This window comes from Dreissena polymorpha, chromosome 9, assembly GCF_020536995.1.
Source record: "Dreissena polymorpha isolate Duluth1 chromosome 9, UMN_Dpol_1.0, whole genome shotgun sequence".
Taxonomy (NCBI): Eukaryota; Metazoa; Mollusca; class Bivalvia; order Myida; family Dreissenidae; genus Dreissena; species Dreissena polymorpha.
Window position 1 is genome coordinate 23,879,451 of NC_068363.1, and position 288,358 is coordinate 24,167,808.

Consider the following 288,358-nt stretch of genomic DNA (forward strand, 5'->3'; position numbering starts at 1 on the left):
GTAGTAGTAGTAGTAGAAGAAATAGTAGTAGTAGTAGTAGTAGTAGTAGTAGTAGTAGTAGTAGTAGTAGTAGTAGTAGTAGTAGTAGTAGTAGTAGTAGTAGTTGTTGTAGTTGTTGTAGTAGTAGTAGTAGTAGTAGAAGTAGTAGTAGATGAAGTAGTAGTAGTAGTGTAGTAGTAGTAGTAGTAGTAGTAGTAGTAGTAGTAGTAGTAGTAGTAGTAGTAGTAGTAGTAGTAGTAGTAGTAATAGTAGTTGTAGTAGTAGTAGTAGTAGTAGTAGTAGTAGTAGTAGTAGTAGTAGTAGTAGTAGTAGTAGTAGTAGTAGTAGAAGTAGTAGTAGTAGAAGTAGTAGTAGTAGTAGTAGTAGCAGCAGTAGTAGTAGCAGTAGTAGTAGAAGTAGTGTAGCAGCAGTAGCAGCAGCAGTAGCAGCAGCAGTAGCAGCAGCAGCAGTAGTAGTATTTACAACTTTTTCAAATATTACAGTGTTATATGCAAAATATGTGTAATAAGAAAATCTCTGAACAAGTCCTTTCAAGTGTTTCTTGGCTTTATGAACTGGCCTTCAACTAGTGAACGGTTTATCAACAAGGGGAACCCACTATTTATCACACCTTATCCTCGTGAGCATGTCGGTCAATAATGTGAGAGAGTGTTTGCGTGTCGACTATAGTGACCCTCTGTCCTAAGGGTAGACGTCACTTAAATATAAATAACTAAATTTCTTTCTACATACTTATTTAAATTACTTATTCTTATCACCTTTTTTAGAACATTTCAGAGACCATCACGTTTACCGACTCATTTTACATTATTTTACAAATTGGACATGTCAATAAATAGAGAATAATAGGTTAGTATTGATTACAGATCAGGTTTATCATGCGAGGCTTAGAAAACAAAAAGCACGAGCCTTGGCGAGTGCTTTTTCGTTTTCGTGCCGAGCATGATAAACCTGATCTATAATCAACACTAATCTATTATTCTATTTATCCCACTTTTTATTTGTAAACCTTTTTATTTAAACAAAATTAGTTTGACTGGATAATTTCGCTGGATTTATGACGTCATTTCGTCGAAATATTGACGTCATTTCCTGCCGTTGATTATAGATGATATTTAATCAATGGGGCTTTAATCAGCCGAAAATTTGCTGTAAAAGTGGGATAAAAATCGATATATATTTGAATTGACAGTTTACACATTTTGGTCATGAATTTAATTTAAAGCAGTTCCAAACTGAGTTCACGCCACAACACTTGAAAAAAAGAAATAAAAAGATTATAAAAAAAATCATACAGTTTTTGTTTTCTTATCCACAGCGGAAAATGACGCGGTCCTCGGGTTGAATAGGTGCGCCGGCCTAGGATTTGTTGACGGGTGATTTTATAAAAATGATGTAAAATTTGCTTATAAATGATGTCCACTCAATGACAGGGCACTTTGTACGGTCAAGTTTAATTGAAGTTGACCGTGTATCAACGCGTACATTCAATCACGTTTAATAATTATTGTAGATTGTGTCTTTACATTAGCCCGAAGGCGCGGAAACATGCGTCGAAATTATCACCTGACAGACGCTTTCTTCAACAACAAATACACGCATGCTGCAGTGGTAATTTATTAATTAAACGATCGTAATAACGTTGGGAACGGAATAATCTTTACAATGTGTGGTTGAGAGGGGATTTTTGTCTTTGATAAGGGGCGTAAAGGTAAGTTCCATTGAGTAAGTGTCTATTATACATCAAACATAGAAAAACACAATAAAACATAATTTAATTGCCTCGTGTTTGTTTGTTTGTAATTTGGTTTCGCGATTTATTGTTCTCTATCAGTTGCACTTATGAAGTTTCACTTTGTTTGGAAATGGCTTACTTGCTATAAACATAGGGACGCGCTATATGACAATATTCATATCTTTAAGTGCAGCTTAAGATTTACGTACATATAGATTGATTTGTCTATACAAGATATAAGTGTTTGTTAAATTTTATTTTAATATTTAGTGGTATTGGCTGAAAAATATAGTTCACATCATATTATTACTTTCCCTTAATGTTAACCGAAGGTCTCGCAATGAACACTACAGGATTCGACATATTTGTGGTTATTGATTGATATAAAATAATAAACACACAACTAGTAGTCGTTTAAATGCGTAACAATATAACCACAAGAAAGCCAGCGTCAAAACTCAAAGCAAGTTTGTTTACTATTGCTAACGATATTTTGTTTCTACTGTCATAAGTATTTCAAACTGTGTCACGTTATTTTAACATTGGTTAAGTGTTTATTTTAACATGTGTTTATTGTTTATAATTTTATAAACACATATCATTCTTTCCTATTGTTTCATCCATTTCTATAGATTAGTCCACCCCTGTATATTGAAAATAAATTAGGATTTCTTATCACATTTACGTCAGTCATCTGTATTGGGGCAGTTCTGTCACAAAAATCTTCTTATGTTGTGGAAATAATGAGGGGAAATACGTTTTGTGTAAAAACATAAAAAAATTAAAAGGATTAATTTCTATGTAAATTGCTACACACAGTTTGTAAAATCCAATGATATTGCACAAAGTTTGTAAAAAACAATGATATTGCACAATCTTAATTTCAAATAATGAACGGCTGTGTGTATGCCAGGAGAGGAAAGCTTATAATGAAGTTTATCAAAATTGCTTTAAAATTGCTAAGAAAAAGAAGTTTTCTTATCAAAATGGAAACTGAACAGATTGATAGGAAAGATCTGACAAATTCATGGTTGCTATGGTACCATCCTAAAATCTGCCTGTAACTACAAAAAATATTATCTATGCATCTACTGACTTTAATTTACAAGGAAACACATTAAACTTCAAGAAAAAGGCGTCATATATACTTGTTTGAATTGTGTGCATTTATAATCTGTTAATGTGTGAAGTGGATGAATATACAGGAAAAGAGGCTACGTTATATTTACAGAACAATCAGTTCTTTATTAAAAAAATGCTTTAAGTAATCTAAATTGTGGCGTGATTGTTAGTCAGAGTTTATTGAAGCACTCTTTGCTTATGTTTTAATTCTCACAAGCTTGTGATAACTACAAACTTAACCGATACGCTTGTGATTTAGAGCGACGGGATTTACGAAATGAAAATCTAATCACTGGACGCTTGCAAGTTTACAGCTTGGGCATCTAAACAAGATTTTAAAGGTCGGTGAAGTAAATACTTCGCACGTTCAATCTAACTTTTACATTCAATTTACATTTTTCTGTTGTGAGTATATAAATATGCCATTTATACATTTATTGGAGTGAATAAAATGTGATGTTTCATTCAATATAAGTTCCAAAATATTGAAGTAAAATGTGTTTCATAACGTGCATAGTTTTTCGGATAAGCGATTATATAAGGGCATGAATGCCCAGTGCTCCAGCTAGGCCTTAATCGAAGGGCGCCGCGCCCTGCCCTCCCGAACCTCCGCCCTGCCCCCCCGAAACTCCGCCCTGCCCCCCCCCCCCTCAAAAAAAAAAAAAAATTTTTTTTTTTTTTTTTTTTTTACATATGATAATTCATAAATCTCTTATTACATTGTAACACGGAGTGTATATTGACAGGAGATGAATCGAGTATTTGACCCTTACTTTAGTAAATTCAATCTTATGCAAAAACTATTCATCCGATTTTATTGGTTTATACGTTATCTTGTTGCTTATTAATTCCTCTTTCAAAAAAATATAACTTTTAGTATATTCCTGTTGTTATTAATGGATTTATAGCGAGTTAAACACAAGAAATACAAATTTTATGTTTTACCACCGCGCGTTTTAACGTGTCGTGGCTATCGATCTTTTACGATTAGCGTACAGCGAAGCGCCGAGGTTATACATTTTGATGTACCCACTCACGTCTTTTGTTAAATTATAGTTTCATTTCTCGGCCGATTTTGACAAATTATATATCATTAGAAAGCTTACGTTACGCAGTAAACAGATATATCAATATATATTAAGTTTTTCTTCTGATTTCGACAGCCCGGCGAGTTATAACTTTAACTTTTGCAAATATCATACCGTTTTGGAGTTTTAGAATCTAGATTTACGGTTGACATGTTCGTACTTAATACCAATTTGTAGCGTTTATATTTGGAGTTCAGTTTTAAAAATTACATCTTGCTTAGGAGAAAAGAATTCTGTATACGATAGAAAAAAAATTTGTTTATAAACCAAAGTAATTAAGGAATGAAGGCGGGAAAATGTAGCGCGCGTTCCTAACGCACTGAACTGATGCTACGGTCTTGGCGATTATGCTTTTGTTTAGAAATCGGCCATTGAATTTCTTTTGCCATCTTATTATATTTTTTATGGAATATATTGTAGTATTTTGTTCACGAAACATATCAATAAAGCTTATTATAAATGAATCTTAATAAATTAACGATTTCAGCTCTTGTTTATAACACAGAAAGGTTGTAAAATTTATGATGAAACAGCGTATATAGCGGACCCTCTCGATATTATTCGGCTTTGCATGCATACTTGAAATAAAATGGGTGTCAAAAACATTCATCGTTTGCTGTTTATTATCAACAAGGTAATTATGTATAATTATTTGAAATGTTATTTACCTTAAATTATCAATTTATTAAAGATTCTTGAAAATCACGGTCCGTGTTACGCGGGTCATTTCGTATTTTGACATCAGGGCATCATGTCCAACTATTGAAAATCAGATTTTTTCACCGGGACGATGACGGCTTGGATTTAGACAGGCAGACAGATAGTTTATTCAGACTTAAACAACAGTACATCGTCTTCAACTCAAATATATAAATTATTTTTAGACGAATTGTTAGGTGATTACACATATAGCAGTGATGATTCTGAGAATGTTGCCATGTTTCTTATCCGTGTATTCTAGAGTCCATGGTTTGAGCATTTTTATCGCGGTGTTCAAAAAAAGATATCTCAATAATCTTGTTTATTGATAGATCTGTGGTTTTATTGCCCCTGTGTTCAGCACAAACCAATTATCTCGTTATGATCAGATACTGTGCCGACCAATACTAAATAACACTATGGTGTCATACGCCACAGCAGGGACCTATACTTGTATATTGGTCCCTAACCACAGGTGGCAATGTCTGGTCAGATTACACTTTTTATGATACCTCCATGTCTTCTCGTGGTATTAGTGGTCATTTCTTGGAGTAATGTAACGCCCAATACTCAATTTTGCGTTTATGAGATATGTAGCGTATTGAAAACATTTATAGTCATCTGCCCATACAGATTGCCATAAACTAAATACTGTATAGATGTCAGCCAGCTAAATCACAATAATTATAAGTGCTTAATACCTATACATGTACATTTTAAACATTTAAAAAATCTAATACTTAACATTTGACGTATTTAGCGGGGTACCGGTAAAAAAACTCCGTCATTTCGTAGTCCTATAAAGAGTGTATGAATAATCTTTCCGAAAAATACAAATAATACAGTGTTTTAATTTAGAATTCTATATATTTATAACTCTGTTAACTTATAAAGATATTTCAATATACATGCATAGACAGTTGACCGTGATTTTCAAGAATCTTTAAATAATTTTAATTAATTTATAATTTATGGTTAATAACCTTTCATATAATTTTACATAATTACCTTTTTGATAATAAACAACAAACGATGAATGTTTTGACACCCATTATATTTGAAGTATGCAAAGCCGAAAAATATCAAGAGGGTCCGCTATACATTTGTATACGCTGTTTCATCATAAAATTAACACCCTTTCTGTGTTATAATCAAGAGCTGAAATCGTAAATTTATTAAGCTTCATTAATACTTAGCTTTATGGATATGTCTCTAGAACAAAATATTTCAATATATTTCATAAAAAATATAATAATCATGGCAAAGGAAATTCAATGGCCGGTATCTAAACAAAAGCATAATCGCCAAGACCGTAGCATCAGTTCAGAGCGTTAGGAACGCGCGCTACATTTTCCCGCCTTCATTCCTTAATTACTTTAGTTTTTAAACAATTTTTTTTTCTATCGTATACAGAATTCTATTCTCCTAAGCAAGATGTTATTTTTAAAACTGAACTCCAAATATAAACGCTACAAATCGGTATAAAGTACGAACATGTCAACCGTAAATCTAGATTCTAAAACTCCAAAACGGTATGTTATTTGCAAAAGTTAAAGTTATAACTCGCCGGGCTGCCGAAATCAGAAGAAAAACTCAATATATAATGATATATCTGAAAACTACGTTACGTTAGCTTTCTAATGATATATAATTTGTCAAAATCGGCCTAGAAATGAAACTATAATTTAACAAAATACGTGAGTGAGTACATCAAATTTATAACCTCGGCGCTTCGATAAAAGATCGATAGTTACGACACGGTCACGTGACTTAGACACGACAAGATATTTGGCGTAACGGTCCCGTTTCTTATCCGTGTAATCTAGAATCCGTGATTGTAATAAGTTTAATCCTCATTGTAGACATTATATTTGAATGGTTTAATAATAATGGGAATAATACAATTATTTATAACATATAAATTAACACGCAATAGGAAGCATTCCAGAAACACCTGCGCGCTTGAACGTGCCCTTTTCACAAAATACTGCGCGTCGAAAGTGCCCTTTTGACAAAATACTGCGCGTCGAAAGTGCCCTTTTGACAAAAAAGCCCCCCTGCCCTTTTCAAATCCTAGCTGGAGCACTGAATGCCATTAGGTAAAAACCTGGTGCAATAACAAAGTTTTGCAAGTTTATTATGGATAGTAGATTGCTTAAGTAAGCTTAAAATAAGTTAATATTAAAACCTTGTTGTATTGGAACATCGTAGTTGCCATAATTAATGAAAAGCTAATTGTTGAGAAGTGTTTCCAACCTTGTTATGTTTGTATGTATGGAACCATGTTTTTTTTCATTGTTTGACATTTCAATATGTCAATGACTTCAAGTTTGTTATGTTTGTATGTATGGAACCATGGTATTTTTTTTTCATTGTTTGACATTTCAATATGTCAATGACTTCAAGTTTAAAAAGCTCTGCTCTCAATAAAATCTGTGACCTGCGTGAGGTGTTAATCTTTCAACATTATTATTTAAGAATTGTCATGGTATAGTTTTTAGCATATATGAACATTGCATTTTTATTTTTATTTCAGGACGAATAAAACTACTCCTACTTGCATCTCCAGTCATGCAGTCACAGAAAATAACTTACGTTCTCTCATTAGGGAAAAACAAATTAAATTGCTTGCAGTGTGTAAAAAACAGAAACAATTTTGTAGTGAATACAAATCAGTTAAGACTGTGTCATCAAAATGTGATTAACAACAGTGCTAGAAGTTCTCAGGTAACCAAATGGTCAAAGAGCCAAAAGTTGTTTGCTGCCACTGGGATTTTATCAGCTGTCGGTGGTGTTGGATATCTGTGTCTGAGGGAACAACATCGACGCAAAGTGAGAGTGACTGCTGGTGGATTTGTACGCTTTTTTAGGTAACTGCATTCAATTTGAAATAGAATGCTTTTTTGTCTGAACCATAGTTTCATACTGGTGTTACCAGAAGTGACTAAAGGTTTTCTGCCAGTTCTTCCATAACTGGATCCAGTGAATGCTGAGGAACAAAAATGGTTGCTATGGTTACAAATTAATTTTAAATAAACATCTGGATCCTGCAATAACTCGTCAATTACTCAAGCAGGGTTGTCATTATTAACCGATTGCTGATCGAATTCATCGGTTAAAATCGCCAGAAAATCAGTTGTTTTTCCTGAATCTTTTTAATTGCGAACTGAAGTTTTGATCATGCAAACCGAAACAATTGACGAGGAATAAACGTACTATAGTACGCCCGTCATTCAGTCAGTCCATTAACTCCGCCTAAGAGCTACTGTTTTCAAAGAATTTCTCAGAGAGTGGCCAATATTGATTTATTCTTGGTAAGCACTTCAACCAATCAGCGCTCAGGCAGCCGAATACACGCCAACCCCACATGAAATTGTATCAAATAGCTGTACATTTCACAGATTATTACTGACCGTATCTCAACGAATGTTGCACTGTAGAGCGTAATTGACTTGTTTTTTTAGTTAGAGAAAAGGTTTCCACATATTAAAAAATGCTCTTCAATTTTCTACCAAAATAAAAGATATTAGCGACCTCTGCGCTACAAAGTTGTTATTCAGTATCTAAATATTAAAGTCCACGCTTTCCCCGAGGAAGAATGACGTAATATGTTATACATGAAGTCTAACTTTGGCATGATTTTCATCTGTACATTAAAAACACGAGAAATGTGTCTCTGTTGCTAGAATTTTCTTAATTTTCCATGAATAATGAAATCTGAAAATGATTTCGGATAACACATTTAATTATACGCATTTGAAAATACTTCAATTAAATAATGCATTTTGTTATACAAATGGTCATAACACATAATGCAATAAGTAGGTACATTTGTAAATAACGTGTTTTGAGATTGCCAAACTATGCATACATATACATGAAGGTCTACATGCATGAATGACCTGACAAGTGTCACGATCCGGCATGAAAAGTACTCGGTAAAATTTAAAGAAAGGCGCGTTTTTATTCTCAGAAATTCACTTTCATTTTCGCAAACTTTTCTGAAAGGAGGTACCGTACATGTAAAAAGTTTAGATGGAGTGGTTGACTTGTCGTAATTACTTAATATAAACGGTTCTCAATGTTCTCAAATTGCGTCACGTGATTCACGCATGTTCAATGGGAATTCCCCAATCCCACAATTCAATTTGTATATGCACTTGCGTTAAATGGCGGACAAAATTCATCGTCAAAATTGGGCGTAATTTGGTTTTGAAAAAAAGAAATCGTAATAATACTGGGTTATCAGGTAATGGATAGAATTGGAACATGCAAAGATCTATGAATATAATATGTTTTTTCATTGTACAGTATACTAAAAATGTGAAAATCTTAAAATTTTCTATTCTTTTTAGACCTCATTTTAACTTTTTATGCTCTGAGAATAGCAGTATTTTGTACCATAAATGTCTAGAATTCATTTTCGGTCGGGGGGCTTCGCCCACCTGACCTCCCTACCAGGGCCTTGCCCTGTACCTACAAGGGGGCCTAGGCGGCCCCCTTGACCCCCAGCCATATCGGTTACTTTTCCAAAATAATCCTTTGTTTACAATCATAATGACAACCCTGCTCATGCTAGTTTGATGAAACGTGGTGTGTTGATAGAGAGCCTTAAAGGGGATTAATCAAATTATTTCAGTTTTTGCAGTCAGGTTGTTGTTTCTACGGTTACATATGCTATGGTTTACTTAGAGAAATAATTGAAAAGTCACACATGTATCCTACGTTGACTCAAAAAGTGTATAATCAATACATCACGTCATGTATTACATGTAGAAATATATACATAATATCAGTTTTTTGGTCTTTCCGTCCATCTGTTTGTTGGTTAGAAAAATCTGGATCCAATGATAATAGAACAAGACTACTTTAGCAAGACTTTTGAAAAAATAAAGCAAAATATTAAAATGTTAATGTGACACAAGTACATGAATGTAAAAAGTTAAGGATAAGTTTTGTATAAAATTAATGGCAATTCATGTTGATTAGTTTTTAAATTAAGAATATTATGGTAAAAGCCATGTTAAGTTGTATTGTTGGGGTTAAAATGTGAATTATGAAAGAAAAATAAGAACATTCTCAGTGGGTTATTTTATTTACTCAGGTCTGCTGTCATCGGCCTTTCTGTTTCTATCGACTACAAATGGTCGCTATGGGGTCTGGAAGATGAGTCCCCCGATTACGACAAAATGATCCGGGCCTGTCACAAGCGTTCCGCTGAAAAGCTTCTCATGGGCTGCCTGAACAATGGGGGCTTGTACGTGAAACTGGGCCAGGGTCTCGTGTCTATGAACCACATTTTGCCGAAGGAGTACGTGGACACTCTAGTCATTCTGCAGGACAAGGCCTTGCACATGGGCCCTGAAGAGGTACAACCGTTTTTAGTGCAGCTTTTCTTCTGTAACTTTATTCATATATCCATGCCAGGGCTTTTTCACACCATTGTAGGAATATGATCTTTTCCTTTACTCCTTATCAATGCATTCTGACCATTACAAAATCAAATTAAATTTAAGAATTTTTTTCATAGATTCAAGTTTTTAACTTTTCTTTTCCAAATTATGACACTGATGAGCAGCAAGCAGCATAAAACCTGAAAGACCTGCCAGTTAATCTTTATTGCCATAATTAAAAGATCTTTTCCCACATGACATCTAAAAGTCAAACCATAATAGGGAATTTTGTTTCCGGCTTTGGGAAAAAGATACTTTTTTGCTATTGGAAAAATGACCAAATTAGGGCTCTAAAAACATCCCTTGCATGATTAAGCAGTTCTTAATTTTCCAGTCAAGATCACATGTAGCAGTTTTGATTTCATCAATACTCATAAATCTGACCCAAGTGTCATGTGCATTCAAGGTATAGATGACTGGAACTATGCACTAGCCAATCATATGCTTTTGTATGTTTAGTTGGATTTTCAATCATGTCTTGCGGGTAATTTAACTTACACTTTTTTGGGTGAGTTGGCTTTACAAGTATTTTGTCAATAAATTAATATTAGCCACATCATGCAAAAATGGATCTTATGTCATATGCACCCAGCAAGGCTCCGGAGCAGCCTTGGCATTTATTTTGTCTTATTCTGGTGACCTTTGCTGTCCACCATAAAGTCATGCAAGATGTCATGGTCTAACTAGCGACAGGGTAGCTCCTGTCCACCATAAAGTCATGCAAGATGTCATGGTCTAACTAGCGGACAGGGTAGCTCCTGACCAATCTTTGCAAATGCACAGGCGTGTATGGAGCTACCACAGGCTGGTATGGATCTACTCTGCACAGGCTGGTATGGAGCTACCACAGGCTGGTATGGAGCTACCACAGGCTGGTATGGAGTTACTCTGCACAGGCTGGTATGGAGCTACCACAGGCTGGTATGGAGCTACTCTGCACAGGCTGGTATGGAGCTACCACAGGCTGGTATGGAGCTACTCTGCACAGGCTGGTGCGTAGCTACAACAGGCTGGTATGGAGCTACTCTGCACAGGCTGGTATGGAGCTACCACAGGCTGGTATGGAGCTACTCTGCATAGGCTGGTTTGGAGCTACCACAGGCTGGTATGGGGCTACTCTGCACAGGCTGGTATGGAGCTACCACAGGCTGGATGGAGCTACCACAGGCTGGTATGGAGCTTCCACAGGCTGGTATGGAGCTACCACAGGCTTGTTTGGAGCTACCACATGCTGGTATGGAGCTATCACAGGCTGGTATGGAGCTACCACAGGCTGGTTTGGAGCTACCACAGGCTGGTATGGAGCTACCACAGGCTGGTATGGAGCTACTCTGCATAGGCTGGTTTGGAGCTACCACAGGCTGGTATGGGGCTACTCTGCACAGGCTGGTATGGAGCTACCACAGGCTGGATGGAGCTACCACAGGCTGGTATGGAGCTTCCACAGGCTGGTATGGAGCTACCACAGGCTGGTTTGGAGCTACCACATGCTGGTATGGAGCTATCACAGGCTGGTATGGAGCTACCACAGACTGGTTTGGAGCTACCACAGGCTGGTATGGAGCTACCACAGGCTGGTATGGAGCTACCACAGGCTGGTATGGAGCTACCACAGGCTGGTATGGAGCTACCACAGGCTGGTATGGAGCTACCATAGGCTGGTATGGAGCTACCACAGGCTGGTATGGAGCTACCACAGGCTGGTATGGAGCTACTCTGCACAGGCTGGTATGGAGCTACTCTGCACAGGCTGGTATGGAGCTACTCTTGTTGCATAAAGCGATAAAAACATTTTTGCATCATGTGGCTCATATTGTATTGATGAATATACGGGGGACGTATGACTTTCTCATATTTGAACTCAAGAAAAACAAATGCTGATTTTAGACGGAGGAGTTGTTCATAGAAGATTTCGGTGAGTCGCCTCACACTCTGTTTAAAGAGTTTGACGAGGAGCCAATAGCAGCGGCCAGCCTTGCTCAAGTTCACAAGGCTACAACGCACGACGGAAAAGATGTGGCAGTCAAGGTTGGTGCTTTTATAGTTAGGTGTTGTTGTGGGAAAATTGGACATTGGCTGCCGAAAACTGTTTGAGCTTTTGTTATAAATAGGGGAATTTGCTATGTTTTAATTCTCTTTGATTTCAGGATTGATAATGTTTATGTAAGTAAATTAAATAGTTATTCATGAGAAAAACAAAACAAAGGACCTATCAGAATTTTGTATGTATTTAATGTTGAAATGTGCAGTTTAACCACCTGTCAGCATGTATCACTGTCTCTCCCCCAGACTGCAGCCTAAGGGTAAATAAACTCCATGGCAAGTTGTAAATATCTATGAAGGTTTCATAAATAATGTTTAAAAGTTATTTAAATGACATATTTCATGTCTCTAAATGGAACAGAGGATTCACAAATACTGAGTGCAAGTAACATAACTCAGTTGCAAATACCTGTACATCAGCATATATCTAAGGGCCCCATTCTGGGAAAACAGGGCTTAATGCATGTGCCTGAAGTGTTGTCCCAGATTAGCCTTTGCAGTCTTCACATGCTGATCAGGGATGACACTTTCAGGCTAATCAGGGATGATACTTTCATGCTAATCAGGGATGATACTTTCAGGCTAATCAGGGATTACACTTTCAGGCTAATCAGGGATTACACTTTCAGGCTAATCAGGGATGATACTTTCAGGCTAATCAGGGATGATACTTTCAGGCTAATCAGGGATGATACTTTCAGGCTAATCAGGGATGATACTTTCAGGCTAATTAGGGATGATACTTTCAGGCTAATCAGGGATGATACTTTCAGGCTAATCAGGGATGATACTTTCAGGCTCATCAGGGATGATACTTTCAGGCTAATCAGGGATGATAATTTCCGCTTCACCGCTTCTATGGTATTTTTTGTTTAAAGAAATTCTCTTTTTAGTGAAAATTCAATTTAGGTAGACAGCAAGGGCTAATGTGGGACGACACTTTACGCACATACATTAAGCCCAATTTCCCCTAAATGTGGCTTACATACGGAGTTGTTTCCCTTTAAATGTTTATAGTGACTCCTGCTTTAACTAAATTGCCTGATATCAGGTCCAGTACATAGACTTGCAGGACCGCTTTGCTGGGGACATCAAAACCTGTGAAATCTTGCTCAAGGTGGTCGGATGGATGCACCCCAAGTTTGAGTTTGCCTGGGTTTTACAGGTAAGAAATAGTATGTGCGGTTATCAGATTGAGTTTGCCTGGGTTTTACAGGTAAGAAATAGTATGTGCGGTTATCAGATTGAGTTTGCCTGGGTTTTACAGGTAAGAAATAGTATGTGCGGTTATCAGATTTGTATTAAAATCATTATGTCTTTTATATATGTTACCAAATAGTGCTAATTTTAAGAAATTTTAACAATTTGAAACGATAGGTGGCCAATCTGTGTTTTCTTTCTCACAAAATATATAACTTTATAAAAAGTGTTTTAACAATTTGATAAGATTAGAAAAGATATAATGACAAGAAAAGTCCATAATTTTAGACCAGTCCACATGTTCATGGGTTCTTAATTTATGGAATTGAATAAACTGGTAACCGCTCTATTCCAATTTCCTGCTATTCGTTTACATACTTAAAGGGGCCTCTTTGCAGATTGCCAAAAAGAAAATTTTCAAAAAGTTTGTCATTGATTCAAACAACAAAAATATATATACATTCATGTTAAAAAACGCCCTATTAATTAATAAAAATATTGTTTCACTTATGGATAATAATTTATAATTAGGGATAAAGTAATATAGGTTAAGTAATGTTATTCATCAATAATTTTAAAATAAATATTTGTATAACCAGTGTTTAAGAGATGCTGTTATGTTCAAGATTAAGTCTGCATAGTCCAGAGGTGGTGTGTAAACTATGACTTCCAATGGACATTTCTCAAAACAATAAAAATCAGTGGAAAGTCTCTTTAATGTAACCTTTTACACCATTATTCAGTGTGTTAAAAGTTCTCACCTCTTTTCAGGACATGAAGGGAACGCTGGCACAGGAGCTGGATTTCATTAACGAAGGGAAGAACTCAGAACGATGCCAGGCCGACTTGAGGCATCTGGACTATGTTTATGTCCCGAAAGTTCACTGGGACAAGACAAGCACTGTATGTGATTTTTTTTTATTTTTTGTGAGCCTCATTCTCTGAAAACTGAGCTTAAAGCAAGTGCATAAAGTGTTGTTTAGATTAGCCTGTGTTCATATTGGTGTGTTTTATTCCCTTCAAGGGAATAAAATAAATCTATTTATGTTCAAGCATTATTTGATTTATATCAGTCCATCTGTCTGGAAAAAGACAGAGTAAAAATGGGATACATTTGACCATACATTGACCTTAGACTGTCTTTGATATAAAATAGCAGGACTTTCTCTAATTCTTGGGGATCTGCATTAAGCCCTCATTTTGTGGGAAAATAGTATCATTGTTGGTGTTTGGTGTATAGTAATGGGTGACTGGAGAATGGAAAATCGCTAAGTTTGATTAATTCAAGGGAAAACTCGCTAGTCTGCAAGATATTTTCAGAAGAAATTACACTATATAATGGCAAGTAGTTTTTTTTTTAAACAAGTCTCAGAGAGCATTGCAAATTGATATATATTGCACTTGCATAAACACTGATAGTACATTTGAAAAAACAACAACTTCATACTCTTTTATTTTCAGAGAGTTTTAACTGCTGAGTTCATTGATGGATGCAAGGTGAGCGACATGGAGAGCATACGGAAGATGGGACTTTCGTTGAGCGACGTAAGTAAAACACTGGGGCCTCTCTGGGAAAACTGGGCTATTGCTTGTACATAAAATGTTGTGTTAGGTAAGCCTGTGCAGTCTGCACAGGCTAGTCAGTGACAACACTTCCTGCTTTAATAGAATTTTTTAAAGGAAGTCTCTTCTTAACAAAAATCCAGTCTAGGCGGAAAGTGTTGTCCCAGATTAACCTTTGCAGTCCACGCTGGCTAGTCAGTCACACCAGTCCACATTGGCTAATCAGTCACACCAGTCCACATTGGCTAATCAGTCACACCAGCCCACATTGGCTAATCAGTCACACCAGTCCACATTGGCTAATCAGTCACACCAGTCCACATTGGCTAATCAGTCACACCAGTCCACATTGGCTAATCAGTCCACATTGGCTAATCTGTCACACCAGTCCACATTGGCTAATCAGTCACACCAGTCCACATTGGCTAATCAGTCACACCAGTCCACATTGGCTAATCAGTCACACCAGTCCACATTGGCTAATCAGTCACACCAGTCCACATTGGCTAATCAGTCACACCAGTCCACATTGGCTAATCAGTCACACTTTTCGCTTTTATGGAATTTTTAGTTGAAAGGAAGTCTCTTTGAAATGAAAATCCAATCTTGGTGAAAAGTTTCATTCTGATTAGCCTGTGCAATAAGTATTTATATTTTGCTCTAGATATTTGACAGACATGGAGTGATGCAGCACTAAGCTCACATAGCTATTAAACTTTCTAGACTCACACAAGTTGAGTGAATGTTTAATTCAGTTATCTGCCATTTAGTGTAATAATATTATATTCAATTTGTATGTTTCCTTGTGCAGTGGGGGCAGGTGGAGACTTAAGTTTTTGTAGAAGACACCACATGTCTTGCATGGTGACCACCAACCAAGCTCACATGCACCAGGAGACGAAATTGACCCCAGGTTGCCTTGATGAGAAAAGCATTGTTACCAACCACAGCACAAATGGCACAGCCATTTTAGAAGATTAAAAAAGCATTGTCATTTTATGTATTTTAGGTTGACCAGAAACTGGTGCGCTGCTTCTCAGATCAGATCTTCCTCACTGGGTTTGTTCATGCTGATCCCCACCCTGGCAATGGTAAGATATGTAGACATTAGTCGTTGGTTTTAGTTTGTCAACAAACTTTGTTTTCTTACGACCTCTCCTCCTGAATCGCTGGGCAGTTTATAACGAATATTTACAACAATAATCCTTGGGTGACTCTCTTTCCAAGTTGATTTTAAAACTGAAAACTAACACAAAAATCTCTAAACAACAATGACCTTTTTTTTTAGAATTTGATTTGTAACATAGTCTAGTGGTCTTCTACTATGTTTGTTAAAGTCATGCCACTGTGGTCAAAATTGGCCATGCCCCGGGGTCACATGATTTATGTAGACTTCAAGTTTTTTTAATCAAAATCTAATCTAATATAATTGATACAAATAGTAGTGTTTTTCCCAGGCCATTTTAGCGTGGCGAAAAACCACGCCGCCCTCCAGGATCGTCACGCTGCCCTTTTTAAAGGCTAATTTCGCCACGCGCCCTTTTTTTCAAAGGCAAATTTCGCCACGCGCCCTTATCGATAACATCTTTATTGTCTTACGATCTAACTTGGTCCGCAAAATCAGCTTCCTTGATTGTCTGTGACGCTCCGACTGTGCTTGATTTACTCGAGAGGCGTAAACGTCTAATCGACTATATTTAATTGAGCAGATTTAATCTATAACCGTGCTTGATTAGGTCTTACTGACTGCTCCAAACCTGTGAATTAGTCATGCGTGAATAACCCCGTGTCAGTATCAATCGATAATGCCGGTGGCTATGTTATACCAAGCGCACTTTTCGCTCGGCAATGTGTACTCCTCCACGATATAATCATTACTTCGGAGACTTTTGATGAAAAACTCGATGTTATTCTCGTGGCAATTGTGCTGTGCATGCATTATTCAGTTATATCAAAGCGTATATTTTTACGCATAATTACATATAAATTCACAAACAAATTTATTCTTTATATTTTTCGTCTTTAAGATAATTAGATCTAATTATTGAAATAATTACTGAGACGTATACCAATTTAACAAAATGCGAATCACGTATACGATTTAATGTTGCTATGCGCACCTGTCGCTTACATCATTTGACATTTTATCAACATGGCGGACTATACAGAATTAAATTGTGACTCGGCTAAAATGGCAAATAACGTCGTAAACGATCGAATTAACGATGGAGTTTATACATTAAGAAGGAATTAATGAAATGTCTGTGATAATCAACGATGCATAAAAATGTTTTAGATAGCAACACCATTATTTATTTATTTGTAATCTACTCTGTTGATGGATGTCACGGAAACCTGCTCCAAACCTGTGAATATTGTTAGCGATCAATTTACTCGCAATGTTATTTTAAACATCTGTCGAGATTATTGTTAGAAAATGGGATAAGACAAACATGGTTTCATTTATATGTTAGTGGATCTGTGTATAATCAGATTCATATGCATTTATTGCTTTATTATGTTTGTCGTGCTGTACAGTTTATTGAAACAGCATGGAACTTTAATGTACATTGCAAGGTAAATATATTAATATAAATCATAGTAAGTTAAATACATCTATTACCATTAAATGTGCTTGTTTATATGTTATTTTTTTCCACAACTGCTTCTGATGCGATTACATGTTTCCACGTAATTCAGGTATTCACGGAACGTTTTTGCCCCTTTTTGCCTAAACTGCGCGCTAAAATGCCCTTTTTGAAAGTAATGCGCCATGCCCCTTTGCCCTCCTGGGAAAAACACTAAATAGTATTCACCGATTCAATACTTATAAATATTCAATAAATTTTGTTAAAACACAAATACTGGAATGTGTGCAATGTTTGATGATTACAAACAATAACAATTAATCAAATACCTGTTAGAAAAAAAATACTGGAAACTTTGCAGTGTTTGTTCGAGTGGGAAAAGACAAGAAAGCAGAAATCGTGCTTCTAGACCATGGTCTCTATGACTACCTGCGTCCGAGCCATCGAGAGTACCTGTGTAACCTCTACAAGGCCATAATCATGAGGAACGAGGATGACATGGAACGATACTCGCATCTCCTCGGGGTGAAAGGTAAGGCAGTTTTCATAGGAGCCGCAAATATAAATGAGCCATGCTCTGTGAAAAGGGGGTTTAATGCATGTGCGTAAAATGTCGTAAAGATTAGCCTGTGCAGTTTGCCTAAACTGTATTTACCTCAAGAACAATTAAGGCAAAATACAATAAAAGGGAAAAGTGCAGTCCCTGATAAGCCTTTGCAAACTGCGCAGACTTATCTCTTATCTGACATGACACTTTATGCACATGCATTAAACCCACTTTTCACTGTGCGCGGCCTTAATATATTCACATTACCCCCGAATTCACAAATCATTTTAGAGGATTTACATTCAGCAAACAATTTTCTTGATATATATATGAGCAGCACAGTGAAAAAACTGGGCTTAATGCAGGTGTTTAAAGTGTTGTCCCAGATTAGCCTCTGAAGTCTGGAGGAAAAATATTTCGGCCCGGTTTTTCCAGAGTGAGATTTAACCCTTTGCATGTTGGGAAATTTGTTGTCTGCTAAAATGTCGTCTGCAGAATTTCTTAAATTAGCATTTTCTTCTATTTTTTTCAAAGAATACTATCAGAATAGCAAACAGTTTGGATCCTGATGAGACCCACCTTCTGTGGCGTCTCATCTGGATCCAAACTGTTTGCAAAGGCCTTTAAAATTCGGTTCCCGCACTGAAAGGGTTAACTGGATTTTTGCTTAGCTATGTTAAGAAAGTTTGAGAAGTCATCTTAAAGTGCTTGATGGCTTTCACAACTGAATGAAGTTACTGTGAAGATAGATTAGTAATACAGGAAAGTCAGTTTTGGCAGAATTATGACAAGTTGTCTTAAATGTACAATGTTACAATTTGGATGTAAATTCTCTTCAAAGATTCATGAATTTTTGGGTTATCTTGGTTTTTTACTTGTCAACTAGAGTTGTTGTTTATTTTTTACTAATGTTGCCTTTTGGCTTTATCATTACAGTTGGAGGAAATAACTTTGTTTAACCTTCTTACAAATGTATTTTATAGTTTAAGTGTTGTAGAGAATTGCAACCTTTCCGGCTCAGAAGCAAAGTGAAATTAACTATGCAACCAGCATAAAACCAGAACAGCCTCTGATTAACTTTCAGTCTGTTTAGGTTTTATGCTGTTTGCTGCTATCAGTATCTTAGGGTTAGAAATAAAACCTTTAAAACTTGAATCTAGTTTGAAAGGTCTTGAATTTATTTTGATTTTCTAAATATTAGTATAATGCACATCTGAGTTGGAAAGTGTTACATGTTCAATGGAAAGATCTAGGAGGACAAAAGTAACAGGTTGAGGCTTCAATGTGACAGGGTGGAAAGCTGGACCTATATGTATCTGATGATATTTTCTTATAAAAGCTAAATCTAAGGAATTTCTAAGTCTTCTCAAATGTGCATTATTGTTTTAAGCATATTTCTTAAATATTTGCAATAAACATTTCTAATAATATATTTAACTGCAGAAGATTCTCTATCTCTTGTAGAGGGAAGCAGAAAGGAGCAGGGCGCAGCACCCAGCTTTAGGCTCTAGATCTTTTTCTTAACTCAATACATTTGCTTTATCAGGGATAGAAACTTACTAATTTGTGTGTATTGCCCAGAGGGTCAACAACCCCAAATACTTTTGTAGCCAGGCATAAGTACCACTTACACATCATAATAACCTAATTGTTATAAAAAAATCAGACAATGTTATAAATTTGCTGTCATGACTCGATGCACGCTGCCCTTTTATGAGCCTGAATCTACGTGCTTTAAAAAGTATAAACCCACAAGGAGGCAACCACTAATTTCCAACCCTGTTTATTCACTGTATATATTTCCAAGCCTTAATAAATCTTTTGTTGCTCACAGATTATCAGATCTTTGCCAGCCTTGTCAAGCAGGGCCCGGTTAAATTCACCCGAGCCCCGCCGCTATTTCGACACAAGCCTGTCAACATGAAAGCGTTTAGAAAACTCCCGAAGGAGATCCAGAAAGAAATGAAGGAGGATTTTGAGATTCTCCATGAGCGCATTTTCCAAGCTATGCGTGACATGCCTAGCTCTCTGCTATTGATTTTTAGGTAAAGACAGATTCAGTAATGTGAAGCCTCTTTCAAAGAAAGGCACTGGTGGTGTTTTGTGTCCTCTTCAAGTTTTTTATGTCGGTGGATGATTTCTAATTCTTTGCATGCTGATCCTTTAATAATTTTATAACTGTGGATAAGTCTAGTGTGGAATTTTTATATGAAAATCAAGCTCTCATCCTGACAATTTGTTTACATACATTTTTAAAAGGGCCTGCTTATTATTGATTTTTAAAGTATTACCATTATATCAAGTTAGTACAGAAAATGGGACAATAAATTTAAAGATTGTTAATGCTACTTAAAACAGTTGTGATGGGGTATTTTTACATGGTATGCATGCTCAGTGTTGTTATATCTTTAATCTTGCATGTTTAAATATACAAACATCTGTCTTTATAATATGAAAAAAAATGAGACCAGTTGGGCACACATCAGGGACTTTTCTCTAAACCAAATAATCATCAGTTCCAAAAAATGTCCAATCATGCATTTCTTTTAAGGATTTAATAGTAGATCTCTATTTTACATATTTCATTGTGCGGTTTGAACTGTCTGGAAAATTACCCCCAATGAAAGACAGGGCATGTGAGCAGTTTATCCAATCAGATTTCAGTGTATAAGAAAACGTAAAAAGTTGTAATTATTTATGTTTAGATATTTGATGACTATATGGCATATGCCGAACACTATAATCATAACTTTTTTATCAATAATGATGTAATGATTTTATTTGCGGGCAAGAAAACTTACTTTGTTATTTGTTGATTTTGTTTCTATTCAGCCTGTTTCAACTATTTATTTCTTGAAAACATTGGAGAAAGACCCTACTCATGTAATTCACATCCAAAATTAACTCTCTAGGAACTGACAGTTGTTAAATACATGATTTAATGTCATGTTTTGAAACCACACACCACAAGCTGTTGCTTTTTTGGAAAATTCCTCAAGGAAATAGAAGAGTCAATGAGACATAACCAGTGTTTTTTTAAATGCGAGTCCTGCTTCCTGAACTCACCCTCTGGGGATGCAAAGTTTGGACTTATGTGAGTCCCAAAAATGCATTGAAATTTCTCCAAAAAATAATATCGGTCACTATTTGGACTCATTCTTTCATCTCGGGGACCCATAGATTTGCAAGTTATCGAGTCCAAGGACTCAGATGAGCAAATTTGTAAAAATATCACTGCATAACAAACACACGTAGACATTATTATCAGATGTTCTGTTTTTGTCTTAAAAGTTTTAGAATAAACTCATATTATCTTACACTTATTTAATTCTGACAAAAAATCCTCCATATACATTTGCTTCATGAAACTTTGACAAACTTTTTTATCTGGCTTACAAAAATTTACTTTTGACAGACAGTAAATGTGTTCAAAGTAACAGTAATACAATTTGTTAGGTTCTTTTGTTAGTTTTATTGGAATACATATTACAGCGAAACCTCTCTAAACCGAAGAGTTTGGATACTACCGGTACACAGAATCTTCGCCTTTCAGAGGAGTTTGGTTTATCAAGGTTATTGTATTTCACCATTTATCGCGGTCATGCAGCTGTGGTTTTGTGATTTCACACAGGACTAAATCTGCTGTGCCATTTATTCAGGTCTTTTTAGATTGAATGATTCAATTTCTGCTTTAAGTTTTCAGTTTTCGATTCAGACAGGTTTTGGTTTATGAAGGTTGTTTGTGCATACAATTAGAGTTTTTACAAATCAGAATTGATATGACTGTTTGGTTAAGACAGGTTTCACTGCAAATACGTTCTGGTGTTATTAATTGATGAAAGTTTTTCTGGTTATAGGAAAGCATTTGGAAATGTAATGCCACACATTTTTCTTTTCTTTCAGATAAAATTCAGATTAGTTGTGCCTTATTTGGTCACGATTTTGCCTTCAAACGGTTAAGCCCCAATGTATTGGCCCTCAGTGGTTTAAATGCATGTAAAGTCTTTTCTCATATTCACTGGTATTCTCTGATTATCTGATAGTTGAACTACTTATATGCGAAGAAAAAATCTTTGCATCGGATTGGTTATAACTTGGTTTTCCTAGCCAATGGATCTTGTTTTTTTTTATGCTGATTAAGTATACACAAATATGTAGTAATACTAGTATAGTTTTGATAACCTTGTCGGCCATACATTAGGGTTAATCTGTATTCTTGTCAAAACTGCATCATAATCTATTTGGTGTTGTTTCCAAACATGCTTAACATGTCTTGCCCCAAATATACAGATTTGAAGATTATATTGTTAACCTTTGACATGCTAGTTATTAATATTTCATGTAATTTAGAGGTTTTATTAAGTTTTAAAGAAGACAGGTGATGTCCAAAGGCTGGAGGCGAATTTAAGTTGTGTTTTTAGCTCGCCTGTTTTCGGAGAAAACCCAAGGTATTGTCATAGCCAGCTCGTCGTGTCTGTTGTCGTGTCTCCGCCGTCCGCGTCGTGCTAAAACCTTGACATTTTGTCAAGGTTTTGAACATTGGCTCTAAAATCAAAGTGCTTCCACCTACAACTTTGAAACTTCATATGTAGCTGCACCTTGATGAGTTCTACATGCCACACCCATTTTTGGGTCACTAGGTCAAAGGTCAAGGTCACTGTGACCTCTAAAAAAAAAATAATCTGACAAGCTTTCATTTATTCAAAAATGCACCCGCAGCTGAGCGTTGGCACCCGTTATGCGGTGCTCTTGTTTAGAATTTCAAACAGTAGCCCGGTATGTTTTCATCTTGTCAGGTCTCTTGGGGTTTTAATGAAACCTCTGAAAGTGTGAAGATTTCATTCCCTTGTAGAGAAAACTGAGCTGTTCTGCGAAATCTTGGTACAGCGGCCAATAAATCGTCCGACCATGTTTCTGTCGAGTAAATTAACAGAAGAAGACTTAACACACATGAGAAAGATGGTCTCTGAGCACTTTGATCAGGTTACGGTTGTACTGAAGAGCATGCCACGAGAACTCTTGCTTGTAATAAGGTGTGTGCGATGTAACCTTAACATAAGTGTGGCCTAGATTAAAAAATCGGTACTTTTTTATAAGGTTCATTGTATTGAAATCATTCTGTCAGTTGGTCTGTAAGTGACCTTCATCGCTAGTTGTCGAGAACTTAAATTGGAACTTAATCAAGCGATGTCATCACCATGAAGTCAAGATATTAAAGCCCAATGTTGACCGACACTTTTAAATGGTATTCAATAAACAAAAACTGTCTGGGATACAGGATATGATTGACCATTCCATATTAGACGTTGTCCCTTCTCAATGAGGGGCCTAATCTTATATCAAGCTGTGTTCCTTAATTGATGTTAGATTTTGTAAGGCGTGAACAAGTTTTGAAGTTGAATCTGATTTAATTTCTATCATCATTTTTATTTTAAACAGTAAATTTGTCACATAAAAGCCCTGGTGTAGCATGTTTTTAATCAAATTAAGTGTTGTGGACATTTTTTGGAACTGTTGATGAGGGTACATTTTGTTTTGTCTAAAGAAAAGAAATAAAAAAAAAAATGACTTCCCACCACCAATATTGTATTAATATAATTTCAAGTTCAAATGATATTTAATTGCACGTGTTCAACCTTGTCAACATAAAATTGTATAAGGTAATGGTGTGTTGGTTTAAAAGAGGTATATTTGGTTGGATGTTGTTTTCTACTATCTAACATGGGGTTGATGGTATTGTTTGTGCTTGTGGTTGCAATTGCCCAGTCACCAATAACTGATCCAAATATAAACATTTATATTTATTTGTTTTTTATTCGAGAAAGTAGAATTTTTTTTAAAAAATTAGTAAATAAATTATTGTTTAAAATTTAAATATTTATGTTTTTAAATTCTAATTCATGGCATCATATATCATGTGTCTTGTAATCAAAGTTTACATGTTACTGTGGCATAATTATAGTATAAGTAGCGTTCTGAGAAAACTGGGCATAACGCATGTGCAAAAAGTGTCCTCCCAGATTAGCCTGTGCAGTCTGCACAGGCTAATCAGGGACGACACTTTCCGCTTTTATGACATTTTTTGTTTACAAGAAGTCTCTTCTTAGCAAAAATCCTATTTAGGCGGAAAGTGTCCTCCCTGATTAGCCTGTGCAGACAGCACAGGCCCATCTGGTACATCACTTTATGCACATGCCTTATGCCCAGTTTTCCCAAAACACATCTCAAATATTTGTAAGAGATGTGTTTGTATAATTAATGATATGTTTTGTGTGTAGGAATATGAACACAGTGCGAGCAATCACAAGAGAGCATGGCCATCCTATTGACCGATATGGGATCATGGCAAAAAGGTAATTGTATCACTTCTTTTCTCTTAAATTGTACAAAGATATACCAAAAATAAAAAATGGCAACACTTTTTTATGTCTCAGCCATTCAAAGAAAAATCATTGCCTCAAGATTCAACCAAATTTACTTTAGTGTAATGGATATCGTGTCCAGGCCGCCACAAGAGGCCCAGTGTTTGAGCCTTAGGGAAGGGCTCTCAGGATCTTTCCAAATACACCAGGTACTGGTTCTTCCCAGGAAACATACTTGAGTGTCTCTATAAGGCAACGTCTCTTGCTTCAGTAGATGTATCCAGAAATATTAAACAGTTTGGAACACCCCAATCATCTGGCAGTACATACCACACACAATATCAGCCGTTATTGTCTGAATGAAAGTACCTTTGGTTCATAAAATGGGTCAGGACTACTTTTTTGCCCCCCGATCGATTGATCGGGGGTATATTGTTTCTGGCCTGTCTGTCTGTCATTCTGTCCCAAAACTTAAACCTTGGTTAAAGTTTTGCGATAACTTTTGCAATATTGAAGATAGCAGCTTGATATTTGGCATGCATGTGTATCTCATGAAGCTGCACATTTTGAGTGATGAAAGGTCAAGGTCATCCCTTAAAGTCAAAGGTCAAACATATGGCTTCAAAGTGGCGCAGTAGGGGGCATTGTGCTTCACAAACACATCTCTATTTTTATAATTCTTTCTAAGCTTAAATATAAATAACTCAAAACAAATTTGAGCTGCATTCTGGGAAATGGGGTTATTGCTGGTGCGTAAAGTGTCAACCCAGATAAGACTGCAGTTTACACAGGCTAATCAGGGACAACACTTAACATGTTTATGTTTTTTTTTACCTTTTAAAGAAGTCTTTTTTCAGCAAAATCCAATCTAGGCAGAAAGTGTCACCCCTGATATGCCTGTACGGTCTGCACAAGCTAATCAGGGTGGACACCTAACATACATGCATTATTTTAAGCCAGACTTTCCCAGAGACTCATTTTCTTTGATTCCACAGCGCAATCACGGGCACATACCGAAAAGAGACTGCTGACATCACGACCATAGCGCGTGCGCAGGCTTGGTGGGAGCGTATGGTGTACGACTACCGCGTGAAGGCCGAGGGTTGGAAGCTGTGGATTGCGTTCATGTGCCTCCGTCTGCTGCAGTTCCTGGGCAGGGCGCCGCCCATGGAGAAAGTGAAGAGCTTCATGGAGACAGAGGAAAAGAGGTGGGTGGAGTAATTGAACGCCGGATCTCAGGGCTTTTTTTTCCTGTCTGTGTGAAGTGGCCTATAGCCCCTCAATTTGTAGAGAAAAACATTAGTCAGAAACTTTTCAAAATTGTGAAAAAAAGACTCACAAACTTTTTTAAATTGTACAAATTTGGGTCATAAATTTCTCACAATTGTGAACAAATATTATTTTTTTGATAAAGATAGGAAAAAAAGCCCTGGGATGGAGTTTTATATAGCAAGACCTGGGGTCAAGTTCAATTACCACTTTAAGTTAAGCTTAAATATTTGTACTAAAATTGTGACACCTTCTGTCATTTGAAAATAAGATATAAATGTTACACAAGTATGAAGAAAGTGAAAAGTTTTATGGAGACTGAAGAGAAGAGGTGGGTGGGGTACTTAAAAGTCAGACCTGGGGTCATGCTCCATTACCAGCTGAAGATAACCCTTTACCACTTAAGATACACTTTTTGATGTTTTTTTAGTTCTTTGAAAGTTAAATTTAAATAAAGACCTTTCTTACTGAAATCCAGTTTTAAAGGCTCATTTCCAACCCTGTGATACTGGTGAACAGCAAACAGAGTTACTTGCAGGCTGTTCAGGTTTTATGCTGTTTGCACAAAGCCATTTTCACTGTGTTTCTGAGTGGGAAAGGGTTATACTTTGAAATATTTTTTACTAAAATGGACATACCTTTGCTTATTATAATTTAAAAATTACACTAAGGCTTTAACATTAATGGGTGTATTTGTGCCCATCTGGTTCTGCATTAGTTATAACAACAGTTTTTTCCAAGGATAGAATCTAGCAATTAAGAACCTCACAATGTATTATCTTATAACCAGGGATCATATTTTCCCGCAACATCAATCGGTCTGGATATAAATGGAGAAAAAGTTTCCAAAAATTTATATCCAAAATCATGACAAATTACGTTAAAATATATACCATTGATTTTGCCATTCATAATTGTACAAGTAAAATTCCCTTAGGCATTTTTTTTGGAACGGAACATACAAGTTTTCTCAACTGCTTTTATCATTTGCTGTTTCATTGTTGTTTCGTGTGCTGTTTTATCAGACTTTTTTCATCGTTGTCAATATTATTAATCTGTGTTAGTCTATACGGATGTTTGAAATCGGTGTCGACTCGATACTAGCTTACAAACATGCACTGAACCAAACAAATGTCTGTGCGTAAGTAAGCTACTGACAATAACAAAACCAAATAATTAAGAAATAATCAGTATACGTTATAGCGGGCGTTATAGTTTGTTGTCAAATAACCCGCGGCCGATAGTTTAGGGATTAAATCACGAATGATTTGGAACCACGAATCTTATTTTCCGGTCGTGGGTTATTCAACAACAAACAATAAAGTACACAAATTATTTCGATTCTTACATGTTTTTTACTAAAGATTTATACAATGTATATTATTTTTCTTGTGTACTATTTTATGTTAAGTTCCGCCCATATAAATAACTTTCGGCTGTTCTGTCGATCAGATCTGCGACTATCATTCATAATTATATAACTGGATTTGTATTCGTGCTTTCAGTGTGTAAGATCTGCCCATAATTATTGCAGAATAACCCATAGATGATTTTCTTGTTTGTTTATATGAAAGTTTTCACGTGCCGTGTTAGAATCATTTTTTACTTCTTTCTCAGATATTATTAAATTGATTACAGACTTCAGTGATAACAATACATTACAATCGCAACATATTGTTTTGTATCACATGCACATCAATTAACATCGAAGACCGATTATAATCAAACCAGTGCCCGCAGTCACCTTAGCAGACAAAACAGAGAAACCTCTTTGACAATGATAACTATCAATAGACACACAATGACAATCAATCGATATGTAAATCACAGGCCTTGAGTCTCTTAATTTGTTTTTCGATTTTTTCAGTTTGCAAAATTTTCTACCAACCTCAATTATTTCAAGCGCGTCTTTTATCTGCTCACAAGTTTTTTATTCTTTGTCTGACGTGCAATAAAACGGTCCTGCCGGTTAAGAGACTGAAGCGAATAGTTTATCACACCTAATCGAGATAAAAAAGTCATTAGTGTGTGTTAGCATGTGCACTGTGTAATTGATTTCATGACATGAGAATTTAAGCAAACAGATTCGGACCGACTGTTTGGGATTTTCAGTCGGTCTTTCATGACGCCAATCGGTCTAGGACGGACAAAACTGAAAAAAATATGATCCCTGCTTATAACATTAGTTCTATCTTACTTGAGTATAAGACTATTTTCAGTCAAATAATCTCTCTCTTTTAATCATGACTGCTTAGTACTTGTAGTATGTACAATACAAGTATAAAATTTAGATGGACTTGTTCACAGTTTGGCAAAAATGTTTATTTTAGAAAAAAAAGGTTGTAGGGTTTTAAACACCTTGTTATCTTTATCGTTTCGAAGTATTCAAAATAAAACGTTTTTTTGTAAAAAAAAAATTATAATATTAAAAAAACAAAATCTGTGAAAAATACCTTTAACTTGAGACTTTATTATAAAATGCTTGTACTTATCAATTTATATGATGTATATATTTACATTTGTTGGTTTTATAGCTTTTATTTGCAGTTTTAACAAAGAAGTTAATAATTTTTGGTTTAATTCACAAACAGAAATTAATATCACATTAAAAATGTCAACTGTTGTTGTCACTGAAAACATACAGGTCAATATTTAGTAATGTTATAATATTTGTCAGAAAGAGATTAGAAATATATTACCTGTGGTAGCGTCTAACTTGTGTTGACCTTTATGCTGCAGAATATCTATGCTTTTGCTTGAAAATGAATTATAGAATGATACTTACTTGTTTTGCTATTATGTATTCAAATTAATACTCGCTAACCTGTGTTGCGACTTTTGCAGGAAAACAAAATTTTTGCCTATCAGTTCAAAAGTTTGGCAAGAATTGCTAGAAAAATACAGTGAGACCTTTTTATCTTTTATTACATCCTTTTTATGATTCTTTGGATAAAATGGTGGCAAAAGGATGTCTCTGTTGTCTGGTGATAAAGTTGGATCGGTAATTTGTGGAGGAATTTCATCATGAGAAATGTTGGTCAAGATTTTTAATTTACTAACTTTTCAAAGTTGTTTAACCTTATTCTTTTCTCACTTACCACTAGCACAGTTGATAAAAGCACATAATGCAATGTGGACAGTCAAGTGTACATAATTTGCATGCCAGTTTGTTCTGTTACTTAAAAGCCCATTAACACTCAAAATGAACGAATATTTTGTACAATAATTTGAAAAATACAGTTAACACATAAACAATCAATGTTCCTTATAGCAACAGACAAAATTTCAATGCTAGATATGGTCTGGTAACATAGATTTAACAAAATTCAAAAAGTTAGTTTTTTGTGGGACAATATATTCAACACATGTTCATGTAGCATGTTAGTGTTTTTGTGTCATATGAATATATATCGTTGCAGGAAATTAAAATGGAATATATTTTAGCTAAAAAAAGATAAAAACCACATCCAGTGTTGAAATTTTTGCTATTGCTATAAGGAATTTTTTATGGGCTAACTTTATTTTACGAAATATTTTGCTAAAATATTTTTTGATTTTGAGTATTCAGGTTACTTTAAGTAATATCGCCATTGAATATTTATGCTTATGTCACCCAATGTGGTATTTGTGTGTGGTACTTTCATTCAGGTTACTTTAAGTAATATCACCATTGAATGATTATGCTTATGTCACCCAATGTGGTATTTTTGTGTGGTACTTTCCACTGATATACTGTAAAATCTTTTTTATTAATCAGCCGAAATTTCACTGTTTTTAAAAAAATGACTTTTGTGGACACGTAAATGTGGGCATTTTAGATTTTGGAAAAAAATGAGAAACTTGCATGGGTCGTTTTCCATTTATGTTTCTGTTAACTTTGTCTATTGGTCTACCCACAACATCCACCAAATTTATGTCCCACCAATTGTGCTGATTTTACAGTATTTCATTATCATTATTGATTAATATTATTTAAATAAATGGTTCACATATGTTCTAGATTGTAATTACTAATTCTTATTATTATTTCAATTCATTTATATTTTACAAAATCATTTAATAAGAAGTCACTTATGAATTTTGTAATCATTATTTCATGAGACTGCATACCAGTTGTTCTTTTTTATGTCTCTATTAATGAACCATTTACATTACATCATCATTCTTCTTTTCAGAAAATCAAATCAATGACACTCGAACACATGCACATCACTCTACCATTAACTGTGTCTTTCTATATCACCAATGACACTCGAACACATGCACATCACTCTACCATTAACTGTGTCTTTCTATATCACCAATGACACTCGAACACATGCACATCACTCTACCATTAACTGTGTCTTTCTATATCACCAATGACACTTGAACACATGCACATCACTCTACCATTAACTGTGTCTTTCTATATCACCAATGACACTCGAACACATGCACATCACTCTACCATTAACTGTGTCTTTCTATATCACCAATGACACTCGAACACATGCACATCACTCTACCATTAACTGTGTCTTTCTATATCACCAATGACACTCGAACACATGCACATCACTCTACCATTAACTGTGTCTTTCTATATCACCAATGACACTCGAACACATGCACATCACTCTACCATTAACTGTGTCTTTCTATATCACCAATGACACTCGAACACGTGCACATCACTCTACCATTAACTGAAAACTTGGGCTAATTCATGTTCAAAAAGTGTCATCGGAAATTAGCCTGTGCAGTCGACACAGGCTCATCAGGGGCAACACTTTCACTCTATTATGTATTTTTGTTTAGATTGGACAAAAAGTTCCACAACTAAGGAAAATTTCGTCCCAGATATGCCTGTGCAGACTGCACAGGCTAATCTGGAACGACACTATGCACTTGCATAAAGCCCAGTTTACCAAGGAAGAGGCTAAATTTATCTTCCAAAGAAATGTATCTTTTTAAAGTAATGTTGACCCTCTTTGATCTGTATTTGACCTTCCATTATTCCTTTCCAGGTACGAGAATATGTGAGGAGAACATTGATTCATCAAAGCTCGAGCTGTGATGAACAGACAGTGAGCCATGGGGAACTTTCCTTTGGTACCAACAAGAAGAGCTGCTGACCGAGAAAGTGTTTGGTCATGTTTCAGCAATCAAGAGACAGTGTGGGCAAACATTTTCTTATGATTCAGAGAAAGTTTCTAATGTTGGTTAAGATCTTCCAGTGATGACTGTATAGTTTCCAGTGTTGAAGAACATTTCCAAAAGAAACAGAGACAGTTTCTAGTGTCAGCAAACAATTTCAAGTGATTGAGAGACTGTTTCCAGTGTTTATGAACATTTTCCATTGGAACAGAGGCATTTTCTAGAGATTAAGAGGCAGTTTCTAGTGTTGGTGAATATTTTGCAGTGATGATTTTGAAAATCAGTAGTCAGATGAACCCCGTGATTGACATTTTCAGGGGGGGGGGTGGAAATGTGAAAATTATTTTGTCAAAATTTGTTTTGTTTCTAATACGTGTATTTGTAAAATACTCTGCAAGTGTTGTGCGAATTCTTGGTAACATGGGCATTAAAATGATTCTAGGCAGGTTATTATCATAAGTCAAAGGTATTCAAAGGTATTTAAAGTATTTATTTTTATGCCCCTGGTAGGGTGGCATATAGCAGTTGAACTGTTCGTCAGTCTTTCTGTCAGTCCGTCCGAAAACTTTAACATTGGCCATAACTTTTGCAATATTGAAGATAGCAACTTGATATTTGGCATGCATGTGTATCTTATGAAGCTGCACATTTTGAGTGGTGAAAGGTCAAGGTCATCCTTCAAGCTCAAGGTCAAAAGTAAAAAAATACAACCCAAGGGAAGTAATAAGCTTTAAAAGGGAGATAATTTCTAAACCTTACAAATGATATATTGAAATTTTATTTTAAAGCGGCGCAATAGGGGGCATTATGTTTCTGACAAACACATCTCTTTTTATGTCCCCCACTATAATAGTGGGGGACATATTGTTTTTGCCCTGTCTGTCTGTTGGTCTGTCTGTCTGTTTGCGCCAACTTTAACATTTTGCAATAACTTTTGCTATATTGAAGATAGCAACTTTATATTTGGCATGCATGTGTATCTCATGAAGCTGCACATTTTGAGTGGTGATACATGTAGGTCAAGGTCAAGGTCATCCTTCAAGGTCAGAGGTCAAATATATGTGGCCAAAATCGCTCATTTTATGAATTCTTTTGCAATATTGAAGATAGCAACTTGATATTTGGCATGCATGTGTATCTCATGGAGCTGCACATTTTGAGTGGTGATACATGTAGGTCAAGGTCAAGGTCATCCTTCAAGGTCAGAGGTCAAATATATGTGGCCAAAATCGCTCATTTTATGAATTCTTTTGCAATATTGAAGATAGCAACTTGATATTTGGCATGCATGTGTATCTCATGGAGCTGCACATTTTGAGTGGTGAAAGGTCATGGTCATCCTTCAAGGTCAGAGGTTAAATATATGTGGCCCAAATCGCTTATTTTATAAATACTTTTGCAATATTGAAGATAGCAACTTGATATTTGGCATGCATGTGCATCTCATGGAGCTGCACATTTTGAGTGGTGAAAGGCTAAGGTCAAGGTCATCCTTCAAGGTCAGAGGTCAAATATATGTGGCCCAAATCGCTTATTTTATTAATACATTTGCAATATTGAAGATAGCAACTTGATATTTGGCATGCATGTGTATCTCATGGAGCTGCACATTTTGAGTGGTGAAAGGTCAAGGTCATCCTTCACAAGGTCAAGGTCATCCTTCAAGGTCAAACATCATATAGGGGGACATTGTGTTTCACAAACACATGTTGTTTAATTGAAATTTAAATAAATTGAAATTTATGATGCCTTTGTTGTTTCAAGTGTTGATGAATATATTTGATTGGAACAGAGGCAGTTTCTTGTGGGGGCGAACATATTTTAGTGAGTTTGAGACATGCATTTTATAAGATAACTGCATTTTCAAATATTGAGGAACGTTTTGCAGTGAAATTAAGCTGGGCATTTTCATGAAGCGGCTCCTTTTTCCAGCTGTAAAGAATTTTTCAATGTCACAATTTTTGCTTCAAGTATTATAGATATATAGACATGTTGAATACAACTATATTCAACAATCAAAATAATGTGGCCTATGTTTTGCATTTGATTTGTTAGACTGTTTAATTAATTGGTGTGAAATATTTAGTGCATATTTTATTAAGAATAACATTTAATTATTTTTGTGTTCATACTTTGGAATATTATACAGTGTTTGCCCTGCAAAGTTTATTTTGAAGCCAATAATTTAATATTTGGTCTTTAACTCTAACAAATCGCATCTCATCATGTTTGTTGAATTGTGTACTTATAATACTATTGTTTCAATTGTTGTTAAATTTTATGCAAGCATGGTATGTGACCTTCATGTTTGTCTTCCTATTTATTAGTTGGGTGCTTTTTTTGTTGACAATGGCTTTAAGAGATTTGTTATAAATATATTTATTTTTTAATATATTGTTATTTGTTTTATTGTACATAACGGTACATGTTATACCCGTGATATGTTAAGTTGTGAAGTGTTCAAATATATAACTGAAATCCTTTTTTCGTATATCGTCACTGTCGTTCTCAAACCTCGTAGCTACAAAATGCCAACTTTTCAGGAGAGAGAAAAAACTGTCTCATTTTTTTATAAAGATGTTTTAGAAATTGAAATTCTGTTAAAATACCAAACAAATGAAGCTGCAAAATACGGTATAAGCCGTAGAAGCGTAAGTCAAACTGATAAGTCACATGACAGTCAGAAATGGTAGCTACGATAATTTTGTCACCACAGTTTTGTCATTTTTATGAGGTACGACAATTCGTCCTGATAGGAAACCTTGTAGTTGCAAATAATTTTTTTTATAAAAACGTTTTTGTCAAATTTGTCCAAACGAAACGACGTACCTATAGGTGAAATGGCGTCGCTATGACTTTTCGCTGGGAAAAAAGCCAACAATCATTGTACAACATTTCGTCACGTGGCTTTTTCAAGGGCTCTGATTGGCGTAGCACTACGAGATATAGCACAAAACACGCGCCAGACTTCATATATTCGGAAAAGACGAGAAAAAATATTTTGAAAATTTTGGAGCTACGAGGTTTGAGAACGACAGTGACGATGTATAGACTATTCAAGTATTAAGTGTATTTGAACAATTTCAGTAGATAATTTATTTGAAATCATGAGTGATCAGAAATTTAGTTATTTTTTATGATAACAACTGGATTTAAAAAAAAGTTATATCGCAACCAACCAGTTTTATTGTATTTTTTTCTTTCGACGTCTTGTTTAAATTTTAAAAGGGTTAAACTGGACAATTTGTAAGAGATATAGGGAAATGACCTCATTTCACACAAAAAACTGTATATAATTGTCTATGAGACTTTTCACTGTTTGAGACATTCATTAATTAATTTTAATCAGTATTATTATCCCCTGCTAAAGGCGGAGGGATACACTTTTGGCGTTGTCTGTCTGTCTCTCAGTTAGTCGGTCAGTGCGTACGTTAGGCTGTCACAAATTTTGAGTTATGGCAGGGGGTTTTAATCCTACAAATTTGCTTGTTTTTTTTTTATAAAGGACTAAAAAACAAAACATTATGCTCTGGAAAAACGGGGCTCAATGCGTGTGCAGAAAGTGTCATCTCAGATTAGTCTGTGCAATCTGCAAAAACCTTCTGCCTAGACTGGGTTTTAATTTGGAAAGGACTTTCTTGAAACAAAAAACTCCATTAATGTGTAAAGAGTTGTCCCTGATGATCATGTGCAGACGGCAGTCTAATCTGGGACGTTTTACGCACATGCATTATGCCCTGTTTTCTCAAAGCGAATCTCATGTTTCCATTGGGGTCGAGGGTGGGCGTGCTCTTAAGGAGAGTTCCAGTGAAGCTGATGAATAATGTTAGAGCTTATAATATCACTAAACATTAAAAATCTTATCTTCATGTTATCTCCATATATATTGTCATTTTACCAAAGTCATTCTGTTATTCTGTAGGTAATTATTTGTACTCAAAATCATTTTTACTAAAAGGCATCTGTATGAATTTGTACAATACCATATGTTTCAATGCCTAATTCGTCAGAATAGTTTTGTTTAATTTGTATAATAAAAAGCAATTTTTAAAATTGATATCTAAGGGTAAAAAAATGGTAAGTTATTCATGGTATAGGAATAGTATAATGTTTAGAATGCAGACAAATGTTACCCAGATTTCTCTTTTTTTCATAAGGAAAATATGATTAAGTCTCATAATACATCAGTCACTAATGACATGGGGAAATTTATGTACAAACACAAAAGTGGTAAACATATAAAGTATTATTATCTGACAACGTTCATTTAATATGAAACTTAATTGCACTAAGTAGTAATCCTTGTATTTATTTAACCCTTTCAGTGCGGGAACCGAATTTTGAAGGCCTTTGCAAACAGTTTGGATCCAGATGAGACGCCACAAAACATGGCGTCTCATCAGGATCCAAACTGTTTGCTATTCTGATAGTATTCTTAAAAAAAAAAAAAATCAAAGAAAATGCTAATGCAGACGACATTTTAGCAGACGACAAATTTCCCAGCATGCAAAGGGTTAATATGGAAAAAGTGAGCACGAGCATTTTCTCTTGTAACAGACTTAAGAACTTGTCCTCATTTTAAAGCCACTTTTTATCAGTAAAAATAATATGTACAAAATGAACCTTGCAACCTCATTCACGTATTCGTGGAAATTTGTCATTAGAATGTCTTGGTTATATGCTAATATGTCTTCATATATATGTAAAAACAATGTTATTTATTACTCAAACAATCATGATATTTATGTGAGACAATTAAAAAAACATGGTATTAAACGTTAATGTAAAGAAATGTGTTTGTTGTATTTTTCCTTCTAGCCATTCTAGCTCAACCTCTGATTAATCCTTTCCCACTTAGAAGCAAGGTGAAAATGGCTATGTGCAAACAACAAAACACCAGAACAGCCTGCGAGTAACTCACTCTCTGTTAAGGTTTTATGCTGTTTGCTGCTCATCAGTATCCAAGGGTTAGAAATTGAACCTTTTAAACTTAAATCTAGTTAAGAAAGGTATTTGATTTAATTTAAAGGGGCTACAAATGCATCAAAATATGTTTCTAGGTGGTGAAGGGTTAAGTATGGCAGTTGTCTGTTACTGGCAAAAGTATGTGGCACTTAATACTGGTAACACAGCTATCCTTGGCAAAGTTTGAGTTGGTAAACTTATGTCCATGATGTGTCTTAACCCTTTACCACTTAGAAACGTTTTGGCCATTTTCACTTAGCATCTAAGTGGGAAAGGGTTAAAATACTGTTGAAACTAGCAAACAATCCACACACAAAATGAGCGACTAAAAGTTGTTTATTGGCTGCTAAAAATGTTACTGCTAAAAATATTTCATGTCAGATATGATCTGACGAATCGTCACATTGCTTAGATTGGTTGCTTTAACAACGTCAATTTTGTTTAACGTCCTTAGATAATAATCTGACCCAAATTAAAGAAACTACACCACATCTGATAACTTGTGGTGTTTTCAACATTGTTGCTGTATTCATCATTAGTTTAAATCTATTTTTGCATCAACAGCGACATGTTTATTGAAACGCTCTATAGAGTCCTGGCTGGAACCATTACTTGGTGTTTTGGGGAGGGGGGATCTAATGAACACTGCGTGTAAAGTGTGGATCAAACTGTTTACCTCCAGATTGCTAGGTGGACACCATCCACTAAGCCAGAGCGACTACAACATTGTCAAATACAGCAAATAAGTAGCAATGTCATTTTTAGCTCGGCTGTTTTCGGAGAAAACCAGAGGAATTGTCATAGCCAGCTCGTCATCCGTCCTGCTAAAACCTTAACATTGGCTCTAAAATCAAAGAGCTTCCACCTACAACTTTGAAACTTCATATGTAGATGCACCTTGATGAATTCTACATGCCACACCCATTTTGGGGTCACAAGGTCAAGGTCACAGTGACCTCTAAAAAAAAAGAAATCTGACTAGCTTTTATTTATTCAAAACTACACCCACAGCTGAGCGTTGGCACCCGTTATGCGGTGCTCTTATTTTATTTTCATAACATCATTTGATGTTTTTGTGTTGTTTTCGGTCAATTTTGTTTAGTATTTTGTATCATTATGTAAAGTGCAAAAAAAAATGCTTGAATGTTTGGACAAATAGAATAACAGGTGTCGAGTATATATAAGTTTATTTACTTGAAACATGAAAATCTCATCCTGTGGCAATGGATCGTTCTTCAGGATTTATCTATATTCAACATGAAGCTAGTATTGTGTATGGAACCTTTGGGACAGTTCTTATTATAAAACGAGTTTAAAACAAGAGCTGTGTTTGTTAAACACAATGCCCCCTATTGCGCGACTTTGAAGCCATATATTTGACCTTGAAGGATGACCTTGACCTTTCACCACTCAAAATGTGCAGCTTCATGAGATACACATGCATGCCAAAAATCAAATTGCTTTCTTGAATATTGCAAAAGTTATGACCAAGGTTTAATTTTTGAGACAGACACGCACATACAACGACAGACAGGCTTAAAACAATATACCCCCGATCATTCGATCCGGGGGCATAAAAACAACATTTGGAATAAGAAAGAACTAGCATTTAAATGCCCGAAAATTCTGAGGCTCTATTAGCCTAATGTTGGGTAAATTGTTGCAGTTTTAATTTATATAAAACATCAATCATATAACAACAATTTTCGGTTCAACTGAACAACATAACCAGAAAAACAAATAAAAACTATAAAAAGACCAATATTATAACTATTTATTTCAAATAAGCACAAAAATATAAAGCAAACAAAAATGTGATCTTTTAAGTAAATAAGTTTGTGAAGTATCACATTTGTTTTTATGGCATTACTATAAGGCATATGTCATGGGAAAAAATAAAATATTTCTACTGACTTAAATACATTTGACACAAATAGTAATGACTAACGGCAAACAGAAACGATTCTATCCTACTGGATTGAGGGATATCACACTTATTTTTCGCTGTTTTGATAGACAAACATCAATGAACTTTATTTGCACAGTTTCATACAACAGGTACATAAATGTTTTGTACATATAACTCTATGTGAAAATAGACATAATATGGACATACAACCTTATTCTGTACACAATAAATATTCTACTGCATGTAAACCTTTGTATCTTCTACACTATAGTATGTAACCATATTGGCTACATTTAATAGACTGTCAAACAAGACGCCTAGAAAATATATGAAAAATATTGTTTGTTTTTTACAAAAATCATACTTTCATTGGAAAGTCATAGTTTTAAGATAAAAACCATTATATTAATTATTAAGTTAAGGTAAGTGTTTGGAGGCACGTAATTTTGGGGAGAATTTCAGACATTTTACTGACAAAAAGACTTAAGTTTTTGTTGACTGATAATGTCACATTTGGTCACTTTCAGCAAACCGGGCTTAATACATATGTAGAAAGCATCCCCCCAGTTATGACTGTGAAGCCCACAGAGGCTAATCAGGGCCTGCACAGGCTTATCAGGGAGGACACTTTCCGCTAAGTCTAGATTTTCATTTTGAAGAGACTTCCTTTAAAAAAAATGGAAAAAGGATCTTATACATTTATTAAGCCCTGTTTTCCCAGATTGAGTCTGAATGGAGGAAGCAGCAATATTTCATCTGTAAACATAATGACACTTTAGGGGCGCCGTGTGGGTGTCTAGGGCTTCCTTCTCACGGCATCTTCAAGGAATTGCGCAACAAGTCCGGCAATCTCCTGAAAGTGATAAGGAAAAAATCATTTTTCATCTCATCTTAAAATTTAATTGGAAAACTGGGCTGAATGTATGCATAGAATGTCATCCCAGATAAGCCTGTGCATTTTGCACAGGCTAATTGGGGAAAAAACATTTTGCTTTGATGAAATTGTTCATTTAAAAAAAATCTTTCTTGACAAAAATTCAGTCCAGGCTTAAAGTTTCATTCTTGATAGCCTGCGCGGACTGCACAGGCTTATCTAGCATGACACTTTGAGAACAAGTATTAAGCCAGTTTTTCCTGAGCAAGGCTAAATTGATCATCTAAACCTCATACAAAATAGAAGTTGTCATGGGCTAAGGAAGATGACATGGAGATCATGTAGTTTTCTGAATTTGGTCGATAGCATTGATCATCCAGTCAGTAAACCCTTTACCACTTAGAACCGTATTTTGACGCATTTGTAGTCCCATAGAAAGTTACATTTAATTTAATACCATTTTTACTAAATTTAAGATTTAAAGGCTTTATTTCCAACCATTAGTTACTGATGAGCAGCAAACTCAGAGTAACTCGCGGTCTGTTCAGGTTTTATGCTGGTTGCAAAAGCCATTTTTGCTTAGCTTCTTACGGGGGAAAAGGTTAAGCAGGTCCTTCAAAAATGACATCAATCAGATCAATAAGATGATGTCTGTATATACAGATTTGTAAGATTATGCGATGTCTGTATATACAGATTTGTAAGATTATGTGATGTCTGTATATACAGATTTGTAAGATTATGTGATGTCTGTATATACAGATTTGTAAGATTATGTGATGTCTGTATATACAGATTTGTAAGATTATGTGATGTCTGTATATACAGATTTGTAAGATTATGTTCAAAATAAGTAAATGGTGGAAGAGATAGTGTACACTGTTAAATAAATGTCACAAAAATTTATGTTAAATATGGTACATCTTAAGCTTATAAATGTTATTCTGTTTATTATTTCTAAGAACAAATGGAACTTCCTAAGACAAGTGTGTTTCAGAGCTTTTTAATGAGCTAACACTGGGTCACTGAAAATCTCTTAAATTAAAAAACTTTCCAGCTTCAAAGTAAATTTAAAATGGCCATATTCAACCAGCATAAAACAAGAACAGCCTGCAAGTAAACCACAGTCTGTTCAGGTTTTAAGCTGTTCTCTGCTCATCAGTATCTTAGGGTTGAATATGAAGCCTTGAAAGCATAAATCAGGTAAGAAAGGCCTTTATTTTAAAAGATTCTTTAAGGGACAACAAACATATCAAATTGGAAATCTGAGTGGAAATGGGTTATCCCCCACTATGTCACTGATAATTTGTTAAAATATTTGTGTTATGAGTCGATTGCTTAGGTAAGTTTTACAATACGCACTTGTAAAAATAAACATAACAATGTTTTTCTAACAAACAAATAGATCTAGTTTTTAGTGAATCAAACCTCATTTTCTTTATTTCAAACTGATGTAATTTTATAACGAAAAAATATAATAATAATTGACAGTAAAATATATTAATAATTTAAAATAACATATAACATGCTTTCAATGCAATTGAGGTTAATAAAGAGGTTTAAATTAACCACTACTCACAATTAGTGAAAAATCATTATTTTTTCTGTGAGTTCATCCATGAATATGTTAAATTGATGAGTGTGTTAAACACAACATAAAATGACCAATGCAAGCTCACTTTGTATCAAAGATTTGAAACCAACAAATGTCCTTGTCCATGAAAATTTAATTAAAAAAAAATCTTGTAATTAAATACTGGCCAATATAAATGATTATACAGTTTCAACATGGAAAATCACGACCCTTATGCAAACAATGAGGCAATTGTATTTTCAGGTTATAGACCACACAACTCTACCTGTCTAGCCGCCGAAAGTGCCGCTGGGTCTGAATCTCTGGCTGTGCCAAGGTCGGCACAGTGGGCTGTGCCAGGAATGAAGACGGCGTACTGGTGAAGTGCTGTCTGATTGGTCAGGATGCTCAGCCAGTGCCAGGGGTCGATTGATCCTGCAACATTTCATGAAGGCTTAACTTTTCACTGTTTATGACAACTTTCAGACATAAATATATTTTATTAAATGTTACTTAAAAACGTTTTTGAACAAGAACTGTCACCATAGGATGACATATTCCCCCTATAAACGCTTTGATAGAAGTTATGAGCATTTTTCGAAACCTAAACGCAGATTTTGAAACATAAACAAGGACCCTAAGTTCAAGGTCAAGGTCACATGGGTCAAAATTTGTGTGCATATGGAAAGGCCTTGTCCATATACACATGCATACCAAATATGAAGGTTACATCTGAAGCGACATAGAAGCTATGAGCATTTTTCGAAACCTAAACGCAAAGTGTGACGGACAGACAGACGGACGGACAGTGCAATCACTATATGCCCTCCTTCGATGGGCATACAAATTCATAATTTGTTGACAATACATAGTTTTGCCCAAAGCATGCACTCAAAAGCATAATAGAAACATTAAAAACAAGAATACAGAAATTAATGATTTTTTTACACCTGAAATAACATTTTCTAGTTAACCTGTACACTTGATTGATTAAGCAAATTACACAGTGAACTGGTATATGAAGATAAATACTTTGATGTAATTTATGTCGTTAAATTCCTATTTACTTCATAGAATTACCAAACTATAAATAGTTTCTTAACAATTTTAAATCAAACATTTCTGAAGATATACCATTATTAACAAACCATTATTATTGTACTGCAGATTTTAATGGCTGCCTAGCATTTATCTGTGTAATTGGAAGGATCCAGAGTTTCTGGAACAACAGACAGATGGGGGACATACAAAAGTGAAATAATAAGCATATATTCCCCATATTGCCCACTTATTGTGTTTCATCATCCTAGCCTAAGTACAGTTTGAGTAGTTGCAGGATCCAGATATTAGTTGTCTCTTATTTCTGTAAGCATAGCAACCTCAGTTTGTGTTTGATAAAACTGAAATAAGCAGCTGCACATTTCACATACCAAGCTTCATCACATCCCAAGTTTCAGTAACCTTAACCCTTTCTCACTCAGAAACCAAAAGAAAATGTGCCAACAGCAAACAAACAGAACAGCCTGCGAGTAACTCGCAGTCTGTTCATGATTTATGCTGTTTGCTGCTCATCAGTAACTAAGGGGTTGGAAATGAAGCCTTAAAAACTTAAATCTAGAAAGAAAGGTTTTTAATTAAATTTAACTTTTTAAGGGACTACAAACGCGTCAAAATACGTATCTAAGTGGTAAAGAGTCAAGTATTTTTCAAGTTATAATGTTTACCAGATTCAGACACAATGAAATAACAGACTGGGGATATCCTGTAAACCTTGATATTTCCATGGTGTAATGATTATGGTGTCCGCCTTGCTACCGGGAGGTCGCGGGTTCAATCCCCATTGTAGAAGCGTTTTTCAGAGCTCCCCCAAAGATACCAAGTACTGGCTCTAGGCCCAGGAAATGGACTCAAGAGAGTTTTAAATAAGTAGTAAGTAACTACAATGCAATCAAGCTTAAATAAATAGTTTTAAACTAAACCTATAGTCCCCTACCGTTAAAGGGGACTTAAAATATAATGAAATACGCACATGTGAAATGCAATACCAAATAATGACATGCTATAATGTACTAACCATTTACGAAGACAATCTTTGACTGCTGAGTTCGATTTCCCCCGTAGTAGTCGTTAGTGAACTGGACGTCAACGTCGACATCTGCAGGATTTATCTTGAAAATTTTCTGACAGATCTGGAGATCACTGTACGCCAGAGACATCTGCTTGGAGAATGGGCAGTCAGTGTTGGCATCACACGTCTGATCTACAAAGACAAACAAAAAACACATTATTAAATAAAAGAATAATTGGTTATGCCAGATTGCAGAGTTTTTACTATCCTGAGAACTGCTGTATGCTGAACTTTTGTTCTTGGAAAACAGGCATCATATGTTTGAAGTAAAACTATAATGTTGAAATGTAATGATAGAAAAAATAGCAGGGTTTTTGTAAATGATGTAAATGGCAGATTGCTTTGTTTTACAGGGAATTGTTGTGCGACAGGGACATCTGCATGGATAACAGTTTATGTAAAAATTGCATATCTGGTCTTAGAAAAAATCAATATGTGATTTGAATGCCTGACAGTAGAGATTTGCTGGGCAATACGGAAATGCTGAATACAGGCCTGCTGAATATCAAACTGCTCAATACAGAATTGATGAAAACAAAAGTGCTCAATACAGAGCAGCTGAATGAAAAACTCATTAGCATAAATGTCACTTACAATATCCGAACTGCGAGCACGTCTGGTACGTCCACTGTCTCTCCCCGGCCCCCATGGCGGCCCTATCTACTGTCGTGTTACTCATCATGGCTGTATAGTTCATGTAGGAGTTGTCAACACACGTCTCGTTACTCATAGCCATGTACTCCTGAATAAAATAGAGAGTTGTGAGTACCCAAAAGGCCCATGCCGTTTTTTGTTTTTTTTAGAGATTTCTCAATACGCACTTTTATGTGAAAGTTGGAAAAACATGTCATAAATTAAGGAAATTGTGGAAATAACTATCATTCGAAAGATAACTTTACATTTCACAGGAATAATAACACCTTAGCATGAAAACAATGACATAATTCTACAAATGTTTAGTCCGGAATTGCTGACAATATTTAATTCACTGTATTCATATTCTGCCAAAAATCACCGAAGTCAACAACACAGTTGTTGTACCTTGTTCCGTGCCACAAGGTTGGTTTAGGGACAGACAAAGGGCAATAATTCTGCCAAAAATCACTGAAGGCAAAACCACAGTTGTTGTACCTTGTTCAGTGCCACGAGGTTGGTGTACGGGTTGCTGGTAGAGGTCATTACTTCACACACATGTGAGATGTTCTGGCCTGGAATCTCATTGTTGTACTGCACCACCCCCATGATGTTTCCAGCAAGGTTAGAAACAAACTGGACTGTGTCCTCCCTGGAAAAATGTTGTGTTTTACTTAATTTTTTGCATGCTCCAGCTTGATTTTAGTTGGACAATATATGAGCCGCGCTCTGGAAAAATGGGGCCTAATGCATGTGCATAAAGTGTTGTCCCAGATTACCCTGTGCAATTCGTGCAGGCTGATAAGGGACAACAATTTCCCCCTACACTTGTTTTTGGCTAAGAAGAAATTTCCTTTAAACAAAAAATACCAAAAATAATGAAAATGTCATTTCTAAATAGACTTTGCAGACTGCAAATGCTTATCTGGGACAACATATTACATGTATGTGCTTGCATTAAGCACTTTTATCCCTGAACAAGGCACAAATACCACAGGCAGCTGAGCAATCCTTATGTTAGCTTAAACATATCCATTTGAGCTTGATTGAATCGAAAGCCAAAAGCTTATTTAAATTCTCTCGAGACTATTTCCTGGGTTGAACCAACACCTGGTGTCTCTTGAGGATATCTTAAGAACACAACCGGAGTGAGGATTGAACCTGTGACCTCCTTGTCACACTAGGGACACCACACCATATCACTGTGCTACGCCAACCTCCTTGTCACACTAGGGACACCACACCATATCACTGTGCTACGCCAACCTCCTTGTCACACTAGGGACACCACACCATATCACTGTGCTACGCCAACCTCCTTGTCACACTAGGGACACCACACCATATCACTGTGCTACGCCAACCTCCTTGTCACACTAGGGACACCACACCATACCACTGTGCTACGCCAACCTCCTTGTCACACTAGGGACACCACACCATATCACTGTGCTACGCCAACCTCCTTGTCACACTAGGGACACCACACCATACCACTGTGCTACGCTAGGGACACCACACCATATCACTGTGCTACGCTAGGGACACCACACCATATCACTGTGCTACGCTAGGGACACCACACCATACCGCTGTGCTACGCTAGGGACACCACACCATATCACTGTGCTACGCTAGGGACACCACACCATACCGCTGTGCTACGCTAGGGACACCACACCATACCACTGTGCTACGCCAACCTCCTTGTCACACTAGGGACACCACACCATATCACTGTGCTACGCCAACCTCCTTGTCACACTAGGGACACCACACCATACCACTGTGCTACGCTAGGGACACCACACCATATCACTGTGCTACGCTAGGGACACCACACCATATCACTGTGCTACGCTAGGGACACCACACCATATCACTGTGCTACGCTAGGGACACCACACCATATCACTGTGCTACGCTAGGGACACCACACCATATCACTGTGCTACACTAGGGACACCACACCATATCACTGTGCTACACTAGGGACACCACACCATATCACTGTGCTACACTAGGGACACCACACCATATCACTGTGCTACGCTAGGGACACCACACCATATCACTGTGCTACGCTAGGGACACCACACCATATCACTGTGCTACGCTAGGGACACCACACCATATCACTGTGCTACGCTAGGGACACCACACCATATCACTGTGCTACGCTAGGGACACCACACCATATCACTGTGCTACGCTAGGGACACCACACCATATCACTGTGCTACACTAGGGACACCACACCATATCACTGTGCTACGCTAGGGACACCACACCATATCACTGTGCTACGCTAGGGACACCACACCATATCACTGTGCTACACTAGGGACACCACACCATATCACTGTGCTACGCTAGGGACACCACACCATATCACTGTGCTACACTAGGGACACCACACCATATCACTGTGCTACGCTAGGGACACCACACCATATCACTGTGCTATGCTAGGGACACCACACCATATCACTGTGCTACGCTAGGGACACCACACCATATCACTGTGCTACACTAGGGACACCACACCATATCACTGTGCTACGCTAGGGACACCACACCATATCACTGTGCTACACTAGGGACACCACACCATACCACTGTGCTACACTAGGGACACCACACCATATCACTGTGCTACACTAGGGACACCACACCCATATCACTGTGCTACACTAGGGACACCACACCATACCACTGTGCTACACTAGGGACACCACACCATATCACTGTGCTACACTAGGGACACCACACCATATCACTGTGCTACACTAGGGACACCACACCATACCACTGTGCTACACTAGGGACACCACACCATACCGCTGTGCTACACTAGGGACACCACACCATATCACTGTGCTACACTAGGGACACCACACCATACCACTGTGCTACACTAGGGACACCACACCATACCGCTGTGCTACACTAGGGACACCACACCATACCACTGTGCTACACTAGGGACACCACACCATACCACTGTGCTACACTAGGGACACCACACCATATCACTGTGCTACACTAGGGACACCACACCATACCACTGTGCTACACTAGGGACACCACACCATATCACTGTGCTACGCTAGGGACACCACACCATATCACTGTGCTACACTAGGGACACCACACCATATCACTGTGCTACACTAGGGACACCACACCATATCACTGTGCTACACTAGGGACACCACACCATATCACTGTGCTACACTAGGGACACCACACCATACCGCTGTGCTACACTAGGGACACCACACCATACCACTGTGCTACGCTAGGGACACCACACCATATCACTGTGCTACACTAGGGACACCACACCATATCACTGTGCTACACTAGGGACACCACACCATATCACTGTGCTACACTAGGGACACCACACCATATCACTGTGCTACACTAGGGACACCACACCATACCGCTGTGCTACACTAGGGACACCACACCATACCACTGTGCTACGCTAGGGACACCACACCATATCACTGTGCTACACTAGGGACACCACACCATATCACTGTGCTACACTAGGGACACCACACCATATCACTGTGCTACACTAGGGACACCACACCATATCACTGTGCTACGCTAGGGACACCACACCATACCGCTGTGCTACGCTAGGGACACCACACCATATCACTGTGCTACACTAGGGACACCACACCATACCGCTGTGCTACACTAGGGACACCACACCATATCACTGTGCTACACTAGGGACACCACACCATACCACTGTGCTACACTAGGGACACCACACCATATCACTGTGCTACACTAGGGACACCACACCATATCACTGTGCTACACTAGGGACACCACACCATATCACTGTGCTACACTAGGGACACCACACCATACCGCTGTGCTACACTAGGGACACCACACCATATCACTGTGCTACACTAGGGACACCACACCATATCACTGTGCTACACTAGGGACACCACACCATATCACTGTGCTACACTAGGGACACCACACCATATCACTGTGCTACACTAGGGACACCACACCATATCACTGTGCTACACTAGGGACACCACACCATATCACTGTGCTACACTAGGGACACCACACCATACCGCTGTGCTACACTAGGGACACCACACCATACCACTGTGCTACGCTAGGGACACCACACCATATCACTGTGCTACACTAGGGACACCACACCATATCACTGTGCTACACTAGGGACACCACACCATATCACTGTGCTACACTAGGGACACCACACCATATCACTGTGCTACACTAGGGACACCACACCATATCACTGTGCTACACTAGGGACACCACACCATATCACTGTGCTACACTAGGGACACCACACCATATCACTGTGCTACACTAGGGACACCACACCATATCACTGTGCTACACTAGGGACACCACACCATACCGCTGTGCTACACTAGGGACACCACACCATACCACTGTGCTACGCTAGGGACACCACACCATATCACTGTGCTACACTAGGGACACCACACCATATCACTGTGCTACACTAGGGACACCACACCATATCACTGTGCTACACTAGGGACACCACACCATATCACTGTGCTACACTAGGGACACCACACCATATCACTGTGCTACACTAGGGACACCACACCATATCACTGTGCTACACTAGGGACACCACACCATACCACTGTGCTACACTAGGGACACCACACCATATCACTGTGCTACACTAGGGACACCACACCATATCACTGTGCTACACTAGGGACACCACACCATATCACTGTGCTACACTAGGGACACCACACCATATCACTGTGCTACACTAGGGACACCACACCATACCGCTGTGCTACACTAGGGACAACACACCATATCACTGTGCTACGCTAGGGACACCACACCATATCACTGTGCTACGCTAGGGACACCACACCATATCACTGTGCTACACTAGGGACACCACACCATATCACTGTGCTACACTAGGGACACCACACCATATCACTGTGCTACGCTAGGGACACCACACCATATCACTGTGCTACACTAGGGACACCACACCATATCACTGTGCTACACTAGGGACACCACACCATATCACTGTGCTACACTAGGGACACCACACCATATCACTGTGCTACGCTAGGGACACCACACCATATCACTGTGCTACACTAGGGACACCACACCATATCACTGTGCTACACTAGGGACAACACACCATATCACTGTGCTACGCTAGGGACACCACACCATATCACTGTGCTACACTAGGGACACCACACCATATCACTGTGCTACGCTAGGGACACCACACCATATCACTGTGCTACACTAGGGACACCACACCATATCACTGTGCTACACTAGGGACAACACACCATATCACTGTGCTACACTAGGGACACCACACCATATCACTGTGCTACACTAGGGACACCACACCATATCACTGTGCTACACTAGGGACAACACACCATATCACTGTGCTACGCTAGGGACACCACACCATATCACTGTGCTACACTAGGGACACCACACCATATCACTGTGCTACACTAGGGACAACACACCATATCACTGTGCTACACTAGGGACACCACACCATATCACTGTGCTACACTAGGGACACCACACCATATCACTGTGCTACACTAGGGACACCACACCATATCACTGTGCTACACTAGGACACCACACCATATCACTGTGCTACACTAGGGACACCACACCATATCACTGTGCTACACTAGGGACACCACACCATATCACTGTGCTACACTAGGGACACCACACCATATCACTGTGCTACACTAGGGACACCACACCATATCACTGTGCTACACTAGGGACACCACACCATACCGCTGTGCTACACTAGGGACACCACACCATACCGCTGTGCTACACTAGGGACACCACACCATATCACTGTGCTACACTAGGGACAACACACCATATCACTGTGCTACACTAGGGACACCACACCATATCACTGTGCTACACTAGGGACACCACACCATACCGCTGTGCTACACTAGGGACACCACACCATATCACTGTGCTACACTAGGGACACCACACCATATCACTGTGCTACACTAGGGACAACACACCATATCACTGTGCTACACTAGGGACACCACACCATATCACTGTGCTACACTAGGGACAACACACCATATCACTGTGCTACACTAGGGACACCACACCATATCACTGTGCTACACTAGGGACACCACACCATATCACTGTGCTACGCTAGGGACACCACACCATATCACTGTGCTACACTAGGGACACCACACCATATCACTGTGCTACACTAGGGACACCACACCATATCACTGTGCTACGCTAGGGACACCACACCATATCACTGTGCAACACTAGGGACAACACACCATATCACTGTGCTACGCTAGGGACACCACACCATATCACTGTGCAACACTAGGGACAACACACCATATCACTGTGCTACACTAGGGACACCACACCATATCACTGTGCTACACTAGGGACAACACACCATATCACTGTGCTACACTAGGGACACCACACCATATCACTGTGCTACACTAGGGACAACACACCATATCACTGTGCTACACTAGGGACACCACACCATATCACTGTGCTACGCTAGGGACACCACACCATATCACTGTGCTACGCTAGGGACACCACACCATATCACTGTGCTACACTAGGGACACCACACCATATCACTGTGCTACACTAGGGACACCACACCATATCACTGTGCTACACTAGGGACACCACACCATATCACTGTGCTACGCTAGGGACACCACACCATATCACTGTGCTACACTAGGGACAACACACCATATCACTGTGCTACACTAGGGACACCACACCATATCACTGTGCTACACTAGGGACACCACACCATATCACTGTGCTACGCTAGGGACACCACACCATATCACTGTGCTACACTAGGGACACCACACCATATCACTGTGCTACACTAGGGACAACACACCATATCACTGTGCTACACTAGGGACACCACACCATATCACTGTGCTACACTAGGGACACCACACCATATCACTGTGCTACACTAGGGACACCACACCATATCACTGTGCTACACTAGGGACACCACACCATATCACTGTGCTACGCTAGGGACACCACACCATATCACTGTGCTACACTAGGGACACCACACCATATCACTGTGCTACGCTAGGGACACCACACCATACCGCTGTGCTACACTAGGGACACCACACCATATCACTGTGCTACACTAGGGACACCACACCATACCGCTGTGCTACACTAGGGACACCACACCATATCACTGTGCTACACTAGGGACACCACACCATACCCTTGTCACACTAGGGACACCACACCATACCGCTGTGCTACACTAGGGACACCACACCATATCACTGTGCTACACTAGGGACACCACACCATATCACTGTGTCACACTAGGGACACCACACCATATCACTGTGCTACGCTAGGGACACCACACCATACCGCTGTGCTACACTAGGGACACCACACCATATCACTGTGCTACACTAGGGACACCACACCATACCGCTGTGCTACACTAGGGACACCACACCATATCACTGTGCTACACTAGGGACACCACACCATACCCTTGTCACACTAGGGACACCACACCATACCGCTGTGCTACACTAGGGACACCACACCATATCACTGTGCTACACTAGGGACACCACACCATACCGCTGTGCTACACTAGGGACACCACACCATACCCTTGTCACACTAGGGACACCACACCATACCGCTGTGCTACACTAGGGACACCACACCATATCACTGTGCTACACTAGGGACACCACACCATACCACTGTGCTACACTAGGGACACCACACCATATCACTGTGCTACACTAGGGACACCACACCATACCGCTGTGCTACACTAGGGACACCACACCATACCGCTGTGCTACGCTAGGGACACCACACCATACCGCTGTGCTACACTAGGGACACCACACCATACCGCTGTGCTACACTAGGGACACCACACCATACCGCTGTGCTACACTAGGGACACCACACCATACCGCTGTGCTACACTAGGGACACCACACCATACCGCTGTGCTACGCCAACCTCCTTGTCACACTAGGGACACCACACCATACCGCTGTGCTACGCTAGGGACACCACACCATACCGCTGTGCTACGCCAACCTCCTTGTCACACTAGGGACACCACACCATACCGCTGTGCTACGCCAACCTCCTTGTCACACTAGGGACACCACACCATACCGCTGTGCTACGCTAGGGACACCACACCATACCGCTGTGCTACGCTAGGGACACCACACCATACCGCTGTGCTACGCTAGGGACACCACACCATACCGCTGTGCTACGCTAGGGACACCACACCATACCGCTGTGCTACGCTAGGGACACCACACCATACCGCTGTGCTACGCTAGGGACACCACACCATACCGCTGTGCTACGCCAACCTCCTTGTCACACTAGGGACACCACACCATACCGCTGTGCTACGCTAGGGACACCACACCATACCGCTGTGCTACGCCAACCTCCTTGTCACACTAGGGACACCACACCATACCGCTGTGCTACGCCAACCTCCTTGTCACACTAGGGACACCACACCATACCGCTGTGCTACGCCAACCTCCTTGTCACACTAGGGACACCACACCATACCGCTGTGCTACGCCAACCTCCTTGTCACACTAGGGACACCACACCATACCGCTGTGCTACGCCAACCTCCTTGTCACACTAGGGACACCACACCATACCGCTGTGCTACGCCAACCTCCTTGTCACACTAGGGACACCACACCATACCGCTGTGCTACGCTAGGGACACCACACCATATCACTGTGCTACACTAGGGACACCACACCATATCACTGTGCTACGCTAGGGACACCACACCATATCACTGTGTCACACTAGGGACACCACACCATATCACTGTGCTACGCTAGGGACACCACACCATATCACTGTGCTACACTAGGGACACCACACCATATCACTGTGCTACACTAGGGACACCACACCATATCACTGTGCTACACTAGGGACACCACACCATATCACTGTGCTACACTAGGGACACCACACCATATCACTGTGTCACACTAGGGACACCACACCATATCACTGTGCTACGCTAGGGACACCACACCATATCACTGTGCTACACTAGGGACACCACACCATATCACTGTGCTACACTAGGGACACCACACCATATCACTGTGCTACACTAGGGACACCACACCATACCACTGTGCTACACTAGGGACACCACACCATACCACTGTGCTACGCTAGGGACACCACACCATATCACTGTGCTACACTAGGGACACCACACCATATCACTGTGCTACACTAGGGACACCACACCATACCACTGTGCTACGCTAGGGACACCACACCATACCACTGTGCTACACTAGGGACACCACACCATACCACTGTGCTACACTAGGGACACCACACCATATCACTGTGCTACACTAGGGACACCACACCATATCACTGTGTCACACTAGGGACACCACACCATATCACTGTGCTACGCTAGGGACACCACACCATATCACTGTGCTACACTAGGGACACCACACCATACCACTGTGCTACACTAGGGACACCACACCATATCACTGTGTCACACTAGGGACACCACACCATATCACTGTGCTACACTAGGGACACCACACCATATCACTGTGCTACACTAGGGACACCACACCATATCACTGTGCTACGCTAGGGACACCACACCATATCACTGTGCTACACTAGGGACACCACACCATACCACTGTGCTACACTAGGGACACCACACCATATCACTGTGTCACACTAGGGACACCACACCATATCACTGTGCTACACTAGGGACACCACACCATATCACTGTGCTACACTAGGGACACCACACCATATCACTGTGCTACGCTAGGGACACCACACCATACCACTGTGCTACACTAGGGACACCACACCATATCACTGTGCTACGCTAGGGACACCACACCATACCACTGTGCTACACTAGGGACACCACACCATATCACTGTGCTACGCTAGGGACACCACACCATATCACTGTGCTACACTAGGGACACCACACCATATCACTGTGCTACACTAGGGACACCACACCATATCACTGTGCTACACTAGGGACACCACACCATACCACTGTGCTACACTAGGGACACCACACCATATCACTGTGCTACACTAGGGACACCACACCATATCACTGTGCTACACTAGGGACACCACACCATATCACTGTGCTACACTAGGGACACCACACCATATCACTGTGCTACACTAGGGACACCACACCATATCACTGTGCTACACTAGGGACACCACACCATACCGCTGTGCTACACTAGGGACACCACACCATATCACTGTGCTACACTAGGGACACCACACCATATCACTGTGCTACACTAGGGACACCACACCATATCACTGTGCTACACTAGGGACACCACACCATACCACTGTGTTACACTAGGGACACCACACCATACCGCTGTGCTACACTAGGGACACCACACCATATCACTGTGCTACACTAGGGACACCACACCATATCACTGTGCTACACTAGGGACACCACACCATACCGCTGTGCTACACTAGGGACACCACACCATATCACTGTGCTACACTAGGGACACCACACCATACCACTGTGCTACACTAGGGACACCACACCATATCACTGTGCTACACTAGGGACACCACACCATATCACTGTGCTACACTAGGGACACCACACCATATCACTGTGCTACGCTAGGGACACCACACCATACCACTGTGCTACACTAGGGACACCACACCATACCGCTGTGCTACACTAGGGACACCACACCATATCACTGTGCTACACTAGGGACACCACACCATATCACTGTGCTACACTAGGGACACCACACCATACCACTGTGCTACACTAGGGACACCACACCATATCACTGTGCTACACTAGGGACACCACACCATACCGCTGTGCTACACTAGGGACACCACACCATATCACTGTGCTACACTAGGGACACCACACCATACCGCTGTGCTACACTAGGGACACCACACCATACCACTGTGTTACACTAGGGACACCACACCATATCACTGTGCTACACTAGGGACACCACACCATATCACTGTGCTACACTAGGGACACCACACCATACCACTGTGTTACACTAGGGACACCACACCATACCGCTGTGCTACACTAGGGACACCACACCATATCACTGTGCTACACTAGGGACACCACACCATATCACTGTGCTACACTAGGGACACCACACCATACCGCTGTGCTACACTAGGGACACCACACCATATCACTGTGCTACACTAGGGACACCACACCATACCACTGTGCTACACTAGGGACACCACACCATATCACTGTGCTACACTAGGGACACCACACCATATCACTGTGCTACACTAGGGACACCACACCATATCACTGTGCTACGCTAGGGACACCACACCATACCACTGTGCTACACTAGGGACACCACACCATACCGCTGTGCTACACTAGGGACACCACACCATATCACTGTGCTACACTAGGGACACCACACCATATCACTGTGCTACACTAGGGACACCACACCATACCACTGTGCTACACTAGGGACACCACACCATATCACTGTGCTACACTAGGGACACCACACCATACCGCTGTGCTACACTAGGGACACCACACCATATCACTGTGCTACACTAGGGACACCACACCATACCGCTGTGCTACACTAGGGACACCACACCATACCACTGTGCTACACTAGGGACACCACACCATACCGCTGTGCTACGCTAGGGACACCACACCATACCACTGTGCTACACTAGGGACACCACACCATACCGCTGTGCTACACTAGGGACACCACACCATACCACTGTGCTACACTAGGGACACCACACCATATCACTGTGCTACACTAGGGACACCACACCATACCGCTGTGCTACACTAGGGACACCACACCATATCACTGTGCTACACTAGGGACACCACACCATATCACTGTGCTACACTAGGGACACCACACCATACCACTGTGCTACACTAGGGACACCACACCATATCACTGTGCTACACTAGGGACACCACACCATATCACTGTGCTACACTAGGGACACCACACCATACCACTGTGCTACACTAGGGACACCACACCATATCACTGTGCTACACTAGGGACACCACACCATATCACTGTGCTACACTAGGGACACCACACCATATCACTGTGCTACACTAGGGACACCACACCATACCACTGTGCTACACTAGGGACACCACACCATATCACTGTGCTACACTAGGGACACCACACCATATCACTGTGCTACACTAGGGACACCACACCATATCACTGTGCTACACTAGGGACACCACACCATATCACTGTGCTACACTAGGGACACCACACCATACCACTGTGCTACACTAGGGACACCACACCATATCACTGTGCTACACTAGGGACACCACACCATATCACTGTGCTACGCTAGGGACACCACACCATATCACTGTGCTACACTAGGGACACCACACCATACCACTGTGCTACACTAGGGACACCACACCATATCACTGTGCTACACTAGGGACACCACACCATATCACTGTGCTACACTAGGGACACCACACCATATCACTGTGCTACACTAGGGACACCACACCATATCACTGTGCTACACTAGGGACACCACACCATACCACTGTGCTACACTAGGGACACCACACCATATCACTGTGCTACACTAGGGACACCACACCATATCACTGTGCTACACTAGGGACACCACACCATATCACTGTGCTACACTAGGGACACCACACCATACCACTGTGCTACACTAGGGACACCACACCATATCACTGTGCTACACTAGGGACACCACACCATATCACTGTGCTACACTAGGGACACCACACCATATCACTGTGCTACACTAGGGACACCACACCATATCACTGTGCTACACTAGGGACACCACACCATATCACTGTGCTACACTAGGGACACCACACCATACCGCTGTGCTACACTAGGGACACCACACCATACCACTGTGCTACACTAGGGACACCACACCATACCACTGTGCTACACTAGGGACACCACACCATACCACTGTGCTACACTAGGGACACCACACCATACCACTGTGCTACACTAGGGACACCACACCATACCGCTGTGCTACACTAGGGACACCACACCATACCGCTGTGCTACACTAGGGACACCACACCATACCGCTGTGCTACACTAGGGACACCACACCATATCACTGTGCTACGCTAGGGACACCACACCATATCACTGTGCTACGCCAACCTCCTTGTCACACTAGGGACACCACACCATACCACTGTGCTACACTAGGGACACCACACCATACCGCTGTGCTACACTAGGGACACCACACCATACCGCTGTGCTACACTAGGGACACCACACCATACCGCTGTGCTACACTAGGGACACCACACCATACCACTGTGCTACGCTAGGGACACCACACCATATCACTGTGCTACACTAGGGACACCACACCATATAACTGTGCTACGCTAGGGACACCACACCATATCACTGTGCTACACTAGGGACACCACACCATACCACTGTGCTACACTAGGGACACCACACCATATCACTGTGCTACACTAGGGACACCACACCATATCACTGTGCTACACTAGGGACACCACACCATATCACTGTGCTACACTAGGGACACCACACCATATCACTGTGCTACACTAGGGACACCACACCATATCACTGTGCTACACTAGGGACACCACACCATATCACTGTGCTACGCTAGGGACACCACACCATACCGCTGTGCTACGCTAGGGACACCACACCATATCACTGTGCTACACTAGGGACACCACACCATACCGCTGTGCTACACTAGGGACACCACACCATATCACTGTGCTACACTAGGGACACCACACCATACCACTGTGCTACACTAGGGACACCACACCATATCACTGTGCTACACTAGGGACACCACACCATATCACTGTGCTACACTAGGGACACCACACCATATCACTGTGCTACACTAGGGACACCACACCATACCGCTGTGCTACACTAGGGACACCACACCATATCACTGTGCTACACTAGGGACACCACACCATATCACTGTGCTACACTAGGGACACCACACCATATCACTGTGCTACACTAGGGACACCACACCATATCACTGTGCTACACTAGGGACACCACACCATATCACTGTGCTATACTAGGGACACCACACCATATCACTGTGCTACGCCAACCTCCTTGTCACACTAGGGACACCACACCATATCACTGTGCTACACTAGGGACACCACACCATACCGCTGTGCTACACTAGGGACACCACACCATACCACTGTGCTACACTAGGGACACCACACCATATCACTGTGCTACGCTAGGGACACCACACCATATCACTGTGCTACGCTAGGGACACCACACCATACCGCTGTGCTACGCCAACCTCCTTGTCACACTAGGGACACCACACCATATCACTGTGCTACGCCAACCTCCTTGTCACACTAGGGACACCACACCATATCACTGTGCTACGCTAGGGACACCACACCATATCACTGTGCTACGCTAGGGACACCACACCATATCACTGTGCTACACTAGGGACACCACACCATACCACTGTGCTACACTAGGGACACCACACCATATCACTGTGCTACACTAGGGACACCACACCATATCACTGTGCTACACTAGGGACACCACACCATATCACTGTGCTACACTAGGGACACCACACCATATCACTGTGCTACACTAGGGACACCACACCATATCACTGTGCTACACTAGGGACACCACACCATACCACTGTGCTACACTAGGGACACCACACCATATCACTGTGCTACACTAGGGACACCACACCATATCACTGTGCTACACTAGGGACACCACACCATATCACTGTGCTACACTAGGGACACCACACCATACCACTGTGCTACGCTAGGGACACCACACCATATCACTGTGCTACGCTAGGGACACCACACCATATCACTGTGCTACGCCAACCTCCTTGTCACACTAGGGACACCACACCATATCACTGTGCTACACTAGGGACACCACACCATATCACTGTGCTACGCTAGGGACACCACACCATATCACTGTGCTACACTAGGGACACCACACCATACCACTGTGCTACACTAGGGACACCACACCATATCACTGTGCTACACTAGGGACACCACACCATATCACTGTGCTACACTAGGGACACCACACCATATCACTGTGCTACACTAGGGACACCACACCATACCACTGTGCTACGCTAGGGACACCACACCATATCACTGTGCTACGCTAGGGACACCACACCATATCACTGTGCTACGCTAGGGACACCACACCATACCGCTGTGCTACGCTAGGGACACCACACCATACCGCTGTGCTACGCTAGGGACACCACACCATACCGCTGTGCTACGCTAGGGACACCACACCATATCACTGTGCTACGCTAGGGACACCACACCATATCACTGTGCTACACTAGGGACACCACACCATACCGCTGTGCTACACTAGGGACACCACACCATACCGCTGTGCTACGCTAGGGACACCACACCATATCACTGTGCTACACTAGGGACACCACACCATATCACTGTGCTACGCTAGGGACACCACACCATATCACTGTGCTACACTAGGGACACCACACCATACCGCTGTGCTACACTAGGGACACCACACCATACCGCTGTGCTACACTAGGGACACCACACCATATCACTGTGCTACGCCAACCTCCTTGTCACACTAGGGACACCACACCATATCACTGTGCTACGCTAGGGACACCACACCATACCGCTGTGCTACACTAGGGACACCACACCATACCGCTGTGCTACACTAGGGACACCACACCATATCACTGTGCTACGCTAGGGACACCACACCATATCACTGTGCTACACTAGGGACACCACACCATATCACTGTGCTACGCTAGGGACACCACACCATACCACTGTGCTACGCCAACCTCCTTGTCACACTAGGGACACCACACCATACCGCTGTGCTACGCTAGGGACACCACACCATATCACTGTGCTACGCTAGGGACACCACACCATATCACTGTGCTACGCTAGGGACACCACACCATATCACTGTGCTACACTAGGGACACCACACCATATCACTGTGCTACACTAGGGACACCACACCATATCACTGTGCTACGCTAGGGACACCACACCATATCACTGTGCTACACTAGGGACACCACACCATATCACTGTGCTACGCTAGGGACACCACACCATATCACTGTGCTACGCCAACCTCCTTGTCACACTAGGGACACCACACCATATCACTGTGCTACGCTAGGGACACCACACCATATCACTGTGCTACGCTAGGGACACCACACCATATCACTGTGCTACGCTAGGGACACCACACCATATCACTGTGCTACACTAGGGACACCACACCATATCACTGTGCTACGCTAGGGACACCACACCATATCACTGTGCTACACTAGGGACACCACACCATATCACTGTGCTACGCTAGGGACACCACACCATATCACTGTGCTACGCTAGGGACACCACACCATATCACTGTGCTACACTAGGGACACCACACCATATCACTGTGCTACACTAGGGACACCACACCATATCACTGTGCTACGCTAGGGACACCACACCATATCACTGTGCTACACTAGGGACACCACACCATATCACTGTGCTACGCTAGGGACACCACACCATATCACTGTGCTACGCTAGGGACACCACACCATATCACTGTGCTACACTAGGGACACCACACCATATCACTGTGCTACGCTAGGGACACCACACCATATCACTGTGCTACGCTAGGGACACCACACCATATCACTGTGCTACGCTAGGGACACCACACCATATCACTGTGCTACACTAGGGACACCACACCATATCACTGTGCTACACTAGGGACACCACACCATATCACTGTGCTACACTAGGGACACCACACCATATCACTGTGCTACGCTAGGGACACCACACCATATCACTGTGCTACGCTAGGGACACCACACCATATCACTGTGCTACGCTAGGGACACCACACCATATCACTGTGCTACGCTAGGGACACCACACCATATCACTGTGCTACGCTAGGGACACCACACCATATCACTGTGCTACGCTAGGGACACCACACCATATCACTGTGCTACGCTAGGGACACCACACCATATCACTGTGCTACGCTAGGGACACCACACCATATCACTGTGCTACGCTAGGGACACCACACCATATCACTGTGCTACGCTAGGGACACCACACCATATCACTGTGCTACGCTAGGGACACCACACCATATCACTGTGCTACGCTAGGGACACCACACCATACCGCTGTGCTACGCCAACCTCCTTGTCACACTAGGGACACCACACCATACCGCTGTGCTACGCCAACCTCCTTGTCACACTAGGGACACCACACCATACCGCTGTGCTACGCCAACCTCCTTGTCACACTAGGGACACCACACCATACCGCTGTGCTACGCCAACCTCCTTGTCACACTAGGGACACCACACCATACCGCTGTGCTACGCCAACCTCCTTGTCACACTAGGGACACCACACCATACCGCTGTGCTACGCCAACCTCCTTGTCACACTAGGGACACCACACCATATCACTGTGCTACGCTAGGGACACCACACCATATCACTGTGCTACGCTAGGGACACCACACCATATCACTGTGCTACGCTAGGGACACCACACCATATCACTGTGCTACGCTAGGGACACCACACCATATCACTGTGCTACGCTAGGGACACCACACCATATCACTGTGCTACGCTAGGGACACCACACCATATCACTGTGCTACGCTAGGGACACCACACCATATCACTGTGCTACGCTAGGGACACCACACCATATCACTGTGCTACGCTAGGGACACCACACCATATCACTGTGCTACGCTAGGGACACCACACCATATCACTGTGCTACGCTAGGGACACCACACCATACCGCTGTGCTACGCCAACCTCCTTGTCACACTAGGGACACCACACCATATCACTGTGCTACGCCAACCTTATAAGCTTATTACCCCATTTTATATGCATTAAACCCCATTTTATATGCATTAAACCCCATTTTATATGCATTAAACCCCATTTTATATGCATTAAACCCCATTTTATATGCATTAAACCCCATTTTATATGCATTAAACCCTATTTTATATGCATTAAACCCCATTTTTCCAGAGTGAGACTTAAATAAAATAATAATTACTGCATTGAGATCTTGTTACATGACTGGAAGTCCTCCTGCAATTGGTCGTACAGCGTGTATAAGATCATATCGTCAATCTGCCGAAATGCGGCTCTTACGGTCTCTAAACACTGGAATAAAAACAGACAACGACAAATGTAAATGACTTGTAGCTAAGAAATCTTAGCAGAAAATAACAACAAATAATGTTCTGGAGATATGTTAAGCCAAAGCAATGTTAAATATGAAATTTACAAACATCATTATCTTGTTTGGGACTTTTCGTATTAAAAATAATTACAAAAAATACTATCAGTTTTAACCTCAAACTTAGACAATTTTGTGAATTTGTCGTCTGATGGAAAAGTACACAGATCTTCCATTTCAAAAATAATGTCACATACATAAGAATCAACTTACCCACTTAAATCATTTATACAAGGGTATGAACATTGATAACAACATTCTACTTGCCTGCAAGCAACAAGCTTTTAAAACAAAGCTACATCTGGTACACCAGGTATACATGTTAACTGCTTTTATAACAAAATAATGTTTAAAGAAATTGGCATCCAAATATAACAAGAGCATCGTACAACGGGTGCCACGCTCGGCTGCTAAAGCTTGTCAGAATTTTTTTTTTTAAAGGTCACAGTGACCTTGACCTTTGACCTAGTGACCCAAATATGGGTGTGGGGTGTAGAAGTCATCAAGGTGCATGTACATAATAAGTTTCAAAGTTGTAGGTGGAAGCACTGTGATGTTAGAGGCATAGTTTAAGTTTTATATTAGAGGTCACAGTGACCTTGACCTTTGACCTAACGACCCAAAATTGGGTGTGGCATGTAAAAGTCATCAAGGTGCATGTACATATGAAGTTTCAAAAGTGTAGGTGGAAGCACTATGATGTTAGAGCCAATGTAAAGGTTTTAGCATGACGCCCAGACGGCGAAGGCAGACGACAAGGAGGCTATGACAATACCTTGGGTTTTCTCCGAAAACAGCCGAGCTAAAAACAAGAGATGTGTTTGTCAGAAACACAATGCCTTCTACTGCGCGGCTTTGAAGCAATATATTTGACCTTTGACCTTGAAGGATGACCTTGACCTTTCACCACTCAAAATATGCAGCTCCATGACATACACATGCATGCCGAATATCAAGTTGCTATCTTCAATATTGCAAAAGTTATTGGCAATGTTAAAGTTTTCGGACGAATGGACAGATTGACAGACTGACGGACAGTTCAACTGCTATATGCCACCCTGCCGGAGGCATAAACACGAATACCAGAGCATTATGTTTAAAAAGGTTAAATATTGCTCATAATATACTTGACCATGGGCCTGTTAACGGGAATACATCTTCTTGTCTGGCAGTGTAATTTTTAATCGTTGGCACTATCTATAAACTACCCCCCTTATATTACAAAACATTATCAAATAAGATCTATAAATTAACCCCCTTACAAAACAGAACATTGATTTACTTTCATATCTATAAACTCACCCCCTTAGAGCCTCCCACAAGTTCACTGGACAGACTTGCGGCAACCACATCATTGTATCCCTCGAAGTTTGTGATTGCGCGCACAGGGGCTGAGCTTGCTACAGCGCCAGCCACCAGATGGGGGTACTGAAATCAGGAGAGCAAATAATGTTAATTATTTTGATGTCATTTCACTGTGTATTTTGTTAGGGACACCAAATAATTTAAATTATTTTGCTATAATTTCACTGTAAATTCTTTTAAGGCACACAAAATAATTTAAATCATTTTGATACCATTTCACAGTGATTTTTTTTCTTTAGGGACAGCAAATAATTTTAATCATTTTGATTTCATTTCACAGTGAAATAAGTTTTGTTCAAGTAGTAAATCTAAGCTCAAGACCGCAAGCCTACGGCCTTGTATCACAAACATACATAATATAGACAGTCCCAGAAATTGATAACTCCCGGATTACCGCCCCTGAATACTCACGCGCGCCTCCAAAACGGTACTGAAGAAAAAGAACAAGGACATATATGTGTGTATAGGTCCCTGAACAAAACAAGAAGGTGACACGATTTTATCGAATATATTTGAAGATTTAAATCGTTTCTGTTATCGATCTGATAATCAAATAATAGTTCGTGTTTTTTTAAGATCAGTTATTACGTAGAAATAAGGTTCATCTGCATTCATTTAAGAGTAATAAAACTCATCATGAACAGGGACCTATTTGTAAAGGTCCCTGGCAAGAATAAGGTCTTGATTGTCATTTAACATGTTATTTAAAGGTGACATGTGATATGTTATCTTAATAACGGTATCTACACATGTGCAGGCATGTGGTGTCACGGGCATACCCATAAACTCTTTTAATCCATACTTGGGACATCACCTCCCATTGAGGGGATTCTTTCACCCCTTTATCGCTGATGTTTTTTGTCAAGACCTTTATCTTACTGAAATTAATCATCCGTACAGTAATAACGAAATGGAGAATGTTTAGAAAAACAAAAATATGTACTATTCAATAAAAAAGTCGGCCTCGGTCTTCAATCTTACACAGTTTCTAATTGAGTATCTCCGGAATTATATAAGTACGGCATTTTATAAGAAACAAGGCTATTGTCAAGCAATATGGTCCCCTACCGGCTCCACCGTTGTCAGAAATTCCACCATATTCGTATTTTTATTTGGGTTGCCATAGCAACCACAATTTTTGACGTAGGAACAAAATGAAATGACGTGCATAATGTCCATATTGCCATCTATCCATGTTGCAAGTTTCATGAAAAAATATTAAATACTTTTAAAGTTATCGCAGGATCCAGAAAACCACCATTTTCAGCAGTATTTCTAGTCTATTTGTTGCCATAGCAACCATAATTTTTTACGTAGGAACAAAATGAAATGACGTGCATAATGTCCATATTGCCATCTATCCATGTTGCAAGTTTCATGAAAAAATATTAAATACTTTTAAAGTTATCGCAGGATCCAGAAAACCACCATTTTCAGCAGTATTTCTAGTCTATTTGTTGCCATAGCAACCATAATTTTTTACGTAGGAACAAAATGAAATGACGTGCATAATGTCCATATTGCCATCTATCCATGTTTCAAGTTTCATGAAAAAATATTAAGAACTTTTAAAGTTATCGCAGGATCCAGAAAAGTGTGACAGACAGACTCACACACAGACAGACAGACAGACGGACACACAGAGCGCAAACCATAATTCCCCTCCGGTGAAACCGGTAGGGGACAATAATACACGCTAAGATCACAACGTTTACTTCAGACTTTATATATTTCTATAAATTTTCATTGAATAATTTTATTTCATAAAGAAATCATTAAAATACAACGGCATTACTGAAAGTCATGCTTAAAAAAGCAAACTTGGTCTTTAATAATACGTGTTGTCACTGAATATTGTTGCAGAGACACATATTTTATAAATCTATTGTGTATATTTCTTATTCAACTCATATTGATTAACGATGTTTAACAAATCGACACTTGGTGTATGTTTCAATTGTTTTCAATCCTACTTTGCGAAGTCATTAAGTACTGTTTAATGGAATAAAGCGGGTGTACACTATGATTACACTGTAATCTGCCAAATTCTTCAGTACCGTCAGGATCAGCAGGTCATGTGAAAGCCAATATGACGGCTGTCAATTTGTCGATTTTGGGATTGTCTATTCTTACTCAACTTTGATATTTTATCAATTTTTGGGATCAGGTTCATAATCATACTCAACTTGGTGTTCTCAGATGTTGTTTTGAGATTAGTGTCTGATTTAACCTTGAATTAAAGCAAGAATATATCAATATTGCAAGATATCCTGAGACATAAGATTGTGAGCTAGCTGACCAACAATCCAAGTGTTCAGCTGAGTGGAAAATCAAAACTCATCTTTGTATCATGTGCAGGGCCCAGTATCATGTGCAGGGCCCAGTATCATGTGCAGGGCTTAGTATCATGAATATTGTTGATTTTCTAAGCTCAACTCAGCAGACCTACCTTGAGTCTGAACCAAGCAGACAGTGCCCCCGGATAGCTCCCACCAAAACAGATCCACTGAGTGGAATCCGGGATACCATACTTGGTGCGGATGTACCGGACAAATGTCGCCAGATCAGCTAGACTGGAAAAGTAGGACAAAACAGTGTGAAATACAATTCAACCACATAACCAAAAATACCGAAATACAACAGACCAATGTTGTAATGTTTACTAAATAAACTAAAATTGTTTACAACCAGCACTTCATCCGGAAGAATCATATTAAAATAAATCCTCAATTTGGTTAAAGTGAGTCCTCATAATCTTAAGACATATGGACGCCAAAGAATGGATGACTGGTACAAGGTTTAACGTCCGTTTTCACTGAAAGGGTGAGTTTATAGATATGAACAATTATCAATGTTCTGTATGTAAGTGACTAAGTCTATAGATATGGAATACAATAGCATGTCAAGTGTTACATCATCAACATTTAATTGTTGCTGAAGAGCTAACAAATACATACCTAGAGATTATTTCATACTACCGGTATTATTAGGTTATTGTGCTCCAGCTAGGATTTGAAAAAGGCAGGGGGGGGCTATTTTGTCAATGGGGCACTTTAGAGCATGCAGTATTTTGTCAAAAGGGCACTTTCGAGCGCGCAGTCGTATATGGAATGCTCCCTGTTGCATATTATTTTTTATATTATTAATAATTGTTATAATATATTTCCATTATTATTAAACTAAGCAAATACAATTTCTACAATGATAAGTAAATTAATAAAACAAGTCATGATCAATCTACCGATGAAGTTTCATGATCCTAGGCATATGCGTTCTTGAGATATCATCCGAAAACCATTTTACTATTTCGGGTCACCGTGACCTTCACCTTTGACCTAGTGACCTCAAAATCAATAGGGGTCATCAATAGGGGTCATGATCAATCTACCCATGAAGTTTCATGATCCTAGGCGTATGCGTTCTTGAGTTATCATCCGGAAACCATTTTACTATTTCGGGTCACCGTGACCTTGACCTTTGACCTAGTGAACTCAAAATCAAAAGGGGTCATCTGCAAGTCATGATCAATCTACCCATGAAGTTTCATGATCCTAGGCGTATGTGTTCTTGAGTTATCATTCAAAAACCATTTAACTATTTCGGGTCACCGTGACCTTGACCTTTGACCTAGTGACCACAAAATCAATAGAGGCCATCTGCGAGTCATGATCAATGTACCTATGAAGTTTCATGATCCTAGGCCCAAGCGTTCTTGTGTTATCGTCTGACAACCACCTGGTGGACGGACCGACAGACAGACCGACCGACCGACCGACAGACCAACATGAGCAAAGCAATATACCCCCTCTTCTTCGAAGGGGGGCATAATAAGACATTTATAAATAATTATATGTCGCAATTTTTAAATATTTTTTTTAATAAATAAAAGGGCAGGGGCTCGGAAGGGCAGGACGGGGCTTCAGATGGGAAGGCCATTCCATTAAGGCCTAGCTGGAGCACTGAGGGTACATACGCCTGTTGACTGGAGAGGTACTCCAACTCCTCCAACTGAAGTCCGTCATCATTCAAGCTTGCTCCATAGAATCTGTGCTCTACCCCCACCAGCAGGGCCTTGTGTTGTCTGCCCAGCTCATACATTTCACCTAGGCACAGAGAGCAGTCAATTTCATAATCCTGCTTCCTTTGTTTGTCACTTTGTTATACCTTGGTTATTGATATTGTGACTCATATTTTATATTCCTTAAAGTTGCAATACAAAATAATCACCATAATATAGTGACAAAACAGGGGACCTGCGATTATGAAGTTAACTTTTCTAATGGACTCTATCTACCAAATTTTAAACGTTGTCAATAAATTTGAATCAGGCATTTTCCTGACCGTTTTGGAAAAAAATGCAATTTCGGAAATGGGAATTATTTCACTGGAAATGTCTAACTTTAATATACATGTTAATAATAAATCAAATTATAATAAAACAAGATGTGTTTGTGAAACACTATGTCCCCGTATATGACGTTTGACCTTGGAGGATGACCTTGACCTTGACCCTTCACCACTCAAAATGTGCAGCTCCATGAGATACACATGCATGTCAAATATAAAATTGCAAGCTTCAATATTGCAGAAGTGACATTACATGAGCAATTTTGACCCATATATTTGACCTTGAAGGATGACCTTGACCTTTCACCACTCAAAATGTGCAGCTCCATGAGATACACGTGCATGCCAAATATCAAGTTGCTATCTTCAATATTGCAAAAGTACTCATTAAATGAGCGATTTTGGCCACATATATTTGACCTCTGACCTTAAAGGATGACCTTGACTTTGACCTTTCACCACTCAAAATGTGCAGCTCCATGAGATACACATGCATGCCAAATATCAAGTTGCTATCTTGAATATTGAAATATTGCAAAAGTGTACATTAAATGAGCGATTTTGACCCATATATTTGACCTTTGACCTTGAAGGATGACCTTGACCTCGACCTTTCACCACTCAAAATGTGCAGCTCCATGAGCATGCCAAATATCAAGTTGCTATCTTGAATATTGAAATATTGCAAAAGTGTACATTAAATGAGCGATTTTGACCACATATATTTGACCTTTGACCTTGAAGGATGACCTTGACCTTTCACCACTCAAAATGTGCAGCTCCATGAGATACATAAGCATGCCAAATATCAAATTGCTATCTTCAATATTGCAAAAGTTATTGCAAATGTTAAAGTTGGCGCAAACAAACCAACAGACCAACAGACAGGGCAAAAACAATATGTCCCCCACTACTATAGTAGGGGACATAAAAAATATTTAAATTATAGTCATATACTTTTTAGATGTAAATAAAATAAAATTGAGACATTATACCAGTAATCATAAGACACTTCTTTCAAAGAAAATCATTCCCTCATGAAATTGTTTGATTTTCATAAAAATCAATTTGCATGTACAAGTATAGTCACCCCTGGAACAAAAGTATAGTTGTGAAAATATATACATTTTTTTGTAAATACTAAAATATGACGCAAAATGCCTTTAAAGATTCCTTACAAATGTAACCTACCAGCCTCTACGTCTCTAGCTGTTAGAGTTCCCTCCCCTCCAATGAACAGAAACACAGGACTCTCCTGTCCAAACCAGAACTCTGCATTCACGTAGTAGCGCTGCTTGTATGTCTTACCGAGTTCCTGAAGTATGCATTCACCACATGGCATTTACCACTCATATCTCACATGTTATAATGCATATATTTCATAAAAAGTTGCACATCACATTGCATGACACTTATCACATGGAATGATGCATATTACATAAAAAGTTGCATATCACATTGCATTACACTTATAACATGGAATGATGCATATCAAATTGCAAAAATGCTTATCACATTGCACAAATGCATAGAATGCAACACAATTCCATGCAATGAAAGATACTGATTATGTTTCAATAGCAGAGATATTGAAGATGAGTTTCGCTTTGTTTGTATTTGTTCATGTGATAGTGTTTTTAGACAACAATACCTTAAATGTTATGCATATGTTTATCCATCTGTGTTTAGTAACCAATTACTGACTTCATCCGAAAAAAACAACGTGTCAAGTTGAGTAAATTTATAAAATAAGCATTTGCAATTCGCAAATCATTTATTAGTTATACCACATCACCACGAATGATGCATGTCACATTGTTCTATGAATACCAAATATCACCGGGAATGTTGCACATCACTGACACAAATCAAACACATAAAACAAGGTATTGAGCAAATCATGTCATATCATTTTTGAATAACATCATAATGTGTAGATATTGTAAAATTATGCATATCACATTAAATTAAGCATATCACAACGAAACATAAGGCTGTCAATTGTAATATGAAGCAAGATATTTTAATGGAAAATTTAAGTTGAAAAAAAGGGTATAACTGTTTGCATTTTCAATGTAGAATGATTAAAATTGAACATAAACAACTTAGTTTCATAAGGAACCATGCACATTGTTCTTTGAAAAGTGAAGACAAACATTATCAACACGGTTGAGCCCATGATAAAAAAGACATCCTTGGTGATTCCAGTATAAATTGCACCCTCCTTTCTAAATAAAGTAATGAAAAACCTTAACCGATTTTCTCATCTGATTTAAAAAAAAAAATCAACACAAGGGACAGCTCAAACCTTAGACATGGCATTGAACACAAGGGACAGCTCAAACCTTAGACACGGCATTGAACACAAGGGGCAGCTCAAACATTAGACATGGCATTGAACACAAAGGACAGCTCAAACATTAGACATGGCATTGAACACAAGGGACAGCTCAAACCTTAGCCATGGCATTGAACACAAGGGGCAGCTCAAACCTTAGACATGGCATTGAACACATGGGAGAGCTCAAACCCTAGACATGGCATCGAACACAAGGGACTGCTCAAACCTTAGACATGGCATCAAACACAAGGGACAGCTCAAACCTTAGACATGGCATTGAACACAAGGGACAGCTCAAACCTTAGACATGGCATTGAACACAAGGGACAGCTCAAACCTTAGACATGGCATTGAACACAAGGGACAGCTCAAACCTTAGACATGGCATTGAACACAAGAGACAGCTCAAACCTTGGACATTGCATTGGACACAAGGGACAGCTCAAACCTTAGACATGGCATTGAACACAAGGGACAGCTCAAACCTTGAACATGGCATTGAAATGGTCTAGAGGCTGTTCCAAGAAGAACGTCTGTGTTGGACTGGACCTGTAGCCATTCTTCCTGTACCTCTCCGCAATCACTTGGTCTGCCCGCTGGCGCCTGTGATGCTCTACAAGCTGTCGGAACTTCCAGAATCTTGTTCCTTGAATTACAGAAGTTCCAATTAAGCCTTCCCCGCGCAGATACCCATTTTGATGTGTTTGAAGTCCCTCAAAATCAAATTAAATTAAAGGTCTTTCTTACTAGTTTCCAGTATTTAAGGCTTCACTCCCATCCCTAAGGTACTGATGTGCAGTAAACAGCAAAAAACCTGAGCTGACGGGGAGCTACTCTCAATTAAGGCTGTTCTTGTTTAATGCTGGTTGCATATAGCAATTTTTACTTTGAATCTCAGCAGAAAACAGTTATCGTTATTACTCTTAATTTTCGGACACCCCATTTTTTGCCAAAAAATTATCTTTGTGATTCTGAATTTTCGGACATGTATGTTTTTGGCTATCATTAATGACTCTTAATTTTTGGATAACATATTTTACAACACTCTTTTACCACATTTCGGCACTGTATTCACTTATCTTGTGACACTTTGATCATGGATTTTTACAAACAGATTAAAGTCATAAAATATGGAAGACACATGCCTGAGGGCAATGGACCATAACATTTGCGTAATTTGGCAAATAACCATATGTATGTGTAGAAAATATTCGCTTCACCCAAATATCTACCAAGATCTACCACAGTCTAAAGTGCAAACTCATGCAAATGGCACCACTAAAGCAAGAAATAATTGCTTTAATTTTCTTTGCTATTCTTTCGTACGCTTTTGTACTCCCAGAGCCGCCATAGCAAAAAATATCACAGGCTCTGGAAGTACCTTTATACAGACTACCCCAGCTACAAGACTCTTTTGGTCACAATTAGGCTGTACATTTTTGAATACTTTGGCTCAGAGTTGTCAGAAGCAACTAGTACCAGACTTTGCTTATCAATGTAACAAAACGGCAGTTTAAACTGTTTTGTGTATTAGGTTTTTGTCTGGTAAGAATTAATTTTAAGTTTTTCATTTTGAGTCCTGCAAAATCTGGTATTAATTCATGTATGACAAAATTCTGTAAACTAACAAAGTTTAACTGACCCTTTTTAAAACATGAAAGCCAACACACGCCTTTATCTTACTGACAATAAGTTTGTTTTATTCACTTCAGTATATAATAATTTAACGTTCTGCAACGAAAAAATACTGCAGACATCGTTAACTAATTAACACTTATGTCCGAATAATGACTGTCCGAATAAACGTTAGAATTTTCACTAGGCAATGCACCAAACTCGTAAAATACATACCTAGAACTGATTCCGAGATATGAAATGCGTTCAACACAAACACGAGAATTACCAAAATCTTCATTGCTAGATCCGTATAAATGTCAATTAGACTGAGTGAGTCCTATTTAATTACCGCAACTTGTTCAACCGGTTAAGTTTTCTCTGTTTACATCACGTGATATCGCGCATGTGATTTCCATCGTCATGTGATTTCGGCCTGTCTCACTTGCGCATGCTCCAAAGCACGAGTGGCCTCGAGTAGTGCGTGACTAGGTTAAAGCACTGTCATATGTGAACTAAATACAAGATTGTAAGTCACAGCACTTAATTCGAACAAAGTGTAATTTTCCTGATAGCTAAATAGTTAGGCATTACAATTAATAGCTTAGCATTCTAATTCCGTTTATGTTTAGCTCGCTGTGTTTCTTCCAGGTTTAAACACACATGCGCTGAAAAAAAATTGTTTCAACGGTCTTCACTAACGCGACCGACCTGTCAACCTATTGTGTGTGTGTCAACTTTAAACCCTGTTTGTTATTTAAGATTGGTATCGTCGAGTATTCCAACACCGTGGAAGTTCTAACATCGTGGTATCCATTATTCTCGTGACGGGTCGTGCTAAAAGGCGGATGAAAGAGCGGATGATATAGCGTATATAGTAAAGAGCGGATGATATAGACAAAGAAGGATTATCGGAAAGAGCGGATGATATGAACAAAGAAGGAAACAGCGGATGATATAGCGTATATAGTAAAGAGCGGATGATATATACAAAGAAGGGATTTGCGTATATATAAATAATTATTAAATAATAATAAATTAATTAATTAATAATAATAATTAATTAATAATAATTAATTATATAAATAATTATTAAATCTGCGGACATTATGAATCAGCGGATAATATATACAAATAAGGAAAAGAGCGGATTTGCGGATATATAAATAATTATTAAATAATTATTAATTAATTAATTAATAATAATAATTAATTAATATTAATTAATTATATAAATAAATATTTGAAAGTAAATATTAAGTTATTTAAGTTTAAATATAAAGCACAATAGTATTTTTAGGCGACTGAATATATATGTATTTAGTAAATAATAACTTCGTTAGATATTGACTTAATTTTTTTATCAAAAAGCAGAATACTATTCAATTTCTCTCTAAATATACATGAGGTAGTTTGCCAACAAAATGAATATGTTGCCCAGCTCTTGCCACGTGGAGGCCACCTCTTGTAAGAGCCAAATTTTGAAAAAAAATAGGCCGAAATCGTCACTTATATAAACAATAAATTTAATTTTGAAGCTGTTTGTAATGAAATAAACCTGCATATGAGCTTGTCTGTCAATGAGTATGTTATTCTCAATTCCAAATTTGATAATTATAATAGAAAGTAATTATATATTTAAAAAAAACAGGCAGGAAAGTGTAATTAAATATATGGTACATAATATAAATACATATAATAAAAAATGAGTCATACATTGCTATTTATCCCGTATTATGTTTTTATATAATAGAAGTTATTACATGTTGCCAAAAATTAGATAATTATAATAGAAAGTAATTATATATAAAAAAAACAGGACATACACCGGTATTTTGGCCGGAAAGTGTAATTAAATATATGGTACATAATATAAATACATATAATAAAAAAGTGAGTCATACATTGCTATTTATCCCGTATTATGTTTTTATATAATAGAAGTTATTACATGATGCAAAAATTAGATAATTATAATAGAAAGTAATTACATATTTAATAAAATAAAACAGGACATACACCGGTATTTTGGCCGGAAAGTGTAATTATATATATATGGTACATAATATAAATACATATAATAAAAATAATAAAAATACTTTATAATAAAAAAGTGTAATTAAATATATGTTACACAATATAAATACATAACATATAATACAAAAAATATGAGTCATACATTGCTATTTATCCCGTATTATGTTTTTATATATTTTTTTATATATTGAAATTATTAAATTTTGCAATTTGGGCAAACAAATTGCACATCAACATTAGAAATGTCCGATGGTGCATGAACACATTGCTTGTGTTGTTGGAAATTCAATCATAAGTTCGGAATCTAAACAAGACAAAAGATGTTCTCTTAACTTTAAGGAATTAAATATCAAATCAAAACAAGGTTTTTTCCTAAAACACAAAGATGTTGCGTGCGCTATTGCATAAAGCCCACAATCGACGGAATTATCTTGTTTTTGCACTGACGGAACTATGATATTAATTTTGTCTTCGCCTTCACCATAAATTTGCGCCAATTGTATTTTCAGACCATCAGGAATGATCTTATCATCGGGTCTTGTATTGCCTAAACTGTCAAGTAAATAAATTTTATTTTTGTGTTCGAAAGATGTTACCCAATGATCGTTATGTGTGATGGATCTGACACGACAGGTTTTTATTAATTGGTTTTAAGGGAATATGCGTTTCCCATTTTTTTGTTGTCTTGTCAAATTGTGGGACCTTCTCGGGTAATTGAAGGCCGCCAATATCATTACCGAATTGATTTCTTAAAAGCTTATTGACTGCCTCCATATGCTGAGAATGTAGTTTTTCGTTGTTTGTAATGTCATTTTTGTCATTTACGTTTAATTTGAGGTTTTCGTTCCACCATAAAATGATTTTAGGTGGAATGCTTTCGAGACGGTCGCAGATATCAATACATGTGTTAATCGATTCTATCTGTGTAAGAGGTTTTTCTTGAACTGGTAAAAATTGTTTATCATCATTTGCTAGTTTAACATCATTTTCAATGCATTCATTTATTTCGTGTATAATTGACAGGTCCGGTATTTTATTAAATTTACATGGGTCTTCTGTAGGGGATAACTCACGTTTTCTTTTATTTCCACTTGTGGAATAAGGCGTTTTAATGACTGATTTAGGCGTTGAGGCCTCGAATAACGATCTACGAACATTAACGGTTTGTTTTTCGGCATTATTAGGTGTAATGGAGGACGTTAGCATGTCTTTTTTTGAACTATTTTTTATTATAGAATCCGGAGCCGCATTGACTTGAATATCGTTATCACCCTTTCTTCCCCTTTTAGTACCGCATTTTTTATTTATTTTGGTACGACAGTTTCGCCTAAGTTGTGTTAAATTGTAAACTTTTTTGTCATCCGGTTGTGGCATACCGATTGCCATCATCGCTGAAATTATATGATAACACCTACTAGTCGATGGACACGTGCACGATTCTTTTGGAAACAGTGTAACGGAATACTTGGTACCGTTTGATCCCTGTACCATAAATGCCCCCATTTGCGGCACTAAAACTATGTTATTTTCTTCAATTACTTTAATTGCTAGCGATTTTTGAGTAGTACATTTTTTATGTTGATTCTCTTTTTTAATTTTGTCATCATTTTCAACATTAGAGATCTCGGCGTTGCCTAAAATACTATTTAATTCACCTTTAATCAAATCAATCATTTTATCAGGATGACAGACATTTTTAGGAAGTATAACAGTGTCAGGATCTAATTTCGCGTACAAGCAATTCGATTTTAACGTCCACTCACTTTCATCACAGAACGCACGAATTAGTTCTGATAACATATTGCCCTGCATGTAGTACAAGTACAGAACTATTTGGTCGATTGCCTTTTCCTTGTAATCAATTAATCTTTTTAACATGGCATTGAGACTTTCACTTACATTATTTGTAATTCCGGAATACGGATTATATATATCTCTTTCTAACAGAATCCAACGTGCTGAATAGTTTACAATTCCAGATAAAATACAGTCATCAAAATATTTCAGAAACGCTTCGCTCCAGTTTATTTTTAGCTCATCTAAAGTTTCATCAAACATTGTTCGGTTCTCACATTGCAATAAAGTTCGGATATTTGCCTCATACACCTTTCTATCGTCGATTGTACCGCCGTGTTTTAAAACCCAAAATTTCACGTCATTGAGTATGTGAATCCAGCAGTTCACGACTTTTGCGTTTTCTAATTTTGTTTCAAATGCACCTACTATTGCCTGCTCTCGGTCTGTTACAATCGTTACATGTTTTGAATCTAAATTTGGTATTTGTTGTTTTAAAATATCAACGAAGCTTTCGTGGCAACTTTGCAACTTTCGTTCGTGAATCATAAAAGCGATAGGTAGCACAGGCGTTTCTTTAAACATTTGGTGCTGAATTGCGATTGTAGACACATAAAAGTCACCAAGATTAAACGTTGTATCGCAAAAAAGTTCTACATGGGAGTTTTTTATTTGAATTAGTTTTTTTACTTCGTCTAATAATTCTTTATTTCCTACGATTATTTCCAAATCAGGCGTCGTTTTTATGCTTAAAACATAACCGTTTAGTTGCGAAACCAATAAATGCAACGAATACATTGAGTCGTGAGAGAGTTTGTTTTTGTTCTGTACGTTTATATTTAAATTTTGAAGTTGTTTTAAATTTCTCGGGGCGCTAACACCCTGCAATTTCGTCTCTGGCGATAGCTCAGATCTTATTTTTTCCAAAATGTGTTTCGGATTTTCATTGTTAATGACGGAATTTTTCATTTGACTCATTACAGATGGTTTTGTTCGCCTATGTATTCGGTTGTTTCGCTTCCTATTACCATGGGGTAGTGCTTGATATTGACTGTCATCACCATAATATACAATTACTGTTTTACCATTGTAATCTTCATTTAAATATTGGAATACGTGCTTTTGAAATTTGTCACTTACAACGCCTTTGTTCTTTATTTTAAAAAATATCCTCTGAATAACTTTACCTTCAAAATTATATTGTACCCTACCGTTTTGTTTCCAAATGTAGCCGTCTGCTCTCCAATCGCCCCGTTGGTTTAATAATCCAGAGTCACTAAATAAGAATACACATCCGGCTTTGGGTTTAAAAGGTGGTTCCTGTGTTGTACTGTCTGGTAATTTGGATTCTAGTATGCACGATGCCTCCCCGTATGAAATTGGACGATCAGTAGTCGAAAATAACGGAACGTCAGTCCCACCCCCAACAAGCTTACGTTGTCCCGACACAGGCGACGTAGAATCCGGCGATGACATCCGCTCTTCAGGCGACTTCCGCGGTCCCGACACCGGCGACTTCAGCTTCCCCGACACTGGCGACTTCCCCTGTCCCGACACCGGAGACTTACGATATTCCGACACTGGCGACTTTAGCCTCCCCGACACCGGCGACTTCCGCTTTTCCGACAACGGCGACTTCCGATGTCCCGACCCCGGCGACTTACGATATCCCGACACTGGCGACTTCAGCTTCCCCGACACCGGCGACTTCCGCTTTTCCGACAACGGCGACTTCCGATGTCCCGACCCCTGCGACTTTCGCTGCCCCGACCCCGGAGACTTCGGGTGAAACTTTCCGCCCAGATAAGGTGCAGATGGCAGGTCACGGACGCTTTCGTACACTACCCTATTCTCTATTGCAGTGCAGATGCGTGAAGCTCAATCGTCGTGTCGACAACAAGGCAAACAAGGATTGTTTGACTTCCGATACTCGACGCGCCCCGACTTCCGGCTAGCAGAGAACTTAACGGTTGTCCAAGTTTCAGCATATGTTCGACATGGAGGTGATGGAGGAGGTGTTGAAGGACCCTCGGTCATCTGTATGCGTACTGCTTCGTTCTTCGCAAATGGTACAGCCGGGTGTACCACACGCTTCACTGCAACAAGCTTACGTTGTCCCGACACAGGCGACGTAGAATCCGGCGAATCCTGCTTTATCAATACTGATGGTACAGTCGGGTGTACCACACGCTTCACTGCACTGATGGCACTCCCTAGGTTCTCTGAAAGGTAAAAGGTGTGACACGAGGCTTTGATCATATACGTGTTAATGTAAATTAAAGGTACAATTGACTGACGATAGTTACAGTTTGTTAAAGGTGTGACCTGTGGCTTTGATCATATACTTGTTAATGGAACTTAAACGGTACAACTTACTGACAATCTTTACAGTTTGTTTAAGGTGTGACATGCGGCTTTAATCATAAAATTGTTAATGAAAATTAAAGGTAAAACTGACAATTTTTAATTCATGAAATTAACATATTCATATTTGCTGCACATAATACATACTGCGTTTATGTATTTTTACTTGCATGTGCAATTAGTGAAGATGTCATTAGAAAATATTTCCTTCGAAATTTGTTAAGTTTAATGTTTATGTATCTCAATCATATATTGGTAAAAACCGTTATGCTACGCTTTAATAATCTGGGTGACTTGTTATCAAGATTATTATCAGCTTATCAACAATTAGTTTAAAATAACATGCCAATTTCTTGTGTACTAGAAGCAATCGATAATCGATAATGCGCTAAATAGCTTCAATAAGGACACTAAGGGTGCGTATTAATGATAACAATAGGGAGTCTTACCAGTTGTTGTTTACTTGTTTTCAGAAAAAAGACAATAACGGTGCAGATATATTATTATTTTTTTTTCCTTCCTTCATAAATGACTCTTATCACACAATGATTTCATCTATACTTCGGAAAACATAAAATTAACCCAAGGCACACATATATATATATATTATGTTGCTTTTGTGGATAAAAAAGTAATTCATTTCATAAATCTAACATTACTGATGAGTTTATTATCAATAAAGTAATGAATGCTATTAAAATTGGATGTGCAATAAAACTTGGTTTTACAAACAAATAATAATCTTATCATCCTTTTTCATTGCATCATAGCCAAACATATTTTAAATACTAATTCGTGTTAGCCAGTCACACCATTCAGTGTTCTATGGTATATTGCCGTCTTTGTTTATTATGTCCGCAGTTTCCTTATTTGTTCATATCATTTGTATATATCATCCGCTGTTTCCTTCTTTGTTCATATCATCCGCTCTTTACGATAATCCTTCTTTGTCTATATTATCCGCTCTTTTCAGATTTTTTGGCATTTTCGTTCTTTGTATATATTATCCGCAGATTTATTAATTATTTTAAGTTTAAAGAAATTCTTAATTATTTTTTTTAGATAAAGTGGCGTTTATACATTTTCATATTCTAATAATAATATTGTGTCTATTTAAGTTGTAATTTGTTCGAGTTGTGCCATAAAAATGTTATTCATAAACTCTATTTATTTTAATATAATAATGTTTTTCTTTTCATAAACTCTATTCATTTTAATATAATAATGTTTTTCTTTTCCTTATTTGTATATATTATCCGCTGATTCATAATGTCCGCAGATTTAATAATTATTTATATATCAGCAAATCCCTTCTTTGTATATATCATCCGCAGATTCCTTCTTTGTATATATCATCCGCTGTTTCCTTCTTTGTTCATATCATCCGCTCTTTCCGATAATCCTTCTTTGTCTATATTATCCGCTCTTTTCAGATTTTTTGGCAATTTCGTTCTTTGTATATATTATCCGCAGATTTATTAATTATTTTAAGTTTAAAGAAATTCTTAATTATTTTTTTTATATAAAGTGGCGTTTATACATTTTCATATTCTAATAATAATATTGTGTCTATTTAAGTTGTAATTTGTTCAAGTTGTGCCATAAAAATGTTATTCATAAACTCTATTTATTTTAATATAATAATGTTTTTCTTTTCATAAACTCTATTCATTTTAATATAATAATGTTTTTCTTTTCCTTATTTGTATATATTATCCGCTGATTCATAATGTCCGCAGATTTAATAATTATTTATAGATCAGCAAATCCCTTCTTTGTATATATCATCCGCAGATTCCTTCTTTGTATATATCATCCGCTGTTTCCTTCTATGTTCATATCATCCGCTCTTTCCGATAATCCTTCTTTGTCTATATCATCCGCTCTTTACTATATACGCTATATCATCCGCTCTTTCATCCGCCTTTTAGTACGTGCCTCTCGTGACCTCTCGTCGCGTGCGTTATTTTTCCGCGTGCGACTTCTGTCAAAAGTGACAGCGGTTTGTTTACATAGCGTCCGAGAAAAAATTCAGCGAAAATGCGATTCAAACAGGTAAATAACAAAAAATGAATTACCGCATTTCTAAAAAATGATATTTTACTATTCCATGTTCATATCACGTGAAGAATGACCGATATAACGCCCCAAAGTGTTGCCCCAATTTTTTTCGTTTACAGAGCAGACGAACTGATCTTTCCAGGGCCGCGTATGCAAATGAGTATCTAAATTTTAGGCCAAGCAATTTTTCTTTCGGTTAAAGTGACTTGATTTTTTAACTGTTTCTACCTTTTATCAATGGTATGCAATACAATAGCACTGAGTTTAATGGGTTAAGTAAACGCTACTTATTATATCATGCCTATGGTTTTCACTGGATTATCATTCAAAGGACCTCCATGCTGCAGTATTAAAGGTATATATTATAAGAACACAAGTTTTAAAATAGAAACTTTCTCATTTAATGAATAATAGAGAATGTATATTCCCGTTTGTTACACACAATAAAGTGAGTATGTATTTTCCAGGATAAGGTATCAGTCCTAAATACGTTCTTATTTCAGCCAATTCCTCAGCGCGGCCGACTTTCGTTATTACCACGATGTTAGGATACTCGAGGATCACTTGGTTGATTCAAAACTTGGTTGATTTAAAAGCGTAAAAACTTCGAACATTTGTCTCCTAAGTTAAACGCGACCCACTGTTAATTTGGTGCCAACCCGAAACTTTTTTTGGTAGCTCTATTCTAGGTTGAGTAAAATAAAACATTTTTTTCCCTAAATTCGATCGCTATTTTTCACTAAATGATTATGTATGAAAAGAAAGAATAGCGGCACAGATTCATTATTTGTTAATATCAATCACAGGTGGTTAGCGTGTGGCTATGATATTAATTAGTGAAAACATCATTTTGAATGATAAATAATCATATTATAACGTAAAATTAACTTTTCTGAAAAAAAAATCACTATCAAATATATATATATATATATATATATATATATATATATATATATATATATATATATATATATATATATATATATATATATATATATATATAATAACAAGGTATGCAACTCAAAATCATCCAAAAACGGGGTTCATCGTTTTGAACAGCTATTACTTCATCAATTTTGCAGCGATTTTCACGATCCCGTTCTTAATCAACGAAGAAATGGAGTTCCTTTCTGGAAATGTATATGTCTTGCAATATTTTTACAAATGCTGGGTCAACTTTTAAGAAATAACACGATACACAACTCGCATGACCCAGTTGACACTGATCATGCAGTATGAATGAAACACGCTAACCACCTGTGATATAAATTTATAAAACGTTGAACATGAGTTCACAAATAACTACAGGTATACTATAGACAAAAACAAAGATGCTTTATAATCACTAAACCGAATATAAACAAGATATGTGTTTGTCAGAAACACTATGTCCCCTTCTGCGCCGCTTTAAAGCTATATATTTGACCTTTTACCTTGAAGGATGACCTTGACCTTTCACCACTTAAAATGTGCAGCTCCATGAGATACACATGAATGCCAAATATGAAGTTGCTGTCGTCAATATTGCAAAAGTTATGGCAAAATGTTAAAGTTGAAGCAAACAGTGACATAGTCTCTTTGACACACATACTCATAAATATACACAAGTCCTTTTCAGTGTTCATAACGATTTATTTCTATTGTTTAATTTCAACACAACGTTTCCAATGTTCGTACAATAATCTAAAGTAAGTTCAATGTAATGACCTATTGGCCCCATGACAAAAACAAATACTATGACCGTAATGTTCGGCGATTTCTTGCCCTCTCTAATTAACTTTAACTGACGAACAGTGTATTAATATAGATTGGAACACCAAATGCTGACTGTCGATTTCCGAGGGGATCTTCCTACCACATGCCTAAAGGTAGCGAAGATGATATATGTAGAAAGACAAATAAGGAAGTACGCTATTAATATGAAATTATATAACATTCAATCTGCAGGTTGCATACCACAAGCCATGTTTAATTAACGTGGTAAGCAATGATTAATTAACTTGGTGTGTTATTCTGGTCGGTTTTGACGTTATTTATAATTACCATCTGTGTTGGTCATCTGATATCGTTCTGAAGCATGTATTCGCTAATTCATTAATTATCTGGTCTCTTTGAATGTATAAGATGTTGCCTATAGTAGGAATTTTAGCCAATTGAATTTTCTAATGCGTATAATATTTTGTATACTAATATTAAAAATAATATTTAACTTGTTACGTCACACAAACAAACACACAAACACAGAAACAAACCAACAGACAGGGCAAAAACAATATGTCCCCCACTATAGTGGTGTAGGACATAAAAACAACTCAATATAACAAGAAATATCTTTTAAAAAGGTAGTCGGCGTAGATCTAAATGCTGACTTATAAATAAAGTTATCAATTTACATTTCTAAATAATTAAATTGAAAACAAAAGGTTAGCTATTGTGTTTTTTTCACTTGTTAGTCGCGTATTCACCGCATGAAATATGTGTTATAATTGTCAAACCACACATTAGTGTAAGAAGATAAAAGTAATACTACGGGAGTGCACATCATATGTGTCCTCACATGCCTTATTATTAGTGTATTTCTTCACCATCGAAACATATCGTATGCTAATATTTGATTTACACGCAGTTTTCTTTCGACACATTTAAATCACACGTTCATAGCCGCGTCATGAGAAAATGGGTCTTATGCGTTTCGACCAGCGTATCTTTAGCCCAACCAGTGTGCATGTATGCATTCTGGTCAGAGGCGATGCTGTTCGCTTTTAAATCACTCAAGGTGTTATGGTCTCATTATGTATAATCTGACCAGACTGAGAGATGTGCAGACTGAGTGGGCTATATATATGATGGGCGCATATGGAATAAGACCCATTTTCGCATGACGAGGGTCATTAAAAATCTCATTGCGAATTGTAAATGGCAGATTTTAGCGCAATGCTTTTCGACACAAAATTGAAGTTGAAATAGCAAACTTGTAAATAAGGGCAGCCTATCCAGGCGTTCAGGAATAATTTCCAGACGTGCTGACAGTGTACGGCAATTGTGGTTGGATAATTAAACGATTAGTTCGTAGGTTTTATATCGAATCAGGCTATGAAATATTCGAATATATTCAGGCGTGTCTACTGGCGTTATGTTAAAGTCATTTGAGATGAAAAGCTGGGTAAAATAGCTTCGCCGAAAAAGCGCATTAGTGCTCCATACCCATGTCAAGACCCCAAACTATTTTAGCATTTTGAAAATCCAAGCCAGTTGTGTGGTCAAGACCCCGAACTATTTAAGCATTTAAAAAACAAGCCAGTTTGGTGGTCAAGACCCCAAGCTATTTCAGCATTTTAAAAATCCAAGCTAGTTTGGACCACTAGCCATTTCAATACAACTTAAGCCCAACCCAGTTTGGGGCTTAAGACCCTGAGCTATCTTAGCATACTTAAACTCCAAGCCAGTTTGGTGGTCAAGACCATGAGCTATTTTTAGCATAATTTAAACCCACGTCAGTTTGGTGGTCTATTTTGGCATAATTAAAATACAAGCCAGTTTGGTAGTCGAGACCCCAAGGCTTGAAGCTATATCAGCATTAAAAAACAAGCCAATTTTGTTGTCAAGATCCTGAGCTATTTCATCATGATAAAAATCCAAGCCTGTTTGGTTTTCAAGATCCCGAACGTTTTCAGTATAATTAAAATACAAGCCAGTTTGGTGGTCAAGACCCCCGAGCTATTTAAGCATAATTAAAACCCAAGCCAAATTGGTGGTCAAGACCCCGAGCTATTTCAGCATAATTAAAACCCAAGCCAGTTTGATGGTCAAGTCTCGAGCTATTTAAAAATACATTTAATTAAAATGCAAACCAAATTTGTGAACAAGACGCAATGCCATTTAATAGTACTAAAATGCAGGTCATTGTTATGGTCTCTACAATGATTTGATGTTTTTGACAATATACATGTAATATGTGTTCGAAAAACACACTTAAAACATTTCAAAGTAAAAAGGCAACATCTGTTTCAATATATCAATATTTATTCACGTTGCATATAACAGTATTGAATATTGCACAATATGTTCTGAATATAATAGCCAGTATTAATTCATATTTAAGATAATTGCCACATTTAAACAACAACATAAAACATGATTTAACATGTGTCTTAATAAGTAAGTTACTAAAATACATACACATTCACACTTAAGTTCAAATGTTTAAAAATGGCTTTAGCTGATTTGTCAATGTTACCATTAAAATAAAAGCTACTTATTACATTAAAACAAATTACATTATAAACATATTAACATATTACATATTAACACATTAACATATTAACATATTACATATTAACATATTACATTATTATCCATTTTTATTTAAGCACTCAGTTTTAATTTTTACCTTTTATATTTATAGAATGTTCTGTCAATCAATATTGTCGAAATGATTATACAAATGAATATCATTTTTTGCAAGAAATCGAAGTACACGCTTTTTGATCAGACAAGTTTTAGAGCAATTAAAAAGTAGTCAACTACAGCGTTATTTCCAAATACGATACACAGTAAGTTTTCTAATGCACACTTTTCCAAAAAACAACAACAACCTATTGATAAGTAAGGAAGATTTAATTGAAGAATACTTATAAAAAAACATTAAAATAATTATGCAAAAGTGACTGTCAGTAAAATAATATATCTTTAAATTTTTAAAGACACATATTGTTTTTTTTATTTTGAAACTGATGACTTTATTTACCAGTACAGGCTTATACAAGGTATTTAAAGGAATATTTGTTAGTTTCTGTTGATTATCAATTGTTATTCACGTGTGATCAGAGAAGTCAGTATCTCACGAGTGGAATTATGTATTTTCTGCGAACTTCAGAGAATAAAAATCAATTATATACCAAAAACCAAAAAATTAAATAGAGGATATTTGTTGGATTCGATGGAACATCGATTTTATTTCACGAAAGATCATATACAATAATATTTTCACGTGCGCCACTCGTGAAAATATGTATTTTTTATGATCACAAGTGAATTAAAATCGATATTCCATCGAATCCAACAAATTTTCTTTTTATTTTATGCTTTTTTCATAATAAAAGCGTTCAACTGGATAATTTCGCCGAATTTATGATGTCATTTCGTCGAATAAAAGGACGTCATTTCACAGTAAAACAGTGAAAAATATCGTTATTTTTCACTGTTATTTTTCACTGTTTAAAACAGTGAAATACCAGTTTTATTTCACTGATATTTCTCTACAAACCACCGGAAAGCATAAAATAAATAATGTATATACTGCTTTTAAAACTGCCTATTTACAATCAAAACAATGAGTGAAATTTATAGACACTTTAAATGTTATTTTTTCACTGTTTTAAACATTGAATTGTTGCTTTTAAATCACTTGTACTTCCCTATAAACTACAGTAAAGCATTAACTAAAAGCTAGCTCGCACATTAAATTCTAAGTTTGAAACTCTTTAAAAAATGAATTCAAACAGAAACAATTATTATTTCATAATGTTTCCAAACCAGCCTTGGTACAAGTACGTGTGCTTTCGCCTTTTTTTGAAAGCAAATGTTTGCTGTAACATGAAAACAATCCCTCAATGACTTCACATAGAAAAATATCAAACATATGATGTTATATTATGGGTATAGTAATATTGGTACATTTATTAATTTAAAACAATGTAAAACAAAACATACACGTATATAAAATCACTTTGGTAAAATACAATATGTTAAAAAAGAATTCATTTTTCAATAAAATAAAACAAACATATAAACAAGTTTTATATTATGAAATATTATTTTAAGTGAAATGATGGATTCTCTGATATAATTAATATGTTACAAGTATTCACATCGAGAACATTGATACAGTATTTTATAGTAGGAAAAAGTTTACAAAAACATAACATTTACTACTGTACATGTATTTAATCATCTAATGTTGTCAAAAACAAACTATCTACGTGTGTATCTGGTTATCTTATTAGTATAAAACGAACGATGAAAGTCAAATAAAATTTAAGTAAAAAGTAAATAAGGTTAAATTATATCTGGCATTACAAAAAGGTTATCACAGAAATCCACTTAGACATACAATTGTGCAGGTTACAAATTACAAGATACTGCTAGAAATAAACGTTGTTTAAGTTCAAAAGATGACGCTAAAATCAAACGTATAACAAAGGCAGTACAAAAATAAACAACCATGTCTTTAATAAAATAGTACATAAAAAATAACACAACTACTTAACACAGTGTTTGTACACGCAAGAAGTATTTTGCATGTATGTACATACACCTGCAAAGAATGCTTTACATATTCTGAACTGACGTACTGATGAATATATTGGTATAGAAACAATATTGCCACACCTAACTATAGCACCAAATTCCTTAAGGCACTTATCTGTAAACGTTCTGAGCAGGTATTGTTAACAATGTTTCACAAAAGACTTATAAGGAAAATAAAGCAATCTTCTTGCATAGATACAATATTGCAACACCTAACAAGAACATCAAAAGCCGTTAGGCACTCACGTGTAAACCCAATAAACTTTACAGTTCTGAGCACGTACTGTTCACAAGGTTTCACGGCATATCAGGAAAGATACAAAGACATCTGTCAGTAATGTTTCTGAACGAACCACACTCATTTTTAACTCTTTCAGTGCTGGAACCGAATTTTGAAGGACTTTGCAAACAGTTTGGATCCAAGATCCAAACTGTTTGCTATTCTGATAGTATTCTTGGAAAAAATCGAAGAAAATGCTAATTTTAGAAATTCTGCACACGACATTTTAGCAGACGACAACTTTCCCAGCATGCAAAGGGTTAAACTCAACTCAGGTATATAAATTTTTGAATGATCTGAGCAAGTATGAAGATGAGTGGGTCAGACAATGGTTTGACTATGATCACATAAGGAAAACTGACTGCCTCATGGCGGCCAGGGTTTCTAATGGACAGGACCCATGTCTCATTCGTCGAGGAAATCAGTAGGAACATTGTTCTCAGAAAGTTTTATGAAACTGCATAAACACATGTGACTTCTAGAGTGGTCACAAGCTTTTCTTCAATTTAACCAAGTGACCAATTTTTGACAACAAGACTTTAGTGATCCCGTTTCGAAGATTAGGTAATCAATGTGGTGTATAGAGTTTTCACAATTTGACACTACGTGATACAGTTTGACGCGGCCGATAAATAATTGGGACAAAGTTCTCAGCATGTTTCAAGAACATTGATAGACATTGATAGATAAACATGACAGCCTGTTTTCACAAGTGTTTTATTATTTTCCGATTAACCTAGATTTTCCCGAATGTAACCCATTTAAAAAATTGGTCATGCTATTATTGGGGAAAATGTTTTGAAAACGTTTCATGAAAGTTGATCACTGTTTCTTACCTCTACAGTGTTCACATGATGTTTTAAAATTTTACCATAGTTTGTGTTGACACGGCAAATATTAACAATGCAAGACCGACAACAAACGACGGACACAGGTGACCAAAACATTACAAAGAGGCTACAAGCTACAAGTAAGTGATGATAATACTTCTTTGGCTGGCAGTTTTGGTAACCATTGTAGATTCCAGTACTTTTTTTGGCGGAGGTTCTGGTGCTTCCTTTGGTATGACCTTGTAACTCATTTTTTGTTGCTGTTGGTGTTGACGATTGTACATGATCAAGTCCTCAAGGCTTTTGATGGAGTTTGAGTTAATGTCCGATTGCACTGTTGTGTTTGGTTTCAAAGGCACCCTTGGTGGAAGTGGAGGGGCAATAGTCTCACCTTTGCCATCCGTTTCCAAATTGGAAGTACCGTTAGTTGTTTTTTCATTATTCCAAACTTCTTGATGTTTGTTGCTTGAGTTAGAGTTTGTCTGTATTGACAGTGCAGGATTTATAGCAGTTTTAAAATTTTCAGTTTTATTAAAAACTGTTTCTTGTCCACGTTCTGAAGCAACATTAGATACATTCACATTTAATTTCGTTATACCTGCTCTAGGTGTTATAGACCGAACATTGGCAACAGAGGAAACTGAATTACTTGTATCACAGTTTTTATTGGCAATTTCTTCTCTTTGCTTTGGAGGAGGTGACGGTGGGTGTGCCGCATGTTTTGCTTTTTGTGAATGAGGCATTACCACTTTATCGGCTTCTTTTAACTGGCGATGAAAATCATTATTGTTGGGTTTTCTATTTGTGTCATGGTTGGTTCCCTTTTTTGATAAGTCCTTTTGCATTTGGTTTTTATACGTATCAGAGTCCGATATTTTTGTGTTTTCTCTCGTCACAGATTGTGTTAACTCTGTTCTATCAACAGTAGTAGGTTTCTTCTCTTTTCTTATTTTTGCATAAAGCGCATCTGAATGATCTCCATTTTGAACAAAATCTTCAAATATGGGAATTCTTTCTCCAGCTTTCTTTTTATTTGGAACATCATGAGTTTCAGGGCTTGTAAGACCGACTTCTTTGTCAACATCCTCACTTATTGCTTCAATTGTCTCGTAATCGTCGAGCAATTCAAAGTAATCGAAATCGTCTGTTTCTCCAGACTTTTCGTCAATTTGAATCTCCTGTCTAGTTTCTTGATTGCTTTCCTTCCTAGTGGCTGCCATTTCTTCCATTGAAATTTTACGTCCGCCATTTTGAGATTTTGTTTGGGGACTATTTGCATGTCTCGAAAGAAAGCCTTTCTCTTCTAACATGCGTAATTTTTCATTAATGTCAATCGGACACGAATCAACGTTCTTTTCAGGAGCATTCATTTCTTCATTGGCAAATTTATGCGACCCACCGAATGAAAGTTGCTTTGACTGGGCTGTTGGTCCATGCAAAAGAACCTCTATGCTATGTGACGATGACTTTCTCTCTTTCTGCACAATCTGCCTATTGGATGCATGTGATGGATCTGACTGTATCGAGTCAATGCTCCTTGAGCTCAGGTTCAAGTGCTTGTGTCTTTCTAATTGCATATTGTGAAACAAAACGGCGTCCCGATCAACATTGAGCGGATGCTTCAACTCCCGTTTAAATTCCAGCGACTCTGTTGAAATTTGTGACGCTTCTGGTATAATTTGCCTCCTCTGAACACTTGTTGGAGGCGGCTGCTTTGAAAATCTGTTAAAGTCATCATTTGGCGGAAGCGTTACCATTCTGCCCTTCAATTCTCCTTTGAGTTTGGTACTCGTCGACCAGTTGTCATCCGATTCCACTGACGGCAAGTACGGATCGTATTCATGTTGGGCCCGCATCGCATGAATCAACTCCTTGTCTTTGACTTCCTCTGTTAACCTCTTCTGTAACAATATTTCCCAGTTCGTCGTTGGGTCAACATTTGGTATGGCAATACTATCAGGCAATGGTTTCACCGTTACTCTGTCAAGGCCATTTTCATCATGTGGTACATCTTTACCATTAAAAACTTTTTCCAGTTGTTTCCTTTTCTTGGCACCTTTTAGTTTCACAATATCCATCGGCATCTTTTCCGTCTGCTCCTGAAGCTCTGCTCGTCTTTTCATCTCTTCTCTCTCGATATCTCTCACTTTTAAATCCACCAGAAGTTTTTGCTCTTGCTCAAACTGTTCTTGAAGTTTGCCCTTTATTCTGTCACGTTCTGATCGCGACAGCATGAGGCGAACAACCAACACACCGATATTTTCTTGCGATCGATAACCCTGTGCCAAATCTTGCAGCTTCTTAGCGGCCAAAACTGGGTCGGGTATATCGATGATTTCGTTGACGGTTTCCTGGTATGACATGCACTTCCAGAGACCTTGATTTGCGATGATCAGAAGTGTGTCGTCTGGTTGAAGTGTCGTCTTAATAACATGCGGTTCTGGAACAACGAACGGGAACAAGTAGCTGGAGCCCAGGAGACGTGTGTTGTGTGTGACGCCATTGATTTTGTTGTCCTGAAATATGGAGCATAAGAAGAAAAATGACTACCGTTACATGTGTATTTATACAAGTTTAATCACAACATTCTTAGCATAATAATTTCAATAAATTGTTTTCCTTCAACTAGTGTTATAACTGAGTTGTACAGCTTCAACCAGATATCATCCATTTATCTCTTGATGTAATGTTCTTACAAAACCAAACATTTCCATCAATAAAATGTCAACAATTGTGGCAACCATTGTTAAATTTATAGTTGTTGTATTAATTATATGAATCCACATTTGAGTACAGAAAATAAAAACGTTAAATAATTGCTCGAAAGTTTGTGAAAATTATAATTTACTAATCTCTGAATTAAAATTGGCAATCAACCTAAACTAACAAATTAAGCATACTTATTTTTTTTCTCTTCAATAATTTTATAATTAAAACCAAAAATCAAATAAAACCTACAAAATATGAACCATTTATGAATGAATTAATTTCTCTTCTCACTCGAAAATTAAAATCATTAATCAACCAAAAGCACTTAGGGGACAATTTTTTATCATTATGGGAATGGGGCTGAATCCCTTTGGAATTGGAATATTAGCCTTGTTAAATTTAACCCTTAAAGCGCTGGAGCTGAATTTTAAAGGCCTTTGCAAACAGTTTGGATCCAGATGAGACGCCACAGAACGTGGCGTCTCATCAGGATCCAAACTGTTTGCTATTCTGATAGTATTCTTTGAAAAAAATTGAAGAAAATGCTAATTTTAGAAATTCAGCAGACGACATTTTAGCAGAAGACAAATTACCCAGCATGCAAAGGGTTAAATTTAAAAGTGTGTTCAGTCTTCTATTTCCAAACATTCAACTCATTAAGCTGGATGTGGACTGAATATTGAGATTTATGAAATAAATATGAACAATTGGCAACATTCTATTGGGAATTTCAGGCAGTTATTTAGGGAAAATATATACTTTCATAGATTGGAAATTGGGAATAAGACAAAATTCGGCCCCATATTTGAATGCAAAACAAACATTGGTACATCTATACCTCCGTCACTATCCCGCCAGTCCTACAAATCCGCTCCATCTCGTCTTTGTTGGCATCAACTGTGAACAATCGACTCATCACCACGGCCTCCCCCCGTCGACACACGACCACCTCAATGTCTCCCACATTTGCCACTGTCAGGGTGTAGCTGGGAGTCTCTGACGAGGGTTTCTGAATGTGGCAGATGGCCGCTGCGGCTCCAATCTTCTGTCCGGTCCCTTTCAGCTTCCTGAACATGCAGAGAATACTATACAATCATTTATATTCGAGGGCATGACATTTTGAGTGTTTTAATAACTTTTTCATGGACATGTAAATTTGTGGAATTCTGATTTTGGAAATAATATGGAAAGGATGGTTACCTTCTGGTGTGTTTGTTTTAAATTCACAGATTAGTCATCTAATAGTAATAATTTTACAGTCTTAAGTCAGAATGTATACAGATAGAGTTAATTATGTCATGCTAAGACAAAGATGAGCATGAGGATTGACAAAAGCCCATTGGTTGTGTTTGGCATATATATATACTCGATATATATGAGCCGCGCTTTTGGAAAACATGGCTTAATGCATGCGCATAAAGAGTGTTTCCAGAAAAGCCTGTGCAGTCGACACAGGCTAATCAGGGACGAGACTTTCCGGTTTTTATGGGTTTTTTTGTTGAAAGGAATTCTCTTCTAAAAAAAAATTGTCACCGATTACCTTGCATGAATTGCACAGGCTCATCTTGGACAATACTTTGCCCACGTGCATTAAGCCTGGTTTTCCCATTGCAAGACTCAGATTTTGTAGTTCTTCTATTAATTTCCCCATCAATGACAACAATTTGAAAACATGTCAAACAATTAAACAAATAATAGTTGATTCCCAGTTTGGCGCTCTTTTTTGTTTGTTAACTACATTTTGCATCGTGACATATCCCATTAAATTCCATAACAATTTTCACAGTGTTTTGCTTTTATATATGCAGTCATTTGCATATTTGAAGATTTTATATTGTTTTGCATTAATATATGCAGTCATTTGCATATTTGAAGATTTTATATTGTTTTGCATTTATATATGCAGTCATTTGCATATTTGAAGATTTTATAGTAATAGTTTTATAGTTATTTGACCATTTGAATATTTGTTTAATAGTATATGTCATTTGTATATTTGTTTATTGTTGTAGGGTTTCATGATCTTGTACAGCTACACTTGATGTCTGTTTTCTTGTCAATCTCTGGCAATATGATATTTAGGGGTAACACAATCTTAGTTGTAAATGCAATATTATACAACATATTTACATCACTTATTGTTAAGAGAATCATCAAATACCTTTCCAATATTTCCAATATAAGCAACAATGCTTGTTAAAGATTATTGCATCAACATTACATCCTTCTACAGTTTTGCTGTAACACTTTTTCAATATTCCAATATTGTCAACAATGCATGTAAAAGATTAAGACACAAACAAATTATTCATGTTGAGATCTTAAATGACAGCCTGTTATTGGCATCTTAATCAAAGCTCCCTTTTGATGTTACAACATACTTTGTTGTCATTACCTAATTGTGGGTCAGAGCAAATCTAAACCAAATGTGACCATAACAACAGCAGATGGCAACCAACTCCTATATAAGCCAAACGCAGAATGGATTCAATACCTCTGCTCTATTGCCATCTTGCTGTGTGTTTGTGTCAATAAAGTTCTACAGTTAATGTTGCTCTGACTTACAGGTAAGACATTTATTTTACTTCTACTTTACTTGTATACGTGATATAAGTTCAGTATTTTGTATGTATTACAATTGTTCATTCTACATGCAAGTCTAAATATTTGGTGATTATTTTATATATTAAAATTCTTCAGTTACCTCTTGCTAAAAGCGAGTTATTCCCTAAAGTTTGATGTTTTAGATATTGAATACTTTCAGTTGTAAAATTTGTATTGTTAACAATTAATAGCATTTGTTCAGGACCTCTGCTCTATTGCCATCTTGCTGTGTGTTTGTGTCAATAAAGTTCTACAGTTAATGTTGCTCTGACTTACAGTCTTTCATTATCCTGCGCACTTGGGGAAACAACGTGAAAGTAACAAATCGGTCACTCATAAGAAAGAGCACACGCTAACCGAACGTGTGACAGTGGTGAGAATCAGACGATCCCATGAAGAGGACTCCATCAGTGCCAGGACCATATCTACTCAGATCCTTGACAAGGGCAACAGCTGAGGACCAGACCACAGTTGGGACAGCGACAGCCGACCACAGCTCGGATCAAAGACAGCCGTCTACAGCGGGACCAGTCACTGCCTTCCACAGAGGCGAGCACAGCAGTCAACCCAGACCACAGCTCAGACAACCACAATCGACCACAGACAACCTCCACAGCCCGGACCAAACATCTCCCTCCACATTCTAGGGAATGGCAAGATACCAAGGTAGGCCCAGTTTTTACATCGAATTGACTAAGAAATCTAACCGACTGAAGGGTTTACTTTGGGAAATTTGTCAAAAGAATCAATCGCATAAATAACCGATAAAATGGGTTAAATTTTATTTATTAAAAATATGTAAAATTCCACAAAAATAGAAAAATTTATGATAGAAAAAGTAAAATTATGAATTGAAACTGTATATAGCCTAAATTCAAACAACAATAAAAAAACAACAGGAAAAATGTTATATAAAAAAAGGACAAAGAAACAGTTTTTGTGTACATATTATGTTTACCTGTATTTTAGTGATAGTTGTTTTCAAATATATTGTCAGTTTAAGGGTAGGTGTTCCTAACATTTATTAACCATAGTTTAAAAGATCATTTAATTTACTTCATTCTGATAATGGTAGTCTGGTATTAGGATTTGCAGTCTACATGTACTATGATTATGATCATAGTAAGGACCATTTAACTGTAGAATTACGGAATATTATGTTACAAAAAAATGATCTATGATCTTGTAACTTCCAAGAATTCTACAGCATATAAAACGGTCAGGTCGCTATCTTTTGTCAGTGACTCTACCTAAACTTCACGGTAGATGTACTCCAACATGCATAGGTGACAAACCATGTTTGTGTGGAACAACTGATAGGACTTTCACACTGGATCTGCCAGTCATTTTCTGAGATTGTATTTTTCTCTTTTAGACAGACATTAGACATTATAAGAATGTCTACACTTCCAAATACCAGACATACAAAAATAAACATAACATAGGGAACCTTTTTTTTCAAGATTGGGCGTGTGTTTACGAAAGAGATGTCAATAATTAGTAGTTTTATCATCATAAAGGGGTTGTTTTTAAATTATCAGAGGTTAGATTTCTCGCATTTCCATGTAGGGCCATTTCACAGTGTTTTGCTTTTATATATGCAGTCATTTGCATATTTGAAGATTTTATATTGTTTTGCATTAATATATGCAGTCATTTGCATATTTAAAGATTTTATATTGTTTTGCATTTATATATGCAGTCATTTGCATATTTGAAGATTTTATAGTAATAGTTTTATAGTTATTTGACCATTTGAATATTTGTTTAATAGTATATGTCATTTGTATATTTGTTTATTGTTGTAGGGTTTCATGATCTTGTACAGCTACACTTGATGTCTGTTTTCTTGTCAATCTCTGGCAATATGATATTTAGGGGTAACACAATCTTAGTTGTAAATGCAATATTATACAACATATTTACATCACTTATTGTTAAGAGAATCATCAAATACCTTTCCAATATTTCCAATATAAGCAACAATGCTTGTTAAAGATTATTGCATCAACATTACATCCTTCTACAGTTTTGCTGTAACACTTTTTCAATATTCCAATATTGTCAACAATGCATGTAAAAGATTAAGACACAAACAAATTATTCATGTTGAGATCTTAAATGACAGCCTGTTATTGGCATCTTAATCAAAGCTCCCTTTTGATGTTACAACATACTTTGTTGTCATTACCTAATTGTGGGTCAGAGCAAATCTAAACCAAATGTGACCATAACAACAGCAGATGGCAACCAACTCCTATATAAGCCAAACGCAGAATGGATTCAATACCTCTGCTCTATTGCCATCTTGCTGTGTGTTTGTGTCAATAAAGTTCTACAGTTAATGTTGCTCTGACTTACAGGTAAGACATTTATTTTACTTCTACTTTACTTGTATACGTGATATAAGTTCAGTATTTTGTATGTATTACAATTGTTCATTCTACATGCAAGTCTAAATATTTGGTGATTATTTTATATATTAAAATTCTTCAGTTACCTCTTGCTAAAAGCGAGTTATTCCCTAAAGTTTGATGTTTTAGATATTGAATACTTTCAGTTGTAAAATTTGTATTGTTAACAATTAATAGCATTTGTTCAGGACCTCTGCTCTATTGCCATCTTGCTGTGTGTTTGTGTCAATAAAGTTCTACAGTTAATGTTGCTCTGACTTACAGTCTTTCATTATCCTGCGCACTTGGGGAAACAACGTGAAAGTAACAAATCGGTCACTCATAAGAAAGAGCACACGCTAACCGAACGTGTGACACAATTTAAGACAAGAGCTGTCCCTGCCATGCCTGCAATATCTTCACATGTCTCTTAACCACAATTCATCATTACCTATGAGCAGCAAGGAGGGTGTATTTCAGATAATCCTGCGATGTGATTGGATGCTTTGTTTCTTCCTCCAACAAGGCCGTAATCTGATTGGCCAATATTCTCGTGACCTCATCATTTCGACCTCCATCAAAGAGAGCAAACATTCCTTCCTGGCCTTCATTGAATTTTGGTCTATTAACAATGCTGACTGACAATCTGAAATAAATAAAATGATAGTTTACATTTAGTATGTGTTTTATTTTAAAAAATGTGCTGTTTTGTTCATCAGGATTTTTCTTTGTATTCAACATATTTAATTTCAGATTTCATCAAGGCAATCTCAACTGAACTCGCATTCTACCTGAGTAAGCTGGTTTACAAGTACTATGAGGACATACTTATGCAAGTAATTGGCATCTGGCCAATATGAATAAGAGATACGGTCGTAGAAATAATTGCATATCTATCCTCAGGAATTCAGGAACTATAAAATTGTGATTACTTTACAGGATTTAAAAAATTTAAGTTGTAATTTACATTGTTTAACAACACGAAAAACAACTTTGCAATAGAGTTTAATAAAAATTAATTTCAACTATTTTTCATTTCATATGCAGATGAAGTCTCAGCAAACTAATGAGCTCATTGGTATACATCGGCTTCATAGTGGTATGAAAACAGGTTAAGTTGACGGATTACGCGATTAAAAGTAGAGTTAATATGATAAGATGCACTTGCTTGTTCCTCATGCCAGAAGTTTGTGACAGTCCACTCTGCCAAGGAATCTCAAGGTCATCGAAGCCCGCAGTTCGAAGGTCAAGTAGGGAGCGATTCTGACCCTTTATGTCCACCATGCATACTTTCTTTTTGGTTCTGAAACAATGATTAAGTTTGTTGCTTTGATATTAACTACTAGGTATATAAACCACTTGTTGAAAATGGCATTAACTTTCTTAAGAAGGATTTAATTACTATCAAGAATGTTTGTTAGCCATTAAAAAAGTTATGCTTAAAAAGGAAATACTTTTGTGGTATAAAAAAGCCTAATACAAACAATTTAAATTAACTGAGGGGAAATAATATTATGTTTTTGCTTTTCTACTTTTGGTTAATCGAATCAAGCAAATATTTGTGTATGTATGGTGTTTTTTTTCACTAGAGTAACATGACACCAGAAGATTCTATGTCTAAACTTTTTAAGCACTTTATAAACAACAAATAATGATTATTTTTCATGTTGTGTAAAACTGACATACCGGTAGCTGGATTAAAAAAATACCAAAATAAAAATCATACACATTTATATTTAAGTATATTGTGTTCAAAATGGAATCTATCCACAGGAAATACTACAATAATAGCTTGCTGAGTATACATAAAAACTACCTATGTTGTACAAAGGAAAACATGCTGTCAAATTATTGCAAGCATCCAGAATTGCAAACACATCAAATGTTTAATAGTGAATACTGCCACAAAATGAAACCAGTGTTCCATATTGGAATGAACTATGTTGGCAGTAGTTTTAAATTACCAGTTATATATGTTGGGAGAGCCACTCCAATGAGGTTTACATTTACCACCAGGGGCTGGGAGAGCCACTCCAATGAGGTTTACATTACCACCAGGGGCAAACACCATAGAATACATTTACTACCATAATACAGACATTATTTAATATAAAATTTTATATAATATTGATTAGTACTAAATCATATGAGATGCTTATTTTAATGTCAAAGACATTGTATTTATTGGATTCATTTTGATCTTATTATTGATATGTACAAGAGATGTGTTTGTCAGAAACACAATGCCCCCTATTGCGCTGCTGTGAAATAATATTTTTTTTATTTTACCTTTGACCTTGAAGGATGAGCTTGACCTTGAACTTCCACCATTCAAAATGTGCAGCTTCATGAGAACACCGCTTTGAACAATTTTTTTTTTTGACCTTTGACCTTGAAGGATGACCTTGACCTTGAACTTCCACCACTCAAAATGTGCAGCTTCATGAGAACGTCGCTTTGATTTTTTTTTTTTACCTTTGACCTTGAAGGATTACCTTGACCTTGAACTTTCACCACTAAAAAATGTGCAGCTTCATGAGATACAAATGCATGCCAAATATCAAGTTTCTGTCTTCAATAATCCAAAAGTTATGGCCAACGTTAAAGTGGTTTTTTTCGGACGGACAGATTGACATACACACATACTGACATACTGACGGACAGTTCAACTGCTATATGCCACCCTACCGGGAGCATAAAAATGGGAAATATTAAGCAAAATTTATTATTTGATGGTTAAACAAATTCACTAATCTTAATTGTTTAAACTTGTCTCAACCTAACTCCATTATATAGCTCAGTAGACCAAGTACACTATAAGAAAGTAATTTTAAATAAATAAATAAATAACAAATTACATTTACGTGATAATTATTAAAGAATAACTTACTATGAGGCATGCACATAATATATCAGTTCTAAGTAAAACTTGTTTCAGCAAAACATAGCACCACAGAGTAATTGTATGAGTAAATTTGACAGTAAATGTGAATTTTGAAATTTATCTCAGGTGTTCTTTTCTTTTTTGTCCGACTTTAAATGGCTTGGTTTTTCAGACTTAAAAGTTTAAAATGTAGAAATCCAAATAAGAAACATATTCATAATGGCTTATTATGGTAAATGCATAATTAATTTTCAAAGGCATAGGCAGCGTATCTTAACCATTATAATATTGATTTAATTTGTCTGTGGTGCTATTGACAGTCAAGTGTGAAACTATTGCATCTGCTTAGAATGTTGATATCAGGTACAATAGTTGCACAATGAGCTCTGTTTGTTGACTACCTGCTGGTCGCTAAGCGAATCACCTCAAATCTCAAACGAATCTGATTGGTAGTTGGTAAGAAATACAAAAACACACCCAACTGTAATCAAAATGTTATACATTGTTATACACAACCTTACCCTTTAAATGTCATCAAAAAATCTCTGAAAATGTGGTAAAATTGTACTACAAGGATAACAAGTACTACAAAATCTAATTCTATGCTACACATACAGCTTGGAGAAATGTTGCAGTCAGTCATAACAAAATTGCTTCATCTGTGATTTTCATGGAAAAATTCAGGAAAAAATAATTTCAAATTATATACATATACGACTCAAGCATTTCAGCCTAATTTTGGATTAATTGTGAGATGTATCTGCTCATGCTTTTCCATGTTAAAGGTATGTCATTTTTGGTTCAGAAAATGCAATTAAACTGGGATCAAATATCATGATATTGGAATCCTGTTAAACTACATTTTATTAACGAAAAAGAAGAATTTCAGTAAATTGAAATAACATGAATACTGAAAACTAAGACGAAAATTTAGAATTTTCAGAACTCTCTTAGTTTAGGGACAGAGGGGTGTGTATGTAAAGACTAGCTTTTTAAATGTGCAAACTTTCTGAAAGGCATATTTATTCTAAATACGATTGACACAAGATACATAGCGTAATCTTGAAACCAGGTTTCCAAGGTTTTAAAAATTGATTTACTTGCATTTCAAAGATTGTGCATTCTGGAGCTAGATCTACTTGTTAGCTAACTTCTCATTAAATTTCAGAACAGCTCTTCCATCAAGGGGGGGTAATTGCGTGACAAACAAGATGGCGTCATCCATGCCAAGAAAGGTATTTTTCGCTGTTTTATACCCTTTATTACATGTCTTTAAGGTTTAAATGATGCTAACTTTCTACATTTATCACCAAGAAAGTGATAAGCGTTTATTTAGAATTAATATTCGCTCTTAATCTCAACTTTACTCTGAGCGAATTTTCTTAGTAATTGTGTGACCCGCTTTATTTTCTCCATTTTAAGTACCAGTGACCTTGACCTTGATATGACTGGCTGGACATAAAATAAGGGGCTAGCCTATAATAAACTTCCATAAAAAAGGACTATTGCCCACAAACAAACTTATTACATGAAAACCATTTTTCTTGTTTCTAGTTTTTAAAAACAGTGCTCTTGACCCATCTGCCTACAATGGAGTCCCAAGTCTGCACGAAAACTACCAAGGCAGACAAAAAATATCTGTCTAAAAACTCAAGTTATTGAGCAGGAACCGATGTTTTTCTAAATATTTTTAGAAAAATTGAGTCGCATTCTGAGAAAACTGGGCATAGTGCATGTGCGTAAAGTGTCGTCCAAGATTAGCCTGTGCAGTGTGCAGTCTGCACAGGCTTATCAGGCACGACACTTTCTGCTTTTATGACATTTTTCGTTTAAATGAAGTCTCTTCTAAGCATACATCCAATTAAGGTGGAAAGTGTCGTCCCTGATTAGCCTGTGCGGACTGCACAGGCTAATCTGGGACGACAATTTACGCACATGCATTATGCCCAGTTTTCTCAGAACGTGACTCAATTGTTCTTGACCTTGACATGACTAGCACCAAATATGATGCCAACTTATAAGTCTCCATGTATCATAGCAGTCAGCAAGACTTGTCCTTGCAAACTAAGACTGTTAACCCTTACAGTGCGGGAACCGAGTTGTGAAGGCCTTTGCAAACAGTTTGGATCCAGATGAGACGCCACAGAACATGGCGTCTCATCTGGATCCAAACTGTTTGCTATTCTGATAGTATTCTTTGAAAAAAAATCGAAGAAAATGCTAATTTTAGAAATTTAGCAGACGACATTTTAGCAGACGACAAATTTCCCAGCATGCAAAGGGTTAAAGTAGAAAAAGGTGTCTATAAAATAGGAACTACTGGTCAATGCTAGGGAGAAATCAAAGATTGTTTTATGCGAAGTATTTTCTCCTTTAAAGTCAAGAGGCAAAACTTTCATATTCCTACACAACCAAGGGACATAACTCACTTTATTCCTCGTAGTTCAGTCGAGCTGACCTGCATCTCTGGATTGCCCGATATATCGAGCAGATTTACATTTGACGCCATCAGGTTAGTCACGGACACATCCATCAGCCGATTGGATCCCACCTCGAGAACCTTAGAAAGATTTGATATGTTTTGATACATTGTTTCCATATTTTTGAAAAATCTCATTAACCCACTCAGAAGCAAAGTAAAAATGGCCATGTGCAAACAGCATAAAACCAGAACAGCCTGCGAGTGACATGCAGTCTGTTCAGGTTTTATGCTGTTTGCTGCTCATCGGTATCTACATGTAAGGGTTTGAAATGAAGCCTTCCAAAACTTGAATCTATTAAGAAAGGTCTTTAATTAATGTTAACTTTCTGAGGGACTACATTAATGCCTAAAAATACATATCAAAGTGGAAAAGGGTTAAATAAGTTCACTAACAAATGAATAATAATTTGAATATTCTGCTTTTTACAACAGCAAGAAAACAAGTTTAATAAAAAATATTGTCTAGCTTGGGACCTAGAACCTTTGACCTCTGGCACCAAAAGCAAATGCACTACCACTGCACAAAGCAGGCTTTGGTATTGACGACATAAATCCAGCAAAATTATCCAGTTAAACTCTTTTTCAATGTAAATTAAAGGATGAAAAAAGCATAAAATAAAAAGAAAATTTGTTGGATTTGATGGAATATCGATTTTAATTCACTTGTGATCATAAAAAAATATATTTTCACTTGTGGCTGTGCCACTCATAAAAAAATTATTATTTTATATGATCACCGTGAAATAAAATCGATATTCCATGGAATCCAACAAATATCCTTTATGTATGCAACCAGCATAAAACAGAACAGCTTGGGAGTAACTCGCGGTCTGTTAACCCCCTTTCCTCCATAAGAAGCAAAGTGAAAATGGCTTTTGCAACTAGCATAAAACCAGAACAGCCTGCCAGTAACTCTCAGTCTGTTCAGGTTTTATGCTGTTTGTTGCTCCTCAGTATCTAAAGGTTGGAAATGAAGCCTTGAATTTAGTGAGAATGGTCATTAATTAAATTTAACTTGGGAGTTACAGAACAGCTTGGGAGTAACTCGCAGTCTGTTAAGGTTTTAAACTGTTTGCTGATCATCTTAATATCTTAGGGTTGGAAATGATGCCTTTAAAAGTTGAATGTATCAGTAGTAAAAAAGGTTTTAATTTCACTTGATTTTCTAAGGACCATAAACTCGTTAAGGTGTGTATCTGAGTCAACAAAGGATATGTCCCTTATTACCTTCAAGTTTGGAGAGTATCTGAAGTCGGGTAACTCTTTTATCAGGTTGGCATTGGACCTTAAAGCCTGCAGCTTTCCATGGCGTCCTAGACATTTTGGTAAGTGGCGGAGAAAATTTCCGGAAATATTCAGCTCTTGTAGACTTTCAAGCTTTCTCAAATCCCTAAAATGTTCAAATGATACTTAAGTAGGTTAATATGATAAAATTCTATCATAATTTAATATTTATGTAAATTATATTGTACTTTAATAAATTCCCACATATAGACACTTCCACCACACAATTATGTATTATTTTATATATTTTTTATTGCAACTATGGACATTTCAAAGGAACTCTCATAGGTTAAAATAATACAATGCACTTCTGGGCAATAGCATTTTACAATAATTGCAGGATTATGCACAAATTCATCTAATAAGAATACTTTTTCACTAGACCCAACCTGTCCTGAATTACAGTAATTCTATTATACGCCAAATGCAAGATTTTCAACTTGTGGAACATGAAATAAAGTTATCAATGCACAATTATACATAATTAAAATCGTAAAATAAGAATACTTTTAAACTAGAGCTGACCTGTCATGAATTTCAGTGATTTGATTATACGCCAAATGCAGGATTTTCAACTTTTGGAACATGGCGATGATTGCGATCACGTTATTGTCAAGACGATTGGCTGAAAGGTACAGCTCTTGTAGTTTGTTCTGGTACCCTGTAGCGTTTGGTTTGGGAACCATCTCAAGGGCATTGTTGGTCAGGCAGATGTAGCGCAGTCTGTTGAATATAAGATATAACAGGAGTCGCGTTATGAGAAAACTGGGCATAAAGCATGTGCGTAAAGTGTCTTCCCAGATTAGCCTGTGAAGTCTGCACAGGCTAATCAGGGACGACACTTTCCGCTTTTATGACATGTTTCGTTTTAATGAAGTCTCTTCTTAGCAAAAATCCTATGTAGGCGAAAAGTGTTGTCCCTGATTAGCCTGTGCGGACTGCACTGGCTAATCTGGGACAATACTGTACGCACATGCATTATGCCCAGTTTCTCAGAACGAGACTCAATATGAGCTGCGTTATAGGAAAATTGGGCTTAAGGCATGAACATTAAATGTCTTCTGAGATTAGTCTGTGTAGATAAGACTACATGTATAGCCTAGCTAAAAAATGGACTATCTTTGGTCGAGCTAAAAAATGGAATATCTATCATCAAGCTAAATAAGTGGACAATCTATATTTGAGACAAGGGCTATCTATATTTGAGCTTGAAAATGGACTATTTTATATATTCGAGTAAAAATAAAAACCATCTATATTCAAGCTTATACATTGGACTATCTATATTTGAACCAAAAAATGGACTTTCTATATTTGACTACAAAATGGACTTTCTTTATTTGAGCTTAGAAAACTTGACTATAGCAGATACATAAAGCACATACTTTGGAAGGCTGACAAAGAACTCCTGAGGGAGCTGCCAGATCTGGTTGTGCTCCAAGCTGATTTCCTCCAGCACAGAGTTCCCGATCTCCGACGGCAGCTCGCGCAGGCTGTTGTGACTCATCTGTAGGACCTTCAGTTTAGGGGTGTCACAGAATAGACTGAAATATGGAATATTAATATTGTTAATTTTTTGCTGACAAATAATTTAAAATTGAGAATAAATTTCAATAATATATTGTCTAAGGTTCAACTTACAGAGCTGGATTTTGAGATAATTGACATGTTTAGACTTAATTTTTTCTCTTTTTGAAACCTTCAATTGGGAATTTTGAGGTCCCATTTGGGAAAAATATATACTTTTCCATTGGGAATGGGTCCCTCTAACGGACCCAAATTTAAACTAAAAACACACTGTAACCGCTCTACTATAGACCTGATATTGTTGTGACTATCATTCAAGTTAATGAGGAAAAAACACTTATATAAAGTATCAAGCCATCAGTTTGTTTTACTAACCGCTCTGGTATAGACTTGATCTGGTTATGACTAGCATTCAAGTGAACAAGGAAGAAACAGTCGCTGATCCAAACTGGCAGGCCTTCCAGTCGATTGCTGGAAAAAAACATGGTAAAAGCTACATTTAAATCTAGGATATAATTTCAATAAAACCTAAAACCAATATCTCAATCATCATCGTTCTCCTCATCATCAATATAAACATAAATAGCAAACACATAATCATCATTATCTTAATTATCATTATTGCTTGAAAACATGTCATATCACCAAAATCTGTGTTATTTATACAATCCTCATTTTTTTGTCATGGTCATCATTGTCATTGTCATCATCATCATCATCATCATCGACATCATTATCATCATCGTTGTCATTGACATCATCATCAACTACATTATTATCATCATCAGCGTCGTCATCATCATCATCATCGACAACAACATCATCATTGTCAACAACATGATCAACTCCAATATTAAGATAATCATCATCAACAACACTTTCAACAACATCATTATCATCATCACCATCATCTCTTTTACTTACTGGGACAGATCAAGGCTTCCCAGCCATTCAGGTTTTGGACTGACAGTAAAGGATGTCAATTCTGGAAAACAGGAAACAATGCAGTTTATTAAACCTTTCCCACTCAGAACCTAAGTGAAAATGGCTATATACATGTATGCAACAAGCATAAAACCAGAACAGCCTGTGAGTAACTAGAAGTCTATTCAGGTTTTATGCCATTTGCTGCTTATCAGTATCTTAAGGTTGGAAATTAGGCATTTAAAACTTGAGAAATTGGTTGAAGTCAACAGCTTAGAATGTTTACACAATTATATAATAAGTGCCAAAAACTTTGTTAATTTTGGTCCAAATTTAGTCGATTTTATTTTCCAGATAGACCTTACATTGGGAAGGAAATATTTATAAAGGTCATTATGGGGTAAAATATATAATATACATTGTGAGCAGTGGAATGGGGGCATGCTTAGGCAACAAATAAAAAGCCATTAGAAAATAATTGATAACTCACCGTTTTTCATGGCCAACACAGTCTTAATTGCACTTCCACTCATCTGCAAACTTTGTATTTTATTTCGTTCACAGTTGAGATACTCCAAGTTCCGAAGTGAACGAACATCCAAATCCGTGATCGAATTATCTCTCACATCCAGGTGCGTAACTAACTCTAAAAGATGGAACTTCGCCATTTCACTTGGTGGCAACGTCAACTTATTCAGACGGAAGTCAATCTTTTTTATATGCTGGATTTTGTTGAGTACTTCGGGCGTCAGTTTTTCAATGCGGTTTCCCGCCATTATAAGACTGTCAATCCGCAGTGATGACTCGTTTGATTGGTGTAGAACAGAGGGTATTGATGAGAAACGGTTGAAGGCTAACACTAGCACCAGTAAGTGGCGCATGCGACACATTTCGTCCGGAAGACCGCTCAAGAAATTGTTGTGTAGATGTAAAATCTGCAGACTGGAAAAAAGTGATGTAATTCGAAAGACATTTAATTATGATATTGTTTTACATATGAAATTAAACTGGAATACATAAAAAGGCTTTATCTTATTGATGGCAAAAATGTATTGATTCAATGAATAATGCAGATAATTATTTATATAATGTAATATTTTGTATTGCTTATTTTATGACAATAAAATAAATGCCCTTTTTTAATCAAAACATATGTGTATTTGTTTCTTCAATATCATTCAAGTTAAACAGATCCTTTGACTTTCTCCAAAGGACATAATATGTATCCTTATTCACAATATTGGAGAGATAATCATGAAAACATGTAATTATTACTACTATTTTGTCAGGTAATATTAGCTTATATATTTTACTTTTTATAAGATATGTTTGTATCATTTAAGGTCATGAAATATTTGTAAAAAACAAAAAAGCTACAACAATGAAGTATCAGGTAAAAAAAACAAACCATCACATAAAGAAATCATAAGTGGCATAGCAATTTGCATGTTTTTTTGTCATTTAATATCATTATTTAAATGGAAAATATAATTGTGTATTATAAACAAAAGTAAATGTAAAAAAATATTTATTACTTTTTTAAGGACATAATTGCACACAAACAACATTTTTTGGGGGGCCTTACTGATTGTGTATTTAGTGCAAAGACACCACTCACTTTTCAAGATCCACTATTGTTGGTGGAACGTCCTCGATCTTGTTGCTGGCCAGATTGAGTTCCATCAGCGTACGCATCTTACACACCGCCAAGGGGAAACAATCCAGACTGTTGTCCGCGAGATTCAGGCTTCGTAGATTGGTAAACCTATAAAGAAGGAAGGTTGTTTTGTTTGAAATGTATTTCCTGACAACGTTCTTAGATCACTAGAATGTTTGAAATAAATACACATTACACAGAAACTCTATTACAACAGGGTTTGTTGGCTCTGCTTTGTTTTTTCTGGACCTTTAATTTCTGTAAAAAAATATTTACACAAATTTCTAAGAAAGCGGTGCAAATCAATCTGTTTAATTGATTATTATATTTCATCTGTGGTTAATTGATACTTAAAGAAATAATTTTTTTTACATCATTTCAAAATAAGTTTCATGACAAGCTACAAATTAACATAACTATTATTTTTTAAGTCTGTGTCTTACACATCTGAAAATAAACTACAGTATATACATTATATGAAAATAAACTACAGTATATACATTATATGAAAATAAACTACAGTATATACATTATATGAAAATAAACTACAGTATATACATTATATGAAAATAAACTACAGTATATACATTATATGTGAAAATAAACTACAGTATATATATTATATGAAAATAAACAACAGTATATACATTATATGTGAAAATAAACTACAGTATATACATTATATGTGAAAATAAACTACAGTATATACATTATATGTGAAAATAAACTACAGTATATACATTATATGAAAATAAACTACAGTATATACATTATATGAAAATAAACTACAGTATATACATTATATGAAAATAAACTACAGTATATACATTATATGAAAATAAACTACAGTATATACATTATATGAAAATAAACTACAGTAAATACATTAATATATGAAAATAAACTACAGTATATACATTATATGAAAATAAACTACAGTAAATACATTAATATATGAAAATAAACTACAGTATATACATTATATGAAAATAAACTCAGCCAATCACCAAATAAAACAAGAGCACCGCATAACGGGTGCCAACGCTTGGCTGCGGATGCAGTTTTATATAAATGATTTTTATGGAAGCACTTTCATTTTAGAACCAATGTTCAAAAGGTTAACAAAATGTTAAGGTTTAAGCACAGCACACACGGAGGACGGCACGACACGATGAGCTGGCTATGACAATATCTCGGGTTTTCTCCAAAAACAGCTGATTTAAATATGACTATACTAAATGCTCATTAATCAAGAATTGTATTGAATTGTATTGACCAGTGATTGTTTTATCAGTGGATATTAAACAATCTAACATGATAGCATAACAATCATAAATAGGAGAGGTAGATTTATTTCTATTCATATATTAGCCCAAATCAGAAGCATTAAACAACAGAAAGTTCACAAAATGTTCTCCAGCCAAATGTGCCTTGGTTTGGCAAATTCTTTTTGATTCGGCTATTGAAAGGTTTTTATGAAGATAATATGAGCCTCGTTCTGTGAAAACAGGGTTTAATGCATGTGCGTAAAGTGTCATCCCAGATTAGCCTGTGCAGTCTACACAGTCTTTTCAGGGATGACATTTTTCACCTTGACTGGATTTTTCCTGTAGAAGATACTTCCTTTAAACAAAAACCCAATAAAACTGGAAATTGTTGTCCCTGATTAACCAAACTGCACAGGCTTATCTGTGGCAACTCTTTATGCACATGCATTAAGCCCACTATTCCCAGACTGTGGCCCATATAGTATAGCCTACAGCAAACGTCAGTGTAAGCCCTGAAATATTGAACCAGAGTGCGCCGGCCTTACCTCGGCAGATCGTCGAGCCAACCGATGGTGTAGATGTCCTCCTCAATCGGTCGAGCCTTGAGTCGATTGTGTCGCAGGTTGAGGATCTCGAGTCCGTCATTGATAAACACAGTCTCTGGAAGGAACTCCAGGTGACAGTTGGAGAGATCGGCTTTTGTAGGAAGCTTTGCTGTAGCCTGTGCAGTAATAAAAAGTTCATGATATAAAAGGGATCATTTTTAGGGGCCAATAGATTTGCTGTCGAATGTGAATGAAAGCAGTTTCTTGTACGAGCCACATTCTTAAAAAACTGGGCTTAATTTCAAATGTGTAAAGAGTTGTCCTAGATTAGCCCGCGCAATCAGCACAACATAATCAGGGATGGCACTTGTCACTTTTATTGTATTTTTCTTCAAACAGAAGTCTCCTCTAAGCAAATATCGAGTATGGAGGAAGGGTCATCCCTGATAAGCCTGTGCTGACATTCCTGTATGGAGGAAGGGTCATCCCTGATAAGCCTGTGCTGTCATCCCTGATAAGCCTGTGCTGATAAGCCTGTGCTGACTGGAAAGGCTAATCTAGGATGACACTTTGCACACATGCATTAAGCCAAGTTCCCTCAGAATAAGACTCATGTAACAGGGGCTGTTCAAAGGGGACTCTTGCTTAGCTTTAACCTGTGAATGAAATATTTCATGAGTTTCCTAGATAACAGGGGGCATTCAAAAGGGACAATAGCTTAGCTGTAGCCAGTGGGATTAAAGCAGCCATGTTTTCATTATATAACAAGGGTCATTTCAAAAGGGCCCATTACTTTGCTGTAGCCAATAAATGAAAGCAGTCAAGGCTTCCTTACAAAACTAGGGCCATTCAATAGGGACCCTAGCTTAACTGTTACCTTGGAAAGAAAAAAGTTATGTTTTCCTTATCAGTCTTCGAAATCAGCACACGCCCGATCGCCCGTGGCGAGTAAAATTACCGCCGGGCACATACAAAAATTCACATTTGTGGCCCACCGGGCATGTAAATTATTGAAGCCAATTGACAGTTTATAAATAAAAAAATCGTAAGCGGTTCTTGATATTTGCAGATCTATTTTTCAATTTTGCAAACAAACACCTTGCCGTAAGTTGTAAAACAATGAAATTCGATTGGTTTAACAACACGCACCTGCTTGCGCACGTCATCGTTATTGTTTTTGACCGATGCAGTTCGGTCACATTCGGTTCTTATCGACAGTTTCTCTAGACATTAATCGAGAAGATGCTTTTTGAATCGATCATTTCAATCAAGTAATACGCTTCCGTTTTTGTCAATGTAAACAAATGTCATTGTCGACATAGAGGCAGTATCTTAGGTATGTTGATGGGGCTAAGCCCGATAAAGCACTTCCAAAATAGAAAATTGACAATGATTTAGAGAAAAAGGAAGCCAAAAAATGGTACGAGGACACCAGAGAACGCTCTTTTTAAGAGCACTGGTGTAACGATCGACCGTCTTAATTCTAGTGATTGATTAGATGTAATTGTATTCACTACTATTGAAACAAATGTTCTGCTTTACTATGTGTAGCATGTAAGTGTTAAAATGTTGTGATTTGTTATAATTTTGGTTAAAAAAGTTTGGGCATGTAAAAAATATGTTGGGCATGTAAAAATTCTTAAGTAACTGGCCCGACTGGCATGTAACTTTTCAAAGCTAATTTCGAAGACTGCCTTATAATTATAAAAGAGGCCATTTAAAGGGGACCATAGCTTAGCTGTAACCTTGAAAAGAAAGAAGTTATATTTTCCTTATATAACAGGGGCCATTTAAAGGGGACTCTAGCTTAGCTGTAACCTTGGAAAGAAAGAAGTTATGTTTTCCTTATATAGCAGGGGCCATTTACGAGACCCATAGCTTACCTGGAGGCAATTGATGAAAGCAGTCATGTTTTCATTATATAAAAAGAGGCAATTCAAGAGGGGCCAACCTCGGATGCTTTTCTGTAGTCTGAGAACAAAATGTGTTTGTATTTTTAGGTTTATGAGGTTGTTTTATCTGAGGCTGCAATACACTTGGAGACTTTTCTAACGCATCACTTAATCATATCAATATTGCTCCCTTATTTTTGAACGGCTTGTGTTGAAATTTGGACCAAAAATAATTCAACACATATCTGACAAGTCCTGAAAATTTAATTGAAATTGAAACACAACAAAATATATTACTTAACAAATTAAAAATGTCACTTCAAAAGTCAAATTCGCAAACTTGTACAATGTTTAATAATATCAATGTGAAAAGTAAAACGCATAAATTTACACATCTTAATAACTGACCGGCTTGCAACACGCCAATTGAGCAATTTCGATCCTGAATATTCATACGAGTCATATTGTTTTTCTTTAATTAATGTTAGGTTTTTCTTGTGTAAAAACTTACCTAGAATTATGAAATTGAAATTAAATTGGAATAACATGTATATCGCCTTTTACTACACTTGGTGATTTGTCTAACGCAACACTTTTAAAACTTACGTACCTCAGTAATGAGTAAATCTTTTTATTTAAAATTGCACATGTGATCATTAGACTACAATATGTGCCAGATAACGATCCAATCATTCATTCGTGACGATCAGACGCTTAAGCAAGTGGGAAGGTAGCCTGTAAAATGCAAAGTGCGCGATTGCGCTCCTGAATATTCGTACTAAGCTTTGTTTTGTAGACTAATTTTATGTTTTCCTTGTGTAAGAACCCACCAAAAATAATTAAATTGAAATAAAACTAGAATTAAAACGCATCTCACCATTTCCACGTCCAAAAATATGGAATCACACCTACCCCACGTGCTAAAGCGTACAATCGTCACGGATGAATGATTTTATCGTGCGCTTGCATAGAATGTAGTCAAATGATGGTATGTAAAATTCTAAATCAATATCTTTACTCATAACTGAGATATTCAAGTTTGAAAGTGATGCGTTAGAAAAGTCCCCAAGTGTATATGAGGACCAGGAATGTGTCCCATCACCCCTACCTACTGCAGATTCATTTAACCCTTTGCATGCTGGGAAATTTGTCGTCTGCTAAAATGTCGTCTGTTGAATTTCTAAAATTAGCATTTTCTTCAATTTTTTTTCAAAGAATACTATCATAATAGCAAACAGTTTGGATCCAGATGAGACGCCATGTTCTGTGGCGTCTCATCTGGATCCAAACTGTTTGCAAAGGCCTTCAAAATTCGGTTCCCGCACTGAAAGATTTAATTTTTGTTGACATGATATTTCATTGATTGATGCAATCTTGTTTGATCATCAATTCATGGATTTCATAAAATGACTGGTGTAAGACTTTGGACTTACAAGAAGATCTCTTGAAAACAAAAATTAGTGTCCAACTTATAATATTGGTTCTATAGTGATAAGCTTTCTACAAACATGAAAGTTGCTTGAATTTTGCTGATATGTTGCAATTTCTAGGAATTTTTGCTTTCCTGCATAGCATCTACCAAACGTACGTGTCCCTGTTGTATTTAATTAAATACTTACTGCAATTAAACAAAAAGAAGAAATATTTTCTTTCTGAAGCAAAAAGTTATAGGCATTACCTTTTTGGTTTTCCGTATCCACTTGTTGTAGTCCTTTTCGTCTGTAAATGACAGGTACACTGACCTTTCACCTTGAAGGGTGGAGGTCAACTTGAGTACATGGTCATGACCTTTGATGTTTTTGACCTCATCAATGGAACCCTTTGCTAACTGGACAACAGTTGGATTTCCCGATTTAGTTTTATCTGCAAAGAAACAAGAGCTATCTCCATCGGAAGACATATGCCCCCAAAAAAAGTTTTTTCGAAACCTAAACGCAGATTTCGAAACCTAAACGCGGACCCTAAGTTCAAGTTCAAAGTCAAAGGGGTCAAAATTTGTGTGCGTATGGAAAGGCCTTGTCCATATACACATGCATACCATATATGAAGGTTACATCTGAAGCGACATAGAAGTTATGAAACGCAAAAGTGCAATGGACAGACAGACGGACGGACAGTGCAACTGCTATATACCAACCTACTGGGGGCATATAAAAGTTCAGTTTTGATATGGGACAATAACAATCCAACATGCACAACTTCATAACATAAGGAAAAAAACTCAATTTTTCGATGATTCAAGGGCCGTAACTCAAGAGTGTCCCAGTCAATTTGGCTGATTATCGAATTTGACCTAGATCTTATGACCTTACACATTTTCATGAAGTGTTGCAGAGATCCTATGAAATTTGCTTGAGTTATTGAGGGGAAACAAGAAAAAACACAATTTTTCGATGATTCAAGGGCCGTAACTCAGGATTGTCTGGTTCGATTTGGCCAATTATTGAACTTGTCCTTGATATTATTGCCTTACACATTTTCATGAAGTGTGGCAAAGATCCTATGACATTTGCTAGAGTTATTGAGCGGAAACCAGATAAAACCTTATTTTACGATGATTCAAGGGCTGTAACTCAGCAGTGTCTGGGTTAATTCAGCCGATTATCGAACTTGACCTAGATGTTATTGCCTTACAATGAAGTTTGGTAAAGATCTGATGACAATTGCTGGAGTTATTGAGCGGAAACGATGATTCAAGGGCCGTAACTCAAGAGTGTCTGGGTCAATTTGGCCGATTATCGAACTTAACCTAGATGTTATTGCCTTACACATTTTTATGAAGTTTGGTAAAGATCTGATGACAATTGCTGGAGTTATTGAGCGGAAACAAGAAAAAAAACACTTTACAATGATTCAAGGGCCGTAACTCAAGAGTGTCTGGGTCAATTTTGCCGATTATCAAACTTGATCTAGATGTTATTGCCTTACACATTGTCATTAAGTTTGGTGAAGATCTGATGACAATTGCCTATGTTCTTGGGGCATAAAAAATACTTAAATAATTTTCTTTACTGATAATCCAATTTAATTAAGCTTGGCTGCATAACATTCCTATGCTTATACACACACTCTTTAAGTCCATTTCCAGTCTGTGGTTTATTGAATATTCTTAAGTTCATTTCCTGGGAAGAACCAGTACTTGGTATATTTAAGGGTCAGATCTTGAAAACATACAATTAACAATAACATTATTTGAATTCATACTTTAAATGCCATTCATTTAACTAACTAATATAATTGATTTGTGTAAACTCTCCTTTCTTTGTTTTGAGTTTGTTTTTTAATGAATTTGTTGTTAAAATTTTAAAATCTTAATCTATGAATTTGATTTCTGTTAAATATTGTCATCCATACATATACATTTAATCTTTCAAACAATAAAATGCATCTATAAATTTTATTTTTAAACATTAAACGTTCGGGTTTTCATTTTAAATAATAACTTTTTGTTTTCTTCATTACTCTTTACCAGTGCTTCAAGGAATTTTGAAAAAAAATTAACTTGAAATATAAACTCTGTATGCACAAGGTTTAATAACACATTAAACAATCATTTAAACACAAAAATCATGTAAACCTCATGCAAAAGAAATCATTATACCATAAACATAGTAAAGAATATAACAACTATAGATTAACAACATCAAATTGTGTGAATAAATCATCATAATTTTGTCCATTCTAAGTTTGATGAGTAAGTGCTTGTATTTTAAATGTATACAATGCACTGTTATATATAAATTTAAAAAATAGCAATATTCTCATAAAATGTTGCAAAAAACATACCTCGATAAATCAAGAGCCGTGTGCCAGATATGACACAAAGTCTTCGTACCCACTGATAGAGTAACTTCCCCTTACGCACATACACAAAAGTTGTGAGTTGATTACGAGAATACGTGCTGTCTGAAACTGGTTTGCCTGAAAATGGATTTTTGATACAAATATTAATGAGCCGTGCTGTAAGAAAACAAGGCTTAACCCTTCCAATGCTGGAACCGAATTTTGAAGGCCTTTGCAAACAGTTTGGATCCAGATGAGACGCCACAGAATTCTGTGGCGTCTCATCAGGATCCAAACTGTTTGCTATTCTGATAGTTTTGTTTTTTTTTAAACTAAGAAAATGCTAATTTTAGAAATTCAGCAGACAACATTTTAGCAGACGACAAATTTCCGAGCATGCAAAGGGTTAATTCATGTGCGCAAAGTGTCATCCCAGATCAGACTGTGCAGTTTGCACAAGCTAATCAGGTACCACACTTTCTGCTTCTATTGCATATTTTGTTTCAAGGAAGTCTCTTCTAAGCAAATTTCCAGTGTCATCCCTGATTAGCCTGTGTGGACTGTCATCCCTGATTAGCCTGTGTGGACTGTCATCCCTGATTAGCCTGTGTGGACTGTCATCCCTGATTAGCCTGTGTGGACTGTCTCGGGGAAAAAAAGAAATGCATATTTCTTACGGACCCTCTATTCACACACCAAGTTTCATTAAACTTATAAGTATATTTTGAGTTAACACAGGATCTAGATTCAGTCAGACAGACAGACACACTCAATAAGAGACAAACCCATAGACCAGAGGTAAATCTATAGTCCCCTTTAGTAACACTTGTATGGGAACAAAACAATTTTTTAGAGAATATTGACAGCAAATGCAATGTTGTTTATATATTTGTTTATTTTAATATATTTGATATATTAAACATTGTTTTCAGAGAATGACCCATTCTTAAAGCTCACCTGCGTAAAACTTGACTAGATATTGCAAATCCTCCATGCCCCCGATTTCCTGAATTTTTCTTTGGTCACTGTACCCAATACACTGCAAGTACTCGTTCTGAATCACGAGGGGACTGTCAAAAGGTTCGAGTCTCCGTATGATGTCCCCGTTCAATTGTACATGAAGAGAGTTCGGAGGCATCCCACACTGAATACACAAACGCTGGGCAGTTGTTGTTAACGTACATGGAAACATCCGAGGGTTTGTGTCGGTATCTGATTTGAACACATGAACAAAACCGTTATTCGTATCCTCCTGAATCCATTCGTGAACGTTAACTGCTGTGGAGGATCGACCTGTCGGGGACTGATTCAAGACACCGTCATATTTATTGACCTCCTTGTAGAGATCAACTATCGAGTCAGACAAATCCCAGGTGTCGTCGTCATTGGTTTTATCAAACAGACCCTCACTCCGCGGACTAGAGACCTCTGGTGGTAAGAAATCACCAGCGTTCCACCACGCTTCTGTCCCGCCATATTTTGCGTTTCCATTGCCACGTTTAACGCCATTTCGGTTGCTGACTTGGCTATACGAGCTTTGTGTACCGACTGTTTCACTGCTGGAACCAGCTGGCATCTCAAACTCTACACTTGTTCTAAAAATATATAAACAGAAAAAGCATCACTAAAGACATAAACATTGATAGGTTACACACAGCAGTTTCCATACATAAAAAATAATATTCACCACTACTGAATCTGTAATAAAAACACACACAGCACAAATTATCACCATAATGATGTTAATATTCTGAAAAGGTTTGGCCAAAGGTTTGTATAGAACAGTATTTGCTGTAAGTACTGTTTTATTTCTGATAAACAATGCAATTAAATGTTCTGTGACATTACATAAGTTGTTTTTAATTGGGGTGGGGGGGTGGAGGAGAGGGGGGGGGGGGGGGGTGGAGGAGAGGGGGGGGGGGGGAAGAAAGAAAGCAACAGAAGAAAGAATGTTTATGTGCTATAAAACCTAATAAATATAAGCCAAATGTATGAATCTATATGTAATAAGCTAAACGGCAACATATTTGTATTACACTTACTCTTTCAAATGCTTTTTGGATGGCAGATAATTAATTTTGAACGCCATGTGGTTTTTACGTGGCACCAATAGCCTTCCAGAATGAAAGGCCTCATTTGTTTCCATGGCAGCAATTTCATTCTTCATTTTCACACACTTTGGATCATATTAACAGCATAATACTTGTCCAGTCAATTTCTTAAATCTTTGCTTAAATTGGCATTTTACATTTTCTTATTGCGTTATAATAAAGATGTTATGCCATTCTTTTAATGACACATTGCACACCGATAAGTGTCATATCATTGTCACACTGATAAAATGATTTTAAAATTATTGATTAAAATCTATCAAATGACAATATATAAACATTAACACTCAGCAGTGTTTATCATTCATACCGCCGAAGCCTAATGTATAATAGTGATATACAAATCAAACAATAAATAACAAGTACAGAAATAAATTTCTTCTCCAGTATTTTGTGTTATACAGTTAAGTTAAACCATTTATACCATGAACAAAGTTCAATCAATGTTGCAAACAAAGGTCAGCCAAGTAAACCTGTCATTTAATAAAAGAATATGAGTTAACATTTTCAGCGAATCAATATTATTGTTGTTTTTTTTGCAATGATTTCCACCAACCTACATTGTATCAAAACCCTTGATTTTTAAATCTTTTATGTTACTTCCAGACTTTCTCAAAGAATTAAAAGAATCCCTAAAAGCAACGTGTGTTGATTTTCTTGTTTTTTATTCCAAAACGTAATGATAAATAATTATCAAAACCATTAAGAAAACGGTTTATAAAGTATTTCTCCCTTTAGTTCTTGGTTATCCAATATACATTAATCACTCTTAATCAACACAATCACTATTAATCCACACACACATCACTTTCTTGTATTTAATGTTTCCACCCCTTGGCTAGCACTGAATGTTTCATGATTCATATACAGAAGCATAAAAACCAAATCAAATTTCATAAATAACCAGGTATTTCTGAACTAGTTCACTTGTTTCAGAATCTCAAGATTTAATGTCACTAAGAAATGATTATTATAATGTATTCAAGACCAGCTGTCGTGGTACAGTTAATTCAGGTAGTATTTTCTGCTCCACTGCACAAATAAACAAGGTAGACTATTAAAATATTGTTCATGCATCTGAAATACCCATAACAAAAGTGAAAAGATTTCATCCCCAAAACCATGGTAACAGACATTCAATTTAAATGTTTACACTTGACGCACCTTATAAATCGAACTTGTCTTGTTTAATTTAAATAGAAGGATAACGTAATGATACAAATATGCAAGATTTATTTTCTTAATCAAAATCTACTCAGACTCCCACGTTAATGAAGTCATAGCGTAAAAAACTGTAATAAGAAAGAGATCATTTGAGTTTTTTCAATGGTTTTTAGTAATTTAAGATGCCTCTGATATAAACGTATGACTCATCCAACTAAAATGTGTAAACATTTTATTTCATTTTTAAAAAAGATTAGTGATTGAAAATTTACAAATTATTGTCAAACACATTAAGTATGCCATAAAATAATGTTTAAAAAATCTTTATATTTAACTTTAATAATACTTTAAAATATTACTATAATCCCAAATAAATTTTTGTGAACAAATGCTGTACTTGTTAATTAATACATACAAGTTTCAAAATTGTATCCCCTTAACCAAAATTGATACCATTCAATAAATTAATCGAATCTTATTCTTAAAACTCCTTGTCCAGGAAATCTTAAATATTTTCCAATTATCCAAAATGCACAATTTTTTCACAAAAACATATTCCTGAACCAGCTTAAAAATTATTTGAAATCCTGAAGATAACATCTTTGACCTTGTTAACCTGTTCTTATAACCACACTGTCTCTTTTTTAACATTCATCTGTAAAGACAAGCTTTGTTAGACCCTTTAACAGATTTTGATCACATTCACAAAAGTTACTTTGACCTGAAAAGACACTGGCTCTGTCATGATCATTTGATTGTTACAGCAACAAAGGCTTTTCACAGGTCACACTTCTGTTGTAGCCACTGCACCAAACACATTTTCAAATGTTTCTCACTTTCTTTAAAAGAACAATAACAAAAGAGTGCAGATTTTACGTCGTTGTTTAAGTGCAAAATCATATAAATGACAAGTTCGTGCATTCAAAACAGACATGCCTGCTTTTTTTAAACTTCTCAAATTTTATGCAACACATTATGCACCGTATACAAACAATTAACCCTTTGCATGCTGGGTAATTTGTTGTCTGCTAAAATGTCGTCTGCTGAATGTCTAAAATTAGCATTTCCTTAAAAAAAAAATCAAAGAATACTATCAGAATAGCAAACAGTTTGGATCCTGATGAGACGCCACATTCTGTGGCGTCTCATCTGGATCCAAACTGTTTGCAAAGGCCTTCAAAATTCAGTTCCAGCGCTTAAAGGGTTAATATGCAAAAGGAGAATAACAAGGTTTATTATGTTTTAAGAATGATGTTAAATATTCCTGTAATTAATGTCTGGAAAATCAATTCTTTATTGCATTGAAATATACACTTGTATAACTTATAAAAGCAATCCATTGAATACTATTGCTAACTAACAGAATGTAAAAGATCTCATCGCAACGTTTTAGTAACATCTGTATACAATTGACCCATTCTTTAATTTGTTAAACATGTATCACACTTTTAACTGCACATAGGTTTTAAACATACTGTATGACATAACAAATGTTTACATACACAGTCAATAACAATACCAGTATATACAAGGTGATCAGCGTAATTCAAACACAATTTCTTTAAGCTTATATTGTTATTTTATTATTTATTTTATATATGTCATCAGTTTATACCACTAACTTCTCCACCAATCAAAGTAATTCTATCAGATTGAGTAAAGAAAAGATTTTTAAGAAATCTAGTATACTTATGGAAGCCACTATGTCTTTACCTTGGATTATCATTAATCCAATAATTTTGCTACAATATGCATACTATTGATCCCCCATACCCATATACATATATTGTTTTGTTTAATCTTGAGTAAAAATAATGTATAATCATTCTTGTTTACTTAAAAGAATTAATTTCGTTATCAATATTACTATTATTATTATGATGCTGATGTTGATGATGATGAATATGATTAAATCTGACCCCATTAAAAAAACTTCATAAATAGATTTTTCCCCTTCATCATTATTATTATTATTATTATTATTATTATTATTATTATTATTATTATTATTATTGTTATTATTATTATTATTATCATCATTATTATTATTATTAGTATTATTATTATTATTATTATTTATAAACAAACACATAATTAAAAAACTTCATAAATTGATTTTTTCCCTTTATTATTATCATTATTATTATTATTATTATTATTATTATTATTAAACAAACACATAATTAAAAAACTTCATAAATTGATATTTGTTCATTATTATTATTATTATTGTATAAATATTGCATCCCTTCAGAACAAATACAACACTTAAATATCAGATAAGTCCAAAATCGAAATAAGACGCACTTCACACTGAGCATTATAACAAACGTCACAAAGTTTTCACTTCTGAAAAATTTCAAAAATGTTCCCATCATGGGAGACATCTTATTGAATGCATTATGGGTGATAATCGCTGAATACAAGGACAGATTACACTGTTAATCCTACAACAAATACCAGAAAATCCAAGTCTATATGGCTACATCAGGTCCATTACTGGGCTCTTTTTCCCTTTGATGAAAATGCAAATAAATTAGAAAGTCGTATATTATTGTTGTGACAGCAAACACTTTTAGATAAAGGTCCAAGTTTACTGGTTGACCAACATTATAGTTCAATGAAATGTGAATGTGAATTAACATTCATTTGAAAAAGCTGATGTCAAAAACTGCAAAAACAATAATAAGAAGCTATGATATAATATTCCTCTTAAATATGTACAACTTAATTTAAACTTTCAATGGTTACGAACCTTTAAAGAAAACTATACAAAAATCAAGTAAATAATACCAGTAAATGCATGTATATACATGTACAAGTAATCATCACTGTTAACATTACAAAGAATAATATTTTGCTATAGGAAATATTGGTATTTCATATTCAAACAAGAGATGTTTGTAACATATGTACTACCCCTACATGCAGTCAAATGTCAATTTATACATTTGTTAATACATATATTATGAGTATATACCCCTGTGACCTTGAATGTGACCTATTGAGCAGCAAAGACCTAACAATTACTTTCCTCCCTTCTATGGACTAAGCAGAATAGGTATTTATATAATCCTAGGTTAAAGCATTATCTAGATATTGTGTGGAAATGGTTTCCACGTTTAAAGCCAATTGCAAACAACTGTTGACCTGAATATTAATAAATAGGTGTATTCCTTTCATCCCAAGAAACCATCATAATAATTTGTATATTGAAGGTCAAAGATAATGTGTGGAAACAAAATAGTTTACATGTCATCTGAAGTCCTGTTACATTGACCATGACATTTGACCTTTTGATATAAAACTCTAGGTGATTTTCTTTCTTCCAAGTAATCATGTTCCAATTCTTATGATGTTAAGTCAAAGCTCTCTCAAGATATGGAGCTGACATGATTATCATGTTACAATCTTCTTTGACCTTAACTTTGACCTGTTGACCTGTCTTCCTGTCACTGCATGTAACCACCATATCAATTTGCATGATCTAAGGTCAAAGTATTTTCTGGTGTTTGTGTGGTTGCAAATGGTCAACCTATCTTATACAAGTCAAAGTGATCTTTACCCTTCACCTGTTGACCTCAAATCAATAGGCTTTTTCCTTTCATCCCATTAGTCATCACCATAACAATATGCCTGGTCACAGGTCAGATATTAATCAGAAATAAAATGGTCTACAAACCGACCAAAATGCGACCAACTGATACATAATAATAATACAATGTTTATTGTGTTTTAAATTGTCCATTAATATATACATACATGTAACTATCAAACATTTTATCGCCACACAAAATAACATTACTTCCTAATGCCAAATCCGTTTTTGGCTATTCTATACTAATGAAGGCATTATATATAATTTAAATGCTTTACATAAATAAATGGAAAATTGAATATCACAGGCTGTTGTTAACTTTTCCACAATTAGTGTCGCTATTTGCATTCAATTTCCAACTTCCTAGTACGAAATTGACAACTAGCAATTTTCTCACACGAATGGACAAGTACACATAAAATACCATTATAATATTCCAATTTTATGTTAGCTTTAACCTTCACATTACAAACTGAATAATAATGACCTGGCATGCATTATATATATTCCTCTTAGCATTACAAAAGATTGAAATACTTAACCCTTTGCATGCTGGGAAATTTGTCGTCTGCTAAAATGTCGTCTGCTGAATTTCTAAAATTAGCATTTTCTTCGATTTTTTTTCAAAGAATACTATCAAAATAGCAAACAGTTTGGATCCTGATGAGACGCCACGTTCTGTGGCGTCTCATCTGGATCCAAACTGTTTGCAAAGGCCTTTAAAATTCAGCAGCAGCGCTTTAAGGGTTAATGCCTCCAAAGAATGTGACAAAATATGACACGATTCAAATTTGCTTTTTTGTAGACAATTATCTAATGGCAGCTTTTTGAAAAGCATTACATGCTTCTGAATTATATTCAAAGTCCAAATCATTAACTATTCATGAGAGATATCCACCATTAATATGCTTAATTCAAACATTTGTAAAGAGTCAACAGTACATTTTTACATAACATTCATTACAGCATTGCAACCTGCAGGTGTTCATTTCTTAAGAATAGGTAGCCCCGGTTTAAGAAATACTGGCTTTAAGAAATACTGGCTTTAAAAAATACTGGCTTTAAGAAATACTGGCTTTAAGAAATACTGGCTTTAAAAAATACTGGCTTTAAGAAATACTGGCTTTAAGAAATACTGGCTTTAAGAAATACTGGCTTTAAGAAAAACTGGCTTTAAGAAATACTGGCATTAAGAAATACTGGCTTTAAGAAATACTGGCTTTAAGAAATACTGGCTTTAAGAAATACTGGCTTTAAGAAATACAGGCTTTAAGAAATACTGGCTTTAAGAAATACTGGCTTTAAGAAATACTGGCTTTAAGAAATACTGGCTTAAATCCATTATTGAGCAGTGCTCTGTGAAAAGGGGGTTTAATGCGTGTACATAAAGTGCCGTCCCAAATTAGCCTGTGCAGACCACACAGGCTAATCAGGGACAAAACTTTCTGCTTTTATGATAGTTTTCACTTGAAGAAAATACATTCTTAGCAAAAATCCCGTCAAGGCGGAAAGTTTCATTGCTGATTAGCCTGTGCAGACTGCAGGACGATACTTACGCCCATACATTAAAGCCCTTTTTCACAGGGCTCGGCCCATTTATTCCATTAATTCATATAACTTTTTTAAAGCTGATGGTCTGATACAAAAATAATTGATTTTGTTTAGTTTATTATTATATCATTTTAAATTAAAGCATGTACATATATAAAAAAAGTTTTGTTTTGCACACATTATATAAAAAACGCTAATGCTTTTAATTAAGGCTTAATGTTTTCACTGTCTTTTATCTTTCTAGATTTTTTTTTATGTCTTTTATCCTTCAAAATAACTTAATTCCACAGGCAAAAACAATGCCATGATAACACAATCACCATGCTGCTATACATTTGAAAACCAAACCGTAAATGAAATCATTTAATTCCGTGTGGCACTCAATATTAACTAAAATGTCTTCACAATCACTAGTGTTTGTCATTATTCCTCCTACTATGTTTACCCTTTGATCTAACCATATCATCAGTAAATATAACCACCCTTACATACCACACGTTTTATGCAAATCCATGGAAGAACCATGTTCGATTCTCCTTCATGTAAAGCATAACGTCCTTAATTGCCAAAGACACATGTATTTAATATTAATAACAGTACTGCAGCGATGTTTGAGCTTAGCACAAAACACACACCACAGTTTTATTAGAGCTTATGTCAGAGTTGCTGTTATTATAGTGATGAATATTTAAAACGTATTTCATAACCAGCCCAATGTGACCCCAACCCTTGAATGTAGATGTAAGAACAAAGACCTTCTGTCAGAGGTACATAGCACAGGCAACCACATAGTGAACTTTAAATAACAACTGACAGACCAAAATAAGTATGCCAATATTTACTGTCTATGACAATTTAGACTATAAATCAAATAAATCACCAAGTCCCATCTACCATAGAATGTTTTCTTAAGGTTGATTTATTTTGTATAATGTTACGTAGTTGTTTATTTGTTGTCACATGATACGAGTTCTTAAAAAAATCATCTCTTGGCTGACAGAATGTTCTACGTGCCAAATTGACACAGCACACTGAAAGCACATTATGGCATTAAGGGAACAACATAATGTAAGATTATTATTCTTAATTGTTACCTTGCTTTTGAAGACAAAATCTGCACCGTAAACAACACTATTGTAAGGAGACTATTTGACTGAGATGTAAATGAATGTCTGAACATAAATATTACCCAACACTGTCAACAAGTCTTTACTGGGTTATATGCTTGTATAAAGTCTAGAAACAAATATTTGAAGTCTGGTGGATATTTATTTGACTGTGTTTTTTCAAGACTACAAAATAACAACCGGAAAACTTCCGTTATTGTTTATTATTAAACACAAAAGTTGCTTACAAAGAGTAACTAGTTACAATTGTTTTGCCAGTTACAGCAATTGTATTCCCTATACTAAAGGGACCTTTTCACAAATTTTGGCATTTATTGAAGTTTATCATTAAATGCTTTATTTTGATAAATGTAAACATTGGATCTAAAATGCTCCAGTAAAAAACAAAAATTAAGTACGAAAGAAAAAAAAAAGACTCTCAACTAGGCTCGAACCACTGACCCGGCTGTAGTAAAACATGAAAATTATAAATCATTGCAACGCGAAACGATTGAATAATATGGAGAGTTCTCATGTTGTTGTTGCATTTTGTGACACTACGAGGATTGCTTACCGGGTATATAAAGTATAAAATACATCACTGATTGTATGAGCACGGATGGCCAAGTTGTATAAGTGTTAGACTTTTACTTTAGGGGTTAGTGGTTTGAGCCCAGTTGAGGGTTTCTTTTTTTTCTTTCTTTAATTTTATTCTTGTTTTTATTTATTTTTTATTTTATCAATATAAAGCATTTAATGACAAACTTCAATACATGCCAAAATCTGTGAAAAGGTCCCTTTAAAATCCAGCCTCAGTAATTATATCTACGTGGTACTTCAACAAAACCGAAATCTCTATTTTGGTAAAACAAGTAAATTTGAGTAACTCACGACAAAGAACAGTTGAGACAACTTCAAACAAGTTGTGTACACACTATTTGACAACAATTCAGACTCCAAAAGAACTGGTAAGTACAGTAAATGGTGATAGTGCTATAGTTTTAAATATTAGTAAACCTTTAATACAACTGTACTAATTTTGTTAAAAGCCAGCAAAGCACACCATCTAAAATTCAATGGTTTCATTTTTGAAATAAAGTAAAATATAAAGCATCTTTAACTTAACTTTTAAACATTGTTTGGGCTTCACTGTTTCATTATATAATTATGTACCAGAATAAATAAAGCAAAAATGTATTGAATTCTTACATTTCATTGAGCTATTCTTTTTACATTTTGCAAGTACAATTATAAGCTATTTTTTGAAAAAAGAAGACATTTTACTATTTGTGAATACAAAACTATATATATAATGGTAATGTAACGATGTTAGAATATTCAATAATTGTCCATACAAAATGGATAGCTCTTATTTGGTTTCTTTCACAATCTGAACAAGTTGCTCACGTTAGGGGAGAAGTTGTGTGGGGGCCTGGTTAGCTCAGTCAGGAAACCACTCCTACTGTTAGCAAGGTGTTTCGGGTTCGAGTCCTGGACTGGCCGCACAATTTTCTCACCCTGTGACATTTCGCGCCAAACGTGTTAACGCCCTAATAACTATTATGTTAAGAGATGTAACATAAATGAAAAACAACAACCCGATAAGAATTCATAATGGACAATAAAAATATACAAATGCACCCTACAACATTTTCACAATTTTAAGTTTCCTTGTAGTGAGTCAGGGAGGTCTAAAATTGGCAATTTTATTTAAAGACATTTCATTACTAACACCTACACATTATCTAACATTTCTGTAAAAGAGACCTTTTAAATCAATAATTGATTAATTTACTTCTCCTCAATTTGAATATTAAATTTACTTAATTACACATGTTATTTCAAGTGGAGTATTTAAACTGATTTTAAATTGCATTAACATTTCTTCACAGTGATTTTGAAAACATTTTAACATAATTGCACATACACCAAGCTTTTCACTTAGTATGCAAATAAAATGTTTTGCCAATATTTCCATTGAACTCGTCTCGTGTCAATTTTATAATATAGGCCGTGCTCTGTTAAAAGGGGGTTAAATGCAGGTGCGTAAAGTGTCTGAACAGGCTTATCAGGGACGACACTTTCGGCTAACACTTAATTTTTACTAAGAAGAGACTTTCTTTCATTGTAAAATACCATAAAAGCAGGAAGTGTGCGGACTACACAGGCTAACCTGGGGCGACACTTTATGCACATGCATTAAACCCCCTTTTAACAGAGCAAGGCCCGTAGCAGATGTTGTGCTGTGAAATTAGTGTGAATTAGGCACTTTGCAAATAATAATTTCTCAACACTTCTGATCTGGCCTAAAACTGGGTTTCCAACAATATAAGGCTAACGTTTTAGCAACAATGTGTTAGTAAAATAATTTGTTAACGTCAGTTAAACAAAAAGGTCAATAGAGTGCTTAACCCTTTAATTGTGTTTGTTATGTATACAATTACTATCCAAAATTATTGAACAGACTAATAAGAGGTCAGATTAATCAACTGACAGACGACAAAAGATGGTCCAGTGTATCCCTGACTACTGAAAGGCACATTTGAAATCATGGCAATGGTCCTGCATGAACAATAAGTCTCTTTTATATCATTGTAGAGTACCTCTCCCTTAGAAAAGAGACAGTTTGCTGACAATTGTGGCATTAGAATTATTTTGTTATTTTATTTTAAAGATTCAATTACCAATGACCCTTATATAGCAAAATTGTAAGGCCCTGGAGTTACATCACTACCTTGTTTATTCTAAATAAGTTCATAATGTAAACAAACTGTACCACTAAAACACTTCAACCATCATCTTTTAAATGAAAGTGTATGATGGATGAATTTTAATTTCAACAATTACAGTTTATTTACTCACTGACTTATCAGAGACAACATCCGTCGGCCTTAACTAGATTTTGGCTAAGAATAGATTTCCTTTAAATGAAATACCACAAAAGCAGAAAGTGTGGTCCCAGATTAGCCTGTGCAGACTGCACATGCTAATCTGGGATGTCACTTTATGCACATGCATTAAGCCCTGTTTTCGCAGAGGAAGGCTTATATATATTTTCATAGCAGAAGGTGTAAACTTATTTATTTTAATTTTATTATATTATACCATATCTCAAACCATATTTTACCTGTTTTAAAATTGCCATGTTTCAAAAAGTATTTGATAATTATATCAAGTAAATGCTCATATATTTTCTACTAAACTTTTAGTATTGCCACAGATTATAAGTCAACATGTATTATGAGTAACGATTGTAAATAAACTTATATTATATTTATTAAAGATGATAAAATAAACTTAAATGATGAATAAAGATTATAAACAAATTTATATTATGAATTAAGATTTTGTAAAAACCTTATATTATAAAATATTAATTACAAATAAATACATTCATTTACCTTTCAATACAGGTTAACCACCATACTTAACCAATAATCCCTCTAATAATCCGTATGGAAACAAAATAAAACTGTTTTACTGTATGTTCAACAAGGCATTTCATTTGTGACACATTTGATCGTGCCTCAACTTACATGCTATGAGTCAACAATTCAGCAGTCAAATTGTTTGCAACAATTCAGCAAACCAATAAACCTATTGTGAATTATGAAGCTACATTTGATGCAATCTGACATTTCATACAATTAAGCTACTGTATATAAATCTGTTACAGCTGACTGCAGAGATTTGAACATTTGACTGATGATGATTTAAAGCGACTTGTTCACAGATTTTCATATTTAACCCATTTATGCCTAGTGGACTCCCCCATCCTAAATTGGATCAAATTTTTTTCTCCAAAATTAGGATGTCTGGTATATTTATTTCTATATTTAGAATATTTCTTACAGAAACTCATTTAAGCAAACAGCACAGACCCCATACATGCCATACGTCCCGGATTGTCCGGGACAGTCCCGGAAATGAAGAACTTGTCCCGCTGTCCCAGAAATCTGTCAAATGTCCCGGAATTTACAAAATCCATATATACATTTACCTTATCTTAGGCTTAACTGCACCTCGAATCTGTGTATATCTGCAGCGTTTCCATGACAATGCCTACCTGAATAGGCTGAGACTACGCTACCTGTCAAAATCGATCAATTAACAGGGGTCCTGTTATCATATCGATTGTCTCACGTTCGCGGTCAAACAGAAAAGGCGGCATTGTTTAATGTGGTTGTTAATTGACTTTAATCTACTACGTCATTATTTCCCGCTGCGTACGGGCAAACGATAGTTGTTCACACATCTGAAGTCCAACATCGCTGAGTAAAAAATTAATTGTGATTGGTTGTATGTATTGTGAATTGATTTGAGTTGACGATCTAACGGTACTGTATTGTTGTATTTTTTATTATATAAATGTTATAAATGAATAAAGGCGTATCAACAACTACGCGTTACACACCGGTCTTAACAATAACGCAGTGACGTCACCATCTATGTTTAGAACGCTTACACTGAAAACACTTGGCTTGTATCTAGTAACGGAAGTAGTAATGTTTAATTTGACGTTAATAGATCAAGTGTATTTCGGATAGGCTTTCGAACTTTTGCAATTAACGATGCGAAACAAAAAAAAACGTACCAAAAATGCATATGTCTATAAATATCGCTACATTTTATACATGTCCCGGAAAATCGGCAAAAGTCCCGGACAATTTAACTCAATGTCCCGGAATTGGTCTGAAAAATTATGGCATGTATGACAGACCCTGATGAGACGCCGCATCATGCGGAGTCTCCTCTGGGTCTACGCTGTTTGCCAAGGCCTTTTTTCTAGACGCTAGGCATAAATGGGTTTAAAGATAGCTATTAACCCATTCCCATGCAGAGGCAAAGTAAAAATGGCTATGTGCAAACAGAATAAAACCAGATAAGGTTTTATGCTGTTTGCTGCTCATCAATATCTAAGGATTGGAAATGAAGCCTTTTAAACTTGAATCTAGTCAGAAAGGTCTTGAATTAAATGTAACTCTCTAAGGGACTACAAATGCATCAAAATACGTATCTAAGTGGGAAAGGGTTAAATATGTTTACTTACTATAATGTACATTCATATTTCAATAGCCATAACTAATTATACTGGCAAGAGAAAGAATTTAATTTAAAATATTGCTATCGTCAGGATTCAAACCGGGAACCTCTGAAGCATAAGCTTATGCCCTCCCCCTACGCCTGCCCCTGCCTATGCCCCTGCCCCTACCTATGCCCCTGCCCCTACCTATGCCCCTGCCCCCACCCCCTGCCCCTGCATATACAAGCAATTAACACCATTTTCCTTATTTCGACAAAAAGTGTAATGTTACACAAAAACCTAAGGAATTTAATGAATAAATTATTAAATTATGACGTTTTAAAAGAATTTGCCCTTGTAGACAAAAAATGGTATAAACAGAGGTTGTGCCAGTTCAACCTTATTAATGTTTAAATACTTTGTCATCATGCAATATGTTACAGTAAACATGAATATTAAATTACAACTTGAGACAGGTAGAATTCTTATATCGTGGGAAAATTTAAAATCCAATATAAACTCTGCCCTTGTACTTACATGTTAATAAGCGTTGAAGGTAGCCTGATTTAAAACTATTAAGTGTTGTCATGCACTGCAAATTATTGCTCTTAAAGTGCTTGTACTACTTTATAACATAAAAATAAGAAAATTTAACTAATTGTTACACTTTATTTTTTTATACACATTATTAGTTTTTTAATGAAAATGTCTTAAAACTTATGATAAAAGTATTTAAGTATTTTAATATTAATAATTTATTTCAGTTCATACACAAAGTATTTTAAGTATTATCAATAACTTACAGAATAATATTAGTTTATAATAAATCATCACTTTTCGTATCTAAAAAATGACTATGTCCCCTTAATGATTTACATACAGATCCAGATTTAGCATGAAACTGTTTAACCTTTTGCATGCTGGGAAATTTGTCGTCTGCTAAAATGTCGTCAGCTGAATTTCTAAAATTAGCATTTTCTTTGATTTTTGTCAAAGAATACAATCAGAATAGCAAACAGTTTGGATCCTGATGAGACGCCATGTTCTGCAGAGGCGTATCCAGAAATTTTTTCGAGGGGGGTCTCATCTGGATCCAAACTGTTTGCAAAGGCCTTCCAAATTCGCTTCCAGCACTGGAAGAGTGTATAATCTCCACATTTCTTTGTAAGATACAATGGTTTTGCAACACCCTCTTTTTTTTAAGCCCCCTAACAAATATTTTGTATCTCTCAGGGCTCAACATTAACAGTCGTCTAATTGCCCCTGGCAAGTAAAAGTTGGGTCCGGGCAAGTTATTCTATAATCTTGTTGTCCAACCAGGCAAGTGCAAAAAAGAACAAAGAGCATTAAATTTAGACTTTAATTAGACTTTAAATGCTGTAATCATTTTGTTTAATGTGCAAAAATAAAAAAGGTTTTGTAGTGTATCATTTTGATCTTTATTAAAAAAATTGATGTTTACATGTAATATTTTATGTTTGGGCAAGTGGCTTTACGTTCAGGGCAAGTAGATTTTCTAAGTACTTGCCCAGCAGGGCAAGTTTGTTTTTAAGTTAATGTTGAGCCCTGTCTCTAATTTTTCTGGCACCCAGAGTTTCCCCTATTATTTATTACTCTAAAAATTCAGAGAGTGCTTTTTTTAAAAATTCGTCCTATTTACGTTAATTCTGTGACACCCACACATTACAGTGTTTTATAAAAGGGACTTTTTCACGTTTTGGTAAATTGACAAAATTGAAAAAACTTGTTTCAGAGTTGCAAATTTGTATGTCCCCACCACTATAGTGGGGGACATATTGTTTTTGCCCTGTCTGTTGGTTTGTTTGTTTGTGTGTTTGTTTGTTTGCCCCAACTTTAACATTTGCAATAACTTTTGCAATATTGAAGATAGCAACTTGATATTTGGCATGCATGTGTATCTCATGGAGCTGCACATTTTGAGTGGTGAAAGGTCAAGGTCATCCTTCAAGGTCAAAGGTCAAATATATAGCTTCAAAGCGGCACAAAAGGGGACATAGTGTTTCTGACAAATACATATCTTGTTTGTTGTTGCAGTTATTATATTTGCAAGAAAACAGTTATTACTGAACATTTAATCTGATCTGAAATATCCATTATATCAATCTTTTGACGATTTAAAAACCTGAAAATTATCAAGCATTATAAACCCAAAACGATTCAATAATTTGGAGAGTTCTCTTGTTATTGTGGTAGTATGTGACATTACGAGAATTGCTTATAATTTATATGTATAAAATACATGAAAATAACATGTGAGCATGGATGGCAGAGTGGTTCAACTGCTTGACTTTTACTCCAAGAGTCAGTGGTTCAACTGCTTGACTGTTACTCCAAGAGTCAGTGGTTCAACTGCTTGACTTTTACTCCAAGAGTCAGTGGTTCAACTGCTTGACTTTTACTCCAAGAGTCAGTGGTTCAACTGCTTGACTTTTACTCCAAGAGTCAGTGGTTCAACTGCTTGACTTTTACTCCAAGAGTCAGTGGTTCAACTGCTTGACTTTTACTCCAAGAGTCAGTGGTTCAACTGCTTGACTGTTACTCCAAGAGTCAGTGGTTCAACTGCTTGACTGTTACTCCAAGAGTCAGTGGTTCAACTGCTTGACTTTACTCCAAGAGTCAGTGGTTCAACTGCTTGACTTTTACTCCAAGAGTCAGTGGTTCAACTGCTTGACTTTTACTCCAAGAGTCAGTGGTTCAACTGCTTGACTTTTACTCCAAGAGTCAGTGGTTCAACTGCTTGACTTTTACTCCAAGAGTCAGTGGTTCAACTGCTTGACTTTTACTCCAAGAGTCAGTGGTTCAACTGCTTGACTTTTACTCCAAGAGTCAGTGGTTCAACTGCTTGACTTTTACTCCAAGAGTCAGTGGTTCAACTGCTTGACTTTTACTCCAAGAGTCAGTGGTTCAACTGCTTGACTTTTACTCCAAGAGTCAGTGGTTCAACTGCTTGACTTTTACTCCAAGAGTCAGTGGTTCAACTGCTTGACTTTTACTCCAAGAGTCAGTGGTTCAACTGCTTGACTTTTACTCCAAGAGTCAGTGGTTCAACTGCTTGACTTTTACTCCAAGAGTCAGTGGTTCAACTGCTTGACTTTTACTCCAAGAGTCAGTGGTTCAACTGCTTGACTTTTACTCCAAGAGTCAGTGGTTCAACTGCTTGACTTTTACTCCAAGAGTCAGTGGTTCAACTGCTTGACTTTTACTCCAAGAGTCAGTGGTTCAACTGCTTGACTGTTACTCCAAGAGTCAGTGGTTCAACTGCTTGACTGTTACTCCAAGAGTCAGTGGTTCAACTGCTTGACTGTTACTCCAAGAGTCAGTGGTTCAACTGCTTGACTGTTACTCCAAGAGTCAGAGGTTCAACTGCTTGACTGTTACTCCAAGAGTCAGTGGTTCAACTGCTTGACTTTTACTCCAAGAGTCAGTGGTTCAACTGCTTGACTTTTACTCCAAGAGTCAGTAGTTCAACTGCTTGACTTTTACTCCAAGAGTCAGTGGTTCAACTGCTTGACTTTTACTCCAAGAGTCAGTGGTTCGAGCCCAGTTGAGGATTACTTTTTTTTCTTTTTTTAAATCTATTGTTTTTTGCTGGAGCAATTTTAAATTCCAATGTTAACATTTATCAAGTTATTAAATGCATTTAATGACAAACTTCAATACCCACCAAAATCTGTGAAAAGGTCCCCTTAACGACCGGAGTAGGGTCGTTGAAAGCCTTGCAGATGAATGCAAGAAGTCAGTGGTCCATTATACATGTAATGGCTTTATGTGGGTACATACACATAAACACGTTCATTTATTTTACGTTTCTGACAACTTAAAGTAATAACAGTAGTTGTATTTAATTTATAACAATATTAACATTGTCAATATAATCTTCTCTTAAAAAATGCAGCATAATGCAAATCCCATCTTGTTCAATAATTAACAGCAGTACAGCATTTAATTATCGGTCATGGTTTTCAATAATTCTTGGCTTATGCCAAAATGTCCCAAGAAATATAGATAAGAGGACTCTGAGGATCCTCTTACGCTCAGCTGAGGTACTGTAGCTAACTGGTTTAACCCTTTGCATGCTGGGAAATTTGTTGTCTGCTAAAATGTCTTCTCCTGAATTTCTAAAATTAGCATTTTCTTCGATTTTTTTTCAAAGAATACTATCAGAATATTAAACAGTTTGGATCCTTATGAGACGCCACGTTCTGTGGCGTCTTATCTGGATCCAAACTGTTTGCAAAGGCCTTCAAAATTCGGTTCCAGAACTGAAAGGGATACTACTGGCGACTGGACAGACTTTGGGTTTTGGGCTAATTTTTGAATACAGGGGCATAAAATGAACATGTATTGCTATGTAAGTCTATCCCTTTAACACTTAGATATGTATTTTTATGCATTTGTAGTCCCTTAGAAAGTTATATTTCTCAAAAAAACGTTTTTACTAAATTAAAGTTTGACAAATTTCATTTCTAACCCTTAGATACTGATGAACAGCAAACAGCATAAAACCTTAACAGGTTGCGAGTTACTCACAGGCTGTTCTGATTTTATGCTGTTTGCACATAGCCATTTTCACTAATTTCTTTTGAGTGGAAAAGGGCGATATAACATTACCACCACAAGGGTGTGGACACCATTTTTTGGCATGATTTGAACAAACATAATAAAGGACCACATTGTGATATGTAACAATACCAAATAGTTCACATACAGGCCTTGTTTTTTACAGAAGGAAATTTTGTTAATTAAGGCTTTATAACAAATAATCTCCAGGAGTTATACCCAGTGATTTGAGCAACATTGGTAAAGGACCATGCAGTATACTGTGTCAAATTAAAAATACCAAACCAGTCTGTACCTTGCGGTTTCAGAGGAGACTTTTCAAGTTTTCACTAAGTCAGTAACAAGTTACAGTACCCACATGGTAGGCTGTTTTCACCCTTGACCTTACAGGCTAACTCCAATCTTAACCCTGACCCTGAACTCTTCAAGAAAAAAGAAAGCTTAAATCCAATCACTGAAGTCTGTTTTCTGGAAAGAATATTTGTCAGTTAACCAATATGGGTTTAACCCATTAATGCCTAGCGTCCGGAAAAAAGGACATTGCAAACAGCGTAGACCCAGATGAGACGCCGCATTATGCGGCGTCTCATCAGGGTCTTCACTGTTTGCTTAAACGAAATTCTGTAAGAAATATTCTAAAAATAGAAATAAATATACCAGACATCCCTAATTTTGGAAATAAATTGATCCAATTTTGAAGGATGGGAGAGTCCACTGGGCATAAATGGGTTAATTCAATATAATTAAGTCCAACCAAATGAAAGTCCCCATATCAAGTTCACGTCACCATATCGTTTTAGCTATATTTCATAGGTAATAAAGTTTATGGCCTTCGCCATCAGATATTATGTGTGACTGAACTGTCCCATATCAATTTTAGAGCAAATAACACAATGTTTAATGTATTTGTACCATCAACAAGGTGGCACAAGCATCCACGTTTGATGCCAATCTCTCAGTAATACTGTTTATCAGCTAACAAATGATGCCTGACAGAAGTGTGACAAATGGAGATCCGCTCTTTTGTAGGCCTTGAACACAGCAACAACATTCTTATTTTTATTATTTTTTATTATTATAAACGAGCCCTGATGTGAAAACTGGGATTCACTTCTTTATATTGAATGATGAATTGTATGATTTTTTTAATTTAAATCAAGTTAAAATGATGTACATGTATTTACTAAAGGAAAATCTAGTCTAGGCAGAAAGTGTTGTCCCTGATTAGCCTGTGCAGTCTGCCTGATTAGCCTGTGCAGTCTGCCTGATTAGCCTGTGCAGTCTGCCTGATGAGCTTGTGCAGTCTGCACAGGCTAATCTGGGACATCATTTCACAAATTTGCATTAAGACCGGTTTTCACAGATCGCCTTCAAATTTTTGAAACTTGGTACATTGCTCAAAGTCATTTTTTTTATTCTTGTTTTATTTCTACTTTGCCATCTAATATTCCCTGCAGTTAGAACTGAACAAACAAAAACCCACGATAAGCATTTTAAATTAACAAGCATTTTAAATTAACACTTTGCATGCTTGGAAATTTTTCATCTGCTAAAATGTCGTCTGCTGAATTTCTAAAATTAGCATTTTCTTCGATTTTTTTCACAGAATACTATCAGAATAGCAAACAGTTTGGATCCTGATGAGACACCAAGCTCTGTGGCGTCTCATTTGGATCCAAATTGTTTGCAAAGTCCTTCAAAATTCGGTTCCCGCACTGAAAGATTTAATAATGAACACTTAGTACTTGTTATTCATTTGCAACAGACTTGTTTTAAACTAAAAATTGATTAGTGCTAATCTTTGATTACTATTTGTAATATTATTCTTCATGAAGATGAAATCAACATCATAGTCACCAACTGAAGGGGTTAAAGGGGCCTTTTCACACTCAGCCCCGGCGAAATGTTGTTCATGATTTCATGAACACTTCAAGCCAATCAAGAACTGTTCATGAACGGTTCTGAAAAAGTTCCTTAGCTTGGTTCATGAACTTTTCAACATGAACTGTTCTTAAGACATGTTCATGAACTGTTTATGAATTATTGTTGAACATTTCAAAGTTCATGAACAGTTCTTCATCTAACCATAAATACTTAGTGATGAACATTTCATGCACAAGTATTTCTAATGACTTTTCGGAGACAGACTTTAAGGATCCATCATGAATAATTCATGAATTCCTTTGTGCTAGATGTTTCATACATATTTTTGAAAGCAATATTGAAATGTCTAGCATACAAATCTTGTAGATTTGTGAAACATGTGAAGTTAGTATGAATATGCATAGTACTTTCACCACTGTAAGTTAGTGTTCTTGACCTGTTCTAGAGAATTTTAAGAACATTTGTAAAAGAACTGTTCAAGAACTGCCTTCAGGAACACTTCAATAACTTTTTAAGGACCTTTCCTGTTCTTGAATTATTCTTAAACTATTCTTGAACACTTTAAGAACTTTTTTGAACAACATGTTTCCTTCTGATGTTCTTAAACAGGTCAATGTTTTTGAACGTATGATGGATTTTTTAAGAATCCAATATGTTCTTAAAAGGATCTGTCATTGTTCTTGGAAGACTTAAAAGACAAGTTTAAGAACGTTTTAAGGACATCTTATTTCAAGAACAGTTTAAGATGATATCAAGAACTCAATGTACATTGCATTGCTGTTTTTACAAAGAAAGAATATTGTGTGCACAGGAAGTTGAAACGGAAGGCACATGGTTTACGTTATATTTGAAAATGTAAGTCTTTAATAAATTACCGGCTGAACTGATCAGCCATTGGTTCCATTTCAAGTTCTTTGGCACTGTAAGTGTAACCATTTCAGGGAAACAATTGATTAGTAAATGATTCTTGAACTGAAAATGAGACTATTCATAATCTTTTCAATACATGAATTATTCATGAACATATAGTGCAAAGTTGTATTATGAAATTTAAAGAGTATTATCAAACCACTTGTATCTCAGTTATTAGTGTTATATTTAAATTATTGTTATATGTTGCTATCAACATGTTAAGTGCTAATACAAGACTTGTTTCTTCTTACCCTGACCTGTTTGTTGAGCTTTAGTAACACTTATGATAACCTTTGCATAAATTGACAAATTCTTGTTCATGAATAGTTCATGAACACTTCATGCCACCTCAGTTCATGAACTCTTGAAGAACTATGGTTCATGAACTATTCACTTACAGTTCGTGAACAGAAAATGAGCCATTGAAAAATAGAAGGAAAATGTTCATGAACTGTTCGTGAACAGCAAAACCCTTAAGACTTTTTCAAGAATTGTGTTGTTCATGAACTGTTCAAGAACACTTCATGCCATTGATGTTCATGAATAGTTCATGAAAATTTCATGCCATAATGGTTCAAGAATAGTTCATGAACACTTCATGCCACACGGGTTCAAGAATAGTTCATGAACACTTCATGCCATTAGGTTTCAAGAATAGTTCATGAACACTTCATGCCATTAGTGTTCATGAACAGTTCATGAACTAAAATTTCAAGAACTTTTCACAGACATGGCTCATTTTCTGTTCATGAACTATTCGTGAACAATTCATGAACTCAGTTCACGAACAGTTCATGAACTGTTAACGAATTATTCGTGAACTGCAGAACAACATTTCGCAGGGGAGATTTTGGCATGTTTTGAAGTTTTTAATGAAATGCTTTATATTGATAAATGTAAACATTATGGATATAAAAAGCTCCAGTAAAACATCAAGAATAAAATGTAAAAAAAGAAAAAAAGGTAACCCCCAGCAGGACTCGAACCACTGACCCCAAGAGTCCTGGAGTAAAAAGTCAACGACTTAGACCTCTCGATCATCCTTATCTGTAAAAATATTAGTCGTATTTTATACTTAATATAAAGCAATCCTTGTAATAAGTTTCACAAAAACTAACGACAACAACAGAACTCTCCAAATTATTAATTTGTTTTCTGTTGCAATGCTTTATAATTTTCGGGTTTTTAAAGAGTCAAAAGATGCATATAATGGCTTTTTTAGAGCATGGTAAATGTTCAGTATTACTGTTTCTTCACAAATATCATAACTAAAACGAAAATTGGCGGATCTGAAACAACTTTTTTCGATTTTGTCAATTAACCCAAACATGAAAAGGCCCCTTTAACTTTTATATGAGTTTTTTTTCTCTCCAAAAATGCAATTTTACAAACAGATTATGATATGACATAAAATCTCAATTTAAGTCTTCATGAATGTACATAGGCTTATGTTCATCTTTACGAAATAGAATGCGTTAACCTGATAATTACTGTATTATTTTGGCAAATGTACGCATTATATTTAAAAAGAAAAATAACACACCTGACAGAGAATAATGTTAAAAATCTATTTTTGTGTAATGATAGTCATTTATCAAAATCACAAAAATAAAGTGTTTGTAATGCTCCTCATCAAAAACATGTACATTTGTATTACCCAGATAAATTTTCATCAGGAATTTTAGGTTGGTGGGATGAAAGCGATATAGCTTTTGCATCTAGAGGTTCCTCGAGTTAGAACCCTAAGCTCAGTTACTTTGCTTTTTTTCGGCGTAAGCTGTATTAAGCCAGCTTTTCACCCTGACTTGACCTTTGTAAGTGTCCAATAATATTCAAATAAAACTTCCCGCGGCTAGGTACGAATGAATACACTTTATTTATTCCATTGGCTGATTTGAGTATAACACCAGAACATTGGAAACATATCCGCGTCTTTGTAACACTGTTTTACTGCATGAAACAATTTTATCTCTAATGAAAAGGCTCAATAGATAGAACAGTTTTACAATCAATTTTCGACATAAATACAGTTTGTGCGTTCACCTTTTATTTTCAGAGAATTACCAGCGCAAAAGCGTTTATACTAAAGGCTATATTCTCATATTTAGTACTTACTTGCATTGCATTTCAACCCGCGAGGTTTCGGGTCAATTCGCGGCCAGTGTGTGAAAGTCAGAGTTTATATACAGTTCATCACCGGAGTTCGCAGAAGGGGTTGCGATCTTTTCATTGAAGGAAAAAATTGGAATCTATGCTATGTTTGTCTGAAGGAGTAAATAGTTCGTTTAGTCGCTTTGTCGATATATCAATATTTTAGGCACAGCTGTTGCCTTGGTCGTGTACATTTGGCGTAAACAAGCCGTCGTTTCAGCAGCAGAATTGTTACCTAACTTTAATGCATTGCATTCCAATCCGCAAGGTATCAAGGTCAGTTTGCGGTCAGTTGCAGAAATCTTTATATAAACGCCGTCTCGTAAACTTTGTGCACTTGAAGTCTGTTTTGATCAGAAAGATACTAAATAAAGATATTCGGCGATATTATTGTGGTATGTCAATCATCGATTTTTAATATGTTTTCAACATTTGCATGATAAGGACCAATTTTGATAAAATTAATTAGAAATATTTATCCATTTAGACCAGTTTATTATGCATGAGCATAATAATTCACTATACTATAATTATGCAATTAAATAAGATTCGAGTATTGCCGGCTGACCTATATACACACTCGTTTATTTTCATGTTTCTTGTGTTTTTCTATTCTGTAAATATAGATATCTGAGTAATAATATCACATAAAGCAAAATAAGCCACGAAATCTGGCACAAGTTCCCCGTAATTGATTTGCTTGTGATGTAGCTTAGAACTGCACAGAAAAAAGGCATCCGCTACTTTTTATCTCATAGAGATAACTTTTGATCGTTCATAAACATCGACCACAATCAACGCCGTATATCTTTTTTAAAGATATTTCTTGTTACTATTATTAAAATTATCACTATTATTATTGTTACTATTATTGTTATTATTATTGTTACTATTATTGTTATTATTATTGTTTAACTAATATTGTTATTATTATTATTATTTAAAAATGTTCAAAATATAACAGCTGTAATGTTAGTCAATTAATTTAATGACATTTTTCAAAAATACAAAAAAACACACTTTAAAACAGTCCATGAAAACTTTGATAAATTCTTAGTTTCTATCATGATACCTGCTGATATTTCAAGAGGCAAAGAAAACAATTATTTATGTAAAACTGCTTTATATCAACAATGCAAAAAGGACTTCCAAATCAGAGACCAATATGCCATAGTCAAATATTATGAGTACTCATTTTAATGGCACAAAATGTTGTTAATTGACAATAACCAATTTTGAATCTTAAGCTTTTTGATAATTATTAAATGATAAATTAATAGAAATAGCATTTACCTTGTTCTATACAGATCCTCAGCCATTTAAAAAACATATGAATACACAATTTTGTTCTGTTCAATCAAAATCACAAACCATTAAAGAGGCCCATTAATGTTGAATTGTTCAATAAAAGTTCAATTCCACTTACTGATGTAAATTAGCAAAAGAAAATACATGTAGTTACATTTTTATTTGACATTGACTACCATGAACTTAAGTTTGTTAGCTACTGTTTGATTGTTGCTGTCTTAGGAAAACTGATGATGATGGTGATAATGATACAGGTTAATAAGTTTACATGTTATGGTCTAACTTCAAAATGCCATAATCCCTTAAAATCGTGTTCATCTACTTAAAATATGTCCTTAAATGTTTGACTTGTCAACCTACATTGTTTGCATGTCCACTCTTAAAATATGTCCTTAAACGTTTGACTTGTCAACCAACATTGTTTGCATGTCCACATACTTTATTACCAGTAAATGTGACCACCCTGAATCAAGGCCACATGAGTATCAATATTTGTTTCTTGAAAACTGTATTGTTAAAATGATATGCGATTTTTAGTCAGTCTTGTCACTTAAAAGAGCAAATTGGGAAAGAAACAAAAAAAGAAACAAAAATCAATAGAAAATATGAAGTTGGTTATAATGTTGACATAAAAACCCACTATGTAATGCTTATGCTAAGTTTTACCAACTCGCAGTCTATTCAAGTTTTACAGTGTTTGCTGCTCAACAGTATCTACGGGTTGGATTTGAAGCCTTTAAAACTTGAATCTAGTAAGAAAGGTCTTAAATTTAATATACCTTTCTTAGGAACTACAAAAGCGTAAAAATACGTGTCAAAGTGGTAAAGGGTTAAATATATATCTATTAAGTAGTAAAGGGTTAAATACGTATATAAGTGGTAAAGGGTTAAATAGGTATATAAGTGGTAAAGCCTCTTACTTCGTGGAGGATTACAAATAGAAAGGAGGAGTGCTGCCACATTACAACCGCACATAAAAGAAACAACAGTAACACAACACAATGGCTGTTTAGTTGGCCTCAAGCTATCAACACCATCATGTCAAAAGGACTTGTTTAATCACTCGATGACCTATGTAAACATATTTGCTGTGATTTACAGCGCTTATATTGGCCTGATCAGGCTATTAAATCATGATTGAATTCAGCTGAAAAATCATGGCGTGCCTACTGGACATTTTCTTATTTTTTTTCATATTTATTATTGCCATAAATTCCATACTTGCCGTTTAACGATCATGTATGTCAAGGATTCATAAGATTCTTGGTTTGAAGGACTAAACAAATACAATTCTTATAGCTGCAAATTCAATCATAAAAGATCAGTTTCCAGTATGTTTGGATACTATTTTGGGCTGTGCTCTGGGAAAAAGGGGTTTAATGCATGTGCATAAAGTGTCGTCCCCGATTAGCCTTTGTTAAGCCAGCACAGGCTAATCAGGGACGACACTTTCCGCATTTATGATATTTTTCGTTTCAAGATATGACATATTAGCAAAAAAAAAGTTAAGGCGGAAAGTCTAGTCCCTGATTTAAGCCTGTGCACAGGCTAATCTGGGAGGACATTTTGTGCACATGCTTTAAACCCCCTTTTCACAGAGCAAGGCTCACATAAACATGGGCCATGCTCTGGTAAAACGGGGCTGAAATTAGGGAGTGAAATAATGGGGTGAAATAAGGGAGTGAAATAAAGGAGTGAAATAAGGGAATGAAATAAGGGGGTGAAATAAGAGAGTGAAATAAGGGAGTGAAATAAGGGAATGAAATAAGGGAGTGGAATAAGGTAGTGAAATAAGGGGGTGAAATAAGGGAGTGAAATAAATGAGTGAAATAAGGGAGTGAAATAATGGGTGTGAAATAAGGGGGTGAAATAAGGGAGTGAAATAAAGGAGTGAAATAAGGGAATGAAATAAGGGAATGAAATAAGGGAGTGAAATAGCACTTATGACATAGACAAATACCCATAATACAGCTTGGTTTATGAATTATGATTTTATATCAATAACATAATAAAGCATATCCAAACATGAAACATGATAATTTTGAATTATAATATACTGTTTTTGCTTTATTTCGTTACAGAATGTGGATCAATTATCAATTATTACTGGCAATATACATGTCAGATGGCCATGAGGTATACATAATATCCTTTTAATTCAAAGGACACTGCAGGTTCAAGCCTCATTGAGTACACATTTTGTCTTAATTTTTTTTCTTAACCCTTTCCCACTCTGAGGCACAGTAAAGGCTATGTGCAAACAGCATAAAACCAGAACAGCTTGAGAGTAACTCGCAGTCTGTTCAGGTTTTATGCTGTTTGCTGCTCATCAGTATCTAAGGGTTGGGAATAAAGCCTTTAAAACTTTAAATTTAACATTCTAAAGGAATACAAACACGTACAAAAATGTATCTTAGTGGTAAAGGGTTTATATTACTGTTATTATAATATTGAGCTCTAAAGTTCTGTGGTAAAATCTACATATTTAAGCCTTTCAGTGCGGGAACCGAATTTTGAAGGCCTTTGCAAACAGTTTGGATCCAGATGAGACGCCACAAAACATGGCGTCTCATCAGGATCCAAACTGTTTGCTATTCTGATAATATTCTTTGAAAAAAATCGAAGAAAAATGCTAAGTTTAGAAATTCAGCAGACGACATTTTAGCAGACCACAAAATTTCCAGCATGCAAAGGGTTAAAGCATTTACTGACAAAGTGCACCAACCTCAGATCAAATCTCTTTAATTGTTATTCATATCGGAAAACATTTCTTATTTGATTTACATACATGTATGATATAAGTTTTTATCTTTGTATTAACTACACATAAACCGGATGGCCATTTATACAAATAGTATTTTCATTTAAACTAATCCAAGAAATGTATAAATACCAGCACAAACTTTATAATAATTTCTTATTTAATATATTTTTGTCTGCATATCAAATCAAAATCATTAATGTTGACATATTGTACAGAATCAATGAAGTAACTGTCACTTTAAAACATAAATGAATACAAAAAGGTGTTAAATTATTTGGAAAACATGAACATGTAATGCATAACTTATTGACATTAAGACAGGATTTCAATTTATGATGAAATAATATTAGTTTTGCAGCTGATTTATACCACCACTACAAGTTACACAATTGGTCTTTTAAAAGCCCTCACACACTTATGACACCATAAACAAATTTTGTTCCTGCAATAGTGACAACAGAAGTTTTACCCTAATCTCATGTACTGTATTTATGCTAATAAATGCTCCCTCCCTAAAAAATGTGCCACCTAATGTATTTATTAATTGAATGCAATACAATACAAAATATTGCTTAAAACATAAAGATGTTTTTGCTTAATATGAGTCGTGTTCTGAGAAAACTGGGCATAATGCATGTGCGTAAAGTGTCATCCCAGATTAGCCTGTGCAGTCCCCACTGGCTAATCAGGGACAGCACTTTCCGCCTTAATTTGAGTTTTGCTACGAAGAGACTTCATTTAAACGAAAAATGTCATATAAGCTGAAAGTGTTGTCCCCAACCTCATGTTCGGTAAGATTTTTTTGTCTTTTGCGTGTTTTAAGGATGGTTGCTTACATTATTTGCATCACGCCTTTGCGCATTTATTAGGAAAAATATTGTAGGCTGCTTTTAAAGCCACTTTGATCTGATCAAAAGATAAACTAAAAAACCCATTAACAATAAATGAAACCGTTTTACATGTTTTAGTAAAATATTTAGATAACTGAGCAAACATTCCCTGCATGAATCAGTCTGTTTAATTTAATTTTTTGATAATATTGTGGTCTGATGGTATAAACTGCTTTTGTGAGGTATTTGTTACTGTGACTCAAAACCGATTTTCAAACTTTGAAAAACACAGATTTGAGGCACATTTGCCTTTAAAAAAAAAATATAAAAAAATGTTGTGATATTGGCGCTTCCACAGAGGAGCAAAAAACTTTTCCCCTTATAAAATTTACAAAATATTTTGTTTTCAAAAAAGATCCAGAAAAGTTTGGAACTATTTTCAAACAATTTTGGCCGTGAAAGGGAGGAAATCAGCTGACATGTGGAAAATCACATATCTGAGTGATTATTTAATATTTCCTATTTATTTTATAAATATTACTTCCTAAACAAACTTACCTTCTTTTTTCAAACATTTACGATTACACCTCTTTTGTTGATAATTCCGCAATTAAATGCGCAGAGATTTATCAAAGCATATCCAAATGCAAAATGTTTTCACACAAATATACACTGTAATGTATATATTCTGAACCTAACATCCAAAATGTGTCACCGACATCTGAAACATCCCAATTTAATGCTCACTTTTGCACAGTACCATTAATTTACCATCCCGAACTAACCATTTTCCTGTGGATAAAGTTTATTTAAAAATTGTTCACGGGTATTCAATTTAAACTTCAAACCCTAATCATGACTCCCCTTATTTACAACTGACATTGAAATTCACCTTTTAATGTATAAAAAATGTCTGTAAAAGACTTGTACCTCACACCATGTCAAATTTTGGGTCAAGGCTCAACTTATTATAATATGCTCTTCGTTTCCCACAGAACATTAGCCTTGGTGTCTGTCTTTTTTAATTAAGTTCCTATTCAAAGATATCTGATATTAACATAACCATAATGATTTAAACGAAGATAGCAAAAATACCATTTTAGCTTTAAAGCCTTTAAAAACATGTTTCTAGACCAAGAAAGTGACAGACATAAAATTACATCAATTTAAATTTAGTATTCCTGGGACATATGTTAATGTACCGGTCAATAATCACAATATATAGCATGTTTCTACGGGATTATTCCACAGCAATAATTAACACAAAATTTGCTTCTCAAAAGTCTCATTTATACAATTAAATCCATTTTAAAATCATGAATTTTAACGAAATTTTACCGAAAGGTCAACCACCTAAAAATTACAATCCTCTTACAATTTAGAAAAATAAACATCATTTGTAAAAATTGATTGTACAAACATTGGTGAACTTTAATTCAGCAACTATTCTGTCTCTTTGAAGAATGAATGAAATAAAATCTTTAAAATAATTCAGGTAAACTGTCAACAGTTGTTCAATAGCTGCAAACCATTTCAGGTGATCAAATAATGGAATTTTAGTAGCTGACTCATTATGCCATCGTCCGTGATTTGATCAACCTTGAAATCTGATCAACAACAATTTTTTATAACATCTGTACCCAGCCTTGCTCGGGGAAAACAGGGCTTAATGCATGTGTGTAAAGTGTTGTCTTAGATTAGCCAGTGCAGTGAGCCCAGGCTGTAAAGTGTTGTCTCATATTAACCAGTGCAGTTAGCACAGGCTGTAAAGTGTTGTCTCAGATTAGTCAGTGCAGTTAGCACAGGCTGTAAAGTGTTGTCTCATATTAGCCAGTGCAGTTAGCACAGGCTGTAAAGTGTTGTCTTAGATTAGTCAGTACAGTTAGCACAGACTGTAAAGTGTTGTCTCATATAAGCCAGTGCAGTTAGCACAGGCTGTAAAGTGTTGTCTCATATTAGCCAGTGCAGTGAACACAGGCTGTAAAGTGTTGTCTCACATTAGCCAGTGCAGTTAGCACAGGCTGTAGAGTGTTGTCTCATATTAACCAGTGCAGTAAGCACAGGCTGTAAAGTGTTGTCTCATATTAGCCAGTGCAGTGAACACAGGCTGTAAAGTGTTGTCTTAGATTAGTCAGTGCAGTTAGCACAGGCTGTAAAGTGTTGTCTCATATTAACCAGTGCAGTTAGCACAGGCTGTAAAGTGTTGTCTCAGATTAGCCAGTGCAGTTAGCACAGGCTGTAAAGTGTTGTCTCACATTAGCCAGTGCAGTTAGCACAGGCTGTAAAGTGTTGTCTCATATTAACCAGTGCAGTAAGCACAGGCTGTAAAGTGTTGTCTCATATTAGTCAGTGTAGTTAGCACAGGCTGTAAAGTGTTGTCTCACATTAGCCAGCGCAGTTAGCACAGGCTGTAAAGTGTTGTCTAACATTAGACAGTGCAGTGAGCACAGGCTGTAAAGTGTTGTCTCAGATTAGACAGTGCAGTTAGCACAGGCTGTAAAGTGTTGTCTTAGATTAGACAGTGCAGTTAGCACAGGCTGTAAAGTGTTGTCTCAGATTAGACAGTGCAGTTAGCACAGGCTGTAAAGTGTTGTCTCAGATTAGACAGTGTAGTTAGCACAGGCTGTAAAGTGTTGTCTCAGATTAGACAGTGTAGTTAGCACAGGCTGTAAAGTGTTGTCACAGATTAGCCACTGCAGTTAGCACAGGCTGATCATGGACAACACTTTCCTCTTTATGGTGTTTTTCGTTTAAAGGAAGACGCTTCTAGGCAAAAATCCAGTTAAAGCAGAAAGTATTGTCTCTAATTACCTTGTGAAGACTGCACAGGCTTATGTTGTCTCTAATTACCTTGTGAAGACTGCACAGGCTTATGTTGTCTCTAATTACCTTGTGAAGACTGCACAGGCTTATGTTGTCTCTAATTACCTTGTGAAGACTGCACAGGCTTATGTTGTCTCTAATTACCTTGTGAAGACTGCACAGGCTTATGTTGTCTCTAATTACCTTGTGAAGACTGCACAGGCTTATGTTGTCTCTAATTACCTTGTGAAGACTGCACAGGCTTATGTTGTCTCTAATTACCTTGTGAAGACTGCACAGGCTTATGTTGTCTCTGATTACCTTGTGAAGACTGCACAGGCTTATGTTGTCTCTAATTACCTTGTGAAGACTGCACAGGCTTATGTTGTCTCTAATTACCTTGTGAAGACTGCACAGGCTTATGTTGTCTCTGATTACCTTGTGAAGACTGCACAGGCTTATGTTGTCTCTGATTACCTTGTGAAGACTGCACAGGCTTATGTTGTCTCTAATTACCTTGTGAAGACTGCACAGGCTTATGTTGTCTCTAATTACCTTGTGAAGACTGCACAGGCTTATGTTGTCTCTAATTACCTTGTGAAGACTGCACAGGCTTATGTTGTCTCTGATTACCTTGTGAAGACTGCACAGGCTTATGTTGTCTCTAATTACCTTGTGAAGACTGCACAGGCTTATGTTGTCTCTGATTACCTTGTGAAGACTGCACAGGCTTATGTTGTCTCTAATTACCTTGTGAAGACTGCACAGGCTTATGTTGTCTCTAATTACCTTGTGAAGACTGCACAGGCTTATGTTGTCTCTAATTACCTTGTGAAGACTGCACAGGCTTATGTTGTCTCTAATTACCTTGTGAAGACTGCACAGGCTTATGTTGTCTCTAATTACCTTGTGAAGACTGCACAGGCTTATGTTGTCTCTAATTACCTTGTGAAGACTGCACAGGCTTATGTTGTCTCTAATTACCTTGTGAAGACTGCACAGGCTTATGTTGTCTCTAATTACCTTGTGAAGACTGCACAGGCTTATGTTGTCTCTAATTACCTTGTGAAGACTGCACAGGCTTATGTTGTCTCTGATTACCTTGTGAAGACTGCACAGGCTTATGTTGTCTCTGATTACCTTGTGAAGACTGCACAGGCTTATGTTGTCTCTGATTACCTTGTGAAGACTGCACAGGCTTATGTTGTCTCTGATTACCTTGTGAAGACTGCACAGGCTTATGTTGTCTCTGATTACCTTGTGAAGACTGCACAGGCTTATGTTGTCTCTAATTACCTTGTGAAGACTGCACAGGCTTATGTTGTCTCTGATTACCTTGTGAAGACTGCACAGGCTTATGTTGTCTCTGATTACCTTGTGAAGACTGCACAGGCTTATGTTGTCTCTGATTACCTTGTGAAGACTGCACAGGCTTATGTTGTCTCTAATTACCTTGTGAAGACTGCACAGGCTTATGTTGTCTCTAATTACCTTGTGAAGACTGCACAGGCTTATGTTGTCTCTAATTACCTTGTGAAGACTGCACAGGCTTATGTTGTCTCTAATTACCTTGTGAAGACTGCACAGGCTTATGTTGTCTCTAATTACCTTGTGAAGACTGCACAGGCTTATGTTGTCTCTAATTACCTTGTGAAGACTGCACAGGCTTATGTTGTCTCTAATTACCTTGTGAAGACTGCACAGGCTTATGTTGTCTCTAATTACCTTGTGAAGACTGCACAGGCTTATGTTGTCTCTAATTACCTTGTGAAGACTGCACAGGCTTATGTTGTCTCTAATTACCTTGTGAAGACTGCACAGGCTTATGTTGTCTCTAATTACCTTGTGAAGACTGCACAGGCTTATGTTGTCTCTAATTACCTTGTGAAGACTGCACAGGCTTATGTTGTCTCTAATTACCTTGTGAAGACTGCACAGGCTTATGTTGTCTCTAATTACCTTGTGAAGACTGCACAGGCTTATGTTGTCTCTAATTACCTTGTGAAGACTGCACAGGCTTATGTTGTCTCTAATTACCTTGTGAAGACTGCACAGGCTTATGTTGTCTCTAATTACCTTGTGAAGACTGCACAGGCTTATGTTGTCTCTAATTACCTTGTGAAGACTGCACAGGCTTATGTTGTCTCTAATTACCTTGTGAAGACTGCACAGGCTTATGTTGTCTCTAATTACCTTGTGAAGACTGCACAGGCTTATGTTGTCTCTAATTACCTTGTGAAGACTGCACAGGCTTATGTTGTCTCTAATTACCTTGTGAAGACTGCACAGGCTTATGTTGTCTCTAATTACCTTGTGAAGACTGCACAGGCTTATGTTGTCTCTAATTACCTTGTGAAGACTGCACAGGCTTATGTTGTCTCTAATTACCTTGTGAAGACTGCACAGGCTTATGTTGTCTCTAATTACCTTGTGAAGACTGCACAGGCTTATGTTGTCTCTAATTACCTTGTGAAGACTGCACAGGCTTATGTTGTCTCTAATTACCTTGTGAAGACTGCACAGGCTTATGTTGTCTCTAATTACCTTGTGAAGACTGCACAGGCTTATGTTGTCTCTAATTACCTTGTGAAGACTGCACAGGCTTATGTTGTCTCTAATTACCTTGTGAAGACTGCACAGGCTTATGTTGTCTCTAATTACCTTGTGAAGACTGCACAGGCTTATGTTGTCTCTAATTACCTTGTGAAGACTGCACAGGCTTATGTTGTCTCTAATTACCTTGTGAAGACTGCACAGGCTTATGTTGTCTCTAATTACCTTGTGAAGACTGCACAGGCTTATGTTGTCTCTAATTACCTTGTGAAGACTGCACAGGCTTATGTTGTCTCTGATTACCTTGTGAAGACTGCACAGGCTTATGTTGTCTCTGATTACCTTGTGAAGACTGCACAGGCTTATGTTGTCTCTGATTACCTTGTGAAGACTGCACAGGCTTATGTTGTCTCTGATTACCTTGTGAAGACTGCACAGGCTTATGTTGTCTCTGATTACCTCGTGAAGACTGCACAGGCTTATATGCGACGACACTTTACACACATTTGTCTATCTATTGCTAAATGTGTTTACACCCTCTGTTACACACCTGAGTGTAAATGTTCATGTGCAATTTGATGCTGGAAGTCGAGCCAGTGCAAAAAAACATCTATTAACTCTTTCAGTGCGGGAACCGAATTTTGAAGGCCTGTGCAAACAGTTTGGATCCAGATGAGACGCCACAGAACCTGGCGTCTCATCAGGATACAAACTGTTTGCTATTCTGATAGTATTCTTTGAAAAAAATTGAAGAAAATGCTAATTTTAGAAATTTAGCAGACAACATTTTAGCAGACGACAAATTTCCCAGCATGCAAAGGGTTAACTCAAATACAAAAGTGACATAGTGTCTCGTTTTCTTGCATTCTGAAAGGCGTAAATAAGTTATATCAACAACAATAACCTACAATAACTTTTTATAACCCGAAACTTGTGTGCACCTGGCTTGAGTTTTTGATTATATTTTCTAAACTTCTTCATGTTCTTTAAATTAAATTTAACATAGTGAAAAGAAATAATGTTGCTTAAAGAATTTGAATATTTCTGTCATCGAAAAGCCTTTTTTAAGTAAATGGAAGTTAATGAAAAAACAACAGTTTGGACACAATTGCCCCACTTTGTAGCCCAGAGCTGTGTTGAGTTACCTGCGGGTTCATAGTTGAACTGACAGCAAGCTATAATTGAGTCTCTTTCTGAGAAAACTGGGCATAATGCATATGAAATTTTTCGTATTATTGAAGTCTCTTCTTAGCAAAATTCAATTTAAGCGGACTGCACAGGCTAATCTTGAATGACATTTTACACGCATGCATTATGCCCAGTTTTCTCAGAATGCGACTCAAATTGAGCCCCACTTTGGGAAAATTGTGCTTAATACATGGACATAAAGTGCCACCCCAGATCAGCCTGTGTTTACAGCAGGGACAACACTTTCCAGTTTTATTTTTTTGTTTGTTTAAAGGTTGTTAGAGAAAAACAAGTTTAAGCAGAAAGTGTTGTCCATGATTAGTATGTGCAGACTGCACTCCATTTTAAACGAAAAAAAAAACACACAATACAACTGGAAAGTGAGGTCTCTCCTTAAAAAAAGTCTAGTTAGACCAAAAAGTGTGATCCATGATTAGTACATGTATGTGCACACTGCACTGGGTAATCTGGAATGACCCTTTATTCACATTTTCCAGGAGGATTACACCCGGTTAGTGAAAACATTTGAAAATATAACTGATTCCGTATAATTGGATACTCCGGATAATTGAATATTCGGATGTGACAAATGGGCTATTCAATTAAGCGAAATATACTGTACTATCAGAATAGCAAACAGTTTGGATCCTGATGAGAAGCCACGTTCTGTGGCGTCTCATCTGGATCCAAACTGTTTGCAAAGGCCTTTAAAATTCGGTTCCAGCGCTGAAAGGGTTAAAGGGCATGACTCATTTATTTTCATGCCCTGACCAACATAAATGTGTCTTATGTCTGATTACAATATGGTAAAAACATTACAAAAATGTACTGAAAAACTGTAGCCCAAAATTAATGTAAAATGTTCCCAATTTTGAATTTTCAGATTCCAACCTTGGTCGTTTAAGACAAAAAGGCAATCACATTAATCTCACAGTGAAAGCAACTTTTATATTCCATAGTGTATCTAATCCTTTAAATAATATGCAAGATATGTGTTGTAAATTTTTTATTAAAAACAACACAAACTTTATAATTGTATAACTTTTAAATGAGGATTTGATTTATAAACAAAAATATGTTTAGTATGTGTCTATGGCCTTAGTGTTATTTTGCTCCCTGGGGAACAATGTTCTTTAACTTTTCAAATATGTGTAAAACAAAGAAATATATCTGTTTTACCATACAATATCATGTGGACAAGTCCCTTTAAGTATCAAAATAATTTTACCTTATCTTCTCAAAGAATAACTGAAAGTCCTCCATTTTTTAATGTTTTGTTAAGTTCAATAGAAACCCTTTACATTTAAAATAAAAAAACAAAACAAACTGGAATTGAACTTAAAGTTACTCTGAGTTTGGAAATAAAAAACTCTAATTGTACTTTTAGCGGATGAGCTTTAATAATTAATGAAGCCTGACAAAACAATTGTAATTGTTATAATTGTTATGATCTTTGATTTGATTTACGTTTTTACACTACAGTACACTGAGCAAAAAAGTTAAAATTGTCATAAACAATTATTTAATTTCATATCTTTTAAAAATCTTTTTTAAGTTCTGTCTATTTCAGTTTGTTTTTTTTCAATATGAAAGTATAAATTACTATCATCAAATCAAAATATTTTAGAAAATAATTAACTATAATAAAAGTTAAACTTTAAGGCCTCAATGTAGATTCATTTTAGAGAATTTATTACATTTAAATATTTCAAAAATATAATTACCGATAGTATAATTAGTAAATTGAAACATGAAACAAATTTATCGGACACATTTTACATTGATCTTACAATAAAAAAGACATAAACAATAATTTGATTATATTTTTTATAAATTATACACTTAAGTGATTGAAACATTTATTAATGGCTTCTTATGTAAAAAAATATAATTTACAACAAAATTTTATGAAGTTGTGTTCTTCCTTTTTAAAGGACATAGAACAAAATGTTTCTTAAACGTTTTTTTATATATGTGTGTATATTTTGATTTCATTAATGTTCTGTGAACTGGAATTGTGTTATACTGAATTAAAATATTCAATATATGCCTGCAAAAAATATTGTTCTTGCATGGCAACATATTTAGGACATGAAACAAATTTTTTTCTATTTTTTTACTTTAAGGTATCAACCTCAAACATGTAGCATTATTTCTTGCCTATTTAATAGCCAATCAGACTGTAATAATTTAGGGACCTCTTTTCCACTAACAATGATTTGTAATACAGCAATGTGTGTAGGTTAGATGTTATTGAATTAAATTGAAAATTAATAATTATTACAAAACTAATTTCTTTAATAAAAAAATTCAAATTGGGGATCATTTTTACAATTTTGTTTTGGGAATGGTCCATTTAACGGAACCAAAGATACGCCAGGAAAAAGCCAGCCATGGAATTCTTTTTTTTGACTAGTATACTCAAACAAACAACAATAAAAAACAATAAATACTGTCAAAACTGAACATAGTTTAAAAAAATTGCATTTATGCCAACATGGTGTCATAAATGACAGAGATACACTCACAATATCACAGTGATCTGACAAAATCTTGATCCCAGTCAGATAGCTTCAGATTTATTAAGGTAATGTTATTGAACTTTAACATTTGATACTCTAATTAGCCTTATATAAGGGTCATCTTTTGAATGAGAGAGTTATGAATTAATGAGGCACATTTTTGTGTCCTTCATGAAAGCTGTCAGATGTTATTACCCTTTACCACATATTTTGACGCATTTGTAGACTGTTCTTACTAGATTCAAGTTTTGAAGGCTTCATTTCCAACCCTTAACTTACTGATGAGCAGCAAACAGCATAAAACCTGAACAGACTGCGAGTTACTCGCAGGCTGTTCTGGTTTTATGCTGTTTGCACATAGCCATTTTCACTTTGCTTCTGAGTGGGAAAGGGTTAAATGCATTTACCTTTCTGTCAATCATATCTGTTTGCAGAGGATAATTTGAACCAATTTTAAAATAAATGTACACCAATTTTTCTTGTTTAATTTAAATCAGCTCTTTTTCATTCAATACATGTACAAGTAAAATTTCACATCTTATATGCTTTCTGAAAGGGTTTATCAGACAGTTTTGCTTTTGCAATCTTATAATTTAAATTTTGAGCATATCACTCTTGATCCAAATAAGCTTATAAAAATAAGATTTAAAATGAACATAACAAAATAACCACAACTAAACAATTTAAATGCAAGGTATTTTTTAGGGCTATCTGATTAAACCAAAATTAGGACCCATTCCTCTGCTAAAACAGAACATGTTGTTAAACAATATCATCCTTAAAAATGTTTCTCTCAAATTCAATTTTATTAAAAAAATAAAATCCATAAATTTGCAAAAATATTGACTAAGTAAAAGGTATTATTGTAAATAATCAGTTTTTTTTGTTCCAAACAAAGTTTGAGCATAATCTAATTTAAGATAAGTTAGTGACTTGTAGAAAAAAATTGATTAATGTATGTTTTACAATAAAGTGGAAAATTTGCAAGTAATTTTTCTCATCAAAAAAAATAATTTTCCTTTAGCTGAAAAATGTGTTTTCTGAAGGGCAAGGACCCCACAGCCTTTCTCCAAAAGGTGAAAACAGGTATACTCTAATGGTTACAATATAAAAGTAGCGACTACCTTAGAATCATAAATTATTATACTTGCATAACATTAATGATTATTTAATTCAGAATGACACAACATTCAGATACTGATAAAGTTTTTAGTACCCATCATAATAAATTGTTGACGCATCACTGTGCATAAAGACATAAAATATATAATATCAAAAGATTCATCTTAGATAGACCTGTGATGAACAATTTTATTTAAAGGGACATTTCAGAGATTGAAGCAGTTATTGAGGTGTGTTTGTATATGCCTTAAATTGTGAGATTTTAACCTGTAGAGCTCCAATTCAATGACAGAGCTCCAGATAAGGGTCATACAGCCGTAAATATGGCTTTTTCATGAAGGTTTACGCATTTGTTTTTATAAACTGGACGTACAATTACAACTTTAATATCCCTTTTACGCATTTACAAAAAAAATCTGGTCGTACCGATATGTTTGCGTCAGCGCGGCGTTATTTGTTGGTCTTTGACCTAACGGCGCTTTTCGTTAATTTCCGAAAATTTGTAGACTGGGTTCCGGTATTATTTTCTATTCTGTCGTGTGATTTCATTATTACTCGTAAACCTGTCAAAAACAATATGTCTGCTTGCAATGGAGGGCCGGCTTAATCGAAAGCGGTTCAAAACAACACTTTGTTGTCATAAAATGGCTACATGCGGTCGTCTAACCATCCTGACATTCAATCTGTAAACACAGAAAAAGACATTGTCGCCCCGATATTAAACAATTTGATTGCATGGGTGGCTAAAAATGGTAGAAAACACAATGGGAAACAGATGAGACAAAAACATAAGTGATCATTTACTTAGCTTACTAGTTGGCTTGTGTTTTCTTGTCAAGAACAATGAAGAACTATTATATTAAGTCATGAGTTTTAATGTGTAGTTGTACATGTATTTGCATCATAATTCAGAATGGAAAGCCTAATAAAGTAACTGTTTAAGAAGCTGCAAATGTTTCTGTAAAGTCAGTTATACACCCTTCGATATCCAAGAACACGGGTAGTACAGTACTACCTGTATTTTTAGATATGGTAGTACAGGTACTAATTGATTTTAAGCGTTACTCCTTTTCTTTCTGTCAGTGGCAGTACCGTTACTAATTTCACAAATCCTTATCTGGAGCTCTGATGACATGAAAAGTATTTGAGGAAGAAAAAGGCTCTCTAATATTGAAACAGTGTCCTTTGGATTAAAGACATTTTCTGAACCACTTGGCCATTTGGACTTTTATGTACTATGAGAAATGTTTACCTGATATAAGTGATTCATTTGTAGCAGCAAAATTTAACAAAAACAACAGAATCATTCCAAATTGTAGTTTTACCGATTTCAAATGGTGGTAATTTGAGTCGCGTTCTGAAAAAAATGGTTATAAGGCATGTGCGTAAAGTGTCATCCCAGATTAGCCTGCGCAATCCCCACTGGCTAATCTGGGACGATTCTTTACGCCTAAACTTAATTTTCGGTAAGGAGAGACTTCCTTGAATTTAAAAATATCATAAAAGAGGAAAGTGTCGTCCCTGATTAGCCTGTGCAGACTTCACAGGCTAATATGGGACGACACTTTACGCTTATGCATTAAGCCCAGTTTTTTCAGAACATAACTCATTTATAAACAAAGGGAAATTTTCAGTACGAGTGTTACTAGTTATTGATAGCAAATTTTCTGCTTAACCAATTTATGCCTAGTGGACTCTCCCATCCTTCTAACTTGGATCAATTTATTTCCAAAATTAGGGATGTGTAGTATATTGATTTCTATATTTAGAATATTTCTTACAGAAATTCCTTTAAGCAAACAGCGTAGACCCTGATGAGACACCGCATCATGCTGCGTCTCATCTGGGTCTACGCTGTTTGCCAAGGCCTTTTTTCTAGACGCTAGGCATACATGGGTTGAATCTGTGCCAAACAGTTGTACACATTTTCATTTTGCCAATCTCAGAGAATAGGTCTCTTTTAATGGATGTCAAAATGACACTTAAGAAAAATGCCATGAATTAAAAAAAAGTATAGATCTGTGTTATAAACACACACCAAATAAAAATCCTTCACTTAACAAAAATATTTCAAAATAATGGTTCTTCTAGGATTATCATAAATAAAAATTTGTAAAATAATAATGTTTGTTACGCTTCTTATCAGTTATTTTTGAAAATTTGATACATGATACTATTGAATTACTAACATATGACTACAAATACACTGCTCATACAAAAACCTGAATGTACCAAAAGAAGCGAGATCTTTTTGCTACGAAAGGTTGCCAGTTTGAATCCTATATAAGTAAAGGCGAACAACTTTATGGAACTTTTTTTCCTGCTTCTACAATTTTATACTCTTTTGAATACCATGAATGCATGAAGCAAGTAAATACATAAAAATACAAAAAACGAAAATCTGTGAACAACTACCTTTAAAGCAAATAACAATCTTTTGTAATGCATGTAGCATATTTCTGCATGATCAAGTGAAACCTTACATTTTATTAACGTCGTTGTATCTTTTGGCAACTAAAAATATGATTTATGATCTAACAAAACTGTGCGAAGTTAAATAAGAGTGCAACATTTGTGGGCAAAACAGATAAATTCAGCAATTTTTATAATGGGTGATACAAATGTATTCAAAATAAAGTGTGGCAGTCTGTGAAATGTCATAAAATGCAAGAAATCTGATCACTTACAACATCACTGAATAATTTGCATGCAGTGTTAAAGCCCATTTCTCAAAATATAGTTTTATATTTAAAAATAATTGAACTTTGCAGAAATCAGGGATTTCACTGTTTTCCCTCTAAGTTAAAATTTAATTTTTTAAAGGGACTTGTTCACAGATTTTGGCATGTTTTTAAAAAGTTGTCATTAAATGCTTAATATTAATTATTTCAACAATGATACAAGCAATTCCAATATAAAAAACAATTATAGAATTTCAGAAAGACAAAAATATACAAAATGAGCCCCACTATGGTTATATGGTGTGTGGTACAAAAGAAGTTTTGATGGGGGCTGTCCGGTCAGCAAAGTGGTTGGTACAACCGCTTCTCACCTCGAAGACCAGGGTTCAATTCCCGTTCCTGGCTGCATGTGAGTTTGACTGGTGGTAACCATACCGGTCAGGTGGGGTTTCCTCTGGATACTCTTGCTATCCCCCACAACACAAGACCACACCAAAATTGAAAAACTTTCAGTATTAAAGAAATACCTGGACATTGCAGCTATAATTCAATATTTGCCCCATCTTCCTTGAGTCTATTAAGTTAATTAGGGGTATGAGTCCTAGAGCACACTCCGGGTCAACACATAATGCAGCCTCTGACATGGACTTCACAAACTTCAAAATACCCACAGCATGAAGTTTTGATGCAACCCATCCATAAATGAAGTTGCATGACAAAAGCTAAATTTGTTTTTTAGTTACCAAGCAGAGTCCATGCTTTCTTATTTAAGTACAAAATCATGACTAATTTCTTAGTTTAGTAACAGAATCATGATTTTATTATTTAAGTAACAGATTCATGACTTTCTTATTTAAGTAAAAGAATCATGACTTTCATATTTAAGTAAAAGAATCATGACTTTCTTATTTAAGTAATAGAATCATGACTTTCTTATTTAAGTAAGAGAATCATGACTTTCATATTTAAGTAAAAGAATCATGACTTTCTTATTTAAGTAATAGAATCATGACTTTCTTATTTGAGTAAGAGAATCATGACTTTCTTATTTAAGTAAAAGAATCATGACTTTCTTATTTAAGTAATAGAATCATGACTTTCTTATTTAAGTAAGAGAATCATGACTTTCTTATTAAAGTAACAGAATATTGACTATCTGATTTAAGTACAAAATCATGACTAATTTCTTATTTAAGTAACAGAATCATGATTTATTATTTAAGTAACAGATTCATGACTTTCTTATTAAAGAAACGGAAGCACACCTTTCTTATTTAAGTAACCGTGTCATTACCTTGGGAAACTTATTTTGTCAGTTTAAAGATCAAAGCGCTGAAGGCACTGAAGATTTCGCTATTGCATAATTTAACACGCATTTCATTTTTCAAAATCAATCGCAAGTTTGAAATGAACACACGCCATTCAACTTTATAAAGTGTGTGTCATAGCGCACGAGTCGAGTTTTGTGTGCACTTTTTATCATCCTTATTATTTCATAGAAATAACTTAGACAGAATAAAAACAACATGCTTTTTGGACATTCTGAATGCATGATCGAAAGTATGATGAAAATGGTGATGAGAACTTAATATAAAGAAAATTTGCAATCTCCATCATATTAAAGGAATATTTTTTCTAATATCAAATAACTATCTCACCAAGAATATAACTTCATAATGAAAGTTCCGTGTACAAAACTTTTGATTTTTGACACTATATACAAATTCAAAATATACAATAATCTTCGTATCTTGTATATGGAGGAATAACTTTGCTGTTTATGCTTTACTTGTTACCCGAGCAGTTCACACAGTGTCAACAACGCTGACATAAACATAGGTATAGAGCACTAATGAGCTTTTAGGCGTAGCTGTTTTACTCAGTTTTCATCTTAGTATACATAACGCAAACAGACACGCATGAATATTTTCGAATATTTAATAAGCTGATTCGAGATACAACCTCTGAATTTTTTGTTACATCACTGCGTATGTGCTCAATTCAAAGGATGTAGCACTGTTCAGTGTAAGGAATTCCGGACTACTCTCTGTATGCTCAAAGGACACAAATTGTGGCCCTGTTACAATTACGCGTTACATTCCATCTCGCAGAATTTCACTTTCGCCTCCAAGATGAGAAAACAATCATTAGCGAAATAGTATAGTGTCACGATAAGAAAAAATCGTTTAATTATCATACCACAACTGGATCGTCTGGAAATCATTCCTTAATGTGTGTATAGGCTGCCATTATTAAAAAGTTTGCTATTTTGAATTCAATTTTGTATCAAAACGCATTGTTCTTAAATGTGCCATTTTCAATTCGCAATGAGATTTGTAATGACCCTCGTCATGCGAAAATGGGTTTTATTCTATATGCGCCCATCATATAAATAGCCCACTCAGCTATCACTCCTTCTGGTAAAGAGAAACATAACATATTGAGTGATTTTATAGCGAACAGCATCGCCTATTGGCCTGACTGCGCAAAAGCAAATGTTGGGTTTAACAAACGCTTGCCGAAACGCATAAGACCCATTTTCGCATGACGGCGCTATTGACGTGTGATTTAAATGTGTCAAAAGAAAACTGTGTTTAAATCAAATATCAACAAACGATATATTTCGATAGTGAAGAAAGATACTCATAACAAGGCATATGAGGACACATATGAAGTGCTCTCCCGTAGTATATTTTTTTATCTACTCACACTAATGTGTGGTTTGACAATGCTAACACACATTTCATGCAGTGAATATGCAACTTACAAGTGAAAATCACAACACAATAGTTTAACTTTTGTTTAATTGTATTTATTTATTTAGAAAAGTAAATTCCAAACTTTATTTCAAAGTCAGCTTATACACCGACTACATTTTTAAAAGATATTTATTGTTATAAATAAATTTAATATAATATATTTAGTTGTTTTCGGTTTTAGCGATTATAAAGCATTTTCGAGGTTGCCTATAGAATGACTGTAGTAATTGATGAACTCATATCCAACTGTCTATGTATTAAGAACTGTGAATATAAACAAGCTAAACCTTCTACTAACCTTCTACTATTGCGTTGCTAGCACCCGTAAATACAAAAGATCGCCGCTATCGTAGAGAACCAAAGAACGTTTTCCAGAAGTACCCGCTGTAGAAGCATGAACGAGGTTACGAAACAGGTCATTCGTATTATTATTATAAATTGTTTGTTATATTCGGGTTTAGCGATTATGAAACATTTTTTGTTTTTGTCTATCGTATCGCTGAAGTTATTGTTGAACTTATGTTCAACGTTTTATAAATTGAGAACATAAATAAGCGTTAACTTTTTCTCGAATCTATTAATAGCCTCAATTTACGACCTGTACTACGTCATTTAGGTGTATGTGAGAGCGTAACCTATTGCGTTGTTATCGCCCGCGGACTTTCCTTTGTTTATCGACAGGCGCATCTATCAAAAGCCTCATATTATGAATGGACTGAGCAAAAATACGTCATGAAGACGCTGCAGAAAGTGGACTATTTTATTCATTTATAAACAATCTTCTCCGCGACATGTACAATACGATCATTGTTTATTGATTCTTATCTATAAAAGCACCGTTCGAAACTATTGCATTTAACACGATATTAATATCATGTTTCCATTTGTGAATGAATATAATTGGAGAACTCAAACCTCTTGCATAAATTATACAACTCTTTCTCGCGCGGATACGGGTAGTAAGCGGGTATTGGGCTCCTAGTAGCTAAGCCGTATCGACCTGAATATTTGACTAACCACCTTAGACAGTCCCTAAGCGACCATCTAAAAATCGCTTGATACTGCAATTTTTACTGAGCACGAACAGACGCCGACGACTAGGTACATGTAAGTAGAAAAGCATACCGTTTATTTGAAAACTTGAAGTTATAACATTAGGATACTTACATGCACAAATGTTTTGGAAGGCTCACCATTTTGTCTTCGAGTAGATTTATATCCAAATCACTGATCAAACTTATATTCTTAGCAGACTAATGTCTTCCTCTTGCATACAATAATTTATCTGACAATTAAATCTTCAAGTCATTTTGCAAAGTATGAACTCTTTAAAAAAAAATGTATGTTGTCTTCTAACTTATCATCATTTCTTAACTAAATGTTAATCGTTAATTTCAACCTTAATGGCTAAAATTGCATCTAATGTCACATAATGTTGAATAAAATGTCTGACAATTTGATCACAATCAGTAACCAATTATATTTTATTTTCCCATAAAATACTCATTTACAAATGGCTGCTTCACTTATCCTTGGTTGTCATTGAATTTAAACTCCGAAAATTACACAAGTATCCAACCAATAAAATGTACACATCTCTTTAATACAAATTTCGCTAAGTTATTAGGCATTTTTTTTGGAAAGTATATAACCTGAACGTATACAATTTTCAAGTGCCTCCAATCCTTTTAAAACAAATTCACAAAGAAACAGGTAATACATATACACCTAACTTCAAAATTAAATCCGTGCATGTCACTTAAATATCTGAATGTTGCAATGCAGTCGAATTAAATCCCAGCATTTGAATAAAGTCCTGCGCCTACCTAATTGATGCTTGCTAGGTCTGATATATTGGGAAATGAACAGCTAGTGGTGTCAGCTTACACTTTCACTTAGCGAAATTAGAATGTTAAATCTTATGTTGCCACCCTGCAATTTAAACATTTAACAGTCAAGTTCTGTAAACTTGTTAAGTGGAAGAAAACTGATTTAAAGGAATATCAATTTGTACATAATTATTATTTTTTTTTCAAAGTGTCTTTAAAGGCACATGTAAAAAAATATCATTTTGAGAAATATTTTTAAAATCATGTGTATGGTTTTAACGGGGCATTATTATTGATTGTATTTCTCTAAAGATATAGACACAATTGTGTACTCACTGTACATAATATTTGCAACCAATTGTTAACATTAAAATCATATATTACAACTTATATGTTCACAAGATATTCATGCAAATTATGCATGACAGATATAGCAATAATTGATAAACGCCATATCAAATGATTCATTAAAATGTGGGAAAGAACAGTTTAAACATCACATCAATTTGCATAAAGCAGAATAATTGCGGATGAGATTTTCAAACTCATGATGTCTGAGCAAGGATTTGAGTTTAAATACATCCTTTACACATTTTATTGAATAATGCAAGCTAGGACCAAGATTGGGGATGTTTTTCTTCCTAATAATTAATATTTAGTGATGGGAAAAATCCACAAACTGGTTTTGACTTCCTTAAAGTTGCATTATCAACATCAAAACCATAACATTGTGACAAAAGAGAAGGAACTGGTATTTTGAAACTTATTATGGGGAGTAAATTGTACTCTGTCTACCACCATTTAAAGGAACTTTTCACAGACTTTGGAGATGCCATTTTTCCAACTTATTGTCATAGATTCAAAAAATGAAAGAACAATTTACATAAGGGTGCAAAATGCCACAAATTACGTAAACTTAAACTGAAAATACAATTTTATTTATGAATAATCATTATTTGAAAATGAAAAAAGCATAAATGATTACAAACGGTCAAAAAATAATTCGATAATTTGGTATGATTTTGTTAAATTTCGTAACAACACATGGATGAGTTATTTAAAGTATCAAATGGGTTTCTCATATTACAGTCCAGATAGCCAAGTGGTTATGCCAATAGCCTTTTAATCTTATTAACACTGGTTCGAGTTACAATAAACATTTTTATGCCCCCCGGTAGGGTGGCATATAGCAGTTGAACTGTCCGTCAGTCAGTATGTCAGTATGTGTGTATTTCAGTATGTGTGTATGTCAGTCTGTCCGTCCGTCAGAAAAAACTTTAACATTGGCCATAACTTTTGCATTATTGAAGATAGAAACTTGATATTTGGCATGCATGTGCATCTCACGGAGCTGCACATTTTGAGTGGTGAAAGGTCAAGGTCAAGGTCATCCTTCAAGATCAAATGTCAAATATATGGCGTCTGTCCGTCCGTCCAAAAACTTTAACATTGGCCATAACTTTTTTACTATTGAAGATAGCAACTTGATATTTGGCATGCATGTGTATCTCATGGAGCTGAACATTTTGAGTGGTGAAAGGTGAAGGTCAAGGTCATCCTTCAAGGTCAAATGTCAAATATATGGCGTCTGTCCGTCCGAAAACTTTAACATTTGCCATAACTTTTTCAATATTGAAGATAGCAACTTGATATTTGGCATTCATGTGTATCTCATGAAGCTGCACATTTTTAGTGGTGGAAGTTCAAAGTCAAGGTCATCCTTCAAGGTCAAAGGTCAACAAAAATATTTTTTTTCAAAGCGGTACAATTGGAGGCATTGTGTTTCTGACGAACACATCTCTTGTTTTTTTCTTACTTCCAGTATAATCTTGTTATTATAATGGATCTCTATGGTTTCAAGTTTGAATTAACTCTTTCAGTGCCGGAACTAAATTTTATGGGCCTTTGCAAACAGTTTGGATCCAGATGAGACGCCACAGAACAGCAGACAACATTTTAGCGGATGACAAATTTCCCAGCATGCAAAGGGTTAACTGTCACAAAGCACAAAATGGCTTAAATCTGTGAACACGTCCTAACTGTCACAAAGCACAAAATGGCCTAAATCTGTGAACACGTCCATTTAAACTTTGTCAAACATGTCAAATTTGACCAGCATACATTTTTCACTGTGTTTGTGCTTTACACAGTTTACATATAAATCTTAACTCACAATAGGCCTACTTTCTGCCTTAATTGCATTATTTATATTAAAGCCACACACCTTGAAATGAACTACATGTTAATCAATACATATAGATGCAATTTGAAAGTGTGCAAAATTGTCATTAAATCTATAGCCTAGTTAGAAAGTAGTTTATTATTTTTTTAAATTTTAAACCAAAAGTAGGATTTCTATACGTATATATCCATTTCGAAAAACACGATTATTTTTAAGTTTCAAAGCGCAAAAAAAGACAGATTTCTACCTTGTAACAATCAGATATATTCTAATTGAGATATATAAAATTAAATATATAGCCTAGTTAGCATGTTATTTATTATTTTCCAAACGGTACCGCTTTTAAAACCGAAAGTAGGATTTCTAGACGTATACGTCCATTTTCGGCAACCGCGATCATTTTTAAGTTGTAAAGCGCAAGAGAGACGGATTTCTACCTTGTTACCACCAGATATATATTCTAATTGGCATAGATAAAATATGTTACTTATTTATACTAAAAATTACTATGCCAAGTATTTCATTTCAAGGTGTGTGGCTTTAATAATTGATTATTATATCAATTTGCATCTGTGAAGTTACTAATTAACCCTTATACCGGGGTAATAAAGCCTAAATTTGGCACATCTTAGTTTAAACCTATTTATTTAAGCTTGATTGCATTGAAAGCCTCAGGTTATTGAAATGCTCTCGAGTCCGTTTCCTAGAACCAGTACTTGGTATCTAAGGGAGAGATAGAAATAACAGTCCCACTGTGGGGATCAAACCTGTGAACTTCCAGTCGCTAGGCGGACACCTTATGACAGTGCTGTTATTTAACCCTTTACCACTTAGATACGTATTTTGACACATATGTAGTTCCATAGAAAGTTAAATTTAGTTAAAGACCTTTTCTTCTAGATTCAAGTTTTAAAGGCTACATTTCCAACTCTTGGTTACTGATGAGCAGCAAACAGCATAAAACCTGAACAGACTGCAAGTTACCTGCATGTTGCTCGCAGGCGGTTCTGGTTTTATGCTGTTTGCACATAGCCATTTTTGCTTTGCTACTGAGTGGGATAAGGTTTAAGTATTGAACTTAAAATATTCACAGCTGCAAAATAATCACTGTTTTGATTATAATCAGAATGTCCATAGACTTTCGGGGAACTAAGTTTTAATTATAACACATTCACAACAATTAATAATTATGTATAAACAACTTATAACAAATGCATCATTCATTGTATGCAAGCATGAAATCTCAACATAATAACCAACATAATTTATTCGAAGTAATCAGGAAATCAAAATAATGAATACATTCACATGTTGGATGTGAAAAACCTATGCTGACAGCTTAACAACTAATAATGTGAACAGACTTAATGGTCATGAATCTTCTACTCCACTGAGAAGCTGTGATTATCTACTAAAATTTCGGGATCATGAACTTTTAGCCTCAGACACAATACCAACTTTCTCTCATATGTGTTGATTGTCTATCTACTTTTGAAAGGGTTCTAAAAAGACCCTGAGGAGTGGGTTGGAATAGAGGCAATACCGGAGTTCGCACATTGTTCTTTTTCTGTGACAGCTGTGAAACTGACAGTTATTGTATGGACAGTATTTTTGAACCTGCAACCTCCAGAGTTATAGTCAGACACTTACCCGGTCCTGTTGACAGTGACCTTATTTCACTACACTATCAAGTTCAGCCAGATTCTCTTCCTTTATATGAGCATTGCCCGCAAAATACTTGCTTTATGTGAGGACCCAAATTGTGTCCAAAGGATCCAACTTTAATAACCTGTCTAGAGGCTCAAAAGTGTTTGGACTCCGTTTTAATTAAAAGAAAATATATTTATTTTTTACTGAAGACAATTAAGTTGTTGTAGTCTTGTATTTTGAGGTGGGGGTTGGGATCAACAAGAATACGCAGAGGAAACCTTGGTGAGAAGTGTGTGTACCACCCACTGCGCTAACCTCACACATAAGTTATAGTAGGCGAGGTAAAGAATGACAAAATTAAGCAATTTAAAGGGACTTTTTCACAGTTTGGAAAAATGACAATGAAAGAAATGTCATTGATTCAGAAAATGATTCATGAATTATACTCAAACAAGCAAAACAATTTTCCCGATGAAGAAAAATGTTTAAAAAATGTTTTTTGTTTATTAGCAAAATTGTGTATGACTTTCAAAGTGTTTTAAAGTCAACAAGATGTGTTTGTGAAACACAATGTCCCCCTATATGACGTTTGACGTTGACCTTGACCCTTCACATATATTTGACCTCTGACCTTGAAAAAATACCTTGACCTTGACCTTTCACCACTCAAAATGTGCAGCTCCATGAGATACACATGCATGCCAAATATCAAGTTGCTATCTTCAATATTGCAAAAGTATTCATAAAATGAGCGATTTTGGCCACATATATTTGACCTCTGACCTTGAAGGATGACCTTGACCTTTCACCACTCAAAATGTGCAGCTTCATGAGATACACATGCATGCTAAATATGAAGTTGCTATCTTCAATATAGCAAAAGTTATTGCAAAATGTTAAAGTTGGCGCAAACCAACCAACAGACCAACCAACCAACAGACAGGGCAAAAACAATATGTTCCCCACTACTATAGTGGGGGACATAAAAATACTCAAAATCAATGAATATTTTGCAGAATATTTTGTAAAATAAAGTTAACACATAAAAAAAAACAGTGTTCCTTAGAGCAATAGCAATTCATGAGAACTATGCCGTGCTTCTGATGTCGCCCAATAGGCAATCTCGCATTCGCTCGTAAATGTTTGAATATCATTGCTGGAAATTCACATGGAATATATTGTTATAAAACAATGTTAACAAGCATTTTGTATCACTTAAATCTATGTTACCAGACCACATATAGAATTGACATTTTGGCTATTGCTATAAGAAACACGGATGTGTTAACTTTATTTTTAGAATAATTCAAAACTATTCCAGTTTTTAGGTGAATGCTTTAAATGGCATTTTTCAAAAGTACAAAAATCTGTGTACTAGTCACTTCAGGACACTTGTAAATGTTGTTGGAAGGCCGTGGCGGACAGTTTATGGTGGTGAAAATGATTACGCTGAAGGTTGTGTTGTTGGTAGTTGTAGTATTGTCACTAGGCAGTGTTAATTTTCAACACAATGTAAAACGAGAGCGCCGATGGCGCTGAAAGCATAGTTGCAAGATACAGGGAAGTTGCTGCTGAAGTAAATGTTTAGGTCAAAATATACTAAATAGTTTCCTTATATGTTTCGATGTAAAAGCGACAACTTTGAGCGAAAATAAATACAACATTTTGCACATAGAGACCCCCATAACCATACCTTTTCTTGACGGGCATTCTTAGCTGAATCGATTTAAGCAATAAAAAACCCTTTGTCGGATTAATGCGTGATATACTTACATTATTGATTCAGGGTACTTTCTTTGATGATTATATAATGGTCACCAATTAAACTACTCAAAAACTAGTGTTCCGCTAATATGGGGGCGAAACGACCAGGTGCGAAATGACCAGGGCGGAAACGTCTTGGGGGCGAAACATCCGAGGACCCCAAAATGTTCTATTTTTAGAAACGGGAATTCCAAATAGTGACGAATGTGAATGGTTACAAAATGACATAACTATGAAAATAAATACGTAGAATAACATTATTTCACGCATACCATTATGCAACCATCCGTTTTCTTTTCCGACTTGATACATTTACAGCTTTCCATTTAATATTTTACAGACACAACACTCGTCCAGAATTCGCGCGAATCCATTAAATCCGATGCCACATTTAAACGGTTAGCTCTACTCGTAACGTAAATTTCTGGCTCAAAGTAAATCATTTTAACTTCAATTAACACATCTCTATTACTTTTAAATCTACTTCATCAAATCCATAGAAAGGCAGGTCAGAATCCATGTCATAAATCAGAAAACATTCATTGTACGCCATTTTTTACACATTTTCAAAGAATAAAAGTGCTTTATGCCCCACTTCCTGCTGAGAATATGTTTTAATTTCTATTTATAATTAACCGATGAAATGTTACATATCCTTAAACCAGGGCCTTATGAATTCAGTTATGTAAACATTTGACCTCTCACAGAACAGTAAACAAAGGAAATAGAAATTAGGTGCGAGGTCACTATCAACAAGAACAGAATTGTTTTACGAACGAAATTTGTTTTAGTTTCTTAGAAGTTTTTTTCACGTAAAACGGTCTTAGAAAAATTCACTTAAAACGGCGTCAGCAATATTCTTGGAAGAAAACGTTAGAAAAACGTTTCCAAAAAAAAAATAATTTAAGAATTACCATTTACTAAATTAAATAGATATTTCGTCTGATTTTCGATCAGGTAAGGCTTCATAATGGTCAACCGATCGATGTGGGTTTTCGAAATTTAGCTTATACCTTAAGCATAGGTGCGTTGCACCTATGCTAAAAAGATGTAATCATTACTGTATCAGGAAAATTCATGAAAATGTCGCTTACCTCCATCCCTCCCAGAATAGTCGTTGCCTGGAAACCACCGGAGTCGCTTCGGAAAAACTCTCTACACTTCGTTTCTTTTTGCTCATTTCTATTAAGTTCCCGATATTTCATACAAAATTTCACCAATATTTCGCAATTTATTTCTCTGTTGCTTTTTGCAAATGTTCAATTCCTCATATCTCGTACAATATTTCACAATATATTTCTTTTCAGCTTTATGCAAATGTTCAGTTCCTGATATCTCATACAATATTTAACAGTACACTTCTCTTCTGCTTTTAGCAAATGATCAACCACTTTGTCAAATTAAAATAAAATTCACGGAAACAAATTAGGTCTTTGTGTATTGGGTAAAATCTTAAAATAAGTGTTCATAATTGGCTGTACACACTCTGCATTCAATACAATTATTAACTGCAACTACATGTATAGCCTGTTGAGGTTTTTGATTGATAGATTCTTGACTGTGTTCATTCTGAATTCTATTGTTTTCAGCTACATGTACACTGCTATGGATCATTAAATTTAATAAAAGATTTGTCATCATAGTCTAAAAACACTTAATCATATGTCATCAAGAGATATCACTTTAATGTGACCTTTGAACAAAACATCAATATTAATAAAAAAATTGCAGCTTTCATGAACTTTGGCATTTATTAATTTTGAAATATAACATTTAAATAGATGCTTGCATAATCATTGCATCATTTAGATTAATTTTACCACAAACATCTTGCACAGAATATAGTCAAATGCTCACATGTGCAATTTTACATCAAAATCTCAACTCATTACTGAGATTTTCAAGTGTTGTGTTAGAAAAGTCTCTTAGTGCATGTGCACATGTAAAGTTTCCTTATTACCTCAGCATAATCCATGGACTAGTGTATGTGCACATGTAAAGTTTCCTTATTACCTCAGCATAATCCATGGACTAGTGTATGTGCACATGTAAAGTTTCCTTATTACCTCAGCATAATCCATGGACTAGTGTATGTGCACATGTAAAGTTTCCTTATTACCTCAGCATAATCCAGGGACTTCAATTGAAGTAGAATCCTGTTTTTGATGAAAGCATTTTGTAATTTTCTTAATTTTTACTCCTGCTAATTATTTTTCTTGCATCATTTTTGATGCAATTGCTGCTACAAAGAAGCTTACTCTAATACATAGTTTAATTCCTTCAAAATGTGTTTTTGCATAGTATTTCTCCTAAGTAAATGCAAAAAAAAACAATATTTGCAGAGCAAAAATAAATAAGCAGAATAAAAATAATTTTGGACTTTTTAAATATTTTGACCTCTGAAAATTTCCATTGACTTCTGACAGTTTCAAGAATGGAAGTTATTTGACTCCTGGTTTTCGAAAGCTATTGAAGTCCGTCTAATCTAGGTAAGGGCCATTACTTTGTATGCACTGTATCGTCTTTATCTCATTAACTCTGTTCACACCATCAATAAATAAATATCATAAAATATTTTCAGCATGTTTGTTGCTTTACTAGGTCACTGTTACTTAAATTTGCTCCTTTCTTAGTCTATTTGAAGAATGAAGAGTTACCTTGTTATATTAATGAATTGCAATTCTTCCAATAATATATAGGCCAATATATCCTTCAACCTTCTCTCAATTATTGCGCCTTACAGTTTGTCAGCTCAACCTATTTTCTTCCAATGAGTTTACTGTCATTTACCAACTTCTCTTTGAAAAACTTAAAAGCTTAAAACTACAAAGAAATAACACACTATTTAGTAATTACACAGCTTTATGAATATGCAAATGCCTCTTTACACTATTAAATTTCAAAAGGTTATAATTATACCTTACATCCTTAATGCAATTCCTTTTTTGAAAATAGTTTCCAAAAATAAATATAATGTCATATTAATATTAATCTTACAAAAACTCCTTCTTTACATAATAAAATCCCAAGTTTTGAAAATTCTAGAATTCAAAAAGTCTTTAACGGTTTATGATCCACTTTTTAAATTTTATTTATATATTCCTTTTCTAAGAATTTTTTTACAATAGATTATCTACAAAAAACACATCGAGTTTCCTCCTAAAAATCTTTTTTTTCATACCATCATGTGAAAACAGCATTCAGTCCAGACAATTTTTTAAAACTATATCATTACATTATATAGGTCGACATGGTAACATAATAATCCATAATTAGCCACCAAACTTCAGTATAAAGTAACCTGTTTTAGTATAAAGTAACCTCAGTTTTAACCTGATTTCCCATATGATGTACATGTATCCTATACCTACAATATTAAGATATTCACTCTTATTTTACCCTATTATGTCTTTGGTCATCAGAAACAATACTTGCCACTCACAAAATCACTTGGGGGCATTCTTTAATGTCCAACATCAATGTGTAATGTTATGGACAAATTGCAAATAATAAAATCAAATGGGTGTACGAGATAAAGATAACTGCGTAGGATAATTGTTGTGCTTTTGTTGAGGTCGGCACAATTATCATATCATCTTGAACAATCATGCAATTTTGTTGGTATAAATCGCAGCCGCTTGATAACAGCATTATTTGACACTGAGTAAACATTTAAATCTTTTAAAGGAATTGCTTTGAGATGCAACGAAGCGTGAAATGTTTTGTGTATCTGAGATGCAGACAGGTTTTGAGATACATGTCATTGCGATAATGACTTATTCATTTATACTTTTCTTTCTGAGTTAACACAATTTTGAACTTAAAACCTTTTCAGCATCATATTGTTGAACTTGGGTATCAGTTGGTTATGTTACATGTTTTATCGATGGCTGAAATGTATTATTAAACATGGCTGGTCATTGTTATGTCTCTTGGTAGATTCATGTCCTTGGTGAAGAAATTGGACAAATATTCAGAACTGGTTAATGTTTAACCCATTTATGCCTAGCACCTAGCAAAAAAGGCCTTGGCAAACAGTGTAGACCCAGATGGGACGCCGCATGATGTGGCGTCTCATCAGGGTCTGCGCTGTTTGCTTGAAGGAATTTCTGTAAGAAATATTCTAAATATAGAAAGAATATATACTAGACATCCCTAATCTTGGAAATAAATTGATCCAATTTAGAAGGATGGGAGAGTCCACTAGGCATAAATGGGTTAAAGAGACTTGATCACAGATTTTTTGTATTTGAGCCTCGCTTTGAGAAAACTTTGCTTAAAGGGGCCTTTTCACGTTTTGGTAAAATGACAAAATAAAAAAAAGATTCAGATTGGCTTATTTTCATTTTAGTTATGATATTTGTGAGGAAACAGTTAAACTGAACATTTACCATGTTCTAAAATATCACAGTCATATGCATAACACAAGAATATTCTTGAGATATATGGTAAAAAGCAACCTTTCATATCAAATAATACAAAAATTTATCTTTTTTTCCAAAAATGTTGTCCCTGGCACATTAATGACAAGGGCTGTTTGTAAAACATGCATGCCCCCCATATGGACTGTTAGTTGTAGTGGCAGCCATTGTGTGAATACGTTTTTTGGCACTGTGACCTTGACCTTTGACCTAGTGACCTGAAAATCAATAGGGGTCATCTGCGAGTCATGATCAATGTGCCTATGAAGTTTCATGATCCTAGGCGTAAGCTTTCTTGTGTTATCATACGGAAACCATTTTACTGTGTCAAGTCACCGTGACCATGTCCTTTGACCTAGTGACCTGAAAGTCAATAGGGGTCATCTGCGAGTCATGATCAATGAACCTATGAAGTTTCATGATCCTAGGCATAAGCGTTCTTGAGTTATCATCCGGAAACCATTTTACTATTTCGGGTCACCGTGACCTTGACCTTTGACCTGGTGACCTCAAAATCAATAGGGGTCATCTGCAAGTCATGATCAATGTATCTATGAAGTTTCATGATCCTAGGCATAAGCGTTCTTGAGTTATCATCCGGAAACCATTTTACTATTTCGGGTCACCTTGACCTTGACCTTTGACCTAGTGACCGGAAAATCAATAGGGGTCAGCTGCCAGTCATGATCAATGTACCTATGAAGTTTAATGATCCTAGGCATAAGCGTTCTTGAGTTATCATCCGGAAACCATTTTACTATTTCGGGTCACCGTGACCTTAACCTTTGACCTGGTGACCTCAAAATCAATAGGGGTCATCTGCAAGTCATGATCAATTATCTATGAAGTTTCATGATCCTAGGCATAAGCGTTCTTGAGTTATCATCCGGAAAACATTTTACTATTTCCGTTCACCTTGACCTTTGACCTAGTGACCTGAAAATCAATAGGGGTCATCTGCCAGTCATGATCAATGTACCTATGAAGTTTCATGATCCTAGGCATAAGCGTTCTTGAGTTATCATCCGGAAACCATTTTACTATTTCGGGTCACCGTGACCTTGACCTTTGACCTAGTGACCTGAAAATCAATAGGGGTCATCTGCGAGTCATGATCAATGTACCTATGAAGTTTCATGATCCTAGGCCTAAGCGTTCTTGAGTTATCATCCGGAAACCATCTGGTGGACGGACAGACATACAGACCGACATGAGCAAAACAATATACCCCCTCTTCCTCTTCTTCGAAGGGGGGCATACAAATATGAATAATAATATCCACAAGATGTTACACTGATATTCCTGTTAAAACCAAACTGCAGGCTTTCCAAATAGTGATTTATGTCTTACACCTAAATTCTGTCATTCAGATTGCACAAACGATCAAAGACAACTAAATTAAGTCAATGTTATAATATTAATTAGCAAACCGCTTGACATTTCACCCTTATAGAATCTTTGCTTTAAATACGTCAATTTTAACTTGCAAGTTACCCTAATTATAGATAAACCACTATTTCCTCTGTCTATGCTCTTAATATAGGATTATTAATTTAATTTTCACATGGTTGCTAAACTAATTTTAGCAACAAGTTTTACATATGTGATAATAATCATAATTACTTGTAAGAATAGTATGTTGACCAGTTTATAATCTTCCAAAATCAATTCTCATGCTAATCCCTGATTTAGACTCCAACAATTGACTTTCAATTTTTGAACCCATGCTACATGTAGCATGCAGTTACATTTACATGAACATTCTCAAATGTCAGCTATAAGAATATTCTAAAATACCTCCTGAAACTCAGGGTGGAGTCAGACACGAAACTGAAAAAAGCTATAATGAACAACCAATGGAGCAAGATGGTCAGTCTCTGATCACAAAGATGAAGAAAAACTCGATATTGAAATTGAATTAAGTGTGTCTGTGATACTAAGCCATTTATTGCACTACCTATAGGTAATCTTGCACTAACTATAGGTCCTCATGCACTATCTATGGGTCATCTTGTACTATCTATAGGTCATCTTGAACTAACAATAGGTCATCTTGCACTAACTATAGGTAATCTTTCACTTAATATTGCTTAACTGGCACACACTATAGGTCATCTTGCACTAACTATAGATCATCTTGCACTATCTATAGGTCATCTTGCACTAACTATAGTTCATCTTGCACAAACTATAGTTCATCTTGCACACTATCTATAGGTCATCTTGCACCAACAATAGGTCATCTTGCACTATCTATAGCTCATCTTGCACTAACTATACATCATCTTGCACTAACTATAGGCCATCTTTCACTAAATATTGCTCAACTTGCACTAACTATAGGTCATCATGCACTAACTATATGTCATCTTGCACTAACTATTGGTCATCTTACACTAACTACAGGTCATCTTGCACTAACTATAGGTCATCTTGCACTAACTATAGGTCATCTTGCACTAACTATAGGTCACCTTGCACTAACTATAGGTTATGTTGCACTAACTATAGGTCATCTTGCACTAACTATATGTCATCTTGCACTAAATATTGGTCATCTTGCACTAACTATAGGTCATCTTGAACTAACTATAGGTCATCTTGCACTAACTATATGTCATCTTGCACTAAATATTGGTCATCTTGCACTTACTATAGGTCATCTTGCACTGACTATAGGTCATAGTGCAATAACTATAGATCATCTTGCACTATCTTAAGGTCATCTTGAACTAACTATGGGTCAACTTGCACTTAATATAGGTCATCTTGCACTAACTCTAGGTTATATTAAACTCACTATAGGTCAACTTACACTACCTATAGGTCATCTTGCACTACCTATAGGTTATCTAGCACTAACTATTGGTCATCTCGCACTAAATATTGGTCTCACTGGTCCTTCCTCACTGGGATTGGGCACACTAAAAAGTGTGTGTGAATGAAAGGCTCCGATAAGGGGCTCACACTTAAAAAGAATTCAAGAGTACATTATCGTTCATGTTTTCAGATGTTTGTGTAAAAAAGTGCAACTGATACAAGTTTTGGCAAGAGGTTCGGTCTACTTGAATTTGCAGATAATATATTGTGTAGATCAGTTGAAACATTGTAGTATTCAAATGACAACGTTGTGATGGGCTTTTCTTGCCTTCTGCACATATTGCTCGTTATTGTTAAATGAAAATTTAACCAACTAATCTACAACGTGAATATCTACCTTCGCAAATTATGGCGAGTGTAAACTTTAGGCACATATTCATGCCCACTTAAAATATTTGAACATCACTCTGGGAAAATGGGGCTTAATGCATTTGCAGTGTGGGCCATTTACCTACAATGCTGCTCATATTAAAATTCATTCTAGAACAACAAGACACCTACAAGTCATACCAAGACCCTGCACATTGTTTGATGGCCCCATAGATAATGGGCATCAGTCCCTAGGCAATTTATGTTTTATGTGTCCGCATTTGTCAATTTCACCCTAATTGGTGACAAATAAGATCACAAATTGAAAACCCCGAGGCCATTTTGCAAGCTGATAATACCAAGGCTTTGGTAGCTATCAAAGTTTTATGCTCCCAATTAGCTACTGTAATTGTGGGGAGGCTTTCAGATAATGGTGACATATGTGCTATAGTTTTGTTTGCAAAGAAAAAAAGGTACCAGTCCTGAATAGATTTTTATGATTACAGATAAAACTGACTAAAACTATTGATGTTTCAGATTTTGTTGTTGAAGTTGTCTTGCCATGGCCTATTGTTTCTACTGTCACAGTAAGTGTGACATAAATTGACGTATTTACTTATGTTTATCAAATATCAAATCTTTTAAACCTCTCTGCTCAGTTTACTGTGACTAAAGCTACACAGATCAAAAGATATTTTAAATTGCTAGCTGTACATAAGTGAAATAGTTGTACATTATCACAGCTGGATACTGTTATTCACGTAGCATCACCATATACATGTTAAATACCTATTCACTTATCACAAGGTGTAAAGCAATAAATGAAGCAAAACATATTTCAGTGTTCCAGACATTTCTTTTAACCCTTCACCAATTAGATACATATTTAACCCTTCACCACTTAGATACATATTTAACCCTTTAAAGCTAAAGCTTAAAAATAAGTTTTAAAAGCATTAAAATTCACATTGAAAATAAAAATTAGGGCAGGGATACCCATCCCGCACCCTTCCCGGTTTTGCCCCCCCCCTCCCCAGTAAAACATTCCTGCGTATGGCCCTAAATCCAATAACAACTTTTTCTCAGCGATGTAACTGCATTGGATTGAATGACTAGCGTCACTAATCAAGAAATAATTTTGAAATGAAAGTATGTTTTATTTTGTATATTTAACCTTCATTATGAAAAATGTAACTAGGCGTAAAACTTAGTATAGTGTAACCTGTACATTTAGGTTGCGGTTAATAATGTTTTGGTTTGTCCCAAGCGGAAGTCATTCGCTTGTCACTTTTTCATAGAACAGATTTGGAGAAAGAAATAGAAATCCAGTTAGTTTTATATATTTCATTAGGAATCAGTAAATGATAAGTAAGTCATAACATTAAGAGGTATTACTGCTTTTGTATTTGTGTTTATCATCCCCGATTCTTTCTTCTATTCTTTTATTTCTTTACTCAAACTATCGGGCTATCGGTAAAAATATGTTGTTATGAATGATCACTTTCACTTTGCAATAATTAATATTTCAGCTAGCAGAACTAACCCCACCAGCCATATATAGGAACAGCAGGTCCTGAATAGCACATATTCAGTGAGTAAATTGTGTTTAGTTAGTCATTTGTATGTATTTGTTCATGTTGTATGTTTGTATCATTGTATGATGCAGTATGTGTAGGAATTTATATCTGTGCAAGATGATTTATTGTTTTAACTTGTTTTAATATTAATTATAGTGCTTTGATTCTTGTGTGTATGCGTATTGTCATATACTCTTGAGAGGAACCACACATGTTTTAATAAATGTATGTTGTGTTGTATATTTTCAGGACGTCATCTTCTACTACTGACTTCCTATAAACAAGGCTTAAGCTATATGAATATTGATTGTATTCAGTGAATAAAGTATATTGTAACTTGCTTGTTACGAGTACAAGTAATTAGAAATACCCCGCATGACAGGAGGTTACAAAAATAATACAGTGAATATACAATGTTTAAAAAACACACATAACAAAATTTGCTACTTATATTCTATATGTATATTTGTATAATAAAATCAATAAATAGTAAGCATATAAACATAAATAATGTTGTGTAGTCAAGCAGTTTATCAGGGATGACATTTTCCGCCTAGACTGGATTTTTTGTATAGAAAATACTTCATTTCAACCAAAAAAAAATCCGTAAAAGCAACAAGCTATAAATTAGGAAATGAATTTCTCACAATATATAACGCCTTGGTCCATACATGTATATCAAACTACCAGCAAAATTTACAGCATATCACATAATAGTGCAGACATTGACATAATTACACCACCTGCGATAGGTTTTATCAGCACACTCGAATTTATTGAAACTTTCTGAGGTGGTTTTCTGGCTATATTAATCATTTTCGCTTTCTTTTATCATCAAAATTAGAATAAATGGTAAGTGTTGAATAACACTCACATCACTCTCTAAGCATAAAAACAAATAAAAGTAACCAAGGTGTGTTTGAAGCTTGATAAACAAGCAGTGATTTTGTTTGCTTTTATTTGTTACAGCCTGTGCCATTTGCATTGGGAAAATTAGCATGATAAACAGTGAAATTGGGAAAAATAGCATGATAAACAGTGAAATTGGGAAAAATAGCATGATAAACAGTGAAATTGGGAAAAATAGCATGATAAACAGTGAAATTGGGAAAAATAGCACGATAAACAGTGAAATTGGGAAAAATAGCACGATAAACCATGAAATTGGGAAAAATTAAGCAATATAAATATGATTAATATTGTTTTTAAGTGCATGTTCAGGGGTTTTTCTAGCCATTTTGGGAAAAGGAGTCTGGTTAAATTGTTTTTATTTTTTATTTTTATCAATAAAAGTGGCAAATTTGGGAATTATTTATTGACAAAAAGGACTAAATTAAAGTTATATATTGTGTGGGATGTTAAAAAAATAAAGTTGAGATCTAGAGTTAAGAAATCATAATTAAGTCATAAGAGACTTCTTTCTAAAACAAATAATACATTTTTTTTTTAATTGGGCTTTTTTTGGGAAATTTTGGTCAGATTTTAGGGAAAAAACGTGGAATTTTGCGATTGGGAAGCAGCCGAAAATCGGCTGTAATTTTGAGCAAACAAAATCACTGACAAGTGCTGACTTATTATCTATATAATTAAAGGCCTACAACTCAATAAATAACAATAATCAACATGTATTCAAAACAGTGTTAGAAAAGTTATTTGAAGTGACCAGATTAAAAAATTTACCAGTAATTGTATTCTTCACATCTGGTATATTGATAACAAAATAATTACAAAATAATAACAAGCAAATTCGTTGAATTGATAACCCCCGCCTACATGTATATACTTCTGGACACAAATATTTCTTGACGGATGGACAACATGCATCATCCTCTTTATCAATTTATATACTCATACCAAGTTTCGATGAAATCCGTCAAAGCACTTCCAAGATATGGCTCCGGACACGCATTTTTTTTTTTCAAGATACAAAGGGCCATAACTCCGTTATTATCCAATGGTGTACAATGCCATTTGGTTTGCATCATCATCTTATCCATATATAATTATATATACTCATACCAAGTTTCAATGAAATCCGCCAAAGCACTTCCAAGATATGGCTCCGGACACAAAAGTGCCGGCCGGACGGACAACGCCAAAACAATATCCCTCCGCCTATGACGGGGGATAATAACAAGAGATGTGTTTGTCAGAAACACAATGTCCCCTATTGCGCTGCTTTGATTTTTTTTAATTATATACCTTTAAAAAATATTTCTTCCCTTGTGAAAATGATATGTACCTGCCAAATGATAAATACAAATTATCTGTCTTTAAAGCTTGTAACTTCCCTTGGATTTGTTTTGTTGACCTTTGACCTTGAAGGATGACCTTAACCTTTCACCACTCAAAATGTGCAGCTCCATGAGATACACATGCATGCCAATTATCAAGTTGCTATCTTCATTATTGCAAAAGTTATGGCCAATGTTAAAGTTTTCGGACAGACGCACAGATGGACAGACGGACTGACAGTTCAACTGGTATATGCCACCCTACCGGGGGAATACAAATCTATAACAGCAGTAAATTAAAGCATGTGCAATCTTATAATAAGTTATATTAGAACTGGATAAAAAGCAATCTAAAGTTGATTACCAAGCGTTGCTTAAAACATGCACAACTTTTTTTTAGTATATACGCATATCTGAAAACACATTAAATAACAATGACAAATAATACAAATCTTAATGTCGGAATGATTCCATTTGTTTGAATAATATTTCATTTTGTGCTTCAATCACATTGAAAGTACTGCAATTTTCAAATACACCGTTCATTAATTTACTAACATTTTATGACATTAATTGTTTCACTGTTGTTCTAATCAATACCATTTAATAGTTCAACTGATAATGTTCAACCATTAGGTTTCATGTTTACATCCACTGAATTTATTGCACGTTAAATCTACCTACCAGAATCTTCTTTCACAGTTGTATCATTTTCAGATTCCACTTTTGTTTCAAGCAGTTCATTGCCCATTGTTCCATTTAAGGTAACAATCTTGCTTGTATATTTATCACAGATTTCTGCCATGTTGTAGACTGAGACATTATTAATTTGTTTATTCGCGTTTTCAAAATCAGCACCCTTTGCTATTTCCTCATAGTTTGATTCCAGTTTATCATGATCTAAATGATTATCTTCATTTGGTGTTACATCAACATTTATTTCCTTTTCATGATTGCTTTCAGGATGAATACCATTTTTACAATCCTGACTAAGTTCATTAGTTGTCTCTATGGTATTGTCTGTTTCAGTGTCAGTATTTTCTTGCACATTTCCCTTAGTTGGCACACTTTTACTTTCTTGATTACTTTCCCTTGTTGGCTCTATGTCATTTTCCACTTGGTTAGCAGTACAATTGTTAGTAACTTCTATTTCATTCTCATTGTCATGTACTTGTGTTTTGGCACAACTTTCAAACTCCCCCTCTAACTTTGTTCCATATTCACTTTTCACATCCGTACAATCATTTTTATCATTATTATGTAGCCTTGTTTCTACTTCGATCTGATTGGTACCATCAAACTTGTGTCCCTTTGTTTCTACTTCGCCATTCTCCACTTGTGTATCAGTAATACCTTGATTAACTAAGTTGGAATTAACGACACCATTTTCATGGCTTTCATCATTAATATCACCGAAAAAAGTAGTCCCCAACACATTAGCAGTGGGTGTATCTGCATAGTTGTCATACCAACTTGTATCCCTACACAGTGAATAAATATACAAGGGACTACTTTTATCAACTGGTTCCACATGGTGTAAACTGCCTGTATCAAAATGCCTAATGGATAGTGGAAGTTTCAATGACTCCAACACAGGACTACTTTTTTCAACCATTTCAACATGTTTTAAGCTGTTCTTCCTATCAAAGTGTTTAATTGATATGGAAAATTTCACGTCAGTTGAGTCTAACTTTGGCGAGCTATGATCAAAGGTCTGAGACCGTTTCAATTGTTTTAATTTGTCAAACTGCTCGATAGACAGGGTGAGCTGTTTTCTAGAGTGTCCTGTCCGAGATCCATAGCTATCGACTGTCTGACTACGTTTCATGTATCGTGCTGATAATCCATGTTCTTCCATAAACAAGTCATTGTCATCAGATGTGTTGTTTTCATCTGAAAAATGGATGTGATAAAAGATCAGGGTTTTGTCAAGCAAACTTATTCCCCCGAATGCTCGTTCAGTAAACGTGAAATTCTCACTAAAACAAACCTTTTTAGCCATTACATAAAATGCAGTAAACCTTTATTCATTAATATGACTTATACTCCCACAAGGCTTTTCCCACTCATGGCCGCCATGTTCATTGTTAGGTTGTATGTTTAATAAAAGGATTATTATAATAAATCTACAGTGAAAAGAGAATTAAACAAAAAAGGTCTGAATGTGTTTTCAAATCAGTCTTTTCAAACCCAATCGGCCGTTAATCCATAAAATAAACAAGAGCACCGCCTTGCGGGTGCAGACCGCTCATCTATTTTTCTTTTTAAAGGTGAAGGGACCTATCTCAATTTCAATCACAAAGTGGAGGGGGGGGGGGGGTGTATAGTGTCGGGGTGTGGTCATTTATTGCATTTGTTTCCAAAAATGCAAAAAAATGCAATGGTTTTTTTTTGGGGGGGGGGGGGGATTCTTGGGTGGGATGGTTGAACAGTATTTCAAAAATAAAATAATACCAAAACAAAAAAAAATTGTGTTTTTAACCATGTCTAAAAAAAATATTTTTTTTTTTGGTGGGGGGGGGGGGTTGGGTGGGGGTGGGCGGTATAGTGTTAGGGTGTGGTGGTCATTTATTAGATGATATTTAAGAAAAAAAAAAAAAACTTTTTTTTTGGGGGGGGGGGGGGATTCGGGGGGGAGGGGGGCTTGGGGGATGGTTTGGGTGGAGTCTATTGTGGTATGTCAGGTAAGAGTTGTTTTGTCAAAGTATCAATCAAATCTAATCATAAATAAAGAAGTTATGGCAATTTTAGCACAATTTAATAATTTGACCTTGAGAGTCAAGGTCATTCAAAGGTCAAGGTAAAATTCAACTTGCCAGGTGCAGTAACCTCATGATAGCATGAAAGTATTTGAAGTTTGAAAGCAATAGCCTTGATACTTTACAAGTAAAATGGATCTAAACACAAAATTTAACCATATATTTAAAGTTACTAAGTCAAAAAAGGGCCATAATTCCGTAAAAATGACAACCAGAGTTATGCAACTTGTCCTTTACTGTCCCCTTATGATAGTTTGCAAGTGTTCGAAGTATGAAATCAATATACTTTAGGGGTAAAGTGGACCAAACACAAAACGTAACCAAATTTTCAACTTTCAAAGCATAAAGGGCCCATAATTCCATCAAAATGCCAGTCAGAGTTACACAACTTTGCCTGCACAGTCCCCTTATGATAGTTTGTCAGTGTTGCAAGTATGAAAGCAATAGCTTTGATACTGTAGGAATAAAGTGAACCTAAACACAAAACTTAACCAATTTTTCAATTTTCTTAGTATAAAAAGGGCACATAATTCTGTCAAAATGCCAGTCAGAGTTACACAACTTTGCCTGCACAGTCCCCATATGATAGTTAGTAAGTGTTGCAAGTATGAAAGCAATAGCTTTGATACTTAAGCAATAAAATGGACCTAAACACAAAACTTAACCAAAATTTTCAATTTTCTAAGTATAAAAAGGGCACATAATTCTGTCAAAATGCCAGTCAGAGTTACATAACTTTGCCTGCACAGTCCCCTTATGATAGTTAGTAAGTGTTGCAAGCATTAAAGCAATAGCTTTGATACTTAAGGAATAAAATGGACCTAAACATAAAACTTAACCAAAATTTTCAAATTTCTAAGTATAAATAGGGCACATAATTCTGTCAAAATGCACGTCAGAGTTATCTAACTTTGCCTGCCCAGTCCCCTCATGATAGTAAGCAATTGTACCAAGTTTGAATGCAATAGCATTGATACTTTATGAGAAAAGTGGATCTAAACAAAAAACTTAACCGGACGCCGACGCCAAGGTGATGACAATAGCTCATATTTTTTTTCAAAAAATAGATGAGCTAACAAGAGATGTGTTTGTCAGAAACACAATGCCCCCTATTGCACTGCTTTGAAGCCATAAATTTGACCTTTGACCTTGAACAATGACCTTGACCGTTAGCCACTCAAAATGTGCAGCTCCATAAGATACACATGCATGCCAAATATCAAGTTGCCATCTTCAATATTCAAAAAGTTATGTCCAAACTTTAACTAAGGTTAAAGTTTTAGGAACGAAAAATACAATGATATTTGACCTTTGACCTTGAAGGATGACCTTGACTTTTCACCATTCAAAATGTGCAGCTCCATGAGATACACATGCATGCCAAATATGAAGTTGCTATCTTCAATATTGCAAAATTTATAAAAGTTTAACCAAGGTTAAAGTTTTGTGACACACACATACAATGACTGACTGACACAATGACAGACAGACAGGCCACAAACAATATACCCCCGATCTTTCGATCCGGGGGCATACAAATAATATGATTTTGTGTTTTTGTCACAGTTAAGGCCCACATGCAACATGTCATACTGCGCAGCAAGTTGATATAACATGTCATAAACATTCAAAATTGAACAAGCAAATTCGTTGAATTGATATCCCCCACCAATATGCTTCTGGACACAAAAGTGTTTTATTTGACACTCAAAAAAGCATTTTTTCAAAATACAAAGGGCCATAACTCCGTTATTAACAGATGGTGTACATGCCATTTGGCATGCATCATCCTCTTACCCATATATATACTTATACCAAGTTTCAATGAAATCCGCAAAAGCACTTCCAAGATATGGCTCCGGACGGACGGAGAGACGGACGGACAACGCCAAAACAATATCCCTCCGCCTATGGCAGGGGATAAAAAGCTAAATAACTTATTTGTTTAATTAGGATGAAAAAAGGCAAATAAATAATGGAAGACAATTCAAGCAAGTCTCAATGTTGAATTGTATGAGAACTACATGGAACAAATGTCTACAGACTGACTATCATTCAAGTAATATATGAGCTGCTTCATGCAAAAATGGGTCTTATGCCATATGCAGCCAGCGTAGCTCACGTACAGCATGCACATTCACTCAGTCTGGGGACCGTTTCAATAAACATCGTCATACACTTTTACAATATGATACATATTTCGAAGATGCAATTTTGTTTAAGTACATATTATTTGATTTTAAATTTTCAGTACTTAATGAATTTCTCTAGGAACGTTTATATTTAATGAGCATGGCGAACAAATACGTGTGTACTTATTTAGATTACAAAATTCACTTGTAAGTTAAAATTGTCGTATAATCGTTATTAAAACGGGCACCTGGTCAGTAGCTATTCTGTTTCCTAATGAGTATACCCAACCTTGCTGGACTTAACATCACACAGAGTAGCTGTTGGCCAAACTGAGTGAGCGCTGGAAGCATTTGTCATAAGACCCCTCTTTGCATGATGCAGCTCATTCATAACACCCTCCAACAGCGTATAATTATTTCTTAAACCTAGAATCAACTCACTTATCTGGTCGGTAGAATTAGAAGTAGTAATTGGTGCAACAACTTCAGTGAAGGGTGAATCATTACTGGTCCTTGCATGGGGAACTGGTCCATCTTCCTGAGACACTGCCTCTGTGTTGCTGCAACCTACAGATGTCGTGTGGTTGGCTATGTAATTCTTCAGCAATGTTTTGATTTCATCAGTCTGCAAATGACATTCACAGAACCAATTTCCAACATATTTTAGTAAAAACAAGAGCTGTGTTTGTGAAATACACTGCCTCCTACTGCACTTTGAACCAGCGCAGCAGCTATATCCCAATTGAAAACATTATGACGAGGATACGATTCATTTATATTTGACAAAATCAATGAACTTAAACAAAACTCAAACTTGATCTTTAAGACATGCAGGTAGCCTAGCAAACCGAAAATCAGGTAAATACCCAAAAGCGTTTTGAAAACAAAACTCTTGAAACTGAATGCCAGACGGTCTGAGAGACATACGGACAGACAGAGCAACTGCTATATGCCACCCTACCAAGGGCATACAATTCTGATTGTGAAAATAATCCAAAACATTCAAGTTTCCAATATTATTAACTGCAATTATTGAAAGCAGAGCATTGGTCCTTATGGTTAAGGTTTAGAAAAAAACATTTTGGCCATGTTTACATGGGAACCTTGCTCTTGGAAAAAGGGGTTTATTGCATATGCAGGTGGTCCGTTACCGTCCGTATCAGAGACACCCCCTTTGCTGGAATCGATACTCTGATACACTTGATTTTTCAGATACAGTCAATTTTTTGTAGACTCCTTTCAACAAAAAATTCAACTAGCGCTTTGTCACAGACGTGACGAATACCCCCAAATGCCGCATTGACACAGAATATTTTGCATGTTGTCTTCACAAAAAATAGCGGACACCATGCTCAATGTTTAAAACACAGTAAGTGACCCTGTGACCTGGTTTTTGACCCTGCATGGCCCATGTTCGAACTTGACCTTGACATCATCTAGATACAACTTCTGACCAAGTTTGGTGAAGCTCTGATGAAAACTACTTGAATTAAAGAGTGGACAACATACTGAATGTTTAAAAGGCACTAAGTGACCCTGTGACCTAGTTTTTGACCCGGCAAGGCCCATGTTCGAACTCGGCCTAGACATCATCTAGATACAACTTCTGACCAAGTTTGGTAAAGATCGGATGAAAACTAATTGAATTAGAGAGCGGACACGGACCGACCGACCGACTGACAGACAAGCTCACTCCTATATATCCCCCTAAACTTCGTTTAGTTGGGGTATAACCATGACCCATGTTCGAACTTGGCCTAGACATCGTCTAGATACAACTTCTGACCAAGTTTGGTGAAGCTCTGATGAAAACTACTTGAATTAGAGAGCGGACATCATACTGAATGTTTAAAACGCACTAAGTGACCCCGTGACCTTGTTTTTGACCCGGTAAGGCCCATGTTCGAACTCGGCCTAGACATCATCTAGATACAACTTCTGACCAAGTTTGGTGAAGATCGGATGAAAACTACTTGAATTAGAGAGCGGACAAGGACCGACCGACAAGCTCACTCCTATATACCCCCCTAAACTTCGTTTAGTGGGGGTATAATAAAGCAGAAAGTGTCTCCCACATACCTTTGCCATGTCTAGAGGAGTTTTCTGGTCCAGGGCTATTCGGGAGGGGGAAGCCCCAAATTTCAAGAGTATCTTCACAGACTCTGTGTGCCCCATATGGGCTGCCTGGTGTAGTGGAGTGTAACCGTCCACATTTCCCACATTCACAAAGCTGGACTTCTGAAAGAACACAATATGTTAACTAAATACGCATTTTATTTCTCCCTGAACCTCAATGTAAAAATCAACTCGGGGCTTTTTCTCATAAATTTAAGAGCATGATAATTGTATATACCTGTGAAAATGAAAATTTAGAGATAATTTATTCTAGATTGGGAAAGACAAACTGTTAAATATATAATTTTTTAACTATTGGTGATTAAACTTATAATTGGGGAATATGACCCAATAAGGGATATAAATAAACTAACCCACCCCCCACCGGCAACTTTCAAATGAGCCTTACTATGGAACAAGAGCTGTCACCATAGGTTGACTTATGCCCCCTATAAACGCTTGATAGAAGTTATGAGTTTTTTTCAAAACCTAAACGCAGATTTCGAAACCTAAACGCGGACCCTAAATTCAAGGTCAAGGTCACAGGCGTCAAAATTTGTGTGCGTATGGAAAGGCCTTGTCCATATACACATGCATGCCAAATATGAAATTGCTATTTGAACTGACATAGAAGTTATGAGCATTTTTCGAAACCTAAGTGCAAAGTGTGATGGACAGACGGACTGACGGACAGTGCAATCACTATATGCCCTCCTTCGGGGCCATAAAAACTGGGCTTAATGCATGTGGGTAAAGTATAGCCTGAGCAGTTTGCAAAATTTCAGACACTTTCTGCCTAAACTTGATATTTTGTTTATAAGAGACTTCATTAAAATGATAAATTACTTTAAATCAGAAAGTGTTGTCCCTTATGAGCCTGTGCAGTCCACACACCATAGTCCCTTATGAGCCTGTGCAGTCCACACACCATAGTCCCTTATGAGCCTGTGCAGTCCACACACCATAGTCCCTTATAGCCTGTGCAGTCCACACACCATAGTCCCTTATGAGCCTGTGCAGTCCACACACCATAGTCCCTTATAGCCTGTGCAGTCCACACACCATAGTCCCTTATGAGCCTGTGCAGTCCACACACCATAGTCCCTTATAGCCTGTGCAGTCCACACACCATAGTCCCTTATGAGCCTGTGCAGTCCACACACCATAGTCCCTTATAGCCTGTGCAGTCCACACACCTTAGTCCCTTATGAGCCTGTACAGTCCACACACCATAGTCCCTTATGAGCCTGTGCAGTCCACACACCATAGTCCCTTATAGCCTGTGCAGTCCACACACCTTAGTCCCTTATGAGCCTGTGCAGTCCACACACCATAGTCCCTTATGAGCCTGTGCAGTCCACACACCATAGTCCCTTATGAGCCTGTGCAGTCCACACACCATAGTCCCTTATAGCCTGTGCAGTCCACACACCATAGTCCCTTATGAGCCTGTGCAGTCCACACACCATAGTCCCTTATGAGCCTGTGCAGTCCACACACCATAGTCCCTTATGAGCCTGTGCAGTCCACACACCATAGTCCCTTATAGCCTGTGCAGTCCACACACCATAGTCCCTTATGAGCCTGTGCAGTCCACACACCATAGTCCCTTATGAGCCTGTGCAGTCCACACACCATAGTCCCTTATGAGCCTGTGCAGTCCACACACCAAAGTCCCTTATGAGCCTGTGCAGTCCACACACCATAGTCCCTTATGAGCCTGTGCAGTCCACACACCACAGAAAGTGTTGTCCCTTATGAGCCTGTGCAGTCCACACACCATAGTCCCTTATGAGCCTGTGCAGTCCACACACCACAGAAAGTGTTGTTCCTTATGAGCCTGTGCAGTCCACACACCATAGTCCCTTATGAGCCTGTGCAGTCCACACACCATAGTCCCTTATAGCCTGTGCAGTCCACACACCATAGTCCCTTATAACCTGTGCAGTCCACACACCATAGTCCCTTATGAGCCTGTGCAGTCCACACACCAGTCCCTTATGAGCCTGTGCAGTCCACACACCATAGTCCCTTATGAGCCTGTGCAGTCCACACACCATAGTCCCTTATGAGCCTGTACAGTCCACACACCATAGTCCCTTATGAGCCTGTGCAGTCCACACACCATAGTCCTTTATGAGCCTGTGCAGTCCACACACCATAGTCCCTTATGAGCCTGTACAGTCCACACACCATAGTCCCTTATGAGCCTGTGCAGTCCACACACCATAGTCCCTTATAGCCTGTGAAGTCCACACACCATAGTCCCTTATGAGCCTGTGCAGTCCACACTCCATAGTCACTTATGAGCCTGTGCAGTCCACACACCATAGTCCCGTATGAGCCTGTGCAGTCCACACACCATAGTCCCTTATGAGCCTGTGCAGTCCACACACCATAGTCCCTTATGAGCCTGTGCAGTCCACACACCATAGTCCCTTATGAGCCTGTGCAGTCCACACACCATAGTCCCTTATGAGCCTGTACAGTCCACACACCATAGTCCCTTATGAGCCTGTGCAGTCCACACACCATAGTCCCTTATGAGCCTGTGCAGTCCACACACCATAGTCCCTTATGAGCCTGTGCAGTCCACACACCATAGTCCCTTATGAGCCTGTACAGTCCACACACCACAGTCCCTTATGAGCCTGTGCAGTCCACACACCATAGTCCCTTATGAGCCTGTGCAGTCCACACACCATAGTCCCTTATGAGCCTGTGCAGTCCACACTCCATAGTAACTTATGAGCATGTGCAGTCCCCACACCATAGTCCCTTATGAGCCTGTACAGTCCACACAACTTAGTCCCTTATGAGCCTGTGCAGTCCACACACCATAGTCCCTTATAGCCTGTGCAGTCCACACACCATAGTCCCTTATGAGCCTGTGCAGTCCACACACCATAGTCCCTTATGAGCCTGTGCAGTTCACACACCATACGAAAATGCATTTAGCCCCGTTTATGCAGAGCGAGGCTCTTATAAACATAAATACATATGAGTCGTGTTCTGAGAAAACTGGGCATAATGCATGTGCGTAAAGTGTCGTCCCAGATTAGCCTGTGCAGTCCGCACAGGCTAATCAGGGACGACACTTTCCGCCTAAACTTGATTTTCGGTAAGGAGGGATGACACTTTACGCACATGCATTATGCCCAGTTTTCTCAGAACATGACTCATATAAAGGTTAGAAAAGATCTGCCTCAAATAGATGTTAAGCCATAACACCCTCACAGCCCCTTCTAACAATCGAAGTAAGATTGACACATAGAGTAACAACACACTGATTAATATTTCATACTTAAAGGGTTGACTGCATTTTATAAAACCCCAGAAAGTACTATTGCTCATAGCTATCAAAGATCCTTAGGGCAAACTTAATTCATAACATTTCTAAAGTCTCTTGACTATTTCTTGTATAAGATTTTGAACAGTAAAAGTTTTTTAATTGTAAATATTGATAAATGAGTAATATTTTGTTACCAGTATTTTATTAGCAGAAAACAGTGGAGTTCACATAGAAATTTGATCTGGAAATTTTCGCTTTAGGCAACATAAAAATGGCTATATGAAACCAGCATAAAAAGAGAACAGCTATCATGTAACTCGCAGTCTGTTCAGGTTTTGTACTGTTTGCAGCTCATATGATCAGTATATTAGGGTTGGATATGAAGCCTTCAAAATTTGAATCTAGTAAGAAAGGTCTTCAATTAAATTAGATTTTCAAAGGGACTGCAGACTCATGACAGTGCTCATGAGAGTGGGAAAGGATTCATTTATGATTTCCTTTAGGGATCTCTTTTGACTACCCGTTGATAAGTTCAACTTGCCTCCAATAACAGCTGCACAATAGCGGGGCTGGATCTTGCGCAGGCCAGATGTAGAGGGATCTCTCCGTGCTGATCGTGAATGTTGACACTGGCTCCATGATTCACCAACTCCTCCACCATCTGATATTGGAACAATAAAATTAGCTTCACTCTGGGAAAACAGGGCTTAATGCATGTGCGTAAAGTGTCGACCCAGATTAGCATGATCACACATAAGTTTTTTCTTTAATTTGACCTAGTGATAAACGTTTTGACCCCACCATATTGTCTGTTTCATACTCGCCAAGATATCATTGCAACAAATGTTCTTTAGAAGTTTCATGATGATTGGCAAATGTTGACAAAGCACAACTGCCAAAAAAAAGGCCGTTATAAACACTAAACCTGAGAAATAGTGCAAAATGCCCACTATTTTCACTGCTATATTTCAGTCCATGAAAAAGTGATAAACCAGTTGTCAATCACTGATATTTCCCCACAAACCACAGGAGACAATAAAGCATAAAATACCAATTGATAACAGCAACAGTTTTACTGCAGGCCTTTCTATACCTTTAACACACCCATTCCTTAAGCAAAACTATACATGATTTTTTTCTTACAGTTTAAATAATAATTAAGAGTTATATTGAATGAGTTTTCAAAAATTCAGTGTACTTTTCACGCAAAAAAATTATATATTTCCCTAAATGCCTTGAACAATTTTTGTGTGACCTTTTGTCTGTCATGGTAGCAGGCCAGGTGTAGAGGAGTGATGTGTTTGGTCGTCTGTATGTCAAGGAGGGCACCTTTCATCAGCAGAATTTCAAACACATCAAAGTTGTTCTCGATGACGCATATGTGCAGGGGAGAGAATCCCTTCTTGTTTCTGCAGTCTATTTCAAGGGCATCCTTCATAGAATGCTGTGGAAATGACAATAAATTCAGTTTAAACCAATTTATTTAAGCTTGATTGCATTGAAAGCCTTAGGCTTATTGAAATGCTTTCGAGTCCGTTTTCTGGGCCTTTAACCAGTACTAGGTGTCTTTGTGTAAGATCTTAAGAACGCTTCCATGGTGGGGATCGAACCCATGACCTTCCGGTTGCTAGGCAGACACCATGTCCATTACACCATGGCAACCTTGAAAAGCAATTAAAGGAGGTACAGTGTTTTTTATCATTCAAAATCAGGTCCGGTTATCGGCCCGATTCCCAATGGAAACAAGATATGTGTTTGTCAGAAACACTTTGTCCCCTTTTGTACCGCTTTGAAGCTATATATTTGACCTTTGACCTTGAAGGATGACCTTGACCTTTCACCACTCAAAATGTGCAGCTCCATGAGATACACATGCATGCCAAATATGAAGTTGCTATCTTCAATATTGCAAAAGTTATTCCAAAATGTTAAAGTTGGAGCAAACACACAAACAAACAAACCAACAGACAGGGCAAAAACAATATGTCCCCCACTATAGTGGTGGGGGACATAAAGATAATGCATGGTTACAAAGGAATATATGACTGCAAATTACATAATCTTACAGTCCTAGATATAAAGACTTACACGAAACAATACTATTTAAAATGCTGATGTTGATTATCCACACATGTTCATTATAAGAGACATGAAACTTGAACATAATCAATGTACCTATGAAGTTTCATGATCCTAGGCCTAAGCGTTCTTGAGTTATCATCCATAAACCATCTGGTGGACGGACATACGGACATACATACGGACGTACCGACATGAGCAAAACAATATACCCCCTCTTCTTCGAAGGGGGGCATACAAATAAAACAAGCAAATTCGTTGAATTGATATCCGCCGCCAATATGCTTCTGGACACAAAAGTGTTATATCTGACACTCAAAAAAGCATTTTTTCAAGAAACAAAGGGCCATAACTCCGTTATTAACAGATGGTGTACAATGCCATTTGGCATTCATCATCCTAGTATCCATATATATACTCAAACCAAATTTCAATGAAATTCGTCAAAGCACTTCCAAGATATGGCTCCGGACGGACGGCAACTTGTCTTTTTACTGTACCCTTATGATAGTTTGCGAGTGTTCCAAGTATGAAAGCAATATCTATGATACTTTAGGGGTAAAGTGGACCAAAACACAAAACTTAACCAAATTTTCAATTTTCTAAGTATAAAGGGCCCATAATTCCGTCCAAATGCCAGTCAGAGTTACATAATTTTGCCTGCACAGTCCCCTTATGATAGTTAATAAGTGTTGCAAGTATGAAAGCAATAGCTTTGATACTGTAGGAATAAAGTGGACCTAAACACAAAACTTAACCATATTTTCAATTTTTTAAGTATAAAAAGGGCACATAATTCTGTCAAAATGCCAGTCAAAGTTACATAACTTTGCCTGCACAGTCCCCTTATGATAGTTAGTAAGTGTTGCAAGTATGAAAGCAATAGCTTTGATACTTAAGGAATAAAATGGACCTAAACACAAAACTTAACCAAAATTTTCAATTTTCTAAGTATAAAAAGGGCACATAATTCTGTCAAAATGCCAGTCAGAGTTACATAACTTTGCCTGCACAGTCCCGTTATGATAGTTAGTAAGTGTTGCAAGTATGAAAGCAATAGCTTTGATACTTAAGGAATAAAATGGACCTAAACACAAAACTTAACCAAAATTTTCAATTTTCTAAGTATAAAAAGGGCACATAATTCTGTCAAAATGCACGCCAGAGTTATCTAACTTTGCCTGCCCAGTCCCCCCATGATAGTAAGTAAGTGTACCAAGTTTGAATGCAATAGCATTGATACTTTCTGAGAAAAGTGGACCTAAACGCAAAACTTAACCGGACGCCAACGCCGACGCCAAGGTGATGACAATAGCTCATAATTTAAAAAAAATAAATAGATGAGCTAAAAATGAAAAGCTTGCTGTGGCGTCATGGATGTGTTGTCCACCTAGCAACTGGGATTCGATCTTCCTCAAAGACACCAAGAACTGATTCTAGGCCCAAGAAATGGACTCGAGAGTGTTACAAATAAGCCTATGGCTTTCTATGCAAGCAAGCTACAATAAATTAGTCTGAAACAAACAATAAATGAAATGCTGGAGAATAGTAATACTGCTGATGATTGTGACACTTACTCTCTGAATGTTGACACACTTGACACACTGACAAAGGGGGTGACACATTGTCTCCATGGTGACCTGGTCAGGGCTTGGTAGCGGGGATGTGTCCTCCACCCAGCCCAGGTAGAACTGGACCTACAGGGGGAACACAATATTTGAGCTTCACTCTGGAAAATCTGAACTTAATCCATGTGCATAAAGTGTTGTCCCAGAGGAGCCTTTGCATTCCACAAGGGAGGCAACTGCGGGCTTCACAGGAGACATCACCGCCTTGCTGGAGTTGTCCACCATGGGCAAATCAGAGTCACCTTTACAGGATATAAGCTTAAACTAGAGCTTTGTCACAGACGTCACGTATACCCCCACATGCTGCATTGACACACAATATTTTGCTTGCTGTCTTCACAAAACAAGAGAAGTTCATTCATGGCGATTTTTAAGAATTATTATGCCATTATCATTAATGGCCATTTCGACCTTTGAACTCTTGAATTCTTTCGCACAACACGCCGTCCAATGACTGTGAACAAAATTAATGTACAGTCATTTTAAAATCTCACAATGAATGACATAGTTATGGCCTTGGCAAGATCATTTATGGACATTTTTGACCTTTGAACTCAAAGTGAGACCTTCCCTTTGGAGATAACGACGTTATTCTTTCGCATGACAATCTGTTAAATAATGGTGAACAAATGGGCCAAATGATTTTAAAATCTCACAATGAATGACATAGATATGGCCCGGACAAGCTCATTTATGGCCATTTTTTCGCCTTTGAACTCAAAGTGTGACCTTAACCTAGGAGATATTGATGTACTTCTTTCGCATGACACACCGTCCCATGGTGGTGAACAAATGCACCAAATCATTTTAAAATCCAACGTTAATTGACATAGTTATGGTCCGGACAAACTTTCGGTTTAAAACGCACTAAGTGACCAAATGACCTAGTTTTTGACCTGGCTTGACCCATATTCAACCTTTACCTAGACATCATCTAGATACAACTTCTGACCAAGTTTGGTGAAGATCGAATGAAATTTTCGGGACAGACAGACCGACCGACAAATTGACTCTTATATAGCCCCCATTACCAATGGTAATGGGGGTATAATAATTTACACCCAAGAATTTTTTAATAATCGTTTGGCATACCAAATAAGCATATATAAATAAATACTTCAAAATAGACATGATATCCATTAAACTGCTGATCTTGATATGGCTAAACATTTATGTGGACCACAAGATACTACCCACAAACAATTCATACTATGCACACGAAAATCATGAAAGTCGCCGTGGTGTAATGGATATGGTGTCTGCCTAGCGACCGGGAGTTCACAGGTTCAATCCCCAGTGTGGAAGTGTTCTTTAGATCTCCCACAAAGACACCAAGTACTGGTTCTAGACCCAGGAAACGGACTCAAGAGCATTTCAATAAGCCATGGGCTTTCAATGCAATTGAGCTTAAATAAATAGGTTTAAACTAAAACAATCATACTGCTTTTACTTCATTACATTTTCAAAATTGTTTATATAAGTTATGTCAAGTGATTAATCACTTGGCCAATTTTTTCATTGTAACGGAAATTGATTTCCTTTATTATCTTGTATCAGAACATAACTGATACTCCCGCACATTGTTTTGTTAGTTAACATCAAGGGCAAATGACTCATTAATATATACACAACTGTGGATCTTGCACATCTACACTTCAAAGAGAAGCCATATTTGAAGTTTCAATTTCATCACTTGAGAAATGTCAATATAATTCGCTCCACAAACTGATAACATATGTTTGCAGACAAACCCTACTGCCAAATCAAACCAACTGATGGACAGAGGAACTACCTCCATTCCGAGGTAAAATAAAACTTACTGGGCCTTAGGCATGTTCGTAAAGTGCACTTCCAGATTAGTCTGTCTGGTCCTTACAGCTAATCAGGGACAACACTTTCCGCTTTTATGGGATTTTTCGTTTCAAGGAAGTCTCTTCTTCGCACAATCCAGTCTCATCAGAAAATGTCATCACTGATTAGCCTATGCGGAATGCACAGGCTAACCTTGCGCAATACTTAAGGCTCATGCATTAAGCTCAGTTTTGCGGAATGCACAGGCTAACCTTGCGCAACACTTTAGGCTCATGCATTAAGCTCAGTTTTGCGGAATGCACAGGCTAACCTTGCGCAACACTTTAGGCTCATGCATTAAGCTCAGTTTTGCGGAATGCACAGGCTAACCTTGCGCAACACTTTAGGCTCATGCATTAAGCCCAGTTTTGCGGAATGCACAGGCCAACCTTGGGCAACACTTTAGGCTCATGCATTAAGCTCAGTTTTGCGGAATGCACAGGCTAACCTTGCGCAACACTTTAGGCTCATGCATTAAGCCCAGTTTTGCGGAATGCACAGGCCAACCTTGGGCGACACTTTAGGCTCATGCATTAAGCTCAGTTTTGCGGAAAGCACATGCTAACCTTGGGCAACACTTTAGGCTCATGTATTAAGCCTAGTTTTGCCAGAGCGAGACTCGACGTACCAGGGGCAAATCCTTCTGCTTAATGGCCTTGAAGAGCCTCTCAATCTGATGAGCGTTAGGCCGGTCAAGGGAGGCAACTGCGGGCTTCACAGGGGACATCACCGCCTTGCTGGAGTTGTCCACCATGGGCACATCCTTTCTGGAGCGCACGTCAATGACTTGGAAGCCACCAACCGATTCCTGGATGAATCAATCATGACCTTAACATGACAAACATTTCTTTAGGCCAGCAGGAAGAAAACTCCATTGCCAGAGTTAAAATCTAAGTATGTAATACAATAGGTGTGTTTGTCAGAAACACAATGCCCCCTTTTGGGCCGCTTTGAAGCCATATATTTGACCTTTGACCTTGAAGGATGACCTTGACCTTTCATCACTCAAAATGTGCAGCTCCATGAGATTCACACGCATATCAAACATCAAGTTGCTATCTGAAGCAACATAGAAGTTATGAGCATTTTTAGAAAACCAAACTGCGAAACCTAAATGCAAAGTGTGACGGAAAGACAGTCAGACTGACAGACGGTCCGATCACTATATGCCCTCTTTTGGGGGCATAATATAAATAAAATAACTCTAGGTACCAAGGTGGGTTTAAAACCAAAACTTTTTTGATAATATTTTTTATTCCATGATGTTCCATGACATGTTAACAATGATACAAAATGTACCACCCTCACAATTGGAACTCTAAATAGCATAGAGAAATTAAATAATTTTTTAAGTTTTGTCCCACTTCCACAAAAAATTAAGGTATACCTTTTCATATTTAATATTTACTTCATACCCTAGACAAGTGTTCACTTTTTGAAATAGAAAGGAATTTTTATGTAGCACTACATGTAACTGTCCTTTAGGATCCGGATTTGGCTTTTGTTTATTACATTTTATTGGATTTGATCAATAAGTATTTATCAACTAACACATATATTCAATGATACTTGAAAACAATCTGATGTAATAGAAAACAAGAGCACCGCCTTGCGGGTGCAGACCGCTCATCTATTTTCTTTTTAAAGGTGAAAGGACTCTCAATTTAAATCACAAAGAAGGGAGAGGTGGAGTGAAGAGGGGTGTATAGCGTGGGTGTGTGGACATTTATTACATTATCTTCCAAAAATGCGGAAAAAAAAAATCAGGGGGGGGGGGTGCGATAGTTGGACGGTATTTCCAAAATAAAATAATAACAAGAGCAACGCTTTTTGGTTAACCTGACGCCGACGCCAAGGTTAAAAATAAATATTTGTGTTTTTTAACCGTTTCCAAAAAAAAAAAAAATTTGGGGTGGGGTGGGGTGGGGTGGGGGGGGGGGGGGTATTGTGTGAGGGTGTGGTGGTCATTTGTGAGATGATCTTAAAAAACAAAAAAAAAATTTAGGGGGGCGGGGACATTCGGGGGGTGGGGGGGGGGGTGGGGGGGCACGGGAGATGGTTTGGGTGGAGTCTATTGTGGTTTGTCAGGTAAGAGTAGTTTTGTCAACGTATCAATCAAATCTAATCATAAATAAAGAAGTTATGGCAATTTTAGCAAAATTTAATAATTTTACCTCGAGAGTCAAGGCCATTCAAAGGTCAAGGTAAAATTCAACTTGCCAGGTACAGTAACCTCATGATAGCATGAAAGTATTTGAAGTTTGAAAGCAATAGCCTTGATACCTTAGAAGTAAAGTGGATCGAAACACAAAATTTAACCATATATTCAAAGTTACTAAGTAAAAAAAGGGCCATAATTCCGTAAAAATGACAACCAGAGTTATGCAACTTGTCCTTTTACTGTCCTCTTATGAAAGTTTGCAAGTGTTCCAAGTATGAAAGCAATATCTATGATACTTTAGGGGTAAAGTGGACCAAAACACAAAACTTAACCAAATTTTCAATTTTCTAAGTATAAAGGGCCCACAATTCCGTCCAAATGCCAGTCAGAGTTACATAACTTTGCCTGCACAGTCCCCTTATGATAGTTAATAAGTGTTGCAAGTATGAAAGCAATAGCTTTGATACTGTAGGAATAAAGTGGACCTAAACACAAAACTTAACCAAATTTTCAATTTTCTAAGTATAAAAAGGGCACATAATTCTTTTCAAATGCCAGTCAGAGTTACATTACTTTGCCTGCACAGTCTCCTTATGATAGTTAGTAAGTGTTGCAAGTATGAAAGCAATAGCTTTGATACTTAAGGAATAAAATGGACCTAAACACAAAACTTAACCAAAATTTTCAATTTTCTAAGTATAAAAAGGGCACATAATTCTGTCAAAATGCACGCCAGAGTTATCTAACTTTGCCTGCCCAGTCCCCTCATGATAGTAAGAAAGTGTACCAAGTTTGAATGCAATAGCATTGATACTTTCTGAGAAAAATGGACCTAAACGCAAAACTTAACCGTACGCCGACGCCAGGTGATGACAATAGCTCATCTTTTAAAAAAAAAAATAGATGTGCTAAAAATAGATGAAAATATTATGATGAAGTCTGAAAAACTAAGATTTTATAATTTTTCCTAACAGAGCCCTTTTTTCATGATTTTTCCAAAATTTGTACAATCCATCTGATATATTCAATGTTTTCCTGTGCTTCAAAGTCAGGGCCTTATTTTGCTGATTTTATTGCCATAAGAGGGTCATATTCCAAATGGCATAAAGGATATTTGAATGTTTAATGATGAATAATAATTTTCTGTTACTGTTATGCCCCCTTTTCAGGAAAATAATTAACAGTTGTTTCCCTATCGCTGATAAGTTACCCTTTCTCCTGTGGCGCGCCTCAATACATTTCAATACACAAAAAGACGTCATGATTCCAGCGAAATTCTCCGGTTAAACTCTTTTACAATGTAAATAAACAGTGAAAAAAGCATAAAATAAAATGAAAATATGTTGGATTCAGTGGAATACCGATTTTAATTCACTTGTGATCATAAAAAAATATGATAATCTTGATATGACAATCTAAAAATGGAAAAAGTAGTTCCAAAAGTTTGTTCTTTTCACCAGGGAAAAGAACAATTTGTTTATTTTCACTGCTGTTATTTCACTGCAGAAATGTCATATTTTATCATTAGGTATAAAAGAAACAAGTGATGTGTTTGTCAGAAACACAATGCCCTCTATTGCACCACTTTGAAATTTTTCTCTTTTTTTGGACCTTTGACCTTGAAGGATGACCTTGACCATGAACTTCCACCACTCAAAATGTGCAGCTTCATGAAAACGCCGCTTTGAATTATTACTTTTTTTGACCTTGACCTTAAAGGATGACCTTGACCTTGAACTTCCACCACTCAAAATGTACAGCTTCATGATAACACCGCTTTGAATTTTTTATTTTTTTGACCTTTGACCTTGAAGGATGACCTTTACGTTGAACTTCCACCACTAAAAATGTGCAGCTTCATGAGAACGTTGCTTTGAATTAATTTTTTTACCTTTGACCTTGAAGGATGACCTTGACCTTGAACTTCTACCACGCAAAATGTGCAGCTTCATGTAATACACATGCATGCCAAATATCAAGTTGCTATCTTCAATATTGAAAAAGTTATGGCCAATGTTAAAGTTTGACGGACAGACACCATATATTTGACATTTCACCTTGAAGGATGACCTTGACCTTCACCTTTCACCACTCAAAATGTGCAGCTCCATGAGATACACATGCATGCCAAATATCAAGTTGCTATGTTTAATATTTAAAAAGTTATTGCAAAACTTTACTATATTAAAGTTTTAAATTTTCAACCTTTGACCTTGAATGATAACCTTGACCTTTCACCACTCAAAATATGCAGCTCCATCAGATACATGTGCATGCCAAATATCAAGTTGCTATGTTCAATATTTCAAAAGTTATTGCAAAACTTTACTATTTTAAATATTTAAATTTTTGACCTTTGACCTTGAAGATGACCTTGACCTTTCGTCACTCAAAATGTGCAGCTCCATGAGATACACATGCATGCCAAATATCAAGTTGCTATGTTCAATATTTCAAAAGTTATTGCAAAACTTTACTGTAAGGTTAAAGTTTTGGGACAGAAAGACAGACAGACAGGCCAAAAAACAATATACCCCCAATCTATTGATCTGGGGGCATAAAAAAAGTATCTTACCTTAATTCAGTAAAAAAAATCCCATTGTTTGTCTGATTTTTTCATGTTTAGTAATAGTTATAATAAGTCTAGAAATCAAGATGTGTGACGCTGTCATATTCATTTAACTGATGTTCATGTTTGGCATTTACTGGTTTAGGCAAGTTTCATCACCATTTTTTATAAATTTAAAAAAAAATTCTTTGCCAAATTAAGAGAAAATTAACACAAAAATGCTTAATTTCATGTGTATAGGTCATTTCTTAAAATGATGAGTAACAAGAGATGTGTTCGTCAGAACACAATGCCCCCTACTGCGCCGCTTTGAAATGAAATTTCTATTTATCATTTGGCAGGTATAGAAATTATCTCCCTTTAAAGCTTATTACTTCCCATAGGCTTTTGTCCAATCCAACCAGGGGGTGGGGGGGGGGGGGGGTCTGCAGACAGTCAAAATGACCAAGTCAGACATCACTGACATAAGTCCACAGGTATGTAATGAACCCTACCATTCACAAATTAGTACAGGAAAGAAATGATAATTATATCATATAAAAAAAAAACCTTTGACAAATCCTTCATTTGAGTTATAAATAATCAAAACAAGAGCACCACATAACGGTTGCCAACGCTTGGCTGCGAAAGCTTGTCAGAAAAAATATTATTTTTTTATTTTTAGAGGTCACAGTGACCTTGACCTTTGACCTAGTGACCTAAAATTGGGTGAGGCGTGTAGAACTCATCGAGGTGCATCTACATATGAAGTTTCAAAGTTGTAGGCGGAAGCACTTTGATTTTAGAGCCTATGTTAAAGTTTTATATTATAGGGCACAGTGACCTTGACCTTTGACCTAATGACCCAAAAATGGGTGTGGCGTGTAGAACTCATCAAGGTGCATCTACATATGAAGTTTCGAAGTTGTAGGTGGAAGCGCTTTGATTTTAGAGCCTATGTTAAAGTTTTATATTATAGGGCACAGTGACCTTGACCTTTGACCTAATGACCCAAAAATGGGTGTGGCGTGTAGAACTCATCAAGGTGCATCTACATATGAAGTTTCGAAGTTGTAGGTGGAAGCACTTTGATTTTTGAGCCAATGCTAAGGTTTATGTTAAAGTTTTAAATTAGAGGTCTTAGTGACCTTGACCTTTGACCTAGTGACCTAAAAATGGGTGTAGCATGTAGAACTCATCAAGGTGCATCTATATATGAAGTTTCAAAGTTGTAGGTAGAAGCGCTTTGATTTTAGAGCCTATGTTAAAGTTTTATATAAGAGGTCACAGTGACCTTGACCTTTGACCTAGTGACCCAAAAATGGGTGTGGCGTGTAGAAGTCATCAAGGTGCATCCACATATGACGTTTCAAATTTGTAGGTGGAAGCACTTTGATTGTAAAGCCAATGTTAAGGTTTAAGCACGACGCCTATGGCGTACGGCTGACGGCGAGCTGGCTATGACAATACCTCGGGTTTTCTCCGAAAACAACCGAGCTAATAAAAAATCTGTACAGTAACTGTGAAAAGAAGTTAAATTCTTGGTAAGGAAATACATAATATGAGATTCATAATTATATAAATTACTTCCCTTGAAAATAATTGTCTCTAACAAATCTCTAATTTTAGTAGCAAATAATTAAAAGCCACTCTCTATTTTTAGTAGCAAATAATTAAAAGTCACTACCGTGACTGTAGATTCACCACTCAATGTGCAGCTCCATGAGATACACAGGCATGCCAAATATCAAGTTGCTATGTTCAATATTGAATAATTATCTCCCTTTAAAGCTTATTACTTCCCTTTGATTTGTATTTTTGACCTTAGACCTTGAGGAATGACCTTGACCTTTTACATCGATTAGTTTGTCAGAAACACAATGCTAACTACTGCGCCACTTTGATCTATTTAAAAAATATATATAATTTGGCAGGTCAGATAATTATGTCCATTTAAAGCTTACTGTGAAACCATTATTATTCGTCAGACAATAATTTTCGTCTTTTTCGTCCTTCGACCGATGGACGAATTCAAGATCCTAACAAACAATCATGTCCCATATTTGAAACAAATAAGACTGAATTACTGTAGGCATGAGGCATTTTAATCCAGCGTAATCAACGCATATACACAGGGCTCGAAATTAACACTCGCACACTTGCAAAATGCGAGTAGAAAAAAGATTGCAAGGTAAGTTATAAGCCACAAGTATTTTTTGCAAGTAAAGAAATAGTGAGAAAAAAACCCAGTTATATTGCTAAATGCGTTCGACAGCGCTAAACCGTGATGAATTTTTTGAACGTCCGAATACCCATATGCGGAAGCGCGCAGCTTGTTTGTAGGCTGGTATACTTATAGTACAGATACCCGGATGGTATTAATACAAAGAACATGAAACAGTCGACTATTCACACTCAAGTTAAATCCGGTTTTGACAGAAAGGGGTGTACATTATACAGTGTACTGACAACTGACATTTCCTGTAAAATGCGAATGCAATAAGGCTGTATCGAATGCGTCAACTTCGTTTAGGTATAATAGTGTTGATTAGCGCTAATTGTTAACAACTTTATTACCCATTGTGTGAATTGTGTTTTTCAGTGGTGTTGCAGATTGTACAGCCAACACGCAGCGAATCCGGATTAAAGACAATACTAATAAACGCAATTAAAATATGACGATGTGTGATCAACACCTGGCTGAAATATATTCTGCGCTTTTATTACAAATTAATTAAGAACAAAATGTTATGGCCAATGTTTAATTTTTTTTTGACGGACGGACAGACTGACATACTGACGGACAGTTCAACTGCTATATGCCACCCTACCGGGGGCATAAAAGCCATAAATATTAAATATACATTAAACAAGATGTGTTTGTGAAACAATATGTCCCCCATATATTTGACATTTGACCTTGAAGGATGGCCTTGACCTTTCACCAATCAAAATGTGCAGCTCCATGAGATACACATGCATGCCAAATATGAAGTTGCTATTTTCAATATTGCAAAAGTTATTGCAAATGTTAAAATTTGACGCAAACAAACAAAGCAACAAACCAACAGAAGGGCAAAAACAATATGTCCCCCACTATAGTGGTGGGGGACATAATAAAAAAAACTTTGCCGTAAAACTTTATCCTTCAAGTTACTTTCATTACCTGAGAAGCGTCTAATAGAACATATGGCGACATCACATCATTCGAGCTACGTGGGGTACTGGGTTGGGGTGAGCGGGTGATAGGTGTGGCGGGAACATTGATCAAGGAGGTGGATACATCAGGCTAGAACAAATCATATTATCCCTTTAGCGCTTACATACGTATTTTGACGCACTTGTAGTCCTTTCAAAGTTACATTTAATTAAATACCTTTCTTACTAAATTTAAGTTGTAACGGCTTTAGCACCAACCTTTAGATACTGATGATCAGCAAACAGCATAAAACATGAACAGACTGTGAGTTACTCGCAGGCTGTTCTGGTTTTATGCTGGTTGAAAATCACTTTGCTTCTTATGGGGGACAGGGTTATATCAGAAAATATGGGATCATGACCATACATATTTTTAATAGTCAATTTGAAACTGATTTATCATACCAATAAGTTGATTTCAACCTGATACAAAGCAGGTGCGCCATATCAGGAAAGTAGGCGTTTATATCAGTAAATGTGTAGAGGGACAAGGTAATATGAGAAGACACTTCAACTGGATTAAGCCCCATTTTTTACAAAGCAAGGCTAAAATAAATCCACAGTATACAGTATACAAGGTCACTATAAGACTGATGATCAATGGGGACCCATCGTTCAATAGGGACTGGGCGTAATGAATGTGCGTAAAGGGTAATCCCAGATTAACCTGTGCAGTAGGCACACGCTCAATATTGAGGACTGTTTCCGCTTTTATGGAATTTATCTTTTAAAGAATGTCTCTTATTTCAGGTACGAGGGAAAGTGTTGTCCCTGATGAGCCTGTTCGGACTGCACAGGCTTATGTAAGATAACACTTAAACACATGCATTAAACCTGTTTTTCTTAGAGCGCAGCTAGAATAAATCTACAATATATAAAAGTCACCTTCTGACTGATGACCAAGGGGGGTCCTTCGTCCATTACAGACTGCAGAGCTTTCTTGATGTCAGCATTCTGGGCCACGTCCATGGGGGCCTGGCGACGACGATTGCGCACCCGGGGGTCAGCCTCGCATTCCAGTAGGAAGTGTACGATGCCATCTGCAGGCAGACATATACACAACCTAGACTGACTTGTAGTCTTCCCTGTGCCAGTAGCAAAATGTTCATATGTAAAAACTGAATTCTTTGATAGTTTGTTTTTATTGCAATTGTGCAGTCATTTTAATGAGACTCTTATATTCTCCCCAAATGTCAGCCATCTTGTTTTGTTGGCCGTATGTTATCCTGGGATAGCTGTTTTTCAAATATTAGGTGCCCAAACTTATGCCCATAACTGACAACTACTGCTTTTTTTTAAACAGAGCTAGATGGAAAATGGCAGAGGAAAGGATTTCTGGACCAATCCGATCCAAGCACACAGGTCAGATGTTTAGAGTCTTTCTCTTATAATTTGCTATATCCAAGGAATTTCTTTGTCTTGCACTTGTTAACGAGTTGCTGCAGCATAGAAATAATATTTGTCTTCCAATGAAAAAAACAACATTAACTTAAACAAAAGCACCACGTAATGTGTGCCAACGCTCGGCTGCGGGTGCAGTTTTGAATAAATGAAAGCTTGTCAGAATTTTTTTTTACATTATTTTTCTTTTAGAGGTCAGAGTGACCTTGACCTTTGACCTAGTGACCCAAAATTGAGTGTGGAGTGTAGAACTAATCAAGGTGCAGCTATATATAAAGTTTAAATGTTGTAGGTGGAAACACTTTAATTTTAGAACCAATGTTCAAAAGGTTAACAAAATGTTAAGGTTTAAGCACGAGGCGGACGGTGGCTACACGACGAACTGGCTATGACAATACCTCTGTTTTTCTCCGAAAACAGCCGAGCTAAAAAAAATTAACATATTTTGTGTGGACCTGAAAAGCAGGTAAAAGGGGAAGAAGAAACATGGAGCAAGGCAAAGCAACCTGCTATTTTGCACCAGATCTTCCACATCACTCACCATATCCCCACTTAGTAGCCAAGTGCAGTGGAGTCTCTCCCATATCACTCACTGATCCCCACTTAGCAGCCAAGTGCAGTGGAGTCTCTCCCATATCACTCACCGTATCCCCACTTAGCAGCCAAGTGCAGTGGAGTCTCTCCTATATCACTCACCGTATCCCCACTTAGCAGCCAAGTGCAGTGGAGTCTCTCCTATATCACTCACCATATCCCCACTTAGCAGCCAAGTGCAGTGGAGTCTCTCCCATATCATTGCCCGCATTTACATCAACACGACTTTTTAGGCTGTCCAAGAACAGAATGGCTTTCACACACTGCAATTGACATGAAATGTTCACAGATGAAAAAAAAGTCCGGCCCGGTTTTCCGATGCTTTTTTTCACAATAAGTTGGGATAAGACAGAAACCTGTGAAATAGGAATTTTAGCCCCAATTTACTTTAAATTTAGAAACAGTATTGCTGCTTGATATATAACTTTTGAATAATTATTGATAAAACTTACAAAGCATAAAATACTTAAGATTACTGAACTAAGCATCACAATATATTTCTTATTTTTGTAACATCTACACTTACGTCCTCATGTCCATTTTTGGCACATAAATGTAGTGGGGTGTTGCCTTCATTGTCTACAGCTCGCACTTCACCCCCAAAATGTACCAAGAGTAGCTAAAAATACAATAGAGTTATACATACAATAGATGCCTTCACAGGTGTGAATTTGTGCAATTTTGAATAAATGTAAGTAAATTCTTTAACAATAGATAGAAGAAGGGGTTTAGTTTGTGGTAAAACATAACTTATTCTGTCTATTCCTCTAGGATTCGTTATAAGTAATGCATGTACCACAAAATGATATGATCCATGCTCTGCGAAAAGGGGGTTTAATGCACGTGCGTAAAGTGTCATCCCAGATTAGCCTAATCAGTCTGCACAGGCTAATCAGGGACAACACTTTCCACATTTATAAAATTTTCTGTTTAAAGAAAGTCTCTTTTTAGCAAAAATCTAGTTTCGGCGGAAAGTGTCGTCCCTGATTAGCCTGTGCGCACAGCACAGGTGGGGACGACAATTTACGAACATGCATCAAACCTCTTTATCACAGAGCACAGCTTATATCATGCACTGCTTTCAGGGTTTTGGTAAGGCTCAGGGGAAGGGGCTCTAACCTTCAAATATGCTGAAAAAGCAGATACAAACCAAATTCAGGGATAACATTGGCACATTGTTACTGAAGGGCAAAGACATGTCTAGACGTAGATTTCATTCAGGGAGTAAATTGCAAGAATGAAAAAAAATCTGAGTGAATTAATACAGATTTAAACAAAGCCTTGGTTTACTTTTACATTTGAATTTCTAAAAATAAACTTGCTAAATGAATTTGGTACCTGATTTTAGTTAATAAATGTAATGTTATTGTACCAAAGGTATTTTTAAATTTTACCATAATGTTTATGTCCTTAATACTTAATTACATTTTATTATTGAATCACAAATACTTTCGAATTTTTCATTTTCATATTCATTTAACAATTATATTTGGATTACAAATATGTTAAACTGTGTCACTATGCTTCAACCTAGTGTTACTCCCCTTTCTTTCCATCACTGGCTTGCTACTAGAGAAGTTGTTGGTACACTTCTCACCTAGGCAAAATAGGTGTAGTGCCGAACATGGTGAAAGCGAGTTAAAATGGTTGTCACCATACCAGACAGGTTTCCCCTTGGTACTTGGGTTTTCCCCCAAATCTCAAGACCACACAAAAATTGAACATCTGTCATTAAAAAGAATTTGCTGGAATTTACAGTTCTATTTCAAAATTACACTAAATGTTTCTGAGCCTTTTCAAGTTAATTAGGTAGGCATGCTGTTACAAACTCCTAGACCATATATAATTTCAGCCTCCTGAATGAAAACACCTCATAGACTACAAAATAAGCTGTGTTTTGGGAAAACTGGGCTTAATGCATATGCATAGTGTCTTCCCAAATAATGCAGTCCTGTCTGGCTTATCAGGTATAACACTTTCCACTTGAATGGACTTTTTCATTTAACCCTTTACCACTTAGATACGTATTTTGATGCTTTTGTAGTCCCTCAGAAAGTTATACTTCATTTAAGACCTTTCTTACTTGATTCAAGTTTTCAAGGCTTCATTTCCAACCCTTATATACTGATGAGCAGCAAACAGCATAAAATCTGAACAGACTGCGAGTTTTATGATGTTTGCACATAGCCATTTACACTTTGCTTCTGAGTGGGAAAGGGTTAAAGGGAGTCTCACATAAACGGAAAGTGGACAGCACAGGCTTGTTTGGGACGACTCTTTTCCCTCATGCCTTTAGCCCAGTTTTTCCCATTACTATGCTCAAATAGGCAAACATTTTACTCACAATGATGTTCTGATGTCCCTTCAATGCTGCCATATGCAGGGGAGTGCGGCCCAAGAAATCTGAGGCATCAGCAAGGCAACCGTTCTTGGATAAAATGTCTATCAGTCCTGCTTGGCCGTATAGTGCAGCCAAATGAAGAGCTGGAAAGAAAAAGAGATTTGTTTAACACATGAGTCACACTATGGAAAAATTGGGCTTTATTATCGCAAATGATAGTCCCAGATTAGCCTGTGAAGTCTGCACAGGCTTATCAGGAAGGACACTTTCTGCTTTCATGGAATGTTTTACTTAAAGCAAAGCAAGTTACTTCTAAAAAAAAACAAACAAATGTACGCGGAAAGTGTTGTCCCTGGTGTGCCTGTGAGATAACACTACCCACAATCAAATGTACGCGGAAAGTGTTGTCCCTGGTGTGCCTGTGAGATAACACTACCCACAATCAAATGTACGCGGAAAGTGTTGTCCCTGGTGTGCCTGTGAGATAACACTACCACAATCAAATGTAGGCGGAAAGTGTTGTCCCTGGTGTGCCTGTGAGATAACACTACCCACAATCAAATGTACGCGGAAAGTGTTGTCCCTGGTGTGCCTGTGAGATAACACTACCCACAATCAAATGTACGCGGAAAGTGTTGTCCCTGGTGTGCCTGTGAGATAACACTACCCACAATCAAATGTACGCGGAAAGTGTTGTCCCTGGTGTGCCTGTGAGATAACACTACCCACAATCAAATGTACGCGGAAAGTGTTGTCCCTGGTGTGCCTGTGAGATAACACTACCACAATCAAATGTACGCGGAAAGTGTTGTCCCTGGTGTGCCTGTGAGATAACACTACCCACAATCAAATGTACGCGGAAAGTGTTGTCCCTGGTGTGCCTGTGAGATAACACTACCACAATCAAATGTACGCGGAAAGTGTTGTCCCTGGTGTGCCTGTGAGATAACACTACCCACAATCAAATGTACGCGGAAAGTGTTGTCCCTGGTGTGCCTGTGAGATAACACTACCACAATCAAATGTAGGCGGAAAGTGTTGTCCCTGGTGTGCCTGTGAGATAACACTACCCACAATCAAATGTAGGCGGAAAGTGTTGTCCCTGGTGTGCCTGTGAGATAACACTACCCACAATCAAATGTAGGCGGAAAGTGTTGTCCCTGGTGTGCCTGTGAGATAACACTACCACAATCAAATGTACGCGGAAAGTGTTGTCCCTGGTGTGCCTGTGAGATAACACTACCACAATCAAATGTAGGCGGAAAGTGTTGTCCCTGGTGTGCCTGTGAGATAACACTACCACAATCAAATGTACGCGGAAAGTGTTGTCCCTGGTGTGCCTGTGAGATAACACTACCACAATCAAATGTACGCGGAAAGTGTTGTCCCTGGTGTGCCTGTGAGATAACACTACCACAATCAAATGTACGCAGAAAGTGTTGTCCCTGGTGTGCCTGTGAGATAACACTAAACAATCAAATGTACGCGGAAAGTGTTGTCCCTGGTGTGCCTGTGAGATAACACTACCACAATCAAATGTACGCGGAAAGTGTTGTCCCTGGTGTGCCTGTGAGATAACACTACCACAATCAAATGTACGCGGAAAGTGTTGTCCCTGGTGTGCCTGTGAGATAACACTACCACAATCAAATGTACGCGGAAAGTGTTGTCCCTGGTGTGCCTGTGAGATAACACTAAACAATCAAATGTACGCGGAAAGTGTTGTCCCTGGTGTGCCTGTGAGATAACACTAAACAATCAAATGTAGGCGGAAAGTGTTGTCCCTGGTGTGCCTGTGAGATAACACTAAACAATCAAATGTACGCGGAAAGTGTTGTCCCTGGTGTGCCTGTGAGATAACACTACCACAATCAAATGTACGCGGAAAGTGTTGTCCCTGGTGTGCCTGTGAGATAACACTACCACAATCAAATGTACGCGGAAAGTGTTGTCCCTGGTGTGCCTGTGAGATAACACTACCACAATAAAATGTACGCGGAAAGTGTTGTCCCTGGTGTGCCTGTGAGATAACACTACCACAATCAAATGTACGCGGAAAGTGTTGTCCCTGGTGTGCCTGTGAGATAACACTAAACAATCAAATGTAGGCGGAAAGTGTTGTCCCTGGTGTGCCTGTGAGATAACACTAAACAATCAAATGTACGCGGAAAGTGTTGTCCCTGGTGTGCCTGTGAGATAACACTACCACAATCAAATGTAGGCGGAAAGTGTTGTCCCTGGTGTGCCTGTGAGATAACACTACCACAATCAAATGTACGCGGAAAGTGTTGTCCCTGGTGTGCCTGTGAGATAACACTACCACAATCAAATGTAGGCGGAAAGTGTTGTCCCTGGTGTGCCTGTGAGATAACACTACCACAATCAAATGTACGCGGAAAGTGTTGTCCCTGGTGTGCCTGTGAGATAACACTACCACAATCAAATGTACGCGGAAAGTGTTGTCCCTGGTGTGCCTGTGAGATAACACTACCACAATCAAATGTACGCGGAAAGTGTTGTCCCTGGTGTGCCTGTGAGATAACACTACCACAATCAAATGTACGCGGAAAGTGTTGTCCCTGGTGTGCCTGTGAGATAACACTACCACAATCAAATGTACGCGGAAAGTGTTGTCCCTGGTGTGCCTGTGAGATAACACTACCACAATCAAATGTACGCGGAAAGTGTTGTCCCTGGTGTGCCTGTGAGATAACACTACCACAATCAAATGTACGCGGAAAGTGTTGTCCCTGGTGTGCCTGTGAGATAACACTACCACAATCAAATGTACGCGGAAAGTGTTGTCCCTGGTGTGCCTGTGAGATAACACTACCACAATCAAATGTACGCGGAAAGTGTTGTCCCTGGTGTGCCTGTGAGATAACACTACCACAATCAAATGTACGCGGAAAGTGTTGTCCCTGGTGTGCCTGTGAGATAACACTATCACAATCAAATGTACGCGGAAAGTGTTGTCCCTGGTGTGCCTGTGAGATAACACTACCCACAAGCATTACACCTTGTAATGGATAGTCCACACAGGCTTATCAGGATCAACATTTTCCGCTTTCATGGAATGTTTCACTTAAAGCTAACAAACAATATATTTGCGCGTAGTGTTATCTCAAAGGCTCATCAGGGACGATACTTTCTGCCTTCTTAAGGTTAGAGCGTGAAAGAAAACTATGAAAATACCAGCGATTTTTTTCCTTCTTTATAAAGTACCGAAAAAAAGAACTTTCCCAAGTAGAAAAAAACTAAAAAATTTCCAATTACTATAAAAAAATCCCATTTAAAGGTTTCAAAAAAATATAATTATATATATTTTTTTTATATATAATGCAACATTAAGTTAGTTTCCCTATCCAGGTCTATGGCTTGAACCTAAGTAAATATAATAATGACAATTTGAAAACTCAAAGTTATCAATTTAAAAGTATTTGGGCGCAAAAATCAAAATCACTATTTTCCCAATATGAAGACTTGACTACCAGTATGCAAATTTTACCAATGTCATGGTATTTTCATGAACATTTTCCCCAAATGGTGTAGAACCACAACTTTTCCCAAATGGACAAAAAAAAAATCGCTGAATACAGATGATGTGCTCAAATGATTCTTGATAAGTATCAATCTGGTGTGAATTAATTTCAAGCAGGTGTTGATGGAAATCCTTTTTCTTTTAGTTTAAAACTGTAAATGGCACAACTCTGTGTTATAGTAACTGATCAGCACAATCAGAGACTAGACTCTGTCCTTAAAGGTGCATGTTTTAATATGCAGCAAGATGCAATAATCATGTCATAAAAAAAAGGGTATTACTAAAGTTATGTTTAATCAAATGTAGAATACAAATAATTGTAAGTCACTTATAGAATTAAGATTTTTTTTCAGACTTTATCCAAAAGAATCACAAACAAATCACCTGTGCGTCCCATGTCATCTCTAACCATTGGAGTGACAGCTCCAGAGCTGTCTACCGACGCTGTGAGCTCGAGGCATGTCTCACAGTCACAAAGCGGGTGGCACAGTTTGGAGAACACGTCGTCAGAGCTCGAGCTTCGCGATCCCTTAAGCATCAGCCTCACGGCAGCCTCATCACCGTATTGGACATACTGCAGGAAAATAATCAGGCATGACAAAAGTCATTACAGAGAATGGGCCTAGAATTCCAAACATACTAAATTCAATATTCTGACTCATCTTGGAGGTTTTTATGAATGTTTTACTGGGCCATGGCTTGCGTTAAATGCAGATGGTTTTTAGTGAGATTTGGAAAACATAAAACCTGAACCTAAGCGAGGAGAAAATGTTTTTAAGCCAAGCAAATAAAACTTATCTGTATTCAACACTGGCCTGGTATTTTATTTACAACATCATTTGTTTAATGTTTCTGTCTTGAATTTGAAAATCAGCCAAAGACAATTGCAGAGAAAAAAGGGTAAACAATTAAACATAACATGATGGAAACTGGAACAGTGAATGAAGATGACAAATATCCCTACACAGGCTCATTGCAGTCATGTACAAACCTCGAGTATTAGTAAAATTAGTTTCAAAACAGCAGAATACTTGGTATATTTACAGAATAAGATGGCCCCTTTATCAAAGTTTTAAATACCACCAATTTTACCTGAAAGAATTTTTCCTTGGCAGAAGTGAAGGAACCTGTCGAGGCCTGTCTGCCAACCCCTCCGTCTGGCTTCCTTTGGGTCGGTTTGGAAGACTGCAATTGGTTGGGGAGCAGGGCATAATTATTTTTGTTCAATTCAGGGACAGAAATTCCGCCTTATTTCCAATAGCATAAGTTTATATTTCTCCCCTAGACAAAAAAATCTCTTTGAAAAAAAAACACAACAGTTTTAAAATTCGAGTTAATTTTAGTAAAATACATGTAAAACTGCTTTGGAAACAGTGCTGATGTTTATTTTTGGTAAATACATTTAAAGTCACTAAATATTCTTTATTTTAACTGAATTCAAAACATTCTTATATTCCCTTTGCAAGGTAGAAGCTAAAAAATTCTGACTTGAAAGACCTATGTCCCATAGCCTTCCAGAGAAATATGCTGTGAAGAGGCATAGAGGGGTTCAATGGAACATCTCTTAGAAACTGGTAAAACAATCACTAACAGATCATAAGATCTTGCAAACTGAGAGTCATTGCAATATAAGGCTGCTACAAGATAATTGTTCGTCATCATGACAATTATAGAAAATAACGTCCAGACATGCTGCGTATAGAGGTTTAATGCCAAATTTTGATTGTTTTTCTTTTGAACGGCACTTTGGCAAGTATTTCAAATGGCCTGCTGCAAGTTGCTATAATGTATTGCAAAAGATAGCTCTTAATCTACTTGCAATTTTTTTTGGTATTATGTAATCAATCTAAATTGAGCCTCTGATATCATGCAAATTGAATAAAAGACTACAACAATTAAGAAACAGTCTTCGTATTTAGAAACATTACTAAAACCTACCTTAAACTTTTGAGACTATTTATTATTATATTCTAACCAGCATTCAGTAATATTCAATTACACTATATAGTTATATAGATAATATATTTCTCAAACAAAATGTTACCTTAACATTTCCAGACAGAATGAAGTGAAGAGCTGCCTCCAGAGTTGCTAAATAGAAGCTGGAAAGTGATACAAAAGTACTATCAGCAATCATATAGTAGAAAATATAGGTTCAATAAGAGAACCAAAGGCTCTAGGTTGCTCAACTGAGACCAGACAAAAACTTAAGTCTTCTTAGCAATTTCAGTGAAGATTCCTTAACCATTTTAGAACCCAGCTGAGATATCATTAGGAGGGATGTTCTGAGAGATTTTTATAAAGATTTGACAAACAATTTGCCTTCAAGAGTGTTTCCTTTAGCAATAATTAAAAAACTTCCCCGCTCTATGGCATTCATATTTTCATTGGATCACAACCATTTTTTAACACATGTAAATCAATAAAACAAATGTTCTGAGCTCAATTTGAATTAAGATTGGACATCAAATGTGCCTAAAAGACTGTTTCCAAGGTTTCACTATAGCAAAATAAGGAAAACTGCCCTGCTTACTGGCAGACTGGAACCATTTTCCAATGTGGCAGATATACAAATACGGAAACCATTTTACTATTTCGAGTCACTTTGACCTTGACATTTGACCCAGTGACCTGAAAATCAATAGGGTTTGAGTCCTCATTAATATGAAGACAGTGAACAAGTTTGAAAAGAATCGGATGAAAACTGTGGACTTTATCGGACAAACAAGAAAAGTAACCATTTTACTATTTCGAGACACTGTGACCTTGACCTTTGACCTAGTGACCCGAAAATCAATAAGGGTCATTAGCCAGTCATGATCAATGTTCCTATGAAGTTTCATGATCCTAGGCTTAAGCATTCTTGAGTAAACATCTGGAAACCATTTTACTATTTTGAGTCACTGTGACCTTGACCTTTGACCCAGTGACCTGAAAATCAATAGGGTTCGAGTCCTCATTTATATAAAGACACTGAACAAGTTTGAAAAGAATTGGATGAAAACTGTGGACTTTATCGGATAAACAAGAAAAGTCTAACGCACGCACACACACACACACACACACACACACACACACACACACACACACAGACAGACAGACACCATGCCATCCCATAAGCTCTTCTGCCTTTGGCAGTAGAGATAAAAACAAGAGATGTGTTTGTCAGAAACACAATGCCCCCTACTGCGCCACTTTGAATCATTTTTTTTTATATTATATCCCTTTACAAAATATTACTTCCCTTGTGAAAATGATCTGTACCTGCCAAATGATACAAAATAGATATTATCTTCCTTTAAAGCTTGTTACTTCCCTTGGATTTTGTTTCTTGACCTTTGACCTTGAAGGATGACCTTGACCTTTCACCACTCAAAATGTGCAGCTCCATGAGATACACATGTATGCCATACATCAAGTTGCTATCTTCAATATTGCAAAAGTTATGGCCAATGTTAAAGATTTTGGACGGACGCACAGACAGACTGACAGTTCAACTGCTATATGCCACCCTACCGGGTGCATAAAAACAACAACAAAAAACAGACCTAAATTCGTCTGATTCTGCGACCTTTGTGAGAATGAAGTGCTTCATATAGGTCAGATTAGCAAACCTGTAAACATAATAATGAATTTCATTTAATATACATTGATGATGATGATGATAATTAGGACGATGTTTGATGACGATGATGATAAATTTGATACTAAATGATAACCTCAAACTCACATAGGTAACTCAATAATTGAGCACAATTCTCTGTCTACAAATCCCAGCAATATTTAAATTTGCCCTCCACAACTCGAGATGGTTGCATTTTTAATTTGTAAAATTTGTTAAAACCATTTAAGTATTCCTAATAGATGATTTGTTCAAATGTAAATTTGAGGGACACATTTAAATTTCATAAATAATCGTAAGAAATTTTTGTATTTCACACAAATATAACTTAACATTTTGTTGATGTATTAATTGAAAGAACAATATTCATTGAAAGTACAATAACAAATAACACACTTCACTTATATTGGTACTAACCAGTTTGGAATAGGAGAGCGTATTATTAGGTAGATTAATAGAGGAAGAAGATCGTCTGTCGCCATCATTAGACCTGGAGGAATAAGAAGCACTATGTACACAATTTATTCAAACATGTTACCAGAATATTTTCAATGTTGATAAATATTTAAAAAAAAACTTATTGTAGAATAAACAGCAAACAAGTAAATTTAGACTAAATAAAGTTTAACAGGATATAATGAAAAATACAAACCATGGATGTTTCAAAATATAATTGCTTTATAGATTTGGGTATTGATAAGCTTATAATACAAGAAATTTTAAAGCAAACTACCACAGAACAGTCTTGAAACAATGGTAAAAGTTATACAACAAATGGAGAACTCAAAAATCTCCAACTAATATCTGTATACATGTCTCCAAAAATAGAAAGATCACCCCATTAAAGTTTGAAAAGCGAATGAACTTTGGGATTTCTTTACAAAACCTTTAACAACACATTTTTTCTTATATTTTTATTGCATATTTGCAATGTTCAGTGGATTTATTTTAAAAACCAATAAGCGGTTTGCGTATAGTCTAGTATAGTATACACAATCAACAGACACTTGTAAAGATGATATACCGTTATCACAAGTGTACGCTCTAGTTTTAGCTAAAGATGGAAAAGTTAACAATCTCTCTTACTTTCATCACTTTTGGCAGCCTCTACAGGCCTCGTTAGAAGCGTCACAACACGTTTGAGGCACTGTAGACGTTCGAAAGGCGTACTGAAGTCGTTCAACTTGGACAGCTCTTTCCGCGAGCCCGGCAGATTCTCCTCATACTCTGCGCGCACATGCAGATGCTCCAGACGCGTGTCCACCAAGTTACGGTTCTTCTTGTTCAGATTTGAGTCGTTGCTCTTCATGCAGTTGGTGATGGTGGCAAACAGGTGCTTATGGACCACGTTCATTAGGTAGTTCTAGAAAATTAAAAGGAAATTCCTAATCAATTCTTTTATAGAACATATAAGTTAAAAAAGGGACCATATCTTAACATAGAATAAAAAATATATAATTTCATTTCATTATAAAAGCTCACCATGAACACTTCATGCGCTAGTGAGCTAAAAAGACATCAAGAACTCCCATACTTAAAAAACTTAACATATACATAGGATCTTAGACAAATTGTCACTCCATACCATATTTTATTATACAAGATCAGGAATTTTGTTAAAAAGCAAACCATTTGCAAGCCTACTAACACATTTCCTGAATAAGTTTAATATGACATAAGAACAAGTGTCAGGGGTGGTATTCCAGAAGCATCTTAAGTTAAATTTTATTTTTATCCTAAAATTGGGAATTTTTCTTAAGTGTTTTATTTCATACTGAAATAGTTAGGCATCGGAAATTACATCAAAATAACATCATTATGTCAATGTTTTTTGAGGAATACCAAAAAAAACATGCATGTCTTCATTGAGTAAAGAAATACAAAACATTGTAATTTTAACTTAAGTGAAAATATTTAAGAAATGACTTAAGATGTTTCTGGAATACCACCCCAGATCTTTTTTATCACATGCTTTTAAATTAACATTTAATTAACGTCCTGATAAAAAAGGAAAATTGTTTACACTACGATCAGTAAAATAAAAAGTAGCCAATGAAAAAGCTAAACATATCTATTTTTCACATAGTTAAGATACAAAAATTCTTGCAGCATGTGATTCAGGAATGTATGTTCAATATAACGTCGCTGTTCTTCGAAAACCGGGTAAGTCAAATTTGGCGCAAAATGTTATTTGTTTTTATAAGAACGGCGGGTTCACGGGTCATTTTCTGCGAAATAATACTGGATTTCATATCCAATTGGAAGGCATAGTTATGAGCACGTGAGAAAATCCTGAACACTCATTGGTGCACTTAGGTATTGTTTCTGCAAAAACTGGGTAAGTCAATTTTTCCAACTTTTCAAAAAACATTTTTTAAATATTTTTTTAAGTTTTAAAAGATATTAATTTAGATAGTCTTAATTAAAATTGGCATACTTTTTATTTATGAAAATATAAAAGCCTGTAGTTGTCACTTAAATTCTAAAACTGGACTTATGCAGTTTTCTCTTTACTATTTGGTTCCTTTTTTAGACTATCTAAATTATTGTATTTTAAAAATGTTTTTTTTTGCCTATTGAAAAGTTGTAAAAATTTACTTACGCGGTTTTCGAAGAACAGCGACGATAAGCAAGCATTTGTAAAAACTCACCTCTACAGAGATTTTCAGGCTTGATATGTACTGGTCACTCTGGGAGATGTGTCGTTTCTATAAAATTATAAGATAAGTATTGATGCAAAGCATCAAAGGCGTCAGGAATTTCAGTGTAAAAGGCACTCAAGGAAGTTACATGGAACGATTTTTTTTCTACTGTAAATATTAATATATTTGCCGATTATTTTAAACAAAATAGAAAAAGATACTGGTATAACCATTATCTATGATTTTGTGTTATAACTCCCAAATAACCATTATTTATGATGTTGTGTTATAACCCCCAAATAACCATTATCTATGATTTTGTGTTGTAACCCCCAAATATTTCATGGATCATTTTATTTACATTGGTTTCCTTTTTTTACTGACATCCGTGTGCAGTTTTCATTAATGGAACAGAACTGTGTTGGTTTTAAAAAATCTGCTTCATCTTGTAAGCGTAATTTCATATTTTTTTCAACTTCAAGAGGAGATGATTCTGAACTTATTCTTACGTTGCTCATTTACGATAGGGGTTGAGTTCTCATTGGTATAAAAACACTGTAATAGTTTGAATAAAAAAATTAAATGAAAACTGTAAATTGCGTAAAGAAGCTGCATTTCACAATACTTTGAAATTCAGTAAAAGATCATAATAGATTTATTGCTCCGATATTCATCATTTTCAATAGGGTTCCAGTAATACTGATATAAAAACATTTAAGTTTGAAAAGATTCAGACGAAAGTTGTAAAATCTTTTAAACAAGTGGAAATTGTTTATTTTGTCAAATTTAATAGAAAAAAATCTGGACTTATTGTCCCAATGTTTCTCATTTTAAATGAGGTAAAAATGCTCATTGATATGAAGACACTGCAAGCTTGGAAAGAATCTAATGAAAAATGTTGACATAATCACCTAACCAAGCAGTTTTTCACTTTTATTTTTAAATCCAAAGAGACATAATTCTGGACTTATGGTCCGATATTGCTCATATAGAGTTTGGGTTGGGTCCTCATTGTTAAAAAAAAACCTGTGCAAGTTTGGGAACAATCAGATGAAAATTTTGGACCTGAACAAGGATTTCAAAATTTTTCAAATTCTAAGGAAGATAACTATGGACGTAATGGTCGGATAATGCTAAAGGGCCCATACCACCTGGATAGTAATAGGTGTCAAGCTTCGCGCTCTATATGTAGTTCTAAAAAAACAAACTCCAAGGAGTGCTTGACTCTAGGGAAACGGGACACAGCTCCTCCTTGATAAGCGGCTGCTTCCTTTATCGCAACTCATTGTTACACTCAATAATACATGTCGCGCCTCGCGCTCTATATGTGGTAGGGATAGTAGTTAGGGCCTATGATAGACAACCATAAAAATACATGGATAATAGATGTGTTGTTTGCATTTATTTGTTAATATAAAAACACATGTATTTTTTATAAGATATTTAAGTGATGTAAGAAATTTTAATTAACGTTGTCATCACGTTGCATCCATTAATTTTAATAAAAATGTCCATTTGTAGTAAAATGGATTTTAAAATGTCCACATAAAATAAAGCCTTATTATATTAATTAACCTGACTGAAACAATTGTCAGCCGCCGAACTGTTTCGTTCGTGCTGGAACCCAGGATTGAACCGGGGGTCTTTAGATGACTGTTGCGTAAACAACTTCAGTCTAACGCTCTCCCAACTGAGCTATTGGGGCTGTCATTCACTTATGTACTGCTATTTGGTGAAGTGGTGTATAGCGATCGTTATTATATGTCTATTAATAAACTAATACATTCTATGCTTGCGCGATAGGTCGTCAAATATCATACTACATTGATTCTCCACTAAATAAGCAAATTAGAAAAACCACAAAATAAATATATTTTGATAATGTTTTGTTTTTATACAAAACATGATTTGTTTTTATACAAAACCAGAAAGTTTCGCGTATAAGCCTAGTCCCTGTGATCTTTCCCCTGTGATCAGTTGTGGATCAGTTATTAATTAAAAAAATTAGCTTTGCATTATTGGCAATAAATGTTGTAATAAATCTAACAGGCACAAATGCAGTACTTATTAACACTAATTTACACAAAAAATCCCCACTATGCAAGATATTCTTAAAACAAAAATATATACATTGATCCGTAAAATAACTTCTCCTCCTATAAGCGAAAAAAAAATGCATTACATACTAGTCGCCGCACTCCAGTGCGACGCCAATAAAACATCAGGTATTGAAGATGCCATGTTTCAGAACTTAACCAAACCATCATGACTTTATAAAAGCTGGAAATTTGCCCCACAAACAAGTAACACATGTTCAGAAATTGTTTGGTTTTTAGTTGTTTTTATAGTCTAACTGGTGTGAGCAGTCTAAACAAGAATTACCTAAATGATGTTTTAAAGACAGTGCTGAAGTGGTATATAGTGTAACACACAAAATCAATTGAACAAAAGAAGACATATCTGGAAAGTTCAATTCATATAAAAGGGTTCCGGCAACTGAAACAAAGTATGTTCAGTAACTTGTTGTTTTCATACGAGTCCTGTTCTGAGAAAACTGGGCATAATGCATGTGCGTAAAGTGTCATTCCAGATTAGCCTGTGCAGTCCCCACAGGCTAATCAGGGCTAATCAGGGACGACACTTTCTGCTTTAATGTTATTTTTCCTTTAAAGGAAGTCCCTTTTTACCGAAATTCATGTTTAAGCGGAAAGTGGCGTCCCTGATTAGACTGTGCGGACTGCACAGACTGATCTGTGACGACACTTTACGCACATGCATTATGCCCAGTTTTCTCAGAACAAGACTCATATTGTAAACAGAAATAATTACCACCAGACTGTCCTTCAGGACTAACTGCATCGCTCTGGTCACCTGACCCGACACCAAATCCTAAAGTAAAAGAAAAGATCCCAGAGTTTCATAATTAGTGAATCAAAAAAGTCTAATTTATTGAATGAGGACCACAATTGTCAATCCTACATAACGCCTATCTGTTATGGTTTTTAAAGTGAATTTTTTTCAAACGTCAATACTTCATCTATTCATACTCATTGTTAACAAGAAATGTGTTTGTCAGAAACACTATGTCCCCTTCAGCGCCGCTTTGATTTTTTTTTACCTTTGGCCTTGAAGGATGATCTTGACCTTTTAGCACTCAAAATCTGCAGCTCCATGAGATAAACATGCATGCCAAATATAAAGTTGCTATCTTCAATATTGCAAAAGTTATGGCAAAATGTTATAGTTGGGGCACACAAACAGACCAACAGACAGGGCAAAAACAATATGTCCCCCACTATAGTGGTGGGGGACATAAAAAGTTTAGCAGATAGCTAAGCTACATCTAACGGATGCTATCTAAGGGTTTGCATCACGTTGCTTGCACAGCCCTTTGTAAACCAATAAAATTTTACTTAATATATTCTTAGGCTTATGTAAAACTAAAACAAAACCAATAAATCCCTGTACCACAAGTGTCGGGGTGACTGGTCCCGAGAACTTCTGATAGTCTATGCAGAAAGTGAGCAGCAACTTGTCTAGATTCTCCTTGGTTTTTGCACTTCCTATAAAATAACACTCTTATGAGTAATCTTAACTTAAACTTGGAACCTTACTACTTTGCTGATTTGGGGTATTTTACTTATTCACAGGTTTTTATTATACTTCTTCATAGATTTTCGGTATCTTAGATTTTTTTGTATTTTACTTGCTCATAGGTTTTGGTACTTAAGTTCTTTGCGGATTGCATATTTTTGGTGCCTTACTTGTTCACATATTGTTGGTACCTTACTTGTTCACATATTGTTGGTATTTTCCATGTTCACATATTTTTGGTTAATTATTTGTTAACATATTTTTGGTTCTTAATTGCTCACACATTTTTGGTATCTATCATTCACAAATTGGTTGTTCTTAATCATTCACAAAGTTTTTGTTCTTAATTGTTCACAGATTTTTGGTATCTTAATTGTAAATAGATTTTTGATTTCTTAATTGTTCACAGATTTATGGTTCTTCATTGTTCACAGATTTTTGGTATCTTAATTGCAAATTTGTGTTAACTTACTTGTTCAGAGAGTTTTGGTAACTTACTTGTTCACAGATTTGTGGCATCTAACTTGTTCACAGAAATTTGACATTTTTTAAGTGACTTATTAAGTGATTTTACTCAATAGGGTTAACAGAATCCAAGTGCTCAAGTACAGTACAGCCAAGGCGGAACAAACATATTTCGCGATCCGCGGCGGCAAGGCGAAACGAGTCGATGCCGCGTCAGCTGTTGAAGCCGCGTAAGTATGCGGCGGCAAGTTGAGTTTCGCCGCGAAGCTTTGCATCTGTCCGCCGCGGCATGCCGAGGGCTCGATCCGCGACATGACGCCGAGTCGATGCGTACATGTATCATAACATAAACAATCTTTTTTAAAAGATTAGTTGTTAAAAAAAATTAAAAGAACATTTATAATAATATGTCAAATCCTATTATTGAATGTGCGCGGATTCAAAATAAAATAGATAACACAGTTAATAAAAAAGTGTGCTGTTGTGTTTTTAGTGAGTGCATTCCCGTTTATAAACAAATTGTTGTAATCCTGAAAATTTAACAAAAATCGAAGTCATCAAAACAAAACACGATAATCAAGGGCATGTATTAATTCAATTTCAATAATAATTTATCTTTGTCATCTTTAGAATCGGCTTTAGTAGTTTAAGTTACTTTGTGTGTGTCTATTAACTGCACCGTTTCATTATTATTTTATATTGAAGTGATATTATGGGCATTTTTCACTGTTGAATTAAACTGCAAAGAATAAACAGGTCAAAGAGTTAGTTACTGACAATTAGCTGCAACTCATCTTGCTACCGGCTGTTTATAAAATTAGATATTTTTTATGACTGGACATTCTTCTAAGCCGAAATGATTCGTAAAACAAAATAGTGTCTTTGTGTCGTTTGAACGAATCTGCACTAAAACTAAATTCACAACGTAAATCGAATACTTTCTGTCGTAAGTTGGGAAAAACGAAAGTACGGTTGATATACAAATGCATTACTTTCTCTTTCCTGGATATTGTTTTAGTATGTTGATGCTGCATTCACAAATATAAGTGTATCTTAAGTGAAAACAAAAACAATAAATAACGGTTGCGATAGACACATATTAACTGTTAGATGACAATTAAAAAACTTTAAATGATCAACAAACATATTTGTTTTTGGTTTTATTTTTACGACAACAGGTATTATCATAATTATAAGCATATTTAATGTGCCTGGCAAGTAAGAAAGTTTCCTGCCGGTAAAGAATGTATTTCACACATTAACAAGGTCACATAATTTTGTACAAAATAGTTTGTTGAAATGTGGTTACTGACCAATTATCTGCAACACATCTTGCTACCAGTTGTTTATAAAAAAATAAATTGTTATAGTCGATATTTTACATGACTCATCCAGTCCTCTAAGAAAAAAGGATCCGTAAAACAAAATAGTGTCTTTGTGCCGTATGAACGAATCTGCACTAAACTGAGATTTACATCGTAAATCGAATAATTTCTGTCGTCAGTTGTCAAAGTACGGTTGATATTCAAATGCATTATTTTCCTCTTTCCGTGATATTGTTTTAGTATGTTGATGCTGCATTAACAAATATAAGTGTATATAAGTGAAAACACAAACAATAAACAACGGTTGAGATAGGCACCTATAAACTGTATGATGCCCATAATATCACTTTATAACATGAAACTAATAACTATAAAAGTGGCGTAAATCTAGGTTTCTATGCTACACAAATGAACATGTAGATGTATATCTATTCACTTGATCCGCTGCGTACGTATGCGGCGGATTCACTCCGCGAAAGTACGCGAGGTTGATACAGGCTCGGCGTCGTTGCGCGGAACGATGCCGAGTGCCGCAGCGATTCACCGCATGAACACACGATTTGGCCGCCGCGTACTAATAATCTTGCCGTGGCAAAGCCGCGGATAATGTTTGTTCCGCCTTGGCTGTACTGTATAACTAGAATTTGGAAAATAATAATGTTAACTTAATTATTTTTTTTACCTTTGGTCAATATGTCTTTTAACCAGTAAATAATTGTACAGTTTTTGACAAGACCTCTAGAAAATCAAACATTACGCAGTATGTACCAGTTTCATTTGTTATATCTCATTTCCATACCTTGAAGTCCCCACAGAAGTTGATAGAACTCATTATAACTTGTTGGCAATCTGGAATAGTCAGGGGATGTAGACTTGTTTGCATTCCCTGAAAAGCAACTGAATAATTAATAACTGACATACCAGAAAGTAAGTGTTAACATCAAGGTTTTTAATCTTATGTAACAAAAATAAATAAGATTAAACCCAGTGCTCACGCTGCTGCCAGACATTATCGCCAATGGCGATTATTTTATCCAACTGGCTATTATTTCTTAAAATTGTCTAGAAAAAATGGCGATTATTTTATCCTCCTACATCAAAAAACAAATTGCCTCTTAATGTTGTCCGGCGAATGCGAAACGCCTGGAAATCGGGCCATCAAGCAGGAAAAATCGATAAACGAGATTACCTGTGTACACACTCGACCCAGTGTATCAAAAAACAATTGCCTCTTAATGTTGTCCGGCGAATGCGAAACGCCTGGAAATCGGGCCATCAAGCAGGAAAAATCGATAAACGAGATTACCTGTGTACACACTCGACCCAGTGTATCAAAAAACAATTGCCTCTTAATGTTGTCCGGCGAATGCGAAACGCCTGCAAATCGGGCCATCAAGCACGAATCGATAAACGAGATTACCTGTGTACACACTCGACCCTGTGTATTGTCATACACGCGTCAATAACTTTTGCGACATTGTGGCCTGGAGCGTTTTTCGCAATCAGTGTCCGACAGCAGTGATATATTTCGGAAAAAACGTTTTTAATCTCCCCGTGCTTTACCAATTATCGGTAACTGTTAGATCTTTGATAAATTTTCGCCAATTATTATTTAATCGTCATGAAATCGCCGCTTATATTGTCGGCTGGTTTAGTTTTTCACGCCGTTTTTTCTGCAATTAGATTACGTTGAACATTGCTTGATGAAATAATTATTTTATCGCCATCAACTAATTATCCCCGTAATTACCGCTGTTGTCGTCTGCTTTAACATAATGATTTCAATTTTTAACCAGGTAACCTGGTTTTTCCAATTCAAAGGGACCCGGCATATTCCATGGCCAGCAAACACGTGTTTGGAATTACACTGAGGTGGTGTATTTTAACTCACGCGCTGTGACGTTAATTGATGGAATAAATCATTTACAATTGATATTGGCCTCTGCCTACAATATTGCGGCCGATGGCAAACGTCGTATAAAGAGATAAAGTAGTCGAACGATATGCACATTTTAGATTATGCATATTAATATTTTATATTATGCATATTTCATGTGCAAAACGCGTACAATTTTTCAGATTACCGTTTTCGGATTCTGTATTTTTTCGTCGATTATGATTTTTTTTCTAAGTTCATAATAGCAAAAATAAAATGACGAATACACATGCGGTGATACGGAAGGTGTGGTTGATAATATTTCGAGTTGTATTCACCAAAAATTGCAATTGGAAAAACTATAAAAAATAGTATAGCCCAGGGCTCTGGGTGGGTTGGGGCCTCTGCCCTTAATTCTTATGTGTATGTAACTGGAGCTTAGATCTGGTTTGTTAAGTCACACCCACAACATTGAATGTATTCTTTATTGTAAAGCCATGATAATATTTTATAAGAAAATGACACACTGATATTATGCTTGTTTTTAAGTATTTATTTATATTATAACTTAAAACCAATAGATATACATTTCATAAAACATATATAAAATGAGATTCATTGTTTTTCTTTTTTTTTTTGCCTTCAGTACCGTTTTGCGGAAAAGTCCGCATATGTTTTGGCTATTATTTTTTTAAGGAAAAAAATTATGGCTATTATTTTCTGAAGGCCAGAGTGAGCACTGAAACCCACTAGTTAGAAGGTTTAAAGTTTGTATTTGCCATGTACAACTAAGTTTTTTCTTTCACACTGGAGTGAACTTGTCTTAGTATTATACTTATTCCATTGTTTTGTTCTGTTAAAAATGAACAAAATAGCGACAGAAAAATGTAAGTTGACATGAAGAAAAATCAAAAGAAAGATATAATCATTCTGCATGATTGGCAAAATCAACATCAAAACTAGATCTGGTCACAGTATAAGTGACGAATACACCAAAAGATTGCATTGTAGTATGCAGCAAATGGTAAAAATTATTTCACATAAATTTTTTATTTAAAAGGGATCATGACTTAATCAATTTTTAACCTTGTAAAGAAAATAAAAATTTAACATGCACAACTTTATATCATAAGGACAGATTTGTGTTAACGGAACAATAGACAGACCTCCATGGTGAATCCAGTTAAATCAGCCATTTTTTTCCCTTCTTTATAAAGTACCCGTTGAAGGTACTTTCCCTATTGAAAAAAAACTACAAAGTTCCCAATTGCTGTCTGAAAATTTCCTAAAAGGAAGGAAAATTCCGTCAATTTTGTTCCAAAAGTGCATTATCTGCATGTTAACAAATAAAATGAGCACTTACACTGAACAATTTAAGCCAAAATGAAAATAATTCAATATTTGAGTCAATTTTTGCTTTGTTTTTCGCGCTAATTTTTCCCAACTGGTATTGTACAGATACTTTTCCCAATTGGGGAAGAAAAATCGCTGCAGTTTATGCGCCTTCTTTATAAATGAAGAACATAAATATTTAATACTTCACCACAAATTTCAATATTGTTCCAGAGCACTAATACATGTAAACAAGTTACAAATTGACAGATTTCACAATGTTATTGTGTTACTGACAAGTTGCTAATAGCATTTTTAAACATGCACCAGTTTCAACCACCACTAAATATTGCAAGTTTGTTAATATTCCACACATGGGAAATAAAGATCATTTTCCCCCATCGGCTGTTCTCATGTTGATATGAGGATGGAATTTATGAAGTCGCTTCTGGGAAAACCAGGCTTAACGCATGTGTGAAATGTGTCATCCCAGATAAGCCTGTGTAGTCCGCACAGGCTAATCATTCTGGATTTTTGTTTTAGAAGAGACTTCCTTTAAACACAAAATTCTGTTAAATCAGAGAGTGTCTTTCCAGATTAGCCTGTGAAGACTACATAGGCTAATTTGGGACGACGCTTAAATTTGCTCGCATGCATTAAACCCAGTTTTTTAGAGCGTCACTCAATATATGTCTGCCTTACCTTTTTCCACAGCTCTGTTGAAGACCTCTGACACACACAGAACACGGTAACTCTCATCTTTGCTGTTGTAAAATGTCTCTTCAAACAAGATGGCTACCTATACAAAGATATAAGTCAAGAGGAAGTGACTTGTTACCATTATATTTCTCAAAAACAAGAGGTCCATGATGGCCCTTTAGCCGGGGATTTAATCACCAGTTAATGAACATACCTGAAAACTATGCTGCTAGGGTTTTTTCTAGCCATTTTGGGAAAAATAGTATGGTCAAATTGGGAATTTTTCTAATTGATAAAGGTGGCAACTTTGGGAACTATCTATTAACAAAAGACTAAATTAAAGTTATATATTTTGTATGATGTTCAAAAAATAAAGTTGAGATATAGAGTCTTATAATCATAAGTCATAAGAGACTTTTTTCTTTTCTTTCTTTTTTGGGTAATCAGGATTATTTTTTTAAATTTCGTTTTGGGGTTGGGTCCTTTTGCTTTGGGATCTGGTCTGTTTTAAAGCCTTTTTCAACATAGCAAAAACACCCCTGATGCCGATGTTTAAGAGGCATGACTGGTCCCACATTCCCAAAGCTACAAAGGTTAAACATTTCAAAAACATCTAAATGAATATTAGATCAGGCAAATAAGCCCTCTGTTGTGTAAATTCTTAATAAATAATTTTGACCTTGTATATGGTATACCCAGCAATGTTTTTCCTTCTATAAAGTTTTATAAAGTAGCAGAAAACAGTACTTTCCCAATAGGAAAACAAGAGGCCCATGAAGGCCTGAATCACTCTACTGGCTGGAATCAATAGGGCTCAAGCCCTTGATAGTATGAACAATCTGAGTAAGTTTTAAACAAACAGACCCAAAATGGGAAATTCATCGTATAAACAAGAAGAAACGTAAAATTTAAACTTCAAATGGCTCCTTTTCAACAATAAGTTGGACAAATTTTCTTCAATCTCAATGGGGTTCTGGACCTTGATGATATAAAACATCCGTTGAAGTTTCAAAAGGGTAGAACTTTATATGTAAACAAACAAGAAATGTGTTTGTCGGATACACTAGGTCCCATTCTGCGCCGCTTTGATTTTTTTTACCTTTGACCTTGAAGGATGACCTTGACCTTTTACACTCAAAACATGCAGCTCCATGAGATACACATGCATGCCAAATATGAAGTTGCTATCTTCAATATTGCAAAAGTTATGGCAAAATGTTAAAGATTTTCATTTTTTTCTCAAATTCAAGGGGAGATATATGGACTTATAACTCCGACATTGCTCATTTTCAATAGGGTTTGACTCATCATTTAGATAAAGACACTGTGCAAGTTGGGAAATGATTGAATGAAAACTGTGGACTTTATTGCGTAAACAAGCCTTATTTCACAATTTTCTCAAATTCAAGGGGAGATAATTCTGGACTTTTTACTCTGATGTAACCCATTTTCAATAGGGTTCGAGTCCTCATTAATATCAACACAATGAACAAGTTTGAAAAGAATCAGATGAAAAATGTGGACTTAATCGGATAAACAAGAGAAAGTCTAACACACACACACTGACAGACAGACAAACAGACACCATGCCATCCCATAAGCTCTTCTGGCCTATGGCCAGTAGAGCTAAAAACTACAATTTTCCCAATTGCAGTAAAAAAAATCCCAATTGAAGGTATCCAAATTTAGAAAATAAAATAAAATGCAGCTTTTAGTTAGTTCCCCTATACAACTCTATGGCTTGAACCAACTTATATATAATATTTACAACTTGACAACACTTAGTTATCAATTTTTAAGTATTTGTTAGCAAAAAATAAAAAATATCAATTTCCCAAAGTGAAGAATTCATGACAAATTTGTTAAATTTAAGGGTTTTTCACTCAATTTTTTCCCAAATGGCCTGGTACCGGTACTTTTCCCAAATGAGAAAAAAGAGTCTCTGTATACATTGTACCATTGTAAATACAACAGAAAAATGATACATGTATATGAAAGCGGTGAAATTGGCACCAAGTGTCTGCGTACTGACCTCTTTTGCAACTTTATATCCCTTGCCTAAAATGATCTGCCCTTGAAGAATCTGCACATGCTGAAATGTTTATAAAAAATGAAAACAAAATAACAAGAGCACTGCATAACGGTTGCCATGGCTGCTTAATCTTGTCAGATTTTTTTTAAAGAGGTCAGTCACTTGACCTTTGACCTAGTGACCCAAAATGGGTGTGGCGTGTAGAACTCATCAAGGTGCATCTACATATGAAGTTTCAAAGTTTTAGGTGGAAGCACTTTGATTTAAGAGCCAATGGAAAGGTTTTAGCACGACGCCGGCGGACGGCGAGCAGGCTATGACAATACCTCGGGTTTTCTCAGAAAACAGCCTCGCTAAAAATAGTAAAAACTCTATATACGACCACCTTGTCATTACTACCAACTTGCTATGACAACTACCATTTTCCAGTCCCTAATTTTTCCTTCTATATTTCACTGGTGGATACAGTCACTGATCCGACCAAACCGCTAACAGCTAATGAGCAATTACAATCACTTTAATCAGAAACAATCAACCAAATTGCTCTAAATTGCCACCTGCCAAATAACTTTCACACCTTTCTTGATTTGAGGTTGTGGTTCAATCAGGTTTGTGTTCAAGCCATTTTGACCCAATTAACGACAAGGGTAGAGGGCATTATAGATAGAGTTTATGCAATAATAAGTGTTTGACGTTATGAAAACACGCAAAGCTTGTCTACTGACCTATTGTGTAGACTGCTGTCTGCGATGTTTTGACAAAAGGGATAAACATATGTGAATGTCATTCTGCCGATTTGGTCCATAATTACTGGTAAAACATTGTTTTGAATGGCGACGCAACTAGAATACAACTGTGAATATTTAATGCAACCATCAACTCAATAGTTACCACCTTCTTTTAGCAATCAATGGAATAACCTATCTACAAAGAGAAAATAAATGCATTAGTGAGCAGAGAATTGACTTTGTTTCGACAATTAAAACCATTCCTTATGCATTCGTTGAACGTGTTTACTTGAGTAAATTATGCCTTACGTCAGGAAGCGGCTTTCCTTTGATAACCTCAAACTGTCAATTCACACAGATTTGCGAGACTTTTAATAGGGTCCTCCGTCATTTGTTTACACGTTCAGTATAGAAAAAACACCTGCTAACATGAAAACTATGGATTAAATTATCAAGATAATAACTATTTTGCAAACTGTGATTATATTAATTGGTAAGTATCAGTTTAAAGCATTTTGTTTTTTGTAAATCAACGAGTTTTCCATACAACAACAACTACTTCTACAACCACGTGCGGATCGATCTATCTTGGTTGTTTTTTTTAATTGTATAATTATATATATATATGTACTTGTAATAAATGTAATTTTATTTCAAAATCAGGAAGTCAAACAAAGTAAAATTGATCGTTATCTCGTTTGACACGCAGTTTCCCCGCCGGCCCTCGGCGTTGGCTTATCAATTTTGCCGATCCTTAACCGTGGAGTCCCAAATCATGCAAAGGCCACGTATCGCAGGATTTTCTTAATCTCCCTCGGAGAAACTGCCCCCAGAGTAGCAAGGGAAATTGAGGAAAACGCGTGGACTGTACTGTAGTTAGGATAATTGAGTAAGATGAGAAAAAAGCAAGTGGGCTCTCACTTTGCTAACTTACATGCTTGGTCAGTGAAGTGAAACTGTCATCTTGGTCTGTACTTGCCAATAAAATGTGATCACCAAAGTCAGTTTTGGAAAAGCTTGCATCTTTAACCAGCTCATACTTGGGTACACAGACCTGAAAGAATTGAGAAACAAGTCTGGATTTGTCAAGAATATATACAGGTTTTAAATTGTAAATAATTCAGTTTTGAGCAATAATGAGCAATAAGCAAAGTTGAGTTAAGTATCATTATTGCAAACACAATCATTGCAAAATAAGTATTACTCAGATGATTAAAAAATCAAATCATCTTATATGCCTTTTTATCAAACCCACAACGCATGAAATGCCTTTATTTAAGCCATACCCATCTCAGCTACTGGATTCAACAATATCAATAGTACAGGCTTGGCAAAATTGCCAGTCCGCCGGTCCTGACCGGCAGATTTCCATGTCGGTCCTGGCAACCAGCAAAATGTGAAATGAATGCAAACAAATCATACTTTTTTCAAAGTTGAAAATTTGAACAGCAAACCCCATACTACATCATGCAAATGAAATCGCTCATTGTTTTGATGTTTGCAATAAGTTTGTTACGTACAATAAGCAAATCAAACTAGTTACACAACACCTACTTCAAACTCAGTCGCAAAATTGGAAACTGCTTTCTTACAAAAAAGATCTAGATAGCTTTGACATATTTTTTGAGTAGATAAAGACATTCAAATATGAATTTATTTATGAAGCACGGCTTTTAAAAGGTTGTTCATTAAATATAAACAATGTTCTAGTGATATCTTTATAACATGCACTCGTCATAGGCCTCCAAAAATGTTATCATTTTACATTGTACAAGTTAGTGTCCATTAACCGCAATTTTATTTTTGATATTTCTTCTTACTTTAGTTCACCTTGTTATAATGCCTACATGGATATCATTGGTCAGTTAAAAATAGTTTGACCAATTAGATGCCCTGTTATTATGCAAATTATGCAGCATGTACAATGTCGCGTCATGTGCATAGCAAGCGTTTTTGTATTAAGCGTTGTTTAAACAAGCACACACTACGTCAAGCGGTTTACACATGTTTAGTGGCAATATATCATCAAATCTATAAAAAAAAGTCACTTACGACGAAATTTATTTCATACTTTAGAAAAATGGCAACGTTTGTTGTAAAAGAAATGATTCAGCACTTTAATCATCAATATTTACCAGAAAGTGCTTTTAAAAATGGGATTATCGGGGAATGAATAGCAGTCTTCGAAATTAGCTTTGAAAAGTTACATGCCAGTCGGACCAGTTACTTAAGAATTTTTACATGCCCAACATATTTTTTACATGCCCAAACATTTTTATTCCAAAATGTAACAAACCACAACATTTTTGCACTTAAATGCTACACATAGTAAAGCAGAACATTTGTTTCAACAGTAGTGAATACAATGACATCTAATCAGTCACTAGAATAAAGACGGTTGATCGTTACACCAGAGCGCTTGGAAAGAGCGTTCTCTGGTGTCCTCGTACGGTTTCTTGGCTTCCTTTTCTATTAATCATTGTCAATTTTCTATTTTGGAAGTGCTTTACCGGGCTTAGCCCCATCAACATACATTAGATACTACATAGCCTCTATGTCGACAATGACATTTGTTGACATTGACGAAAACAGAAGCGTATTACTTGATTGAAATTATCGATTAAAAAAGCATCTACTCTATTACTATCTAAAAAAAACGTCGATAAGAACTGAATGTGACCGAAATGCATCGGTCAAAAACAATAACGATGAAGTGAGCAAGCAGGTGCGTGTTGTTATAACAATCGAATTTCATTGTTTTACAACCTCCAAAATTGAAAAATAGATTTGCAAATATCAAGAACTTACGATTTTTTTTATAAACTGTCAATTGGCTTCAATAATTAACATACCTGGCGGGCCACAATCGTGAATTTTTGTATGAGCCTGGCATTAATTATACTCGCAACGGGTAATCGGGCATGTGCTAATTTCGAAGACTGGAATAGAAACTTGAAAAGCAGTAAGTATCAGGGTCCTCTTTTTGCACTTTTTACCGCCGAATATCGGCGGCTTCCCCCATGGAAAAAGTATACTTTTTCCCCCTTTTCAGCTGAAAAATTCCCCCTCCAAAAAAAAAAAAAAATTAAAAAAAAATAAAAACTTTTATACCCATGTTGCCAGCTGGTACATGTATAATGCTGCTAACCTTTGATTAAATGTATATTAATGTAAATCACATTAAAATATAGCAATTTCAAGTGTTGAATGGTTGGTGAAAAGATCTTTTAAAATTCCTTTTTTCGCCCAAAACGACGTGAAATTCCCCCTCATGAGGGATGTGGGTGGCTTCCCCTGGTGGCAAGAGAGGCCCTGACAGTATGCAGTAATAGAGTCAGGTTGGGGAATCATTCGAATCGGAATTTTACTATATTGCGGGAAAGTTTTAAAACAATTATTAAAAATGTCCTTATAAATGACTTTTATAGCTCGAGTTTTTTTCTTGTAGAGTCATTGTGCACCAAATGACGTCTTTTGACGCTTTTTTCTTTGAGTTATAACGCACCACAGAACGTCAATTGACACTTTAAATTAAAAAAAAAATCAACATCGGGAGGGAACATCTTCCCGAAGCCACCCCTTTAAGCCCCGGGTTGCCTGAAAAAATTCCTGTTGAAAGCACTGCTGTTACATATTTCGAATCTATTAACACCGAAAAAATGTTATCTTATTAGGATAAAGCCAGCGATTTTCCTCCTTCTTTATAAAGTACCGGTAAACGGTACTTTCCCAATCGAACGAAAATTCCCAAATTCCCAAAACGGTACTTTCCCAATCGAGCGAAAATTCCCAAATTCCCAATCGGCATCTGGAAAAATCCCAATCAGCGTCCGAATTTTTTCTCAAAACGATAGAAAGTTTCGTAAAAAAACCAACTTTCTGCGAGCGAACAAAGAAAATCGTATAGTTGTGTGTAACCACGCGCTCGGTTAATTTCGGGTTTTATTATTCTGCGCATTCAATCAATAGAGTTGTTACTGTTTCCGGTTCTTTTGCCAGGCAGCCAGCGTACTGTTTTACGTCGGTTTGTAACCTTATCGTAGTTTGAAATGAGTCATAATAGCAAATATTATGCCAAAAAACCAATCGGAACCATCTATCACAGGACACATTGATAGCAATAATGATGCTGTGCAGGGAGGGATGCAAGCAACTGAGTGATGATCAAACATCAAAGATTGTTGAAATTTTCACAAAAATGAAAGAGAGAGACATTGCTTTAAAAGAGATTAAAACAACTAGTAATTGATTTGGTGTGTTCTTTATAATATTTTGTTATTTATATAAACTTTATAACTTAATGGTCATTAAGGCATGCCTGCAAATGATTATTTAAATGGGTATGTTCAATTAAGTATGAACTGTATGATGTATTCAATAAGACCCAAACTTCACGACGCGATTTTCCCAATTTCAGGATTTCACGACTCGATTTTTCCCAATTTTGAGGTTTTCACGACTCAATTTTTCCCAATCAGACCGGTACGGGTACTTTTCCCAATTGGACAAGGAAAATCGCTGAAAGCACTGGCAGTGGCTTGTTGTGCTAAAATAAAGGGTTTATGTTAATGTTAATAGTTGTGTATTTTTTTGGTCCGGCTAAATTTTCTCCGGACAGGCACATTTTCTGAAATGCCTGTTGGTATGACCAGCAGATTTTTCCAAATTTGCCAAGCCTGTAATAAGCACAACATTTATTTTTCTGGTCTTATACTTACAATCAAGTGACTGCTTGAAGCCTGATCAAGAAGCAGATGATAGTTCTTCTCGAGGGCTGTGTAGAAAGGATTGTCATACAAGTCTTCATCATAACGTGACATTGTCATTTGGTTATGACTGTATGTCCCATTCTGAAAGGTGTGGATAACAGGTAAACATTTTCCGGGGAAGTGTTTGCTGGGGTCTATAAAACTGGGAACTTGACAAAATCAACAGATGTTTCTGTTCTTCTTGTATGACTTTTACATTTTCTTTTTGTTCTGGAACATCAACATGAATTGTTTTACAGCAATTACGGTCAGTCAACCAATTTAGAATAACCCGGCAAAAAGTTAATTCTTTTGACCACAATAATTTCTTTCGGGATATAGTGTCAATGTGAGATGTAAAAATAAATGGTAAAATTAATTATGTATGATAACAGGTTAGGCCAGACGGCATATGCAGATTTTTCTCAAAAATAGCCAATTGAAGTTCAATACTGTTCATCCTCCGGAGAATTATTCAAAATCATTCAACGTACAAAATTTGTATTTCAAAACATTGTCATGGCATTTGTTTTCAATTAGTAAAAATATTATTTGAAAATAATAAAGCCTTCTATATCCATATGAACATTTCAAAACATACCTCATACAATCAGTTCCGGTTAACTTTTTGCTGCATTTATCCCCCCTGTCAGCATAATACAAAAGCTTTTTTGCTAAAACTGTGCTAATTTATTTTTTTACCTTATGTATACATTAGACACTTATCATTTTGTTTTTATTGGGGCATTATGATTATGGAAAATTAAATACAAATTGATCGGAACTGCTGATTAACCGCAAGTGGTTGACAAACTGTAATTATGCTGTGAACTTAAAATGACAACACTTATGCAGATGGTAAACATTTTGAAAATCATCAAAGAACTTACACTGTATCATCATAATCTTTATATTATCTCGTTATTTTAATTTGATTTTTATCACATGATAAGAGAACGTTCCTGTCACTCTAATCAAAGAGCGTCTGCAGGAGTCGGATGATATTCATTCATTATTTGCGAGATTTTTGCGACAAAATCAATATATTTTTCAACAATACATGTTTAGATAAAGATGAAACAGAATTAAGATTTAAAATGTTCATCTCCTTATGTACTACCTTATCTTTAAAAAAATCTGATGTGATTAATGTCTGGCGTTGAATGGACTTGCAAGCGTTTTGTAAAGACGAGAAGTACGTAAATATCTCACCTTGTAAGAAACCCATTTCGTGGGGCAATTGTCGTGTTATGGCGTCTATCTATCTATCTTCGGATACTGTTGAACTCCCCTTTCGGGTATTATAAACAGATCGCGCTGTCAGTGAAAGAAAAAGATTTATACAATATTGTACAATAAAAGTATTGACAGTGAGACGTCAAAGAAAGAAAGTAAGACTGAAACAAAGTTTGAAAGTGTTAGTATATGTATAGACAAGAGTTAAAATCAGGTTTAAAACACAATCTGCCGCAACTAATTGTATGAAATTTGGCTTAATGCCAGCTTGAAGGATTCAAACGTTGGCAGGAGGACAATTTTTGGTGGGAGGTTGTATCATAGTATGACAGTGCTGGGAAAATAAGAAAATTTATAATAGTTAGCTAAAGTGTGAATCTGCCTATAAGCTAAAGGATGTGTATGGCGAGTCAATCTCATGGGTTTTTCAGAATATGTGGGGACGGGGACAGCTACTAATGAGTGGAAAATTTTGTAAAATAATACTATTTTAGTATCAGTCCATCTGTTCTCTCTAGAGATCTTATACCGGGTGACTGTTGCATGTCTGAGTCACTATCATAAGTGGAATATCTGTAATGTAGCCATCTGATTGCTCTTCTCTGAACAATTTCGATTTGATTGATGTTTTGTTTTGTGTATAGCGACCAGACTGGAGACGAGTATTCTACTTGAGGCATGAAAAGAGTTTTATTGGCAGTTTGTTTTACTTTTTTGTTTGTAGTTTGGATATTACGTTTTAGGAAACCAAGTGTTCTATTTGCTGTTGTACATATTCTATTAATGTGAGTGCTGACAGAAAGGTCTTTGGAAAAGTCTACTCCTACGTATTTTGAACTTGGTACGGTTTCAAGGATATGGCCATGCAATAAATAAGTATGTTTGAGTTTATGTTTTCTTCCATTTATGTTAAGGACTTCGCATTTACTGAGGTTAAAATGCATTTCCCATTTGGTTTCCAATTGTTCCAAGGTATTAAGATCTTGCTGTAATTGGTTGCAATCATTAAGATTGTTGATCGTGAGATAAACAGCAGTGTCATCGGCGAAGAGACTGACTTGGGATCTTACATGATCTGGTACGTTGTTTATGTAGAGAAGGAATAAGAGGGGGCATAAGACAGAGCCTTGGGCACACCAGATGTCACAGGAACTTCATCAGATTTCTCGCCCTCCAGAACGACAACTTGAGTTCGACCTATTAGGAAAGAACGGATCAAGTCAAGAGAACAGCCTCTAATACCATGTTCATGAAGTTTATAGAGAAGTTTAGAATGGCTGACGTTATCAAAAGCCTTGCTAAAGTCCAGAGGAATAAGATCTGACTGCTGGCCTGCAACAAGGGTTCTCGCAAGGTCATCTACCAGTTGGATGAGTTGCGTTTCGCAGGAACGGCGCTCCCTTAAACCATGTTGGAGATCATATAATATATTGTATCTGGTAAAATGAGCAAAGATGTTAGATGCTTTGATATGTTCAGTAAATTATTAAAGAAAACAAGTCAGAGGAATAGGACGAAAGTTTGATTGGTCACTTTGGGGTCCGTTTTTTATAGAGGGGGGGGGGGACACATTTCCCTTTCTCCAATCAGATGATAAGATAATAATTAGAAACTAATGTTTAAGCCATACAAGACGGTTTATTGGTTCATGTGTTGTAAATTGATAGGGCGACAATTCCTTCAAAAAATAACACGATCTCTAAAGCTTTACATTTACAATGGAGAGGTGATTCTAAAAACAGTTTTAAACAAATCGTTGCTAAAAGCAGGAGTTGAGCACATAATATTTTATATAATGTAAATTACTCCTTAAAAGATAACTCAACAGCGAAACCTTGACAATATGCCCTGAGGCACTAATAGATAATAATTTTGTAAACGTTTACAAAAACCACAAGCGTAATGTAGGAAGGTTTGCGCACAGAATTATAAGACAGACTGAAGCACGCACAGACGCCTACCTTTTACGAGAGATAACCATAACCTATTTTGTTTATTTAAATAGCATGTTTTGGTATCGAAACTTGGGGATATTAAATCACTGCACCTCTTGTCAATTTATGTATTGCCTGAAACCAAGAAACCATTCTATTTTATGTTTTTTCATGATTGCTTCCCAATCTAAACTAGTTTAAACTATTATATAAACGGGAATAAAACAATGAAAATACGATTATTTTCAATTCGATATCAGTTAGGACTGCCACATGACCAGAGTAAAACATTTAATCTTCTTATCTTTAAAAAAAACCTTCAGTCAGTCAGTGCAAATGTAATTGCATCTGGTCCGATCTTTAGGTCTCCAATGTCAAGGTCACGACCCGTGTATAACTGGGACCAATTTGGACACTCACAACCCCGCCCCACGTCCAGCCCTTGGGAATCCAGGAGCTGGAGAGTCCCTCTCTCAACACGCCACACTGACCATGGAGGGAAATAATATAAAAAAAGAATATGTTCTGGGTCTATTGCATGTTCGTAAAGTGTAACACCAGATTATCCTGAGACGATACTTTCTGCTTTACGCAATTCATTAAGCCCAGTTTTCCCAGAACGCGGCTCATATAGTCCAATATAACAACTAAAACTTACATTGTTAAACACAAGCGCATTTCATATCTACAGGTTATCTCATGAGGCGAAACACACTCTACAATAAAGGAAAATTATCAAATTGAAAGAAGCAGTGACCTCAACATGACAAGACGTACTCAGCACCAAGTTGTAGACACACACAATGAATAGATATCAGTAGACACACTACAGAAATATGCTGAACGAAGAACATAAAGTTGTATGAAAGATGAACTGTGTTTGTGAAAGACAATCAACCATACATTGAAGTGTTTAGGAAACAGTCGGACAACTGTTAATTAACAGACAATTCAGAGGCTCGTTACTTTGCAAAATATCAATGGACCAGAACAACAAGCCTTGCTCTGAAAGCCATTTCAGGTACAATCACATACCAATATCCAGATAAGTATCTGAAATCGTTTCGGAAACAATCCGGAAGTGCTATTTTGGAGAAATTATTAATTTCAAGGCCCGTAACTTAGTTACAAAAATGAATCGGGCCAAAACTATAACCTGATCTTTAAGTCATGTGTGTAGAATCGCACACCACAAATAAGGTTAGTATCTAAAAGCACTTAGGACAACAAGTCCGGAAAATGTTAATTTAAAAAACAAGCTTAGTCCAAGACACGCAACTTCATCAAAAATCAATTGATGAACTTGAACTATTAGTTATGAAGGAAGACTCACATATCTAAAACAAGGCAAATACCTGAAAATCATGTAAATTTCTGAAAGCGTTTAGGAAAGTAACTCCGGAAACGGAATGTCGGACGTACAGACAGACGGACGGATGAAAAGTGAGACTGCTATATATTATCCTGCCGGGGGCATGAACAACAGCTAACAAGAGGATGAAATGCAAAATAACGTCAAGCAAAATATACTAGCGGACAAGTGGAACCCTATCACATTTGTACGGTACACACTAACTAATACTTTAGGCTATTTTAAACAACACATGAAAGACATGGAAATATGGCCTAAAAATCATCAATAAATGATCACAATGACCGTCTCAGGCCGATTGCAAATTCCTTGAATGTGTATTGTTTATTTTGATTTTGTGTAACTCTTTCAGTACTGGAACCTCAGAACGTGGCGTCTCATCAGGATCCAAACTGTTTGCTATTCTGAGAGTATTCTTTGAAAAAAATGCAAGAAAATGATAATTTTAGAAATTCAGCAGACGACATTTTAGCAGACGACAAATTTCCCAGCATGCAAAGGGTTTAAAGGCAGACTATGATTAACTATATATCGTTTATCTGCGCATACATCCAGCATGAAGCAAGAAATTACAGCTTCATGAAAGCATCAGTTCTCTCAGAATGGTCGTCAAGGTAAACATATTTCTTCTTGAAAAAAGAGAATTAAGCATGAAATATACAACGATTGCTGCTATGTTTGACTAATGGAGAAACAACAATGTGCACTGAGTTTAAAGTGAGATTTCGTAAACGTGAATACGTCTCAATCCTGATCATGAAAATTGCACTTTGTTAAGCTAAATTTACATTTATATAAACATATGCTATTCAAAATTTGCTAAGGATAACTTTTTATAGTATGTGCAATTTGAAGTTCAACCCTAGCTAGATTCAGCCAGCGTCACGCATCTATGATAAATTAATGCATACAAATAAAATAGAAAACACACAATCTAATATCAAAACCTGCAAAATAACAATTTAAAATGAACGTAATCCAAAAGTGAAGATAATGTGAAAATAAAAAGTGATTCTTAGCAAATTGTGAGTAATTTTGAGGTGTTTTGACAAATAAAAGGAAGATGATGATCATTACAAGCCTCGCACGCTATCCAAAATTATGTTATTCCACTGCTTCAAAGTGTCGCATTATTTGCGATATTTTTGACAGCTTCGTGACTTGAAATGCATATTAACTTATTTAAACATTAAATCAAAAGACTTTTCTTCTATCACCTGTCTTTGTTGTGTATGTGTTATTTGTGTAACACTGTGTACGACTATTATTTGTTTCGTATAAATCAAGTAACATGTATTTATACATAAATGTACGAGGTCCCATAATAATGTTGAGATTTATACTGACGGGTTCGAAAAACTTATATCAAGATGAATATAAAACTCATATGTAGATGCACACGCTGTTGACCTTTTTAGAACGATACGCAATTTGAACGCATTGCTTTATTATTGCGATGCAATGTCTACACTCAATCTCTACGAGTTACAGTTCACCATAAACCAGTATATATATATATATATATATATATATATATATGTAATACATTGCCCAAATAAAACTGTCAAATAGCCCGATTAGTGTCTTTATTAATTTAAAATCGGGTTTTTAATACATGATAATATTTTAAATATGCATAAACATGTTACTAACAGCGCTAAATTTGATAAATGCTTACGTGCAAGTGACAAAGTAAGACGGCACGTGATTATATCAAGTGACTTTATCAGCGTGATACGTGTTTATATACTCTAAGCAGCCGGGTTAGTCCATTGAACGGAAACAACCTCTTGTTTGGGACTTTGAAGCATTGAACTGTGAAATCGACATTCTATATTTATTAAAACGCTCAACATAACTACAATCACTTAATCGCATACATGTTCACGCGCTTGTGATGCCTTTAAACAGCACTTAACAATTCTAATTTGATATGCTGACATCATCCTGATCAAATAATTGTATTTAACGAACTGTGCAATTAATTGTGTGTGTCTCAGTTGTAGTTTTAGTAATAATGAAGCAAAAATGATTAATATCAACAGTCGGGTTAAAACGAGGATGATTAAGATAATATAGTTTGAAAGATATGATGATACTAGGAGTTGAGTTTGGGGTTGTCGGTTGATGATAAACCAAATATATACGTTGACTATGTAACCCCCAACAGATAATGTTAACAGTGTTACTCTCGTTGAACAAATCAATACCGGACAAACTGCATACTATTATTTCAAGCAAAATACTACTCTTAGCTCTACATATAATACACAGTTGTGTTATGTAAAGGAAACAAGTGCAGTTTTTACTTGCCAAACGATTAACGCGTTGCATCAAGTCATTCGCGATGTCAATCGATAACAATACCGAGAGTGTTTCTTGAAATAAACGCAAGCAGCCGAGTTGCTGGGTTTGGTATGCAACACTTTCACAACAAACACGATACTTGATGACTCATCCTACGGTCGTTTTAACTGTTTCACGTTTCAAGATGATTGATAAGGACTTTCTGTATGATTACTCTATTATGGCTGCATAGTTCACTTTGGTAGGGAGGCAGGCGAACGTACGCATGCGCCGAGAGAGTCATTTTATGTCAATGGGTTTGCAAACGTAATGGCCCCTTACTTCAAAAACAAGAGTTACTTCACAGTAACAAACTGTTGCATGCAAACATCCCGTCGGCTTCCGATCGCACTGAACTAGTGTCGGGCCGGGGTTTAAATTTATTTTGGCCTCGTAGGACATTACACGTGTGATGTTTGCGCTATCCTTTGTAAATGGGTGTGTACCTGTATTACCCCCTTTTGAACATCTAGGAGCCCCTTCAGTAGCAAGCAAGTGCGCATTCAACTCCCCCCGGCAACATGTCTGGATTACCTATTTCCGGGCCGGGTTGAACTTAGGTTAAGCGACATAGTGCACGGGGACCTCACGTTGGCCATCAATCGAGCTGACGAGCATGCTTATCTTGATTTGAATAAGGGTGGGCACCAGAGACACTTATTTTATGCCGTGTGCTATTTCCATTTAATGGGTATGCAATTGGCTTGGCTCCTTCCTGAAAAAACAAAATATAACTCGGTAGCGACGTGGTACATACATACCTCCCATTCTTCGCTTGTGAGGCTTAAATACATACAGGCCCGTAATAATGACCCCTTTCTTACAAACAAGAGGTATCTTCCGGTACCGACCTAGTGCACGTATATTATCTTTTGGCTGTGTGTAGCGCTGACCTTATGTCGGGCGGGGTTGTAATTAAATTGGTTAAGGTTCATGTAGAGGCTTCATTTTGAAAAATGTGGGACCCCTAGCATTGAACTCAAATTTGACTAAAGGAAGAGTGCCACATTGAAAATGTATACATAAATGCTTTAAAGGATGTTTTTCCTTCAAACTGCTACCAATTTTGTACATCAACGTATCATAACATCCACAAAATCAATCAAAATACAAAGCGATTTTAACACTAAAATAAACATTATTTTCAAAAATCTGAATCATGTTTATTCCACGTATTTCGGCGGAAAATTATATAACTAGTGAATAATATCGACATTGACGAGGGCAAGTTACGCTTAAATAGTAAAAAAAGTTTACATATCTAGAAATATCAAAACTCGAACACATGTCATTTCATCACCATGGGGGAGGCCATTTTTAAATCAATAAAATAGAAAGAAACATGCTAAAAACTCACTCATCGCCTAATTGACATTCCAAACGGTTGACGATGACAAATGCATTGGATTGTAATCTTTCCGTTGATGTTTGCAAACTGCACGATCAGACCTCATAAACACTCAAAAGAATAACTATGTAAGAAGCATTTCACCAATGTTTACAATCGTTGTCGAATCACACGACATATATTATTGCGCATAAAATAGTACGCTTACAGACTGATAGATCGATACGTAACTCTGTTCAATACATCACGGTATACTATTCTATAGATAATATATAATAATACATCGCTTTAACAATCTAAAAGTAGAAATAATTCTTTTACACGGAGTTTTTAATAACGAAAGTGAAAACAACGGAAGTTGGATGGATAGTCTGTGAGATGCACTTCGGCTCCAGAAAAACAATACAAATAAACTAAAAAAGACGTGTGGGGGACAATTTTCAGCTAGATAATATTTGTAATAAGGTAAGTGATGATATCTCTACGTGGTCATTTCTATTATTTAGTGCGATCTCTTGCTGATTAATGTTAAAAGTTGTTTTACTAGTTGCCACCCAACTGTCAAAATAAGTATTGTGTTTTCTCAGGTATGTGTATACACATACCCGTTTTTCTCACCACTGCACGTGGTTTCGACCGATTTGTTTTGCACGTTTTTCTACGGATCACAGCGATGGCCACGCTTTCAAAATGGGTAGAAGGAATAGAAATATAAAATCAATCGTTTGCCAATTTCTTTTTATTCCTTTACAATTTTAAATGTCGTCTGCAATCTATTTCAATTTGAGATGGTTTAAAATTTGCAATTTGGTTGAGAGGTAAATAACACAATTGTTAAGCCTTTGAAATAGAATTGTGACTCTTATTATCCACCATACCTGGATTTTTAAAAAGTAGTTGCGTTTTAGTTATTTTTAGAACTTTGTTTAGGATATTTATCCAAAAAAGGCAGTTGAATAAAAACTCATTTGTTGTTTTATGACAATAATTTTCTGTGAAATGTTGCTAACTTGACCTTGTATATGTATATAGCTTTGTATTTATTCCACTTAAGGTAGTGCATATCCTTCCTAACTTTAGATTGAGATTTTGTAAATTAGTGTAAAAATATATTGGTTTTAAACCAAAATATGAATAAAGCACACAAATATTGACTGTCAAAAATGTGTTTATGTTATTCTATCCGTCTTTAGCTTTAAAATGATATATAGTTTGACCATATTGTACCACATTCAATGAAGAAAAACCAAAGCGAAGTTTTAATGAATTTTATCCCCCCCATGAACCTTAAGAAGGATGTCTATAGATTCCATGTACGCTATTTTCCAATTACTTTGTAAACGGATGACCCCCTATCTGACAAAAAAAGAGTCAGGTTGGGATGTACTTAGACTTGATATTGTCCACATGTCAAGTTGTTTAACTGTGAAGAACAACTCGTTGATATCACGAAACTGATCAACGTTGAAATTTTTCTTATAAGTAAAGTGTTAACATGTTTGCCTTTCATGATAATTCATAGATTCATTTTTCAAAACATTAGTTTACATTTTAGTAAGATAAATACGGCAGTAATATTGACCGAATTCATCTAAGATATGTAATAGGCAAACATGACATGATCGTTAACAAACAGGCATACATCATGGACATATATCGATATCAATTATTTAAAACATATATGTGATTTAAAAACACCTTGCTTTTAATGTAAAGGAACCGAAACAAGCACGTGATAAAATACTAGTACTTAAATGTGTTACTTTGTGAGCTAACCGTGTATAAAGTATTATTGCAAAACGACTAAATTGTGCTGTAAAAACGGATATACACCCCTGTAACGCGCTCAATGCATTATAATACAATCGCTCCTTAAATATGGTTGCTGTTTATGCACCACGAGGGCTGTCCCAAATTCGTCAACAAAGTGCACAGCTCTGTTAATTTGCGCAATATTGGTTCTAAGGTTTTTACAATGTGGAACATAAGTAAAAACTAAGATATACTGTTTAATTAAGCATTACTTTGCGATATGTAAATGACGCTGTGTTGGGCCATGACTCGTTCAAGAAGCACATGCAATCTAGTATGGTTTATATTATAAGTTGTTAATATTGCTCATAATTAAAACAGTATACTATAAAATGCATGAAACATAAAATATAGCTATTTTGCAGTGTTTTGACATTAAACGCGGACTTAAAACGAATTCAAAGTTTTTTTTATAGGGAAGCACTGTTATGTCTATACTTTTAAAATGTAAGCTCAGCAGAATGGTACGGCAGAGAAAAAGTTAAATTTTTTTTGAAAGTGACTATTATGTAACAATTGATACAGGAAACATTAACACATTTCACAGCAGCAAAGAACATTCAACACATTAACGTTTCATTGACCATTAACATATGTACGGGATGAAAAACCGACTCACATCTAAAATAACAGAAACTATTAATGGCATTAGTGTGAGCTTCAATGGATATTAGCGAGCGGTCACTCGATCAATACTTCTTCGTATCTGAGCAAATGGACGATGTAGTTTCAGTGAATTTACTTCATAATAAGTACTGTTGAAATTAAAGGTGTGGCACCACCAGTTTAATTTTAGTAATAGCTGCATGTCCGACTCTGTAGTAATTATATACGATTTTGATTGACAGCCCTTCTTACACCACAGGCGGAAATTTAAATTACTACAGTTTTGAGTGTGCTATATACAGTTCATCAGTATTTCATTCTGTTCATATTAAACCATTTTGAAGTAATTACACAGAGGAGAGTGCGTTGTATTGCCGTCAAGAAATCGTCGGCGGTGCGGGAGTTCGAAAATATATGTGAGTTTGTTTTATTCGTTTAATAATATATATTAAAACAGTAAACAGTTCTTGTGAATGAATTCAGTCGATGAGCCTGAATTACGCTTTGAATATGCTATATATCGGTGTGTAACTACATGGCTAAAAGGCTCGCATTCTTTTCATTAGTGTCTAGTTAACATTTATAGAGTGTCGTTTGCAGTTGGGATATACCAAGTATGAAACACAATGCGATACTTCGGGTATTGTTTTGTTCTTTGCAGAAATGAATGCATTTTTTTGCTACATGTCAGTGGAGTTTAAAGGTATATTGGTTGTCAAATGTCTGCACCTTATATGTCGAATTTCAAATCATAGTTCAAGTTTCGTGTTTGCTAGTGTTAGATTACTTTATTAATAATGTATACTTTTACTTGTATACACTTTAAAATAGAATCTATTAATCAAGTAATTACTTAATGCACGCCTCAGTATGAAAGATCTTGTGGTTAGTAGTATAAATATCTCGGATGAGCTAAAAGTATCTTTATTTAAATCAAAGCATAATTTAAGAAATGCATATGAATACCAAGTGTGACACAATCGCATATTGTTAACACGTGTTTGAATGAAAAGCGAATGTTCTTGCTTATGCACATATTTACATTGTATTATTTATATTGAACAAAAAAAATAATTTAAGAAATGCATATGAATACCAAGTGTGACACAATCGCATATTGTTAACACGTGTTTGAATGAAATGCGAATGTTATAAGAGTTTTCTTCCTGAAAATGCATCCGTTTTTTCAATATTCGCATCAAGTTAAACACAGTCTACAATAAAGCAAATTGTTAACAACCCTCTCAAATGATGAATAGTGTAGATAATATTTATTTGCGAGTGGATTTGTCAGTGTTTAAACAGATTGGCTTAATGTTTAATTTATTGATCTAAGTGCTGTCACTGTTGGCGCCGAATGACCGCGACGTGTTGTTGTTAGAAAAAAGGTGACACTTGACCTTTAAAGTTTGGGAAAACAGTCCTGATGTTTTATTTAATGAAACTCAGAAATGTTATGAATGACAAAATGTATTTCGGAACACTACATTCATAGTTATGTTCTAGCAAAGCCTTGTGGTGTTTTTGATCATATTGTGAATAATTGGCAGATTTCCTTCAATTAAAATCGGGGAATACTCCAAAATATGCAAATATAAAAGTTTATAATATTTTCGTCAATTCGATGAATATGCACATATGCGAAAAATGTAATAAATATAATAACACTCTGCACGAGAGCTGTCTTGTACTAGACATTCCTTTTAAACATGTCATTGCCGAGTTATGTTGCACATGAGAAATGGACTATACAAACAATAAACAAATTCAAAACTCTTATAATACATATTAAAGATTTCATGTTCTTGTACTCTACACTGGCTTATAATATACTGCACACCTTCCATGTGAGTCTCAAACGTGTATTTGAATATTTTAACACTATAAAGGGATGTATGATTCGCGCAAGAAATTTTAACTCAGGTCAATAGTTCAGTTAATCCTGTATGGTCACCGTCTGTGTTCCGCCAAAACGGTCGTTATTGCTCAAACGGTTTTCAGCAATAGTAGCGCTTTTCATTAATTTTGAACCGATAATTAACGTGTTTTATTTCTTATACGTAATACATCGCTATTGCTTCTTGAGCGCTCAACCTTAAAAAATATGCAAAGACTGTTCATATACATTAATATATTAGTCATTTAATTGTTAACACGTGCTTTGTGAGTGGGTTGTAATGGCGTTTTTGTTTAACACATACCACTTTCAACGCGCTTACGTACACATGTTTGCGATGTGCAAAACTTCCTTCTAGAACAAAATCATGGACGCCTATACACGGCTTTCCATTACCGTTTTAAATTCTTTCGTAATTGTCATATTTTGTTTCCGTATTTACTCATTATCTTCTGCTACTTCTACTACTACTACTACTACTACTACTACTACTACTACTACTACTACTACTACTACTACTACTACTACTACTACTACTACTTCTACTACTACTACTACTACTACTACTACTACTTCTACTACTACTACTACTACTACTTCTTATTCTACTACTACTTCTTCTTCTTCTACTACTACTACTACTACTACTACTACTACTACTACTACTACTACTACTACTAATACTACTACTACTACTACTACTACTACTACTTCTTTTAAAAATAATAATAATAATAATAAAAAAAAAAAATAAAAAATAAAAAAAAAAAAAAAATAATAATAATAATAATAATAATAATAATAATAATAATAATAATAATAATAGAAATAATAATAAAGAAGTGAAAAATAATAATACAACTTATAATAATTTGTATAATAATGATTATAATAATAATAATAATAATATATAATACAAATTTTTATTATTAAGATACATATATCAATACATAAAGTATCTTTAAACAATATGGCGTTAGTATACGTTTTATAAATTTATGCTTAAAAGTCATTTTTACATTGTTATTGGAGGTTATGCTTAGATCCAGATTTTTGCATACACTTAAATCATTAAAGGACAGTGGAAGTTAAATTGAGGCTTACGGAAAAATTATGTCCAGTTTGGATAACAAGTATGCTACAATTCGTTAACTGTTCGTGATGCAGATACCGTGTCTTATTCCAGATAAACTTTTCCACATTCGGTTTTCAAATAATAACGTCATTTTGACGTTGACAAGACTCGACATTATTAATAATATTATACTTTCTCGTCGTGAGAAATTATTTCGAGTTTGTTTACTTATCAATAAAAGATTTAAAATGAGTAAATACCATTTTATTGATTTCGTTAAATTGATAAATCTCATCAATAATGTGATGTAAACTATCACTTGATTTCCATAATAATAGCTATGGTAATGGAAATAATTATGCATACATAACCTACGCATAGTATTATGCACATAATAACTATAGGCAATCATCCATGACAAATGAGCAACGTGAGAATATCATTTTATAATTTATATATACTATTCTTACATAGATTTTGAAAATCTTTATAAGAAGCCTAATAATTCAGAATGATCTTATTAATAAAACCACTCAAAGATTTACATAAACGTTGACAATATTTTGAATTACGGTTGTACTAAATTCATGTAAGCGATAGCAACTCCGCTGGGAGATCGAGACATTTCCAAGTCATCAGAAATGAAAGCATGAATTGTAGTTATACTGTGAACGTGTTCAGTAGAGTTTGTACTCAATAACGTTGTTAAGATTAATATACATTATTTAAAAAAAATGTGTATCTTTATTTCGACCCTGAGATAGACGGCAAATACTGGCGTTCGTATACTGTATACCTAACATTTATAGGCTTTAGAACTAATGCATAACACATACTGCACATTTATTATACGGTTCCTCTTTTTTCGGGCATATACATTATAAGAACATGTGCAAAAAACAAGGATATAAGCATCGTTTGCATTCTTTATAATTTCAATATGAATATTTTTCATTTAAATATATATTCAGGTTCATGGCAATTGGTATTAAAATAATGATACATACCTCTTAATTTGTTTCAGTTAATCTTAACAGTAACGGTATGCATTGCATTGGTAAATCATGCGTATGCGTACATTCAAATTTAATTTTAAACTTAGTTTGCACATAATCTTGACATTCTGTTTAATAATGCTTTAAAGAAACAATATCACAGTTTAAAATACTTCTTTGACCAAAGCTTAAAAATGTATTTTGGTTTTAAATAGTTTCAAATCAAACGGGTTCCGCGCCAAAGCCCCTTAAAACACGAAATGGACAGACTTTGTAAATAAACACATTTTCAATATTTTATTTATACACAATATTTGCACGCACATATTAGGATATGGATATTAGCCAGGTTTTGCCCTGAATTAATGCACCGAAACGCTCTTATTAAACAAAGTTCCGTTACCATAAAATGAGCTCGTAAGTCAAAGATATATTAAGTATTACGTTTACGGACACTTGAAGAAAAAATGTCAAGTGAAACGGCGCAAAAGTACACGTAAATTAAAAAGTATCATTAAAATATAAAACATACTACAAACGTGTGTTTTAATAATCCGGTGATCAAAATGTGTTTCGTAATGCACGCATTGCAAACAAGCTATACACCAGTAATATTTTGTACATTCGAACTGTCCCCTTAGCTTCTTGCATGATGTACATAATATTCTTAACTATGGCAAGCGAAGTGCACATTATTGTCTTAAACCACGGTTTAACAGTTAACTATATAGTTAAGAGACTTTAAACCCGGGTTCAAAGTACCGTTTGCAAATTAATTAAACCCGGGTTCAAGACTTTGAACGTTCAAGACTTTGAACCGCGGTTCAAAGTCTCTTAACTCTATAGTTAAAAACGACCAATGAGATCGTGACATTTGCCTTCTAATTGTGGTTTAAGCTCCGATAATTGGTTGTCTCTGAATTATGTAGATAAGAGATTTGTATCTATTTTTAGACACACTTTGAGCCGCGGTTCAAACTCTTGTGCTCGGGTTTAAGGAATAAATGTGCACACGGCACTTTGAACTCGGGTTCAAAGTATCTTAACCCTATAGTTAACTGTTAAATAATTAATGTGCATTCCGCGCGTCTTAACCCCAGTTTAAGACTTTGAACCGCAGTCTAAGACTTTGAACCGCAGTTCAAAGTCTCTTTACCCTATAGTTAAGAGAGAACTAATGAAATCTCGAGAAATGTTATTCGACGAGATTGTTAATTTTTGCCCATCATCACCCCATGCCATTGTTAAGGTCAACCGTTGTTTTGTGAACACTCGCACCGCATAAAACCCATTGAAATTAGGTTCTATTGCACTAACTTTTGGTTTATCGTCACCTTTGTAAGCATAGTGGGTCAATACTTTCATTTTACTGTATATTCAACAGTTTGATAATTAATGTGCATTCTGCGCTTGTTAACCCAAGTTTAAAGCGGGTATATACGATCTTGTCAAATATTTATTGATTAATATAAAATATGTAAAAAACTTATTATACATATATTTCAATATAAACTAAAATAAAAGTTAAGAAGAACATGTGTCGAAAAATGCTAAATAAGCCAGATATTTAATTCTGAAATCGAAAAAGGCTGTACAGCCGAATTCACCAGCATGTATATCATGCATGTACGATGTGAATCTAAATTTAGTTTAACGGTTCATTTGAAATTCCTGCAGCGATATCGATTCATACGACACATGAACACTTACTAAAAAGACGAATGCATCGGTTATTGTAGGAAAATAATTACGAATTATCTTCGTCACAATCGGCTCGGGGCGCTAATTTGTATTTGCTGTATTTTATAAAATTCGTCTTAAATGTATCATTTTTCTTGCATATTGTGTGTTATTATAACATATTTGTATCAATATTTTACGATTCAGCACATATAAAAATCGTATATACCCGCTTTAAGACTTTGAACCGCAGTTCAAAGCCTCTTAACCCTATAGTTAAGAGATGACCAATGAAGTCGCGGTATTTACCTTCAAATTGTGGTTTAAGCTCCGCTGATTGGTTGTCTCAGATAACAGATTTGTATCTTTTGTTAGACACACTTTGAACCGCGGTTCAAAGTTATTGGACCCGCGTTTAAGGAATTAATGTGAAAACGGCACTTTGAACCCGGGTTCAAAGTCTCGTAACTATATAGTTAACTGTAAAACCGTGGTTTAAGAAATTAATGTACACTTCGCTTGCCATTGTTAACCATGCATAAAATAACACGTTAATAACCAATAAAGCAAGCAATAACTATTTGCTTGCATTGCATCCTCTGTAAATTGTCTACCCAAGCGTTGTACACTGTGGTGACACTGACTAAGAATCAGCTTTGAAACAAGATGTTTACTAGGAAGTATATTACGATGTTTTTCTCTACCATAAAGGTCACTTTTGCCCAAACCTTCTCTTAATAAGCCATCACTTAACACATGGTTCCATTACACAATGGACATGCCTTTGTCGAGAAGTTTATTGTTCTGTATATGTTCCATTTCCATACCATCAACTTCCTATAGCAGTTGTCTCAATATAAAAAAAATCAGTCTCCTCTCTGTATAGAACTAACTTGCTCCACTCGCAAATATGCCATCTCTTGCAGGACAACTTTCTAAGACAGGAAACAGAAACATGTTTGATAACATTTATCTCAGCAACTAAACAAATCCAACAAGAGAACATATACAAAGGTTTATTTTTCTTTAAAGTTTATAGTACATTTAAAGGAAAAATTATTGCTTCAGATCCAACCTCGATGTCATAATCTTGATTCAAAAGGGGGAAAAAATTTGGTGTATCAATCACAATTTCCTTTACAAAATATGGGACCCTCAATCACTTTACTATATTTACACTGATGATTAATATATCCAAAAACAATTGTTTCTACTTTTATTATAAAAGGTAAGTTTTGAAACAGAGTCACGAGACTTATCAGTGACAGTATCTGCTAATTTTATTTCCAAAACAGCATCGTAAAGGAATGTTAAGTCCGCCGCTGATAGGGACCAGTTTCGACTTCTCTAATACAAACCTTACACATTTTAAAACCTTCACATATGCCTACTAAAACGCTACTTTGGGATGAGCTGTCTACAATTACTAATAATAGTAACTACAGGCGTTTCAAGCAGTTTGTGAAAAACTCCAAATAGAGTATGGGTATTGTAATCATACTAAGGTCATCCAGTGAGTTCCCCCAAGTTAAAAACCTTAAGTCAATATCAGGGTCAATGGAATCGTCCCAAGATTTATCACAAGTAACCATATACGCAGAAAGACGCTTCCAAGCAAAACAAATCGTGTATTAAAATGTTGGTTGATCAATAACGTTGTATACTGAAGTACCAATCCCATGTCTGGTAATTGGTAGATTTGATTTTTGAAAATATGAAGATATATTCTCATTAAAATATGTACCAACTTACACTAACCTAAGTTGAACACGTCAGTTTTCTACAAATGTGTCTACCAATGTCAGCAGACTTGATACCTTTTCCAAGAAACTGCTTTAGCATATCAAAATTTCTGGATACCTACCTGTGCAGCTGTATGTGATTTTAAGTTTACAAATTTGAGGCATTTTTAACAAACTCTTTACCCTTTCTACATACGACTGTGACGTTTAACCATCATCAACACATAAATTGTTGTTAACACAATCACGAACACCAAGTTCAGATTTGTCCTTAAGCGTATGCAGCAACTACGGAGCTACGAGTAATTTCCAAAAACATGCACACGCACACGGTCATCTATAAGATCAAAATTTGGATCATTGCCCTGTACCAAAGAAACAGAATTAAAATGTATGTGTTTCTGGGGGGACAAAACTAACTATTGAACAACTTTTATTAATCAGCAAAGATTTGGAACGTTTGCATTGTACGTAAAAAGTAAAACAAGCAAAATCGTTCAATTTAAACGTATTTGTTTGAGCTCGAATGCATTGAAAGCCTAAGGCTAATTTAAACATTGAAGCGTGCGTTTCCGATCGTAAGTCGGACAACATATTCAATACATCAGGGCGAAATAATCGAATTAATTGTCACGCGCACTTGCTGAATTTTGACAGCACGTAATTAATATAACTTACATTAAAATACTGAAAGTCAACGATATGTGCACTTTGTATATCACAACCTATTGCATTTTTTTATATCTTTTTACAAATCAATACACGTGTTATACTTGTTTGGATACACTTACACCTTGACCTGTTTGGAAGTTTTGTATGGACTGATCCTCTATCTCAAATGTTTGTTTTTGTGAATGGGATATACATACATTTTGACAATAACATTAACAAACGTACTTAACTGGATTGTGCTAGTAGACATAGCATGAAAACAATACTTAATATGAAAGTTTGCCTTTGATCTCCAATAATATGTGCACCCATCTGGATAACATGGAAGAAATGACAAAAATTGTGTAGTGACAAGAAACTGTAAATACGTTTTGTAGTGTCATGTGTATTTAGATGTAATGCATATATTGTACATATTTATTTAGAAAACATTTCCTATGAACTACATGGATATCAGGAGATTTTACCGTTTCTGTCTCAAGAAATTACACTTTGAGTATACCTTCCCGTATTCATTATCCCGCAATGGATTTCAGTATAAATGTGTAAAGTACATCTATTTTGTGGTGTTCTAGTTACTTATTAAAAGCTTAAGTTATTACCTCTAATATATTAAATAATTTCACTAAATTTGACTTAATATTGATACAACAAAATATTAATTATACAATATGATGGTCACCCAAAATTCCACGAACATAGTGAGTCCTGTGCAGCGAATGGGTGTGCACATTTAATGGCCACTTTCTGACAAACAAGACTTAGAACAATTGGAAAACTGGTGCATGCATTTCTCCTGTCGGCTACCGATTGCAATAACTTAGTGTCGGGCCCGGGGTTTAATTAGTATTCGAGTCGGAGGAACGTTCATGTGTGCTGCGTGCGTTATTTTCTGTAAATGGGTATGCTTTAATATTGGTTCCTTTCTAAACACCCAAACAAGTAATGCCTCGGGAGCAACGTGGTTTACACATATATCCTACCGTTTGACATAGTTATGGACACGGTGTTAATCTAAGTTAGTCACATGGAGACGTACATAGATGCCGTGTGTGTTATTCCTAGTGAATTGCTATGTATGTGGAAGCAATCCCCTGGTAGCGACCGATTGCAAGTAAACCTCATTGTGGGTGCCTGTAAGACTCATCCCGTTTCGGGCCTGGGTTTTAATATAGAGGTTGAAGTGTGCAGGCATACCGCTTCATTGAAATACTTGAATCTATTAAACGTCCTAATTCATTCCGGAGGGTTAATGCTAGACTCTACATATTTATGTTTCATAAAGACCAACGCAATATACTCAACTAAAATTAACTAAAAGATTTTTTGGTATGCGATCTTTCGGACGTTCAAACAATATTAAAGTACTATACTATTCGTTATATTAAACTTCGTGCAATTTGATGAACTAATATAGACAATATCAACCGGTCGGTTATTTGAATTATGTTAAAGAAAATGGTATGTCTTAGAAAAGAGTCACTTATAAAGAAAAATGTAAACCCCGGGAGGTAACGTCACACTACATTATCCTATATATTATAACACCATGGATGGTCGACTTCAGCATGCATGTGGTTATATTCTATAAATAGGTTTGTGGCGATGGGCACTTGATACTTTTGAAATCTCAATATGTATAGATAGTATAGAAATATCGCTTTAGTTGGAGTCAGCGCGGTATTTTAACCAAATGCACTTTTCATTTATGTTATTGTGGCAATGATGGAAGTTTTGGAATCATTTGAGAAACTTTAGTTGCAATGTAAGTAGCTCTTTTTTCATGTATGATCATTGGAGTGTCTATCAAAGTAACGGTGGTAATTATATGAACTGTCAATACTTAAATCGGTCATTTAAATGGTATTTCTATGTTTAGCCAATTATCGAGTATGTGTGATCGAACTATGTTGTAAATACTGTCTGCTTTCACTTGATATCGTGTGCCGGTGATTGCTTTAGTGACTCTTTGAATTAATATGTTATGTTATCACGAGTTACTTTCATGAAAATAGGACACTAAGTTAAATATCACAACGCAATACATACATGTTAAATGTCTCAAGGTCCGTGCACAAGCTGTTTGGTGTCTCAATGTCACACAGTCACCCTTGAAGCTCGCGTGATAAAGCTGATATTTGAAAAATGGTGGTTGATTTTGAAAAACAAGTGCGTATGAATTGCGCAGTCTTTCTGAAGCTTTAATATCAATAAGTTTGTATAATGATATGTTTGATAAATGACTTATACCATTGTTTCATAGCCGTTTGACGTATAAATCAATGACAATCTTTCCCCGTGATGTTTAAATCCATGCCGTCGGAAGCGACCTTATGAAAACGAAAATTTAGTCGAAGCTTAATTGATAATATAAACGTTTAGAAAAAAAACGAATCTTTATTCCAATGCCAGTTTCTGAAAAACAGACATACAATTTCACCTTGTTAAACAAGGACTGTTTATAAAACACGCATGCCCCCCCCCCCCAATTGGCTGTCAGTTGTAGTGGCAGCCATTGTGTATATACGTTAGAGTATGATTGTTAATTTAAAAAAGAAATATTTAAATTTAAATTTACAAAAGCAGATCTTGAGTTATCATCCGGAAACCATTTTACTGCTTCAGGTCACTGTGACCCTCAACTTTGATCTAGAGTCATGAAAATCAATACAGGTCATCCGTCGGTCATGGCCAATGTCCCCATGAACTTTCTTGATCCTAACCCTAGGCATTCGTTATCATCCGGACACCATTTTACTGTTTCGAGTCACTGTGACCTTGACATTTTACGTTGAGTCCTGAAAATCAATAGGCGCCATATAACAGTCATGACCAATGTCCCAATGAACATTCCTGTTCCAAGGCTTAAGTGTTCGTGAGTAATTATCCGGATTCATTTGAGTGTTTCGAGTCACTGTGACCTTGAACTTTGGTCTAGTGACCTGAAAGTCAATATGGTTCATCTGCCAGTCATGACAAATGTCCTTATGAACTTTCATTATACCAGGCTTATGCGTTCTTGAGTTATCATCCAGAAACCATTTTACTGCTCCGAATCACTGTGACCTTGAACTTTGACCTAGTGACCTGATAATCAATAGGTGTCATCTGCCGGTCATGACCAACGTCCCTATGATCTTTTCTTTTACCATACATGAACAGGTGTCATCAGTCGGTCATGATCAATGTCTCCATGAACTGACCTGATCATAACCCTAAGCATTCGTGAGTTATCATCCGGACACCATTTTACTGTTTCAAGTCACTTTGACATTGACCTTTGACCTAGAGTACTAATAATCAATATGGGTTTTCTGTCAGTCATGACCAATGTCGCTATGAACTTTCCTGATCACAGGCTTAAGCGTTCTTGAGTTATCATCCGGAAACCATTTTACAATTTCGAGTAACTGTGACCTTGACTTTTTACCTAGTGACCTGAAAAACAATAGGGGCCATCAGCCTGTCATGATCAATGTACCTGTGAATTCTCCTGATCCCAGGCCTAAGCGTTCTTGAGTTATCGTCCGGAAACAATTTGGTGGACGGACGGACCGACGGACCGACCAACATATGCATAACAGTATACCCTCTCTTCTTCGAAGAGGGGCATATATATGTACACTACATGTACACTGAAGCATACGAAACAACATATTAGTTTCTGATAACGCCATCATTGTTTTTTTGCGAATCCGGTTTCCATAATGAAAAGTAAACGATACTTTAAAGTAATCGAAATATCTACAATGCTCTGAAGTATTCAATCACGCAAGTATTGGTATACGTCGCCTTAACTGAAAGAGATAATTTCCGATTCTGTGCATGATCGGTGGTGTGTGCAGTAAAGGTCAAATTGATAGTTGTTTTGGTTGCCTTTTGTGCGCATGTAGATACAGCCATATGTTTACAGAAAGAATGTCAGCAAATTATGTGATCAAACCTATATACTCACGTTGCCTTTATTAATAAACTGTAATATATTTATTTGACAAGTCTGCCAATCTTGCACCTGTAAACTTGTTTCATTCGTTAACACAATATTTTGGTTAAACTAAAATATGAAATAATAACAACTTTCAATGTGAAATGTAAAACAATATTTTTTCTGACTAATAATATGTTCACAACTTTTAATACTTAGTAAAATCTATGAAAACAATGTGCAAGCACTCATAACCCCAATTTCGACATGTTCACATGTTTAATGTACGGTATGAATATTAAAGTCACGAGGAGTAAACAAAGAAGGTAGATTACTTCAGTATTTGTAGTAACTCGTATTTGAAACTAGCTGTTCCAGGGGCCATTACAATTTTTGTTTTTGTATCTTTGTGAGGTCCATCAGCACCACTCTTATACCGAATTCAGCATATACTGAACACGGGCAATTATCATATGATAAGTCAAAAATATATAGTGTAAGGGATTATTAAATAGTCGATGAGAAGCCAACGACATATATATATCGTAAGGAAAAGTAAAAAAGTAGATGCATTCGATAAACCGATTGCTGGTTCATTGTAAATATCCAGGTGCTGAAATATTGGTTAGCAGTGGCTAAGGCATTAACATTGATACTACTCCCGTACAGAACTAGTATCCACCTGTACCCACCTTGAGAGCATAAGCTCATTATGGCACGTTTCCACTCCCAGGTACAGCTTCCAACATATTTAGCAAAGGTTCAGACTGGAACAACATACCTACTCCGCTGTTTGACAGGTGCCCATATGTTAAGCATACTATCCAACAGGTTTGCGTTTGCTAACCGATTAATCGTCTCATAACCACACATGGCTAGCATAAGCTCAGGCAGGTACCTTTGGCATGCTTGAGTACTGGACTGGTCCCCACATTGTAAGAATAAGCCTAGACAAGCTAGCTTTCACAACAGGTTTACTGGACTAGATAGCAAATGGTAAGCATATGCTCGGGTAGTTCTACTACACGGATATTGACTTTTGGTACCGATATGATTGTTTTTGAATGAAAAAAATACGTTGTCAGTGCATTTATAACGGACTGGTGTCAAAATGGTTAGCAAATGCAAAGGCTTTTCATTACCAAGGTACTAAGATATGATATACGTTAATTGTCTATCTTGTTCAATTTGAAAAAAAAATCTTCAAATAAAATAATTTTTGAATAACAGTCTTAACAAGTATATAGATGAGTCGGTGTTGAAACAGAAATTCAACAGATGGTTTTCACAAGCGCAAACAAGTCCAAGCCTTTTGGTAAATATACTACCCTTTTTGGTGTAACTCGGATATCAAGTATCGAATTCTGCCATTTTTCAACTTTCAAACGACACAACCGCTTGTGCAAAGACTAGGCAACGACCACATATAGATGTATTGTATAAAAAAGTAAACCATAGGATTTGGTATAAAAGGAAATGAAAAGTGCATTTGTCCAACCGTTAATCGCGTTTTAAGATATTTTTGGTATGTATACAAATGTATAGAAATTTAAAAAAGATGAAATGACAACATAATAAAGTGCCACAGTATATGGTATGTGCTACAATATACAATATTGATTGCATTTTGCATTAAATACACTATATGGCTTCGACATGCATTCTACAATTGTGATTATTTTTGCAAAATCCAAAGATTCATATTAAGTTTTAGATAAAAAGCGAATAAGAAATATAAGTATAATGTGGTGTAACCGACTCCTTGCAAGTTTTATTAGTGTTTACTCCCCTGTTACCCTGTGCCAATCATTAAACGTTTGCCAGGATAACCAATGTCATCTTTACACAACAAGGCCCGTTGCTGTAATAATTTTCATTTTAATGAATGGTTTTAAACAAAGTTACTTGTAATGATCGTTGTAATATGTTATTTTTCCAACATCACACCAATAATTCGTGGTCATGTTTATAAGCTATAATTATCAAAGTGAACCTTTACTTAAAAATACGCTGTTAATTTGATTAAATAATTAGCTGATGCTGTATATAGGGCTTATAAGGTAATTATGATTTCCTTCACGCTAAATTAAGCGCCGGAAGTTTTACATGCCACATTCTGACTATGCATTTCTCTATATAAGGTCAGTAGCTTTTCATATTAGATCAGCATACATTAAATAACGGCACGGAAGTCAATACAGAGTAGGTCATTAAATTATCATTTTTAATTGTTCTCCTGATATTTATGTTGATACTTTGAAAAACAATCTTTACACTGCCTCTTACAGGCCATGGTACGGAGTGATACAGGGAAGTACATTTATATTGGGCCGGAGCTACGTCCTCGTCCGTTATAGATCAATCTACCATGTTAAACACCGTATGGCGTAAGTAAGGAGCCGTGTAACCTATATTATTGACTGACTTTAACCCGTGTTAGAAATATAATGAACACACAATCCATTAACAATTAAATATAAGTCATTTAAGTAAACTAATGCATTTAGGGTAAATTGTTCGAAAGAGGATTCATGATTTTTGTTAACACGTTTCATAATGGTTATCAGCATAACTTAACTGATAACTATTACCTAAATTCACACAGTGTAATACAAAAGACAACACAACTAAAGATAGATCTAGGTGAGCTGATGGTAATGCTAAATGCAATTAACTATTTATTCTTTAAACGGGATTTACCGACGTCCGATTGTCACGATTGTTCAATTATATATCTTAATATATTTAGTGCATGATATAATTTTATCAATATACATTTTTGTAACGGATAGTATTATGTTTCTTAAACTAAAGTTTCTTATAATTGTATAATTATTTGACAACATGGTTTTGGTTTAAAGATTAAGTGCTGTCTATATTAAGGAAACGAAACAAGAACGTGATCAAATACTAGTACCTACATTGTTTATCTTGTAAACCCACTACAATGTATTATTGCAAACCGACTATTAACAAGAGTAAATACACTTGTGGCGCTTTCAATGATTGGAATCACTCTTATTTTCAGATAGCATTACATATACGAGGGCTGTCTTTATTCATTGACAAAAGGCACAGTTTTGTTATTTTTTCCCATTATAGTTTGAAAGTTTTAAATTAAAAACATTAAACAATTTGACAGTTAGAACAGGAATAGGGACTATGAAACTATGAATATATTCAAAATAACTAAGTGATAAGTAAATGCTGCTGTACAGTGCAGGCGCACTGTACAAGTAGCGCATGGAATCTTGTAAATTTAATAGTATACGTTGTTTCATATCCGCCCATAATTAAAAAAGAATAATACAAAACTTAAAGCCAGTATAGTTATTTAATAAAAGTGCTTTGCTTTTTAACGCGGACTTATAACACGTCTTCAAAATTTTATACGGAAGTACTTGAATGTCAACAAATTTATAATAGTGATCTTAGCATAATGGGACGGCAGATACTTGCCAGTGTAGTTGAAACTGAATAATACAATAAATATATGTGTATATACATATTTCCCAGCGGCAAGGGTACTTCAAATAATTAAGGTTACATTGATCATTAACATATGAACTGGCTGACACACAGACACTCACATCTAAAAGAACATAAACTATTTATGACGTCATTGTGAGCCTCAATGGCTATTAGCGATTGGTCATTCATTCGGAAAATTGCTACTTCTTCGTATCTTGGCAAATTGACGATACATGTTAAATGTACATACTTATTTGCAGTTCAAATAAAGGATGTGACCCCACTATTTTTATGTACACCTTTATATCTTACTATGTAGATGCAATCTTTGATTCTCATTGACAGCCCTTGTTACACCACACGCGTAAAGTCACTACATTTTTTATTGTCAGTGTTTATGAACAGTTCAATAACCCTTCCCGAATCATATTCACAATGAAGTTCACAGTTTTAGAGTGTCCGTTTGCAGTTGGGGAATATAATGTCTAAAAAAACAACTCAATTCGATAGTTTGGGCATGGTTTTGTTCTTTGCAGATATACATGCATTATTTTTGCTATAGATCAGTGTAGTTGAAATTTATATTGGTCGTTAAATGCCTGCACATAATATGTCGTGTAACAAATCATAGTTCAAGCGTATTATTAATGCACACCAGTTTTAGCTTGCTGCATTAATAATGTATAGTTTGACAATTCAACATATAAATATTTTCATCAAATAATTACCTCAAACACCCTCAGTATAAAGAACCTTATTACCAGTAGAATAATCTCTAATATTTATTGTAAACACTTGTGTATCTACAAAAACGAATGTGGTGAGGGTTTCCTTCCTGCAGATGTATCCGGTGTTTTAACATTCGTGTTCTTTAACACAAGAGCAACCATAAAGCATCTCGTTTATCTTTAAACATTCTTAAATGACACATGTTTAAGATTATTTTTATTTTCGAGTGGATTCTGTATGTGTTTTTTTCTAAAAGTAAGGCTTTACTTATTAAACTGTTTACATACTGATTTGATTTCAATGTAGACGCCGAATGCCCCCGAATTGTTGTTATAAGCAAAACTTGTGATCTGGAAATTAAAATTTTGGCAAACATTCATGTTGTTTGTATTTAGTGAAAATCAGAAGACTTACGAATAGCACATTTCTTCTACTGATATGAACTTTTCGTTGTCTTACCTCAATTTACAAGCTCTAACAAATACAAATATTTCAAAAAAATATATTAAATTTCTTCAGTTTGATGAATATGCCCCATACATGAACACAATATTATAACTATGTAAACAAGTGGCACGGGAGTTGTTGATCTTTTACAAGGCATGTCTTTAAAAACAAGTCCTTGCCGAGTTATGTTGCACATGAGCAATGGACTATACAGCCAATAAACAAAGTGCAATAATTCTGTAAATACATTAAAGCGTTGGTGTCCTTGTATTCGGCACTGGCTTTCGATGTTTTCCTTCTATGAGTCTCAAAGTTATACTTGATTCTAACACGGCACGTGCCAAATTTCATATAAAATCGTCTATGAGTTATTCTACAACAATTATGGGCGGAGCTTATACGCTGAAAGCACGCGCTGTAACTTAACAAAACATGCCAATACATTTTCCACCAGCGTAATAATCCGGTATTTTATGAATGAAAGTCACGTGAAAGTTATTTAGGGCGGAGATCTGATCGACATAACAGACAAAAGTTATTTTTATGGGCGGAACTTCACATACAATAGTACGCAAGGAAAATAAGATACATTGTGTACATTATAGTTATTACCCACGGCCGGAAGTTTAGATGAATGGTTTCAAATCACTCGTGCATCGCACTCGTGATTTAATCCCTCCGCATTTAAACTTTCTGCCGTGGGCAATTCGACAACAAACTATAACGTACACGAATTATTTCTTAAATATGTTTTATACGAAGGGAGTTATGATCCGCGTACGAAATTTAAACTCAGGACAACACTTATGTAAATCCTAACGTGAAAGTAATTGAAGGGTTACCAAATGTGTTCCGCAAAAAACCTATTTGTCGTTTTTGCCTCAACGGTTTCCCACGAGAGTTTAGCCCTTTTCATTTATTTGCATCAGGTGAATAACGTATTGTATTGTATTGTAATTCCTCGGTAACGCTTTCGAAAGCGATCAAACTTTACGCATGCTCACTCATTCCATCTTTTGAAAAGCGATGCGAAGACGGATCATAGACCATCTTATTTGAGTCATTCAATTGTAAACACATTCTCTGGAAAGGGCTAATAATGTCGCTGCAGTTGACCAAACAATGTGTTTAAACGCAATTGCGTACAAGTAAAAATGTTTGCTATGTGAAAAACTTCCTTCTATAACTTCAACATGTACGCTTATACAATGGTTTCTATTTTCGCTTTCTAGTTTTTTTAATTGTCATATTTTGTTTAAGTTGTTGTCGTAATTTCTTTTCATCGATCCTCAAAAAGTTGTAACTCTGTTTTTCTGGTCTCCTTCCAACCATAGAGTAATTAAATGGTAATTAAAGTTAATGCGTTTTAATTCCCTTTTCGTATTGTTTAATATGAGTTGTAATGCTATGAGGTTATATTTTATTTACACTTACATGTATCATGAATATTGCTTGGCCAAGTGTGAGGTTGAGCGCTCTAAAACCGGTTTAAACCCCCAATGATTTGCATAGCCCGTTCCAAGGCGATGACCCCAGTTTTATTATTCTATGTGTATGTTATTTTGTTTTGTGCTGTTTCGAACTGTTTTGGCAATCGGTCACATGTCTTAAATAAAGGAACAACTAATTGTATAAAATGAGAATGCAATACTGTTCCAACAGATGGAGTTTCGCTTCTTTATATTATCATCTACTCCATCTTTTGTAAATGGATTGCGTCGTCATTTACTTTCAATATCCTCTTACCCATATATATACTCAAACAAATGTACATTCTACTCGGCCAAAGCATTTCCGAGATATAGCTCCGGACACATAAGGGTTTCCGTCGGACGGAAGGACGGATCTAAGGTCGGACGGACAACGTCAAAACAATATCCCTTGGCCAAGAGTGGTAGATAAAAGCACTTAAAGACCTACGCATTACAATTCGGATGCATAATCACGCGCAGGTAGACATACTAAGACATTGAGACATGACTATAATAGCAGATTTGGTTTTTGGATGCTTTTAAAGATCTTTATATTATAATGTCGAGGAAACTATGTGGGTTTTTTAAAAACCAAAAAATGAGCGCTGTACGTTAAACAATGAATACAGGAACGCTAAATTAATAAAATGGTTATTTAAATCTGACGAATTCAGAGGCATGATACTAGCGTGCTAGTCTTAAATGTTTTGCCTCTGACACCTGGTTACTATGCATGAACTAGATCCTAATAATACAAAATTTGGTGAATGCTAACGTGTACGTGACACATTAAGACGCGACACGTGACCGTATCAGCGTGATAGGTGCGTATATAATCTACAAATGCGTGTTAGTTCATAGACGGAAACAAGCTATTGTTTTGGACCTTTAAACATTGAAAAATGTGCACTTTACATTTTTGATTAATTAAAACGGGAAGCGGATAACGACAACAAGCGAGGCATGGTATTGTAATGCGCATGGGCGGTGGGGGGGTTAGAGCCCTTAGAGACTGGTTGGCAGTCGGACATACATGCCGAAATCGTTATTTCCAGTCAATGCGAATGCCATTTAAATGGCACTAGTCTACAGAACAATATTGTTTCCCTGATGGGAGCCTAGTGCTCAAAGACCACCCGTTGACAAACTGTCAGACTATCCTTGTTTCGGGCAAGGATTTTAATTAAGGATGTTTCCATTGTTCAATGGGTTTTCCATTTTAATAATCCGTTTGAGAACCAAGAGTTAAAACCCAGAAGCGACCTGCTGAACGCAGTCCTCGGGCAAAGGATTTAATTTGTTCGTACACCATACTTCGCCAATTTGTCTGGTTGACGTACATGCGAGTCTGGGTTTTAATAAGGGTGATTGTAAGGAAGACATACATTCATGCCGTGTGCGTTATTTCCAGTGCATAGGTATGCACTTGCATAGGCTCCTTTCTTAAAAATATGTTGCCCAGGTAGCGACCTGCTGAACAGTTACCTCCCATCCTTTTCCTGTACAGATGACATAGTAACGGGCCGGGGTTTGAATCAGGGTGGGTGACATAATGTCGTGTGCGTTATTTTTTGTGAATGGGTATGCATATTTATCATACCACCGCATTGATATCTGCCTGATATAACGTTGCCTGATATATTTTTTATATCATGGTCAACAGGAAGTTCTTATATCAGTCATGTGGGGAGAATGGTCATATTACTCGGAATTAACTATAAAGTAATAATTTAAGTAAAAATCGAATCAGAGTTAACAAGACAAACAATTTGATACCAAGATGTAATATATTCTAAACACAAAATGCAACACAAACAACAAAACACCATTTTTTACAAATATTAAGCGCGCGTGCTCATGACGTCATTATTAACACGTCATACGACAAAAGTCATATTCTTTCCCGCTAAAACTGCAGCTTTTTAGCGTTATTTTTAAATGTTATTTCTTTAAAATTGGGGACGAAGAGGTATGATAAACAGAAAAACAGGTTACTGCCTGATCTTTTTGTAATATATCAGGCTCGGCACGAATAAAATAACGGCTCGGCAAGCCTCGCCATTATATTATTCTAAGCCTTGCCAGATATATTACAAAAAGATCAGGCAGTAACCTGTAATTCTCTATTTAACAGCCCACAGTAGCGACTTAGTGCAAGTAGACCTCATGTTGGCTGCTAGTACGGCTGACTCGGGCCGGGATTTTTATTAGGTTGGGCTTCAGTGAGACGTACAATGACGTGCGTTATAACCTTTAAATGGCTATTCTGCAATTATGACCCATTTCTTACAAACAAAATATATCGTCCGGTTCCGGCATAGTGCAATCAGATTTCCTTTTGGCGGCCTGTTGTGCTGGCTGACCTTATTTTGGGTCATCACTTACTTGCACTTAACAATATAACATTATGAATAGACCTACCGTATTAAATCTTCCTTACTTATAAGAAGAAACACATCTTCCATGAAGAGGTTGGAGTGTGCAGGCATGTCGCTTACTTGAAACACTTTAACTAATTTATAAAACAGAACTTACCATCCCGGATGTGTCCTCACACAAATTAAGCTTTAAGATTATAATACCATATATGGTATATAGATTATAATACCATATATGGTATATGGACGCGATCCACGGCGGGCGTAGGCACATATATGGTTATATTCTATAAATAGGTGTAAGGCGATCGACACGTGGTTGCTTTGATAACTCGATATGAATGGATAGTATAATGTTGTTGCCCATGAATTCTATACATAGATGGTGACGTCACTACGTTATTGTCAGTAAGACCGGTGTGACACAATGGTTGCCCATCCGTGAGGCAGCACGGTAGTTTCCCACTATGCAAAATTCATGCAGGTTATGGCGGCCATGTTAGAACTTCTGGAATAAGTTGCGAAACTTTAACCAACAATGTAAGTAGCTCTTTAATTATATAATGCATGATCATTGTTGTGTCTATCAAAGTTACGCTGGTATTTATATGAAATGCCAAATCTTAAATCGCTTATATAAATGCTATTTCCGAATTTCTTTTTTTATATAATTATCGATGTGTGCGAATCCAACTATGTTGTAAATATTGTCAGCTTACACTTTGAATCATTTTTAATTGACTGTTTAGGTGAAACTGTACATTAATATGTTATTAAATTTCAAATTATTTTAATAAGACGCTTGCTCTAGGTTAAATATCACAACGCAATAGATTCGGTCAAAATAATTGAGTTGTTTGGTGTCTCAATGACACACAGTTACGCCTGAAGCTCGTGTGATAAAGCTGATATTTTAAAACAGGGTGGGGGTTGATTTTAAATTACGAGTGTTGTACAGTTGTACAGTGGAACACACTTCCATCTTATGTAGTCAGCGCTGATACGATCCCCGGATTTAAATCAGTGTTCCTTCCTTATATCACATGATTCTGCTTTATCCTGTTTTTAACTCTACTAATATTTTCACCACATGTACAGTTGTATATGTATATATTTAAGTCTTAAGGGCTTAAGGTGTTAGGTTTTGCACCTTTTTTATCACTGTTGATAGGATTTTCCTGAGTGGATTGAGTAACTCGGGAAACCTATCAATCTATTTCTGTTTAACACCCCACGCATGGCCATAATGTATCAGTATTGAACATAGCCATTATTATAAAAGAAGTAGAAGAAAGAGTGTATATGAACTGAGCACGCTTATTAAAATTATTTAAGATAGATAGATAGATAGATAGATAGATAGATAGATAGATAGATAGATAGATAGATAGATAGATAGATAGATAGATAGATAGATAGATAGATAGATAGATAGATAGATAGATAGATAGATAGATAGATAGATAGATAGATAGATAGATAGATAGATAGATAGATAGATAGATAGATAGATAGATAGATAGATAGATAGATAGATAGATAGATAGATAGATAGATAGATAGATAGATAGATAGATAGATAGATAGATAGATAGATAGATAGATAGATAGATAGATAGATAGATAGATAGATAGATAGATAGATAGATAGATAGATAGATAGATAGATAGATAGATAGATAGATAGATAGATAGATAGATAGATAGATAGATAGATAGATAGATAGATAGATAGATAGATAGATAGATAGATAGATAGATAGATAGATAGATAGATAGATAGATAGATAGATAGATAGATAGATAGATAGATAGATAGATAGATAGATAGATTGATTGATTGATTGATTGATTGATTGATTGATTGATTGATTGATTGATTGATAGATAGATAGATAGATAGATAGATAGATAGATAGATAGATAGATAGATAGATAGATAGATAGATAGATAGATAGATAGATAGATAGATAGATAGATAGATAGATAGATAGATAATGCCGCTTGCTCAGTGGTGTGTGTTGTAAATGCCAAATTGATAGTGGTTTTGGTCGCCATTTATGTGCATTTAATAAATACATCCATATGTTGAATTAAAACTAATTTGTAATCAAATTATGTGATTAAACCAATATTCTCACGTAGCTTTATTTACATCAAATATTGAAATATAATGTATGTTTATGACAAATCTGCCAATCTTGTGTCGTTCATTAGCACGAACTTTTTGTTTAACTAAAAATTAACAATTAAACCCAAGCCAGCAACAGTGACAATATTGAAAGTAAATTAAAACGTAGCTTTTTTATATTCGATTCTTTTGTGATACTATAATAGCCTTTTCTTATGTCACAACATGATTTTTATTGGTAATATACATGTTTAAACAAACTAATCTTGATTACGAGGTAATACAAGAAGAGATTTTCACGTAATCAAAAATATGTACACTACTCCGAAGTATACGAAACAACATGTTAGTCTCCTCTTGGTTTGAACGTGAACATTATCAATTGACGAATCCGGTTTCCACAATGAAGAGTAAAGGATACTTCGCAGTACTCGAAATATCTACAATACTCTGAAGTATACACTCAAGCGAACGATGGTCGCCTTAACTGAATATATTTATTTTCCAATAATGCGCATGCTCAGTGTTGTGTGTAGTAAGTGTCAAATTGATAGTGGTTCTGATCGCGATTTGTGCGCATTTAGATAGATACCGCCATATGTTGAATTAAAACAAGTATGTGAGCAAATTATGTGATCAACCCTACATACTCATGCAGGGGTTTTTTTTAGAGAAAGGGGAAGACGCTGGACGCTGGGTGAAAGGGGAAAAAAGAGTGCGAAAGAGAGATATTAGGGGAAAAAAATAAAAACTGTTCATTTCAATGTCTATAACTCATCAAAAGAGACTTGTCTCTGTCCTTTTTGTTCTTAAACACATTTAACAGGTATTAAAGTCAAAGTCCTTAATAAAGTTGCAGGTGTAGATCTAATAATGGGAAATGTTTTCAACTATATTTTTGTACTGGGGCCGGGGGACGATGTCAATTTTGTGATTTCAATTTCATGATGAATGGGTTGACGATCTTGATTTGCTACAGTATTGGAAGGGAAAGGAGCGGCAGCTGCCGATTGTCTACTTTCACTTTCACAATGTTCGATGTTGATTACCTCGGTATCCTGCTGGGTTAAAACGGTTTTCGATGATTCTTTCTTAAAAATGCCTCGATGCGTTCAGTATCTTCCGAGTTCGAATGTTTTATTTTGTTTGTGTAAGAACGCTAATTGTGAGACATTTTTTTCTGTTTTCACGTTTATACCTCGGCTTGCACATAGCCCGGATGAAAATTCGACTGGTTTCCGGTAATTAATTGACGAAACACCCTTCTCGCGCAAGACCGGTATCCAGTAAAATAGTCACATGATTATTACGATTAGTTGCCCAGTTTACATGACGTTATTTAAGAGCTATATTTAGAATAACTGGGATTCCCAGATGTTGTGTGTTCGTCTGGAGAGAGAGAGCGCGAATTCGTTGTTCATGGTGCAAATTGGATAATTGTCGAATGCCCCAAGGAAAAATAAACATTTCTTTGATAGAAAATATTATATTTTGGTGAAAAATGATATTTTTGGTGGGGAAATTGTATTTTAAGGGGAAAAATTCTGGAAGGGGAAGACGCCGAATATCGGCGTCACTTTCTTAGTAAAAAAAAACCCTGTCATGTAGCTTTATTAGCATCACATATTGAAATATAATATATGTTTATGACAAGTCTGCCAATCTTGTGTCGTTCATTAGCATGAACCTTTGGATTGACTAAAAAAAATTAAAAACTGAAAATGTGAACTGCAAAACAATGTTTTACCGATTAATTATATGGTCTCCAATTTTAATACTAATTACAAATATTGCAAACATAATCTGAAAGGCAATAGCATCACCAATATCGACACTTTCACGTGCTTAATGTACGTTATGTACGTTTTAGTCACGAGGCGTAAACATGAAGTAGGTTACTTCAGTACTTGTAGTATCTCGTTCTGAAACTAGCTGTTAAAGAGGCAATTGCAGTTCGTGTGTATGTATTTTGGTGAACTTGGTGAGGTCCAAAAGCACCACTCTTATACCAAATTCAGCAAACACTGAACACGAGGAACTTTATTATAATAAACCAATTAGATTTATCATAAGAAATTGTACAATATGTGATGTATTCGATGCGCCTATTACCGTAATTGTGTCCAAATGGTTAGCATATATGCTACTGCTTTTTCTACTAAGGTATTGCAATGGGATAATCTTGTATTGTCTATCTTGTAAAATTGAAAACATCTTCGTTTCGAATATAACGCCCTTTTCGGATAATATTTAAACAGCCGATACAACTCTATCGATGAGTCGGTGTTGAAGCAGGCATTTAACACATGGTTTTCACTTGCAAATACAATACATAATATTATTGTTGATGATGCTTTCCCTTTTGGTGTGACTATGATATAAAATATCGAACTTCGCAATCTTTTCACTTTCAAACGACACTACTCGCTTTAAAATGAACCGAACATCTAGGATTTGGTATAAAATGAAGTGAGAAGAGCATTTTTTTAACCTTGACTCTCGTTTTGCAATATTGTCTATAGAGAAAACAAATTGATTGAGACAAAATGAAGTAAGACAACATGAAACTGTGGCGCACTTCATGGTTTTTTCATGCAATATAAAATGGTGGTTGTATTTTAAATTGGAAAACCACACTACATGTCTTGGGCATGAACTATACAATTGCGATTGTAATTTCCATGTCCAAATTCTTATGATATCAAACGATTCAAATAAAGAATGAGATATAACAGAAATAGGAAAACCAAGTTTAGTGTGGAGTGCTAGAGGACTATTTAATATGCCCGACAACATGCATGCTTTTTTAAGAATCGACTCAATTTTACATTAGAATCAGACATTCGATTTTAGATTATGAATAGACGTGTGATTTTAGCTATGCTATACAAATTAGTTGTGTAATACCCTAATTAGTTGAAGCATTTACATGACAATTCATAAGAAATAAAGTATTTATTTCTTGTTATCAGTTAGGTATTTTTAACAAATTGCAAGCTTATAATGCATCTGATTCCCAAACCAGTTTCTCCAATAAATTGCATATAGACAAATACTCATTCATCTCAAATCGTATCATGAACTGAGCTGACCTGCATTGACCACACATTTTCACTCCCTTCAGATCCCGTTTCCATCTTATACTTACATGCATGCCAATCACCCAACGTTTACCAGGACAACCGATTGCAACTTAAAAAAAAAAACAACGAGACATGTTTATATAATTTTCACTTTAATAAAATGAAATGTTGTGCAAAAAGTTAGTAACAATGTTTGCGCGATGATGATCTAAAATATTTACTACATGACTGTCACTATATTCTTAAATCTTTTTCTAAAAAGAAGTAATGTAGTTGACACATGTTTGTAGTTTTATTTCATCGTTCCTAAAAAAGTTGTCACTCTCTTGCTCTGGTATCTTTCCTACCAATGATCAATTAAATGGTAATTAAATTGAATGCGTTTTAATTTCCTTTTATTATTGTTTAATTTGAGTTACAATGCTATGAAGTAAACTTTTATTTACACTTCAATGTATCATGATATTGCTTGGCCAAGTGTGAGGTTGAGCGCTCTAAAACCGGTTTTAACCCCCAATGCTTTAACCGGTTTAAACCCCCGTTCCAAGGCGGTGGCCCCAGCTTAATTATTGTGTTTATGTTGTTTTGTATTGTGCTGTTTTGTGCCGATTTGTACTGTTTTGTACTGTTTTGGCAATCGGTTACTTGCCATAAATAAAGGACCAACTAATCGTATATAATAAGAATTCAATACTGCTCCAGCAGCTGGAGTTTCACTTCTTTACATTGATGTAATAAGTTATTCTTAAAACATTGCACCATAATGCGTTTAACGGGTTTATTACATATATCTAGCTTAGTCAATATCTTACAAAGAAATGAGCTGAACAGTGATTATTTTTCAGTAAAAGATTCACTTAGCAATTATATCTAATAAACCCATTAAAAGTATTTTTTGCTTGTAGTATTGTAAACCGACTCAGATTTGCTATAAAACGGATATACTCACTTGTAACGCGTTCAATGAATTTGAAAACAATCACTGTTATTTTCGGATAGCTTTTCATGTACGAGGGCTGTCCCAATAACATTACAAAAGTACATAGTTCTGTTTTTTGCGCGCATTATTGTTTTAAAGTTTTAAATTAGAAACCATTTACAATTTTAAACTTTGCAACCGAAATAAGAAATGTGAAACTTTGTTTCATTATGAATTAATATGTAATATCTAAACGCAGCTGAGTTGGACTGGCACAATGTACAAGTAGCAAATGTAATTAAGTATAATTTATATTATAAGTTTTTTAATACCTATTATAATTAATAATTTATAACGGTAAAATATAAAACAAACATCCGATAAAAATGAAGTGTATAGTTAATTTAGAAAACTGATTGTACTATGTAAACGCTGACTTAAACTATTCAATATTTTCACACGGAAGCACTAGAATATCTACACATTCAATGGTGATATCAGCATAATGAGTCGGCAGATATGTGTTAGTGTCGTTAAAAAAAATAAATTTCATGCAACAATGGATACAAAAAACATATAATTATATTTCCCAGCGGCAAGGGTACTTCAACGAATTAAAGTTATATTGACCATTAATTGTACGCGCTGACAAACAGACTTTCACATCTAAAAGAACATAAACTATTCATGACGTCATTGTGAACCTCTATGGCTATTAGCGATTTGACATTAATTTGGAAAATCGCTACTTCTTCGTATCTTAGTATATTGACAATACATGTTACAGTGCTCACTCTGGCCTTCAGAAAATAATAGCCATATTTTTTTTCCTTAAAAAAATAATAGCCAAAACATATGCGGACTTTTCCGCAAAACGGTACTGAAGGCAAAAAGAAAGAAAAAACCATGAATCTCATTTTATCTATGTTTTATTAAATGTATATCTATTGATTTAAGTTATAATATATATATATATACTCAAAAACAAGCATAATATCAGTGTATAATATATATATATACTCAAAAACAAGCATAATATCAGTGTGTCATTTTCTTATAAAATATTATCATGGCTTTACAATAAAGAATACAATGTTGTGGGTGTGACTTAACAAACCAGATCTCAGCTACAGTTACATACACATAAGAATTAAGGGCAGAGGCCCCAACCCACCCAGAGCACTAATTATACTATTTTTTATAGTTTTTCCAATTGCAATTTTTGGTGAATACTCGAAATATTATAAACCACATCTTCCGTATCACCGCATGTGTATTCGTCATTCTATTTTTGCTGTTATGAACTTCGAAAATAAATCATAATGGACGAAAAAAATACAGTATCCGAAAACGGTAATCCGAAAAATTGTACGCGTTTTGCACATGAAATATGCATAATATAAAATATTAATGTGCATAATTTAAAATGTGCATATCGTTCGACTACTTTATCTCTTAATACGGCGTTTGCCATCGGCCGCAATATTGTACATGTAGGCAGAGGCCAATATCAATTGTAAATGATTTATTCCAAAAATAACACTTTCGCAATGCCGATCATGTCTACATCAATTAACGTCACAGCGCGTGAGTTAAAATACACCACCTTAGTGTAATTCCAAACACATGTTTCGTTAAAATTAGCTGACCATGGCATATGCCGGGTCCCTTTGAATTGGGAAAACCAGGTTACCTGGTTAAAAATTGGAATCATTATGTTAAAGCAGACGACAAACAGCGGTAATTACGGGGATAATTAGTTGATGGCGATTAAATAATGAACCAGGTTTTTCGAAGGAAAAAACTGGTTATTAGATTGGCGAATGCGGGCGGGCTGGCTGGCGGGCGGGCGGAACAAGCTTGTCCGGGCCATAACTATGTCGTTCATTGTCAGATTTTAAAATCATTTGGCACATTTGTTCACCATCATTGGACGGTGTGTCACGCGAAATAAGTACGTCGATATCTCCAAGGTCAAGGTCACACTTTGAGTTCAAAGGTCAAAAATGGCCGTAAATGAGCTTGTCCTGGCCATAACTATGTCATTCATTGTGAGATTTTAAAATCATTTGGCACATTTGTTCACCATCATGGGACGGTGTGTCGCACGAAAGAATCACATCAATATCTCCAATGTCAAGGTCGCCACGACTAAAAATAGATTTTTTTAAAAAAACAAATTTACAAAGGGGGTTTATTTTGTTTGTTCATTTCAAAAGTTCAGTTTGAGTTTTCTCCCTTTATCAGGTTTTTTTTTCACAATGAAAACCTGGTTTTGTGACAATTTTGTCCCTTGTTATTTCATCAAGCAATGTTCAACGTAATCTAATTGCAGAAAAAACGGCGTGCAAAACAAAACCAGCCAACAATATTAGCGGCGATTTTCAATAATGACGATTAAATAATAATTGGCGAAAAATTAACAAAGATCTAACAGTTACCGATAATTGGTAAAGCACAGGGAGATTAAAGACGTTTTTTCCGAAATATATCACTGCTGTCGGACACTGATTGAGAAAAATGCTCTAGGCCACAATGTCGCAGAAGTTATTGACGCGTGTATGACAATACACAGGGTCGAGTGTGTACACAGGTAATCTCGTTATGGCTTTTTCCTGCTTGATGGCCCAATTTGCAGGCGTTTCGCAATCGCGGGACAACATTTAGTGGCAATTTGTTTTTTTATGTAGGCGGATAAAATAATCGCCGTTTTTTCTAGACAATTTTAAGAAATAATAGCCAGTTGGGTAAAATAATCGCCATTTGCGATAATGTCTGGCAGCAGTGTGAGCACTGTGTTAAATGAACATACTTAAGTGCAGTTCAAATAAAGGATGTGGCAATTTTGTTTTATGTATAGCTATAGATCTTACTATGTAGCAAGTATCTACAATTCTAATTGACAGCCCTTGCTACACCACAAGCGGAAATTAAAGTCACTACTATTTTAAGTGTGATGTGAACTGTTCAACAGTTTTTCCAGAATAATATTCACATTAAACCAGTTTTAACATATTACAGACGTGAGTGCGTATTGTTACTGTTGAGAACTTGTCGGTGGTGCGGGATTGTGGACACGCATATGAATTTGTTTCAATCGCTTGATGATACATGTACTTATTTACACATTTACAAATTCGTTTAAAATAATGAAGTCGTAAACAATCGTCTGAAATTAAAGGGGCCTTTTCACAGATTTTGGCATTTTTTTAACTTATTCATTAAATGCTTTATATTAATAAATGTTAACATTGGATCGTAAAAGCTCCAGTAAAAGCTCCAGTAAAAAATCAAGATAAAAATTAAAAAAGAAAAGAACATTGCCCGGAGCAGGTTTTGAACCAGTGACCCCTGGAGTCCTGCCAGAGTCCTGAAGTAAAAACGCTTTAGCCTACTGAGCTATTCTGCCGAGTACACATTGTTGACGTATTTTATACCTTATATAAGCAATCTTCGTAGTTTCACAAAATTTAACGACAAAAACAGAACTCTCCAAATTATTCAATCGTTTCGCGTTGCAACGCTTTATAATTTTTAGGTTTTAAAATCGTCAAAAGATGCATATAATGGCTATATAAGAGCATGGTTAATGTTCAGTATTACTGTTTCCTCACAAATATCATAACTAAAACGAAAACTTACGAATCTGAAACTACTTTTTTCAAATTTGTCAATTTACCAAAGCGTGAAAAGATCCCTTAAACATGATAAATGTGTTGTTTATCGGCGTGTTACAATGTGGCAAATTTGGTTCGCAATCTTTAATATGATTGCATGTTAACATTGATAGTGTGTAGTTTGCAGTTTAGGTATGTAATGTCTGAAACACAGTTTGAGAGTTCGGGTACGTTTTTTTTGTTTGCAGATATGCATGCATTACGACAGGTCAGTGTAGTTGAAAGGTGTATTGGTCGATTAATACCTGCACCAAATATGTCTAGTTTAAAATCATAGTCTAAGCATCAAGCTTAATGGATGCTAGCTTTATCTTACTGCGTTAATAATGTAAATGTTAGCAATTTAAACAAGAAATATATAAATCAATTAAGAACTTGACACACGCTTCAGTATGAAGGATCTTATTACTAGTAGAATAAAACTATCGCGGATAAGCAAAATGTATCCCTATTTAAGTGAAAACAGATTTTACGAAATCTAAAGTCAAGGAATTATATAAAATTACTGTGTTTGAAACAACTGCATATTGTTAACACTTGAGGGAATGAACACAAATGTTGTAAGAGTATCATTCCTGCAGATGTATCCGTTGTTTTAAAATTCGCATCTATTCAAACAAGGGAAACCATAAAACAACTTGTTAACAATAACGACCCTCTTAAATGATGAATGTGTTAGATTATATTTTTTCCCAAGTGGATTTTGTCATTGTTTTTTCTACATGTTAAGCGCAATATTTTACCAGTTTCGCATAACGTATAAAAACTTGATGTAAATGCTGTCAATGTTTACCCAGAATGTTGTTGTTTGCAAAATTGTTATCTAGACCAAAATCTATTTCGGAATACTATATAACGAGTATATCAGTTATGAATATGTTCTATGAAGGCATTGCAGTGTTTCTGATCATTACTGGAACATTTCAAAGATTGCATTCAATTTTAATCGCTGAATTCTCCAATATATCAAACATAATAATAAAACATATAATAAATTCTTCAATTTGATAAATATGCCCACATATGCGCAAAAGTTAAACACTATGCAACAAATTGACTTGCAATCTTGTACTAGGAATGTCTTGAAAATATAGTCCTTGTCGAGTTATGTTGCACGTGAGAAACGGACTTTACGATCAATTAACAAAGTACAATAACTCTAATACTACAGATTGAAGAGTTGTTAGCCATGTACTATGCACTGACTTGTATTGTCTACTTTCAATGTTCTGCACACCTTCCTTTGTGTGAGTCTCTAAGTTTTATTTGAATACTTTCAATACTGAGGGAGATATGATCCGCGCACGGAATTTTAATTTTAAATTCAGGACAATAATCATGTAAATCCTGACGTGAAAGTAATTGTAGGGTAACCGTCTGTGTGCCGCAAACAAAAACTGATTTTCGTTTTTGCTTTAACGGTTTTCAACGATGTTTAGCGATTTGCATTCATTTTTATCCGATGAAAAATGCTGCTGTTTAATTGTAATATGTAATTCATCGTTAGCGTTTTCCTTAGCGATCTATCTTTACGCATGCTTGTTCAGTCAAAACGCTGAAAAGCGATGCAAAGACGGGGCATATACAACCTAATTAAAGTCATTTAATTGTAAACACGTGCTTTTGCAATGGTTTATAATGACGTTGCACCTCAAAACAAATAAGTTTCAAAGCACTTGCGTACAATTATAAATGTTTCAATCTGCAAAACTTCCTTCTAAGAATTAACCATTTACATATGTACTAGGCTTTCCAGTTTTTGTGTTTCTCATATTTTGTTTCCGTAATTGTTAATTATCTTCTTCCGGAATCATATATGTCCACTTTTTATTTGTGAGCTATGCAGACGCAATTTTGAAAATCAGTATGCTTTAGCTACTTTTTAACCAGGTTTTCCGAAGGAAAAAACTGGTTATTAGATTGGCGAATGCGGGCGGGCTGGCTGGCTGGCTGGCTGGCTGGCGGGCTGGCTGGCTGGCGGGCTGGCGGGCTGGCGGAATAAGCTTGTCCGGGCCATAACTATGTTGTTCATTGTCAGATTTTAAAATCATTTGGCACATTTGTTCACCATCATTGGACGGTGTGTCGCGCGAAATAATTACGTCGATATTTCCAAGGTCAAGGTCACACTTTGAGTTCAAAGGTCAAAAATGGCCATAAATGAGCTTGTCCGAGCCATAACTATGTCGTTCATCGTCAGATTTTAAAATCATTTGGCACATTTGTTCACCATCATTGGACGGTGTGTCGCGCGAAATAATTACGTCGATATCTCCAAGGTCAAGGTCACACTTTGAGTTCAAAGGTCAAAAATGGCCATAAATGAGCTTGTCCTGGCCATTACTATGTCATTCATTGTGAGATTTTAAAATCATTTGGCACATTTGTTCACCATCATGGGACGGTGTGTCCCACGAAAGAATCACGTCAATATCTCCAATGTCAAGGTCGCCACGACTAAAAATAGATTTTAAAAAAAAAAAATTACAAAGGGGGTTAATTTTTTTTGGTCATTTCAAAAGTTCAGTTTGAGTTTTCTCCCTTTTTCAGGTTTTTTTTTCACAATGAAAACCTGGTTTTGTGACAATTTTGTCCCTTGTTATTATTTAAACCTATGACTTCCTGTGTGGATAACTCCAGTCAAATTTAGCAGACGATAAATGTAAGCAGACGACAGCCTGTAATTATGTAAACAATAGGTTTAAGAGCATATGGGACACATTGGCCAGTCTAGTGTTTAAAACAGCTTGTACGATGACATTGGTAAGTTTATCATTGAAAACTGTACATATTGGCTGCTTTCAGGGAAAACGGGGCTTAATGCTGCAATAAAAGTCTGTCATGTGGGCAAAATTGTTTCTCAATAATTTAAAAAAATAGATAAAGTATTAGATGCACATATCACAACATGTACATGATTATAGGCTTGTTATTCTTAAGCAAGACAACCACAATTCTGAAGATGGTTGCCAGTGCAGCGACCAATTGTGAAAAAAGACATATTGTTGTTATTTTATCTAAGTTATCTCAATAAAATAAATATGAAAATAAACAGTCACACACATCTCGACTTATGCTTTAAGACACACTCTTTAAAATTTGAATAGGTTGTGTTCATTACAAACTTGCGATATAAAAAGCTATAATTAACATAAGTTTGAAAACTGAGTTGCTTCTAAGATTATGCAATAGCGAACAAATTCGGTGCATTCAGCGCTTTGATTGTTATTGTCGGAAACTCAATATACATTTGTATATAAATTTTGCTTTTTTGTTTGTATTCAATTAAGCATTACATAGTTACCACTTCCGAGGGACCATAATGTTATGTCATTACCTTTAAAATAAGAGAGCTTTGTCTTAAATATACTATAATTAATAAATACCACTACTTATACCATAACAGTACCACTACCATCAACAACACTACTACTACTATTATCACAGTTACTTATACAATTGCTACTAAAACTACAAAACCAAAAACATAAACAAGAAACAAAATAAAAAACAGCAACTACTACTATTAATACTGCTATTACTACTACAATTACTAAAACAACAACAACTACAACAATTTCGACAAAAACAAAAACAACAATAGCAACTAGTACTACTACTACTAAAACTACTTCTACAGCTACTACTGCTACTATTACTACTACTACCACTACTATTACTACTACTACTACTACTACTACTACTACTACTGCTACTACTACTACTTCTATAACAACAACAACTACTACTAGAACAACAACAACTACTACTACTACTACTACTACTACTACTACTTTATCACTACTACTACTACTACTACTACTACTACTACTACTACTACTACTACTACTACTATTTCTGCTACTTCTACTATTACTACTACTACTACTACTACTCCTACTACTACTACTACTACTACTTCTACTACAACTACTACTACTCCTACTACTACTACTACTACTTCTGCTACAACTACTGCTACTTCTACTTATACTTCTACTGCTTCTACTAATACTACTACTACTCTACTACTGCTACTACTAATACTACTTCTACAACTATTATTATTATTACTACTACTACTACTACGACTTTTCTACAACTACTACTATAACCTACTACTACTACTTCTACTACTTTTACAACAACTACCACTACTACAACTATTACAACAAAAATACTTTTACTTCTACTTCTGCTACTTCTTAAACTAGTACTACTATTACTTCTAATGCTAATATTACTACTAATCCTATTATTTAATACTACTACTACTTGTACTACTACTTCTACTACTGCTACTACTTCATTTACTTCTTCTACTACGTCTACTACTACTTCTACTACTACTACTACTACTTTTACTACTACTACTACTACTACTACTACTATTACTACTACTACTACTACTACTACTACTACTACTACTACTACTACTAATATTACTACTACTACTACTACTACTACTACAACTAATACAACTACTATTACTACTTCTGCTACTAATACTAGTTCTACTACCACTACTAGTTCTACTACTATTACTACTACTACTTCTACTACTACTACTACTACTACTATGACTACAACTACTACTACTACTACTACTACTACTACTACTACTACTACTACTACTACTACTACTACTACTACTACTGCTTCTACTAAAATTTCTACTACTACTACCACTATTACTTCTACTACTACTGCTACTACTACTACTACTACAATACTACTTCTCTTACTTCTACTGCTACTACAACAACAACAACAACTACCACTACTATTACTTCTATAACAATTATTACTACTTCTACTGCTACTTCTACCACTACTACTCCTGCTACATGTACTACTACTACTTCTACTTCTACTTCTTATAATACTACTAGTAATTTTACTGCAACTACTACTATTACTACTACTTATTCTACTACTACTACTACTACTACTACTACTATTATTATGCTTACTACTACAACTACTAGTACTACAAATATAACTTATAGTACTACTACTACTACTACTACTACTACTACTACTACTACTACTACTTCTACTATAACTACTGCTACTGTTACTACTACTATTATTACTACTGCTACATGTACTTCTATTTCAACTACTACTATTACTATTAGTTGTATACTACCATTATTGCTACTGCTTCGTTTTGAACTACTACTACTTTTATGTACTAATAAAAATATATTGTAAGTTCAAATTGCTCCAATCATTATTACATAGCCCTGTGAGCGTGAAAATCAACGACCAGTGATAGTTAATCAAAAACGGGCGGTAACGACCAATACAAAAGTGCATTAAAACATTATCGATTATTCTGCTATCTTAGCATAACTTCTTTCTTTTGTAAGAACAGGCAGTCATATATATGTGTGTTGAGTTTCGCTCTGTAGTCGGAAAAATAATAAGGCTGATAATATATTTGATAACAAAACCCTGATATATGTTTCCACTTACCTCTCAATAGAGCTGCTTTTATCAATAATGTCATTAGTATCACGACAGAAGATTATGTTCAGAAAAAATCTCAAATAATGAAACTATTGTGATTGTGTGACACTTCTAATCGAAAGCGGGGACGCTGTAGGATTTGCATAGTATACATTCATAAACATGATCAATTGCAAAGGTAGTTTACAATAGCTTATTGTAAGATTGGATTGCAATTTGTGTTTGTGTAATTAAATTCATATTCAGCCCATGATCAAATAACCGAATTATCCGTAAAATCTGTGGTATTTGCCGTATAACTGCTGATCTAAGAAGTTGTTTCATCAAATTTGAATACGACCAAATTTAAATAGATATTATATGTTAAGCCTATGTTATGGAACAAAATAGTTCTAAACAACGCCGGTACATTGTAATGTAAAATGCACATTCTTGATTGAGTTTAATCGAACTCGTTGCAAATGTACATTTTATGTCAACAGAATTAACATTAACATTTATGTTTGTGAAACAAACTATAGTTACACTTACTGAAATTGCAGAAGTTATGGGACTTTTTTTTTTTTTGATTTTTAGGGGCATATCTATAATATAGACTTATTTAAATACAGTTTCTCCCTTGTTCACGCTTAGGTTTGTGTATTTATATAGATATATTGAGCATGTTCACCTCCTTAAAAATGTTATAACTAGTCAACAGTATTGTTGATTGCGTGCTTCGCATTATGAGCTCACGTATATTATTAAATTTTATTGTGTAACAAAAAAAAAATAAATAAACTATTTAGTGATGCACGTTTGCATTTCGTTAAGTAAATAACCGAACTTGTATTAAGTATTGTGATGAATCGTTTATTTAATATGTTATTGTATCATATCGTTTTGTACGTGTTAAACTTTCTTCTGTCCCAGATCATTTCTGTGTATACCCTTCTTAAGTAAGCGCGCGGTAACTTCAGCATCAAAGAGCGTAGACGTACGCATTAAATCTAGAATATCAACAAATAGATAATCTATATTTAAAGTTCTGATAGTCGTATAGTAATTGTATTTCTGTGTTGATTTGTTGTATTATAAATGGAATTAGTTACAGTCGCATATTTCTTACAAATTAAAATCCGATCCTTTACGGAAACAGTAAATAACAATCAGCTCATGTTACTTATTACTGAAATCAGACTAGGGTCTTAATCTATGGACTGATATGCCCGTATTCAGCCAAGGTGAACAATAATGGCAATAAGCTATTTGATTGGATGATAGTATGTATTAAGTTTTCGTGGTTGTTGTTTCCAGCAATGAGCATATGAAAAGAGGATAATGGATAGACAGAAAATTGAAAAAAGAATATTTTTCAATTTGAAAAAAGTATAGTGCATTCCTGGGCCGTCTAAAGTGCTTCTATCCAGGAGCTTCAGGGAACACCTGACTGGCACCTGGCCAAGGCGTCATCCTGGACTACACCGGGGGCCTTCAAGCCTTCTGTTCCTCGTGTTTATTTATTCGGGATTGTTGCATCAATTTCCTCTGATAACCCCACCACCTCTAGTGTTGGAAATTATTGTTTATTAACTAAACTTTAGTTATTTATCTAGTTAAGAAAATTAAGAATGATATGCCTTACGTTTCAGTTGGTTTGATTCTTTGAACAGACGATATAAGTTTTGTAAAATATACTTATTTAATTATAGGACAAATAAAGCAATCAAGATAACATGATCAGAGGATGCTCACAGACAAGAACATTTATGACGTGCCATAATACCATCTACTCCTCGGTTGTCCACAAACTTACTCTCTACTGAATGGTTCATTTAGTCTCCTGGGGATGGCTGCCGACACCAACATCTTCACCGATAAGCAGACCAATAACTGGTTCAAAGCATGCATTGCCCTCAATTTGACAAAGGATGGATTGACTGACTTTGTTGTGACGGAATTATTAAACGTACAAACAAAAGTTGGTAGAAGTTGTGGACAATGCTTTATTCAAAACCTTATACCGTGTCCAACTCATTATGTGTGTAAAAAGAGGAAAGGAAATAACTGTTCTTTCCACAATTCACAACAACGAAAGTCATGTCAAACATGTGATAAAGTGAAGCAAGATATCACATTGTTACACAGATTTATACGTCCTAGTTGGGAAAACACTAAAGCTGAACTATGGGCGACGAATCCGTGGGAAATCGGTAAATGCTACCTCCCACCGGACGGATATAGCAGCGTATCATCTGTGCAAGAATCTGACTTCAATGGTGTGGTTAGCGTTGTGTTGAACTGCAAGCATTTCGAGACATGCCTCTCCGTCGCATGTCTATCACCGCCTCCACCTGATAAGAAATGCCCGCTAGAAAAGGTATTCTTAAAATATACCAGTCTAATGGGCTGAATATGTGATTATTTTATCAAAGTTTAGTTTGTTAACTGAATCATCATAATACTATGTTTTGTGACGCGATGTATGTCATGCAATTATTTCTCATTGTATCAAATATGCAAGTCTTATTTAAAATTAAAAATATAGTCTTTTCATATTTAAGCATTTTTTAAATCACGTGTAATAACTTTGACGCTGACAGGCCATGTGTGTGTAGGTTTACCTCAATGCTGCTGCTCTTGGTCTTTAACGTCACAGCGATCCTTTCTCTCTTTAGGTCCGACAGATAGGCCGAGATGTACGCCACACTGCCGACTGCAAGGTTACAGATGCTGATCTGCAGTACTTCTTTCTGACACTGACCACCCTACTTGCTGATCCAGTCCGCTTATTGCATGATACCTCAGCGACAGAAGCGCGCAGGAAACTCAGTGATGTAAATTTATTGTGTTTGTGTTGTTTGTTGATATATAAAGACGTATATTTAATATATAAAGAATGCTTGCAAGGAATATGTGTACTACAAGGTGTTTGATTGTGTCATTAGAAAATTACGCTTGAACTCTTTTTAATGGAAATATGAACATCAGTGCTTTTGTCCGTCGTGCGTTGTCTTGTTGTGCGACGTCAACATTTGCCTTGTTCACTCTCTAGAGGCCACATTTATTGTCCAATCTTCATGAAATTTAGTCAGAAGATTGGTTTCAATAATATCTTGGATTAATTCGAAAATGGTTACGTTTGCTTGAAAAACATGGCTTCCAAGGAGCGGGGCATTTTTCCTAATATGGCTATATATGGCTATAGTAAAATCTTGTTATCACTCTAGTGGCCACATTTATTGTCTGATATTCATGAAACTTAGTCAGAAGATTCATCCCAGTAATATCCTGAACAAGTTCGAATATGATGCCGGTTGGTTGAAAAGCATGGCCGCCAGGGGGCGGGGCATTTTTCCTTAGATGGCTATATTAAAATCTTGTTAACACTCTAGAGGCCACAAATATTTTTCGATCGTCATGAAACTTGCTCAGAATATTTGTCCCACTGATATCTTTGATGATTTCAAAAATGGTAACCTTTGCTTGAAAAACATGGCTGCCAAGGGGCGGGCATTTTTCCTTATATGGCTATAGTAAAATATTGTTAACACTCTAGAGGCCACATTTATTGTCCAATCTTAATGAAACTCGGTCAGAAGATTGGTCTCTATAATATCTTGGATGAGTTTGAAAATGGTGCCGGTTAGTTGAGAAACATGGCCGCCAGGGGGCGGGGCATTTTTCCTTACATGGCTATAGTAAAACCTTCTTAACACTCTAGAGGCCACATTTATTTCCAATCTTTATGAAATATGGTAAGAAGATTTGTCTTAATGATATCTTGGACGAATTCGAAAATGGTTACGTTTGCTTGAATAACATGGCCGCCAAGGGGTGGGGCATTTTTCCTTATATGGCTATATTAGGCTAGAGTAAAATCTTGTTAACACTTTAGAGGCCACATTTATAGTACGATCTTCATGAAACTCGGTCAGAAGATTCATCCAAATAATATCTTGGATGAGTTCAAAAATGATGCCGGTTGGTTGAAAAACATGGCCACTACAGAGGCGGGCTATTTTCCTTATATGGCTATAGTAAAACCTTGTTAACACTCTAGAGGTCACATTTATTTTCCGATCATCATGAAACTTGGTCAGAAGATTTGTCCCAATGGTATCTTGGACGAGATTGAAAATGGTTTTGGTTGCTTAAAAAACATGGCCACCGGGGACGGGGCACTTTTCCTTATATGGCTATAGTAAAATCTTGTTAACACTTTAGAGGCCACATTTACTGTTCGATCTTCATGAAACTTGGTCAGAAGATTCATCCCGATAATATCTTGGATGAGTTCAAAAATGATTCCGGTTGGTTGAAAAAACATGGCTTCAAGATGGTGGGGCATTTTTCTTATATGGCTATAGTAAAACCTTGTTAACACTCTAGAGGCCACATTTATTTTCCGATTTTCGTGAAACTTGGTCAGAAGATTTGTCCCAATAATATCTTGTTATCTCAGTTGAGCGAGTGTGGGCCTATCAGGCCCTCTTGTTAAGACATATTTATCCCCACGCTGTTTGAAAAGCGTGGGAATATTGTGGTTATCTCCGCCGTCCATCAGTCCGTCCGTCTGTCCGTCCTGGCCACTATCTCCTCCTTCACTATAAGCACTAGAACCTTGAAATTTACACACATGGTAGCTATGAGCATATATGCGACCCTGCACTTTTTGGAATTTTGATCTGATCCCTGGGTAAAATGTTATGGGGGTTGGGGCGGGGTCGGGTCAGAGATTTTCACTCATTTTTTATGTTATTTTACATTAACTTCTTCATTTCTGCACCGATTTACTTCAAATCGATACTAAACCTCTCTTATGAATGACAATACGGTCAATCTCAACTACGCATGGCCCCATTACCAACCCTGGGGCATCCCGCCTTCATAGACCACACCCACCCAAAATTGTCTTTTACTATAATTTTTTCATTTCTACACCGATTCACTTCAAATTGATACTGAAATTCTCTTATGACAATACGGTCAATCTCAACTATGATTGACAATACGGTCAATCTCCAGTATGCATGGCCCCATTGCAAACACTGAGGCGCCCCACCCATATAGGCCACTCCCACCCAAAATGCCTTTTACTATAACTTCTTCATTTCTACACCGATTCACTTCTAATAGATACTGAACATCTCTTATGACAATACAGTCAATCTCAACTGTGCATGACCCCATTACCAATCCTGTGGCGCCCCGCCCAAATAGGCCACACCCACCCAAAATTGCCTTTTATTATAATTTCTTCATTTGTACACTGATTCACTTCTAATTTGTACAGAACTATTTTGATAATATTACGGTCAATCTCAGCTATGCATACCAACCCTGGGGCGCCCCGTCCACATAGGCCACACCCGTCCAAAATATCATTTTACTTAACTTCATTTCTACACCGATTCAGTTCTAATTGATACTGAACTTCTCTTATGACAATATGGTCAATCTCAACTATGGATTGCCCCATTACCAACCCTGGGGCACTCTTGGGTCAAATGTGGGGATACGCATCGGCCTCTGCCGCGCCATTTCTTGTTATAGTTTATAAACCTGTATTTCATTGTTATTAATTTATTCCTCATTGTAGATATTTATAGCAGGGTCTAGCTAGGCTCAAAATGTAGGGTGAAGTTACTTCTTCCTAAAGCCAAAATAGGGAGAATTGGTAATAACTTGGGAGAAATTGTACATTTGCGTCATGGATCTTAGTTTTACATATATTTTGGGGCAACTTAAAGGATGAGTGGTTTCTGTTCAGCGTTCAATCAACTCTTCACTTGTTTTATACAATAAGACATATTAAGTGTAAACAACCTACATTTTTTTCTTATTTCTCATTGATTGTTGATAATGATGGTACTTTTATTTATTTTTTTCCTGAGCAGGTGTATGAAATAAACTTCAATTGTAACAAACCAGTAATGTTCAGAATGATTTTACTTCCGTGTTAATTTTAAGCAATTCAACATTAAATCAAATTCATATTTTGATACAAATATTTGTTTTAAATTAAAAATTAATTTAAAATCTCATTTTACAGCAGATATTCCAAATCTGACCTGTAAATGAGCCCCATATTTATTGCCAGTGCTAGGTTACCTCTGCCCATCAATGGGCCATTTAAGTTTGCTTAAGCATAGTTATTTGTAGCCAGCACAAGGCAATTAATCAAGGCATCATCTATGAACAATTTTAAGAAGTCTAAAAGCTCCAGACTGTTCTTTTGAATGTTCAACTTTGCATGACCTGTAAATGGGGCAACTTATGTCTGAGAATCCTCCTGTGTCCAATTCTCCACATCAAATTGATTTTAATCAATCAATATCTGGCACAAAGTAAATCATTTAAAGGGGAAGAGGTAACTTTGCCTTCATGAAATTAATGTGCTAAATTAATATTCCATGGGCGAACAAATCGCCCACTCGCGAGATACCTGTTATAAGCATGGTTTAATAATAATGGAAATGATGTATTCTAACAATTATTCATTAAATATAAATTAATATGCAACAGGAAGCATTCCAGCTACGACTGCGCAATCAAAAGTGCCCATTTGACAAAAGACTGCGCGCTCAAAAGTGCCCTTGTGACAAAATAGCCACCCTGCTCTTATAAAATCCTAGCTGGAGCACTGTAAACACTGCTTTAATGAAATTCATCTAGTTCAGTCAACGATTTTGATGTTTTTTCCAGTGATATTCAAAATCGTTGACTGAACTAGAACCAGTTAATTGGACCTACATTGACATGGCAAATCTTACTTTCATCAAATATCAATATAATCAAGCACATTAAAAACTCTGAAATATTCCATCTTTTGGGAAAAATATATTGAAAATCACATTATTGAACGGAGATATTGAAATCATATAATAACACGACAGTAAATAATTAGAAGAATGAATTATGGCTTTATTTAAACGGACGCCTATATGCATTTAACAATTGTCAATATAGGAATTTTTATTCCCCTTGTCCAAGAAGAAGAGGTATATTGTTTTGCTGGATGTCCGTCGGTCTGTCTGTCTGTACAGAAGTCTGAATGTCAATAGACCAGTTCGTTTTCCGATCCATAACTCAATAAATTGACCGATTGGCTTGGCATTATATATGTGCATTGGCATTGGATAGTAGATTGAAATTGGGGTCACAAGGTCAAAGGTCAAGGTCACTATCACACTTCGTGTGCAAATCGTTTTCGATCAATAACTGGTGGACGAATATACCGATTGGCTTGATGCTTCACATGTGTATTGGCTATAGTACATAACCCCTATTGAAATCAGGGTCACTAGGTCAAAGGTCAATGTAACTATCACACTAAGTGTGAAAATTGTTTCTGATTAATAACTCCTCAACGAATTAACCGATTGGCTTGATACTTCACATGTGCATTGGCCTTGGACAGTAAATAACCTTTATTTAATTTGGGCCACTAGGTCAAAGGTCTAGGTCACTTTCACACCTAGTGTGAAAATCGTTTCTGATCAATAACTTGTCAAGGAAAAGACTGATTGGCTTGATACTATACATGTGCATTGACATGGGACAGTAGATGAACCATATTCAAATTTCGATCACTATGTTAAAGGTCAAGGTCACTACATGTATCACACTAAGTTTGAAAATCGTTTCCAATCAATAACTCGTCTACCAATTGATCGATTGGCTTGATACTTCACATGTGTGTTTGCCTTTGATAGTAGATAAACCCTATTGAAATTGGGGCATAAAGGTCATGGTCACTATCACACTAAGTGTGACAATCGTTTCCGATCAATAACTCATCAACTAATGGACCGATTGGCTTGATGCTTCACATGTGCATTGGCCATGGACAGTAGATGACCCTTATTGAAATTGGGGTCACTGGGTCAAAGGTCAAGGTCACTATCACACTTAGTGTCAAAATAGTTTCCAATAATTAACTCGTCAACGAATTGACCAATTGGCTTGATACGTCACATGTGCATTGACCTTGGATAGTAGATGACCCCTATTGAATTTGGATCACTTTGTCAAACGTGGAGGTCACTATTGCACTGGGTGTGAAATTGTTAACGATCAATAAATCATCAACGAGTTGACCAATTGTGTGAAAATAGTTTCTAGTTTCTGATGAATAACATGTCAACGAATTGACCAATGGGCTTGATACTTCACATGTCACATGATGTGCATTGGCCTTTGGCAGTAGATGAACCCTATTGAAATAGAGGTAACTATGTCAAAGGTAAAGGTCACTTATCACACTAAATGGTTTCCGATCAATAACTCATCAACCAATTGACCCATCGGCTTGATACTTCACATGTGCATTGGCCTTGGACAGTAGATGATTCCTATGGAAATTGAGGTCACTAGGTCAAATGACAAGGTCACTATCACACTAAGTGTGAAAATCGTTTCCAATCAATAATTCATCAACCAATCAACCAATTTGCTTTATACTTCACATATACATTGGTCCTGGTTTATAGATGACTGCTATTGAAATTTGAGTCTCCAGGTCAAAGATCAAGGTCACTATCACACTTAATGTGAAAATCGTTTCCGATCAATACCTTGTCAGCAAATTGACCGATCGGCTTGATACTTCACAGGTGCATTGGCCTTAGACAGTAGATGATCCCTAGTGAAATTGGGGTCACTAGGTCTTAGGACAAGATCACTATCACTCTAAATGTGAAACTGGTGTCCGATCAATAACTTGCCAATCAATTCACCGATTGACTTGATACTTCACATGTGTATTGGCCTTGGACAGAAGATAACCCCTTTTGAAATTGGGGTCACTAGGTCAAGGTCACTGTTACACACTAAGTGTGAAATCGTTTCCCATTAATAACTCGTCAACTGATTCACCGATTGGCTGGATACTTCACAGGTGCATTGGCCTTGGACAGTTGATGACCCCTATTGAAATTTGGATCACTATGTCAAAAGTCATGGTTACTGGCACAAAAAGTTGGAAAAGCGATTCTGATTAATAACTCATCAACGAATCGAACGGCTTGATACTCCCCATGCGCATCGGCCTTGGACAGTAGATGACCCCTATCGAAATTAGGGTCACTAGGTCAAAGGTCAAGGTCACTGTCACAATAAGTGTGAAAATTGTTTCCGATCAATAACTCATCAATGAATTGACCGATTGCCTTGATACTTCAAATGCGCAATGGCCTTGGACAGTAGATGGCCCCTATTGAAATTGGGGTCACTAGTTCAAAGCACTATTTTGGGTGCATATGTCTCCGACTGCGGAACAGTTGTTTATAGGTTTTTCTGCCCTGCAAACTTTTCACTACTTGGTCTGTTGTATAATATACAAACACATATTATATAATAATTTACTTTGATATCACCAAAATTCGAAACTGTGTTGATAAAAGTCTACAAATGCAAATACTGTATGTAGTTGCAGAATGATCGTCTTTCACCTGACGACTTGGGCAAGTTGTTGAAAGAAGCCAATCAGACCCTCACACAAGCAAAAGAGGCCGGGGAACGTTTTTCCAAAGAAGCTGAAAGGACCTTAGAGGCTACAATACAGGCTGGAAAAGATCGCATTGAAAACCAGACACAGGCAGGAGAAAAACGCATTGAAATTAAGACACAAGAAAGCATCAACCTCATCAATCGAACTGTGATTGAAAAGGATCAAGACGAATACGAGCGAGGAGTAGCAGGTTTGTAAATAAGTTCAATTTTACAAAATCTATATAACACTGTATTATGTGAATTGGGAAAAAGACATCAATTTGGGAATCAATTGTGTTTTATCAAAAGTGCATAATATGCAGTTTTATATGTTGCTTTTATCTAGTTTTACAAATTATAATTAAAACATATACTTGCATATATAATAGCATCATGTAAATTTATTTTACCTCAAAACTGGATTTTTTATTAATAAAAAAAAAATCCTCATGAAATGAAACTGTGTCCATGCCGCGCATGGACACGGTTTCAAAATACACTTTAAACGATACAAATTCAATCACTGTTAATGAAAAAGTCATGGAAAATTTCTTATTAAGCTTAAATTATAGATAATGTATTACAAAAATATATGTAGATCATGAAATGAATAGTTTTGTTTGAGAAAATCACCAAAATGATGTCCATTCCCAGTTTGATGTCTTATTTCCAATTCACATAATACAGTGTTATATAATCTTTTGTTATAATCTATTTGCACACTACAAAAAGCATGTAATACCAAGAAGTCCAATCCAGGAATTGATATGTCAAATCCGTTCAACTGCTATAGAAGCATTATGCGTTATGTTGATAGCACCCGTTAGCCTAAGACAAGTATCCTACTATTTAATCGAAAAAATCCGTTATACTGACAGAGACATCCAATTGCTTATCAGGCTTATCATTTTTACCTACGGTTAGATGTATCCGTTTTATTTGCAAAAACACTACACTAGTGTTTTGGGCATATCTGTTATACTGGCACATACATTATACCGACGTGTCACTCATATCCATTGTACTGACACATACACTGTACTACACATGTAGTTAACACCACTTGTACTGACAAACACCATACTTATGTACTACTACTACTACTACTACTATAAATACTACTAAAACTAACTACTTCTACTACTACTACTACTACTACTACTACTACTACTACTACTACTACTACTACTACTACTACTACTACTACTACTACTACTACTACGGCTACTACTACTACTACTACTACTACTACTACTACTACTACTACTACTACTACTACTACGACTACTACTACTACTACTACTACTACTACTACTACTACTACTACTACTACTACTGCTACTACTACTACTTCCACTACTACTACTACTACTACTACTA

General features: G+C 36.1%; 6 protein-coding genes and 3 long non-coding RNA genes across 21 annotated transcripts in view; 5 read left to right on the forward strand and 4 right to left on the reverse strand.

Annotated features, from left to right (window-relative positions):
* The first annotated feature begins 3,164 nt into the window (after window positions 1-3,164).
* LOC127845420 (uncharacterized aarF domain-containing protein kinase 5-like) lies at window positions 3,165-35,600 on the forward strand. Its single transcript, XM_052376321.1, has 13 exons — window positions 3,165-3,198; window positions 7,181-7,514; window positions 9,749-10,013; window positions 11,985-12,125; window positions 13,192-13,305; window positions 14,112-14,243; window positions 14,802-14,885; window positions 15,913-15,994; window positions 17,853-18,023; window positions 19,873-20,083; window positions 24,317-24,391; window positions 25,396-25,608; window positions 30,679-35,600. The coding sequence occupies exons 2-13, from the start codon at window positions 7,216-7,218 to the stop codon at window positions 30,692-30,694; spliced, it is 1,803 nt and encodes a 600-aa protein (XP_052232281.1). The 5' UTR covers window positions 3,165-3,198; window positions 7,181-7,215; the 3' UTR covers window positions 30,695-35,600.
* A 1,933-nt stretch (window positions 35,601-37,533) lies between these two features.
* LOC127845422 (thymus-specific serine protease-like) lies at window positions 37,534-72,100 on the reverse strand. The gene is made up of 12 exons (XM_052376323.1): window positions 71,533-72,100; window positions 70,167-70,327; window positions 68,532-68,655; window positions 66,967-67,096; window positions 65,443-65,566; window positions 62,931-63,056; window positions 61,443-61,552; window positions 43,389-43,542; window positions 42,852-42,999; window positions 42,204-42,389; window positions 40,416-40,564; window positions 37,534-38,535 (listed from the first exon to the last, which is right to left on the reverse strand). Exons 1-12 carry the CDS (start codon window positions 71,594-71,596, stop codon window positions 38,479-38,481), a joined length of 1,533 nt encoding a protein of 510 aa, XP_052232283.1. The 5' UTR covers window positions 71,597-72,100; the 3' UTR covers window positions 37,534-38,478.
* Window positions 72,101-76,480: 4,380 nt separating this feature from the next.
* LOC127845916 (small proline-rich protein 3-like) lies at window positions 76,481-76,915 on the forward strand. Its single transcript, XM_052377094.1, has one exon. The coding sequence runs from the start codon at window positions 76,481-76,483 to the stop codon at window positions 76,913-76,915; it is 435 nt and encodes a 144-aa protein (XP_052233054.1).
* Window positions 76,916-83,556: 6,641 nt separating this feature from the next.
* Window positions 83,557-159,164, reverse strand: LOC127845417 (PH domain leucine-rich repeat-containing protein phosphatase 2-like). The gene is made up of 17 exons (XM_052376316.1): window positions 158,700-159,164; window positions 113,880-114,517; window positions 112,926-113,060; window positions 110,818-111,002; window positions 107,248-107,423; window positions 105,396-105,542; window positions 104,268-104,719; window positions 103,778-103,838; window positions 103,229-103,324; window positions 102,712-102,870; window positions 101,852-102,049; window positions 101,270-101,432; window positions 99,990-100,120; window positions 95,845-95,979; window positions 95,128-95,322; window positions 90,518-90,746; window positions 83,557-89,486 (listed from the first exon to the last, which is right to left on the reverse strand). The coding sequence occupies exons 1-17, from the start codon at window positions 158,726-158,728 to the stop codon at window positions 87,105-87,107; spliced, it is 5,511 nt and encodes a 1,836-aa protein (XP_052232276.1). The 5' UTR covers window positions 158,729-159,164; the 3' UTR covers window positions 83,557-87,104.
* On the forward strand, window positions 98,747-101,944 carry LOC127845439 (uncharacterized). The gene is made up of 3 exons (XR_008033218.1): window positions 98,747-98,795; window positions 101,315-101,367; window positions 101,868-101,944. It is a non-coding gene; the product is annotated as an uncharacterized LOC127845439 (long non-coding RNA).
* A 10,124-nt stretch (window positions 159,165-169,288) lies between the features above and the next one.
* Window positions 169,289-171,724, reverse strand: LOC127845447 (uncharacterized). The gene is made up of 2 exons (XR_008033222.1): window positions 170,294-171,724; window positions 169,289-170,155 (listed from the first exon to the last, which is right to left on the reverse strand). It is a non-coding gene; the product is annotated as an uncharacterized LOC127845447 (long non-coding RNA).
* Window positions 171,725-173,762: 2,038 nt separating this feature from the next.
* Window positions 173,763-174,484, forward strand: LOC127845448 (uncharacterized). The gene is made up of 2 exons (XR_008033223.1): window positions 173,763-174,158; window positions 174,394-174,484. It is a non-coding gene; the product is annotated as an uncharacterized LOC127845448 (long non-coding RNA).
* A 96-nt stretch (window positions 174,485-174,580) lies between these two features.
* LOC127845441 (ankyrin repeat domain-containing protein 27-like) overlaps window positions 174,581-288,358 on the reverse strand; it is a 339,366-nt gene continuing 225,588 nt past the window's right edge. For 4 of the 12 annotated variants that reach the window (XM_052376348.1, XM_052376346.1, XM_052376344.1 and 1 more), the window contains 25 exons: window positions 227,268-227,387; window positions 225,606-225,665; window positions 223,577-223,673; window positions 220,466-220,552; window positions 217,751-217,845; window positions 217,112-217,171; window positions 214,292-214,348; window positions 212,727-213,003; window positions 212,058-212,130; window positions 211,567-211,632; window positions 210,063-210,120; window positions 209,111-209,203; window positions 208,403-208,592; window positions 204,481-204,620; window positions 202,663-202,755; window positions 202,291-202,399; window positions 201,027-201,181; window positions 200,110-200,232; window positions 192,863-193,042; window positions 190,333-190,452; window positions 187,932-188,120; window positions 187,218-187,337; window positions 183,349-183,507; window positions 181,711-181,894; window positions 174,581-178,271 (listed from right to left, as the gene is read on the reverse strand). In XM_052376348.1, coding sequence (XP_052232308.1) covers window positions 177,055-178,271; window positions 181,711-181,894; window positions 183,349-183,507; window positions 187,218-187,337; window positions 187,932-188,120; window positions 190,333-190,452; window positions 192,863-193,042; window positions 200,110-200,232; window positions 201,027-201,181; window positions 202,291-202,399; window positions 202,663-202,755; window positions 204,481-204,620; window positions 208,403-208,592; window positions 209,111-209,203; window positions 210,063-210,120; window positions 211,567-211,632; window positions 212,058-212,130; window positions 212,727-213,003; window positions 214,292-214,348; window positions 217,112-217,171; window positions 217,751-217,845; window positions 220,466-220,552; window positions 223,577-223,673; window positions 225,606-225,665; window positions 227,268-227,387 — 4,122 coding nt within the window. In that variant the 3' untranslated portion in view covers window positions 174,581-177,054. Of the gene's footprint in view, window positions 178,272-181,710; window positions 181,895-183,348; window positions 183,508-187,217; window positions 187,338-187,931; window positions 188,121-190,332; window positions 190,453-192,862; window positions 193,043-200,109; window positions 200,233-201,026; window positions 201,182-202,290; window positions 202,400-202,662; window positions 202,756-204,480; window positions 204,621-208,402; window positions 208,593-209,110; window positions 209,204-210,062; window positions 210,121-211,566; window positions 211,633-212,057; window positions 212,131-212,726; window positions 213,004-214,291; window positions 214,349-217,111; window positions 217,172-217,750; window positions 217,846-220,465; window positions 220,553-223,576; window positions 223,674-225,605; window positions 225,666-227,267; window positions 227,388-231,051; window positions 231,184-231,971; window positions 232,122-288,358 lie in introns of those variants that run through there. The other 8 variants (XM_052376353.1, XM_052376352.1, XM_052376351.1 and 5 more) reach the window with 5 other exon arrangements.
* The window catches only part of LOC127845440 (uncharacterized), a 59,372-nt gene continuing 13,029 nt past the window's right edge, over window positions 242,016-288,358 (forward strand). Inside the window, exons 1-4 of one of the 2 annotated variants that reach the window (XM_052376340.1) lie at window positions 242,016-242,151; window positions 279,196-279,863; window positions 280,162-280,320; window positions 286,917-287,187. In XM_052376340.1, coding sequence (XP_052232300.1) covers window positions 279,333-279,863; window positions 280,162-280,320; window positions 286,917-287,187 — 961 coding nt within the window. In that variant the 5' untranslated portion in view covers window positions 242,016-242,151; window positions 279,196-279,332. Of the gene's footprint in view, window positions 242,152-262,624; window positions 262,759-279,195; window positions 279,864-280,161; window positions 280,321-286,916; window positions 287,188-288,358 lie in introns of those variants that run through there. The other variant, XM_052376339.1, reaches the window with a different exon arrangement.

Excerpts from the sequence above, each read along its gene's own strand:
- LOC127845420 (XM_052376321.1), top strand. The coding sequence starts at position 7,216 with ATGCAGTCACAGAAAATAACTTACGTTCTCTCATTAGGGAAAAACAAA. Across the intron at positions 14,244-14,801 it reads ACTGGGACAAGACAAGCACT|AGAGTTTTAACTGCTGAGTT; the intron begins GTATGTGATTTT and ends TTTTATTTTCAG. Across the intron at positions 24,392-25,395 it reads TATGGGATCATGGCAAAAAG|CGCAATCACGGGCACATACC; the intron begins GTAATTGTATCA and ends TTGATTCCACAG.
- LOC127845422 (XM_052376323.1), bottom strand. The coding sequence starts at position 71,596 with ATGAAGATTTTGGTAATTCTCGTGTTTGTGTTGAACGCATTTCATATC. Across the intron at positions 68,656-70,166 it reads ATTTCAATGCCATGTTCAAG|GAACTCGGTAAGACATACAA; the intron begins GTTTGAGCTGTC and ends TGCATACTTCAG. Across the intron at positions 40,565-42,203 it reads AAAGATTGTCTTCGTAAATG|GATCAATCGACCCCTGGCAC; the intron begins GTTAGTACATTA and ends GAAATGTTGCAG.
- LOC127845916 (XM_052377094.1), top strand. The coding sequence starts at position 76,481 with ATGCACGATGCCTCCCCGTATGAAATTGGACGATCAGTAGTCGAAAAT.
- LOC127845417 (XM_052376316.1), bottom strand. The coding sequence starts at position 158,728 with ATGGTGAGCCTTCCAAAACATTTGTGCAT. Across the intron at positions 104,720-105,395 it reads ACAATAGTGGATCTTGAAAA|TCTGCAGATTTTACATCTAC; the intron begins GTGAGTGGTGTC and ends ACTTTTTTCCAG. Across the intron at positions 89,487-90,517 it reads CTGGCGGGATAGTGACGGAG|GACAACAAAATCAATGGCGT; the intron begins GTATAGATGTAC and ends TCCATATTTCAG.